We start from the raw sequence: 257,500 nt of genomic DNA on the forward strand, positions 1-257,500 counted from the left end.
GAAATGGGAAAGGAAAAAGTACTCCATTTTTTTTTTACTTAAGTAAAAGTATCAATAATGCAATGTGGAAATACTCTTTATTGTCAAAATGTGCTTAAAGTACCAAAAGTAAAAGTACTCATTATGCAGTATGTTCCGTTTCACAAGTTTTCAAATGTATAAAAATATTTTGAAAATAGCAGATCTACAAGCTCATTTATCTTTTCACTTAAAAACGTTTCAGGATGAGAATTCAGTTCAAGTTCTAGAGACGCAATCCCTCAATAATATATTTTAAACTGTATGATCTCAACATGGCCATGAAAAGTTTTTCCTATGATGTAAACAACCATCAGAAACAAAACTAGCTCTGTATAGATAGAGGAACAGCAGCAATATTTAAGGCCAAAAAAAATACGAAAAAATATTAATAATAATAATCGGCGCGCACTGCTGTCGTACGACAGAGCGAAAGCCGGGCATAAGAGAGAGGGGCAAGGAGAGAGAGAGAGAGAGAGAGAGAGAGAGACAGTGGTGGAAAGTAACGTACATTTACTCAAGCACTGTACTTAAGTACAATTTTGAGGTAATTTTACTTTACTGGAGTACTTCCAATTTTCTATAATTTACGGTACTTTGAGTACATTTTGATGCCAATACTTTTGTACTTTTACTCAAGTACATTTTGAATACCGAACTTGTACTTGTAACAAATTATTTCTACCATATTAGGGTATTGATACTTTACATAGTAAGTATCAATTGTAAGTACTTCTTCCATCACTGCAGAGAGGTTGGATGCAAGTAATAGCTTGCTGGGTTTCATTAGGCAGTTCTTGACAGACATTTCAGTTCCACATTGAATGAAAAAAAAAACGAAAAACAGAAACAGCCAGGAAATTCATATTACACTCGTCTGTCAATGTAATTACATTTAATTTTAAATAAATTGCCTGTGCATTCCTACGTAGAGAAATATGTACATTGTTTCGCTGCTCTTTCCATCTACCTCGTTTTGTCATTCTGTAATAGGATGGAGGCGGTAGACTATGAGAGATCGAGTTCCTTATCCCCCCCCAAAAAAGTGAATTTAGCTTAAACGCAAAACCAGACGCTGTGTCAGAGATCAGTACAGGGCATGGTATAAAATGTAGACTATACAGATTTACATAAGGTTTGTTTTGGCCATAATGATTCTCCATGGGTTGTTATTGCTATTGGTACTGTAAATATACTGTGTGTGTGTGTGTGTGTGTGTGTGTGTGTGCCGATCTTGTCTGTGGCTTGCGGGCGGATTATGCTCATATGGACATGCCCGATGTCAGTGTGAAATCCAAATATGGGCATACCCGATCAGCACAAATTGGTAGCCAGATACCCGACGTCATTGTAAATCGGCGTTGTAAGGCCAACGCTGCGACATACCAAAGCCTATACCGCTTGTGCTATAACCCCGCTTCTGTGACGAACGCGGAACCGCCTCTCGTCTACCAAATACCACGCCCCGCTTCTGTGATGCACGCTGAACTGCCTCTCGCCTGCAACAACTGCAGACCATTTTTTGGGCCAATAAAGTATAGTCTTTGACCGCGACGGAGGCGCGCCGTCTCAAGCAAACCTGAGCCACGGTAGGCACCGCCGAGCGAGCTAAAGCGAGCGAGTCGCCGTGCCGAACGTTGCGAAGTTCGCTTGAGCCGACTCGGCGCCGTTCGAGTTACGACAGGCACAGAATCATAAAACGTGTTTTGGGGCGAGCGTTTGCCCCAACTGCCACTCAAAATGGCTACTGGCCAATCACAGCGCGTCCTTGTACAAGCGTTAGAGGCTTTGGGATGACGAGGCAATGCTCAGTGTTAGAGTGGGGAGGGGGGGGGTATTTTCACCCACGCAGTAACCGGGCCAACGCTGGGTACTGATACCTGAACACATTGATTGAGGCATCGCATTGTAAGTGTCCATTTGGACCCAGGGTTGCCAGATCTGCTTATTATAATTTCCCCGCAAGATTGTATTTGAAAATAGCAGATCTACAAGCTCACAACGCGTCGCATCGCGAAGTGAGCTTGTAGATCTGCTATTTTGAAATAGCTGATGTATATGTTAAAGTGCTCATGTGGCCCATAGTCGCTTCATTTGGGCCGGTTTTCCTAGACCTGGTTGTTTGTTTCTCTCACAGAATCTGGCAACACTGATTGGACCTCTGGTGGGCCCCGGGCCAGACGTTGAGAAACGGTGCCCTAATAGAACATGACGGGTCTAATAATGGTATGGCTTCCATGTGGTTCCCAGACTTCATGTGGCTATTAGTCCATGACGTCAGCTATATCGACATATATTTGGGCAACGTTTCAGCCCAATCCAACCTCCTTTTGACTTCAAGTATAAAATACAAGTCTTAATAAGTTTCATATTTCAAAGAATATGAAACATATGGGAAAAAATATTCCGGGATTTACTTCCTCTGCCGGCTGTCAGCCTGCACAAAGACTGTTTGGCGCTGATCGGTACAGCGGTTTGTGAGATTAACCCCAGACTCACAGACTCACAGACAGACAGACAGACAGACAGACAGACAGACAGACAGACAGACAGACCATCAAAGGGGTCCGTGTGACGCGTTGTGAGCTTGTAGATGCTATTTTCAAATAGCTGATGTATATGTTAACCCACTAATACCTGGAACGCATCTGTGTCACTTAAGATTTATTTGGCTATTCAAAAATAGCAGATATACAAGCTCATAGCGCGGCACCGAGTGCCGCGCTATGAGCTTGTAGATCTGCTATTTTTGAAAAATCGTGAAAAAAATGTTTTTGATTTTTTTCCAAAAAATGTTTTAGATTTAGATTTTTTTAAAGAATCGCCTCAGGTCTCAATGGGTTAAAGTGCTCATGTGGCCCATAGTCGCTTCTTTTGGGCTGGTTTTCCTAGACCTGGTTGCTTGTTTCTCACAGAATCTGGCAACACTGTCCGTGGGGGGGGGGTTCCTGGCAAAACTGAGGAACAGTTTAATTTCACCATTATTTACACGGCTGTGAAACGTAGACGTTATAGATGGGCTACTGCTGGGGCAATGTATAAGAATGACTGTTCAGATCACTCTCTCCACTGTTAACACACCTCGCCTGCATTACAGACAGTTGTAGAATTCTGTGCTAAAACATCAACACTCTTCTCTTATAGCTACAGGGGGTCTCATGGCACAACATCTCTTCAAACGGTGGTCAGCAGCCTAATATAATGTACGCATCTTCTTGACACAAACATTTTTGAGAACCACGACTCAACAGTCAATAGTGTACAAATGGAGTCCATTTGGTTCCCATTTGTACACTCTCAGAGTTACTGATCTGTAAGGGTCCATTTTGTTAGCCTTGTAGCATAATTGCCTACTAACTCATATCTTTAAGGTTTTCAGGAGAGACAAAACGAACAAAAATCACTTTCTTCCTAAGTCATTTTGGAATGTAACACGCATTCTGATTGGCTTAGGACATAGGCAATAAGGCACAGTGATGCAGCAGTGTTTGAGCTATAGGCAAAAATGTCAATTTGACCAAAAAGTGAGTTAGGCAATTATGCTATGAGGCTAACGATTTGGAACCCCCTCAAGGAACCCTGAGGGTCCCTGGACCCCCGTCGTGAGACCCACTGTTCTAGACTGACTTCACTACATGGCTTTGCATCGTGTCCGACCGGTTAATGTCTTGGCAGCAAAAATTGGAGCAGGCCGTTAATCAATGGGAGTCGTTTGTAAATCATTGGCGTCTTGGAGGTGGTATTTTGTTCGTGGGGTGGAAAGAGAGGGGCTCCTCTGTGAGGGGTTCTAGCTGGCGTGACAATTCAGATAGAAATCAAATCTTAATGGCATATCTGGACAAGAGCCAGTGTTAAATTGCATGCATTTTCCAGCAGGTCTAATATACCATATGCATGTGATCTCACGGTTCCGCTCTTCGTATGATAAATGTTTTTCTCATGCAAAGCATAAGTGAAAAGCGTCCTGAGGAGAAAAAAAAAAAGAGGAAAAAAAAAAAGAACGGAACTCAAAGATGGCTTTTATAATGTAAGACTGACATGGTGAAAACCAGCGAAAACTGTTTTCATACTGTTCAAAAAGAAACAAGACGTGACTTGTCAATGCTCCGCGGACGCGACACCGCAGCAATGGCCGCCTATAGGCAGCTACATGCAGCGCGTCTGTGGATTCGTCTATAGCCTACCAGCTTGCTTTCTGTTTTCTCTGATTTGTCTCGCAGAATCTGGCAACACTGATGGTGGCTCCCCATTGGCTTAGACCTGTTGCTTATTTCTCTCGCAGAATCTGGCAACACTGCCATAGAGGCGAGAGGCGTGAGTAGTACAATAGCTTGGGAGGACGAGACCGCCCGTTCAGAGTATGGGAAAGTATCCCAATTGGCTTAAAGGACAGCCAATGATGAAAAAGTGTCGAGAAAGTGTTGACTAGACTCAGTCTCTTCTTAGACCAGCGTGCTTTGCAAGCTGGTAAAAAAACTGAGAATACTTGGAACAAGCCAGCTAATATCAAGTCAATGCACACCACGTAGTGGTGACTGCTAATGTCCACTTGATGAGGACTTGTCAAGTGGTCAAGCATAATTACACAGGTGTACGTCCTTGTACTGATGGTCCTCATACACACAGTGTATACTATTGAATTATGGTCTTTGATCTTGGGAGACGCTCAAAGCCAGAACTCCACAGAGGCCATGATAGTACTAGTGATTGCAAGTTTTCTTGCATGACTTTGAATTTCTCTCCCCACGATATATATTGATATTATGTAACAGATTTATTTAAGGGGATCCCGGATGCTGACCTATCAGTTTGAATCCACATCACGGGAAAATCAGGCCTTTTTTATATATATATATCCCGGTACATCAGACGATGACACCAAGGTGTAGGTCAAATTCAAAGCACCTGCTGATGCAGCAAACCATACATCCACCCATCTTTCACCATATGAAAGGAGAGGAGGAACAAGGCAGGAAGACAGCAAGTGAAGTCGAGTGTACTCTCTCTCTCTCTCTCTCTCTCTCTCTCTCTCTCTCTCTCTCTCTCTCTCACACACACCAGTGGTGGAAAAAGCACTCAAATTCTTTACTTAAGTAAAAGTACCGATACTGCAATATAGAAATACTCTGTTACAAGTAAAAGTCCAGAATTCAAAATGTAAAAGTACAAAAGTATTGGCATCAAAATGTACCAAAAGTATAAAATATTTGAAAATGGCAGATCTACAAGCTTGTAGATCGGTTATTTTCAAACAGCCTATGTATAAAATGGGGCTAAGTGGTTAATGTATGTTTTATAATATCATAATTTATATCTGAAAAGTAACTAGTAACTAAAGTTTTCAAATAATTGTAGTGGAGTAAAAGTACAATATTTGCCTCTGAGATGTAGTGGAGTAGAAGTAAAAGTATAGACAATTGGAAATACTCCAGTAAAGTAAAAGTACCTCAAAACTTAACTTAAGTACAGTACTTAAGTAAATGTACTTAGTTACTTTCCACCACTGTCTCTCTCACACACACACACACACACACACACACACACACACACACACACACACACACACACACGCACACGCACACACACAGTTTGCAAATGAAAGGAAAACCCTGATTAACTGAACATTTCTATCCTGGTGGGAATGGTCTCTTCCATTCGGCCCCCGCATTCACATGGCACGAGAGGTCAGTCACTGAACCATTTGATGAGTATGAAAATGATGTGACTCATATGCCATGGCCTTTACAGTCACCAGATCCCAACTGAATTAAACACCTCTTTGGGAGGTTTCAAACAGACGTGTTAGACAGCTCTCTCCACCATCATCATCAAAACACCTAGCCTGGTTTTTTAAGGCACGGAATTTACTTTTAAGATATCGTTCGGAAAGTTTAACTTCATATATGTGGTCAATTAATCATGACAGAGCCTATAAATCAGAGAACCGGCAGGGGCGGACAGTGACACGCATGTATCCGAATAAAGCAACCTATTTTCGGCATGGCCCTTTCAAAAGTCCCCTTGCGTCACGTTGGCTGGTGGTGGGCAAAACGAACTGCTGATTGGCTGAAGGGGAACAAACTGCTGATTGGCTGAAGGGGTTGTCAGTCAACGGCACTAATCCTGCCCAGATCCCGGCCACAGCCAAATTGCCCATAAAGGCCTGTAGGCCAGACCAATTCCTGAAATCAAATGCAAATGAGATTTCCGGAAGGGGGATTGTTTACCAGGCTACAAAACACCTATCTTTGGTTGTTTTTGGGGTGTTCCATCCTTCCAATAGAGTTCCACAGACTCATATGGTTATTTTCAACAAGACGGTTATGTTGATGCACAGTATTGCCGACCTTACTTGCATTTCACTAGCCTGGCATGGTCAGACTAATATCACTGCGTAGATATTAGTCTGGAATCTCTGTGTGGAACCTGCATTTCCAAAGGGCGGATAAAAAATATACCTCTGGTGATAAACCCGCCCCATATTTGTATACCGGACCCTGATTGGTTCCCCACAACTTCGGGAGGGGGGGGGGGGGGCAGCAAAATCCAATCACAATCGAGTGAGGCCAGACTAATCTGTCGAGGGCCTTTTATTTGTTGTTGCACTGGCAGATTCGTCTGGTTTCCAGGCTAGAATTTCACTGCTTGTATACCTGCTTGTAAACCTTCAGACAAATACACCTTTTAAATCTCAAACTTTTTTAATTTCAAGCAATAAGCTTAGGCTATTCACTATTCAGAGGAGTCACAGAAGACAGAAAAGTACCTCAAAAGCTATTAGTTATGCTCTGACTGGCTATGGCACCTTTTTTGACTTGAACACGATCCCCTTACTTGATGGGATTTAATGTCCCTTTCAGAGTGCAAAGAACAAAATAAGTGATTTACCCCGTTGTGTCTCGGGCCAACACCGTAGGCCAAAAGGGGGCCTGGCTGATCCCACAGCAATCCTGATAGCAATTTCCCAATTGATATAGTGGGTCATTAGCAGACGAGTCCACAGGGTCTGGTGTGAAGACTAACATTACTTTAGGATTCAGTGGGAGGCCCTGCGAAAATAGCCCATTGCTATTCGAGCCAGCAACTTCCACCTTTATTGAACAATTCATTCTGATTCCTTTAAGCACCTTTGATCTGTTTTTGTTTATTTGTTTCTTTGATATTGTTGTTGTGTTTTTTTTTGGGGGGGGGGCCATTGCGGAATTAATAATTAATACATAATAACACCCTGCATTCTCTCAACTTTAAAGGGATAGTTCACCCCCGAAATGACTTTTTTTTCCTATTGATTAGTCACCACATAGAGACTTGAATTCGCAGATTTGTTTTTGTTTTTGTCGCATTCCTAAGCCAGCGGTTCCGGTAGGAGACACAAAGAGTCTCCTTTGTGTCTCCTACCGGAACCGCTGCCTATACCGGTCTCCATGGGGTGACTAATCGATAGAAACAATTTTTTTGGGGGGGTGAACTATCCCTTTAACCACTTAAACCCTTTATAAATGTCTTCTAGGCCTGCCCTTTTTCCCTCTACACCAAATCTAAATGCAGAGAATATCTACACGCTCACAATGCATCGCGTTAAGATGCTCTGTGAGCTTGTAGATCTGCACATATTTCTAAGAGTGTTTGCTCCCAAAATAGGGATGGTACTGTATTCTTACTGTATGTTTCTTGCGGTTAAAGCAAAAAAACTTTTTGTGGATTTGTTCATGCTGCCAGCTTCCTGTCCCCTGAGGATCCAGCTGAACTCAGAGGAGGTAATGAAACAAACTTAGCAGCAATGTGCCTGAAATGAAATCTCTCACATGCAAGCAGTGCTGGAAAAAGTACTCAGATATTTTACTTAAGTAAAAGTATCAATACTGCAATGTAGAAATACTCTGTTACAAGTAAAAGTCCGGAATTCAAAATTGACTTGAGTAAAAGTACAAAAGTATTGGCATCAAAATGTACTTAAAGTACCAAAAGTACTAAAATGTTTGAAAATAGCAGATCTACAAGCTCACAACGCGTCGACGCGTTGTGAGCTTGTAGATCTGCTATTTTCAAATGGCCTAGGTATAAAATAGGACTAAAGTGGTTAATGTATGTTTTATAGTTTATATTTTATGTAGTCATTTATATCTGCAAAGTAACTAGTAACTAAAGTTGAAATAATTGTAGTGGAGTAAAAGTACAATATTTGCCTCTGAGATGTAGTGGAGTAGAAGTACTGAAAATTGGAAATACTCCAGTAAAGTAAAAAATACCTCAACATTGTACGTAAGTACAGTACTTGAGTACATGTACTTAGTTACTTTACACCACTGCATGCAAGGGCGCAATAATGCTTTTCAAATTCCTGATTTGAATGTGAGACAAAGGTTTTCAGGTATGGGGACTGGCTGATAATTATTTTCAAGCGAATTGGTCCAATGACTGCACATTCCCCAAAGACAAAATAAGCCTTTTCCAAACAACTATAGTGTTTTCTGAAAGTGCATGTGTGGGGGCGTGTGTGTGTTCAGGCTGTGTGCATGGCTTTGGCATTTGGCACGCGTCCACATTTTGTGTGTGTGTGTGTGTGTGTGTGTGTGTGCGTGTGAATGTGCGCGTGCGTACGTGCATACAATTTCTGTGTCCATGCCATGTGTCTACTGCTGCGTACGGGTGGCTTGATGCAGTTCTAGCAATGGCAGTTATGGCCGTTGGGTAAAAAGCTCACACAGTTCGACATATAATTCCATCCGTCACAGAGATTTTCAAGTCAGTCCCTGATCCCCTTAGCTATACTGCAGACAACCAGACTACCATTACTAGCTATAACATGCTGTATGGCAGGACCAGCCAGCCAGGCAGCCGCGAGTCTAGTCATCATCACATACTCCCAGGCGGTCGGCTATGTTAATGCAGACACCGTGTCGAACCCGCTGGAAAATCACAGTAGCCTACCGCCTGTCAATTGCCGCGGAGCCGTTTCAGTCAAATATGTAATCAATGACAGTGTAATTAAGAACGGTGGCTCTCTAATTGTCACTAATTGCCACGTGTGTGACAGACCAGACAAGAAGATTTCACCAATCAAATCGCTGCTATGAAATGGCAATCCGGAATAAATTATTCTGAAAATAAAAGAGAATAATGTCACACGTTCAATGCTAGTGCCATGAAGAGGTGTACCCCAGGGGTCTACGCTAGGCCGAATCTTTTTTTTTCACTGTACACCAAATTGTGACACGTTGTAAGCTTGTAGATGGGCTATTTTTGCCGAATGTTTGCCCCATAATGGGGACGCTAGGGTTCATATGATTTATGTCATTGGTTCTCAAAGTGGGGTCCGGGGACCCCCAGGGGTCCTTGGGGAGATACCAACAAAATTAGTCACAATCATTTTAACCCCTTTATCCATATTTTATACTTTGGCTATTCAAAAATAGCAGATATACAAGCTCATAGCGCGGCACCAAGTGCCGCGCTATGAGCTTGTATCTGCTATTTTTGAAAAATCTTGAAAATGCATGCAAATCTTTAAACCAGTTTTATTTTTTAACACAAATTTTTGCTTCTGGGGTTTCCCTGGCACAAAATATTTTCAGATGGGGGTCCGCTGCCACATAAATATCAATTTGGGGGTCCTTGACACGAAATAATTTGAGAACCACTGATTTATGTAATGCCAATGTTTCAACCGTATATTGTCTTTGTGGAGGTGAATGCCAGCACATGCCAAACAGTCTACGAATACTGTATAATATAGCCGACATCATCAGGCAGATACAGTGTGAGTGGGTGGCTAATACTCAAACTCTATAGTTTTTTCACCAACGATAATAAATGTGCTGATACCCACACATATATAATTGCTTAAAACCCCGGAGCGCAATTTGCTGTAAAAATATTTTTTTTCTTTTAATGAAATTAAATTATGCTAAATCAGTTAGCAACTTTACTTTGCAATGACCTTGTTCTGATGCAATATAACCAAATGAGCTGTACTGTACTACAGTACAGTAAGTGCATCACAATAACAACATTATAATTGTGTGTTCGGTCTAACTTGAATGTCTCCCAACATAATTATTTAGCTTGTGTCTGACATAATTTCCTTCCCATCTCAAATAGGCAAACGTTGACGAAGGCTATGATATGGATGCGATCCGAAACCGTTTTATTTCAAAACCATTTTAAATTGACGGTCTGAGGAAAACTAGGAGACCTCAGGCACGAGTATTATTTATTCAAATCAATATTACCAACTTTAGGAGTGATCTTGAGACCACTGCAAAATAGCAGCAATTTAACATATATTATCATATCTATTCCATCTGGGCCTTTTAAAAGATTTTTCAAATGAACATCGGGGAACATTTCTTCCCCATAAAAGGATGAATGAAACCCCTTTGCTTTGATAAATCTCAATGACATTGAATTGTTCTTCAGGCAACAATGGCCGGAGATTCCCTAACCACAAGTCATCATCTAAAACAGTTCTTTTTTTTTTAATATTACAGAGGATGAAGGTAAGTGGCTAAATAGGCCTGGATGTTCAAACCGGAATGCTTAATGTATGCTTTGTCGTAGGACGGTGTCACCTGCCGAAAATAGCTGTTTTACAAGCTCTCAACCCGTCGCGGGCGCGACTTGTTGTGCGCTTGTAGATCGGTTGTTTTTCAGCGCGTGATGCCGTCGTACAAAAAAGTTTAAACATGGCTTAACAGCATCCAGGACGCAGTTAGAGTCTAACTGCTTCCAGACCATTTCACTTTGCTCTCCGCGCTGTCATCCAGGGCCAATGCAAAGTGCCAATGTACATATTTAGAATGTACTGTCTCAATTTCACTAAATGGATATCTAAAAAAAGGACCGGGGGGCAAAAAAACGAAAGCAGCGGAACAAAAGCGGACCCATGAAAAATGTATATTAAAATATATATATTACACAATTAAACTATAATGGTCACAGTCCCCTGAAACCACCCTTGCACATTCAAATGAGCTAAAAACCGTAAGTATTGTGATAAATCCTATTAAATTCTGTACAAAGCTAATCCTCGAACCCAATAAGCAGCTATTAAAGGTTCAAACATTCACTGGCCTCGAAGAGAGGCACCATAGTAACTGGATTAGGGACACCAAAATATACCCTGCTTGACTCGTTCACCCCTCTGCCTACAGAATGGAAGCATACAATTATGTCTGGCAAATGTCAGACAGCTGCCTGCACGTAGAAAAACAAACAAGACTAGACTGCATCGTCGAAGAGAACAGGAAAGATGATTTATTGACGCTGCAGACACTGCACTTAGAGAAACAAACAAGAACAACACCGTATTTTAGAAGAGAACAGGGAAATTGATGTATTGGGTTCATTAATGTAGGTTTGTTGGTTTTGCCCAGAGTCAATATTGTAGTAGTAGTAGTAGTAGTAGTAGTATTATTAGTAGTAGTAGTAGTAGTAGTAGTAGTAGTAATGTACCTTATCTAGTGGTGCAGTGCAACTTTTTTAGTCATGGAGTGCAGCATTGTATGTATGGAAGCATATTGCTGCCATGTCAAGAAAATTATTTAATCAATTTAATTATTTAATTAAACGTTTACATTTTAACGTGATCACATTAACAATCAAGTAATAACCAGTAGCGTAATGGTGATTATTCTTCAGGGGAACGGTATTTTAATGACGTCACATGAAAGCGCGCGCTCACCGCCACCGGTAAACCTGTTATGCAAAGTAGCCATTTGGGTACTTGGCTCCTGAATCTAGGGGGGTGAAAATGTACCAGTGGAACGCCGTGGTGTCCCATGTAGCGACCAAAACACCACTGGTAATAACGTGAAAACAATTTATCCCATCATTACGTGATAACTTATCACGTTAGAGCGGGTGTCACAGAGAGGTCAAGACGCGACGGCACAGGTTTGGAGACGAATGCGCCGATAATGTTGCCCTGAAGGGAGAGAGAGAAAGAGACAGAGAGACATAAACATAATACAGACTGTGCATTGATATATTACATCAATGCACAGTTGGTAAAAAATTGCCTACAACAAAATCTAAATACCTACTACAATAAGACTATTCTGACATATTGCATATTAGGATATCTGAACACTTGAAACTTCTACTACTAGAAGGCCAAATAAATGACCAGGACGGCAGTGTGTGATTACATGTTTAACTCCATCACTGGGGACCAAGATTGACCAGTCATTTTCTATCATACCGTGTAGTTATTGCTTTAACCTGGTTTCCCAGCTGTAAATTAGTCGCTGATTGTATGGCTGAAAATAATACCAGTAGCACTTTGGGTACCCATGGACCAGGCTTTGAGGAGCACTGCTAGACTAATATTATTACTGTTTTTTATACAATGCATCCATAATACAGTGAACTGACCTGATCTTTCTCATCTCCAGGGGGAAGCCGCATGCCTGTGGCACACATCAAAGTGATAATTTGCTTTTGGAGCCATTTTAGCACATGCTGCATTACTAGGCTGAATAGATTGTGTGCTATGTCCGTCTTTGGGGTTTCCAATGCACCGAGACAATTACAAAAGTAAGCCATGCATATCAGTCATGCACCGGCTTGAAATAAAGCCCCAACCATCACATCTCTGATACTAATGCACTGATATAACCTTGTTTGGGAAATTGGACACTGTGGCGGCAGCTAGTTATTAAGCATCACCTCTAACTCATAATAGACTGGTGTCACTTTTCATTTATAAAAAAACTCCATATTTCCATTTTTCATTCTTACACAATTATAATTGAAGGGATGATACAGTGTTTCCGCGATACGATTAAAAATTGTGCCTTTTCCACCTCAAGAAAGCCCTCTCTTGAAATCTGCCTCGTGTCTGTAATTATTTTCCGCTGTCATGTACTCTAGGTGCACATTGCCCGCTGCACTGTACTACATTGCAATGGAGGTAGAAATAATAATTGTCAAACTTTATTTCCGTCCACCACGCCGACAGGACAGGCTGCCATAGGTAATTAACACAATGTCCGTCCTTGGTATAAAAGGAAATTTACTGTGCCACCTGCTTTTCTGTGGAGCTGTGATTTTACAGCTTTTTAAAAAGGTTCTCAATTAATTAGGACTACGTCGTCCGCGACCTGCCTGTTAGACCGTCATCACACGGAAGTTTATGCTGCAAAAAATGCAGAGTTTGTGTTCTTTTATATACATTGTATGTCACGATGTGATGCGCTATGTACTGTCGTAACTGTACGCCATCTTTGCACGACACCATCGTGCAGCAAAGTATAAAATGGGGTGTTAAAAAAGTGGTTAATCAGACTAATTTGGTAAATTTAGTAGATTATTTAAAACAATATATAGTAAAACATTTTCGCGTTTGTTCATTGATATGCTGTATGTATAAACATTAAAACAATTATCCTATATAAAACAAACGCGCAAGCTCAATTATTTGATTAATAGAAATATGAATCAATACAATAATCGCTAAGAGGATAATCGATAGTTTCAGCCCCACTGTAGATATATATATATATATATATATATATATAATGAGTTGTATCAAGCATTACGGGCCGACCACACCAAGCACTATAACTATATTTAACTATGAAGATATTGTTTTAAGATGGTTCTCAACTCAAGTGGATGGCAGAGACCACACCACGACGATAGCGGCGATCGGCAAACAATATAGTTTCAGTTGCAGTGCTCGGCGTGGAATGGCCCTTTAATCGCCACTTGTCCCCGAACAGAGCACAGCACAACAACCAATGGATTGTTTGCTGAAAGTAGTCCATCAATCACATCAGCCTACTGTAGCTGCAGAGCCTTTCCAATATCCTCCACTCCTCCTATTGTCCTTTGGGGGGGGGCCTCCCTCGACAGAACTGGGCCGTTCCTTGAAGGCACCAGAAAGAGTATCAGGCATCCCCCCCCCCCCCTTCAGGTTCAAAGACCACAGAGCAGTCAATGAGAACCTCACTACATCCTAATGAGGATTAATACCTTACACCGAGGAGGTATACGTGGCAAAAAATACCACCCCCCCCCTTGGGAGATGGACTAAATACGACGGGCCGAAAGAATCCTCTGGCCCCCTCAAGGTTTCGCTCAAGAGTATCTCCGAGGTTCGCAAATAGAATGGCTCTCGTCAGCGTGCCGTGAGGAGGATGGTGGTCCTTCTCTGACCTGATGTGATGTGTGGGATAAAGTGAGCTGCTGGAAATGTGGGTGAATGTGTTTTTTTTTTTGGTTCATCCACCTCCTGTGTTTGTTTATTTGGCACTCCACACCGGTGTTTCTCAACACTTTGGCATGTTAAGGACACCGAAAAAAATATGTATTTAGCCGCGGACCCCGATCTGAAAAGATTCTGTGCCAGGAGCACCCATAACAGAAGATTGTATGTTGTAAACATTTTTCAAGATTATTCAACATTTTTCAATTACATTTTGACAAGCTCACAACACGCATCATGACATGTTGTGAGCATGTAGATTGACAAAAAGTCGAAATATATATAAATATAAAAAAAGTTATGTGGTTAAACTTATTTTTCTCTGGTCCCTCTGGAACCACTTCAAGGCCCTCTGGGGGTCCCCGGACCCCACTTTGAGGAACTGCTGCTCTACACGGATACAGAGCAAGGGCTGAAGGTTGGGACCCTGAGCCCAGGGCCCCATGGCTGGCTAAAACCCAACAGACAGGCCGCTCCACGGGAGGGTGTTTGCAACTCTGCGGTGCACATTCAGGCAAATAAAAAAGGAACTTGGCCATGACGAGGCCTGAACTCAAACTAAATATAAAGAGAAACACGACTGACGGAATGGTGCATTTCTTTCTCGTGTGTGTGTGTGTGTGTGTGTGATTTGGCCCCAGCCTTGACACTCGCTCCAAAGCTCATTTGCACAGCTGGACAACTCTAGAGGACATCGGTACTGCGGCGCAGTGGTCGGCCAAGGCTTTGACCCCGCAGCCTCCCGCTCCCCGCTGACCGAGTTCCTGCCCCGAATGCACCGCCGCCCCTCGGCCTGGCCGCCGTCCAGGCAGCGGTCCAAGCGAGCTAGCGGTGTGCCAGCGTTGCAGCAAACAAGAGCCTCTCTAAAAATGTGCTGTAAATTTAGCTGTAAACAATGACAATGCTAGATACAGAGGTCCAGCAGCATCGCTTTTTCTTTATTTATTTCTTTACTTATTTTTTTTTATTTATACAGGGCTAGTTCTGCTGAGCACAACATTCTTTTTACAGCACCTTGCTCACATTGTTGTACACATTTACACCAGGGAGCTGGCTGGTACAGCCACAGTTTCCCACTTTTCGCAGTTTTTCCGTTTTTCAGTTTTCACCTGAGCTCTTTATTAAGTGCCTTTTTCAAGGACACATTGACCGAGAGGGGGAGAGAGAGAGAATACTTTCTGTATTTTGTATCATTTCATCCAGGAGAACCAACCAGAATATCGTCTGATCACAATGCTCTTCATTGTAATCTACAGTAGAGCACCACTCCAGGAGGAAATCATGAAATTATGATTTACTTACTAACGCTACTTTCGGAACACGATGGCCTTTTTGTTGAAACACCTCATAACTTTCCCGTTAGAAGCGATTGCTCGCCAGGAGGTCGGCCGCCGCTGAACAAAGGCATAATTCACTTCAACGCATGCCAATAGCTCCGGACTCAAATGTTCTGAGCCAGTGGTTCTTAACACCTGTCTCGAGGACACAAAGCGCTGTTGGTTTTCATTCCAGCAATTCAATCAGGGACTAATTTAGCTGTGGGGCACCAGGTGAAATCAATTAAAGTATCTGGGAGAACAGAAAATCAGCCATTGCGTATAGGTTCCCTCAGGGCTGGAGTAGAAAAGAGCCACTATTTCCGAGGCAAAAACAGGAGGAAGTTATTGAGATCGTACGCCAACAGTTGATGTAACGAGGTCCTTGCCATCGGGGTGTTGATGGAACTGCTGAGCAGCTCCGTCATAAACTCGGTAGTGTGGTATTAATTGTGTTTCTGTCGCACAAAAGTTAATTACAAGCGCGGCGGTTGAGGCGGCGGGGTCCGCGGACCTTTCCCCTCGTTGTGTCACATTTAATTTCATTTCACCAAAACATTTAAATAGGTACTGCCACTTGTTGTCTTTGCGGGTCTGGATCACTGTCAGTCTGCCAAACGAGACAACATAAATGCACTCTCCTCCAACCCGTCCTGTCCAAGCACCTAGCAGCGTTTCACATTGTCCACAAACTCAATTATTGGCAGTAATTACAAGTATCTTGGGGAGTCTGAGTGCAAGTCAAATTACTAAAGCCACAAAACACGGATTAAATTGCCTGGGCTCCTTGTGGGGGGGAAGGAGGTTATTAAATTGTCATTCGGATTCAATTGTCAAAGTTTTTCTTTTTTCCTTTTTTCTCTCCCTCCTTTCCCGTTGTTTGCCGAATGTCCCTGTGGTCAGCTTTGAACAAATGGGCCCTGGCCTTCAGGTCACGGGGTCATGAGAAAGCCCTTGGTCTACTGCAGAGCATGAGCTTGTTCGACAAAGTGCTTTGTGATTAACATATCATCTTAACCACTTAAGCCCTATTACGAATAACAAAAATTGCTTTTTGACCATTTTCGACAATAACAACAGGCCCAAAATAAAGTTGAAAGTAGTCAAGGGGCTATTTTGTTTGATTATTCTGCTCTCGTGCTACAGAAGAGGGAAGTGAACCACAGGTATTGATTTGGCCTGGGGAGGTTCTTGCACGAAAGTGTAAGACTGCACAATAACTTACGGGAGACGTTCACCGTACGTTTCTGAATGCAATAGCTTGTTTTCTTCATTGAAAGATGAAGCCTAGTGGGGACGTTGAGAGGGAGACAGAAGATGAGGAAAGACTTCGGCAGAGTTCGATCCTCAGCCAGCGGTGGTACACATTCTTCATAATTACACCACTGCTGGGCACTTTATTACTATATCTTCAATGGACTATATAGGCATTTTCAAACATTGTCAACAACCTCCAAATTGATATATTAGGCTGCGGACCCCATTTTAAAATATGATGGGCCAGGGACCCCTATAAGAGAAGATTTGTATTGTTAGATTAGATTTAGTACAGAATTCTACGACTGTCTGTAAGTGGAGAGATAACAGTGGAGAGATAGTCATTCTTATACATTCTCTCATTGGACTAACTTCTAACCAGTGAAATAATAGTGACATTAAATTGTTCTTCATTTTGCTGGGGAGTGGACCCTCTGGAACCCCTTCAAGGACCCCTATGGGTCCCTGTACCCCACTTTGAGAATCGCTGCTCTACAAAAGAAAGAAGAAATCTGAGAGAGCCTGAGAGAATACTCCACTAAAATCTTCCTCAAATGAACTCCCTTCTGTTTGGGAATCTAGTATTATGAACTAGTACAATGTGTTTTTGTTGGGGGTTTAAGGAAAATCACTATTCCAAAGAGCAGAGAGTGAGTATAGGTACATTTAAAGGCAAACATTTCATTTTAAACCTTGTATGTCCGTTTGTAAAACCCCATTTCTCAACTGAAATTGAAGTGACAATAAACTCAATTGAACAGAAAGTCAAGCTTACATAAAACGCAACATAACATGCATGATTTATCACATGTATTTAGTAGGGTCACATGCTGTAGTATGTAGTGCAACCACAAATCCTGCAGTGAATACAATATGTCCCAGAGCATACTGCAGTTTTACAAAAAATATTCATTTCCAAGGTGGTCCGTGTCCTGCATTCCACATACAGCACTAGTGCTATGCAGATATATGTTGGTTACTTGTTGTTCACATGTTTTTGTTATTTACATGTGTTTTCGTTTGACCTCAAATGTTAAGAATGTTATTTAGATAGCATGCCAGATTTTAGATGTTTATTTGATATCCAAGTTTTGTTGAGGTACTACATTGTTCTCTTTGCAGTCCTTACAGTACATAAGTGGCTTTTTATGTTAAATTTTTTGTTGACTTGGGTTCATGCTTATTCTCTGCTTACTCTGAGAGAGAGAGAGAGAAATAATAATTAGTCTCAGTTTAATTCCTCTTTCATCTATCGTCCTGTAGAAGAAATGTAGCTTCTGCTATAAGAGCCTCGAATGTAAGAGAGACACACATACAGGCTTTTCCCCAAGAGAGCTTTAGTAATCTGATTTAAATCCAGTCTGCAGGGTCATTATCGCACAGACGCACACTAACCACCACCTGAGGAATCCAACACATACAGTACACTCACTGCATATACTGTAGGAAGACATATGGCGTTTTGTAACGCGTGCATTGCACGGTACACACAGTCCTCCTGTGTTAATTTAACACCGAGCCACACTCAGAGATACTGTAAATGAACACTAAGGATGTTATGGTCAGTGGTGGAAAGTGACTAAGTAGATGTACTCAAGTACTGTACTTTTTTTTGTACTATTTTTTTTTATACTTTTACTTCTACTCCACTACATCTCAGAGGAAAATATTGTACTTTTTACTCCACTATAATTATGAAAATTTTTGTTTCTAGTTACTTTGTAGATTTTGATTATTATTACCAAACATACTAACCACTTCAGCCCTATATATATTTTGGCCATTTGAAAATCGCGATGCGACACATTGTTTTAAAATTACACAGTCATGCTGCAGCAGCAGCAGTAGGCTACAGTATAGCGGTGTATGTGGCCGTATACAACAGGAGATCCACAGGCGACAGAAGTGCCAGTCTGCAGCAGTAGTAGAGCTACATTGTGTCCTGACCCACTTCCAGAGCTGAGTGTGGGAGCACAAGTCTTCTTCCTGCATTGCCACCTGGGGGGTAGGGAGGGGGGGGGGGGCTGAGCCTCTTCATTAGAGCTGCTACAAACTTCTAGTGCAAAAACACACATAAGTACATTTAATACCCATGCATGCATACTAACATTAAATTTTTTGGCGTTTAGACACTTTTATTCCGGAGAGCGCAATGAATGCAACCAAAACGCCCCATCATGGTGAAAGCGTTTGATACCTCTGCTTTTGATACCCCTCCGTGTTGTCATTCATTTTTATGGCCACTTCTTGTCATACCTTTTATCCTTGCTTCTGGTCAGACTGAATTAACCCATTAAGGCCTGAGTCCGATACTTAAAATGTTTTCTAAATCTTAACAGATTTTTGAAAAAAATATTTTAAAAAAATGTTCACGATTTTTCAAAAATAGCAGATCTACAAGCTCATAGTGCGGCACTCGGTGCCGCGCTATGAGCTTGTATATCTGCTATTTTTGAATAGCCAAATAAATCTTAAGTGACTGCAAAACACTCTTAAGTATATGCCCATGAGTCCTGTATGTTACATTTTAGGTGTTTAGTTGACACTCTTATTTGCAGAGTTGCTATAAATGCAACCAAACGTCCCATCTAGGGCCATCGTTGAGCTTGATTCATATTTGGCATTTAGTGGTATCCAGTCTGAGCCGGTAGTTCTGATTTCGAGTGTTCACAACATGATTTGAACCCTATCATCCCCTTTCTGGGCATGTAATTGGCCAGTGTTTCTCCAACTTTTTATTGCCAAGGACCCCCAAATTGATATATATTTGGCCGCGGACCCCCATTTGAAAATGTTTTGTGCTAAAAAAGAAAATCTAAATTATTAAATTTCCCCCCAAAAAATTTATATCGATATTTTTAAAATATTCTCAAAAATAGCAGATGTACAAGCTCGCAGTGCGCTTGTAGATCTGGTATTTTTGATTAGCCAACAGATACATGGATAAAGTAGTTAAAATGATTGTGATGGTATATTAACTACTTTTGCTGGGGACCACCCTGGAACCCCTTCAAGGACCCCTGGGGGTCCCCGGACCCAGCTTTGAGAACCACTGTCATAGGCGATCCGATCAACAAGCTTACAAAGCGCTGTATTGCGACACATTTGTGAACTTTGTAGATCTGCAATTTTTTGGCAAAGAGATTTGGTGTGTAGAGGGTAAAAAGAGGGGACCAAAGAAGAATTGACCTCTGGGGGACCGCGGTCAACGAATTATACAAGGTTTAAGTGGTTAATTGAGTTGCTCTCTGTTTAAGAGCCCATAAGTCAATGCAGACAAGACCAAACCACACTTTCCATATTGATTCTACTACAGGGAGCCTCAAGCGTGTCTAATAGCTACCACTGTATATTCAATCCAAACTTTAGTCTGATTTCCAAACACAGATTTCCAAAAACAGTGTGTAATATTTAGCCGTACAGCAAACTAGATAGAAAAGGCTGCCAGATAACTTTACACAACATGCTGGGCTGGGACTCCTCTTTCCAATTAGACGCAGATCATTCTCTCCAGCTTGGGGGGGAAAAATAATTTTCAAAATAAAAGAAAGATATCATATTTTGTCTTGCTACTCCATCAAAAACTCACAAAAATAATAATTTACAAATGTAATGAATTGAATTAAATAATATTTACGTACATACGTAAATGGAATCCTCTCAACATCATGGGAGTTTTTCCGGTCTCGTATGTAAAATGCCAAGCTCATTCAACAGTGGACAATGGTCAGTGCCCTCCTTAAGGACATAAGGTGAGAAGTTCCATTACCAGGGACAGACCACCGGCTGTCAATGCACTGAATGGGACATTATCACGTCTGATCAGACAATTGATTGGTCTAAATACGTGAGATACTGACCTATACCGACGGGGCTCAGTAGGTGTTTTGTCGTTATTCTGTGGGTTGATGAAAGTTGGGGCAAACGCTCACCCCAAAACATGATTCACGATTCTGTGCCTATCGGTATAAATACCTCGGACGGCGCTGGGTCGGCTCAAGCGATCTTCACACCGTTCGGCACGGCAACTCGCTCGCTTTAGCTCGCTCGGTGGTGCCTCTCGTGGCTCAGGTTCGCTTGAGATGGCGCGCCTCCCTCGCGGTCCAAAACTATACTTTATACGAAACACCTACTGAGCCCTGTAGGTACAGTAGGTCAGTATCTCACGTATACTTAGACCAATGAATTGTCTGATTTAACGTGATAATGTCCCATTCAGTGCATTGACAGCATCCGAAATGGGTGGAGACTCAGAGTCTCAGAGTAGAGTAGAGCTTCTGCTCCTTCACGTGGAGAGGAGCCAGTTAAGGTGTTTCGGGCATCTAGTACAGATGTTTTCAGGGTGTGTCCCTACCCAGATCCTCTGGGCACGTCCTACATGGAGGAGACACCACGGGACAGACCCAAGAACCAGATGGAGCAATTGTATCGTCACACTGGCCTCGGAACGCCTCTAGGATCCCCCAGGATGAAGTGGCTAATGTAGCCCGGGAAAAAGGGAAGTCTGGGACTCTCTGTTGGAACTGTTGACCCCGCGACCCTGACTCCGGATAAGCGGTGGAAGATGGATGGATGGAAGCCTTGGTTATGACATGGCTATACAGATATGAAAAATGCATACAGTACATTAGTTGGAAGGTGAGTGTCAAGTAGCCTGGCAGACGCATCACCAGCACTGCTGTATGGTCTTTATCCACATGAAGCCTATAGCATCCCTATTCTCTATATAATAGAACATTCTGTGAACATTGCAGACAGTGGTGTAAAGTAACTAAGTAGATGTACTCAAGTACTGTACTTAAGTACAATGTTGAGGTAATTTGACTTTACCGGAGTATTTCCAATTTTCAGTACTTTTACTCCACTACATCTCAGAGGCAAGTTTTCTACTTTTACTCCACTACAATTATTTGAAAACTTTTGATTATTATTATTATTACAAAACATACATTAACCACTTCAGCCCTACTGTATATACATTTCGGCCATTTGAAAATAGCCGCTACAAGCTCTACAAGCTCACAATGCGTTGCGATGCGACGCATTGTGAGCTTGTAGATCTGCTATTTTCAAAAGAGTTTTATACTTTTCATACATTTGCAAACTTCTGAAATGGGACATTCTACATAATGAGTATTGAGTACTTTCACCTTTTGTACTTTAAGAACATTTTGATACCAATACTTTTGTACTTTTGCTCAAGTAAATGTTTAATTCTGGACTTTTACTTGTAACAGAGTATTTCTACAATGCAGTATTGATACTTCTACTTTTTCCACCACTGATTGCAGATCTGCAAGCTCACACCGCCCGCAAACTTGTAGATTGGCTATTTTTGCCGAAGAGATTTGGTGTAGAGGCAAAAAAGGGAGGACCAAGTAATAAGTATAGACCCCTAAGGGACCCCCGGTCAACGAGGTACATCAGGTTTAAGTGGTTAAAGGGGTCCTGATGCCACGTTGGTATAGCATCACTGTTAAAACCCTTCTCACCATTACTGAGCTTAATCACTCAACCATGTCCGTTTCCCCTCCCAGAAGCCTCCGGTGCTGCTCATCACATTATCCAGGCTGGTACAGCAGAGGTAGTTTGCGTTTGCACTTTCTTTTCCCACTTTCCCACCCCCTCTCTCTCTCTATATGCTTTTTCATTTCTCTTTACCTTTACCTCTCTCTCTCTATCTCGCACACGCACACGCACACGCACACGCACACGCACACGCACTCGCACAAACACACAAACACACACACACACACACAGTGGTGGAAAAAGTATCAATACTGCAATGTAGAAATACTCTGTTACAAGTAAAAGGCCCGTGTTCAAAATGTTACTTGAGTGCAAAGGTATTGGCATCAAAATATACTTAAAGTACCAAAAGTAAAAGATACTAAAATGTTAGCAGATCTACAAGCTCACAACGCGGCGCGATGCGACGCGTTGTGAGCTTGTTGATCGGCAAATTTCAAATAGCCTTTGTATAAAACAGGGCTAAAGTGGTTAATGTATGTTTTATAATGTAATAATTTATATCTGCAAAGTCACTAGTAACTAAAGTTTTCAAATAATTGTAGTGGAGTAAAAGTACAATATTTGCCTCTGAGGTGTAGTGGAGTAGAAGTAAAAGTACTGAACATTGGAAATACTCCAGTAAAGTAAAAGTACCTCAACATGTTACTTAAGTACAGTACTTGAGTAAATGTACTTAGTTACTTAACACCACTGTGTGTGTGTGCGCGCGCACACACACACACACACACACACACACACACACACACACACACACACACACACACACACACACACACACACACACACACACACACTCTTTCTTTCTCTGTCTTTGCTTATAGACACTAATAGACCGTCCACCACCAAATAAGAACTGTGGTAATTAATGGCACAACATGTTTCTCATTTAAAATCCAATCTAAAGGAGGTGGACACAAATTATCGGGCTTAATTGAAAAGCTAAAAGCAATAAAACTGCACTCTGTAGCGTTAATGTGATCCCTGAATGGGCGTGTGGAATGAAGTGGAGGGGACCGCACGTACGTGCGAGGGGTTACACCGAATGACGCCGCACATGCCTTTAAATATGTTTTCTCACCTTCTTTTTCATGTGTACGGTACATCAAAAACCAGTAATGAGAAATCTATGCTATCGTCTTTCAGCGTAATTATTGTTCCGGAATGTTTTCCCCCGCAACTGTAACTCATGAAGGCATTAAAAATGCATCTCCCCGAGGCTTCTAAAAAGCTGGCCCATGTGAAAGCAATAAAGCGTTAATGAATATTACATGCATCCGATGTGTTACTAAGTTTCCCCACTTCTCGGGGCTATAGTTGTACAATGAGAGGATAAAGTTGTCAGTAATGACTATGTTTGATTATGTTGCGTCTAAGTTTGCCCGGTTATGAAACAAATTGTAAATATCCCAAAACATGAAAAACAAAATCTTGTAGGTTTTTTTGGATCACCGCCAGAGGAAACTCAGTTTCTCCAAAGCAATTAATGCGAAAGAAGAGAAAGAGAGAGAGGGGGATACAAAAAAAAATCTTAATTAAACATTGCTGTGCACAGATAGACTATTCAAAATATTTCAATTAAATGTGGGTTTTTGGCTTAGAACATGGATTACAGAGTTTTAATCACCCCCCCGAAAAATTTCCAGGCGGGTGAACAAGATTCAGTAGAAAACACAACAAGGGCCCTTTTTTTTATCTTCCCCACGGGTAAAGCTGAGATGGTGGACAGATGCCCCCCCTCTGCGACCCTTTCCCCATTCTCTCCACCTTCAGGAGCTCGTTGAACCCCGGCAAATGTGTCCCCTCCAAAAGGGCCCTATTCTCAGAAATGCTTGGACAAGTGGGTATAAGAGAAGCCCTACTGGGGCTAATTATCTCTGTCTGACCTGGGTTGGAATTAAGGGGGGCCTGCTATAGGCACCTTTCTCATTGGCCCTCTCCCCATGGTTGTCAGTCTGAAGGGATTAGGTGAGACATGGGGAAGAAGGGGACGTGGGCAAAGCGATGGCCGGCCCCCCGCGGTGAGGCAGCCAGCTACCCCCCCCGACACACCCGCTGCCCCTCCAGGCACCAGACCGGCACCAATACGGGGCGCCTCTTTATCCCGGGTGCGAAAGGAACCTTCTGCCATGATGACCGCGGTCGGTTGGAGGGGTCTTGTATGTGTGGGTATCTATTATCCATGTCCTTTTTTTTTTGTTGTTTGAAAGATGGCAGCTGTGAGGAGATTGAGTTAGCGAGAGAAGGAGGGGGGTGGGGGGTTGGGGGAAGTGTTGCCATGTCGGCTTATTATAAGCGAATGTGGGCTTATTTTTCTGTAAAGTTACTTGTAAAAATTGGTAGTTTCGGGTTGCGGTTCCTAACGTACTGTTGATGCTTATTTACTAGGCTTGCTTCCAAATTTTTAAACCAGTGGTTCTCAAATATTTTCTTTCTTTTTTTGTGCCAGGGAGCATTTGTGTTGTTAAAATGCTTTAAAAAAAAAAATCCAAATTCCAAATATTCCACATTTTAATGCGAGAGTTTTTGAAAATAGCAGATCTACAAGTTCACGATGCGACGCGTTGTGAGCTTGTAGATCGGCGATTTTCAAATAGCCGATGCATATAGGTTTAAAGTGCTCATGTGGCCTATTAGTTGCTTCTTTTGGGCTTGTTTTCATCGAAAATCTGGCAACACTGGTTGGGGTGGGGGTGTGGGGTCATTTTCTTTCTCACACAAGCTGTGTGAGGAGCCCAGAGTGTATGATCTAACTCCAGCGGGGTGTTTGATGCTTTTCTTTTTGGTTCAAAACCCCCCACCACCAGCCATCCTTTAAATATCCTGGCTCTCTTGTTGCAATGGAGGCAACAGTGGTGGTAAGAGCACAGGCTCAGCTTTAAGTCCAGCTGAGAAGAGCCCCATCGCGACGCCAGGCTAATGAGCATAGGGCTCCCCCAGATTAACAGGTTAATGTGTTTTTATTGCCATGGTAGAGCTATAATAGAGTTGTGATGACTCTCTACACCTGCCACAGGCAAACGTATAGGAGAGGGAGGGAAGGAGGGAGGGAGAGAGAGAGAGAGAGAGAGGTCAGCGTGAAGTCTCCCACAGGGCCCAGGGCTGTCCACGGTTAAGAGTGCAGCTGACAGATAAAGCGTTTGACAATGACACATTGCTATGGGATGACAACAAAAACGACTAGAATTTTAAAACACTCTCTCTCTCTCTCTCCATAGCCACCTCTCTGAGTCCCTCGTCCACCATTTTTCCATCCATGTTTGTATGCACGCCTGCATCTCTCTCTCTCTCTCTCTCTCGCTCTCTCTCTCTTTCTCTCTTTCTCTCTCACGTCTCTGTTTCCTCCCTCTCGCTATCTTTGTCTGTATTTGTTTCTCGTCTTTATCTTCCTCCCTCCCACACAAGTTCCTTTACTCATTCTCCCTGCCCTTGTTTCTGGACCCTTCTTGAATTTTGCATTACAAAGTGGATAAAAGGGACAATTACCAACCAGACTTTAAAGGGCTGACTGAGTGAATTATTCCGTCCTTATTTCCTCTCTCACACAGACACATCATTTGGCTGATTTCTCTTTTTTTTACGGACTGGTACTTTTCATTCATCCACCCTCCATAAATTCTCCAATTATTGATCATTACGCTTAAAATGTGCCTCATTACGTCGTACCATTGTTGGGTAATAATCTTAACCCATTAAGACCTGGAACGCATCTGTATCGTTTTTAGATTTCTTTGGCTATTAAAAAATAGCATATCTACAAGCTCGTAGCGCGGCACTCGAACGAGCTTGTAGATCTACAATTTTTGAAAAATAGTGAAAATTGGTGCAAATCATTGAATATATATATTGTTTAAAGCGAACATTTGTAACAAATCTTCGCTTCTGGGGGGATTCTACAAAATGTCTTCTAAATCAGTCAAACAGTTTTTTGAAAAAACTTATGTTGCTATAATACCAGTGGTTCTCAAGCTTTTCTCATGTCAAAGGACCCACAAAATGTATTTGGCTATACCATCTCAAAATATTTTGTTCACTTTAAAACAATATACATATTCAAATATTTGCTAAAAATATATATATTTTTCAAAAATTGCAGATCTACAAGCTCATAGCGCGGCACTCGGTGCTGTGCTATGAGCTTGTATATCTGAATAGCCAAATATATGAGCTTGTATATCTGAATAGCCAAAGAAATCTAAAAATGACACAGATGCGTTCCCGGTCTTAATGGCTTAACACAGTGTGCAACAAAGTGACACTACAAACTTCACGACCCACATTTGTAGATATGGCCTCATTGAAGTCAGCAATCTTGTGCTGAGACGCCCGGTTACTTTCAAAATGTAAAGCGTTGCAGATTGCAGAACACCGACTCGCAATTGAAGTCGGTTTGTATTCAAATGACATACGCAAACTCCAGTAAAAATTATCGCTTAATTGCTGAATGCTTTCCTTTCCGAATTCCAGGTAAAAAGGGCTGTGTTGAAGAGTGTTATTATACTGAGATATGCCACCGCTTTCAGATACAACGACAATTACCTTTTATTCTTAAACCAGTTTATTGTAATCTTTACATATTTCCTCTTATCTCCATATTTTTATTGTTGTGTTTTTTCGTTAATTAACGATCATACTACAGCGTCAGACAAAAGTATCAAAAGTAGCAGATCTACAAGCTCGAAACATGGCGCGAAGCAACGCGTTTTGAGCTTGTAGATCTACTACTTTTGATACTTTTGAATTTGAATCCTGAAAAGTGACATGCATTGCACACGCACACGCACACTCGCGCACACGCACATCCATTGTGCTCACATTGATCACAAGCATGATAATACAAGACTCAAACAACATCTATAGCAACATTCTTCAGTAAAGGGAAAACGAGTAATTCACATGTTGATATATAGCATTATATTGATTGTCATTATACCTCATACTATTGTCTTTCACGCAAAGCATCACTACATTCGGGGTTCAGCCCCTCGCTCTATGTTATGTTTTATCAATTACACACCCCATGAAGCCTTGAATCCATGGAGATGAATTCGTTTTTATCGCATTCCTAAGCCAATAATTTGATTACCGGCGGTCTCTCCGGTAGGAGACACAAAGAGTCTCCTTTGTGTCTCCTACCGGATACATACGCATATTTATTATTATCATCAAATTATTGTCTTAGGAATGCGACAAAAACAGAAAAATCTCCATGAATTCAATGCTTCATGGGGTGTGTAATTGATAGAAAATAAGTTCTTTTTGGGGTGAACTACTCCTTTAAAGTTGGGCATGGGGTTACTGTTGGGCTTAGGGTTGAGGGAACATACGTATAGGTCTTAGGGAACATAGGTACGCTCCCCTACAGTCTACAGACATCTGATGAAACTTTTAATTCCATTCCTCCCCACTATAGATAATCACAAATCTGTCAGCGACCACACCGAGTTAATTTGACACGCCACAAAAAAAAGAAAAAGCACCATGAGGGGTTGCAGTGCAAAAGGAGAAGAAAAACTTTCTCTTGCCAAAATGTAATCAGTTTGGAATTTATTTAATCCCTGATTCACAGGGGGAATAGTAATATGTCCACCCGTAATTATTGCGCCTCCAGCAGAGTTCAATAGCTTGGCTACATTCCTCTTTCTGGGGTCTTAGTCTGTGTGTGCACAAAAAAGCCCTTTCATATCCCCAACACATCACTTTGACAACAGTGTAAAAAAAAGAATGTACGGAACATCTTAAGCCACAGTCCAACAATTCTGAACAGTATTGGTGCAATCCCCCCCCCCCAAAAAATAATCCGACATTTATCCTCCTAATTCTGTTAAAACAACAGATAAGGGCACATAAGACAGATGGGAGGATTTCGGCGGCTTATCCCCCGATGCACCTCGTCAAGAATAGCCTGTCATCTAGTTTTTATTCTATTTTGTTCAGTACTTGATCTTGTATGGCAGGTGCAGGTGTTCCACGCATGCCGACTTGCACGTGCATAATAAGTGCAATAATTCGCAATAATTGTCTCTTGTCTGTGTAAATTGTTTCATATTCTCCACATCAGTGGTTCCCAAACGGTGTGCTCCAGACAAGTCCAGGTGTGCTTTGGGATTTTGTGACAGCCACACATTATTGCAATTTATACAACTATAATACATAAACGTTATGCATTTTTTATTTATTTATTTACTATATTATTTCCCAATGCAAAGACAAATTCTATACCTAAAGAAATATAGCTAATTTTATTTAAATGGCTAAACTAGCTAACCTACAAACTCTCAACTGTCGCAATGCGTTGTGCGTTTGTAGATCGTCTATTTCAGCTATGAATACAGGCATCCCTTGAGATTTTGTCTCGCCCATTGGTGTTCCTTTGGGCACAACAAGTTTGAAAACCACTGATCCAGATGATCCAACAGACCAAACTGCACATTTTGATAGACAGCTGCATGTCACTAAACCGGTGCTTCTCAAACTTTTTCATGTCAAGGACCCCCAAATTGATATGTATTTGGCCACAGAACCCCATCTGAATTTGTTTTGTGTCAGGGACCTCCTTGCAACATTCTCGAGATTTTGGGCAAACACTGCATGGGCAAGCATTGAGATTTTTCCATTTCCCCCCAAAAGAATTGCAGATGTACAAGCTTGCAGTGCTTGTACATCAATTATGTGATTCAAAATGTATTTCATGGATGGACAGCGGAGTACGTGCACATCTGCATGAACGGGATGCTGGTTTCAAATCTGGCGACGTGGAAACGCGCAACACGACGCGCGCGGCCCTAAACAGCGCCATCAGGAAGGCGAAAAAGGCCTACACAAAAAAGATGCAAGACAAACTCAGCAATGGCGACATCAGGAGCACATGGCAGGCGGTACACACCTTGACAGACTGCAAAACAAGAACCAGAAGCGAGGTGAACCCGCCTGCCTGCCTCCCCAACGAACTGAACACTTTCTACGGCCGGTTTGAGATCAGCTCCAACCGCGGCAGCCAAGCGGGGCCATCAGCAGCACCAGCAGAGGTGAACCCTCTAACCATCTCGGAGAGAGAAGTGCGTACAGCCTTCACACGGGTCAACATCCACAAGGCAGCCGGACCTGATGGGATTCCAGGCCGGGTCCTTAAGACATGTGCAGACCAGCTGGCGGGTGTCTTCGCTGACATCTTTAACCTCTCCCTCTCCCTGGCTGTGGTCCCTGCAGGGTTCAAAATGTCAACCATTGTGCCCATTCCCAAAAAGGCCAAAGTGACATGCCTGAACCACTGGAGACCTGTTGCTCTCACCCCGATCGTCAGCAAGTGTTTCGAGAAACTGGTGAGGGAATACATCAGCTCCACGCTACCTGCCTCGCTGGATCCGTGGCAGTATGCATACCGCAAAAACAGATCCACCGACGACGCTATTGCCATGGCTCTCCACACCGTCCTCTCGCACATGGACAACAAGCTGCTGAAGGACAAATATGTACGTATGCTGTTCGTGGACTACAGCTCAGCATTCAACACCATTGTCCCAGCAATACTTGACAAAAAGCTCAGAGACCTAGGGCTACACCCAAGCATGTGCGACTGGATACAGGACTTCTTGTCCAGCCGACATCAGGTGGTGAGAATGGGCAGCATCACATCCGACCCCCTGACCCTCAACACCGGAGCACCCCAGGGATGCGTGCTGAGCCCTCTCCTCTACTCCCTGTACACGTATGACTGCATAGCCACACATGTCTCCAACACCATCATAAAGTACGCGGACGACACGACAGTGATAGGCCGAATCGTCAACAACGACGAGTCTGACTACAGAGAGGAGATCAAATCACTAGCACGCTGGTGCCGGGAGAACAACCTCTCTCTTAACGTCGACAAGACCAAAGAACTGATCGTGGACTTCAGGAGGCCGCGGAGAGACCATGCGCCCATCCTCATCGACGGTGCTGCAGTGGAAAGGGTCAGCGAGTTCAAGTTCCTCGGAGTACACATCGAGGAGGACCTCAAATGGGAGACGCACTCCACACACGTGAGGAAAAAGGCTCAGCAGCGACTGTACTGGCTCCGCCGCCTGAAGAAGCTCGGAGTAGGACGTCGCATCCTCAGGCTGTACTACAACAGTTCTGTCGAAGGCATCCTAACAGGCTGTGTCACGGCCTGGTACGGGAACTGCACTGCCCGAGAAAAGATCAGCCTACAACGAGTAGTGCGATCAGCAGAGCGGATAATGGGAATCGAGCTCCCAGCGCTCCAGGAACTGTACAAAAAGCGGTGCGTGGTCAAAGCCAAGCGCATCATCAAGGACAAGCACCACCCAAGTCACAGACTGTTCAACCCCCTACAACGACCGCGACCGGGCAAGGGGCTCTACCGCAGTATCAAGAGTTCCACCACCAGGTACTGGTGTAGTTTCAATCCGGCTGCTGTCAGAATGCTGAATGGGGCATAAGCCTGAATGAGGCATAGGCCTTGTTCAGCAGCCTGACAACAGGCAGCGCAGACTTTTCTGGCTCTTCCTGAACACACCTGTGGATTATACCAGGGACAATGACTTGGACTTTAGCCCCCCCTCGGACACACCTGTGGACTACACCAGGTACAAATGACTTTTTGTTGCACTCCCTCATGGAGCTACTTGCGGATTATACTAGGGTCGGTCCACTCTAGGTGGACACGCACTGACCTTTTGCACCTTAATCCCTTGTATAACGCACTGACTTTTTTTGGTCTTTTTTATTGTGCTCCTTTTCCTCTAAGCACCTTAACGTCCATTGTCTATCATGCACAGTATAAGTATAACATGCACAGTATACAATACATTGCTGCTATGCTCAGGCACCTTAGTTTAGTTTTTTTTTAGTTTTTATTATCTCAGGTAATTTGTAAATATGTAGATAACTTGTCTGGCCTTCTGTTGCTCTCTTGTTTTGATCTCCTTCCCACTTACCCCCCACCCTCTTCTTCTCCCCCCCCCCCCCCCCTCTTCTTTCTATGGAAACTAACGTTGCGATGGGAACGATGTACAAAAAAGAATTTCACCCACTTTTTTACCTTGTAAACCTGTGATGTGACAATAAAACTGATTCTGATTCTGATTCTGATTTCATAATGTTCTTTTTGTAAGTTTGGTTTCTGCATGGGAGACACCAAATGTATGGGGTCTTTTTTGGGGTCTTTAACAGAAAAGATTGGGAACCCCTGTTCTAAAGAAGAACCCAACCATCCAGCCAGCCACCCATTCATTCATTCTCCTGCATAAATCCACCTCCTTGTGTAGCGCGTGTCCCGCGGGTCCTCGTAGGCAGACCTGTTTCCATGTATATGAAGCACACAGATATAAATCAGCTCAATTTAATGTGTGCAGCCATTCCCCTGTCCAACACATGGTATTCACATTAGAACCAAGGCTGCTGCCTTTGTTTAATATGCGCGGACACACATCCTACATCCAGTGCACACCGCATTAAATTCTGAACTTCAAGGGGAAAAGGAAAATGTTTCCATGGGTGTCTCAGTCATCTCCATAGCGTCTCCCATAGTGTTTCAGTCATCTCCATGGTGTCTCAGTCATGTCCGAGGTATTTCAGTCATGCAGCTGGACTCGTAAGTGGAGGCCTCCAAAGCTGAATAGCACCGCCGTTTACATTGTGGTCACACAGGAAAGTCAGGCCTATTCAGGGTTCAATTTGAGAAAAAAATAAACTGAGGGGGACATCTCCTTAACCGCTTAAAGGTATAGTTCACCCAAAAAAATACTTTTTTTTAGTTAGTCACCCCATGGAGAGTCTCATTTGTGTCTCCTACCGGAACCGCTGCCTACTGGTCTGCTGGTCATCAAATTATTGGCTTAGGAAAGTGACAAAAAACCCAAAATATCCATGAATTCAAGTCTCCATGGGTTGACTAATTGATAGATTTTTTTGGGTGAACTATCCCCTTAAGTCATACAGTATATACAGTACTTCGTCATGTGAGAAATAGACAATCTACAAGCTCACAACGGGTTGCATCACAAATGCGTTGTTAGCTTGTAGCTATATATTTGCAATTTGTTACATTTTAAAACAAAAAGTCACATTTTGACAAATATTGAAACATTTTGACAAATTTGGCCAACATAGGGATTGATGCCATGGTGAATGTGGTTTAATAACATTCTGTACGTTTATTTTTCCCATTTTTCCCCGCCGATATAGTCCTTCTTTCAATGTATTCTTCCCCACGCATTTCTGTGTTACCACTGGTGTTGTAACCTACAGGCTCCCCTGCCAGTGAGGATCCCCCACCGGGAGGACTATATAGTGCCTCTGTCCTATACTCCTCCCTTTCAACATTCCCCGCTGGAAGAGTGTAAGCTTTAGACGCCTTTCCAGGCATGCTTCCACCTTGTTTAAACCCCATTCCACACTTACAAATCTAGCCAATCTTCCATCATCAACCCAATAAAAATGTTGCAACTACACACAATTCAGAAAGCATGCCTCGTTTGACTGCAAGGTTCATGGCACTTTACCTCTTGCAGAAACAAGAAAACACAAATCTATATATCAGATACAGAACTGTCTGTCTGTCATTCTTTCAACATAAAATGCTGCATTCAAGTTCAGGAGAGTTTGGAAAAGACAATTCTCTTGAATGCTGCGTTCAGGTATGGCATGGAAAGGGGGCATTTGCACTTCTTTCAAACAAGTAAGTGCTACATTCAGGGTCTGGAGAGGACACTTTTACAGACGGGTAAAAGGGCAGGGGCTCAAGCCCCCTTTAGTGTCTGTCTATGTGTGCACGTGCCTCTGTCTGTCTGTCTGTCTGTCTGTCTGTCTGTCTGTCTGCCTGTGTCCCGTTTATCCCCAAATATGGAGAAGCCTGATTTCATCAACATGACATCATGTCAAAGACTGGCTTACAATTACTATGATAATGGGTACTGCACTAAGTACTATGATAACTGGAGAGGCATGCGTTCCCTACAGGCATCATTCCCAAGGGGCTTCGGCCTAGTGTATTTCAGTCAGTCAGTCAGAACCGAAGCAAGGATAAAACATATCCCCACCGGAGATAGAAATGAATGACCAGAGGGGGGTATCAAAAGCATAGGCATGGATTAAACCATTGGTCTCAAAGTGGGGTTCCAGGGGGTCCCCAGCAAAATGTGTTAATATAGCGTCACAATAATTTTAACCACTTTAACCTTTTATATTTTGGCTATTAAAAAATAGCAGATATACAAGCTCATAGCGCAGCACTTGTGCTGCGCTATGAGCTTGTAGATCTGCTATTTTTGAAAAATAGTGAACATTTTGGTGAACGTTTTTTGCAAACCTTTTGATATTTATATATTTTTAAAGCGAACATTTGTAACTCAAATCGTTGCTTCTGGGGGTCCATGGAACAACATAGAACCACTTGAGAAACACTAGATTAACCCCCCCCCCCCACCCAATTGCCCACAGCAAATAACACCCTGGCACCACCCTTTACATACTTTGGTCACACAGGAAATTCAGGCCCATTTATCTACATTTGCCCTGGAAACTCAAGCACTGTGCACACTACTGTCCCGCCTCTCTCTCTCTCTCTCTCTCTCTCTCTCTCTCTCTCTCTCTCTCTCTCTCTCTCTCTCTCTCTCTCTCTCTCTCTCTCTCTCTCTCTCTCTCTCTGAAAAGTGGGATTATGTCTCCTAAGGGGCTGGCTAAATCTCTAAACTCCAATTACGCCACTGCCAATTGATTTATGGGTTTATTTTTAATGACACATTAAAATGCAATTAGCATCTGTATATCCAGAACAAACTATGTGCATCCGATGAAGGACTTTGAGAACAAATGACATGGATTCCCCCCTTTCACCATTTCATCCAACAAAGCTGTTCTGGATGCTAGATCATGGTTCTCAAACATTTTTCATGTCAAGACCCCCCAAATTACTGTATTATGTGTTTGGCTGCAGACCCCATCTGAAAAGATTGTGTGCCAGGGAGGGACCTAGCCTGGTAAACCCTCCCTCCGGAAATCTCAGAATCAAATGGAAATGAGATTTCCGGAGGGAGGGTTTACCAGGCTAGGAGGGACCCCCATATGATTTGTTTCAATATTTGTGTTATATTTTGTTATGTTCCAAAATACGATGTGTATAGTAGTAAACTTGTAGATTAAAGTGGTTAAACAAATTTTCATGCTACGGCACTTTAGTGTATAGCATGGCATTTTAAATATATATTTTCTACTTTGACGACAGTACAGCATGGCATTTTTGTATTCGTTTTTACATTGTACGACATAGTGTAGCGTGGCATGTAAAACTTTAATTTTTATTTTTACATTGGACGACTTATTGGAGCATGGCATTTCTTTTCATGGTTTTTACATTGGACGACATAGTGTAGCGTGGCATTTTTTTAAATGTTTTTTTACAGTGGACGATGTATTGGCATTTTTTTTCATGTTTTTTAAATTGGATGACATACAGTATATTGGCCTATGGACCAATGCCCAAAGGAATGAATGAAGCAATGCACACACACACATGCAGGCACGCATATCATAATTTTGCTCACATAAGTATTCTACATGTGAATTACACCTTACTTTGCCCTGGGTTAGAGGAGTGATAAAATGACTGAGATCATGGTGACAACAAGCTACAGTAAATCAGCCTGTGGGGTGGTACGACAGTAGCCTAGTAGCCTAGCACGCTAATCAATGCAAGCTGAACTCCCACCGGGTCCTGAACTGTCACCCTTGCGGAAGGAGGGCAAGATGTCAAGCATGGACGAAAAATCTGCCACCAAACACCATTTCTGCGTATGTTTTGGTACAGTGATCCCAGGGTTCCTTGAGGGAGTTCCTAATGGACTATAACTCAGAGAGTTTTTTTTTGTAGAGTTCATGGCTGAGGGCGCGCCCCCACCAAGAGTTGGCTGGCCGCTGATAAACGCAGGTTGTGCGCGGCCACAGTTTTTTGCAGCCAGCGGATTCTAAAAAACGGGAGTGTCGCGCCTGTCACTCACTTTCAGGAGCCTCCCCGTAGCCCACACCGCCTGTGCCTGCTGCCTTGAGCACCATGTTGCTTCCTGAGTCTTGAGACGGTCCGCCTTCGACTCCCCCGATTGGACAGAGGGAGAAAATCAGCGCCTGCCTCCAGCAGTTTTATGCTTAGTCGCGGAGAGCAGATAAACGCAAGGTCTGCGCGAGAGGCGGAAAAATCTGCTCTTGCGTGAATCAACGCATTTGCATTGACAATGCATTGGCAGATTCTGCAAACAGCAGCCAGCCAACTCTTGGTGGGGGCGCGCCCTTAGGAGGCATTGTATCTGGGCAAAAGAAAATCGGTGGAAAACGGCCAACTTCAACGGTTCACAGAAATTACTTTGTACCAACCAGGAGTATGAGGTTACGCCAGCAGCACCTGCCCTGTTCTCAACCAGCTCCCTCCCCACACTGGCAGCAACTTCCAGTTAGACAGAATCCATGCCCGCTGCTTCTGAAATAATTTGTTATGGCCGGTGGGGATATGTTTTTATCTCTGCTTCTGTTCAGACTGAATTAAATACATGCATTTCCTTTTGACATAGGAAAAAAATTAAACGTTTTTTTCAAAAGTAGTGGAAAAAGCAGTTCACTCACTATTTATCATACAAGGACATAAGTGGTTAAAACAATGTCCCTCCTCCCTCTAAATTTTATTTTATATTACAAATAGAACCCTGACGATAATGTTGACCTCATATGGCTGCATCATCGCAGGCCGTACTCTGGTTCTTGGTTTGGATACGATTGTACAATGATGAATGCCTGGATGATAATACCGTATGATGTATGTAAACAACTACTGTACACAAAAAATGCACACGCACACAGTGGATATTACAGTAATTTGTAGTGATAAAACAATAAAAGACAATGCAAGCACACACAAAAACGTGCATACACAACACAACCAAGCAAAGACACACCCGCACGCGCGCACACACACACACACACACACACACGTGCACACGCACACGCACACTATATCCGTGCAGAATGTACAGACACCTGCAGTCATGGAATTCAGCAAGCAAATGGAAACGCATTGATTTTTTCAGAAAATGTATTAGAAATCCAGTCCGACTTGGATCCCAGCGAACTTCTCCAGGCTAATGCGACCCCAGGAATTACCACTAGATTTAGTGTGCGTGCAAAAACACTTTGAGTCAATACTGCTACTGACCTACACAGCTAAACAAGAACATAGTGTAGTGTCACCTTTTTAGAAAGTCAGCTTAACACGTGGCAAAACGCAGAAATAGCACAGGGATCAGCAGATTGCCTCCTTGCGATGCCGTGCTGCATACTGATTGAGCTGCCGGTATTGTATTCTCATAAAAAATAGATTTGCTTTACACAGGCGAGCAGGCAGGCCCATCTTTGAAATTCATCCCTCTATTTTAAGAGTGTGTTTTTGCAACAGCCACCGACTTGCCGTGCCACTCTCATCTGTAGCTTTGTTAAGTGCTATAGTTAAAGTCAGACACAACCTTTCTTTCGCTATAAAAGGTTCATTCTCGGTCACTGAAAGAATCGAGGCGCCACTGCAAAATGGTGATGATGGGTGAGGTGGGTTGCCACTTGCACACACACACAAAAAAGACCAAAGTTGAAGGCTAAAGTCTTTTTTTTCATACTTCAGGGGCACTGCACACAATTTCAGGGACAATACCAATGTGCGGGGACTAAAAGTAAAGTTATGGCGTGACTTTCTAAGTCCTCCACGTCTCATTGGCTTATAAATAAATATAACTAGGCTGTCTAGACTGTCCTATGCTGAGGCCTTATGATCTAAACCTCCCGGCGAGATCAGTTGGTTGTTTTATCTTTGAATAGAGTCTCACCCCACTGACACCCAGACGGTGAACTGTACTGTATAGCAAGGAGAGGACACATTTTGGAAATCCTTTTGTTGTTCAGGCACAAAACTGTGTTGAAGATTGCTTTTTGGACTTGAATTCTTTACAATGAAATGACAGATTTTGTTTGTGGGAGATTCATGGAATTCAAGGAATTGTGCTTCAGCGTGCAATGCAATTCCAACCCAACTCTCTATAGTAGGTGGCCAGTGACTTTGACCAGTTTCCCTTTCAAAACCTTTGCATCATGCATGTCACACAAACAGCACACAACACCAATGCTTTAATAATGTGGATTGTGGAAGTTAAATGGTGGATTTGTGGATAGGACTCTATACTATATGAATAAACTTGTTATATCAACAAAACGCATCGCATTCTGTTTGTGTGACATGCATGACATATTATATATTATATTATTAAAATTACAATAAGTACTTTTTCTCACACTTGACATACATTGATATACGAATACATTACAACATACAAAAAAGATAACCGTTCTAAAATGTCATGGAAATATTTACAACCGGATCCTCCATCGTGTTTGCACACATGTGACGTGCCATCAGGCACCACACTGATCACAGCATTACACACGCGTCATAAACACCAGTGAATATTTGAGTTTGAGCAAGAGATGGTCTTATACATTCTATGGATTCAGGTGAGAAAATCGGCCTCCTTGACGAAAATGTAATTATCCCTTTCATCTCGTCCAACGGTCCAAATCTTCTCTAAGGGGCGAGTTTCTGAGTTGTAAATTGAGTCTATATAGGAAGTGACAGTTCATATGAATGGCCTGTAGTTTCGCTGTTTTACCCCTGCTGGTGGGTTTTTGCCGAACTTTAGCCTTGATTTCATTACCTTAATAAACATTTTTATAAATACTATTTGCTTCCAGTCGCTAGTTTAAAGTCTTCATTCAATCACCATGATATGTGTTTTGGTAAATTAAGGTCCCATTTATTTAAAAATATATGATAAAGTAGGGTATGCTATTAGGAGGGGCGTGGCTACCTTGTGATGATTTGATTGACAAGCTACACAACCAATAGCATTCATTCCCCACCTCCGCTCTGGTCCCCAACCAATAGCATTCATGACGCGATATAGAAAGATGGCGGATTTGAAATTGCTGAAAAATAGGCTTCATTTACGGTCTGTAGATTGGGGCGTAACGCTGTCCATTCTTTTTTACAGTCTATGATCTTCTCTCTGAGCGAGAGAGAGAGGGGAAAAAAAAGTATAAACAACAACAAATCCCAGCAGTCAGGTTCAGAGACAAACAAGAAGCAACAGGGAGAGATGACCCGAGCGAACTGGGCTGTGAGATCCGGGGGAGCCGCCAACACCAACCTCAGTGTGAGTTAGTGTGCAGTGACAGCTGGAGTGACCCGCTACACGACAGCCGTGTCAGCGGAACTGACACGAATGCAATTGATCTGCAGGTCCTGCCGTCGCAGCGACCTCCTATATAAGGGTCTGACAAAGGGTCAACGGGATCTACCATCCAGACTCTAGCCTCCTCAGGTAAAGGGGGAAAAAAAGAGAAAAAGGAAAAAGATGTCTCGTTAAATCTGAGAAAAACACCACTAGCCAGCAGTACTTGTACAGGTCCCGGAGCTGATGCTCCTCGAAGCAGGGTTCAATTTGTAAACAAAAACACAACAGAAACACCAGCACAGGGGACCTGGAACGCATCTGTGCCACTTTTTGATTTGAGCTAAAAAGCATTATTTTACACTTTGGCTATTCAAAAATAGCAGTTATACAAGCTCATATCGCGGCACCGAGTGCCGCGCTACAAGCTTGTAGATCTGATATAATGTGTGCAAATCTTTGAATATATATTGTTTTAAAGCAAACATTTTTAACTAAAATCTTTGCTTCTGGGGGTCCCTAGAACAAAATATTTTGAGATGGGGTCGGCGGCCAAATAAATATAATTTTGGGGGTCCTTGACATGAAAAAGTTTGAGCACCACTGACATAGAAACATAGGTTTTTTCAGAATGAGAATACTGTTGGGATTAAGAAGACATTTGTAGAATCGGCTTCAGGTCTTAATGGGTTAAGCCCATGTACGTCATTGAACTAGTGAAAATAGCAGATCTACAAGCTCACAACGTGTGAACGTTGTGAGCATGTAGACTTGCTGTTTTAAATGAAAGATAGGGTAAGTGATTTTCTTTGGCTACAATAAGTGTTAAATAGCTCTCTATTGTGATAGTACTCATTGCTATAGAGTGTTTGTTCAATAACAGGAGTCTCCACGTCTCTCCAGCTCTTTATTAAACAGAAAATGCATTTTCAGGTCGGACCAATTTTATCCAATCAGGATAGAGAACTCAGTCAGGATACAGATTAAGCAAGTGCAATTGGAAGTGATGACACAAATAAACGAGCAGACAAAATTGGAACTTGGATCACTATCAAAATGAAGCTGATAAATGGGTACTCACCTGAAGATGTATTTTCACTAAATGTAATGCACTAAATGTAGTGCTTTTGCTGAAGTGACAGTCTTCCCTCACCAAATTTAACTCACAGAATTGAGTCAACAAATCTCATCATGTCCATATACACTTTCGATGTGACAATTGTGAGTCACAAAGAACTGTACCAGGCATCATGCAAGTAATGGGAATACTTAGTGCCCCCAACAGCAAAACATTTCATATAATTTCATTTTATATTAACTTTTTTTTTTTTTACTCTCAGTCACTCTCAAAACCCAATTCTACAATCACTCATACGTATGTAATAAACCTGAAGACTTCAGGAGAGACGGGGAGACTCCTGTTACGGAACAAACACTCTAAAGCAATGATTGATCAGAACATAAAAGCTTTTTGTTTTAACCAAAAAAAATATCACTTACCCTACCTTTAAAGAAGCTAAATGTTGACAAATGTGGAGGGAAAATGAAAATCTAACTATTGTAATATTATGAAACATAAATGTCAAACATATGGACAGTCTACATCTTCCTGAAAGGAAATGCATGTATTTAATTCATTATGACCAGAATCATGGATAAAACATATCCCCACGGGCCATACAAATGAATGACCAGAGGGGGGATATCAGATGGACCCCCCCCCCACCCCCCAGCCACCAACAAATTGAACCTATACCCAGAACTGATGCTCCAATGCTCCCTCCTGGTAATGCAAACCGTTTTTCACACAGGTGGAACATATGGGTGGCGCAGACTAAAGTAATCACTCATGCAAATGTAGAAGATATAATTTGGGGAGTTCATTTGGTGCCTTTAACCCCTTCAATCCGGGAACGCATTTGTGTCATTTTAGATTTGAGCTATATACCATTATTTTACACTTTGGCTATTCAAAAATAGCAGATCTACAAGCTCATAGTGCGGCACCGAGTGCCGCGCTCTGAGCTTGTAGATCTGCTATTTTTCTTAATAGATTTTTGCAAATCTATTAATTATGTTTTTAAAGGGAACATTTTTGACTCAAATCTTTACTTCTGGGGGTCCCTGGAACAAAATATTTTCAGATGGGGGTCCGCGGCCATTTACATATAATTTTGGGGGTCCTTGACATGAAAAAGTTTGAGAACCACTGATATAATAGCAAATGTTTTTTGTTTTTTTTCAGAAAACTGTTTGACATTTGTAGAATCTCCAGAAGCAAAGATTTGCTTTAAAAAAATATATATATATTCAAAGATTTGCAGACATTTTCAGGCTTTTTCAAAAATAGCAGATCTACAAGCTCATAGCGCGGCACTCGGTATATTGTATATCTGCTATTTTTGAATAGCCAAAGAAATGTAAAAATGACACAGATTATTTCCTGGTCTTAAAGGGTTAACACGTGCCATGCATGCCCTGAGAGCTGTTATAATTTTACGATGCACGGCAGATCAGTTACTCTCAACCTTTTTTCCCATTTCAAGCACCACCAAATTAATATGTATCAGGCTTTTAGTTGACATTTTCTATCTTGCATTTTGCATGTTGAGTGTCCTCTGTTTGATCCTTCCAATTGGGGTTGGATTTGGCAGCTATTGAGAGTGAGATTTCTCACTTTAAAAAATGCAATCACAAAATGTGATAGTTGAGATACAGTATCTTCACAGTTGAGCTGATTGCTGTCTTTGGCTTATGCTACAGTTTATAACTTGTCACCGGGTAATCAGGTGCAAAAATCCGAGTGGGAAATAATATGCGGAGGACGTCTTTTGTCAACTGAGTCTGTCTATCAATCATGCAAATTACCTCTCACCTTGCAATATTTATGATAATGCCACCAATGACACTGCGTTAATTGCATCCATTTCTCAGCTCTTCTGATGGCTTGACACCTACATCTACAGATTCGGGCCAATCTCTCTCACTTCTGGTGGGAGTCCATCAATCATTCTCCTTTGTGTTTGGGGGCGAAGTATCACATTTATATATATATACGGTGATTCACTTGTTTACCTCCCTCGTCTGTACCTTCGATTTCAGTAAGAAAAGGGGAATTTTGGGGCAAACATATCACAAGAAGATTCTAGAACTTTATTAAAGGTAATTTCACATGAACCCTATATATCCTGTATATTCTGAGCATGTCACAAGGCAGACATTCGTCAAAAAATATACATTTGGCGAAAATAGCAGATCTACAAACTCGCAATGAGCTTAATTGATCTTCTATTTTCAGCAAAGAGATTTGGCGTGTTGAGGGAAAAAAGGAGAGGGAATAAGTATAGACCCCTGGGTGACCCTGGTCAATGATGCACATACAGTATTATACTATAGGGTTCAAGTGGTTAAGGGGAACACTGGTGACTGAAATATTTAGTCTGTGACCATAACCTCCCAGAACCCTGTTCGATACATGTTGCAAATAATCGGTCCTCTCTGCTATGACTTTTCTGTCACTCTGTGATAAAAAAAAAAAAGCTGTACTAACAGTATGTAACTTTTTTAGCAATTGCAAAATGTTTGTGTGTGTGTGTGGTCTCCCTGATCTTCCAATGAGACATCCTGTGTAAATCCTGTATCTGGTTTGACACGACCGGTTGACAAGCGGGAACCGCCTGCCAAGGTCAAAATTCAATTTCTTCCCAGAGCAAGCAGACAGGCTCTCTTAGCTTAGTGGTTAAAATGTCAGCACTTGTGCAGGACACCCAGGTTCAATTGCTATAATATCATTCTAATTATTATATTATAGTAAGTATAGCATAGTAAATATATCTAGTACAAAACAAGGAAAAAACAAAAAAAAAGCAATAATCAGGGAAGAGAATAGTTTGACCATTGTCCTATAGTGCTTAAGGTGCTTTGTGCAAGGTTCTTACTCCTAGGTTATAAACATAATGTGTGAGTATAAAAGCTGTGCCAGTGTCCTTGGCATTGTTCAGGACACATGCTGCCTCTGACCCCAGACAGGGAGCTGGGCCAGACTGGTGGGGGGCGAGAAGGGCTATTAAATTATCAGAGCTAAGTATTATAACATACTGGGACACACAGGGCCGGTTCAGACTTGGTATTAAAAATGTGCCCTGACATCTTTCAGGTAAAGGTTAAGGTCTTTTTTATTCTTGGCCTTCCTACAAAGGAGGTGACCCTGGCCCATGTATAGTTCAAACGATGTGATAAATTACTATTATTTGACAGAAATTGTATTTTTATCAATTGAATCAAGGGTAAGCCACCTACTACCACATTATGGAACAGGTGCAATAGTGCACACCTGAAGGGTAATGAGAGGTCATATGCTGAAATGTGGTCTCCTTTGCTTGACTACTTACCCGGGGAACTGACTCGGTTAGTGCTGACAGACAGACAGACAGACTTCAGTTGTCATAGCAGGATTGCAGTAAGGATGAAACAAAGACACAGGTAAGGCTAGATAACAAGTACAGAGAAGTAACACTAGTAACAAGAGGGTTAACAATAATAAAAGACTTCACTTCACTTCACTTTGCACGTTTATTTTGTTCAGCAGTTTAGCAAAGTGTAAAGACAGTATAAAGATGACCTCTGCTCCTGGACTGGTCAGGTGTGCATAGTGTGTACAATATAGTGGAGATACTGTACAGTATAGTAGAAAGTCGGCACTCTGTGTCTTAGCTCCCAGTAGAAAATGGATGAACTGACAACGTTTCAACCATTGGAGGTCTTCATCGGGTCACAGTGCACAGTATAGGCCTACAGATCGGTGGAAATGCAGGCCAAGGTAACATTTGCATTCAGTCACCAACTAAAGCGGCATATAAATAGACGAGACCTATAGGGAGTGAAAAAAAAACACTTTCTCTCTCTGCCACCCACCCTTTTGTTTCTTAGTTTTTGAGTGGCGCTAGCCATTCCAAGGAGTGACTTTGTCTGTGTGTGTGTGTGTGTGTGTGTGTGTGTGTGTGTGTGTGTCTGTCTGTGTGTATGAGCACGGCCCCTCTGTATGTTTGAGCACAGCCTCAACAGCTGCGGCTGATTGCAACACAAAGACGCAACCAGTTACACTAATTATACACACACACACACACACACACACACACACACACACACACACACACACACACACACACACACACACACACACACTTTTGAGTAAAAATACTTAACATGAGTAAAAATACTTAAATATTAGTAAAGATACTTTAAAGTTCCTAAACTGAGTAAAAATACTTAAAATGAGTAAAAATACTTAAAAGATGTTACAATGAGTAAAAACACGTACAAATCAGTAAAAACATTTTAAAGTACTTAAAATTAGTAAAAATACTTTGAAGTCATCAAAGTCTGTAAAAAGTAACTAACGAAATGAACTCATGAAAGGCACCACTCTCTTCACACTGGGTGTGATTTTTTTGTTTGTAAGTTGAGCATGTCTCTCCATTAGACACATAGTGTGTACAATATAGTGGAGATACTGTACAGTATAGTAGAAAGTCGGCACTCTGTGTCTTAGCTCCCAGTAGAAAATGGATGAACTGACAACGTTTCAACCATTGGAGGTCTTCATCGGGTCACAGTGCACAGTATAGGCCTACAGATCGGTGGAAATGCAGGCCAAGGTAACATTTGCATTCAGTCACCAACTAAAGCGGCATATAAATAGACGAGACCTATAGGGAGTGAAAAAAAACACTCTCTCTGCGACCCACCCTTTTGTTTCTTAGTTTTTTTGTTTGTAAGTTGAGCATGTCTCTCCATTAGACACATGGGGCTAGCACGGCTGGATCAATATAGGCCCCATTAGGGACCCCCATTGAGGCTGGATTCTGCACATTGAACAACTTGTCTGGTTGCTTAACTTTACTTCATGTACAGTATCAGTATAGGTACGATTGTGAAATATTAAAATTGTGTCATTTCTTTGTTGAAAATGGATGGATGGCACTATTTTATTTGTATTATTCTTAATGTGTTTTGGTTTAGTACAGTTTATTCTGATTATTTAGAAAGAGACTAAAAACAAAACAACATCAAAACAATATTTAAAAAAAAAACATTAAACAGAAGGCAAAACAGACACCAGACAACACAAAGTGCTTATGAAACAAGTGAGCTTTTTTACAACTTCTTAAAACAACCCACTGACTCTGCGTTTTTTATAACTGAGGGGAGAAGTTCTAGAGAGTGGGGGCTACCACTGCAAAGGCTCGGTCACCCTTCCTTTTTAGCCTAGTTTTGTGGGACAGCCAGAAGGCCTCTTTGGTCAGAAGACCTGAGAGACCTCACATTGTCAAGGGGATGCAGTAAATTATGTAGCTGTTCTTCTTCTTCTTCCTCCTTTTCTCCGCTCGGTTAAGTGAAAAGATCCACCACATACTAAAATGACTTATCTGATGTTGCTAGATTGTAAAGCCTATGAATAAGGTAGCATGCAAACAAACATAACATCCATAAATAGTACTAAAAAATATAATAATAATATACAGTTCCATCTACTTGTGGACCAACAAAAATGTGGAATGCCCTACCTAAAGGAGTGTAAAATCCTACTCACTTTCAAAACTGCCCTAAAAAAACACCTTCAGGAGGCTGCAATTCCAAACTGGCCCTGTCAGAATCTTAACATACATCCCCCCCTCGAACTGTCTATTGCACATATTTCTTGTTTTTCATACCAGTAACCTGTAAGCTGATTGTATGACCTTCTGCTTAGTAGTGTATATTTGTCTGTTTTCTTAAATGTCATCATGATTTGAGTGCGTGGAGATCTCATTTTAAATAAGCCATTGTGCTTTTATGAGCGATCCAGTTTAGAGGACCTTGTATTGTTAATTGTACTTCCATGTACTGTTTCCATGTCTTTTCTAAATAAAGTATTCAATCAATCAATCAATCAATCAATCCTTTTTTTTTTATGTAACAGGAGGATGTACAGTGAGCTTTCATCAACTCCTTCTCAGTTACTATATTGTTGGATTGTGTGTGTTGAAGCAGCATAAAACCGAGTTACTGCATGCACCACGACGTTAGGTAACCTTCACGGGAAAGTAAAGCAACCCAAACTGTTGTTCTTCAAGCTGACTCAGAAAACATCAGGAGAGCAGGACTCTAATCTTGAAGCAATCATTTTATCACGCATTTCGTTGACCTTTTCCATAAATCACAGCTGAGTGGCCCCGATCGAACTCGACTACACCATTTAGGATAACTTTTGAACAACAGAAAACTGTCTTGCTCTCCTTGTAATGGGAATGTTTTTTCTCCCCCTCCTCTGGCTTGATGCTCTTCGCTTTGATGTGCTCCCTTTCCCTGCAGATGTGCAACGCAGCTGTCAGCTGCAACAGTCACCCAAATGGATTAAGCGATCACAGGCAAAATGTTCTTGTTAACAATTACAGTCGAATGATGATCTGAAGGTTAATGCAGCAATAATTGAATCTACGGTAATGATAGCTGTAATAAATTATGATGGCAGGAGACATTATCGTTGGATGATCCAAAAAGATTTTTCTTTCACAGCGTAATGTCTGTATGCATGTCAATACCTTGAAATATGATAAGGGAGGTTGTGGTCTCGCAGTAGCCAGACGATTAGATACTAAGAAATCTAATCGTTAGATAGATATCTAACGATTAGATAGATATCTAACGTTTGGTGCACAACTCTTGAAAAGTGGTTAACCACTTGAACCTTGAACACTTTTAAAAAATATTCTAAGATTTGAGATCTGAGATTTTCTCTGGTAAACGCACTGCCTTGTGATTCAGACTAATGACCTTGTGAGATTAGAAAGGAACTTGTAACCCTTTTTTATAAAGCAAAATAAATGAATAACCACATCTGAGGCTTGTCTAATGGAGGCATTTTCAGTTCAATATATACATTACCAATTGCTATTAGTTAACTGAGCCGCTTGCCTGGTATTGTAATCTAGCAGTATTGTCTTTTAAAAAACAGTTTTACCATGCTTTATTAACGTGTATGAAAGATGGTAGACATACGGTAAGACATGCCATTCAACAAATGGCTTTAAAATGCCCCACTCCGTGGGCGCACACATGTTTAGCGAGGGTGAACCGAGTGGAAATTAAACACCAGCACACATGTTCTCCCCCTCGTGAGCCACAGAATCAGGGCATATACCTCAGATATGCAACAAAGGTCACGAGTTAGATTAAACCCCACAGTGCCCTCAAACATACATCATGCACTCATTAGCTGTTACTGTATGACACCACAAATGTCTGACTCTTAACCACTTTCCAACCTGGTGTCCCTATTGTGGGCTTGTCATTAAAGGCAACACTGTTTCCTAAAATGTAAAAAAAAAATATATATATATATATATATATTTATTTCTATATATAGGCTATAATATTTCGAGTTTCTTTCTTTCTTTTTTCAGTGTCCCGGTGTGACGAGCTGCTTGCTTGTAGATAGGGTTCATGTGGTTAGTGTTCCTATAGTTAGGAAAGCAGCAAATATTTGAGTCAGAACAGCAGGAAGAGGTACAATGTACAGGTAACAAAGGGATGAGCGGAGAACACAGGTCACTGCCAGTGTTGCCTGATTCTGTGAGAGAAACAAGCAACCAGGTCCAGGAAAACCAGCCCAAAAGAAGCGACTATGGGCCACATGTGCACTTTAACATATACATCAGCTATTTGAAAATAGCAGATCTACAAGCTCACAACGTGTCGCATCGCGACGCGTTGTGAGCTTGTAGATCGGCTATTTTCAAATAAAATCTTGCGGGGAAATTATAATAAGCAGATCTGGCAACCCTGTTCGCTGCAGTTATGTGGTCAGCCCCCCTTAACCACTTGAGCCACCAAGGAACCCTTCGGAGACGCAAGCTTGACCAGAGTATGTGAGCGCGTGATGAATGCTGCCCTGGGAAGACGAATTCCGGTGACCCTTTGCATCATCATATAGTACCACACTTTACTTGGGAAAAAAACATACTGGCTAACCTAGTTTACATTCAATATACCACGCCAAGGTCATTAGGAGACATGTACCCCATACATCACAGAGTTTGTGGCTGTAAGCGCATTATTAAAAAGTTGAACAATGCACTCAAGGGCAGCGTAGTTCAGGCCTATACGGGACACGGTCCTCCAAGCGCTTTCTTATTGTACAGTGTTCAGTTCGCCGCTGAGCAGAAACTCAAAGCGTTCAATTTCACAGTATCAGAACAAACATGGTCCAGAATGGCACAGTCGGCTGGGACCACGTCAGTCATGGCTAAACGCAGTATAACCAAACAAAGAGGATCTGTTCAGAACCACGAAAAAGTATTAATCCTCACTCACGCACACTATAGGGAACCTAACTTTGACAATTTGGTTTACATGGAAACAAGGTACTGTATAAAAACAGATATGGGATGTATGTACTGTAACTATCCCCTTCTAGGCGTGTAACGATTTATCGTAAATCGAGTAAAATCGATTCAAACTGGTGACAATTTACATCGATTTGATAAAAAAAGATATCGCGATGCAAAAAATAGCCCAAAAAAAGAAGAAAATACAGGATCTTTGTAAGAGATTTGATAATAAAACTACTGTATTGAAAGAGGATAAGAGAAAACACAGTATTGTAAAAACAAAATAAAAGAGAAGAAAATACTGGATTTGTGTAAGAGAAATAATTTAAAAAGGGAATTTTCGGTCATTTGTCTGTTAAAAAAATCATGTTAAATCGTAATGTGAACCTAGAATCGTGATTCGTATCGTGAATGGAGTGAATCGTATGCCTACCCCCTTCTGAGCTTCAAATTCAAGATGTCTCTCTCTCTCTGCCACCCACCCTTTTGTCTCTTTGTTTTTCTGTCTTTGTTTGTAAGTTGAGCAGTCTCTCTTCCATTAGACACATGCGGCGAGCGCCGCGGCTGGATCAATACTAGGTCCCATTAGGGACCCCCACTGAGGCTTGGGCTTCTGCAACATTGACCAGCCCACCCTGCACGGCGAAGAGACCCCTACAGACCCCCAGCCTGAAGCGCTCATCCATCATCAAAGCCCCCGCTCTCTATCAAGCCACATGCCGCCTCTGAAAGGTATAACACGCAGGCACTCGTCTAGCGAGCGAGGCGGCGCTATGATGAGCAGTGATTACCGCCATGCCACATGAGTGTGTTCATCAGCTGTGTTTACGAAAATCAAGCTTCCTGTGAGGAGACGGAGGACAAGCCAAAGCAGCTGTTGGCCAGGAATAATCCAAAACCATTACGTATTTGCGGAACGAACGGTCGCAATGAATTGTGGCTGATTACATAAGCCGTATAGAGTATTGTCTGCAAATGCGTTTTGTGAGTGCTCGAGCAAACTAAAGGCAAAGAAAACCACCAGCCTCTAACAATCGCAGTCCATTTTACGAGGATTTGCAGAGCGGTCTAATCATGTCGATGGGGGCGGTGTATCTCGCACAATACTGTACATTGGAGCATGATGTAGTTTGCGTGCAATCTCAGGATCACGCTTGTTGAATGATAAATACTGATCTATGGCTGTGTGTTTGCCCCATGCAGCTCCACTGGCCTGCCTGCACTGGAAGCCTTTGGGGGATATCCCCGTCTATTCATTCCCCGGTGAATAATGTGGCACATCTCGTGTCAGATGGAAACATAATGGTGCCCCGGCTCTTCCCACTCAGCACAATTTACAATAGGCCATTCTGTGTGTTCCCCCCAGCACACTTCATGCCTTACATTGCTGGCCAATGATGAGAGGGTGATTTGCAGTGAGAGAAGATGCATGTTGTGACCTTACGCGGGAATACAGCCCACACAAATCATGCTGGTTGACCTCTGGCTTCACGGGATGGGACAGATCAATCCTGATTATATCGTGTTTTCTGTTGTTGTTGTGTTTTTCCCTTGTGTGCTGACAAAAGGCCAGGTACACTGTTGCCTTATGGCAAAAAAGGAAAAGAAATAACTTTAAAACATAAAAAAAGAAAATAAATACAACACCCCAAAAAATAAGTGAACCTTATCCTCATTGCTTTACTTGATTTTATTAAAATCCCTCCTGGTAATTTTTTTTTACTTAGGTCAATAAAATTAGCTCTTAGTTTAACCAGCTTTTTAAAATGGTTATCCAGCGGGAATCATCTAATTGTGAGCAATTGTGAAATTAAGCAAACATACACTTGTTGATACTGCTACTGCTACTTTTACCTCCTGTCTATGTAGTATACTAGGCCCTTCTGTGTACATAATGCAATTGCAATAATTCATATTTATTTGCAATCAGGGAAGCCGATGCATACACTTTGCCCAAACGCACAGAGATTTGAATCGGTGCGTCCTCCACAGACTGGGACAGATATTTGCAGGTTGTCTTGGTTCTCGGAAACCATTAGTCCCATCGAATTTCCACTCGGCACTGCACATCCACATGGGACACAGACACCAAGTTTGAGGCCGTTCGGCCAAGTTGCCTGGGACACACAGACATACACACACACACACACACACACACACACACAGATTTTGTGAACTAGAGGTTCGGGCCGCTCCCTTGAATCCTTGCCGCTGTGTGCGCCGAGTTTGAAGTCGGTCGGTCCCATATTATGCATATGACCATAATAGCAGTTGGGTCTGTGGCTCTGGACAACCAGATCTCTGTATCTGTCAGTCCTTGCCCGCTTTATGCCCATATATGGAGATCACTGTAGTCATCAGTATATGCCCATATATATGACCCATTTTGTGCCCATATATGGAGCTGCCTGATTGTTTTTGCGGTTAATTCCATGACTACACTGGCTGAGTCAGAGTCACATCCGAGGTCCTTATGTTGTCATAGTGACGTGGCTGTGGTTTGTTTATGGCTGAGTCAGAGTGATGTCAGGCCGTCCGGCCCGCCCACCTCCCATTAGGCAATTTTAATATAGGATTAATAGATTATTGGCCGTCCCATAGCTGGGCAGCCCCGTAACCATGGCGACATTCTTTTACACAAAAACAGCTGAGATTTGGTGAAATAAAAAAAACGGGCACATGGTAATGGTCAATGGCTGTGTGCAAATTCAGATCAATTGCTCCAGCCACTGAGGAGAACCGGGCAGAACCAATTTTGGCCTCACCACTATACCACCGGTTTGTCAAATTACAGGAGGATTATCATTATTATTATTTCTAGCACTCATGGTATTAGTTGGGAGAGTTGATTTACTATCAGTCCTGATATCACATCTACCGTGTGTCATGAATGCATCAGCACTCTGGAATGGGATTTCGGCTCGGCCTTTGGTAACGGCTCACTTTTTGAAGTAGCCATTACAGCTCTCTGGAAATAGAGCTCCTCCAACACATGCAATGATGTGAGGGCTGTCTCTGCGTCCGGGCCCGGCCAATGGCTAAGGAACAGCATAACTCATTTCAGACCAGTATGTCTTTGAAGAAACCCATCAAATCTGCCAAATCCATCAGCCGTCCCCGCAGAGGGGGCATTTGCCAGCCCGGAGAAACTGATCATCTGTCTGGGGGATTGCAGTCCATAGTGGTGGAGGAAGGCCATTTTTTACTGGCTCTTTAAATACTTAATGCAGGAAGGTGCCATGGGCCACAGCCAGAAAAAAGGAACTCTCTCTCTCTCTCTGAGTCCACAGCCTTAAGTCCGATTTATACTTCGCCGCACGATGGTGCCGCGTGCTGGAAACAGCCGATATGCAAGCTCACAACGCGTCGCATCCACGACGCGTTGTGAGCTTGTATATCGGCTGTTTCCAGCGTGCAACACCGTTGCGCGTTGGAGCATAAATGAGGTATTAGCTAGGACAGGGGCAGCATGGAAGGGTAGGCTTTCAAGAGTGGCTTTTAATAAAGCCATTTGATGAATAGCGAGCTGAATCGAAACAACTCCTTTCATCAAGAGATGTTATTCAAGTCTGAATAATGGAGCAAAAAGAGATATCCTCGCTGTCAAGGTGGACAAAACAGTTACTTTTCAGGAAATGGAAAAAAAAAAAACGTTCCAATGGATCCAGTGTAGTTAAAACCCACAGACAGACTTTAACCACTTTCAGCCTGGCATCCTGCCATACGCTGAAGTAAAATTGGCATTAATATATGAAAAAAATATATAAAAGATGAATTATGGACATACAAGGTTTCTGCCCGACAACAGCGACAATGTGCAATTTAATATTCTTCTTGCCAAGAAAAGACTTGTCAAATTTGCATCACAAACACGTGTCCATTATCGTTAGTACGTTAGTACTTTGCATGAGATGTCATTTCAGAAATATTGATTTGTCATTATGCTAGCATGACAGTTGATACCTAATCTAGGCTAGTTTGAATGCTACTAAGAAATGACTGTTATTGTTATTATCATTATTATCCGGAGACCTTTATGCGCATAGCCCAATTATTTTCAAGGTTTCTGAAGAAAAAAAAAGACAGAATTATGTCATAATAACCTTTATTTGTTCAGACAGAAAGTCATGACTCGGCCTGCTCACTTCAATTGTCAGAGTCCCCCATGTTCTGTCCCAGTTCCCTGAATTCATGATGCATCATAATTGCTCATTATTCATCTTTCCTAAAGCCTTTTTAAAATGCAAATGCCCTTGGCTTGTAACATTGACTCAAGCTTTTTTAATTACACACCCCCATATTCATTTTGTCTTTATTTGTCAATCAAGAGCAGCCTCAGACGATGGGGGGGGGGGGGGGGGGGGGAACATTATGTTTACCCTCATAATGATGGAAACCAGAAGAGAAGATTAAGGCCCATGCAGGGAGGATGTTTGCGTTTTGGATTATTCTGTTGACATCTGACAGTTTGTTCACCCTCAGCTAGTCGCTTTTCTTGTTCAGCTTTATAAACAGCATCAGCTGAATATTTAAGCCCACGTTGTTCTCTTAGAACGGTGGTTCTCAACCTGTTGGTCGGGACCCCTAGGGGGGTCCCTACATAATTTTTGTCATATACACACATGACAATGCCTCGCAACGCATTGTAGATCTGCTATTTTCACAATATTTATCTGTGGAACAAGGCAAACTAAATTAAATGCCTCAACTCCTACATTTCGAGTGGTTATCAGGGTGTGGGGTCCCCAGTTCAATTATGATTATTTTGGGGGTCACAGCCTGAAAAAGGGCTTTTTTAAGATCCGAGGTCACTGAGTCACAACTACAGCTGGGCAATTTATCGATATTATATCAATATTGTGATTTCACATGAGACTAGATGTTGTCTGGGTGTCTTTTGGATGTCGTAATATTGTGATATATATATATATAAAAGTGTTGCTTTTCCTGGGTTTAATCACTTATTTTTATGTTTCGATTTTAATCTAATTTTAATGTTAGATTTTCTAAATATTATTTAATTTATTGATACAATATTATCATTTTGATATTGAGGTATTTGGTATTTTGTCCCAGCCCTAGTCCCAGCCAGGGTTGCTAGATCTGCTTATTATAATTCCCTGCAAGATTTTATTTGGCAACACTGGCAGTCACAGTCATAACTTTTCATGGTCGGTGACATTCAGTTTTGCATGTTAAAATGTATTTGATTATTAATTTCACCTTGGAATTATTCAAAGATTGAATGCATTATACATTTGCCCCCAAATTAAAAACACAGTTAAAAGATTGATAATCCAAGACTAAGTTCACTAAACTTTTGATTTATCATCTCTAACACAATTCAAGATGCACGTCCCCTTACTCATCTCCAGAAATCACCTCTATTTATCTTCTGCGACAAGACCGACAGATTAGGCGCAGAAGTATCTACTTTGTTGCATCTGTAAATTCCTCATCATATTTCCCAGAAGAGCTCACCTGAACACTGGAAAGCAAGCCAAGCCTTTGTTATCTAAATGGGTCATGATCTGTTTTCTCCCCCAGCAGGGTCCAACAGGTAGGTTATTATTATTGAGGCCACGTTCATCCTAATCAATTTCCGCTGCTTAGGACCATTCATCTCCATATCCATGTTTGACTTCTATATTCAATGCAAAATGTCAGGTCATAATATGGAGGAAACAGAGCTCTGAATTATTGCAGATTTACCCAAATAAAAATGTTTTTTTTTTCTCCCCCTCTCATATCTTCTTCTCCTCCATTCCTTCTTTGACTTCTGGCAGTCCACCAGGTTTCTGTGTTTGGATCAGTGGAGTTCAGCATATCACAGACAGTGTTGCCAGATGCTGTGAGAGAAACAAGCAACCAGGTCTAGGAAAACCATCCCAAAAGAAGCGACTATGGGCCACATGAGTACTTTAACATACACATCAGCTATTTGAAAATAGCAGATCTACAAGCTCACAACGCGTCGCGATGCGACGCGTTGTGAGCTTGTAGTTCGGCTATTTTCAAATAAAATCTTGCGGGGACATTATAATAAGCAGATCTGGCAACCCTGATCACAGACCCAGGCCTGGAGGAGATTACTTACACAGTGTACAAGTGATACTCTGTATCCTTAAGACGCAAGAATAGTCCCACATCATATTCTGACTATCAGTCACTAGTGGGTACTTCGCCACACTCGTGGGTACTTCGAGTATGAAATTAAATGTCACTGAATGAAGGTTTTCACATTAAAGGCCTGACCAGTGATACAAACGTAAACATATAGGGTATAGCCTCACCAGCCCCACAAATAAAATAAAGAATGCAGCCGAGACATTTTGGCCACATTAACCACTTGAACCCGATATACTTCATTGACCAGGGTTCCCCAGGGGTCTTTACTTGGTCCCCTCCTTTTTACTCTCTACGCCAAACCTCTTTGCTACAAAGTAAAAGTATAAAAGTGTTGGCAACAAAATATACTTTACCAAAAGTAAAAATACTCATTATGCAGAATGTCCCGTTTCTTGACAATAGCAGATCTACAAGTTCACAACGCTCACAATTGTAACCTGTGAATTTGTAGATTTGTCCATGTTTGCCAATTTTTGTCAAATGTTTGCCTATTATGACATGCCCAGAATAGGGACGCTAGGGTTCATTGATTAACCCCATCATCAAAATGTGTAAAAGTTCTAAAATAGCATATCTACAACCTCACAGGTCGCAATGTGACGTAGTGTGAACTTGTGGATCTGTTATCTTCAGTATTCATCATAGAATGATGTCATTTATATTGAAGTATTTATTAGCTGGGCCACAAATATATTGCAAAACTATTGCAATATGTGTGTACAGTAATTCTGTGCATGCAATTGTGATTTCTAAGCATATCTTGTTTGGAGGGAAATGTCCTGTTGGTAAAGCGTGACACATCTCCCCCCCAAAAAACAGGCATGGATTTTCTGTTGAGTCCAATTTCCCAGGCCTATTACGGCTAACACCAATGGCGATTATGTGCATAATCATGGGAAATCATAAATAAATTGCTGCTGCAATTTGCTCCTCCAAAGGAAAACGTAATGGCATATTTGAAGAGAGAGAAAAAAAGAGACCACTGCAGGTGTTGCAACTTAAGTGTGCAACGTGGGTGGAACAATCAGACACATAAATGGGGATTGGTCATTGTTATACGAAAATAGCATCAGGTTATATTATGACATCTCTCCCTATTGACAGACGGGGAATCTCAAACAGTCCTCCTCTCCAAATGTCCCAGTTTTGTTGAAGTCTATTAAGTTTAAGCAGCTCTTAAGGGGTAATTCAGACCGCTTGAGATTTTTTCCCCCAACTTTCAAATGCTTAATGCCGTGCACTGGAAATAGCCGCTCTACAAGCTCACAAGGCGTTGCGGATTTATAGATGGGCTACTTTCAGCATACGACACCATTGTATGACAATAAAGTATACAATGGGGCTTATAACGCCTTTGTCTTGTTGTGAATCTATGGTTTGAAGGCTTAATGGATTTCCCTCATATTTATGTTAATTGTTGGTTATTTTCTTAAGTCCAGCGGAATCTCGCCAGCCTGTCTCCAGCATTACGTGTTGCTGTGAAACTGAATTGTGTTTTTTTTTCCCCCTCGATTGATTATTTTCACACACATTTTCCTTCCACGTGTTTCTCTATGGCTACCGCACTCTTCCTCTTAACTTATACAATACAAGTTGTTGGTGTATTGCCTCCCAGATGTCTTGAATGGGAAGAGACATGTTTGGGTATTCTATAAACAGAAGAGAAAAAGCACTGCGATACACTGTGTTATCCCTGCACACAGCAGGGATAACACGACATTCTGATCCAAACATGTGTCTCGGGGCATGTGTTCAAAAATCCACAGATACCGCAATAGTCAAGGGAAGTTGAAGATATATACAGTACTCAGAATAGGCTTATAACTCTAAATAAATAAATGCCTCTTTCCTGTTAGTAATACAGTCAACATACAGTCAATTGTTTATAAGTCAGATTATTATTATTAGTTTGTTTGTTAACATCTACCAGGAGATTCATGCATTAATTCTGTCTGTCCGTCCGTCCGCCCGTCTGCTCGCAGACAAGGGCAACAGCAGTGAGAGCATTGTTGGAAACAGGCATGTTAGAACTCTCATGTGCTCATAAATGGTGCATTTATATAACGCCTTTATCCAAGGCGCTTTACAATGGTTGTGCATTTCATTCACCCACACATCATACACCGATGGCGGAGGAATCCATGCAAGGCACCAACCTGCTCATCGGGAGCAATTAGCGGTTCAGCGTCTTGCTCAAGGACACTTCGACAGTAACTCTGGGGGAGCCCGGGATCGAACTGGGAACCTTCCGGTCCTGAGCCACTGCCACCCCCATGTTATGTAGATCAATTGTAGTCTTGTGACATTAGCGACACATACTGTAGGTTCGAGTGGCAGGTACACCCACACATTCACTCAGACTTGCTTAAATCATGAACTCTATGCGTCTCATGCACCCAATAGCACCACACTACGTCATTATACACTCCATCATACTAAAAGACCGCAATGGAAACAAGCTGTAAGCTTTTTCTTTTTGCGTTATCCTATTGATTATGGTGGGTCAGGTGTTTGTGATGTATGTATGTGACATATGATTTTATTTAATGATCAATAAAGACAATCAATCAAATTACCTTTTTCAGAAAAGAATATGGTTAGAAATTCAGTGGTCATTATCACTGTTCAGTGGTGGTGCAGAAGATATGTCTACGGTTCTTATAGTTCAACTCATATTTTCACTTTTCACCCAAATCCAACCAAGTTAAAGAGCTGTCATCAATGCTTCGAGTTCCTCTGTAGCACAGAAGACAGTCTGTCAGAGCTGTGTAATCTCAAAGGTTCTTGGCTGAAATTCACCTTTTGACTGACTGTGCGCCCCAGCTTTAGTCTATCATCGAGAGCCACAGAGATTCGAGTTGTAAAGTAAAACATCAGTTCTCCCAATGTGCAATTTGAAAATACGACGTTATTTACTGTAGCTGTCAGCGTCACTACTCATCACCAGTTCATCTTTGGCACAGAATGATACGTCAAAGAGCTGTCATTTTCACTTTGCACCCAAATCCTATGAGGTTAAGTATTTACTTGTCATCAATTTCAACGGTCCCTCTGTGGTGCAGAAGATATGCCAGTGCTTTGTGTTGCAGTTCAAAACCAAGCATTAGACACATGGCTATCAGTGGTGGAAAAAGTAAAAGTATCAATACTGCAATATAGAAATACTCTGTTACAAGTAAAAGTCCGGTATTCGAAATGTACTTGAGTAAAGGTACAAAAGTATTGACATCAAAATGTACTTAAAGTACCAAAAGTAAAAGTACTTATTATGCAGAATGTCCCATTTCAGTATACAAATCTTTTGAAAATAGCAGATCTACAAGCTCACAATGCGTCGCATCGTGACACATTGTGAGCTTGTAGATCGGCTATTTTCAAATGGCTGAAATGTATATAGGGCTGAAGTGGTTAATGTTTGTTTTGTTATAATAATCCAAATCTACAAAGTAACTGGTAACTAAAGTTTTCAAATAAATGTAGTGGAGTAAAAGTACAATATTTGGATCCGAGAGTTGGTGGAGTAAAAGAAACATTTTGGAATTTGGAATTACTCAAGTAAGGTACAAATAACTCAAAAGTGTACAGTACTTAAGTAAATGTACTCAGTTACTTTCCACCACTGATATAATCTTTCACTGAAGAGGATGGCAAGAGAATGGACCATGCAAAATATGGTGGTGTAGTCGTAAAGATATAGTGCTTCTCATAATAGATTTCCGGAGTTCAAAACTCAGACTAATAAATCCTTCTCCTTTAGTCCTCCTAAGCCAACTCCTGGCAACCGCTCTTGTTTATATAGCCTTTAGTCTTAGGCAAATATAAGCATCTTTTGAAGGCTTGCATCATGATAAACACTTCAAAAATCACCGATGTGTGAAGATTGGGAACATGTTGTAGTGCAGTGGTGAGGTCATCAGACTTTGAATACAGAGATTTCTTGTTCAATTGCCATGCCTGCCATGCCGAATAAATAAGTAAGTAAGTACTGTAGGAAAGCAGGCATATGCTCTAATACAGTAGCTCAGTGGTAGAAATGATGTCGCTTTGTGTGGGAGACAGGAGTTCAAATCCTGGGTAAGACATGAAAGCTTTAACTAATATTTTCCATTGCCAACTCTCTAAATGTTTTATACATAACCTGCAGGCAGTGCTCTTCAATTGCTCTTCTTTTAAATGTTTTTTGTAAGATATACTGCAGTATGCAGTCGTATATCCTTTTTAATGACATAGAATAGCACAGTGTTGCTTGATGACAGTATGACATTTATTTGGCATACAGTACAGTATTGCATACTTTAGATTACAGTATAATATCACGAGATTGAAAAGGCAGATACAGTGTGGCTTGAGGCTCAGCCAGTCAAAGCATGCATTGTTTTAATGGTATTCTTTGGAAAAAACGTTTGAATTGGTTTTTAACTTGTGATATTTTTAGAAAATATTAAAAAATAATAATAATTAAAAACAAAATGTAGGAAACAAAAAAATAAAGGGGTATTTACTCGCTACCCATAAAAAGTGTTTCCCACATATGGGTCCCGAACTGCACTAGGACCTTGCTTCATACTGTATGTCCAAGGTTATGGGGTCAAATCCTCCTCTTGCTAAGATAACATAACATTTTGAGAGCCAAATGGAGTACATGTTGAAACGCACACTATTTGAGCTAGTAGCTTGTAGGACACTGGTGGTCCAATGACCTTAACCCAATGGTGGGAAAAAGTACTCAAATGTTTTACTTAAATAAAAGTATCAATACTGCAATGTATACAAACACTCTGTTAATCACTCGGTAATCAAAAAAAAATCTGTTGGCAAAAATCTTGTTTATGTGAATGATTCAAATGAAATGGTGCAACACAACTCAAATTCACCAGGATAACCATGGAAGGCAAGGGAGTCAACCCAAGGGACCTCTATATCCAAAGTCTGAGGATTTCATGTGCAGTAGGAGTGCTTTCACACTCTTGACAGGTTCTCAGTGTTTCTGAAATGTTCTTCTTGGATGTTAACTTTCAGAACATGCTCTGCTCTCTGAAGAGGAACGTCAGCAGCATCACGTGACGGCAGGCATCAGAAGTGTCAGAATGTGATTTTAACCGATGACGTCTTAAAACCGTGACGTCTAGTGATTCTCAACCTTGTGAATTTCGAGGACCGGCAGCCTGATGTGCATTAGGCCACACAACCCCATTTGATCAAAATGTTTTAATGCCTGGGACCCCACTGTTAACTTAACTCTGAGAGTGTATACAAATGGACCTGCAAGAGTGCATTTGATTCAGTTTGTACACTCTCAGAGTTACAGACGCAAGTGTCCATTTGGACCCCCATGGTGGTCCCCGGACCTGGCGTTGGGAACCAGTGATCTAGAGAGCATCTTAACACGTGGGGTGCCAAAACCGAATACCCTTCGGTTTTGCAAATAGTTACGCGGAGTGCCAAAACCGAATACCCTTCGGTTTTGCTGTCTTTTTGTTTTTTTCCCTTTTTTTTCCACACGGGAGGGGCTGGAGCAGCTCTGGGAGTACCCATTGTGATCCTGAGAAGGATAGGCCAAATAGATCACCGGAAACAAAAACATGGCTCCCCATCCGCTTCCTGTCTATTTCCTTCTTTGAAACGCCTATATCTCCGAATCTGTTTCCGGTGGGGAAAACCGGTCATGCGTGATGCGCGATCCCCCCCCCGTTGTAACTCGCGAGTGACATGTTATCGTTCCAGGATGTAGCCAGTGTCATCGCGCTACATGAATGGATGCTTTTTTTTACGTGGATTTGCTCGTCGTGGACTCTAGAGCTTTAAACAGCAAAGCTCAGTCAATGGGGAGAATGCTGGCACCCACGGTAAGTTGTTATGAAAAAATGCTGGCACCCAATGTGTTAAAGGGCGTGTCTCATAGGAGGGCTGTGGACAGTTCAGAAAGCCGCCTACCAGTGACATCATCGATGAGGAATCCAAGCTAATAGAAACTGCAGGCTTTCTATTCCTGGAAAGTTAGCATGATATAATGGAAGCAATTGTTCTCACGTTAATACAAATCTAAATAAAAAAATATTGTTTGAAAAGAAAAATCTGCCTAACGATGATGTCACTGGTAGGCGGGTTTCTGAAATATCCACAGCCCTCCTATGAGACACAGACCGAGTAGATTTGTTTTACCATTTTATCAGGAGCATTAGTGAGGACCAATTATATGAAGATGGGTGAAGTCGTCCTTTAACGCACTGAAACAACTGCACTTGCTGTTCTGTCGCAGCCGTTTCTTTTCGCCTGACAGCAGAGAGTGTCACCAGGAGAATGTAACATGTGCTGAGGGTCATGCTATCCTGCCCCAGTTCGCCTCCCCAGCCAGTAGGAGTGAATAGCGCTATAGCCTGAATCCCAGACTGATTGCTATGTTAGTCTTTTGGATCACTACCACTCATGATAAGTGGGGTGAAAAAAGACAAAAGACAAACTTTGCAATCAGTCTGCGTTCCAGGCTAGACAGTAACAAGGACACAGCTCCCTGCTGACGTCCCACCAGCAAATCCTGCCAACTGTGTGTGTTGGCGCACCAAAAGGCCAAGCTGGAGACACTGAGGGCTGGGTATCAAATCCAGTTTTCTGCAGTGGTGAGTGCTTTACCTCAGTGGTTTTCAACATCTTTCATATCAAGGACCATTATTTAGTTGGCATGTGTGAGCCACGGACCACCATTTGATGACAATTAGCCTCTCAGACCCAAAACGTATTTATATTTATATTTTGTTATTGTTGGATAAGATTATCTCCACAATTCCATCAATGCTGTATTGATGTGGTAGAGAGATAACAGGCAAACGTTGATCAAAGTTAGGATTCTTCTATATTCTCTAATTGTGTAAACTTCTTAATTAAGTAAGGCAGATGTTTAACAATAATTTAACTCTTGAGAGTGTAAAATGAAACCAAATGGACCCGTAAGGGTCCATTTGGTTCCATTTTACAATCTCATCAGTTACAGATCTGTAAGAGTCCATTTGGTTCCCTAACTATCCATCTTTTAGCTGGGGACCACCTGGAACCCCTTCAAGGACCACTGGTGGTCCCCGGACCACTGGTTGAAAAACACTGCTTTACCTCTATGCCACGTAGTTCTCCAAGTGGGGTCCGGCGATGACCCCCAGGGGTCCTTGAGGGGTTTCCGCAGGGGGGGGGGGGGGATCCCCGGCAAAACGTGGAACAGTTTCATTTCACAAAATCTTTTCAAATGGGGATCCACGGCCTAATACTCAATTTGGGCCTCTTTTACATTCAAATGTTTGAGAAGCAGTTCCATGCCAACGGTTAAGTACATATATTGGCAGTGCACCATTCGCTGCATATTGATTTGTTGAATTCACTGCAATAGGTTAAGTTGCTTGTTCACACACTGCTTATTAACCCATTAAGACCGGGAACGCATCTGTGTAATTTTTTTGATTTCTTTGGCTATTCAAAAATAGCAGATATACATCCTCATGCTTGTAGATCTGCTATTTTTGAAAAATCGTGGAAAAAAATATATATATATTTTTTCAAAAAACTGTTAGGATTTAGATTTTTTTTAGAATTGGCCTCAGGTCTTAATGGGTTAATTGCTGGAGTGACTGAAATGGCATGTGTATAGACAATGCACCATTCAGTCCATGTCTGGGGTTGACTGAAAGGTAAAGTCTACCTGGCAGTGGGTCATTCATTGTTGCATATTGATTGCTGGATCGACTGACGGTCTAGCAATCGAATGGGCCAAACAGTGGCAGAGCACCATGCTCTGTTGTTCCACTCTGCGTGTGTCAGTCCACCTCCTTGCACTTCATCTAGGATTGTAAAGCCAGATTAAGGCAACGTGTTAAAACAAAACATGACATATTTTTTACTGAACAGTGCATTGAGGATGTACTGTATACCTCCACCAAACAGTTGCTGTTTGGCTACTGTAATCTGTGTTAGAGATGTGTCGGTCGTGAACGAATCGAGTCTTTTGAACGGCTCTTTAAAACGAACGATGAGATCCTGTTCGCAGTAGGGAGCCGTTCCTTTTATTTATTTATTTATTTATATATATATATATATTTTTTTTTATATATATGTATATGTATATGTATATGTATATATATATATATATATATATATATATATATATATATATGAATGAATTATATATTATAATGTATTATTATATTATTACATATAATGTTATATGTTGTATTATAGTATATAATATGATATATCATATAAATTATATCATATTTATATAATATAAATAATATGAGATATAAATATATATATATATATATATATATATATATATATATATATATATATATATATATATATATATATATATATATATATATATATATATATATATATATATATATATATATATAAATATATATATATATATATATATATATTTAAATATATAAATATTCAAATGAGCCATAAATGAGCCAGTCTTTTGAACGGCTCTTTGAAAGGAACAGATCCCAAAGATCCGGCTCCCTTAAAAGAGCCATAAATCCCATCTCTAATCTGTGTCTGCCCAGAGTAATGGTGTATCTGTAGTGAATGAATACTCTGAATGGATGAAGGCATTTAATGAGTTAGTGAGGTCCTAATGAACTTGAAGTTTGACCTTTGAACACTTACTTCAGTTCATCCTTGAGTCCAAGTGGACATTTGTGCCAAATGTCAGAAAATTCCCTCAAGGTATTCCTGCAATATGGCATTCACAAGGTTGGGATGGACGTACGGACGTACGTATGGATGCATAGACGGACGGATGAACGAAAGGACAGACGGACGGACGGACGGACGGATGGGGGGGACTGACAATCTGGCTAAAATAAATACATTTGAAGTTACTGTAAGATCAAGTTCTGAATATCCTTAGAGTCAACCATTAATCCATTTTCAATGTTTAAATTTTTTCCCCATCTCATGCTTATATCTGCATTTCCTAAAGAGGAATATGAATGACGTATGATGCAGCCACGCCTGGGGGCTGCCTTCATTTGATGAATACTAAGTCACAAATATATACATAGGCCAGTCAACGATGGACTAGTTCAGTTCAGTAAGATCAGTAATATTGATGCTAAACAGAAGATAGGAACACTTTGACTCTTAATTAAACTAAGAACTACTTAAAGGGTCTACACCATGAAAATCACTTTTTTCTTGGTTTTTTGTATTTTTTGGGGTCCCCAGTGTCTCTTGTACCCCAAAAAATGTTTTTTTTTTAAATTCAGTCATTCCTTCTCATTTCATGGATTTCCAGAATGGGCGTGTCTGAACAGGCGATCTCAGAATGGAAATGTTTATGATGTCACAAACATTAACGATGGCAAACCCAATGTTAAATGAAAAGTGCCCGAATCGCTCCGAAACTTTTTCTACCCCCCCTAAGTGGGGGTCTACGAACAAATACTTCGGGCTCGGATTTTGGCTCCGCCCCCCGGAAGTGGGTGAAACAGGCACCTCAAACACTTGGTGGAATTGTTCAAAAATGTTCAAAGTGGTTTTTTTTCCGATTTTGTATTTTTCTTAGATGCTTCTTTTTATGCAGATTTTTTTCCATTTTTATTATTATTTTTTTATTATTTTTTTTTATATATTTTTTTATTAACAGACAGAATTGCTCAGTAGCCCCCCCCCAGCACAAGAGGACGTTTTGGTATTGCAGCTGAAAGTGCTGTATAAGCCCGAGACAATTGACTTGGGATGAGTATATCTGAGTGATGATTTAGGCTCAAACCTTTTGAAAAAGGTTTGAGGGACATACACCATATGATATTAAATATCAAATATTTTTTTTTAAATTCATGGTGTAGCTCCTTTAAGTAAGACTTGAAGACCTATATAGCCTCAACTAACTCAATTCTGTCCCGTCATCAAGTACTCGGGCACCCATTAAACGACCTCTAAGACGCTAAATCAACTTCGTAGAGAAGATCTACTATAAAAGAAGAATCGCCCTGACCAGCGATACTGGGAACGTTTGCTGCCAGGACTAATAACATATTAGTCCTCCCCAACAATACCAGATAGGTGGGGTACAAACACGAACATTATTAATGGGTGCATCAAATCTTTTGTGATGCGCTGTGTTGGTGATACAACGGCTTACCATGGTATCCAGTTTTTCACGACACATACTGTACAGGTCGCTCTGAATAAGAGTGTCTGCTAAATTGTAATTGTAATATGCTGATAAATTGTGTTATTTGTTTAGCTTGGCAGTTTGTCTCATGTGCCAGACGGCACTGTGTCTGGGCAGTCCCGAGTACTCCGTCTGTGCCTAGTCATTTTAAAATGAATAAGCAGACTTTATTTTCTGTGATTGCTTTTGAGTCTTCATCCAAATGTACTGTATACTGTCAAATCTTAAGAGTTAATCCAACTCTGAGAGCGTACACATGTAACAAAATGGACTTGCATTTGTATGCTATGAGAAATGCAAATGAATAAAGTAACACAGAGGATTTTACTGAGTAGGCCTGGATATATATTAGCAAACGTCAGTTTGCTAATATATGGCATTCATATTAGAAACAGAAACCTAATAGAATTAGTACTGTAGGAGTAATTGTAGTAATAATAGAATTATAGTATAGTAGTGTTAGTATTAGTAGGCTAGCAGAAGTATTAGCTACAGCTGCAATCTTGGATTTTGAAGCCTTTTTTGTGCGTGGGGGGGGGGGGTATTTTAAGGAAAGTATGTTGGTTTGTGTAGAATGTCTGGTTAAATGAAACATGTTAATATCATAAGCCTATGTTTGCTACAAAGCTTATCATCTTAATGTACTAAATTGTAATATTTTCCTACGTACTTTTAATGTTGTGTCAGTTTTTTTTGTTGTTGCTATAAACACACCTACTTGTGGTTCTCAAAGTGGGGTCCAGGGACCTCAAGGGTCCATGAGGGGCTTCCAGGAGGTCCCCAAATAAATGATTGATAGTTAGGAGCCAACTCTGAGAGTGTACAAATGGAACCAAATGGACTCTTACAGGTCCATTTGGTTCTATTTGTACGCTCTCACATGGGGATCCGTGGCCTAATGCTGAGGAAAACTGGGGGCCCTTGAACTTAAAAAGTTTGAGAACCACTGATGTAGACTACTGTTGGGAAGGCATTTGGGGAAAACGTAAAACTCATTGCAGAAACTCCTTTGTGAATCTGCGGTGGCCCGTTGGGAACTTCCAGGTTGGCCTATAAAAAAAAACATTGTCCCTCAGGCAAGGACGTGTCTGGAAACCCGGGCCCCCTGACACCTGGGCTCCTGGGCCCCCTAATAATATTAGTTTAGCACATGAACCCTAGTGTCCCTATTCTGCGGTGAACATCCGGCGAAAATAGTTTCACCTAGAAGCTCACAACGCGAGAGATTTGGCATAGAAAAATGAGGGGACAAAGTAGACCCCCGGGGCAAGCCCGGTCAACTAAGTATATAGGATTTCATTGTTTAAATTGTTTAAACTGACACATACTGAATTAGGGGTGCACTGACTTTTTCATGACAGAGTACTAGTACTCTACTTCTGCTGGTGACAAGGTACTGACCATGATGCTGACATGATACTTACCATGATACTTCTGACCATGACACACACACACACACACACACACACACACACACACACACACACACACACACAAGCCAGTAAAAATACCTTTGTTTTAAGACCATACACATTTAGCTTTATGTCACCCCCCTGGCATGTTGAAACGCCATTTTCTATGTGTTTGTCTGCATGTAAGTGCAGTATATCTCACTGTCTGTGAACGTGTCAATCAGTGACTGTGACTCAACTATGCACACCTCTATTAAGGACTGAAATTTAGGTCCTATCTTGTCCAAAAGACCTAGTAATTATTTTGTTTTTTTACTGTACCAGTCAAGGTCCCAATAGGTTAACCACATGACACCCTAGTGTCCTAATTCTGGGGGGACATTATGTGAAAATAGCCGATCCACAAGCTCAGAACTCGTCGCAATGTGACGCGTTTAGAGCTTGTAGATCGGCTATTTTCAGCAAAGACGGTCAACTACCCACAATCATAAGAGACAAGATGAAAATACTCCAATAGACTCAAGCAATTTCTATAGAGATTGTATTATATTTCCAAAAATATATGTACAGTCTATTACAAAGGTTACAAAGCAAAAAGAATTGTCTATGTAACAAGAAGCTGTCTAATTAAATGATTTTACAGTTCTGCTGTTGGAGAAAATACTTCTGACCAGTGAATATTTTCAGTACTCTCATCACAGAAAAATAAATAATAAATTGACATTTTGCATTACTGTACAATAAACTGGAAATGAAAAATAAAAAATAGTCATTAGATGGAAATCCTATCGGCTGTCTTTGGTCCTAAATGAAAAAGAAAAAGAATTATGTACAACTGAAATCTGGTGAGTGACAATAATTCATCTGCGAGTGAGATAGAAAAATATAGTGCATTTTCAATGTATTCAGAGCTCACTACCGAGTAATGTGTAAAAAACAATATAAATAAAATGTACAAGTTTTACAGTTCGAACATATACAAAGTTTTTTTTTGTAGTTCTCTTTCCTCGAGTCTCAGAATTCTCTCTGACACAATCAACAGTACTGAACTCTTTGGAATCATCCACCACCCTTCTACGTGAAGCATTGTCCACCATTAACCGACTGTTGAAACCACCAACATTTTGAAAAATAACTCCATTTTCAAAAAAATGTTTCTCTTAGTTCCTGAATCCAACCACAACCTCGTCAACCCAGCAGGTCTGTTTCCTGTTGTTTTGTTTATTCATTTATGTATCAATTTTTTGCTTCGACAGAGCCACACCAAAATCCCTACTATATACTGTATATATATATTTTTTTTTTTATTCCAGAGTTAAGCAACCTGAATTACAAAAACAGGCGTGAAACAAAGAAAAAAAATAGTGAGTAATAAGGTGACTTTGTCGGCTGAAGGTTACAAGTGATTTATATGCGGAATCGATTGTATTCCAGCCTTTAATCTCAATTTGGCTAACATTTGTTGTCTGTTTTTTTTTTGGGGGGGGGGGGGGGGGGCCCATTGCAGGTCCAGAGGGACGGATAGGTATTCAGCCGCAGGGTGTCAGTGAGGGCCTTCAGGGGCCCACGATTTAAGATCATAGCAGGGCTGGGATTCACTGTAGGGGCGGGCTGGGGGGGGGGGGGGGGTATGGGGGTACTGACTGCTGCCTGTGTGAGTTTTGTGCTGACTGAATGACTTTATGCTGGTATTCAATTCAAAGCGTTGGCCCGGGCCCAATTGCTGAGCTTTGCTCAATGGGCCAAAGAGAAAGTGTGTGTGTCTGCGTGTGACAAGGGGACCCAGAGTGGTCTGAGCCAATGCTGGGTATCTCTCTCACATAGGAGAGAAAATGAGTCCCTTTTGGACTGACCACACACTGGGAATTGGATCTGGTAGAGAACAGAGAAAGTCACTAATGGTTGTATGAATGCTGCTCATCCATGAGATCGGGGGGTTGATTCTCCGAAAGACTGCTCCGTTTCTATGAATGTGATTTTTGATATGAAAGATAGCAGAATGAAAAAGAGCTTTGCTGCAACCACACAAACCCTAGCGTTCCAATACGCTGGGGGTGAACATTGGGGTGAAAATAGCCGATCTAAGTTCACAACATGCCGTGACCATAGACCGTAAAAAAAATATGGACAGCGTCACGCCATTGGTTTCTACAGACGGCAAATGAAGCCTATTTTGCAGCGATTTCAAATCCGGCATCTTTCTAGATCCGGTTGATATCCGGTCCAAAATTAATGCTATTGGCCGAAACTGCAGCGAGGGCGGGTCTTCACTCGGTAGAATCAGTAGAACCCCTAGAAACATACCAAAACGCATATCATGGTGATGGAAAGAAGACTTTAAACTAGCGACTGGAAGCATATAGTATTTATGACAATGTTTATTAAGGTAATAAAATCAAAGTGCAAAGTTCGGCCAAAAACCCATCCGCTTGAATAGAGCCTAATTGCTTCTGCAACCAGCAGGGGTGAAACAGCTGTGAAACAGTGAGACTACAGGCCATTCATATGAACTGTCACACTTCCTATATAGCCTCAATTTACAAGCCGGATGCTAGCCCCTTGGTCGTGACACATTGTGAACTTGTTGCCCATTTTCAGCCAAGAGATTTGAAGAGGAGGTAAAAAGGGAAGGGGCCTAGTATAAACCCCTGGGGGACTCCGGTCAACTAAGTATATAGGGGTTAAGTGGTTAAAGAATGATCATCAGGTCACAACAGCAGGCAAATTCAATATACTGCAAGAAGCTATTGTTTACTTTGCGAATACCACCCCGATTTTACACAACAGTTTGAATAATAGCATTTGCTCTAGTCTTGATGGAGGAGTAATGAGAGAACCATTTATCAGAGGAGGCCGTGTTGAAAAACGTGTTCAAGGCGATAACATTCACATTCCTTTTTACATTAGGGGTGGAGACAGATGGCACGAAACAGATTGATTGGCTTTTAGCACATGTTTTACAGAAGCCCGCTCACCCTCGCCTCTTCTCTTGCGTGTGTCCCACACAAAGCGGGATCGGAAGAAAGAGGAGGAAACCTTAAGAGACACTTTAATGCACGTTCCATCAACCGCCGCGATGCCGATGGCGGATGTGCGGAGGAGACTCATGGACAAACAAGGGAGTCGCGTCGAGATGAGACTTGAGTGTAGATGATGAGCGTAAGAGAAATGTCAGTCTCCAGGACCGAATCGTTTTGGGTCCTGCAATTTCACGCAGACATGCAGAGAAGACGAGAGATCACCTCTGTGACTCCCGTCATGGTGCACTTGTGGCTCTTTTCGACTACGAAAGGTAACCCAGAACGGACCATAACCTAAAACTTTCCAGAACCAGTGAAAGTTCTGTGATAGTTTTTTTTGCCAGAACCACACCTGAAGGGGGAGGTACTTCCACGTTTTTCAGGCCAAGGACCCCTTAGCTTAGAGAGAGCTGAAGCAGGGACCCCCCACTACATATTGGATTCATGTTAAATGAGTGTTTTCAGACATTTAACTACTTAAACCCTCAATACTTTGTAAACTTGACCTTTGGCTATACTTGGTCTATACTTTTTCCCCTGTACACCAAACCTCTTCTCCGAAAATAGCCGATCTACAAGCTCACAACGTGTCGAAGACGCGTTGTGAGCTTGTAGATCTGCTATTTCCGGCTAATGTTCCCCCCAGAATAGGGTGCGAGAGACGAGTTGAAGTGGTTAATGTACAAATACAAAAAAATAAAGTCCCTATCACACAAAGATTTGGCGGACCCCCTGCAGTATCTCTGAGGACCCCCTAGGGGTCCCGGACCCCCTGTTGAAGACCCCTGCTGTACGTCATTAAAAAAATCTAATAAAATAACAAAAATAGCTGATGAAATACAAAACAAAATTAAAAATGAAATGTGTTGAAATCAATTGAATGTGTCCTGGCTTCCCCAGAACGAAGGGTTTGTACTACCTCCATGAACAGGGCCCAAATTAGGTATCCGAGAACCGTAGTCTGAATCTGAGGCGTTGCGTATGATGTGTGGAAAACAAATCCAGAACTTGTGAAAGACATTTAACGGCATGGCACGGCCCGCTTAGTCCTTGTAGCAGGAAAAGAGCCACTGGAGAGAATGACATCAGTGTGGCTAATCACGCGCTCTTCCACTGTGTCAGATACATGACTCGCTCATCTCTGCAAGCCACACACGCATAATTCTGCTTTTCCGTGCCTCGTCGCGTCTGCTTCAAGTGTTAAGCATATCACAGTACGCCTTTGTAGCAAACGCAACCTGATTAGTTCATCGTTTCGTGACATAGCGTGCCAGTTTATCAAACACTTTCCATCCACATTTCACTGTGTCCTTCTCTGCCTCAGTAGTGACTGAACCTTTCCGACGTGTTCCCCCCAGCACAACAGACACATGCGTTCATCATTCCTAGTACCTTATACATCTCAGGTGAGGGACATTTTCTACCTGGTAATTATTGCTCTGTTTGGTCAATCTCACCTAAACGTGTCTGTCGTGGCATTCAAAACGAGTTCATGCACATTCCACACCAAATAAAATAATAATAAGTAAAAAAAACTAAAAGGGGGAGCCCACCCAGTCACTCCTTTAAATAAGTCCACTGTCGAATTGAACCACGTAAAACATTGTCACTGAAGTGCTTAAAATAGTGGCAATACATTAACACATTTTAAGGCAGTATTACTTCTAGAGCTCGCACTTTCCCCCTTAACAACTGTATTTGCTGCAGCTCGACACAATGCGCAAATACTGTGTGCAACATAGTATTCCAGGCAATGTGATGTCAAAACAACATGCGGTGATTGAGGTTTCAGTACAATGTGTGTCAATAGGTCAGAATAGAGCCCGATGACTTTTCGGTCCGATGCCGGACAGTCCTAAATCAGTGGTCTAGGACCAATGATATGGATTTACTGATGTTTTGACCGAATTTTTTTTATTTAACCACTTTTTTTTTTTTTTTTTTTTTACTTTTGGAAATTTTTACCTATAATGATACCAGGTTGAAAGTTGTTAAAAATCGGGACACATCGGCTAATTGCCAATACCGACAAATATATCGGCCAAACGAATATATCGGTCGGGCTCTAGTTCTGAAACATTCTATCGCATAACTGTTGAAACAGTCCTGTTATGAAGACAAAGAAAATTGCTACTCTGACAGAAAACCTTGTAATCTTTCTAAAAACCTGTTTGCCTCATTAGTGTGTCCACTCCCATAGTGTCATACTGTTCCAAAAAAATTAAGCATTTTTGTCATAAATCATGAGCATCCAAGATCAGGGTAAAAAAAGATACAGCAAACAAACAAACAAACAAAAAACACACTCCGGTAAGCCTAAAACATAACCAAGTGTACATGTTCTCTGAAACCAAAGTTGAAGAATATGTCACGTGGAGGAGAACACAACGCACTGCACACTGTTAAAACAGCCCAGCGTCTTTTAACACAAGCTGGTTTAAATAAGTTCCTTTTGAGCTCCAGCCGATAAAAGTTCAGACGCTGCGTTATCACGCTGCCCTCTCCTCCGGAAGAGAGTTTACCCTGTTGTCAAGTCCAAATCTAAGAAGAGGAAAGAAAGAAAAAAGGCAAAAAAAAAAGTCTAGATGCACCACAACCAGTGTTGCCAGATTCTGTGAGAGAAACAAAGCAATCCGGTCTAGGAAAACCAGCCCAAAAGAAGCGACTATGGGCCACATGAGCACTTTAACATACATCAGCTATTTGAACATAGCAGATCTACAAGCTCACAACGCGCCGCGATGCGACGCGTTGTGAGCTTGTAGATCGGCTATTTTCAAATACAAATTTTGCGGGGTAATTATAATAAGCAGATCTGGCAACCCTGACCACAACACATCACTGTGGTCGACACAAACAAAAGTAACAATGTAGAAAATAAGGGGAAAAAAGATAGGGGAGGTACAGAAAACCACCGCAAAGGAGGATATTTAGTTTTTCTTTGTTTTTTTCTCCTTTTTTTTCTCTTTTCTTTGTTTTTTAAAGAAATCTATACGCATGGTGTGCATTTAAACCATTCATTAAGTTAAAGGAACAAAGTAAAACAAGCGTCAAACCCCATTACAATGCTCCATTTGATATGTGGTTGAGTGCCGAAGATCTTCCAGAAAAAGAAGACGAAGAGAGAAAAAAAAGTGTTTCAAAATTCATTTTCCTCTCCTTATTTCCCAGTTGTAGCGGGGGGTACACATACACACACGCACGCACGCACACGCACACACACACCGTTATCCTTCATCGAGGAACCAAAGGAATGATTTCGCTCCAGACGCGGCCGGAAGAGTTCCGACGATTATCCCGGGTTTACTTGCCGAAGCACTGCTTCAGTTAGCTCTTTTTTTTCTTTAGGCCCTGTCCTGTGCTGTCCTGTCTTGTCCTGTGCTGTCCTGTCCTGTCCTGTCCTGTGGTTGTCCTTTTTATCCCACGGCACTGCCGGCTTAATAGTCCCACAGTCACACCTGAACTCCGGTGCCGTGAAGATGCAGCATCTGGGCTCTCATAGTCTGTATGCTGCTCATGATTTTCTTCTGATGGCCCACCAGTGTGATCCCCAAGCTCATCACGTCACTGCAAAGACAAAACGGGAAGGACATTCATTGCCGTGCACATAAATCAATGCACTGTGGCCCCATAGAGCTTTTTATTTCAAACAAGCAAACATTTATAGGAGTGGTTCTAAAACTTTTTTTAATTTCAAGGACCCCCATAATTCCTAGAGTCGGTAAAAGGGTCCAATAGGAACTGCCTCAAGGAGCCCTGAGGGTGCCTGATGGACCCCACTTTGAGATTTGTAGCATAACATAACATAATATTATTGTTATGCTTTATTTTTTGGTTACCCGGCGTCTAGGGAGCACGGAAGTAAAATTAGCATTCTTGCTGTACGGTAAAGTGTTTACACCGCACATTATTTGACGCGGACGTTCAATAACTGTCCCTATGAAATGAAATAGCTCTTAGGCATTTTAATAATGTGAAAATGGAAGGGGGGGGGGGACATGGCAGGTTTGGTTTGTTCATGGAGCAAAATTATGATAATTCAAATTATTTTATTTTTTTTCTTGCACTAGTATAGAATAGTATGGCAAAAAAAATCTATAATAATAATAATTCTTAAACTTTTTAACGTGTGAGTATGAACTTATTGTACCGTGATTAACTCCTTACAACTGACTGAATGTGTAGGTACTGATTGAATTGACATCATGGCTACAGTCATAACAATGTAGATAAAAAGCTTTTACAGGACGTACGGAAATAAACAACTGCAGTCTCTTTTGGTGAAGCCATTTCCTTACGTTAAAAGGAAATCGGAAATGTGTTATTTTTCCTTTTTTTCCTAATGGTTTTCAGGCAATAACTCACTCTGTAATGATAACATCTGACATCCTGGCGACTGCCAAAATAAAATGCTAGGGGGCGGGGGGAAATCTCTATCCCTGACCAAAAATACAGCGTATACACAGTATATATGTTGTACTTAATATGCAAGGCAAGGGGCTGTGTGCTGTATACGGGCATATACATACTCGATTGACATCCTCGCCACCGACTCCAGGGAGCTGTAACCGGCTGCTGTGAAGTTGTCTCGGTACCTCTCCATCTTGATGGCTTCTAGCCACTCCCCCACGGAGCAGAACGCGGTGAAGTCTGGCGTGCTCTGATCTAGCAGCGGACTAATTGGCCTGCGTGACGAGCAAGAGGGATGACGGGTTATGGCGTTGCGTGACAAAAAGAAACACACTTTCACAAAAGAAAAGGGAGAGAAAAACACCAACAACAACACACACAACGACGGAGCAGCGCCGGGAACACAGGACGACCAAGCGAGAGAGAGGCGAGCGAACGAACGAACGCCTCCAGTGATGCGGCAAATTGCGAGGGAGGAACAAGCTGAAGCTGATTTGAGCTTTCAATCAATATCGAACTCACAAGCAGATGCTGATGTCATGTTCTTTGTGAAAGGCAAGATATATCTTTTTTCCCAGTGTCTGTTGAATCAGAATCCTTTCTTATCTGCTTACTAAGAACCCCAGCCCAGAAAATAATCTGCTTTAGGCTTTTTCCCCCTTATTTTTTTGCCACCCCCACCCCTTCTACATCTAACCCCAGGAAAGTATGCACCCTGACTGCAGATAGAATTCATTTGACAAATGTCAGCGAGGGGTCGTCAGTTCCCACACTACTTTAAAGTCCCAGGAACTCATTATAGGGATTGATTTAAAACCCCTCCTATTGACCATGAAGCCATATAAGCTGTTTTGTGATATTGATTGTCCCGGGATTTATCTTTCATCAGCAGGACTATACAGTGGGGCGAATGGATGCGTTGGATCATCCGCTAATGTAGGGGGAAAGTGAAACTTCAGAAGTTCTGCTGCGCAAAAACCTCGCATTTTAAAATCATTTTGGTTTTCGTAACTCATTCTCATTCCCTGGGAAGTTGTTCATGTTTTTTTGGTGAACAGAAGCTCGCGTTCAAGTCTTAATCGGCCCCAATTAGAAATCTGGCATGCTAGGACACAGCATGGCAAAAACACAATACAAGCTACACAATGAACAAACACAGAATATTGTGTCAGAGTTAATGAGCGAGCTAAAACATTGAAATTGACGAGAATCGCTTCTTACCTCGTACACGTTCCTACTGGGGTTTTCAGCGTATTTGGATTGCGGATCATCTTGTCGAGCATGCCGACTATTTGATCGAATTTGGGCCGCTCGGCCCTGTCTTTCTGCCAGCAGTCCAGCATTAGCTGATGCAATCCTGGGGGGCAATCCATGGGGGCCGGGAGGCGGTAACCCTCCTCAATGGCCTTTATGACCTGGACAAAGCAGACAGAATCGGGCATCAGGTTATTCGTCCAAAGCACGGCACTTGAATTTTATCTCAAAGAAAATGGTGCACACGTCGCTACTGAGTTACATAGGGACCTACTGAGAACAGTTGGAGCCAGTGGTGGGGAAAAGTGCTCACATGTTTTACTTAAGTAAAAGTATCAATACTGCAATATAGAAATACTGTGTTATAAGTAAAAGTCCGGAATTCAAAATGTACTTGATAAAACTACGTATTGGCATGAAAATATACTCAAAGCACCAAAAGTAAAGTACAAAATGTTTGAAAATAGCTGATCTACAAGCTCACAACGTGTCGCATCGCGACACGTTGTGAGCTTGTAGATCAGCTATTTTCAAATAGCCTAGGTATAAAATAGGGCTAAAGTGGTTAATGTATGTTTTATAATATTATAATTTATATCTGTAAAGTAACTAGTAACTAAAGTTTTCAAATAATTGTAGTGGAGTAAAAGTACAATATTTGGATCCGAGATGTAGTGGAGTAGAACTAAAAGTATTGGAAATGGGAAATACTCAAGTAAAGTACAAATACCGCAAAATTGTACTTAAAGGGATATTTCACTTTCAAAAAAACTTTTGATCATTTTATCGTCTACTCAGGCTTTTGTGAACCCCCCAGACAGTTTTTAAGTTGCTCGATTCAGTATTTAGATATTTGATATTCATTTTACCAGACACGCCCCCTTCCTATACAAACCCATTGTAACTTCAAACTCCATTTTAACCACGTTAGATTCATCAAAAACACCCGTCCTTGGTTCTGGTGACTCATACCGCCCCCCTAATACGTGAGGGGGCCGGGTTTTTTCAATTACTTTTTTCATTTATTTTTAATATTGTTTTTGGAAAATGAAAAAAATAAAATACAATAAAACAATTAAATAAAATAAATTGAAAAAATTATTCGAAAAACATGGCCCCCTCAGGCATTAGGAGGGCAGGGTAAGTCACCAGAACCAAGGACGGGTGTTTTCGATGAATTTAACATGGTTAAAATGGAGTTTGAAGTTACAATGGGTTTGTATAGGAAGGGGGCGTGTCTGATAAAATGAATATCAAATATCTAAATACTGAATCGAGCAACTTAAAAACTGTATGGGGGATTCACAAAGGCCTGAGTAGACGATAAAATGACCAACAGTTTTTTTTAAAGTGAAATATCCCTTTAAGTGCAGTACTTAAGTACATGTACTTAGTTACTTTCCACCACTGGTTGGAGCACACATTTAGCATAATGGGACAGCGAAGACAAGACAATGCAGTAGCATGGAATACAATAGATCTCTGTATCATCTAAATAATTCAGATCAAGTCTTTTATCCTCCCCTGCTACCATGTTAGCAAAAGAAAAAATAATCAGTTTACCGCCCCTCATGTGCAATTCATTCTTTTCACTGAAATGTTTGTGAATGTCAATGCTGGGGCCATGCAATAATTCCATCATTACCGCAACTGGGGACAAAGTGCATTGAAAGAATCCAACAGCATATAACTGGATTGTACTGGTTCTGTGGCAGGTTTGTTACAGTGATTGGGAACTACGTGCTACAACAATGGAGGACATTTTTGCGAGGATAATGTCGAGTGTGCACCTGTGTCTCTATGGCGATGGGCGGAGGAGGTATCAGTGGCCCGACTTGCCCACGTCTATCATTATAACGGCGGACGCAAATACAATTAATTAAAGCAAACAAGAGGGGGACCGTTTTTCACCCGCGACCTGCATTTCCAATATTGTTTGTCTCTTGACAATAGGGCTGGATTTACACAGCCCCTAATGAATAATACAAAAAAAAACAAAGATCTATCTGCATGTCCTTTTTACACTCTAATCCATTCTCTGTCACGTGCGCCCTTTAGTGTAGAGTTCATTAAAAGTCAATGCCGTGCAGACCGGCTGCACTGTAGGGGCGGTGAGCACCTTTGATTCCAGGCTCTGTGCTGCTTCTCTTTCTCCTTTAAGCCATTAAGACCGGAAACGCATCTGTGTCATTTATAGATTTCTTTGGGCTATTCAAAAATAGCAGATCTACGAGCTTGTAGATCTGCTATTTTAGAAAAATCGTGAACATACATATTTAAGCGAACATTTGTAACTCAAATCTTTGCTTCTGGGGGTCCCTGGAACAAAAACATTTTCAGATGGGGTCGGCAGGCCAAATACATATAATTCTGGAGGTCCTTGACATGAAAAAGTTGGAGAACCACTGATATTACAGCAACATACGTTTTTCAGAAAACTGTTGGGACATTTTGTAGAATCGGAACCTCAGGCCTTAATGCGTTAATTCCATAGAAGTGGGGGCTGTGTATATTTGCCTGCATACTACATTAATTTGTTATTCCTGTCATGGGCTATTCAAACAAGAAAGAACCCACGTAGAATCACACCCGTCATACTGCGACTATGGGGTCTTGTGGCTGTGCATATAGCCATATTTACAAAAGAAACCTTAGTTGGTCTTTGTCTGTGGGGGGGTGAACCCAACGGTACCCACTGACTGTGACTAAAGGTATACTTGACATTACAGCTGACTGAGCTGACAGAGTTTTTCCAAAGCATTCTGTGCCGTTGGGTTTGTTTGATTTTCAAGGAAGCCATGGGATTCCGTTCTCAATCAACTTGCAGAGACTTGTAGAAACCAGTGGTGGAAAAAGTACTCACATGTTTTACTTAAGTAAAAGTATCAATACTGCAATGTAGAAGTACTCCGTTACAAGTAAAAGTCTGGTATTAAAAATTCACTTGAGTAAAAGTATAAAAGTAATGTACTTTAAAGTACCAAAAGTAAAAGTACTGAAAACTGAAAATACTCCAGTAAAGTAAAAAATACCTAACATTTTTACTTAAGTACAGTACTTGAGTAAATGTACTTAGTTACTTTACACCACTGACAGAAACTTGCTTGAGGTACAGTGGGTAATCCAACACAGTGAGCTGTATGGTGCCTTTTTGGGGGCCTCAAAGTTACGTTATTGTAGTGTTTTAATGCTTTGTAACAACATGAACCCTAGTGTCCCTATTCTGGGGTGAACATTCTGCAAAAATAGCAGATCTATAAGCTCACAACGTGTCACAAAACATTGCAACACATTGTGAGCACATCAGAAAATGTTGGCAAAGATATTCAGTGTAGAAGTGCAGAGGGTGGGGTATAGATCCCTGGGGGACTCCGGTCAACTAAGTATACTTAGTAAGTCAACTAACTTTAAAGCATGGACTGTCTTGAAAAACCTTTGCTGAAAGTAGAACGTATCTAAAAATAAAGCCATTAAAGGGAAAATAGTCTATGTTTATGAACAGTATATGGTATATATGTCCGAAGTTCTATGTGAATAGACAATGGAGGCGGTATGGTCCTTAAAAGTTTTGGTCAAAATACCTGAGTATACTTTTCACGCACGCACGCACGCACGCACACACACACACACACGCACGCACGCTCACAGAAGTTTTTGTTATGCATCGCTGGGTTGACGTGTACCCCCAGAGGAGGACAGCAAGAGACTAGGACACAGCGTGACTAATTTGCTGTTTTGCAGTCGCAGCATACTTCTGGGCCTTTTACCTTTTCAACCTGATAATCATAGCTGATCTATTTCTTTACATTTGTGACTGCTTAATCAAGTTCAATTTACTGGAAAATTCCCACAGCTGCAAAACTGGTAGGGTTGTGCGTGACTCAGTAAGAACCGGTCCGACCCTGCTGCTATTCGCCACGGTTTCGCATTACCATAACTCATTATAAAGGTTAAAGGCCAGCTGAATTAAAAGCATTTTTCATTCTTTTTTTATTATAATACTTCTTTTGTGAATCCCTCATAAGACGGCGTTTATGCATGCCTTGCACTTAAGACTCCCATCTGAAGCCAAATTGAGATTACAGTTCCTACGGGGTGGATGCAAACGGCATGATTTCATCAAGATTTCTTGAACTAATTAAGCCCTGGACACTCATACAGGCCAAAATGTCCTCGCCAGGGGTCCCATGATAATGCCTTTGAGAATGTTATGTTTTTTTAACTGTGATATTATTTTCTTTACTTTAATTTTTAGGGAACGACTATCACTATCACAATCTTGCCAGCATCTTGGAATTCCTTTAGGTTATTGGTTCTCAAATGGTTTCACACAGGGACTTGGCTTTTGTGTTAATGAAGTCAATTCATTAAAAACAAAACGTATCATCTGTTTAAAAGTTGCTCAACCCTATTAGAAGATGTCATGACCCACTTTTGGAGAATTTCCCACTGGCTCAGAAACACTGCTTTAGATGGTGATTCTAAAATGTTTTTTTTTCTTTCTTTTTTTTCTTTAATTCTTATCCCGCGATTTTGTAACCCTTACTTTTCACCCGGTCCCAATTTTCTAAGTGATCCTGGGCGCTACACTCCCCTCACCAACCTAGGGAGGCCAGGGCCGAGCTCATGCCTCCTTCAATGCATGAGAGCCAACTGACCTTCTTGTCACCTGACAGGGGGGAGTTTCCCTGGTTGGACGTAGCGCGTGGAAGGAACACGTTATTCCAACCTGATTCCCCTCCATCAGGCGCTCCGGCTGTCATGGGAGAGGCGGTATAGCGACCAGGATTACTACATGCTTTTGTGAGGGTATTAACTACCCTGAGAGACACGGGGAGAACATGCAAACTCCTAAAATGTTTTTTTTATTTATTGTTTCTGAACAAAGATGAGCATAAGTTCATGTATTAATTTGGATAATAACATCTAGTAAGAAGGAAAAAACTAAATTCAAAAACTGAGAATTTTTTTCTCTCTCTCTATGGACCTAGACTGAAAGAACTAGCCCAATCGATGGTCTTGAAGGGCGGATCCAAACCCAGCCGCACGGATTCCTGCAGCGCTTCCTATTGCTTCACCAATCTATGTCCCCGCCTTCCCTCCCCTCCCCCCCTCCCCCCCCCGGCTTGTGCACGGAGCATGCTGACGTCACCAAATTTAGAGCGACGCCCCTCTGCACTCTGCTTGGTTAGGAGATAACAAGGTCCTAAGACCATCGTTCCTGCATGGTTCGCCCAGGCTTTTTTTCTTTTGAAACAAAAAAAAGGCATGGGTTTCCGAGGCTACTATGGACCTAATTAATTCCTTTTGTAAACAACAACTGGAATGTATGTCCTAATCATTTAGATGGATTTGGAGGAGAACAAGTAAAGGCATGAGCATGGTTGTCAAATTTGTGTTTAACTCGGTCCCCACCAGAACACGGATTGCTGGGGTTCAAGTGGTTAATGTTAAAGGCTGTGTGATTCCTCCTTAGCACACTACAGTAAAATGAGTGAAACCTGTGCTGAATGACTCCTATAACTCACATCTTGATTGGACATGTCCCAGTAAGGCCGTTCCCCATAGGACATGACCTCCCACATGACAATGCCGTAACTCCACACGTCACTGGCGGAGGTGAATTTACGGTACTGGATGGCTTCCGTCGCGGTCCATCGGACAGGTATTTTGCCGCCCTGTTCAGTAAAACGCAGGTCAGTGGCGGGAGTAAAGATCACATTCATTATATCCTGCAGCTTCCCCTAAAACATCAGAGAAGAGTTTCAACATTATAATATACACAGGGTGAGCCAAAGAAAGAGAGAAGAAAAAAGAATAGATGACTTTCGACAATCTTTAGAAAGGTAAAATAAACTATAACCACTTAAGCCATATATTAGCCGCTCAACAATGTGAGGCTAGAATGCAGTGGTGGAAAAAGTACTACATTTAATTTTTTACTTAAGTAAAAGGATCAATACTGCAATGCAGAAATACTCTATTACAAGTAAAAGTCTGCAATTCAAAATGTACTTGAGTAAAAGTACAAAAGTATTGGTATCAAAATGTAGTTAAGGTACCAAAAGTAGAAAGTACTCATTATGCAGAATGTCCCATTTCACAAAGTTTTCAAATGTATAAAATGCATTCAAATCTTTTGAAAATAGCAGATCTACAAGATCACAATACGTCGCGATAGCTTGTAGATAATTACAAAACCACTTCAGCCCTATATACATTTCGGCCATTTGAAAATAGCCGAAATGTATATAGGGCTGAAGTGGTTTTGTAATTATAATCAAAATCTACAAAGTAACTAGTAACTAGAGTTTTCAAATAATTGTAGTGGAGTAAAAGTACAATGTTTGCCTCTGAGATGTAGTGGAGTAGTACTACAAATTGGATATACTCCAGTAAAGTAAAAATAAATAAAGTACAGTACTTTAGTACATGTACTCAGTGACTTTACACCACTGCTAGAATGCTTGTAGAGCGGCAATTTGTGAACAAAATGGTGTGCAAAAAGTTTTCGAAAATGTCAGATGTTTTTTATTTTTATTTATTTCTTTATGTTCTCCTATAATGACAGGCCCAAAAAACAGATACGCCAGGTTGAAAGTGCTAAAGAAACCCCTAAAGAAAACCCTAAGCAGAGATACTGCTTGCGGTTGCATTTGTGTGGTGGATGTGATGGGTTCCAAGTAGAATTTCTCTGCTCCAATTTTCATGCACTGCACTGTGGGTAATAATAATAACGTGTGTGTTCCAAAAAAAAGGTGTGTGGGTAGCAGAAAAAAGACAAAAAAAAACCAATGGGATGGGAGAGATGCCGGGGCGTTAATTGACTCACAGTGGTCGTGTAGACGGCCTCGGGGTCGTCGTCGATCACTCTCGACAGGCCGAAGTCCGACACTTTACATACGAGGTTGCTGTTGACGAGGACGTTGCGCGCGGCCAGATCTCTGTGGACGTAGCCCATGTCGGACAGATATCTCATTCCGGCCGCGATGCCCCGCAGCATGCCGACGAGCTGGATGACGGTGAACTGACCGTCGTGTTTCTGCACGATGGACGAGAGAGGACAGGAGAGAGGAGAAGGAGAGGTTGTTTGTGAGGCGATGGAAATAAGTCCTGCGACTTTGTTGTGTTTTATCCTTGGGATGCCTTTTAACACGTTCAATCCCGGAACGCATCTGGGTCAATTTAGATTTTGGCTATAATCGTTAATTTATACTTTTGACTATTCAAAAATAGCAGATCTACAAGCTCATAGCGTGGCACCGAGTGCCGCGCTATGAGCTTGTAGATCTGCTATTTTTGAAAAATCGTGAAAATTTGTGCAAATCCATGAATATATATATTTTTAAAGGGAACATTTTTAACTCAAATCTTTGCTTCTGGGGGTCCCTGGAACAAAATATTTTCAGATGGGGGTCCGTGGCCAAATACATATAATTTTGGGGGTCCTTGACATAAAAAAGTCAATGATATAGCAACATACGTTTTTTCAGAAAACTGTTAGGATTTAGAAGACATTTGTAGATGCGTTCCCAGATTGATTGGGTTAACTTCTTGAACCCTATTCTGGGAGGAGCAATCGCAGAAAACAGCAAATTAGATTGGTTTAGATTTTGGTGCAGAGGGAAACAAAAAGTGGAAGTACAGAGCTGATGCCGGTCAACTAAGTATTAAGTTACTAAGTATAGAGGGTTTACGTGGTTTTAACCAACATATAATTTGTAATTCAATCAAAGTAAGGGGAGAGGAGAGGAGAGGAGAGGAAGGTCGGCCATTTCCACTGACCAAGAGGGATAAATGTAGGTCAGGCAGCACTGCAGCATTGCTGGCACTGGATTAATAATAATATTCACAAGATAAGTTGCAAGTCCAAACTTCCAGCTGTCCATAAGACTTTCAAGATTCTTTCACATTGGTCTTCGTCCCCATACGAATAATGGCCGTAAAACACAAAAAAAAATTTCTTTCATAATAGGGTTCATATTCTTTTAAGACCACGGTTTAACCACGTAAGCCCTATTTTATGACACGTGAAAATAGCAGATCTGCAAGCTCACAAAGCTTCCGGATGCAAAGTATTGTGAGATTGTAGATCGACTGTTTTTGCTGTTTTTGAACACTTTTCGAAAATGTTTTTGAAAAACTGTTAAATCTTTTTAAACATTTGGAAAGTTTTTAAATTTGTATTATTATTATTATTTGGTCATACTCACCCTTAGGAAAGCATCTAGTGAACCGTTCTCCATGTATTCAATCACGATCATCACAGGCTTCCCTGAAAACAAAAACAATTAAACGTCTGTTAATTGACACGTACAGTAAATTGCTGTTTGCTTGTGAAGTCGCGGGCAAACCAGAAACTGACTCTAGTAAAACTGCTGCCATCTCAGTCTAGTTATTTTTAGCCGTACGTTTCTCTGGCTTATAATTAAAAATTACCATCTGTTCCTTATATTACAGTGTCGAAATGGGAAAGTGCAGAACACGGGGGTGTTACTAATTTCATCAGATACAATGTCACTGTTCTGGCGATGGTACTTTTACCTCAAAACATAACAAATAAATAAACTGTATTACAATGTACAAGCTAGAATAAAAATGCATAATTGCATTTATATGTGATGGGAAACCGTATTTAATTAGCTACAATTTGCCAGAAGGAACAGCACGTATTGCTCTCTTTTTTAATTAGGAACTAAAAGTACATGACATATTTTGTTGTATTTGATCATGAAGTTATAAAATGGATAATACCACCATAACAAGGCCAAAACTGTATCATTTCATGCATATGGATCCTGCCTAATAAGCCAAATATGCCTTAATGCATTCTAATTGCCCTCTATAACTAAAATGTAACATTAAAAACACCTTAAATATTGTATTTATTTTAGAAATAGTTCATCTTTTACTCAAGCGGGACAACGCCCGTCACAAGTTGATGATGTAATTTGTAATGGTCCAACCCTATGGAATATTATTAGCATGTCCTAATAAAAAAACAACTTAATGCTTCCTAAGGTTAATATGAACATCAAAACAATATTTTAAATATGTTTTATTAGCCTAATGCATTCCATACATCCCATAGGGCTGGACCACACATGGACAAATCAATGACATCATCAACCTGCGACGGGTGATGTCCCCCTTCAGTAAAAGTCAGAGAACTATTTCTAAAATAAATAAGACATTTAAAGTGTTTTTAATTTGACATTTTAGTTAAAGAGGGCAATTATAATGCATTAAAACATATTTGGCTTATTAGCCAGAGATCCTTTTTAAAGTGTTTCATCATTACCTCTGGTCACAACGCCCTCCAGATGGACGACATTGGGATGGTCAAACTGGCCCATGATGCTGGCTTCGCAGAGGAAGTCCCGCCTCTGTTTCTCGGTGTAGCCCACTTTCAGAGTCTTGATGGCGACCGACACGTCCCGCTTCCCCGGGAGCTTCAGCCGGCCGCTGCACACCTCCCCGAACTCTCCTGTGGAAGAAAAGAACGAGGGATGAAACCAGCCATGACTGAGAGAGTGCAGAGCTGAGAGTATACAGGGAAGGTGGGGGGGATCAAGCACTTCCAGTGGTGGAAAAGGCACTAAATTAGTTTTACTTGCCATGTATTAATACTCTGTTACGAGTTAAAGTCCGGAATTAAAAGGTATTGGTATCAAAATGCACTTAAAGTACCATAAGTAGAAAGTACTCATTATGCAGTCCCATTTCACACGTTTCCAAATGTATACAAATATTTTGAAAATATTTTCAAATGGCCGAAATGTATGTACAGTAGGGGCTGAAGTGGTTAATGCGTGTTTTGTAATTACAATCAAAATCTACAAAGTAACTAGTAACTAAAGTTTTCAAATAATTGTAGTGGAGTAAAAGTACAATATTTGCCATTGAGATGTAGTGGAGTAGAAGTAAAATGATTGAGCATTGGAAGTACTCCACAAAGTAAAAAAAATCCTCAAAATTAGTGCAGTACTGTACTTGAGTAAATGTACTTTCCACCACTGAGAGCTGAGAGTTCGAGGGGAAGTGGGGAGAATCAAGCACTTCACAATGACAAATGTATCGGTATGTACAGCGTACGTTGAGGACGAAAGCAGCTGTGCTGCGCGCGGGGATACAAATCATAGTACATCTTGTTATACTCTGGGGGTGGGGGGGGGGGGGATGCGTAAACCAAGAGACCTATAATAAGATGTGCTGGAGATGCATAAGATACTGTCATTGACCACTTCAACACAAAAAACCCATGTGGCAGCAATTTCTCAGCGGCCGCGTGTGTCTTCGTTTGCAGCTGCCTGCAGCGAGAGACACACACACACAGACCCCGCAAACTTCCCCCATGCATGCATGCATCCCCTCCTCCTCCCCCCACACACACACATGCACGGTAATTGCAATGAACGTATTACCACCTCTTCCCCCAATCGTACTATTAACCACTTTCAACCTGGCGTCTACATTTTTTGGACTAGGACATTTATTAAAAAAAATGCAAAAAGTGCCCAATCAACTAGCTCACAAGTAAGATTGTGTGTTTACTGAAGAGCTGGAGAGACAGGGAGATTCCCTGTTTACTGAACAAATCACGTACTGCACCTTTAACCCATTAAGATGCATCTGTGTCATTTTAGATTTCTTTGGCTATTAAAAAATAGCAGATCTGTGCCGCGCTACAAGCTTTTGAAAAATCCTGAAAATGTGTGCAAATCTTTGAATATGTATATTTTTAACATTTGTAGCTCAAATCTTTGCTTCCCTTTGGGTCCCTGGAACTAAATGTTTTGAGATGGGGTCCGCGGCCAAATACATATCATTTTGAGGGTCCTTGACATGAAAACGTTTGTGAACCACTGAAATAGAAACATAGTTTTTTTTTCAAAAAAAACTCTTAGGATTTAGAACAGGGGTCTTCAACGTTTTCAGGCCAAGGACCCCCTAGCTGAGAGAGAGATGAAGCAGGGACCCTCTCTATATTGTATAAAATTGTGCTGCAGATTAAAATATATATTTTTTAACTTGGTCTGCTCTTTTTTTCCCTCTACACCAAACCTCTTTGCCAAAAATAGCTGATCTACAAGCTCACAACGCCTCGCAGCAGAGCTTGTAGATCTGCTATTTTTGGCTAAAGTTCTCCTCAGAAATGGGATGCTAGTGGTTAATGTAAAAAAAATCCTATCACACAAAGATTTGGCGGCCCCCCCTGTAGTAACTCTGAGGACCCCCTAGGGGTCCCGGACCCCGTGTTGAAGACCCTGATTTAGAATACATTTTATAGAATCTGCCTCAGGTCTTAATGGTTATCATATCCAATATGTAACACCATATCCTCCCCTCCTCCAGGTGTAAATACTGTGTCTGTCAATGTGATGTATGAAAGAGAGAGAAACGCATTGATGCTCACCTGCGCCGATCACCCGCTCGATCTTAATGCAGGACGCGTCCAGCTCCTTGGCGAACTGATGGACAGCCCTGTTCGGATCCTCGTAGGTCTCGGGGTCGATGTATGTTTTGGTGCCTGGAAATTTGACTGTAGAAAGGTAAGAGGATTACTGTTACGATTAAATATGCATAATACACAGCCGCTTGACAGGCAAGCGATTATACCCGAAGACCCTGTGATTCGGGGAAGGGGGGAATCGACAAAACTAGGGCGGGCGTGATGGAAGAGAGGCCGTGTCAAAAGGGTCTCGCAACAAAGGGAAAGAATTCATCACAAAAGAGACACTGAGATTTTTTTTGCGCCGCACGGCACGCACGCACGCCGTGGCATTTTCTCTGAGCTCGTCAAAAGCAGAAGCGCGGCAGAGAGAGAGCTCCCCCGCTGGCTCCTGCCGGATGTCAATCAAGACAACATCCGTCACTTTGGCAAAGTTCAGCGGGAGGTCTAGCATGCCAGTCAGGTTGAGTTGTCTTTTTATTTTTTCGTTCAAAAGTTTTATCGCGTCGTATCATTACAAAGACACACACAAATAAATAATAAAATCCAGAGGTTGTGCTCCCCCTGAGACAAATTGTAATTTCATGGTATAAAAATAAAGATGCCAGATAAAGGGGGATGTCTCATGAATATGCATGTTTTTGCAACGTAAAGATATGATCGTTATGTGCAAAAACATACCTGGAGATAAAACGATTCTCATTCATTCTGTCTCACACATGACAATAGAAGACAATGGGGGGGGGGGGGGGGGGGGGGGTACTTAGGGGAGGTTACAGGAAGGCCAGGAAGTGGATAATGCGGTCCTGGCAGTACATTTAACAATACATAAAATGAACAGTAAATCACAGTTTTATGCATGCTATAGTACATTAACAGAGCACCCTTCAAAGGCCTCTAACACTGATTATACAACGGAACCTCTCGACTTTAGACATGTAATGAGATTTGCACGCGGCCATAATCAGGGTTCGATTGGTAAAAAAACAAACAAATCATAACCACTTGAGCCCTATTAGATATATGCAGTACATATACTTAAATGGGTGATCTACAAGCTCACAACGCGTGGTTAACATAAATATTTAATACATTGTTAAAATGTGATGTTATCTAACATAAATATCAAACACGTCACACATGTCTACATTTCCTGAAACAGAAATGCATTCATTTATTTCGGTCGGACCAGCAAGGATAAGACAGAACCCCACCCAGTGGTGGAAAGTAACTAAGTACATGTACTCAAGTACTGTACTAAAATGTTGAGGTATTTGTACTTTACTGGAGTATTTCCCAATTTTCAGTACTTTTACTTCTACTCCACTACATCTCAGAGGCAAATATTATACTTTTACTCCACTACAATTATTTGAAAACTTTAGTTACTAGTTACTTTGTAGATTTGGATTATTATTACAAAACATACATCACCCACTTCAGCCCTATATAGATTTCGGCCATTTGAAAATAGCAGATCTACAAGCTCACAATGCGTCACGATGCGACGCATTGTGAGCTTGTAGATCTGCTATTTTCAAAAGATTCTGCATAATGAGTACTTTTACCTTTGGTACATTTTGATGCCAATACTTTTGTACTTTTACTCAAGTGCATTTTGAATTCCAGACTTTTATTATTTAAAATATACATTTTTATGATGTATTTTTAAGTAAAAGTACTTTTTCCACCACTGGTTCAGGCGAGGGCATTGCCATTGCCGGGGGCCGATCCGCAACAACCGCATAGAAATACAAACAAACGCATTGTTCACCGGTATAGGGGGGGAGGGATCGCAAATCCCCCTCCCACTCCTCTCTGCCATATAATTGCTTCGTCCATCCAAGGTGTCAGTGGATCTGATAGGGAGATGCCTTATCACGACTTCCTTCGCGCGGCGCAGACAAATTGCGGGCCTTATACACGACGCATTCGCATCGCTATCTCGCTTTCTGTCGCCCTGGCAGCCTCTCGTCATTTGATATCGTGCGGAGCGAGCAAGTCCACCTCCATTAAGTACCGACAACACAAGCCCCTTGTTTGTGTGTGCCCCCCCCCCCCCCCCCCTCCCAACACCGGCCATTTATTTTTCCTTTTTAGCAGGTGGGGCCCCCTTAGCCCTTCAAGACCGGGAACGCATCTGTGTGTCATTTTCGGTTTCTTTGGGCTATTCAAAAATAGCAGATCTACAAGCGTGGCACAGAGTGCTGCGCTACGAGCTTGTAGATCTGCTATTTTTTTTTAAGAAAATCGTGAAAATGTGTGCAAATCTCTCTCTCTATGTATATATATATAGTATATACACACATTTTTAACTCACATCTTTGCTTCTGGTGGTCCCTGGAACAAAATGTTTTGAAATGGAGGGAGTCCGCGGACAATTTTGGGGGTCCATGACATGAAAAAAGTTAAGAACCACTGATATTATAGCAACATAAGTATTAAAAAAAAAAAACTGTCAGGATTTAGGAGACATTTGTAGAATACCCAGAAGCAACATTTTTAGTTAAGAATGTTCGCTTTAAAATAAATATATTTGCAAAAATGTAAAAGAAAAAGGAAAAATAAAATAGCAGATCTACAAGCTCATAGCACGGCACTAGCGCTATGAGCTTGTATATCTGCTATTTTCGAATAGCCCAACGAAATCCAAAGCGACACAGACGCGTTTCCCGGTTTCAACGGGCTAGCATACACAGTGCCGCGGTGGTAGCCGCCGCCGCGTATCTGTCAGATACTTAGCAAACGGAGGGATCGGGTGCTGCTCGCCGGCGCTGCCTCAGCTTTAGCAGGCACGCTTTCCGTGACACCCCTCCTGACCCTCTAGTTTCCAAATCAGCAGGTTTGCCTACAGCACAGATCATTACGGGGCTAGCACTCGGGAAAGCTTGTCTGCGGCTGCATCTCCAGGGGCATCATTAGGGTTGGTGTATTGGTGGTGCGACGTGGAGGGGGAAAAAAAACAAGAGAGGGGGAAGGAGAAAAAAAAGAAAAACATTCCACCCGCTCCTATAGGCTATGTACGGAGCGGAGCGCCCAGAAGGAGGGGAGAAGCTCGCTAGAGTGAACTATACCAACAACTACCGAGGAGGCCCCCCCCACTGTGTCGTTCTCTGTTCAAGTGGGGGCAGGTGTCAGGGCGACTTTTTTGGTTTTACGTGTTTAACAAGCAACGACTCGCGGTGGCGGGTCTTTCTTTCCACGCGGCAGATGTGCACGTCGTTCATTCGTTTGTAGTTTTTTTTGGAAATGTGTACATTCTCAGCTCAACAGATTTGTCTGATCCAATCACCAGCAGATGTTAGGGCTGATTGCTCCCAGCTTTGACTCGAATCAACGCCATCACACTGAACCGGGGATGAAACTTGCAATGCCAGTTGGGTGGATTTATTTTGGGCATTTGAGATGTTTCTGTGTGTGTGTGTGTGTGTGTGTGTGTGTGTGTGTGCGCGCGAGCAATATAATTTATGTGCACACGTGCGTTTGCATGCACGTGACTGTGCTTGTCTTGGGTTTGGAAATGCGCATAGATATACTACAATATGCACGTTGCAAAGCAAGTCTACTCACATTGAAAGTAGAGCTCCTCGTCTCCCTCCTGATCTGCCTTGCTGTACCCACAGTGCCTGCACAGGACGAGAGAGAGAGAGAGAGAGAGATAGGACAGAGAAAGAGAGGGAGGAGAGAGAGAGAGAGAGGTAGAAAGAGAGAGAGGGAGAGAAAGAGTCGTAGAATCAACTGATTGTTGTCGAGGAAATAAACTGTTTTACAAGAATCTTAATGCTGGCATCTTAATCACTTAAGCCCTACTTCATCGTACAAAGATGTTGCGTTACGAAAATAGCTGATTTGCATGCTCACAACGTGTCACATTGCGACACATTGTGAGCTTGTAGATCTCCTAGTTTCAAAATAAAATAAAAATATATTTTTTTAGATGTTTGCCAATAACGACATGCCCCCCCAAAAAAGGGACGCCAGGTTGAAAGTAGTTAAGTGTCTTAAGATAACCAGAGGGCAACGTGCTAACAACCCCTCCCCCCCCCGCCCCCCCCCCCCCCCCCCCCCCCCCGACCCGCCTCATTTCCTCAAAACAGCCCGAGAAACAGGGGAAAAAGAGAAGGAAAAAAAAAATAGCTTGGCTCCACTCCCCGCTTGCTCCGGTACCTCTGTGGATCGCAGAGCCGCGGTCTCCTCGGGAGATATACGGTCTCACACACACCGAATAAAACATGCACTCTAAAGGGCTGTTCAACATGTCTTGTAATATTAATTGGCAATATTAGCGCGTTGAAGGCTCCCTCAAGCAGGCAAAAATCGAGCGCGCACAAGGCCGGGTCTTTGAGCGCTATAACCGAGAAGGAGGGGGGGGGGGAGCTGCAATAAGCTGCAAAGTGACGAGCGGCTGGAGCTAGTAGATGGATGTGCTGGACATGGGAATTACGTGTGCGCGGTGTGTGTCAGCAGCTGAGTGTGTGTGTGTGTGTGTGTGTGTGTGTGTGTGTGTGTGTGTGTGTGTGCTTGTATGTGTTTTGTAATGGTCTCGGGGGAGCCATGCTGCTGGAGCGCCCAGTGGAAACTGTGCTCTGATGAAGTGATCTCATGCTCAGCCCCAAGTCTGTGGGGATGAAAACACCTGTGAGCTGTGCTGCAGTATAATATGAGAGATGTGTGAGGGGCTGTAATGACTACTGAGAGATACTGTACTGACTGATGCTCTGGGATGGACGCGTGAGACCATATTTCACGCTTTGCCTCAAGCCTGAGGAGTTTACACAGAGGTTAAGGGCCTGATGTACTTAGTTGCGCGCCGTGTGTTTGCGCGCCGAAAATAGCCGATACGCACACGCACACGCACAGGCACACGCACACGCACACGCACACGCACACACACAGTGGTGGAAAAAGTACTATGTTTCTTTACGTAAGTAAAAGTATCAATACTGCAATGTAGAAATACTCTGTCACAAGTAAAAAAGTCCGGTGATCAACATTTACTTTAGTAAAAGTACAAAAGTATTGGTATAAAAATATGCCAAAAGTAAAAGTACTCATTATGCAGAATGTCCCGTTTCATATGTATGAAATGTAATACAATCTTTTGTAAATTGCAGAGCTTGTAGATCGGCTATTTACAAAAAGCCGAAGTTTAAATAGGGCTGAAGTGGTTAATGAATGTTTTGTTGCGAACGCAGCGGAAGGAGGCGCGCCGAAGGCGCGCCTCCGCGCAAGTGGAGCATACTATGAAACCGTGCTCGGCTTGTGTGTGTCTCTGGGTCTCTGTGTGCACTGCCTGTGTGCACTGCCTGTGTGCAGCTCCTCTGAGATAAGTAAATGTCCAATTTAGACGTACCATACATCAAATGAAAGGTCTTTGAAAACTGAACACACATGTCAAGGTTGCGTTTAAGCCCGCCCCTTCCCCCGGAAGCCACGCCCCGGAGAAGGATCCTAAAAACTCCCCATTCAAACCCCATGTTAAATGAAAAGTGCCCGAATCGCTCCCAAACTTTTTCTACCCCCCCTAAGTGGGGGTCTACGAACAAATACTTCGGGCTCGGATTTTGGCTCCGCCCCCCGGAAGTGGGTGAAACAGGCACTTCAAACACTATGTTGAATTGTTCAAAAACATTCAAAGTTTTTTTTTAGTGAATTTGTATTTTTCTAAGATGCTCCTTTTAACGCAGATTTTTTTGGTATTTTTATTTTTAATTTTTATTGGTTACTTTTTCTTAAATATTTTTTTTCATTCTTTTTTTTCGTTTTTTGCGTTCGCTTACCGCGTTCGCGCGTCTTACTTGTAATAATAGTCAAAATCTACAAAGTAACTATTAACTAAAGTTTTCAAATAATTGCAGTGGAGTAAAAAGTATTGAAAATAGGAAATACTCAGTAAGGTAAAAGTACCTCAACATTGACTCAAGTACAGTACTAGTAAATGTACTCGCACACGCACGCACACGCACACACACACAGTTCAAAACGCGTCGTTGTGAGCTTGTAGATCGGCCATTTCTGGTGTGCGTCGACACGGGTGCTCGACCAAGTGTAAATCGGGCTTTACTCTCTCGCTGCACTCTCACACACACACGGATAGATGCATGTGTACATGTACACTGTGTGTGTGTGTACTGTACACACTCCCTCACACAACATGCATATAGATATGCATGCGCACAGACATGAAAATGCACGTGCAAAGATGTACACACACACACACATCCACGTGCACACTCGTACCGTACGTTATTGCTCGATAATTTATCGATTCACTCGATTGGTATTAGAAACGAGAAATATGCATTGCATCGTGATTTTGAATATTGGAGAGTGTAGAAAATAGGCACGTGCATTTGAAGGTCAACTGACACACACACACACACACACACACACACACACACACACACACACACACACACACACACACACACACACACACACACACACACACACACACACACACACACACACAGACATAATAGGCTCTATGCACAGCAGCCATATTGTGAAGACATTCACAGGTGTTACCAATGATACTAATGAAGGCTCTGTTCCATTCTGGTCAAACAGAGTCAGGGTGCTGATGTTGTATGTTGGCTCACTGGAAACACTCTGTTACCCCAGTGGGTCTAAAATGGTTCCTTAAGGGGTTTCCAAATGGCCCCTTACGGGTGTAACTCTGAGAGTGTACAAATGGAACCAAATGGACCCGTAAGGGTCCATTTGGTTCTATTTGTACACTCTCAGATCCATTTGTACACTCTCAGATCCATTTGTACACTCTCAGAGTTATGGGGGTCGTGGAAATTGAAAAATCGGAGAACCACTGTGCCACACTAAATGGAACAGAGCCTTCATTAGTATCATTGGTAACACCTGTGAAGGAAGTGATAATATGGCTGCTGTGCATAGAGCCTATCATGAGAATCATAGCATAGCCGTGATTTTCTCTTCACACGCATGGCATGAGGACTATGAAACACAACAGCAACATCACAAAAGCTTCGACCACGCCACGGGGATGATGGGTGCACACATGGCGTGGGCACGTGGAGAGGCATGCCTCAGGATGACAACGGGTGCACACACGCATGCCACATGACGATGGGGTGCACGGCACACGCATGGCACACACACACATGTGTGGGGGGGTGTGGTGGATCAGCGGACGCCTCCGTGCCATTACGGAGGGGCCCCTGACTGAGTGACAAAGAAAAGAAAAGGGCTAATTGACAGGCTAAGAGACTCACAGTAGCGGAGAGTCAATGGGGCCCGCGAGAGCGTACCTTCTCCCAATGATGAAGCCAAACACCATGAACACCAGGATGATGGTCCCCGCGACGGCCACCACCGCGATGATGATCACCGGGTTCTGCTCGCTGGACACGATGGCGGCTAAACGAGGAGGGGGGGGGAACAAGACACAGACGCACACACAGACACAGACGCACACACACACACACACACACACACACACACACACAGACACACACACAGCATGAGCATCAGTACATCAAAGCCCCCATCTGCAGGAAATAATCGAGCCCAATGAGGGGTGGTTGAGGCTGATAACCTCCTTCCCTTATTCTTTTTGCTAGCCTTCGTGCAAGGGACCGACATAGAGAGGAAGAGGGAGAGAGAGAGAGAGCGAGCGGGGGGAGGGGGTGTGTGGAGAAGGGGCCGCGGTTTCTATTTTTGAGGCCGTCCTCGTACACATGGCTCTACTGTTTCAGAAAGTGGGCTTAATAGTCCCAGACGGAGAGGACGGCAGTGCCCTTCATCTCAAACAAAAGACACATTCAGGTTGGGACCGTTTCCCATCCACAGGGCCTCTCACACGGCGGTGGTGTGGTGTGGAGGACCGTTTGCACGTTTGACAAACTTGCCCGATGGCGCCGAGAGTGTGGGGGCTGCAATTTGGGTGGGGTGGGGGGTGGGGGGGTCATGCATTTTAACCACTTAAGCCCTTGTATACTTCGTCGTACTTCGAATAGCGGAAAACAGACGATCTATAGCCGCGTGTGTGTGCTTCTGAGCTATTTCTGCTATTGTTGAAAATTGTTTATGACAATTTAGATTTTTTTTTTGTGAGCATGTAGATCAGCTATTTCCACCAGTCGTTATACGAGGAAGTATGTAGCGCCTCCAGTAGCGTTTCCTTTTACCAATGCCATGTGATGGCTGAATATCCACCTATAGCAGTGGTTTTCAACCCTTTTCATATCAAGGGTCCATTATTTATTCGGCATTTGAGCCACGGACCACCATTTGATGAGATTTAGCCTTTCTCTGTATTTTTGTGTTGATATTTGAACTGTTTGGTTGCTACTATATATGTCTATGAATTGAATACCAAGGACCCCAATGGAAACAAGACCGCAAGGACTTTTTTGGATGGACCTTTTAGACAAAGTATTATAAATGTAATTGTGATGTTTACATTTTTTTTTTTGTCAGAATGCGCCGTAGGCAACGGACAGTTCCCCCCCCCGCCTCCCCCCCCCCCAGGGCAAATGCACGACCTGTGCGCGCGCGGTTATTGGGCGGATTGTGGCCGTTTTTGGGCAACACGTTGATCAAAATAACAATTATTTAATTAAGTAATACAGATGTTTAACAATAATGTAACTTTCGAGAGCGTAAAATGACACCAAATGGACCCGTAAGGGTCCATTTGGTTTCATTTGAATGTTTTTTTGTGTGTCCTATACCTGTGGCCTCCTCTTTGGTGGTGATCTCCAGTCGGGGGCCGTACGTGCCGTAGCCCGCCGACGTGAAGGCCCGGATCTGGAACACGTAGGCCGTGCTGGGCTTCAGGTTGTTCACGGTGGCCGACGTGGACTTGGACTTCACCGTGGAATAGATGCGGTCCTTCTGGTCCTGCACAGGAGGGGAGGGGGGGTTCAGATAATGAGTTTCACTGCAATATTAGATACTATACAGCAGGGTTTTTTCAGGCCAAGGACCCCTTGGCTTATTATATTGTATTTAAAAAAAAAATTCATAGATTTCATAGGTAGCTTCATAGACTTGTTTGCCAGCACTGTCATCAGTGTATGTTGGAGTCATGCTAATGTGGATTTCCAGACATTTAACCACTTTAACCGTCAATACTAAATAAACTTGACCTTTCACTCTGTACTTGGTCTGCTCTTTTCTTCCCCTACACCAAACTTGCCGAAAATAGCAGATCTACAAGCGCAGATCTACAAGTGCACAACGCCTCGCAGTGCGAGGAGTTGTTTGCTTGTAGATCTGCTATTTTTGGCTAAAGTTCTCCTCAGAACAGGGATGCTTGGTTGAAGTGGTTAATGTAAAAATCACACAAAGATTTGGCGCCTGTAGTAACTCTGAGGACCCCCTAGGGGTCCCGGCCACCAATTGATTCTTCCATGGGGGGAGATGTCCTCACCACAGAATGCAGTTCATCATTACAGTACATGCCTGCTTATAATACTGTGGTTTTCATTTGAATCCCTTATTTTAAAAAATCTCCACATCTCCAGTATGTTTACAGCTTCCCTTGGTGAAGCTATAAGCCAAGCCTTTATTTTTTACAATTTTCATTTTCATTTCATTTCATAGAGCTCTTTCTAACACCGGGGCAAACGTGGAATAAATATCTTCCTGATGACATCACTGGGAGGACTACAGATTCAAACTGTTAACTCGCACCAAATGACATCACTGACAAATGAGTTAGTGAAAGATGTTTCCTAACTTATACTGTTCTGTATATACGAGGGATACTGTATATGTGAGAATGTTGACAGATTCAAGCTAAAGAGTTTCTTTGTGGGAGAAATTCTCCTTTAACCACATGAACCTCAGCGTCCCTATTCTGGGGCATATCATAACAGGCAAAAATAGCCGAATATTCGTCAAGAATAGACAATCTACAAGTTCACAGGGTGTTACTTTGAGTGACGTGCTTTGAGCTTGTGGATTGGCTATTTTCGCCAAAGAGATTTGGTGTAGAGGGAAAAAAAGAAGGGCACCAAGGGCACCAAATTGGTCTAGAAGTTGGGTGGGCGGTCCCCTAGGTTAGAAAGGCACATCGCGAACGGTGTAAACAGAGGGGAGACACGGAACCGAGCGCAGCAGAAATCAAACGGACGTCGCCCCGACTATGAGCGCCAAGTATCAAAATCACCTTTTAGGTGAAAACGTTTTCACCTAAAAAGGTGAAATGGATATCACCTAAAATGGTAGCATGCAGCCACCTTAACCCATTAACACATTCCATGCCAGAGTTTAATCTCATAATGTACTCACCAGTGCCAGCGTTTTATTGTTGTTTTTTAGTTTTTTTCATGTCGCCACAGACCTCGCTAAATAAGTTAAAAGTGCGCGTTCATTTGGTTCTAAACACACAGCGGATCCGTGAGAAACAACCAGCGAAAACAGTTTCCAAATCCGTGCCGCCATCTTGAAGCTACAGCCGATACACGGTAAACAGTGATCAGCGAGGAGAAAAACAACAACCAGAGAAAATCGAGTTTTAAACAGGATCCCAGACAGGAAGCGGATACGATCGAAAAAACCGGAACCCGAATAATTCCGTTTCCGACCGAAAACCGGAAACGGAAATGGATCAAAAAAATTCGGAAAGTGCACCTGGGGCACTTAACATGGGAATCGGCGGTTCGCGTAGATCTACGCGACTGGCACGCTGCGGCTTTAAATAGGTTCGCGTAGATCTACGCGACTGGCATGCAATGTGTTAAGACCTGTAGCCGATTCTACAAATGTCTTCTAAATCCCAACATTATTACGAAAAAACATATGTTTCTATAACAGTGTTTCTCAAACTTTTTCATGTCAAGGACCCCCAAAATGATATGTATTTGGCCGCCGACCCCATCCGAAAATAAAGTGGTTAAGACACCGTCATCTTGTGTGGAAAACCCTCAGGCATAGAGTTGGGGCTTATGCTGACATTTTGGGAAACTCTCATATAATGACGAAACAAAAGCTTACGCTGTCATTTCTCGGCTTTAGAATTTGAGTGCTACGAGCTTGTATATCTGCTATTTTTTAATAGCCAAAGTGTAAGATAATGCTTTTTTAACGAGTAGCAGGGAGGAAAAGCTAGTGTTGCTGTTTTCAGGCGGTGCAACTGTCATTCTGCGTGCGTGCGTATAATATGAATGCTTCGTGTGCGCACGTGCTGCGTGCGAACGTGAGCATGCATGTGCGGCGGCGGCCATGAAGGACTAGTACAGGCTGATTAAAATCTTATGAGGATCTCATTCATTATTGCAATTATGAGACAAAGACGGCCCCTCGACTGAATCTGTGTTTTCAGCTCACAGCTGCGTGCAGACATAGAATCTGTGCAGTTCCACTCACACATTCTATCTGTAATATGCACACAGAGTGCAAGACGGACAGCAGGCGCAAACACGCAACGTTAAAGCCATGATTTATACTCAGTTGCGTGCCAGTGTCGCGCACCGAAAGTAGCCGATCCTCAAGCTCGGGCTATTTTTGGCGTTCGACCCCGCGATGCGCAACCAAGTATAAAATCACGCACTTAAGCCAAAGCGTTGAAGATGAAAGAAACACACGCACACACAGAGACATGCACATATTTATGCGGTCATGCTACAAAATGTCTTCTAAATCAAATAAAACAGTTTTTTGAAAAAACTTATATTACTGTGTCAGTGGTTCTCAAACTTTTTCATGTCAAGGACCCCCAAAATGATATGCATTTGGCCGCCGACCCCCATCTCAAAATATTTTGTTCCAGGGACCCCCAGAAGCAAAGATTTGAGTAAAAAAAAATCGCTTAAAAAGTATATATAGATATTCAAAGATTTGCAAAAATGTTCACGATTTCTCAAAAAACAGCAGATCTACAAGCTCATAGTGCGGCACTTGGTGCCGCGCTATGAGCTTGTACATCTGCTATTTTTGAATAGCCAAAGTGTAAAATAATGCTTTTTAGCTCAAATCTAAAAATAACAGATGCTTCTCCCGGTCTTAAAGGGTTAAGTTACATAACTCTCAAATAGATTGGAAACATTTATCAAATGTTAAGTACAAATGTGAATATTCTATTTGATGTTGAGATTCAGCCTCTGCTTTATATTTCTCCCTGCTCAGCACATTAGATTAAAGACAACTACTTAAGAGCAGGGATATACAGTATAAAATATATATATACTGTGTGGGGGGGTGTGTGTGTGTGTGTGTGTGTGTGTGTGTGTGTGTGTGGGTGTAGGGGGGGTATGTGTATATATGAATAAAAATGTGCTTACATGTCATTATAAGCAAACGTTTTCAGAATGTAAGTGTGAGAAAAATTCCACAACATATTTTTTTCAATGGAAATTTAAGAAAAATCTATTTCAAAATGGCCAATCTACAACCTCAGAGGAACCCTTAGGGAAAGCAGAACTTACTGGTGATAAGGACACAACCTTCTGTGACACTGACAGGAATAGGAAGAACAGTTACAAGCAACTGTCGCTCGACCCTCACATGCACATATCCCCACATAGCGCTACGCGTGCAACCTGCATGTAAACCTCTCGAGCATATCTTAACCTGATATGACTCGCAAATATGCATCAGTGCATGCACACGTACAAACACACACACATGTATAGTACATGCACACAAACACCTCCACACTCACACTCGCACACTCACACACACTGTCCCACAATGGCTTCTTGCTAACACGGTATGTCTCAAAAACGCTCACCTTTTCGTAGTACTTGATCTCGTACTCGGTGATGACGCCGTTGGGCTGCTGGGGCATCTGCCAGGAGAGCTGGATGCTCCGCTGTTGGACCCGCTCCTTGATCACCTCGCTGACCTGGGACGGAGCTGTAAAACACACAGAGACACGTCGATAAGAACCCCGGGGGCGAGGGAGGTGAGCGAATATCCATGCATGCACACACACACACACGCATTCACGCAGGCTCAGCTGCAGTGATTCTCAGCCTTTTTAAGTTCAAGGACCCCCAGTTTGATATGCATTAGGCCACGGAAAAAATCTTTTATTTATGTATTAATTAATTATATCTGGGTGTATACTATGAAATCGGTTCTGGGCATGTCATTATAGGCAACACAAAAAAAAGAAGAAAAAAAGTTGGACATTTCCAAAAGCAAAATAGCAAGAAAATTGCCAATCAACAAGCTCAAAAAAGGTCACATTGGGCGTGTAGATCTCCTATATTCAATATTCATCATACAACAAAGTATATAATGTAGGGCTTTCTTTTACAATTGGCTGCTTGTCTAAATTGTAACCTGAAGGTCACAATTTGCAGAGGGATAAAAGACTGCCTGTTTAATTTAAAAAACAATTAAAGAAATACGCTTTTAAACAGGATAATATTGTATTGCTGTAGACTGTGGACCATTTCGGTTAGAGCTGTAAAGCCAATAAATTCTGTTGCGGTTGGCTGATAAGCAAAATCGGGAACACAAACGCGTATCTTCCCTCAAAAGGAAGTCATTTCATTTTATTCAAACGTGAGTGTTTTGCATTTTGCTAGACGGGATGGTAGCCACACTTATGATTTTTTGACTGCTGAGCACACACTCGACAACATTATCCCAAGCGTCCTCATTACTTGCTATTGTCGATATCAATGGTGGATTCACCCTTATGCTTTCATTCGAAAGAACTTTATTCGAGACCCCTTGCTACAGGAAATCAAAGCCACACGCTCACGAACGACAAGTGGTTCGCACGTGGTAAATGAACACTCTGGTGCAGCTGCCAGACAGGCCTAATTAAAATATTGAAGTATTCCGAGTGCAGGATTGACTAATTAAACCATCGCAGTGTGTTTACATAAAGTACTTGGGGCTGTTTAGAGCACAAAATATATCGTTATAGTAAGCACAAATTTTTTTTTAGTTAGGCGTCATCTCCCTGGAGTGTATCGTAGTTAGATAAATGGTTTATCAGAAACTTTGCTTAACCCATTAAGACCAGGAACGCATCTTGTGTCATTTTAAGATTCATTTGGCTATTTGAAAATAGCAGATATACAAGCTCATAGCTATGAGCTTGTAGATCTGCTATTAAAGCGAACATTTGTAACTCAAATCTTTGCTTCTGGAGGTCTCTGGAACTACATATTTTACAAATGTTCGCTTTAAAAAATATATATATTCAAAGATTTGCACAGGTTTTCACGATTTTTCGATGCTTGTATATCTGCTATTTTTGAATAGCCAAAGACATCTAAAGAACCAGAGATGCGTTCCCGGTCTAAATGGGTTAAAAATAAAAATAAAAGTAATTCCACTTCATGGGGCCGTTAAGAAAATATGCAAAAGATAAAGAACTTTAGACGGAGGATAAAACATAACGATGGCATCATGGCAATGACGACAGTGATGATGATGGTGATAATTAAATTGTAGTCGTTACTGCTAGTAATAATAATAATAATAATAGCAGCAGTTGCAGTAAAAGCTGCAGCAGTGGCTGAGTATGCTTGGTTGTGCATGGACGATCTACAAGCTCACAACGTGTGAGAGACACTAGCGTGCAACTACGTATAAATCAGGCATAAAACACCAATTTTCACCTCACGCTTCATGAAATCTTTGAGAAAAGTGGTAGAAATGATGATGACGACGACGACGGCTATTATTAGCAGCAACAACATGTTGTAGCAATAGCAGCAAAGGAGTAGCATTGGTAGAGGCTGTACTAGTAGCTTTCACACTAGTAGAGTGGCAGTGGCAAACACAGTGATAGTAATAGCTGTAGCAACTACTGTAGTAACCCATCTTTATTACATGACAGATTGAAGATTCAAGATGGTGTGACTTATATGTATGAGCAACAACATGTTGGTGTGGCATGATCTGCAGACTGTGCAAACAATTACAATAAAACAAGATAATAAGAGAAGATAATAATAATAATAATACAAATAATAATGATAATGATAATAATGCATTAACTAATACTAATACTACTTCTACTACTACTACTAATAATAATAATAATAATAATAATAGTGGAAGGCAGTGCAGCCCGAGGCACTGATATAACTAAACAACAATAAACAACAATAATAATAAGGCACTGTGTACATTGTTTAACAAACTCACACATGTCTGTTGAAACACTTGAAAACAGGCTTGGAAAACCAGCGAAAATGAGCTGTGTGTGCAAAACCCAACGGATAATTACCGCGCATATGAAGCACTGCCATGCCCGTTATACTGTAGGTACATTTCTCTCCCTGCTAAACAGCCTCTCAGAATATGCCTGTGTCACCGGGGGAAGAGTTAAAGTGGCTGCTTGTTCCACCACAAAGCATTGTCGGAATTAATCAAACCCAATTGTCATTTATAATCTACGCCTCACAGTTTTTTTTTTTGCACTGACGGGGGGGGGGGGGACCAGCACACGCCATCTTCCACTGTCTGCGCTCTAATTGAAATTTTGATCAGGAGGTGTAAACATTTAAGGAGCGGCCGTGTGAATATTCAAGAGAGAGAGAGAGAGAGAGAGAGAGAGAGAGAGAGAGAGAGAGAGAGACAGACAGAGAGACAGAGAGACAGACAGACAGAGACAGACAGAGAGACAGACAGAGACAGAGAGACAGACAGAGAGTTCCAGGGGGTTCCCAGATGAATGACTGATCGTTAAAAACGACTTACCGACCCATGATGAGTCGGTAATTCCGAGAGAGTATTACACAAACGGGACCAAATGGACCTTTATACTGTCCTTGGGAGAAAAAAATATTTCGAAAACGTCTCATCTATACTGACACGCCCCCAAAATAGGGGACGCCATTTTTTTTCAAAATGTTGCGGCATGCACACAGAGAGAGAGCTGCTGAAGTGCTGACGTGTCCTGTGGCGTGTTCAGTGACCCATGGGAATGGACCTGGGTAGCCCCCCTAACACGGCCTGACCCCGGATTGTCTTAAAATGACCCGCCGCTAATGACTCCTGCTGGATTAAAACCCCTCATTAGGCCTCATCGGCATTCTCTGACAGTAATGCCCACGACAGCGGACACTGCCGATAGGGCCTTGTCAAAAAAAAAAAGAGAGAGAGAGAGGGAGAGAGGGGGAAAAAAAGACGACAACACTGTTATGACATGTCCTTTATAATCCACCCAAAACACACGAACAATGTATCCTTTTCACGATGCAGCCGAGGCACTCAAAGGGATGATTAAGTTCTCATACCCCGAGTCACAACAAACGGTTAGTGAAGCTTAGACCCGCGACCGAAAGCGCGGCCGCAGTCTCTTCTTGGCCTCATCCAGAGGGAAAAGCCTGGTTGGTTGAGAACTGGTCATTCCCTTTTCCATGATCTTTTTTTTACTGTGGTTGGGTGTTTTAATGAGTGAGTTGTGTCTTGACTTGCCAGTTGTGTACGCCGGTCGTACAGCTGAGAAGTTGTTACCCAGGTCAATACAAGTGCAACACAGTCACACACTTAAGGCAGCTACTTGCTTTTGAGTTAATGATTTGATACAACCTAAATTTCACTTTTTTTTCTCTTAACTGGGATATCGTGAAGATCGTCTTAGTAGCTCTTAGAAGTCTGTATTGCACATTACACATTCCAATCCTCTTAAAAGTAACATTTCTCATACTTGTAAAGTTGTACATTTAAAGTTGGCATGCTACAGACCCATTTTCTCAATGTATTTTTCTTGTTTTTTTCTCTATAATTTTTATCCCACGATTTTGTAACCCCTATTTTTCACCCAGTGCCAATGCCTAAGCGTGTAATCCTGGGCACTACTCTCCCTCTGCCAGCCTGGGGAGAGCCACAAACTAAGCCCCGAGTTAGCAGACCGCTACTTATCACCCGACAGGGGGGGGGGGGGGGGGGGGCGTAGCGCGTGGAAGGAACACGTTATTCCAACCAGTTCCTTTCCCCTCCATCAGGCGCCCCGGCTGACATGGGGGAGGCGGTATAGTGACCAGGATTACTGCATGTTTTTGTGAGGGTATGAACTACCCTAGGAAACACGGGAGAACATGCAAACTCCACACAGAGGCCCTTTCGCCAACCCCACCTAGGGTATGGGCGCTGATGATGCGGAGGAGAGGACACGCCCCCAGCGCCCCCAGCGTCCCCAGCTACCGACTCCGCCACCGTGCCCCCTTAACATTTATTTTTCTTACAAAGACTACATTTCTAAGTGTAAAAAAAAAAAACGGTATTTCTGTAGACACATCCAACGGCGATTTCAAGAGAGAAATGAAGTATTCTCCATCCCTGAGAAACGTACTTGGTCTTCATCTGACCTCAGCGTTGTTGCTCGATGATGAGCTACTTTAAAAGCACAGCTTTCCAGCCTCCCTCTAGAACGATACATATAGGGGTTCAGTCATCATAACACCTGCCCCATTTACCTGCCTTTGGCCTGGGGGTTCTGGTGGCGGTGACTCAGCCGATACCCCCACCTCTCCAGCACACAAACACGCACGCACGCACCCACGCACCCACACACACACACACACCCACACACACACACACACACACACACACACACACACACACACACACACACACACACACACACACACACACACACACACACAATACTTTTGTACTTTTACTCAAGTAACATTTTGAACACAGGTCTTTTACTTACTAAGTAGAGTACTTTTTCCACCACTGGCGCACACACACCGCGCGCGCACACGCACACACGCGCACACACACGCACGCACACACACACACCCTCCACGACCACGAGACATGTCCCTCTTCCATCATCCTCCCCTCTCTCACTCCGCCACGGGGTGACAGAGAGAAGCTCAGAGCCCTCCCTGTGTTTCCACAGAGACCATTAGACAGCATTAGCCTGAAACACGACGTTCTGCCAGGATAAAAAAGGTGATGATCATTCTGCGGGGCTAAAGATGAATTTGTAAGGAAGTGGAGAAGAAGGAGCCGTGTGCCAAAGCCTTAAAGCAAGTCATCCGTATTGTATATTTCCGGTGGGCCGTGAATAAGGACCTAGGGTTGAGTTAATTCGACAGAAACCTCCGGTTCTTTCTCTCTCTCTCTCTCTCTCTCTCTCTCTCTCTCTCTCTCTCTCTCTCTCTCTCTCTCTCTCTCTCTCTCTCTCTCTCTCTCTCTCTCTCTCTCTCTCTCTCTCTCTCTCTCTCTCTCTCTCTCTCACTCTCTCTCTCTCTCTCCCTTCTCCCCTGTGGAGCGCTCCACCAGTACTCTGTGACAGCCAGTAATGACATACTTAATATCATGGAGACCAGAGCCCAGTCAGCCAGTCATACACTTGCTTGACTTTTTCTTCTCTAACCCATTCAGACCAGGGAACGCATCTGTGTCATTTCTTTTTAGATTTCTTTGGGCTATTGAAAAATAGATCTACAAGCTCATAGCGGTCTCAATGGGTTAAAACATACCTGTGGGGGGCTTAGTGTGGCAGAAAATTGTTGTAATTGTTATGCCGGGTAAGGAGTCTGTTTGGGAAGGCGTTCGTGCATTCCGCTCCCTGTGATATTAGAAAACGTATTAGTGACCCCCGAAACACCTCCTCCTGTAAAGCCAACTGATCCGGAAGCCGGTCTCGGTCTCGCTTTGTCGTGCTCTGCATTTGAATATCTTATGAATACATTACAGTCAGACAGATTTTTTAATATCCTCTTCTTTGTGTCAGTCGGCTCGTTTTGGATTCTGGCGGCGGCGGCCCGGGCGGTGAGGGAGACGGTGCAAAGACGAGGTTGTTTATTACGTAAAGTGTCTTACTCTGCGTCTACGCTCGCCTCATACATAGACCCACTTGGTCCTCTAACTTTTTCATGTCAAGAACCCCAAAATGAAAATCGTTGCATTAGGCAGAAACCAGCTAACTCCATTTTGTCGCTTTTGCATTTTTTTCCATAGATCAGTGCCATTGAACACCCTTTACGTCTGTGTGTTGGTAAAACAAATATTGAACCGATGAAAAGGATTAAAAAGCGCTTCTGACAAAACTCCATTGGATCCTCAAACTTTCTGCTAAACCAGCTAATCCCACCGGAGTTAGCTGGTTTAGCTGACTCCGGGCTCCAACCCCTTTTGACCTCCAACCTCATTGTGAGCTTGGAGGTCCATTCAGCTGTTCTTATCAATGATGAACAAAACCTCCTAACTCCACTTTTTTTCATTTCCTCAAAAATGAACATTTTGGAGTTGGCTGGTTTCTGCCGGACAGCAGAGATATGTATTTGGCCACGGACCCCCATTTGAAAAAGATTTTGTGCCAGGGACCCCCATATAAGATTTGTGTTGTTAAAATGTTACAAGGATAAGCAAAATTTACGCTTCGCATTGGCGACATGGCTTGTGCCATGTGCCATGGTCTCTCGAGGCTGACGGCCGCTGTTATGCATATCGGGTTAAACTGATTTTGATGCTATATTAAGTAACTTTGCTGGGGCCCCCTGGAATCCATTCAAGGACCCCTGCTGGGGGTCCCGGACCCCACTTTGACAACCACCGCCATTTAGACTATTTGCAGGTTATAACCTTTTTTATAACTACTTAACTACTGTGCTCAAAGTGACCTTTTGACCTTTGTGACTCATTTGACCTACGGTACGTGTCAAGAAGATCCAGTGGCAGCAATAACCACACGCTATGTTATTATCGCTCTAACCCATTTAGACCTGAGGCGCATTCTAAGAACGCCTTCTAAATCCTACCTAGGTTTTCTGAACAACACTAATAATTATGTTTCTATATACATTGTCTCTTTTTTCATTTGAATCCTGTTACTTTTCAGGATTAAAAATAAATAAATAAGTAAGTAGCATTATCCACAAGCTCAAAACCGAGCTTGTGGATAATGCTACTTGTGCGTGATCAAGTAGGGCACTCATTTAAGAAAAAAACACAAAAAGTTAAAATATGGAGATAAGCGGTTTCTGCCCGACAGCAACGATAAACAATATAGTATTAGCAACAACTCAAATGACACCGAGGCGTTCCCGGCCTGAAAGGTATAACAATGTGTAACAGGTCTAAATGGGCTAAAGACATGGGTGTTGGGTGTTGCTTACAGTGTATCCTCAATGCTGAATACTGTGTTATTTGACGACATTATTAAAGATTAATATGTTTCTAGGATATAACGCATCTCTGGACTTTTCCTGCGTCAACTTTCCGCCTTGTGAAATTATATGGTCCATTTTGCCGGGCGTCTTAGGTTTTTAATGGACTTTTTCTTATCTCTTTTTTTGTTCAGACATCTTTTCCAGAAGGCTATGAAAACATCAAGATTGGCGACAGAGCGGTTCCAAGCAGGCCTGACACTAACGAGCTATGACATAATCAAGATTACTTCCACTTGACACCGTGACTCTCATAAGAGAGGAAAAAAGAAGGAGGCTTGGTATTAAGTGTTGGCAGGCTCAGAGGGAACGGACATTTTTTTTAACAATGGACAAAAGAGGGAGAGGTCAAGCACTTATGTGTGTGTCTTTGTGTTTGTGGGCGGGTGTTGTTTATGTGTGTGTGTGTGCTGTGTGCGGGGTTCGATTTACTGGGGGGAGGGAGGGGAGGGGTAGTCCGTGCCGTTGCTTTTTTTTTTACATCCCCAATTCGGTGGGGATATGTATTATCTTGGCTTTTGGAAAAATAAAAACTGTCCGATATGTTTAATATTGATGTTTGATAATAGACATAAATGAACAATTAAATGAATAATGTTCTGTATGCTCACCACACCAAAATTTGGCCAAATTATGCAAAAAGAAATACATAAACAAATTGTGAGAATAGCAGATATGCAAGCTCACAACATGTCACCACGCGACGTGCTGTGAGCTATTTGTTGTATGAAGAATTCGGGTTTAATTGGTTGAGAAAATGTACAAATTGAACCCTGGGTGGGTGTTCATGTACAGTGTGTGCGTGTGCGTGCGTGTGTGTTCATCTGTGTTGGTTCCGGCCTGCCTGTGCATTTGCGTGCCTGTGTGTTGTTATTCCATCTCTCTCTGCCTCTCTTCTGGGAGGATGAGGGTGTGTTTGTCCGGCCCCTCTGCGTGTATAACACTCCTCAACAGAAAGCGCGTGGGTTGGCGCTCGGTGCCCCCCGGATGCTCATGCGACCCGCATGGCTGACATCCAGGCAGCCAGTCTAAATAGCCCCGGGGCAGAAGCCCGGCTACAGTGTGGCATTAGAGGGCTATCCGTTCACGCTGTGTACCTTAAGCAAGCTACTGTAGAATAAAGAAAGGGAGTTGAGAATTCACTCGAGTGCCGTGCGGAGACATGAGTCAAAGGAGTGAGTCAGATAATAAAAAATGGAGGACAATAACAGGGCCGCGGCTTTGATGAATGTGAGGAGCGGCTGGAGAAATTGGTATGACAAGGTCCTCGCTCTTAGGAGAGTTTTTTTTTAAAGCTCCCGTATCTTTTTTTCCCCGCTAGTGGCGATGGGTCTCTAGGCAGCTATGTATCTCTACTCCTGTCAGTGCGACAACCTCCAGCGCTACACGGCTTTGAAACCATCTCCAGAACCAATTCAGTAAGATAATGGAGAGGGTGACAGTGTGGATATAAATCGTTAGATAACTCTTTCATTTTTTTTTTTTTTACAGGAGATCAAGGCCTGCACCTTTTCATGTGAACGTCGACCGTGATGAAATCCTCCCGCAACATAACGGTTCCCAAGCCGCTCCGCCCTTGCCGTTATAAAGGCCACATTAGCGCAAACTCTCCCAGTCCGATCGCTCAGCAAATCTAATTCTCCGTCAAGGCATTCATTAGGAAGATCATGTGGATTTTTTTTTTGCTGTAGTATGTCTTGGGCTATAAAGCTAAAGCCTGCGACGTCTTATCCATCAAAGTGTGGCCGGCATAATGTCTTGGAACAGTTCTATAGCTCGTTGAGTCTAATGCAATGTGAAAGCCTCAAATCAAGGTGTATAGAATGCCCTTGAACTAGAGGGTGTTTGAAAAAAATTGAGCTTTCGAGAGACTGTGCGTAACGAGGGAGCGGCTTTCTGCATGATAATAGGCCCAGCCCGGTCAGGAACACATACACGGTAAAAAAAAAAAAAATCCTCAGTATTCATTTATCTCCGAGGGTATACAAATGGTTCAATTAACACTGAGGATTTTCACTGTGTACGTTTTTTAACTAACACTGAGGATTTTCACTGTGTACGTTTTTTAATGGCCAGGCAGGGAGGGCAAAGGGGACTTCCGTTTGAAAGCAATTAGCCGGACGTAGGAGGGGACCCTTTTCATGTTATGTATAGGGTTGACAGCTCCATAGCTGATAAGACGATTATTAATACATAGCTGATAACTCTACTTCAGCGCCACACACACACACACACACACACACACACACACACACACACACACACACACACACACACACACACACACACACACACACACACACACACACACACACACACACACACACACACACACACACACACACACACAGCTCAACCGGGCAGTCAAATGACAATCTCACCTCATTATTTTGTCCAAGTTCAAGGACCTTTAAAAAAATGAAAAATGTTTTTTTTTTAAAAAGCCACCCACCTCTACATTCATTGGTATTCAACAGAGAGAACAGGCTGAAATAAAAATGTCCTCGCTGAATAACTTTCCTAATGTGAGCAGGGTACAGTGTATGTTGGCAGATTTGTCTGTGTACGCGCGTGCGTGTGTGTGTGCATGTGTGTGTGTGTGTGTGCGTGCGTTGTATGCGTATGAAGTACATTCGTTAAACGGATTGTCAATGTGAATCTCTTCTTTGGTGAATTGCATGTTTAAAACATTTATCTCGACAAAGCAAGCTGCCCAGTACAGCCCACATACTTCCAGTACTGTCAAGTCACTGCCAGGCCTACTATAACTTGGAGTGTCTTGCTCAAGGGCGCATTCCTAAGCCAGAGCAATTTTCTGGCCCCACACAAGCCCACTTCTCTAACCTCTGGACTTCTGCCTCCCACAACACCCCCCCCCCCCCCCCCTCTCACCCCCCCACCTCTTTAATCTTTCTTGGATTCGGGATGAGGAGATCACCTCTTTTTTTTCTGCCTGAGGTAACGTGTTCATCCCCCCCCCCCACACCTAACAACATAAGTATAGCCTTGTGCTGCTGCAACTGTGAAGCCAGGAGTCCCAAGTTTCAGCGGGAAGGTCACAGAAAAGGGACATTGCATCCATGCTACACTGACAGACACACACACACACACACACACACACACACACGCAACATGTCATACACAGCCCCCCCTTCCCAGCGCATCTAGCGCATTTAAACCCATTAAGACCGGGAACGCATCTGTGTCATTTTAAGGTTTCTTTGGCCATTCAAAAATGGCAGATATACAAGCTCATAGCGCAAACATTTTAGTTCAAAATGATCTAGCTTTAAGAAAAAACATATTTTCAAAGATTTGCACACATTTTTCACAATAAAATGCGCTACGAGCTTGTATATCTGCAACTCTTTTAATAGTCCAAAGTATAAAATAATGGTTATGGCTAAAAATCTAAAATGACACAGCTATGCGTTCCCGGATTGTATGGATTAACCCTCAGCGACGGTCCAAATTCTAGGAGCATGGCGGTCGGCAGGCTATATCATCAGGGGGTCCTGAGCAGTGGTGTAAAGTAGTCAAGTACATTTACTCAAGTACTGCACTTAAGTACAATTCTGAGGTTATTCTACTTTGCTGGAGTATTTCCAATTGTCTATACTTTTACTTCTACTCCGACTTAGTTAGTCTCACATTGCTAGATGACGTCCGCCTACCGACACTTCCGGTGACAACTAAATCCAAAGTATAGTTGTGAGAACAGCTGCTAACAAGCCGACGCCCACTGCTTTGGAAACCAGTCCATTCAATTCAAAGGAGCTTTATAGGCATGAGAAAACACACGTTTACATTGCCAAAGCAAGTGTCAAAATATAATAAAAACTGTTGAAAATGTACAGTATATACAGTTGGAGAGGGTACAGCATTGTTAAGCAGAGCTATATCACATTGCATTGTTATATACATGTTATATATGTACAGGGTATAAAGCTTTTTGAGACAAATAGCAGCAATCTTTTGCAGTCACTTTGGGACAAATAGCAGATTGTTTTCTAAAAACTAATTAAATCGTATACAAAAAAGGCCTCAGATTTAAAATGCGTTTAAAGGTAGCAGCTCTGTATGTGCAGTAGATCTAGAGGTCCACCCTGGAAACCAATCATATCACTGACCCACTATGAGAGGCTTGGATTGGTTCTGCAATGCAGTTTTTTTTTTCTATATAGACTGACATGTGAGTCTAATGCAGACAGTAGAATTAAATACTGAAATATTGTAACTTTTTGAATAACATTCCAGAAAGAGTGCAAATGTAACTCTGATTTGACACAGGATTTTACTGGGAACTAAAAAAGTACCGTAGAGGCAGAAGAAAAGTATCACAGGGGACTTTTAACAATCGATGTGTAATACTGTTTGTCCTGTCCTTTAAAATGCTGTAAAGGTTATTTTTTTAAAAGGCCAAATAGTTTTATTTCAACAATTTAGCTGGACTGACTGGAAATGCCAAGGTGACTGCGGTTACAATAGAACATAAAAAATAACCATAAAAATACACAGTGATACGGTACTGTAGACAATGGAAGACATAACTAAAACTGTGCCAAAGCTCTGCATTCACCACAAATCAACATGAGCACTTGAGCCTTTGATATAGCCTACAATCCACATAATGCATCAGTTCAGTGTCCCATCGACCATATTCACACAGCTGACTTAACACTTTGAACTTAATCTGAATATTAAGTAAGAGCATGTGTGTGTGTGTGTGTGTGTGTGTGTGTGTGTGTGTGTGTGTGTGTGTGTGTGTGTGTGTGTGTGTGTGTGTGTGTGTGTGTGTGTGTGTGTGTGTGTGTGGTGGCAGGTACTGAGCTGTGACTTGTTGTGGGCTTGTAGATCTGCTATTTTCATTTCACAACTAAGTATAAAACAGGCACGAACGTTTCAAGATGCAGCCTTGTTTCAGGGACGTCGTTGGAAAATGAAAGACAAGGTCAAAAACGGACGGTAAAGCCTCGATGTGTTTGCAAATAAATCTCAAGGCTTTGTTTGTTTGTTTGTTCGTTCGGAGGCCGTTTTCCATCTGAACCCACTCAATCACAATAAATCCCATCAGAGAACCCGGCCCCGGCTTTGGAAGATGTCCAGGCCTGATATTCCTCAGTGCTTAATTTCCTGAGATCTGCATAATTCGGTGCTGTGCTAGCCTGATGAAGCCATAAGAATATGCCACGCTCTTCCCCAAAAGCCCTTTTGTTGGTGAGCCGTGGCTCAATTGATGCTATCTAGATGCGGACGTCACCGGGAATACACACAGCGAGACCTAACAGATGTGAAATGAAGGGACCGGGGGAACTCGGACGGTAATGTAGACCGCTTTTGCTTTACTTATCCGCTGCCTTCACTGACCTTTTCTGCTTACAAGCAGCTGCAAGGCACGTCTTTTCTCCAAATACATGACTACGGGGCTAAGCAGAGATACGCGTCTGCATACACAGTGGCTTTATCGTTTATCTTAATAAAACAAAGGCTCAAGAGTGAAAAGGCGCAGGGCCGATTACGGCGAGAAGCCTAGGCGTGGATATTTACAGCAGGCGCTGCTAAGCAGCCAGCCAAATCCACTCCCCCACCACCAGCACCACCACACACCCTCCCAAACTCTCTGCTTCCATTAAATGTCAAAGCACAGCCTGAGGCCCTCCCTCTACACGCTCGCATCTAGAGCCTTGATTGGACATCTGAGCCGCACACGGATTGGAAAGTGAGATTATTCACAACACACAGTGTGTGTGCGCTGAGGACCAGGTCCAGTGGAAGAAGTAATCAGATGTTTTTACTTAAGTAAAAGTAGCGATATATCGCAATGCTACTCTGTTATAAGTAAAAGTCCCATTCACTTTACTAAGTACAAAAGTATTGGCGAAAATATACTTAAAGTCCCAAGAGTAAAAGTACTCATTATTGTGCAGAATGTCCCATTTCACAAGTTTTGTTTTCTTTCAAAAGTTTTTTGTATTACTTTCGATAATAGCCTGTACATTCAAACTTGTATTTCTAGAACAGACAGAGTATAAAATCGTTTTAATTGGTTCATGTACAGTATGTTTTGAAATAATAATCAAAATCTACAAAGTAGAATAGTAACTAAAGCTGTCAAATAATACAGCTTTTTTTTTTAAAAGTACAACATTTGCCTCTGAGATGTAGTGGAGTACAAGCATAGCCTATCGGCACACTCAAGTAAAGTAAAAGTACCTAATAATGTGTAATTAGTACTGGACTCAGAGTCCAGTACTTGAGTAAATGTACTTGGTGTGCTGTGGACTGACAGAGCAGCAGGGCCAGATCAGAGAGTCTGGAGGCAGTGCTATTATTCTTGCAGTTTGGGGGCCTTGTGGTCGCATTCATCTGTGGCTTCCCACAGAGGCAGCTTCAACCCTGCATGCATTCTGTCTCATTCTCCCTTATCATCACTGAATAACTCTTGCAATTTGACAACCATTTTTAAATTAAAACTTCACCAACCGCCACACACAGCTATGCCCGGTAAGCAGGGGAGGGGCAGATTGTTGAGGTTTTGGAATCATTTGGAAAGTTAATTTATTATCGAGAATACCTCTGTGATCAGGAAGATGATCGTATTAATCAGAGCTCGTATGCTCTTTAATCACGGTCTTGGACAGAGTCCCATTCCGGGGGAAATAACATCCAGCCCCCCCCCCCCCACACACACGCACACGCACATGCACATGCACATGCACATGCACGCACAAGCACACACTCTTTGGTTGGCCTCTGTAATTTTGGCATGAGGCAGTCTGGTCGGGGCGACACCCCGCAGATCGTGAGCAGATCTAGGCCAAGCAAGAGGTGGCCCCGTAGGAAGGACCATACAGACAGTGCCCTCTATATACCTGTAGTTCAGTGGTCTGAGAGTGTACAGATTGAACCACAACCTGAACCCAAAGTTATTATTATTATTATTATTACTATTATTATAAATCTGAGAACCATGCTGTAGATAAATCCAAAAGCAGACCAGCAGAGAAAAATACCCGGCTCTATAACAAGTACTCTCTGAAAAATGACCGTATATTATCACACTAGGCTGTTAGACATTTTCAAACTGACAATAACACTGACAAAACAGAGAACATTCCTACCCATATGAACTTCCATTCGGATTCCTGGTTACCCAAACAATAAAGGCGTGTTGCTGTTAGCTCAGCTATCTATTGTACAATGTCCAGTAGTTACTATGGTGAGAAATAAACTGAGACTGAGATCTTGTGGGATTAACTGTCCAAAACCGCTTCCATTGTTGGTTAACATTATACTTACTAGCGCCCTATTTTAGAATTCGTCGGACGACTGTGTCGGATGCAAAAATAGTGATTCTACAAGCTCACATACAGACAGCAACTTAAAAGGATTAAGCTTACATTTTCTCCTAAATCATTCAGACATTGCCAGATTATTGAGTCAATGTTGGCCAAACGTGATTTAAGGGTTAATACTCCTGGACGTTTGAATTTAGCAAGTTGATTTTCATACCGTAATGAAATGAATGGAATCCAATGGCTTCCTCAATGAACAAGCAAACGGCATGCTTTGGTAAAGGTTAGTTAGGTTAGAAGTAAACTAAACCATGAGTTAATTGGCAATTGGTTATAATTATTATTATTATTATTATTATTATAGGGAGGTAGCTCTCATTTTCATGTGAATCTGTCTTCCCCTTTGTAAGGGATCAGCAAAACAACATATTAGTACAGTGATAATAATGAAGAATACAAGAAGAAATGCGTTGAAAGCAATGGCTAAGCAGTCATTTGATAGGTGAGATAAAAAAGAAAAACTATCCCAGGGGCCTAAAAAAACACAACATGTCACTTCAAAATAAACAAGAGAGAGAAATAAATGTGTGTCATTCTGCGGTTAGGGGAGGTAAGAGGTACATAGGCTTTTGAAAAACATTTGGTCACACTGCTAAGCTGCGCTGCAACATGCTGAAATGTTAATGTAACCCTGAGAGTGACTTCCCAGTGTGGGAGGTATGCTGCAACCTGCCTTTTTTTCCCCTCAGTCTGGCCCATAAATCCCACGCTGATCCAATAAGTAGCTCCTCCAAGGCTCCACCCCAGTGACACTTAATTCGGTCTTGCACTCTACTGGCACACAGGGGTGATAATGACCTTAAATGGGAAGTTGTGCAAAAGTGGGTGTTGGGGAGGTTGACCATAAATGGTTCAGCTTGGCAGTGGTGGAAAAAGTAGTCGCATATTTTACTTAAGTAAAAGTATCGATACTGCAATGTAGAAATGCTCTGTTACAAATAAAAGTATGGAATTCAAAATGTACTTGAGTAAACGTAGACAAGTATTGGCATCAAAATGTACTTAAAGTACCAAAAGTAAAAGTAGTCATTATGCAGAATGTCCCATTTCAAGTTTTCAAATGTATAGAAATCCTTTGAAAATAGCAGATCTACAAGCTCACAATGCGTCACATCGCGACGCATTGTGAACTTGTAGATCGACTATTTTCAAATGGCCGAAATGTATATAGGGCTGAAGTGGTTAAGGTATGTTTTGTAATATTAATCAAAATCTACAAAGTAACTAAAGTTTTCAAATAATTGTAGTGGAGTAAAAGTACAATATTTTGATCCGAAATGTAGTGGTGTAGAAGTAAAAGTATTGTGTGTGGAAATACTCAAGTAAAGTACAGATACCTCAAAATTGTACTTAAGTACAGTACTTAAGTAAATGCACTAGTTACTTTCCACCAGTGTCAGTTGGTGAGAAGGCCTAGCGTGCTTTTTCATGATAAAAAAAACGACAAACAAAACTCACAGCACCAGCAGCTGCACAGTGAAATCCTCAGTGTTTAGGCTGATTCATCCATTTATAACCCAGATAATCAGAAGAATCTAAATCAGTTTTATTGCCAGATCACACGATTACAGTGTAAAAAAAGAGAGTGAGTGATTTATTTATTTATTTACTTTTTTTGAAAGCTCTCAACATTTGCAGTGAGAGTAAGAGTTAGAATAGGGAAGGCGAGAATATATAGAGAACAAACGAACAGAACACTCATTTGAATATATATAAGGTGCATGATTAAAAATGCAATGGACAGCTGGTACTAAGGAAGAAATGCTTATTGTGCAGGTGGAAAACACGCACACGCACACACACACACACACACACACACACACACACTCACGCACACGCACACGCACAAATGTAACCAAATGGACCTGAGAATGTTACTGTGGCAGGCTAGGCTGGCTGTTTCCCGTTCGAGAGAGAGAGAGAGAGAGAGAGAGAGAGAGGCGGTAGTAGCACATTACCACCAGGGTAAGTGCCACCCTGGTTGATGAGGGACAGGGCTGGCACGCCCACATGAGCTCCACAACTCCAGACCCAGTAATCACGGGGACGGGCCAGCCTGATGCTGCTTGCCTGGCAGTCAGGCAGCAGCAGCAGCAGTCATGATGAGTAACCCTTGGGCTCAGACAATCCTAGACAAGCCCCAGTTCTCCTTACACTCACACACACTCCAGACAGCTTGTGCCACAGTGAGATTGCACAAAAGCGCCTTGCTTAGTCAACTTGGCTGCATTGTGTGTTGTGTACTTTATCTGAGAGGTCGCGGCTTTACGCGTCAGTCATCGGCGGTGAGTTCTCCCCTCGCTCATCCGTGTCTGACTGTGAGCTCACTTCTTTTATGTTCAGTAAGTTGTGACTGGACTTGAAGGAAACCAGACGGCGATAACAACGCGTGTGCACACGGCTTGGGTGTGGCTCTTTCAGTCTTGACTCGCTTTACGTGCTATATACACAAACATTCACTCCTTCCAGCATATTTGTCTTTTGTTGTGATCATACCTATGGTATGACGGTGTGTCGGGAACCCTGAACTACATGTGATTTATGACTTTTTTTAACATGCTGCTATTTTTAGGCTTTTTTGTGCTTTTTATTCCCCCTTCCTTACTTATTAACGTGAAGTCTGCATAAATAAGTTTCACCTCACTTTTACCTGTAATTGTGTTGTAGCCTTTAAGTTGAACGTTTGATTGATTGAACAGAGACTACTTTAATAGAGAAACAACATTATGTTATTTGACACACTGTGACAGTCTTCATAAGTCCTTGCCCAAAGTGAGGCCAGTTCAGAGCACACGTTCTATAATACTAAAAGATAATGCTCAAGTAGTAATCCCACAGTAGAAAGAGTTCAACCTAAAAATGCCCAGGTGCCAGGGGGTCCCCAGCAAAATACGTTAATACAGCATGGCTATTTATGAAACATTGCGAAAAATCTTGAAAGTGTTTTTTAAAGAATTTTGTTTTTTTACATACATCTTCTCTTCTGGGGGTCCCTGGCACAAAACCTTTTCAGAAGGGGGTCCATGGCAAATACATGGGGTCCTTGACATGAAAACGTTTGAGAACCACTGCCCTGCAGCACATCTCCTGGGTGTTGTGCATAACTTCAAGAAGGAGCTTAAGAAATTATAATTGTGTAGAGAGTGAGAGAGAGAGTTTCTATGGGGCACGTCTATATCTGATTAAACAGAACTATCTTGTGCTTCCAAAGCTATTTCCGAGGCTTGGTTTGGCTACATCCCACCGCTTGTTACACTCCACAATCAAATTCATATCCGTGATTTATCACAGAGTGTCACATAAAGGCTGTTTGCAACAAACACGCACGCGCAAGCGCGCGCGCGCACACACACACACACACACACACACACACACATACACATACACATACACATACACACACACACACACACACACACACACACACACACACACACACACACACACACACACACACACACAACGACAAGGGAAAAAATACAACTCCTTTCCAAGTCATAATTCTTATCCACCAGTGGCTTTTGAAATGAGACAAACAGCAGCAGAAAGATCTGATTATTCCCAGACTCATGACAACATGTCACCCCCCCCCCCCCCCCCCCACACACACACACCCCCACCAGCGATCCTCCGCCTGCTGTCCCCCGTTCGGAAGCAACTGCAAATTTTTCAACCGGCTGCAACTTCAAACCGTGCGCAGCTGTGCCGCTGTACCTGCAGAAACCAGGTGGTTCTCAAACTTTTTCATGTCAAGGACCCCCAAAATGATATGTATTTGGCTGCGGACCCCCCCCCCCATCTAAAAAAATATTTTGTGCCAGGGATGTTTTAAAAATATCAGATCTACAAGCTCGTAGCGCGGCACGAAGTGACGCGCTATGAGCTTGTAGATCTGATATTTTTGAAGAGCCAAAGTATAAGATATGGTTAAAGTGGTTCAAATGATCGTGACGCTATATTAACACATTTTGCTGGGGACCCCCTGGTAGCCCCCACCAAGGACCCCTGGGGGTCCCCAGACCCCACTTTGAGAACCAATGCTTTATCAGAAACACACACACACACGCACATGCACACGCGCACACGCACACCTTGTAAACACTCAAATACATTTGAGTGTGTGTGTTTTTTTACGGGACCCCATCATGAGTATAGCTGTTGCCATGTGAGGCTAGCCTGGTAAACCCTCCCTCCGGAAATCTCATTTCTATTTGATTCCTGGAGTGAGTCTGGCCTGATCCGCCTTTCTGCAATATTGGCTGTGTATGCCAAACGGCCGAGCCTATCAGCGTCGTCGCTCATTGTTCTGTGATTGACAGCTTACGTTGGCCAATCAGGTGGCGAGTTCGAGTGAGCCCAAAACACGAACGGCAGCCATCTTTTTCTTGTGCGGCCAATTCTCCGCTATTTTTTTACTTCAAAAAGCTCTTTAACTTCTATTTTGAGGCACGGAATTTACTTATAAGATATCGTTTGGATAGAATTTAGTTGTTTAACTTCATATATGTGGTCAATTAATCATGACAAAGCCTATTTAAAAATAAAAATTTAGAGAACCGGTAGGGGCGGGCAGTGACACCATTGTATCCGAAAAAGGCAACCCATTTTGGGTATGGCTGTCTCAAAAGTCTCGTTGCGTCACATTAAGACTGGTGAACTGCTGATTGGCTGAAGGGGAAAAATTATCATTGGCTGAAGGGGTTGTCAGTCAACGGTATTACTCCCGCCCAACTCCAGCACAGCCAATATTGCAGAAAGGCGGATCAGGCCAGACTCACTCCTGAAATCAAATGGAAATGAGATTTCCGGAGGGAGGGTTTACCAGGCTAATGTGAGGCAGCTATTGGCTTCAGAATGAACAATAAACAATAAATAGTCCAGCAGCGCCATGCAGCAGCGGTCCCCTTAGCCTTGGAGAGGTATACTAGTGTACACAACTGCCCATATAATCACACACATCATGCTTTGCCGCGTGGATGAACTGAGCGAGGCCTTGGCAGCACTTTAACCCATTAAAACCGGGAAAGCATCTAGTACGTATGTATGTCGTTTTTAGATTTTAGTGTTGGCTATTCAAAAATAGAACATTTTTTAACTCAAATCTTTTGCTTCTAGGGGGTCCCTGGAACAAAATATTTTGAGATGGGGGTCCGCGGCCAAATACATATCATTTGGGGGGGTCCTTGACCAGTGTTGCCATATTCTGTGAGAGAAATAAGCAACCAGGTCTAGGAAAACAAGCCCAAAAGAAGCAACTATGGGCCACATGAGCTTAGTACTTAAACCTACTGTATACATCGGCTATTTGAAAAGAGCTACAAGCTCACAACGCGAGCGACACGTTGTTGTGAGATTGTAGATCTGCTATTTTCAAATAAAATTATTGGTGGAAACTTATAATAAAGAGACCTGGCAACACTGTCCTTGACATGAAAAAGTTTGAGCACCACTGATATAGCATATAACATACGTTTTTTTTCCCAGAAGATTGTTAGGATTTAGAAAGACATTTTGTAAAATCGTAGCCTCAGGTCTTACTGGGTTAACACAACCAGTTGTAGATAAACAAGTCCACTCCATTCCCCTGGAAAAGCAGGGTCACTAGTCTAATCCCCCTCATCATTGTTGTTTTTGTTGGGGAAGATAGAGCACAACAACACACACCAGCCAACTGGAGGAGGAGGGATTGGCATGGCAGAGAATGCTGAAAGCTGGCCCATACGTTGCATTGTTGTTGAAAAACCTAGAATGAACTTTGTGTCCAAGGAAAAGAGGAACAGCAGCTGGTGGTGTTATAGCTGGGTTTAGGAGGAGGTATGGGGGGTTTCTGTTGTGGGCAGGTGTAGCTTAAACCAGGGGGTCTTCAGCAAGGGGTCCGGGACCCCTAGGGGGTCCTCAGAGTTACTACAGGGGGGCTGCTAAATCTTTGTGTGATATGATTTTTTTTTTTCTACATTTACCACTTGAACCCTAGCATCTCTTTTATGGGGAGAACTTTAGCTAAAAAATTGCAGATCTACAAGCTCACAACGCCTCGCGCCGCGAGGCGTTGTGAGCTTGTAGATCTGCTATTTTTGGCAAAGAGGTATATAGGTGTAGAGGGAAAAAAGAGCAGACCAGGGGAAAAAAACTAGAATCTGAAACACAATTTTATACAATATAGAGGGGGGTCCCTGCTTCATCTCTCTCTCTCAGCTAAGGGGGTCCTTGGCCTGAAAAAAAACGTTGAAGACCCCTGCCTTAAACTGTTTGTGGTTGAACTTACACTTCCTGTCAAACTTAAATTTTGATTTCTTGAAGGTGTTATTTACTGCCTTATAAATTATGAATTGCCTGTGAAGAAGAAAAGAAACTCCTAACTGAACTGTAAACTTTGTAAAACTATCAACTGTTTGAACACTGCTGCATTCCTTTTTTCTTTTCTTTTTTATTCACTATCCAGAATATTGCCATTATAAATTTGATATAATTACCCTCAGAAGATCTTCTAAATAATCCCACTGGAAAACAGTTTAATCACATTCCATACCCTTCGAGCAAAAGAAGAATTGTGCTGCCAACGGTTCTAATCGACTTGATAATAATAACTATCTCTGTTTTGGCTTGTTACTGGAAAAGCCTACTCTGTGTGTGTGTGTGTGTGTGTGTGTGTGTGTGTGTGTGTGTGTGTGTGTGTGTGTGTGTGTGTGTGTGTGTGTGTGTGTGTGTGTGTGTGTGTGTGTGTGTGTGTGTGTGTGTGTGTGTGTGTGTGTGTGTGTTGCACAAAACGCCACCATCGCTTTTTTTTACTTTCATGTCGTAACACGACACTCTAATAAGACGTCAGATGTCATCAGCGCTGTACCTCAGCAACAAGAACAGCAATATTTTTTTTAAAGCCCCCCGTCGTATAAGTCAGCCGATCTGATCCGCGGCAGAGCTAAAAAAGTATCACCTTGTGGCTCTGAGCGTCTCAGAGAGGTAGTTGAGCGTAATGGCTCTATTAACTCCGTAATGCGTTCTCATTTCAAGATCAAAGTGGGATGTTTCATAGCTTGGCGCTTGAGCTTATTGTGAGTCGCTTAAAATGAACGAAGGGAACGGTGAAATAAAAAAGATATATATATGAGTGTATAAAAAAACTCAAGGAGAGGCAGATTAATCTGTTTTTAAGAAACACTGTCTGTGGAAAGTATTGAAATGTGTGGGGGGGGGGCTTGGCAAACCCTTTAAAGCCAAGCAGCCTGATTAAAGTTTGGAGATTGGCCAGATGCGAAAACTCAATCTGTACTTACTCCACCCCCCCCCCCCCCCAACCCCCCTTCTCAGAATTGTATTTTGGTACAGAGGGGAGAGAAAAAACAGAGAGAAGATACTGCGACAGACTTTTGTTGAGATTGTTCTTTATAAAGCAAATATAAGGCGGAATGGAATGGAATGATGGACTGAAAAGGTGTTTCTTAATCTGTTCCCTCTCTAAATACCACAATAAACCGGAGGCTCGATCAAAACATAAATTCCAAGGCCTCCACATGGAAGTAATCAGCAGTCAATGCCTCCAACGCGTTGTGTTGTCTCTTAAAAGGCCCGAGCCGAGCACAAGTCCCATTAGTCACACTGGATAAATTAACAAGCTTGCCCCCGCGTTGCTCTTTGTGCATGTGTGTGAATTGGCTTAGTAGTCCTTCACTGTTAAACTGAGGAATAGTTAGTCCCAGCCATTCATAAAACATACAGTACTGTATATATCCCACTGTGTGTTATATGGTCTCAGTGTGGATTCAGACCTGGGTGAAGGAGATAGGCTAGGAGGCAGCTGCAGGAGTTGGAAGGAAGGGTGGTGGGGTCGCCGGGGTGTTAGAGATGCAGAATAGATACCTAGGACCACCAGCAATGTAGAGCACACACACACACACACACACACACACACACACACACACACACACACACACACACACACACACACGCACACGCACACGCACACAGTACACACACAGTGGAAAGTAACTGTACATGTAATCAAGTACTGTACTTAAGTACAATTTTGAGGCGTTTTTTACTTTACTGGAGTATTTCCAATTGTCAGTACTTTTACTTCTACTCCACTACATCTCAGAGGCAAATATTATACTTTTACTCCACTGCAATTATTTGAAAGCTTTAGTTTCAAGTTACTTTGTAGATTTGTATTATTATTACAACATACATTACCCACTTCAGCCCGATATACATTTTGGCCATTTGAAAATAGCAGATCTGCAAGCTCACAATGCTTGTAGATCTGCTATTTTCAAAAGATTTGTATACATTTGAAAACTTGAAAAGGGACAGTCTGCATATTGAGTACTTTCTACTTTTGGTACTTTAAGTACAGTTTGATGCCAATAATTGTGTACTTTTACTCAAGTACATTTTGAATTCTGGACTTTTTCTTGTAACAGAGTATTTCTACATTGCAGTATTGCTACTTTTACTTAAGTAAAAAATGTGAGTACTTTTTCCACCACTGCACACACATGCAAGCACACACACACACACACACACACACACACACACACACACACACACACACACACACACACACACACACACACACACACACACACACACACACACACACCTCCTTTTTTCATTCTACACCAAATCTCTTTGCCAAAAAAAGAAGTTGCAACACAATGTGTTGTAGATCCACCATCTTATCTAAATAAATAAATGCCTATTTTCACAGCATGTTTGCCTATCATGACGATACGTCCAGGATGATGGGGTTCATGTGGTTAAACCCATATACAAGCATTGCATCCAGACACGCAAACATAATCACCACACAATCGCACACGCACACAAACACCCATGCATAATACACAAACTCACTCACAAGCTCCCAACCAAGGACCAGATGTGGCATGCACATCATACGTACAGCTTTATGCTGTATTTCTAGACAGGGGAGGAAAGTAACTAAGTACATGTACTCAAGTACTGTAGCCTACTTAAGTACAATTTTACTTGAGTATTTCCAATTTCCGACCACGATTTCCGACTTCTACTCCACTACATCTCAGAGGCAAATACTGTACTTTTACTCCACTGCAATTATTTGAAAACCTTAGTTACTAGTTACTTCGTAGATTTAGATTATTACAAAACATACATTAACCACTTCAGCCCTAAATACAGTACATTTCGGCCATTTGAAAATAGCAGATCTACAAGCTCACAATGCGTCGCGACGCGACACATTGTGAGCTCGTAGATCGGCTATTTTCAAAAGATTTTTATACATTTGAAAATGTGAAATGGGACATTCTGCATACTGAGTACTTTTACTTTTGGTATTTTAAGTACATTTTGATTCCAATACTTTTGTACTTTTACTCAAGTCAATTTTTAATTCCGAACTTTTACTTATTGCATTTCTATATTGCAGCATGGATACTTTTACTTGAGTACTTTTTCCACCTCTGCTTCTAGAAACGGAAAGAAAATATCCCAACAGCTAAAGACGGATATAACAACCCAACCCCCATCTGGAATCAGGACTGGATCTGCTTAAGATCAGCCGTGTGTACCAGAGGGTCTGTAAAAAATTGAGAGATCAAGTGAGACATGTTGACGAGGACAGCCGAAGGTGCCACGTGCATCATCATTGTTAGCCTTTGTGAGTTGGCCACAGGGATTTGCCATTACAGTAATTGGTGATTTTTGCCTGATAGGCTGTCTGAGAGAGAGTAGGGGAGGCTTAGGGCTTAGTGGGGAGGAGGGCACGACAAGTGCCTTCGCTATTTTCCGAGGGTGCGGTGGCTGGCTTCTCCCAAACCCCTTCCCAATTACCCTCGCAACAATGACAGACAGCGAAGGCTTTTGCCGCGTCTTTGTGTCGTACGGTATGTTTACTTAGCATATCCCCCAAATCCACTTTGTCGCCGAGTTAATTGGGAGAGCAAACGGTATTATCATGCAAATGCCACCAAGCGCATGTTCACACAATTTAACCCATTAAGACCGGGAACGCATCTGTGTCATTTTAAGATTTCTTTGGCTATTTAAAAATAGCAGATCTACAAGCTCATAGCGCGGCACCGAGTGCCGCGCTATGAGCTTGTAGATCTGCTATTTTTGCAAAATCCTTAAAATGTGCGCAAATCTTGGAATATATATTGTTTAAAGCGAACATTTGTAACTAAAATCTTTGCTTCTGGGGGATTCTACAAATGTCTTCTAAATCCTAACAGTTTAAAAAAAAAATGTATGTTGCTATAATCAGTGGTTCTCAAACTGTTTCATGTCAAGGACCCCCAAAATTACATGTATTTGGCCTCGGAGGCCCATCTCAAAATATCTTGTTCCAGGGACCCCTACAGAAGCAAAGAATTGAGTAACAAATGTTCGCTTTAAAATATTTATACATTCAAAGATTTGCACACATTTTCACGATTTTTCAAAAATAGCAGATCTACAAGCTCATAGCGCGGCACTCGGTGCCGTGCTATGAGCTTGTATATCTGCTATTTTTTAATCGCCAAAGTATAAAATAATGGTTAAGGTGGTTACACAGACCGTTCCCGGTCTTAAGGGGTTAAAGCCAGCTACTCTCAGTTTAGCTGCAAGAGGTAACAAACTAACAGAAAAAAAAAAAACCCTGGCTGGCAGTCTCTGGGAGATAAGTCTTCTCCCGGGTTCAAGCAAAACGTTGCGCCCGCTCGCTGACGGTGCGGAGAGGGGGGGAGGGGGCACGGGGGTCCGGGGAGATCTGTCATTATATTACAAACTCCAACATCTATACCACAGTGGCTATAGCAGAATGCTGACGAGTTCACTTTGAGGACGGACGTCCTCCCCCAAAACCGAATTCACCTCGAGTAACACGCATACGATCAAAAAGTGATTTAATTTCAGACAGAAAAGCTGGCAAAAATGTTCTCCTCCTCAATCTGCCATATTAACTAGCTGAACATCGCTGAAACACGTCCAATCGGTGCATTATAAGTTGTCCAATCTCACAGGGTGGACGTGATTTAAATCGTGGTGTAGGCCTATTGGACAAAATCATATAACCTCATAAACATTAAATGATTGGTAAGAACCTCTTAACGGGCACTCGAGGAGGGCTACAATAAACTAAGGGGCTTCTATGAGCCTTTACTGTACTGCCACCTGCTTTTCTGGGGGGGGCCCCGATGGATGGATGGTATGGATACCATATCCTACACCAGTGGTTCTCACACTTTTTCAGGTCAAGGACCCCCAAATTGACACTTAATAGCCCGCGGACCCCCATTGGAAAATATATGCCAAGGACCCCCAATAAGAGATTTTCACGGCTCTACAAATATATTCATTTTTTTCCCAGATTGGTCAGACACTTTGTTAATGCCTTTTTCCACTGAGTGCCACTAATTGAGGCAGTCAGTCTGGTGCGGCAGATGGGGCAATGGGGTAAATAACAGTATGACTTGAGAACAAAGGGGGTTGGGAGGGGTGTAATAACAATATTTTTGCTCTCAGAGGAGGACCCAGAGTTCTCAGGTTTTTGAGACGAGGCTTTCAGTGTCAGGGGGCAGGGCCGCGTGGAGCTTCTGCATAAGCCTTGTATTATATAAGATGCTGTTTGTTGCACTTTCAAAAACAAACATGAAAATGTGTGCCAGCTAAAAGGTAGCCTCAACTTTAGAGAAATGGTTATTGTAAATGGAGGGCTTGGCTGGTTTCAGTCCCCTAGACCAACAAGGACATTTTGGGGCAGGGAAAGTCACTGAGAAATGGTCTCTATCTCGCCAAACAACTGTGGCTAGGGAGGTGGGGGGGGGGGGCTGACTTGTGCTTACTGGGCTGTTGTGGTAAACAAGTACAGACAATCAGCCAAATTGCCTGTGATGAATTGATTGAAAATGTTGGCTTTACCCACACACAGCACAATCTCAGAGTTAAATGAACACCAATAATTTAATTGTGCACCGGCAGACAACCGTTCCCTGGAGGGCATTACGTTTTCGGATTGGCCGTCCGTCCGGCTGGCTGTCCGGCTGTCCGTCTGTCCGTCCGTCCGTCCGTCTGTCCTTGTGATCGTGATATCTCAATAACGGCCTCGAGGGAATTTCATGACATTTGGCACAAACATGCACTTGGACTCAAGGATGAACTAATTAGAAGTAGGTGGCCAAAGGTCAAAGATCAAGGTCACTGTGACCTGAAATCTTGTGTCCAAAAACCGTTCCTTTTTTATTCTTACTATATAAAAACATTAGAAAAATACTGAAAATAGCCAGTCTACTGTACAAGCTCTCAGCTTGTAGATTGGCTATATCTGCTACTTTTGTGTGATGAATTGGGCACACATTTACTTAGTTTCTGCCCGACAGCAACGATATGAGTGTGGCCTGTTTATGGATGTGAACGCCAACTGGCTGGTGGAGGCATAACAACCATGCAGTGTTTCTAGTTTGTTTATAATGCAGAGCTTTACTGTTCATTGGTGCCTTATCCTTCCAACCCCTGTCTGTCTGTCTGTCTGTCTGTCTGTCCAGTGAGTGAGGGAGAGAGGGAGGCTAGCTTTAGATGTGAAATGCAGGCATTCTTTCTTTACTGCTCTTGAGTGAAAGCATTGCCCAAAGAAATGCCTCAGTAAACACCAAAATACTCCTCTATACCTCCCCCTCGTTTTCACACGCACGTACACACACACACACACACAGACACACCCACACACTCACTCACTCCCCTCTGCTTTTCTCCATAACTTCCCCATGCACGCTCACACACGCACGGCGCGCGGTCAGCATGCACCTGTGACTCCCAGACTTTATACGGAACACATGCTCGGGCATGTCACAGCAGCCCCTTCGGCTTGAAATGGCTGCGGCACGTTTTGCAATAGAGCCATCGGAGTGTTTCATTTCCTGGCCGGTGAAGTTAAAAGGGACTTTGAGGGCAATAATAATAAAAAATAAAATAAAATAAAAATAACCCAAACATGTCATAGATGCCAGATAGTGGCGGATAAATGCCCTGCCTCCCCCCAACACACCCACAGCCACAAAAAGCTGAACTGTTCTCAAGGCCTTGAGCGCTGGTATTTTCCCAGCTCCTGCTACTGGTGCTAAGGGGGCCGCTCTCCCCCAAAACCCGGGAGAGTGTTAGCCGTTGTGACAGGGTAAAAAAGGAAAGAAAAAAACACTAAATCCATCTGTTGCTAGGCGGAAAGCTGCGGCATCAGCCCGATGTTAAAGGTATTTGATATGTATTTTGCAGTAGTTGAGCTTGTCATGTATATGGCCCGGCTCTTAGCGAGAGAGCATTTCCCACCCAGACGCAGTGGTGTAAAGTCACTAAGTACATTTACTCAAGTACTGTACTTAAGTACACTTTTGAGGAATTTTGATTTTACTGGAGTATTTCCAATTGTCTATACTTTTACTTCTACTCCACTACATCTCAGAGGCAAATGTTGTACTTTAACTCCACTACAATTATTTGAAAACTTACTTTGCAGATATAAATTATTTCATAATAAAACATACATTAACCACTTCAGCCCTATTTTATACCTAGGCTATTTGAAAATAGCCGATCTACAAGCTCACAACGCGTCGCGATGCGACGCGTTGTGAGCTTCTGCTATTTTCAAACATTTGAGTACTCTTACTTTTGGTACTTTAAGTACATTTTGATACCAATACTTTTGTACTTTTACTCAATTACATTTTTAATTCCGGACTTTTACTTGTAACAGAGTACTTCTACATTGCAGTATTGCTACTTTTACTTAAGTAAAACGTTTTTTACTTTTTCCACCACTGCCCAGACGGGCCTGCGTGTTACCGTATTACACGCGCGTAACCTGACATAATTGCTGGAGGGGAGGAAACACATTTAATACAAACATGGCTTCCTTTTGTTGTTGTGTGTATGTATCAGTGTGTGCTGTAATAATAAGACAAAACGTGCATACTGTAGTGTGCAATGTTATTGCACTAATTATCTGGTGTTGTTTTGGTTAGGATTAGGTAATAAGTTACAGTAGTGGTACTGACACAGTTACATAACAATACAACATATTTGTAATAGGTTAATAAATGCTCAGTGTTCATTTATCCACTTATTAGGTAAGGCTGAGCCTGTACAAATTGTAACCAAATGGACCATTTGGATACATTGTACAGCCTCAGAGTTAAATGAACACTGAGGACAGTGTGGGCACTAGACTAGAATAAAGTCCATGAAGTAAGTGTGTGTGTGTGTGTGTGTGTGTGTGTGTGTGTGTGTGTGTGTGTGTGTGTGTGTGTGTGTGTGTGTGTGTGTGTGTGTGTGTGTGTGTGTGTGTGTGTGTGTGTGTGTGTGTGTGTGTGTGTGTGTGTGCACGCACGCACGCACGCACCTCTCTCTCTCTGTCTGTCGGTGAGGAAGAGGGGGGCGTCGGTTACTGTTTCGCGCGAGGTAAAGAATGGCGAGAGCGAGATTGACAGGCCTGCTCTTTCAGTCTTTCATTGTCTCATTAGCAGACTGTCTCCTGCAGTGAGCAAAACTAATTATGTCTTCAACTCCCCCCCCCAACCCCCCAACCAACCCTCCACCTCCCCACCACCCTCTTTATTCAGATCATCACACTTGGAAATCATAATGAGTTTGTGGGCAGACCACTTCAGCTTCAGGGGTGGTGGGGGTTGCAAAAAAAAAGGGGAGGAAAAAAATGATAGAAAGCTTGGAAGAAAAAGTCCCAGTTTGCCCGCTACCACCTCTGCAAAAAGGCCATAATTATGGGCAACCTTTTCGACCCCTCCATACTAAAGCATGTCGCTTCATAAACCCAGCCCTGGCTGCTGGGGGGCGAGACTCGGTTGCGTCATCGTGCTCATGCACACCTGCTATAATAACATAAACACAAATTGTGCTAAATAGCACTGAAATGAATGTGGCTCGTAATCACAGGGGAAACCTCTTATTGCGATATGCTGTTATAGCACCTTTCTTAAAACCACATCAACCCTGGCGTGCCTATTTTGGGTGTTTAAAGGGCTTATAAAGTTGGGAGGGGGAGACCCTTTGATAATCTCGTGGGGGATTTTCAGTTTCAGCTTCACCCATCTGATGTCTGCTACTCTGCTCAGATGGCAGTGGTGGAAAGTAACTAAGTACAATTTTGAGGTATTTGTACTTTACTTGAGTATTTCCAATTTCCAATACTTTTACTTCTACTCCACTACATCTCAGTACACTACATTGTACTTTTACTCCTGTACAATTATTTGAAAACTGAAAATAGCCGATCTACAAGCTCACAACGCGTCGCGACGCAACACGTTGTGAGCTTGTAGATCTGCTATTTTCAAACATTTTAGTAGTTTTACTTTTGGTACTTTAAGTATATTGATGCCAATACTTTTGTACTTTTACTCAAGTACATTTTGAACACAGGCCTTTTACAAGGTGCCGTATACTGTAGCACTTTTGTGGAATGGTGCTACAGTATTATGGAATCATTAGAAATGCTTTAAACTAACATGAAGAACCAGCAGAGAGGGAACCTCTAAAGAACCATATAGTGGAGCTTAACAGGTTCTTTTGTATACGCCACCTCAACCACCCCCAAACAAAGAACCACTGAAGAATTACACACAATTTGTGTGTGTGTAGTTTTCCTTAGCATCAGAATCATCTTTACTATCATATCCCAGGTTTACGGGTGGAATTTGTTGTTGTGCATGCTCCATAGTTTTTTTTTTGTTGTTTCCGGAAAGAGAGAGAAAAAGAAGGAGGGGGGGAATGGGGGGAGAAACGCAGAAAAGAAAAGAAACAAAAACAAAGCTATCTACATATTTACACACATAGCATATCCATCCGGCACGGTATGGACATGAGGTTAGAGACATAAGGTGCATGAGCATAGCAGCTGGTATATACTGTACATGATATAGACATTAACCCATTAAGACCGGGAACGCATCTGTGTCATTTTAGATGTCTTTGGCTATTCAAAAACAGCAGATATACAAGCTCTAGCGCGGAGTGTCACACATTTTTTTTTACTCAAATCTTTGCTTCTGGGGGTCCCTGGGACAAAATATTTTGAGATGGGGGTCGACGGCCAAATACATATAATTTTATGGCATGACATGAAAAAGTTTGAGAACCACTGATATTATAGCAACATAAGTTTTTTTCAAAAAAACTGTTTTTAGAAAACATTTGTAGAATCCCCCAGAAGCAAAGATTTGAGTTAAAAATATTCGCTTTAAAAAATATATCTTCAAAGATTTGCACATATTTTCAAGATAAAAAAAAAAAAGCAGATCTACAAGCTCGTAGCGCGGCACTCGAGCTTGTATATCTGCTATTTTTGAATAGCCAAAGACATCTAAAAATGACACAGATGCGTCCCCAGATTGAACGGGTTAAGATGGAAGAAGAACATCAGCGACAGTGTGCTCTGTGTGTATATAAACCAGTGCCTTCTTCTTCTATCCCATCGCCGCAGAGGAAATATGTCATGTCCATCTGCTAGGCTCCTTTTAATGATTCGGTATAAAACAACAATAAAAAGATTATGGCCGCCGGGGATCCTGCTGGCCCTGGACGTGGCGTGGGTGTTGGCATGGCGGAACAGATGGGCTTCACATCTGGGCAGGAAGCTTTTAGCGAGGGCATGAGGGGATGTTGTGACATGCTAACACGGCCATGGGACTCTCTCTCTCTCTCTGCAAAGTCCACAGAGTTCCTCTCTAGCATCGGTGTGTGTGGAGGTGGAGGGGAGAGGATCACACGCCATGTGCAGGGTTGCCAGATCTGCTTATTATGATTTTCCCGCAAGATCTTTATTTGAAAATAGCCGATCTACAAGCTCACAACGCGTCGCATCGCGACACGTTGTAAGCTTGTAGATCTGCTATTTTCAAATAGCTGATGTATATGTTAAAGTGCTCATGTGGTCCATAGTCGCTTCTTTTGGGCTGGTTTTCCTAGACCTGGTTGCTTGTTTCTCTCACAAGATCTGGCAACACTAGCCATGTGTCCCTTAAGGTGATCATGCTCAAATGTAGGGCTCTAACTATCGATTATTTTCTTACTGATTATTCAATAGATTTTTGTATTTATTAACCCATTTTGACCGGGAACCCCTATACGTAACTATACCTTTCAATCCGGGGACCCCTTTTGGGGTAGTTGTTGCTACTGTATGTACAGTATATAGCAACATAATTGTTTTGTCATACTGGAGAAGCACGTTTTTTGGTAGTAAAAAAAAACATCTTAATCAGTCTGAATAACCACTTAAGCCATATTTTATACTTTTTATACTATTTTTACTATTACATTTTTTATATGTTTTCCCCCCAAAATCAATTATTTTATTAAAACATTTTAATTGATTAAATCAATTAGTTAAATTAACTGTCGCACCCCGACTCTCAATCTCTCTACTTTGTAGAGAGATTGGATTTTGTCAAGCCTTCTACTTTGTCGGTAAAGTCAAAGTAAAGAGTTGTCACGGCTGGCTGTCTTCCTGAAAATGTTTGTTTGCCTTACTTTAATGCGTCATTCACATTGTGTGACTTTGATTATGTTCTTTTTCTGGCACATTGGCTGTCACTCTGCCAGCTACCCACCCACACAACAACGTCAACCGCATAATGAAATGGCGAGAGACATAGTTACTGACAAGGAAAAAAGACGTATTGTATTGTTCGTGCAAAATTGTGTGTGTGCGGGAACAAGAAATAAAAAAAGAATTCTCTGAAGAAAGATTACATCTAAATGAGTCTTTGGAAGAGCTTTGCATCCTTGGAGACCGAGATAATTAAATTTTGCTAATCCAACCCAAATCATCTCCCTTTGCTCACTTGTGACCGCGCGGCTGTTGAGTGCTGCCAAAAATGTATGTCACACAGTGGGCTTTAACCCTTTAAGAACGGGAGAGCATCTGTGTCATTTTAGATTTATTTGGCTATTCAAAAACAGCAGATCTACAAGCTCGTAGCGCGGCACCAAGTGCCGCGCTACGAGCTTGTAGATCTGCTGTTTTTGAAAACTGTGACAATTTGTGAAAATCTTTGAATATATATTCTACAAATGACTTCAACATTTTGAAAAAAAAATTATGTCACTATATTAGTGGTGGTCCAACTTTTCCATGTCAAGGACCCCCAAAATGATGTATTTGGCTGCGGACGCCCATCTCAAAATGTGTTGTTCCAGGGACCCCCAGAAGCACAGATCGGAGTTAAAAATGTTTGCTTTAAAACATAATATTATATTCAAAGTTTTGCACACATTTTCAAGAATTTTCAAAAATAGCAGATAATACAAGCTCATAGTGTGGCACTCGGTGCCGCGCTATGAGCTTGTATATCTGCTATTTTTTAATAGCCCAAAGAAATCTAAACTGACACAGATGCGTTGCCGGTCTTAAAGGGTTAAGTGAAGGGTACACTTGGGCGAGACAGTGGACTCGGTGACAGAACACTCCGGAGAGCCGGGTACATAATGGTAACAAGGAGAGTCAACAGACGTTATCGCCCCCTCACACCACCCATTCCCTCCCTCCCTGTGTTTAGAGTGTCATATTAAAGCATAGTGCATAATAAAGCATAGTGCTATGCAGAGTTTGCAGACATTATTAAGCCTGTTTGTTCTTTCCTCCAGTCATGGACAACGAGTAAATAACAATTAAAAATCTTTCCTTATACATAGTCTCACTCTTCTTCCCCATAACCGGCCTAATGCCATGAGTTTGTTTGCTATGATGATGTTGTAGGACAGTGGTTCTCAAAGTGGGATCCGGGGACCCCCAGGGGTCCTTGAGGGAGTTCCAGGGGGTCCCCAGCTAAATGATAGATAGTTAGGAACCAAATGGACCCTTATGGGTCTGTAACTCAGAGAGTGAACAAATGGAACCAAATGGACCCTTATGGGTCTGTAACTCAGAGAGTGTACAAATGGAACCAAATGGACCCTTATGGGTCTGTAACTCAGAGAGTGTACAAATGGAACCAAATGGGCTAAATTAACTTTGATTTTACAATATAAATTGGGGTCCCAGAGATAATTAAAAATGCCATTAAATGGGGGTCCTTAGCCTAATGCATGTCAAACTGGGGGGTCCTCTCATCCGTCGCCCCTCAGGTCTGTGCTTTCACTGTGCTTGTAATCATAAGGTGCATGTTGCTCTGTGACACTGTGCTGCCATGTGAATGGAGTGGATTGTGTTTGTTAATCTGTTCATTATGCTAATTGTCAAGCGCAGCCACAAGTTAACACACTTCATAGTCATGCGTTTTTTCCAATGAACTTTCGTGAGTGACTATCAAGACTTATTACACGGCTTGGTTGAATGCTTGATTCCGATTGATCGATCGCTGAATTCGGCCGTGTGTTGTTTCTTGATAATGACGGACGAGCTCAATAACGGACCGCTGTCTAATCAAAGGCTCAGAGCACCTGCTCATATCAATCTGTGCTGCTTGACTTAAATTCAGTATCCAACATGACAGCCATATGTAAACAAACACACGATGCCATTTCAAACGTAACGTTGCTCTCGCGAATGTTTTGGAAAAGATTTGAAGCGAGAAATAGACGATGCAGTAACCGAAAATGGTATTCTATTTTATCAACACTTCCTTGTTTTCCGAGGCGACCGTGTCCGCCCAAGCGTATCTCTATGGAATACTTTCATTGCCGTAAGCAAGGAAATACTTCGTTTTGTCGTTACTTTTGGGTCAATTTGTTAATTTATTTATTAAGTAGCCGTGTAATAAGCGGGATAATTGACGGGTTGCCGGTCCATTATTGAGAAATAAATCCCTTCAGGGGGTGATAGGCACCCTCCGCTGCACATTGGGGCCTATCATTTATTTCTCAATAATGGCTGTCGACCTGTCAATTAGCGCTTGCAAAGTCTGCCACACCAAAGACAGTTGAAAAAAAATGGCTCCTTGAGGGGTTTCCAAGGGGTCCCCAGCAAGTGAGAACCAATTTACACTATTATTAGAACAATGAGCATATGCATAAGAGTGACCCGGGTCATAGGTTTCACTCTCACCCAGTGGTGTAAAGTAACTAAGTACATTTACTCAAGTACTGTACTTAAGTACAATGTTGAGGTACTTTTACTTTACTGGAGTATTTCCAATTGTCTATACTTTTACTTCTACTCCACTACATCTCACTACATCTAAATTATTACATTATACAACAACATTAAACACTTTAGCCCTATTTTATAACAAGGCTATTTGAAAATAGCTGATCTACAAGCTCACAACACGTCGCATCGCGATGCGCTGTGAGCTTGTAGATCTGCTATTTTCAAACATTTTAGTACTTCTAATTTTGGTACTTTAAGTACATTTTGAAACCAATACTGTTGTACTTTTACTCAAGTAAATTTTGAATTCCGGACTTTTACTTGTAACAGAGTACTTATACATTGCAGTATTGATACTTTTACTTAAGCAAAACATTTGAGTACTTTTTCCACCACTGCTCTCACCGCAAGTACAACAACCATAGAATAGACAGTAGAATAAGTGCTAAATATAATCTCACAACAAAAAAAACTTCTCTTATAGGAATCCCTGGCACAAACTTTTCAAAAGAGGGTTCGCGGCCTAATACGTATCAATTTTGGGGGACCCTGGCTATGAAAATGTTTGAAAACCACTGCATGACAGCCTACTTACTGCTGGTGCGTCACAAAGCTAACAGTAGCGTAGCATACCTCATTGTTATTGCTCTAATTGTCTTGTATAGTCCACAATGTATGCTGCGCAGTGCACTTCGCATGGCCCTAGCTAGCAAGCCTAAAAATAATGTCCATAATTCTTTTTAACAAAACAAATAGAACACGCACATTCAAAATGTAGGGCAGGTGCAGGACAGAAAAAAATATAATAATAGGAAAATAATGCATGTAAGCCGGAACGTAACAAAGACTTTGGGAGCTACATTGCCATGCATGTACTTTCCTCATCATTTCTCATAATTATTTTTATCCATGATTACCGGCTTAGGCTGTTTTCAATTTGTTTGGAGCCCACCACTTCACAGTGCTGTAAACAGCTGGAGGGATGTTGACAAGAGGTTTTACACATCTAGCAACAAATACAATACAAAAAATTATATTCAACCACGTTACTGTAGAGCCAGACTGATATATATTGGTTTGGCCGATATATCTGTCATTATTTAACTGTTTTTGATCTGTAATTTTTTGACTTGAGCAGCTATAGGGGTTCAGTGTCTTTCGCTCAAGGACACTTATTGACAAACTATCGGTTAAAACATTGGTTCTCAAAGTGGGGTCCGGGGACCCCGAGGGGTCCTTGGGGGGTTCCAGGGGGTCCCCAGCTAAATGCGTTAATATAGCATCACAATAATTTTTACCTTTTATACTTTGGCTATTCAAAAATAGCAGATATACAATATTTTTTTTTTTTTATCGTGAACATTTGTGCAAACCTTTTGAATATATATATTTTTTTTTAAGCAAACATTTTGTAACTCAAATCTTTGCTTCTGGGGGTCCCTGAAACTAAATATTTGAGACGGGGGTCCGCGGCCAAATACATATCATTTTAGTCGGTCCTTGACATGAAAAAGTTTGAGAACCACTGGGTTAAAACATTTTGTAATTGGTGGACTCTCCAAAATCGAGATTGGCATCAGGTAACAACTGGCATCCTACCAATGTTGCATTTTCAGTCTCATATCATTCAGTAGCTGTGATCAGATGCTTAACTATCATAATTAGATAGGCAAACTGCATACACCTGGTTTTCAAGTTTGAGTAGGCTCTCACAAACACTCTAAATGAATTAGTGATTGTTTACGCCACTGTAGAGGAGATTAAAGGTTGCGTTACGTCCCTGTTGAGACTGCATTGCGAAAGAGATACAAACTAATTTAATTTCTAAACCACCTGACTCGTGCAGAAAGTTTTAGATGAGAGTTTTAATGAGAAAACCAATCAGATGTTTACACATGGCCTTGAGATATTGCAAAAATATGTATGACTTTTCACACTTGATTTGATGTGTGAGTCAGTCATCGAACACCTTGAGATCCGCAAGACTGTTTTGAAGGTTAAGAAAAAGGTGAGGGTTTCACTTAAAAAGCCTGCCAGTCGGCTTGAAGGTAAACAGAGGGGAAAAACACACCAAAACAACCGAAAAAAGAAAACCTGCCTTTTTTTTGCATCAGTCTCCTTTACCGCCTCCCAGACTAGAGTGTGAATAATTAAAAAGGCATCTCTCTTTCTTTCTCTTCCTCAGGGAGCCGTAGCCTATAGGATGAAACCGAATTCAAAACAGCATTCCCTTTTAACTTCCACACACTCTCCTGGCTGAGCGGGGCAAAACAAAATCTATAAAAGAAGAAGTTGCAACTTCTCAGACATCTTCTTTTTTTTTTTTTTACACGTCTTTTCCCCAATTATGACATTCCCTCCCGGTGATGCCAGAGTACAGCCAAACACATGCCGTAATTGCTTCGAATACCATGCAAGAAGGCACGGCAGAATATAAAGATGTCTTACTTCAGTTACTTGAGTAGTAAGGGCACCGCTAACAGCATTGTTCTAGCGTGGTTATGCTGTTATCATTATCATTATTATGTTTATTTTCTCTCCCTTTAACAACATGTCTCAGCTGAAGCCCCGACAAAAGCGTTACTAAAATAAAAAACAGTTTCACTGAGAGGTGAAATCTCATTTTCAACTCGTGCTGCTATCATTCTCCTGTTTTGTGTGGATTATATATGATTGCATTTTCCTGGCAGAGAGCCCGACTAGTTTAGCTAAGAGTCTAAGACAAAGAAATGCACCTGCTATCCACTTGCTGGAGAGTTTAAACACCATGTGTGTGCACGTGCATGTGTGTTTATGCACACATAAGCATAGTTACATGTGTGCGCCACATTTATGTGTGCACGCATCTACGATTAACGCTTGTACTGTTCGTGCATGCGTTGCAACGCGTGGCCTCGTGTATATAAAGTGTGCACCAATGCTCATAATGCGTGTGCGCCGGGCACAGGCTGCATGGATCTCATGCACGTTATCTGCGTTAGCGTGCACACGCCCAGCTTGTGTCCTCCTCTCCAAGGTGGCGTAACGGGCCGGACCGCCCCTTTAACAGGTTGTTTGAATCCAGAGAAAAAAGGTTAGGGAACTCTGTCATGGTCGTTGTCTAAAAAGCCTGTGATAGGGACCAACTGAATGGGGGGGGTCAGGGGGGGGGGGGGGGGGGGAAGAGAGAGAGAGAGAGAGAGAGAGAGAAAGAGCAGAACAGGAGCTTCCTACGAGGGGGGGGGGGGGGGGGGGGGCGCTCATTCAACCACGGCACATTCACGGGGATTTAGGGTGCCGCTCGTCTGCCAGCAATAAAAGAGCCTGAAACAGGATACTTGGTGAGATTAATTACCTAGATAGGCCCACGATAATGCCATTTAAATGGGAAAGTAATTAAAGTGCACCTTCCATGAAAATTATTCATTGCTGACGGATTGGGTGACAGACAAATCAGGAGGCATTTACAGAAAAAGCTACAGGTTAAGTGCCTCGGAGCGGGCGGGCGAGCGGAGACCACCACTGTGTTTTTTTTTTTATTGCAGCTGTTGAATCTTACTGCTTTGCCCAAGCTCTCTCTCTCATCGAATTACCGAGGGCCATGCGGAGCCGGGGGAGATGGGGGGGGGGGGGGTCGGAAAGAATGGGCTCCCAGGTAACGTAAAACCGCGCCACAAATGCTACAAAGGACGATCCGCTTAACCCATTAAGACCGGGAACGCATCCGTGTGTCATTTTAAGATTTCTTTTGGCTATTCAAAAATAGCAGATATACAAGCGCGGCACCGAGTGCTGCGCTAAGAGCTTGTAGATCTGCTGTTTTCCTTTTTTAAATCATGAAAATGTGTGCAAATCTTTGAATGTATAATATACTTTTGAAGCGAACATAAAAAATGTTCGCTTCAAAAGTATATTATACATTCAAAGATTTGCTCAAATCTTTGCTTCTGGGGGGTCCCTAGAACAACATTTTGGGTGGTCCTTGGCATGAAAAAAGTTTGAGAACCACTGATATTATAGCAACATAATAAAAAATAAAAAAACTGATAGTAGGAAGCAAAGATTTGAGTTAAAAATGTTCGCTTTAAAAAATATATATTTTCAAAGATTTGCAAAAAAATCACAAGCAGATCTACAAGCTCATAGCGGGGCACTCGGTGCCGCGCTATGAGCTTGTAGATCTGCTATTTTTGAATAGCCCTAAGAAATCTTAAAATGACACACAAGATGCGTTCCCGGTCTGAATGGGTTAACTAGAAAATTACACTTGCCTGGCAGTGGTCAACAGGGACCGCTTGGAATCAATCAATCCATTCTGTTTAAGGCCACCATGACGGATTAGAGCACAAAATGGAATAAATCAATGGCCTTATTGTTCCCCAAAGTGTTGGTTTCACAAATGTATTGAACCAATATCCATTTAGAGGTGATAAAGTGTCAATAAAGTGGTGGTGTGGCATTACCGTGGGGAGACGTGGGGGGGCTATCCGCTTGCATGGACACCCATCAATGGAGGCTTCCATGACACTTTCTTCTCGGGACTAATGGGGAAGTATTAACTTATCCGCGAGTTTTACACAGGCGAGTAATTATCGAATCACTAAAGCGAAAAACGCCGTTATCTTATTTTTCCCCAACACTTCCAGGCAGATATAAGTGACAGCGAGTAGCGGATAAAATGACTTGCAGCCAAACAATGCTGTCGAAAAAAGCGGGGGATATATTTTCTTCTCACGCAAAGCAAGGACAGAGAGGCTTTTCCAGATCAAAGAAAAATGCTTAGCTTACATTCTTGTGTGTGCCTGAATGCATTCATTTTTTTCTTCTTTCCACTGAGAAGATCTTAGCTAAGGGAATAGCCTGGCTGTGCGCTTTGAATGCTTAAGTAGGTTTGTACTTGAGGGGACCACAAGTTCAGAGAGCGCCGCACAACAAAAAAAGATGTGAGAGCGCTATAAATAAACAGGGAGACGGTGATGTCTAAATTCGCTCATTGATTTTGACGTTCTGATAAACGTCTCGCTCAAATGGGTTCTCCCGTTAAAGTCGAAACGCTTTCAGCATCCCTGTGCCTGCGAGGACTAATTCAGTATAACGTGTTTTCTTTGTGTTTTGTGGGAAATACTATAAAAGGTTATTCTCAACACATTTAATGTCAATCCATATAGCACCAAATTCAAGTCTACAAGCTACAGTAAATAATGCACTTGGCAAAGTCGGGAAAAAAAACACAACCGGTGTTTGCTAATCGGACTCCAATGCGAAGACCGTGTGAATACTTCAGCGCACGCCTCGACAATGCTACAAGCTGCTATCTGTGTGTAGCAGTGCTTTGTCCTGCCGGCTAATACCACCGGTCAAAATCCATTTCCACAGGTGCTCACTCTCTCTTTCACACCTCACATTATACTCATTGCACCTGTTGTCGACCCGTTTCACACACACACACACACACACACACACACACACACGCACACAAACACACACACACACACACACACACACACACACACACACACACACACACACACACACACACACACACACACACACACACACACACACACACACACACACAAACACAGGGGCACGGAAGCCAGTCCCATAGCCAATTCAGACATTATTTGGGGTTCTTCTCCAAGGGGAACTTTTCAGGGTCCGCAATGAAGTATGCACTCACTTGAATAAATAGTAATACTTATTCTATGAGCGATGGCCACTCACAGGCCTGTTGGGAAGGAAGAAAAAGGGCCTTGTGTACAAGTGTACTTCCTTGACAAAGTCCTTGCGCAGAGCGCGAGGGTTGAGCCTCAGATATAGTCTCTATACACCCGTTGTAAAACTCACAATAGGGCGCTGATTGAAAAATACCCTGTAATATACACTCAACTTTCAGCGCTAAGCAAAAAAAAGGGACCAACATTATGGAGATTATACATTTCCATTCACCTGCTGGGAGAGAAGGATGGGAAGAGCCGAAGAAATCAAGCTTATACGAAACTCCAAGCCGCTACTTAAAGTCGTTTAAGACCGAGCCGAGAGGTAATTAGGTATCCGGGAACAATAAGCACTCAGCACCCTGACGTAGGCCCCACAGCCGCACTTCCAGACACTTCCTTTGGTATAATTAGGGGAAGGTGTGAATTCCTCATCAGATGGATCACCATCTGTATTCACACAACGCTGTGTTCACCCCCCCCCCCCCCCCCCACACACACACACACACACCACCCCCCGTTCCCCTGATACTATGTACATGTACTGATTATCATGCAGGAGGTGAAGGCGACGGAGGGAGAGAAGATGCTCTTTTTTTAAAAGGGGCATTTCCACCCCTCCCCCCATAGCATCTACATAACAGCATCTTAACATTGCAGCATAGAGTTCATTACAGTGCATTGGTTGAAAAAACGCTTATGTTTTGGTTTTTCGGGGAATTCTTGACAAGACAGAGTCACTTTACTATAATGCAAACCGGTGGTTCTCAGCCTTTTTTTTTCTTCAAAGAACCCCAGTTTGATATGCATTAGGTCAGTGGTTTTCAACCTTTTTCACGTCAAGGACCCCCAAAATGTACACATATTAGCCCACGGACCCCCATTTGAAAAGATATGCCAGGGACTCAACCATATTGATTTCTTGGGGGTCCCAATCTACACAGTAGTATCATCATCATCATCATCATCATCAGTGTTAATTTAACTCTGAGAGTGTAACGGGTCCATTTGGTTCCATTTGACCCCTCAGTGTCCCCAGACCCCCACGTTGGGAACCCAGTGATGTAAGTAATTTGAAACCGTGTGAAGTACGATGCCGGAGGTTTTTCTTCAATGAGGCTCTGTTATGTTTCAGTTCACTGAGATGAGCTGCAATAGACAGGGCACTTTTGGACAAAATGGACAGGAGCAGTAGCAAAAACGTGTGTTTTGAAGAAATTGAAAATGTGGAAAATCTAGTAAATTTAGGCCGAAATGGGTGTGACCTAATGGGGAGGTAATGATCATCGTTCTGATCCAAGGGTATCCAGGGAAAGGGGAATTTTGATTGTACGACCTACGGCTCAAGAGTTACAGGCCAAAACGTAAAGCGGCCCGGTATAGCGCCACCATCAGGCAGTGGTGTAAAAAGTACTCAAAAGTATCAATACTGCAATGTAGAAGTACTCTGTTACAAGTAAAGGTCTGGAATTAAAAATGTACCTGAGTAAAAGTACAAAAGTATTGGTATCAAAATGTACTTAAAGTACCAAAAGTAAAAGCACTAAAATGTTTGAAAATAGCAGATCTACAAGCTCACAACGGGTCGCGATGTGACGCGTTGACGTTGTGAGCTTGTAGATCTGCTATTTTCAAATAGCCTAAGTATAAAATAGCGCTAAAGTGGTTAACGTATGTTTTATAATGTAATAATTTATATCTGCAAAGTAACTAGTTAACTAAAGTTTTCAAATAATTGCAGTGGAGTAAAAGTACAATATTTGCCTCTGAGATGTAGTAGAGTAGAAGTAAAAGTATAGACAATTGGAAATACTCCAGTAAAGTAAAAGTACCTCAAAACTGTACTTAAGTACAGTACTTGAGTAAATGCACTTAGTTACTTTACACCACTGCCATCAGGCCCGTTTGAAAACTTTTGCGTGGAGTGCCTTCCTTGGTCTACTGGCAGCGTGCACAAACACAGACACTCCCACAAACAGCGGCAAATACATTATATCTGCCCGGTGGAGATAATAATGACACAAACGTTACTATACGTACTGTCTTGTTATCCCTCATGGGAAAATGATAGTTTAGTGGTGATATGTGCGAGACTGTGTGCAGCGCAGGCAGAAATAAAACAACAATTTTTCTACCAATAAATGTCCTTTTAAATGCCTCTTTCACTTGCTCGAGGGGCGCCTAAACTGCATTACCAGCAAAAATATAAAGGTTAATCAATGCTGAATGATGAGCTCTAAAGGGTTTAATAATGCAGTCATTCTTCTAATGAGCGGTCGCGCATGCCTTTCTCGGAATGGACGATTGTTTTAGGAAACCTCCGACGTTCCAATTACAAAGCACTCAAGCATTCCCTTAACCCGTTAAGGCCGGGAAGGCATCTGTGTCATTTTTAGATTCCTTTGGCTATTCAAAAATAGCAGATATACAAGTTCATAGCGCGGCACCGAGTGCCGCGCTACGAGCTTGTAGATCTGCTATTTAAAAAAAAAATCATGGCATCTTTTTAAAGCAATTTTTAAAGCAAACCTTTTTGAACTCAAATCTTTGCTTCTGGGAATTCTACAAATGTCTTCTAAATCCTAAAAAAAATCTGAAGAAAAAAGTATGTTTTGCTATAATATCAGTGGTTTTCATTCAAACTTTTTCATGTCAAGGACCCCAAAATTATATATTTGACCGCGGACCCCCATCTCAAAATATGTTGTTCCAGGGACCCCCCAGAAGCAAAGATTTGAGTAAAAAAAATCGCTTTGAAGAGAAAAACATTCAAAGATTTGCACAATTGTTCACAATATTAAAAAAAATAGCAGATCTACAAGCTCATGGCGCAGCACCAAATAAATCTAAAAAGGACACAGATACGTTCCCGGTCTTAAGGGGTTAACGGCCTAGGAAGTACTGGACACCCTGAGCAGATCACTGAGCAAAAGGTCTCCTGGCAGGGCGGGGCACATTTCTGGAGGGCCCCCAGATGGAAAACGAGCAATCAACGTAGGGCCCGCCGCCGCGCCAAACGACCCATAACCCATTTGATTATTTTTTGCATCCCATGCTGAAGCCAAATGACGTGTCAACCTTTTGTTATTCTGCATGAAATACTTTGAGCATAAGCTGCCAAAGCGGCCTCGTTTGTTAAAACTCGTGTCGAAGATCACGGAAAGCGTCTGGACTCTGTAGTCGTTACGATGATTTGGTTATTGTTGTTTAATTGTAAATTGTGACACACTCGCGCTCATGTCATCTTGCACCGTGCGCACTGTTCTTCCTCATAATAGGGTCGTCGCGCCTATATTTCTGCTTTACAAGCTGTTTGTAGGATCTTGTATGTCCAATCGCTAAAAAAAAGGTATCAATGACAGAACATCAACTGATTCAAGTTGTAACATTTCAGGATCAGGCTTATGTATCCGTCCGGTCGGCTATAATACGTCCGCACGTACTCAGAAACCTGGCTTGGGGATTTTGTGCAGTGGTGTAAAGTAACTAAGTACATTTACTCAAGTACTATACCAGTAAGTACAATTTTGAGGTACTTTTACTTTACTGGAGTATTTCCAATTGTCTATACTTTTACTCCACTACATCTCAGAAGCAAATATTGTACTTTTACTCCACTACAATTATTTGACAACTTTAGTTACTAGTTACTTTGCAGATATAAATTATTACATTGTAAAACATAGATTAACCACAAGCTCACGACTCACAACACGTCGCGATGCGACGCGTTGTGAGCTTGTAGATCTGCTATTTTCAAACATTTTAGTACTTTCACTTTTGGTACTTTAAGTACATTTTGATACCAATACTTTTGTAAGTAAGTTTTGTAATTCCGGACTATTACTTGTAACGGAGTACTTATACATTTCAGTATTGATACTTTTACTTAAGTAAAGCATTTGAGTACTTTTGGTTTTGTGTACACGTGGGCAAAAATTCAAGTGGCGCCACTTCCTTGAGAAAATAAACACGGCGGCCATTTTGGGCAGAGCGTTGCTGCTGTAGTATGTCACAGTGTGGCTGACGACTTAAATATTTTTGCCGGGTTAACGGAGTAATCGCGGTGTTGTCAGCGTGCCACAACGGGTAATTAGAAGTGACTCTGAAAGAGCATGTGCTAATTGTTTTTTTTTCTCTTCCTTGCTCTTTTCCTGTCTGTCCAATCCCCCCCCCTCCCCCATCCCCCACCCCCAATGTCCTTGTATCCTTGGCTAGGCAACCCCTCTGCGTGTCTCTGTCACGAACCGTGCCACCCGACATACATCATCCCCCACACACACACACACACACACACACACACACACACACACACACACACACACACACACACACACACACACACACACACACACACACACACACACACACACACACACACACACACACACAGACTACATCCACCCAATGGGCTTCAATTTTCTCTCTCTCTCTCCCTCTCTCTTTCTTCTGTCTCTTTTTCCTCTCTCCTCCTCCTCACGCACTAATTGTGTCTTTCTCTTCTCTCCCACCGTCTGTCCCTCTGGCTGCCATTTCTATCTCTGCCTGTCTTGTTTCTGTCTCTGTCTCTGTCTCTGTCTCTGTCTCTGTCTCTGTCTCTGTCTCTTTCTCTGTCTCTGTCACACAGTCTAGATAATTCTAGAAGAAAGTTGACTTTTCTTTCTCTGTCACATGTGGCAAAAGAAAAGAAAAGGACAGCATGACTGCGAATATATCGTACAATATGTCACCGGGGAGATGGGCGTTAAACTTTGACCTTGAGAAAATGGCAACACAAACAAGCCTCGGACTAACGCACAGCTGGAAATGTGACACGAGGATAAATGTCAATGACAACACCGCCACTGTGCCAGCGGCGATGAAAGGCAGGGCTGCACAATTAACTGAGAATAAGCGTAAATCGTGATTTTTATGCCCTCACAATGATCTAATCGCGAAACTTGGCACTTCATTCGAAGACCTTATTTGGTCAACTGTTACCCTTTGTCAACTGTTACCCTTTGTCCTTTGCCATTGTCTCCTCACCAAAGATGAATAGAACCAGAGCAATGCACACAGCACAACCCATCTCCCCAGACAACATAGGCTCACAGAGGAACAATTAAATCACACATAAGTGAGCAGCAACAAAGGCAACCTGGTGTCACTGTTTTGGGCAAGTCATCATAAGTGAGAATTTCCGAAGATTTTCAAAAATAGCGAAAATAGACGAATGACAAGCTCACAGCACGTTTGCCACATCTCGTTAGCTTGTTAGCTACTTTCACTGCGGAACACTAACGTAACAAAGTATAAAGTATAAAATAGTACAAAGTATAAAATAGGGCTCAAGTGCTTAAACAATTATAAAAACATATTTTTCCACAAAAAAAACTAACAAATCGTGATTAATAGTTGGGATCGCAATATTGAGCAAATATAATTAGAATTATTAATTTAGCCGTAATCGTGCAGCCCTGAAGGTTAATAAAAAACAGAAACCATGAGTAGAATCATCAAGGAAAGGAGTGCTTGCTGTTAGCCTGCAAGAATGCTAAAAGAGCGCTCTCTCTCTCTTTCTCTCTCTTCCTCTCCCAAGTTTACCCCTGATTTAAACTCGATTGCTCACAGTGTCGTGCACCTAAATAGCACACAACTACAAGCTCAAAACGCGGTGCAATGCGACGCGTTGTGAGCTTGCAGATCAGCAATTTCTGGCGCGCCACACCGGCGCGGCAAGTAATTATAGATCAGGGCTCGATGTGCAGTCGCCTTTTAATGATTGTGGTGAACGTGGCCTTTGAGGTCACCTGTGTTTCACGGACGCTCGAGCATGAAAGAGGAATCTCGTTTTGTGGCTCCATTGGCATAATGAATAAAAATAAAAACAGAGATTGTAAGCACCCCATAACAACCTTTGGAGGAGTGTGTCACCGCAAAATACTGCATGTTAATTATCAAATAGAACCCCCCTCCCCCCTCCCCGCAGGCGGCGTTCTGCTTCCCATAACGAACGGCGTGATGTCGGCGTTATTATTGCCTGTGCTAATAACGTTTGCCACTGTAGTGCTGATATTGGTACACATTTAATTAATTTGGGTAATATGCAAACTGGAAATGTTATTGATCAAATCAAAGGGCGGTCATTAATGCTAATGCAGCATCATTAAGGTGGTTTGCAAAGGGAGAGGTTTGCTTCTATTAAATTCTAATGCTGCCGTTACAACCTGGGGACATGTATTAATTCCACACACGGCCATATTTAATACAAGTACGGTGCCATAATAAACATTTACACCGGGAAAAGGACCTTGTCCACTTAAACCTAAACAGAAAAATCGGTGTTTCTGTCAAGAAATAACATTTCCTCCACAATAACTCGCTCATAAACGGCGGCAGGCAGCCCACCAGAGACCACAGAAAAGGCAATGAAACGGCCTTATATAGCCGTTAACGGCGGCGAGTTCAAAACCCACCGCCGGGTGACACCAGACTTTAACCCATTAAGACCTTGAACGCATCTGTGTCATTTTAGATTTATTTGGGTTATTCAAAAATAGCAGATATACAAGCTCGTAGCGCGGCACCGAGTGCCACGCTACGAGCTTGTAGATCTGCTATTTTTGAAAAATCGTGAAAATGTGTGCAAATCTTTCAATATATATATATTTTAAAGCAAACATTTGCAACTCAAATCTTTGCTACTGGGGGTCCCTGGAACAAAGTATTTTGAGATGGGGGTCCCCGGCCAAATACATATAATTTTGGGTGGTCCTTGACATGAAAAAGTTTGAGAACCACTGATATAACATAGTTTTTTTCACAAAAAACTGTTAGGATTTAGAAGACATTTTTTGTAGAATCGGCCTCAGGTCTTAATGGGTCAAGTCATGCACGGCATATAGCATGGAAGGAGCCCCTCACCTGCTTGCCCCGTGGCGATGCTGACGGCAGCGAACAGCCTCTGCGTGCGGCTGAGGTCGGAGACCCCGTTGACGGCCTCCACCTCGAAGGTGTAGTTGGCGTGGGCCAGCAGGTCCACCACGGTCACGTAGGTGTCCGCTAGTCCCGACTGCTGCGGCAGGAAGCCCACGTTCCCGCCACACGGCACGCACTCCTCGGGCTCCCAGCTGCACCGCCGGCATATAATCCTGTAGGTGACGTCGTTGCGGCCGCCCGTGTCGGCCGGCGGACCCCACTCCAGGCCCAGCGTGGTCTGGTTGATGTTGTAGACCAGGTTCTGAGGCGCCGAGGGGGGCCCTGTTTCAGGAGACACACAGCGTAGAGAGAGAGGGAGACCTTGAGTTAGATGGACGGAAACGCCCGAAGTGTGTGTGTGTGTGTGTGTGTGTGTGTGTGTGTGTGTGTGTGTGTGTGTGTGCGTGTGCGTGCGCGTGCGTGCATGCGTAGGGGTTTATTTGTCTCGCACTCATGCAGGCACAAGCAGCGAAATGTTGGTGGGACATGTTCCGTAAAGACTGTGCTAACACAACAATACAATATAACAAGATATTATAATAATACTGGATGCAATGAAGTAAAAAAATGTATTAAGAACATTATAGATAAGATCTAATTAAAGTTAAAACTACAGGTAGAATAGTAGGTATGATATACCTCTTAATGCAAGTTACTGTATGGTATCTTTAGTAGCAAGCAATGGGGAATGTGCAAGAACACAGAAGGCATATACGGTTATACGCATACATTAGTTTCACTGCGTGTGTGTGTGTGTGTGCGTGTGTGTGCATGCGCGTGCGTGCGTGTGTACACGCACGTGTGCATTGAGAGGATCTGTATGCGTTCCAACGTACGCATTCCAATTCCCCCGCCTACAGTAGTTTCGTCCCCACCCAGCCAGATTTAAACACTGACACTCAATTATGGAAATAAATTAATAAAGAAATAAAATAAAAGACTACTACTAGGAAGAAGTAGTCCAGGTATGCAGAGAGTAAGATAAAAACTCAGGCGGTGCCAAGGTCAGTGCGATAAAATAAAACAATGTGGTGGAACACGGAATCTCATGGGGAGCGTTCGTTCATTCCTCTCTCATAGTTCATGCAACACTGTGCTTTATTTATTTTTTTATGTCAGGGCAAGTCGAGGAGCTTCATCTTCTATGAGTCACCGTGAAAAACAGTGCCGCGGTGCAACTTCCAAAAAATCCCCTTCTGGCAGTCATCACCACGTGCTGTACATGCATGTCCCTGCACTCTTTTTCTTTTTTTACACTACGTTCACATGTTAGAAGTTCTGTGTTTACTGTTTACCATCTCAGCCAATTTACAATAGGCTCTATGCACAGCAGCCATAGTGTGAAGAAATTCACAGGTGTTGCCAATGATGCTAATGAAGGCTCTGTTCCATTCTGGTCAAACAGAGTCAGGGTGCTGATGTTGTGCACGTTGGCTCACTGGAAACACTGCAACACCAGTGGGGTCTAAAATTGGGGTTCAGGGACCCTCATGGTTCCTTGAGGGGGGTTCCAAATGGCCTCTTACGGGTGTGTAACTAGTTATGGGGGACGTGGAAATTAATAAGTCTGAGAACCACTGTGCTACACTAAATGTAATCTCTCAAGAACAAATTCTGCTCTGCGTTGGAATCTGTCATGAAGGTTCGTCATAACGTGTACACACTGGGCTACAAGTGGGCGTGCCTTCAGATCAGGAAGCAGGCCGCGCTTTACCCAATCAAATGTAGTGGCCGGGATTTACGTGTCCGCCGATCATTCCCCACTCGAAACCAACCGAAACTAATTTAACAATAGCGTCCGCGGAGCAGACAAAACCACGAAAAGATATTCACATTTTAACTTGTTTTTTTATCATAGAAACAAGTGGGCTTATAACCAAAACGATCCATGTTCTCTGGGAGAAGTGGTGTTAGTGTTCCGTGTAGACATATTGTTAGTGGGAATGAAAACATAGTCGCACCACCGGAAGTGAAACGCTGAAGGCAGACCAAAACCCCGGTTTCCTTGCGCACGGGTGCTACATCGTCATTGTCCCAGAGCCAAGTGAGATAGTACAAACAGCAGAGGGCGCTGTTTTTCCTTCTCATTTGGTTCTGGGTTCCCAGATTGCACTAAATGGAACAGAGTCGTCATTAACACCTGTGAAGGAAGTGATACTATGGCTGCTGTGCATAGAGCCTATACCAGTTTAGGCATATAACCCACTTAAGACCTGCATGAGGCCAACTCTAAACATGTATTCTACATCCTAAATCCAAAACAGTTTTCTGACAAACGTATGTTGCTATCTGTGGTGCTCAAAACGTTTTCATGTCAAGGATTAAAACAAACTTTCGAAGATTTGCACAGATCTGCACTACTTTTCAAAAATAGCAGATCTACAAGCTCATAGTGCCGCACGTAGTGACGCGCTATGAGCTTGTATATCTGCTATTTTTGAAGGGCCAAAGTATAAAACCCCACTTTGAGAACCAATGTGCTATACACATAGCTAAAATCTAAAATGACATAGCCTAGATGCTTTCCTGGTTTTAACAGGTTAATAGATGGCCTTATTCTGAGCGACTTATAAGTAGGAGATCAGAATGACTGTTCTATAACTGTAACGCAGCCTACAGTTCCCAAGTTGCAGCAACATTACGAAACGGGGCAAGCCGCAGTAACAACTAATACAGTTCTTAGTTTTCGCACCAAATACAGCCAATCTATAAGCTCACAACACATCGCAGCTAGAAGGAGTTACATTTTATTTATATAGTGATAGCAGTTGTTGAATCGTTCAGACGGAGTGCAGTCGGAGGATACTTTGAGACATTTAATAAGCATACAATCTGTGGGCCATTATTGAAATGATTGAGATGTCTTAGGCATTGTTAAATGAGTCTTGACTAGGGGATTAGCTGTCTGTCTGTCTGTCTGTCTGTCTGTCTGTCTGTCTGTCTGTCTGTCTGTCTGTCTGTCACACAAACGCACACGCACACGTTCTCTCTCAATCCTCCCCAAAATGTACATATCTCTCCCACCAGGAGTTTACTGGCTTTTCTTCTCAATACATCATACAGAAAAGACACTAAAACTTAACGTCTTTGTAAAAAAAAAAAAAAAAGTACTGATATATAAAAATGAAGAGAAAGAGAGTCTGACTCACCAGCGAATTTATGAACAAGCTTAAAACCCCCCGTTATTGCCTCTGCAATAGCTGCCATAGAGAATAATACTTGACGTGCAATAACCACCAATTCCAATAGTTCCCAGAACTGTAGTCGTGGAACACAGACCATTTCCCCTGGAAACGTTCATGTAATAATGGCTACAGAGATTAGCTCATCTCATAAAACAATGAATAACAAATGGCTCCTTTTATCATTCGGATTCCAGGCCTTTTTGGTTTTTCTTTATGGTGCCCAGATGTTGATAGAAATGAAATTGAGCGCGTGCTTTATTCCTCCCTAAACGCAGTAAAGATTATGACTTGTATTCTTTCATTTATGGACTGGTTTTTAAAACATCTTCACTTCCTTCACGAGGAGACTAAACATGTCCTATATATTTCTCACATGAAACACGCTTTTGAGTCTCGGGGAAAGGGGGAGCGCCTCTCGTCTCGTTAAATTCGTCACGTTAACTTACAAATGGATGATGAATATGCATAAAGCAACAAAAGAAATACTTGAGGCAGATATTCAGGACTCATTAATACATCACGCTTGTGTTTTCGTTGGCCTCAACCTGCCTATTAGAACGAATTGGAACGACATATCCATCCATATTATTCATGCTTAGTGTGTGTGTGTGTGTGTGTGTGTGTGTGGGGGGGGGGGGGGGTACCTTAGAGCAGTGGTTCTCAACCTTTTCAGGCCGCCACCCCCCAAAATAATCATATTTGAACCGTGGGGACCCCCCCACCCTGACAAGCACTTCGAATTGTAGGAGTTGAAGCATTACTTTTAGTTTGACTCGGTTCCACGATCTACAAGCGATCAACAAGCTCACAACGCCTTGCGCTGCGAAGCGTTGTGAGCTTGTACTGTAGATCGGCTATTTTTCACAATTGTTGCCTCTTTCTTATATTATTTGACAATTAAGGCAATGTTTAATTAATTAAGCCAGTTATTGTTTTAAGCCAGTTTTTATACAGTATATTCCTTTTTTTCTTTGCTTTTTTTCTTTTATTACATTTTTTTGGTATTAAAAAGGTCTAAAAAGTCGTTTAATTTACTGTTATCTGGTGACCCCTCCAAAATCATGTGGGGACCCCCCAAGGGGGTCCCGACCCACATGTTGAGAACCACTACCTTAGTCGAGATTACTGTGACAAAAAACACCTGTGGCAGGTGAAGTGGAGGCAAGTGAGAATTAACCGCGCAACACTCAACCTCGGCCTTGGAACCCCGCGACACGCTTGAGCCACTCTCATGTGCGTGCATGTGCATGTCATGCGCGCGTGCATGCAAGTACACTCAGAAAAACACACACACACACACACACACACACACACACACACACACACACACACACACACACACACACACACACACACACACACACACACACACACACACACAGAGCCCTCTAGTCTCTTTTGTGCTACTTTCTTCAGTGGCCTATGGTTACTAATGATAGCGATCTCATCTGGCTCACGCCCGCTCTCATTTTGGACTCGGGTGTCACGAGATCAAAGCCGCCGATTTCTGCAATAATAAGAGGTGGGAAGGAAATGAGATTCGAATGACCCTCCCCGCGAGTCTTCTTCTTCTCTGTGACCTGAGGCCTTTGCCCTTTGTTTTCTAGACAGTGCAGTCAGACAGGAGGACGCTCGTGGGAGCTGCTCCCTCTTCCTCCTCCTCCTCCTCGCCATGTTTCCTCCTCTTGGCTCGTCCTCCACTGTTTCTCAGGAAATACACGCACACACTCACACTCACACATACACACACACTAACATACTGTACACTCACAAGCACACACACCTGCTCCCTCAACTCGTGACCAGTGGCGGAAAAAGTACTCAAATGTTTTACTTAAGTAAAAGTATCAATACGGCAATATAGAAGTATTCTGTTACAAGTAAAAGTCCGTAATTATAAATTGACTTGAGTAAAAGTACAAAAGTATTCGTATGAAAAGGTACTTAAAGTACCAAACGTAAAAGTACTCAAATGTTTGAAAATAGTAGATCTATAAGCTCACAACGCGTCGCGATGCGACATGTTGTGAGCTTGTAGATCTGCTATTTTCAAATAGCCTAGGTATAAAATAGGGCTAAAGTGGTTACTGTATGTTTTATAATGTAATAATTTATACACAAAGTAACTAGTAACTAAGGTTTTCAAATAATTGTAGTGGAGTAAAAGTGCAATATTTGCCTCTGAAGTGGAGTAGAAGTAAAAGTATAGACAATTGGAAATGCTCCAGTAAAGTAAAAGTACCTCAAAATTGTACTTGAGTAAATGTACTTAGTTACTTTACACCACTGCTCGTGACACATCCTCAAACTCACTCACTGTCATGCTTGATTTAGACTTAATTGCGCTAGTGTAGCGCACTGAAGACAGCAGATCTGCACGTTCACACCACGTCTGACACGTTGTCACAACTGACGTGGTGTGAACTTGTAGATCTGCTATATTCGGTGCGTGACATGACACCCACGTGCGGCTAAGTATAACCCTGGCTTCTAATTGCTGAGCCTTATAGCTCAGGGGCTCACCACTATATCCCACTTCTTTTCTGTTTCTTTTTCTCTCACTAGCCTACCGTCTTCTTCATATTCTGCCTCTCTCTATCTCTCTCTCACCCCCCGGTGAAGTTTCATCTCAGGGATTAGTCCTCCCCAGCCCCCACAGTCTCTAAAATGTCTCAATCACACACACACACACACTAGCTTCGCTCTCAAACGCTGCCACCACATGGGCCAGGAGGAGTGTGGGGGCGAGTGCAGACGGTATGTGTGAACGGCGTGAAGAATATACTGTATACAGGGAGCACATTGTGTGTGTGTGTGTGTATATATACACTCTCTGTATATCGTCGCTGTCGGGTGGAAAGCTTGTATGTACAAAACAAAAATTTCAGGAAATGTTAGAAGGGACCTGTGATCCAATGGATTCAATGTAGTTATTATTTAGTCATAAGCTATTGTTAATACTTTTCATTTGTTAAATATGTATAAAGACTAACAGACCGACTTAAGTACTACTCTTCCTCGTGTCCCTATTTTGGGGCATGTTATTATAGGCCAACATATTCTAACATTGTCTAAAATAGCGATAAATTATTGATTGTTGGATGAAGCTGCCATTTTCTGCTTCTGCAGAAACAGCTACAAGCAATACGGCCATCCTCGCCGTTGGTAGTGATATGTTGTTTAAAAGCATCTACACACTTTTCTCCTGCAATGCAGATAATGTATGAAGAAGAAAATAACCAAAACAAATTCAATCAATCAATCAGTCAATCAGTCAATCAATCAGTCAATCAATCAGTCAATCAGTCAATCAGTCAATCAGTCAGTCAGTCAATTAATGAATCACAAGGATGACTGAACCAAAGGAGAAATTGAGGGCCACTATTAGTAGCTCATTGATTAGACTTGTCACTGGACATGACTTCTGACTTCCTGCACCATGATCCTGCAACTCACTGTTTCACCCATGTGTGTGTGTGTGTGTGTGTGTGTGTGTGTGTGTGTGTGTGTGTGTGTGTGTGTGTGTGTGTGTGTGTGCGTGTGCGTGTGCGCGTGAGTGCGTGCGTGCGTGCGTGTTCGCTTTTGTTTTTCTCGTATTCTTCCAAGCTCCAGCTGAGCCTGTGGTTTTGCTGCTGAACAAACAAGTTCGGGCCCAGGCAGACACACAGCCTTCAATCACACAGAATTACCACCGTCTTAATAAGCTACCGAAGAGCGGTAGTTTGTCTTTCTTTTTTAGGACATAATGTGAAGCCCCGTCTCTCTGCTCGGCACAGAGTTTGTGTGAGAAACCGAGTAAAAACCCAAAAGCTTGGGAGAGAAGAATCAGACGCTTATCTGCCTTGAGAGGTACTCCGGCACTGCCTCGGTCCTCCACAGGCTGTTAGCTAGCCGTGCTCTAATTGGAAAAGGGGGAGAGAGGGGCAGTCGGGGGTGAGCGGTATTCAAATCAACCCATGTGGTAATCTGCACTCTGCAAATACGCGCTTTGACCCCTTGACCTCGCCGCCACTCATTTTGTGGCACTGGTAAAACACTGCATGAGGTTGGCTACCCCCCTCCTATCTGAAGCGGTGTGCTCTGCATACCCTATGTGCCAGTGGTTTGCAAACGTTATCTCAATCTCAAAGCACACCTAGTATTCGTATCTGTGCAACATAGCCTCTTTAACAAGTGTTATCAACTCTTATCACTCTGTAAACATTGATTTGTAGTAGTACAAATGGCAAATAAAAAGTTCAACCACTTAAGCCATATTTCATACTTTCACAAATGTTCTAAAATAGTTAATTGCTGGATCAGCTATTTTTACTATTTTAGAAAATGTGTACAAAATGAATAAATAAGTAATAATAATAATAATACAAATAACAATTTAATTTAATACTTTTTTTTGTCTATTGTCTATATATTGTCTAAAATAGGGATGCCAGCTTGAAAGTGGTTATTTGGTCATATTTTTATGCTATATAATTTGCCACTGTGTTGGGGAATAAGTGCGCACAAAGAGCTGATATAGTAAATTAAAAGATAATTAATAGCTTTTTGCAAATATATATCGTGATAATAATGTATGGTTGTGACAAAATCCCCATTTTATAATAGAGCGGTCAAAAAATAACAACAACGTGTCGGCTGTCGTCAGGTAAAATCCCAGTGCACACCTTGGCCTTGGTCTTGCGGCACACCAGTGTGCCTCGACACACCGTTTGAGAACCGCTGCCCTGTGCTGTCACCCCTGTCAACTTTCCTACCGTCTTCCTCAAAGAAGACAAAGAATACAAAGGCGAGTGGGACGCAGACTTTTCCTTTAAATAATAAAACAAACCCAACGAGGGTCGGCGTGCATTAACAATCAGACGTTGACGGCGGCAGCAAAGCAACGCTAGCCATGAGAGAGAAGGATATCTCGGATTTTTTTGAAAAGGCCCCTTTCTGACATCCCTTCAAGCGGCCGCTATAGGCATGAGCGGGACGGACGGGACCCTTCTGAAGGATGTCAACTTGTTGAGGTGGCATATTTGAGCGGGGGGGGACATGATGGGGGGGGTGGGGGGGTCGGGGTTGGAGAGAAGCAGGCTGACAACTGCCCTTTTCAAGACCGCATGCAAGCGCCGTCCGCCGCGCACACAGCTGTTGCATGATTGATGTCCACTCCCCGAAACTGTCAACAACAACTCCAAGTCTGTGCTTCTCCCCTCTCTCTTCTCCGCCACTGGAGACGACGTGCCTATAGGCTTCCAGCAGCTCACCCCACACAGGCCTATATTATGTCCCCTTTCTCTCGCGGATTTGCATGAGAATGATGTGAGCAAATATCCCACAAACAATGGAATCTTATTTCCCCGTGTTTTTTATTCAGCACAGATTTGGCTTATCTCTTCCCTGTGTCCCCGTGTAACATCTTCATCCTAATTTCGGCTCAAATCTCGGCCTCACACACTCACGAACTCACACGCGCACACACACACGCGCACGCACGCGCGCGCGCGCACACACGTATCCGTAATCCTCGTGAGCCAGAGATCTGTCGCGCTGTTTGGCCAAGGCCTAAGATATGGTAGCTTTCTGACCCCCCCCCCCCTTATTTCAAAAATCTGTCAATCACGCTATTTGTTCAGCCGGTGCAAATTCATTTTCAATTACAGCTCAACACCCGCTATAGATCAGGGCTTGGAAGAGAGCAAATCATGGCCACTATACTGTTTGGTCTTACTGACATGGGGGACTCTGGGAAATGATTGAGGGAGATGCATGCGTAGAAAAGCCACAGAGCAATTCTGCGAATGAGGGTGAACAGGGAGGTGAAATAAGGTAAAAACAGATATTTACATAGAATAGCACAAGGTCCTTAAAAGACCTGAAGCTGATTCTACAAATGTCTTCTAAATCCCAACAGTATTCTGGAAAAAAACTTATGTTTCTGTATCAGTAGTGCTCAAACTTTTTCATGTCAAGGACCACCCAAAATGATATGTATTTGGCCGCCGACCCCCATCTCAAAATGTGTTGCTCCAGGGAACCCAGAAGCAAAGATTTGAGTTACAAATGTTCGCTTTAAAAATATATATATTCAAAGATTTGTTTTCACGATTTTTCTAAAATAGCCAAAGTGTAAAATAATGCTTTTTTAGCTCAAATCAAAACATGACACACATGCGTTCCAGGTCTTAATGGGTTAACCACTGGTGTCCCTGCAGTATTTTGGGCATTTTTTCATATTTTCACAGACACGTTGTGAGCTTGTAGATGGGCTATTTTCGCTATTTGTTGTACAACAAAGAATATTATATAGGGCATAAGTGGCTATTGGTTAATGAAAATGAATTGAGCCGTGCATTCTGCAACTACAAGGAGATTGTTGCACTAGTTTCCCCCAAGGTGATTCTCAACAGAGTACGGAGCCAGAGGACACACAGAGAAACAACTTGTCTGGTGGTCATTGTCACCAAAAATGACTCTATACTATTTTAACCTGCATTATATCCTTGTCTGTGTCACATGGCAAGGTAACTGGGTTAAGTAGTTATTACGAAAAAGTAGGAGATAATGTCCTAGAGGGATGCTTTGTTATTTTAGAAATGTACTTAGGCAGTTTGTTGTTCCTCAACAGACACTGGTGGGGGAAACGTTGCTAAATGCAGTTTTCCCCGAAATAGCTCCCGAAACATGCCTTGCATTCCTAATAGAAACCATGGGACACAGCCTAGCAGCCACAGTTTGCAAGTTGAGTGCAAGGTGCACCCGCTGATTTAAATTATGCTCCAGTAATGCTAACACAACATTTTAGCCTTTCCCCCCAAAAATGTGGCAGGTACAATTGAAAGTGCAGCGATGGAATCAGCCTAATGCATTAATGGATCATAGTGCGTTGGTGAGAGAGAGCACAGGAAATGTTGAGGTTTAAGTCAAAGTTACTGTGTCTGGAGCCTTCCTCTATCTCACATATTGTTTTTAATAAATAGTCCCACATTTGATTTTGGAAGACTTGGGTTCATTCATCATGTATTTCCTCTATTTTATACCACCCCCAAGGAAATGTATTACTCCACAAGGACACTAAACTGAGAAATTGGTTATTTTATAGTTGAAAACAAACACCTGCTACCTACCACACACGCACACTCTCGCACGCACACGCACACGCACACGCACACGCACACACACACACACACACACACACACACACACACACACACACACACACACACACACAGGCAGGAACAGAGGCAGGGGGAGAAAAAAACAGCCTTATGCCCAATTCACACCAACAGCGGTGGCGGTTTTCCGCTAAGCATTTTTTGTTGAAACCATCCTGTTTTCTCAGAATGCGGAAGTGGAATACCGCTGTTGGTGTGAATTCAACATTGACCACATAAACCCCTATACTCTGTTGACCAGGGTCCCCCCATGGGGGGTCTGTAGTTGGCCCCTCCTTGTTTCCCTCTACACTAAATCTCTTTGCCGAAAAAATAGGCGATTGCCAAATGTTCAATTTATTTTTGCTAAACGTTCGCCTATTGTGACATGCCCATTGCCCAGAACAGGGGCTAGGGTAAAACACAATGTTTTACAGGCAGCCATTGCCAACAAAGATATCATTGTTGTATAACCTTTACACCATTAAATCGGCCCGAGGCCAGTGGCAGCTTTGCAGCACAGAGCGTATCCCAGGTGACTTCTATTTCCACCTCGCCATACACAGAAGTTTCACTCCTCTGAGTAAACACGTGTACGGCAGTCAACTTCCATATGCTATAAATTACCATGCTTGCTTGGCATCTCCCCATTTTGCTCTCTTTCTTCCTTTTTTTTTTGCACACGCAAACACATGCGTGCGCACGTGTACAAACACGAACGAACGCACACACCCAATTGATCTCGTATTCTCACAGAGCTTCAGCACCGCTGTGAGTTAGCCTACTTTGTCTGCTGTGTGTGGGAGAAGGGAGGCTTGGGCTCCCACGACGTGGGCCAGGCCCTGTTGACGAGACAACACTCGCTGTGCAAATCCTCAATGCCAATTTAAATCCGAGGGCATATAAGAACAGGCCCGACTCTCAGAGATACATTAACGCTGAGGATTCGGTTGTGCACGAGCGGTCGAGACAAACATTTGAGGTGTTTTTAAGTGGGTTCACGCAACGTGATTCGATCCCGGCTATCAGACTAACGCGATCTGAGTTACTATTTTATCCGGTCTCTCTTTTTGCTTTTAACATTTGTTTACAAATCTATTAAACTCTCACAGCCCTGAGTTTCTTGGCCATGCCCATGGAGGTGGGTGACCCGTGCGATACATTATCAGGCAATTACTGCCGAAAATAAACAAGCACAGAAATGTGTGTTTACAGCTCTCGCAGTCTTGTGTGTGTGGCCGGAGCAGAAGGCTCTACTCCCCGTGCAACTCAAAAGGAGAATGTGTGGTAACGAACACTTCAAAGGGGGGTAGTATGTTTCTGTTACCGTTCCCTGGTTAAAAGTTGTCCAGCAGTCATACACAGAGACAAACACAAAAAAATTTACACAAAGCACTGTTTACACAGGCCCGTCCTCGATGGCTGTCACCACAGCCGCCATTTTCCAGCCAGGACAAATGCCACAGTGACACAGGGGTTGCCCGCCCTGCCTTCTGCCGACCATAATTGCGTTTGTCTTCGCACGGGAAATGGCAAATAGCTCCGCTCGTCATTAGCGACAAAGAACAGACACGCAAAGGCCTGGTGGACATAATTACGAAGACACGCTGGGGGGAAGTTTACGACTAATCCAAGGTTTTATTTTTAGACTCTTCCACTCCAGTTTGAAATTATGTGGGTGTGGGCACGTTCCTGTTTAAGCGTTTCACCTCACGACAGCGGCATTACTTACTCGTGCAGGCCACAGACGGCGGGTCAGAGGGCGCTCGATAGTAGCCGTCCTCGCAGTCGCAGCGCCAGGAGCCCTCGCGGTCGTTGAAGCTGTGCGCCGGACACCGGGAGCACTGGAGGTCCTGGGACGAGGACTTGTAGAAGCCGCGGCCGCACGCTATAAAGAGATTTTAGGAGAGAAAAAGAAGACACAGAGAGACACATAAATAATGAGTTGAAACGGGAGTATTTGGCTCACGAAATAAGGGCGTGATGGGACATATGACTACTACTGTATTTGCTGGCGTTCACATCTCCAAAAAGCAGCTGCTATCTGGTGCAAGCGGGCCCCTCGGGGCTCGTCAGCTGGCTCATCTGACAAGAGTTCAAAGCGGATCAAAAATATTATAGCGAAACTTTTTCCCCTGGGAAAATAAACAACTGCTCGCATTAGTAAAGCAGTCTAGCTGGTTGCTTACGACAGCTTTCGACGTTTTAAAGGAACCGTTGGACAGGGGGGGTGAGCCAAGTAGCGACCTTTCGGATGAATCACTGAAGTTCTTGAAGAAATGGAAGATTATGTTGTATACAGCAGGCCTTTTAACCTCACCCTAATAGGTGACCTGTCGTGACTAGTGGTGGAAAAAGTATTTACATTTCTTACTTGAGTAAAGGTATCTATACTGCATTGCAGAAATACTCTGTTGCAAGTAAAATTCCGGAATTCAACGTTTACTTGAGTAAAAGTACAAAAGTATTGGTATCAAAATGTACTTAAAGTACCAAAAGTAAAAGTACAAAAATGTTTGAAAATAGCTGATCTACAAGCTCACAACGCGTCGCGATGCGACGCGTTGTGAGCTTGTAGATCAGCTATTTTCAAATAGCCTATGTATAAAATGAAGTTGTAAATGTATGTTTTATAATATGATAATTTATATATCTGCAAAGTAACTAGTATCTAAAGTTTTAAAATAATTGTACTGGAGTAAAGCACAATATTTGCCTCTGCGATGTAGTGGAGTAGAAGTAAAAGTACTTAAAATTGGAAATGACCTACAATTCCATGGGCTCCGTGGGTCCGGACAACAGCAAATTAAAGGTTTGAGCCTCATGCGTGTGACACCATCGTACAAGGAAAATAGCCGATCTACAAGCCCAAAATGCAGCGCTCCGTGACACGTTGTGAGCTTGTACATCTGCTATTGTCGCTGCGCAACACCAGCATACAAGCAATAAACCAAACATATAAGCCTAGGCTATTTTTGTGAATGTCCGGCCTATTACGACATGCCCAAAATAGGGACACCAGGTTCGCTGTGGTTCGGAGATCGATTGAATGAGTACGATCCAATGAAGACGGAAACAATCTCGGATGTCCGAGCAACATCAGCAATAACAAACAAAGGTTCTTCTCTGGAACAGCTTTGTGAACCACATGCCAGGGTGCCAAATCACTTTTTAAGTATTAGAGAATAGGGAAATGTCTATTTTAGGGTCTGGCGTCTCTCTCTCTCTCTGTCTTTCTCTTTGGCCCTCAACACTTGAAGTCGGGCTAATCCACAGTGACCCGTTGTTTGTGGAAATCTGAGCTAAAGCCTGGTGGAAAAATTGCTATCTAGGCCACGCCATTTTTGTTATACAATCTGCACGGAATCTATAGGGCTATGTCTGTGAATAGCTCTGCATGCAAACTATCAAATTATCCACGACAAAAATGCATTTTTCATGAGCCTCTGTGGGAAATAGGCAATGATTTTCATCCTGTGCCGTGTTTCGATTCTGTTACACGAGTACTCTCCCTTTTCTTTCCTATAGGGATTCAAAATAGGCCCGCACCGCTGTGATGGGTCTAGATTATTTTCTTTTTTTTTCTCCTTTTCGTATTTATGGCTTAGAAGAAGCTAGGTTTCCTCATTTTAACACCTTCACAGAGGCATGAAAGGGGGTGGCTGATGGGGGTATCCCCATTTCAGCGACATGAAAGCCTTGTCATTCTCCATTTACCTGCTTCGCAAAACGGCCTCGTGAAACCGGACCTTTTGATTTCAAGCCGGGGAGGAAAACGGCATGATTTTTATCTTCATATGGGCCTATTACTTTACCTGTGAGGGATGGTAATTGAAAACAGGGGCTTCAAGAAGGTGTGCGCTGACCCCACGGAAACGGTGCCGCACGGCACACCGTATAAAATCCTGAGTGTTAATTTAACTCGGAGAGTGGATTAACCCGTTCAAACCGGGAACGCATCTGTGTAACCACTTAAACCATTATTTTATACTTTGGCTATTAAACAAATAGCAGATCTACAAGCTCATACCAAGTGCCACGCTACGAGCTTGCAGATCTGCTATTTTTGAAAAATCATGAAAACTTGTGCAAATCTACAAATGTCTTCTAAAGCTAAAACAGTTTTTTTGAACTCATATTGCTATAATATCAGTGGTTCTCAAACTTTTTTCATGTCAAGGACCCCCCAAAATGATTTGTATTTGGCCACGGACCCCTCCCCTCGTGGACCCCCAATAAAATATGTTGTACCAGGGACCACCCAGAGGCAAATATTTGAGTAAAATTTTCGCTTTAAAAAATATAATATATATTATATTCCAAAATGTGGACACATTTTCAAAAAAGAAAAACAGTTCTACAAGCTCATGAGCTTGAATATCTACTATTTTTGAATAGCTAAAGAAATCGTAAAAAATTACACAGATGCAGCGTTCCCGGTCTTAATGGGTTAAAATTGGACCCGTGCTAGTCCATTTTTTTCATACACTGCAGGGTTTCTCCTTTCTTTTTTTTGCAGCGCACAAGTCTGCAAGTCTCTTGCTCAGCATAGTTTTGGCTGTTCTGTGCAGTCCTTATCCGTGATAGTGAGTTCAACGAGCACTGCAGTAAACCCCATCATATCTGGTGGGGATCTCCAGGATATTGTTAGGCAAATATTCCCGTGCCGATCGACGGCCCCGTGTTGATAATGACACATGGCTGCACGGGGAAAGACCCTCCCTCAGCAGGGTTAAAGATTGGCCAGACGCCGTTTAAGAGGCCCGGCTTTCTCCCGCCATGCGAGAGTCCTGTTTAAACATTCCGATAAGGCAGCCAGTGTCTTGTTTGCCTTTGGGTTTTTCGAAGAGAGAGAGACTCGTCTGCTCTGCTGTGCCGGGTGGCCTGTGTGTGTGTGTGTGTGTGTGTGCGTGTGTGCGTGTGTGTGTGTGTGTGTGTGTGTGTGTGTGTGTGTGTGTGTGTGTGTGTGTGTGTGTGTGTGTGGAAGGGGAATTTATGCCCAGCTGAGACCGGCGGGGCGGATCTCCCACCGCGACTGTCACTCATGGTGGACCAGAGAGAACCCATTGGCCTAGATTAAGACAGTGGTGGGACCCCGGCCGCGAGGGGGGACGCGGCGGCTCGGTTTTTCCCAGAAGAAATGACAAGTACGGTTTCGACTGTTTGATTCGCTAGATTCAGGGGTCTTCAACAGGGGGTCTGGGACCCCTAGGGGGTCCTCAGAGTTACTACAGGGGGTCCGCCAAATCTTTGTGTGATAGGATATGTTTTTTTTGCATTATCCACTTGAATCCTAGCATCCCTTTTCTGAGGAGAACTTTAGCCAAAAATAGCCGATCTACAAGCTCACAACTGCGAGGCGTTGTGAGCTTGTAGATCGGCTTGTAGATCGGCTTTTTTAGGCAAAGTGGTATAGGTGTAGAGGGAAAAAAGAGCAGACTAATTAAAACAAATAAAGAAGTTTAATCTGCAAAACTATTTTATACAATATAGAGGGGGTCCCTGCTTCATCTCTCTCTCAGCTAGGGGGTCCTTGGACTGAAAAACGCTGAAGAACCCTGCACTAGATACTAGAACAGTGATTCTCAACACTGTGGGCCGGGGCCCACTAGTTTTACATTAATATCAAAAGTAGTTAAGTATTAAAACTAATAAAGTATTAAAATGTCATGGTATGTGTTCTTTAAAACATAGTAAAATATGTGTTCTGTAGTATACTTTAAGTTCCTATTCATCTGTCTAAACTAAAGTAAACAATGAAACCTTTTTCATTGTTTAGACAGATAAATAGAACATTAGCATAGAAGGAGCTTGCGTGATGGCAGTGCCCTCATATGATTAGATAAGGGCACTGCCACACAAAAACACACAAATCTGTGTCCATCAGCTAACCTTGCACCTGTGATATAATTGAATAACACGTCCTTGAGCTTGATACCGTGCCCGCTCACAAAAACACACTAAATTCCTAGATTTTAAATGTGTTAAGAGTGGTTATTCTGCCCCAGAGCTTTCACTCTGCGAGCAATTTATCTGCATCACCTCCAAGTGAGAGACAGTTACACTAAATCACGTCCAAACAAACAAAATTCTTCACAGATAAGCGGCCCCTGGGATAACATTTTATCAGACGCTGCTCTCTGACCTTATATGAATCTTTTTTTTCGGACAAGCACGGGCGCCACCTAAAAAAAACGGGGGCGGGCATCGTAAAAGTCAACACAAAGAGAACTTAACCCTTTAAGACCGGGAACGCATCTGTGTAACCACTTTAACCATATTGTATACTTTTGGCTATTGAAAAATAGCAGATCTACAAGCTCATAGCTCTATGAGCTTGTAGAGCTCATGAGCTATGAGCTTGTAGATCTGCTATTTTTAGAAAAATCGTGAAATTGTTTGCAAATCTTTGAATATATATTTTTTAGGAATAGTTTTTTTACTCAAATCTTTGCTTCTGGGGGGTCCCTGGAATAACATATTTTGAGATGGGGGTCCACAGCCAAATACATATCGTTTTGGGGCTCCTTGACATGAAAAGGTTTGAGAACCACCGATATTATAGCGACATATGTGTTTCAGAAAACTGTTTTAAACGGATTTAGAAGACATTCGTAGAATCCCCAGAAGCAATAAGATTTGAGTAAGAAATGTTCGCTTAAAAATATACATATATTCAAAGATTTGCTAAAAATGTCACGATTTTTCAAAAACGGCATATCAAAAAGCACTCGGTGCCAAAGGAATCTAAAAATGACACTCAGATGCGTTCCCGGTCTTAATGGGTTAAAGAGTTTGCATGCCGATACGTAGGGTTTATACTTTCCAAGTTTTTCAGTGACAGCCCTGTGTTTATCAACGTGTCTGACTGGGTTTGGCATCCGGAAATGTTTACAGAAGCAGCAAGCCGGCAAATTAGGCTTTGGAGAATCAAACGGGCTGCATGACATGGTGGAGCAAAAAAGTATTCAATGCTAGCCGCTGTCCTTTCTCTCCCCACACCGCTGATGGTGAGAGTGAGTGACATGCACAAACACAGCCTTTCCCAGAGCCCGGCATTCCTGCCCCAGCAGCACCCTGCGCGCGCGCACACACACACACACACACACACACACACACACACACACACACACACACACACACACACACACACACACACACACACACACACACACACACACACACACACACACACGTTTGGCAATTCCTCAAACAAAATACCCAGAGACGAGCCAAACTAATAGTTAAATATGGTGTGATATGTGAGTGATAGGTTCTTACTCTTGATTTCCCTACAGCAGCACGTCCCCTGAGAGTTAAAATACCTGTGTGAGCCAATTAAAAGACAGTCCCGTTCTCTTTATATCATCATGGCTATGTAATTGCTAGCCTGGCATCCCTTCCCTTCCTCACACGGTAGCCTACTTAGCTGACAAAATGACTGACGTTGTAAATGACATATGCTGACGCGCAAACATAGAAAGGCAGTGTACGAAACCCCTTGATAATCCAACCGCTTGCCCTGACTTGACACCGAGGCCCTTGCTAGGGCCAACTTTGTAATTACATTTGTAAGGATAAACGGCATTATCCTCACAAACTGGGCTGCCTGCTTGTTAAAAGAAAGCCCCTGTTTTCGTTGCTCCTCTCTTACACCGGCGTGCGGATAAAGGTGGACTAATGGCCTTGTGTTCTTGGCATGGGCACGGCTTAAAAAAAAAAAAAGCTAAGCAGCTAGACATGACTGCCACCTCATTTACGACACTGAGAAATTAGTCAGCCCTTAGAAGGAGCCCGGGGTTGAGGTTATAAGCAGAAAGGGAGGGAGGAGAAAACGGCGAGTCTTACATTCCAGCCTGGCTCCTCCAGCAAGGCTATACCAGAGAACCAGCGTCTGTAATTTCCCCCTTTTCCAGCGGTCAAGCACTTTTATTCAGAGGGAAACTAGCTGCAGTCAGCGATTTTTTTTTATGCACAGAAGAGAACAGAGAGGAGACAGACAGAGCAAAGCATGAGGCCCCCAAAAAGCACCAGAATAGAGGCAGTCAAACCGTGCCTGTATGGCGACTTTAAAAATGTGTCAATCGCTGCACACACTGGGGCCGAGGACAGGGGGATGAAACAAAGACGGCGTTATCTAACGCAGACACACATACACACATGAATGAAAAGAGGGGCGGGAAAATGGGGAAAAAGTGGATTTCTAATATTTCTTTCTAAGATATTGGTTTATTTCCCTTTTTCCCCTCTAAGCCGAGCTTCTTAGCGTTTCTTGAACTGTGTCCAGCTGCTCTCGCTGTTTGGCGGCTGCACGACACTCAGGATGAAGGACAGAGAGAGAGAGAGAAAAAAAGGGGGGGACTCACGGTGACCTCTTATGACAGCTTGACATATCCCTTCCTGTGGCCAAAGTACATGATAATTATTTCGCCAGTCTGGGGTGTGACGCCATGGCACTTCAGCTTTTTTTCCCCCCTCTGTTAATCTTATACCCCTACTGCTGCTGACAGATCGCCTTTCAAAAACGCGGCCCTAGAGTAGGTATTACCATTACAGCCAAAGAGGGGGGGGGAGAAGAAAAAAAAACGTGTTTTCAATGTATTTATAGACACACACACAGTAAAAATCCTCAGTGTAAAAAAACATTTGGGTCCATTTGGGTCACATTTTTTACACTCTCCCGAGTTCAATGAAACCACATAAACCCTAGCATTCTGGGTATGTTATGATAGGCGAACATTCAGCGAAAATAGGCGAACGTTTGCAAAAAAATAGCAGGTCTACAAGCTCGCAAAATAGTAGCCATGGTTCACATGACGCTCGTCTGTCACAAGCGCCATGGAGCCGAAAGTTCCTGGTTTAGCCGTCCATTTTCTCCAAATTTTCTCAACTATGCGACACTAATGGTTGGGAGGTGTATTGCACTCTGATACATTACAAAAAAACTAAAGAAATATATAGAAAACAGCCGGCGATCGGATGAAAATGCTTTTTATTGAACAATACGGGCGATACGGGTGGTTAACGCGGTCGGATCAACTTGTAACATCCGTAGCTCGTGGGTAAGCACTTTATTTTTGAAATCTGAACGTTTAAGTACATGTGAGAGTTGTAAATGTAAGAAAATCGAACACCACTCTAAACCAGGGACTTTCGGTTCCATGACTGTCATGGTATGACAGTCATGTTTCAGGGCTAGCAAAATAGCTGATCTGCATAGCAGACACACAAGCTCACAAGGCGTCACGTTGTGAGCTTGCGGATTGGCTATTTTAGTGAAGAGATTTGACCCAGGTCAATGAAGTAGTATATAAGGTTTAAGTGGTTAACACTGAGGATTTTACTCTGTTTGTGTGTGTGTGTGTCTGTAAATAGATTGAAAACACATTTCAAAATGTCTTCATTGAATAGAGGATAGGGGGCTAGTTGAAACATTGAGCCCCACGTGTCTCACAGTGCTGTGGTTATAGGGTTGAAAGGGACCGTTGGGGGGGGGGGGTACTATTTTTTTTTTACATAAGTAAAAGTATCAATACTGCAATGTAGAAGTACTCCGTTACAAGTAAAAGTCCGGAATTCAAAATGTGCTTGAGTAAAAGTACAAAAGTATTGGTATCAAAATGTACTTAAAGTACCAAAAGTAAAAGTACTAAATGTTTGAAAATAGCTGATCTATAAGCTCACAACGCGTCGCGATGCGTTGTGAGTACTTGAGTAAATGTGCTCAGTTACTTTACACCACTGGGCATTGCATTGGAGACACAGTGTGGGAGTGCCCGGAAAAAGAGCTCTGTATTTGTCAGGCCCCGCGAGAGAGAGCCAGAGAGTGAAGTGGTGAACTGGCGTGTCAGGCCTTTCTGCTGTCTCCGTGGCCCATGCCATGATGATGAGCCTTGTCAGGGACTGGCAGTCTGCCCCCCGCCCTCCTCCTCCTACTCCTCTCCCCCCCTTAGCCACTCCATGAGCCAGTATACCCTCCCTCCCCTCCCTCCTCCTTTTCCCCTCCCTCCTGTGCGGGACCTGATTATGTGTTAAATCCGCCCGTGTGTCGGGATGGATGTGGAAAGAATGCGCGTCAGGGCCGAGGAACGAGCGAGCCGCCGAGCAGGAGCCAGGGGGGCTGGCGGAGGAGACCCGGAGAGGGGAGCAGCCTGGAGATAGCACCCCATTAGAGTGATAAAAGAGGCTGAGGGAGAGAGTACAGGAGAGAGAGAGCGAGAGAGAGAGAGAGAGAGAGGAGCGGGAGCCGACAGGACCAACACACGGGCGCCCCCGCCGCTGATGAATGCCAGGTGGAACGGGTCAAGCGAGATAAAGGAAAAGGTTTATTTTCTCCTTTTTTTCTTTCTTTTTTTTAAAACGCCATTGCTTTTCCTTAAACAGTTGCCACCGCCTCTGCCGTGCCGATAGGGAAATGTCTTAGTATAAATATCGACTATAAACACTAGGCCCCAGTTAGGATGGGAAGAAACCTGTCATCTGTGGTTTGGATGAGACTTTTCCCCCTCCCTGTCTGTTCCTCTAACCTTGTATTTTTTTTCTTTGTGTACCTGTGCGCTTGACGCAATACCGATGTGATGTTGTCGCTTCAACTCTGGGAGACATGTGTCTTCACCACGCGACGTGTTGTGAGCTTTTAGATCGGCTATTTTTGCACATTTTTTAAAGAATAAAACCAGTGATTAGAACCAGTCAACACAACTCTGATATCATATAACAATATTTCGAAATACCAATATTTACATCAGTGGTTCTCAAACTTTTTCATGTCAAGGACCCCCAAAATGATATGTAATTGGCCGCGGACCCCCATCTCAAAATATTTAGTTCCAGGGACCCCCCAGAAGCAAAGATTTTAGTTACAAATGTTCGCTTTAAAAATATATATATTCAAAGGTTTGCAAAAATGTTCACGATTTTTCAAAAATAGCAGATCTACAAGCTTGTAGCGCGGCACTCGGAGCTTGTAGATCTGCTATTTTTGAATGGCCAAAGTACAAAAGGTTAAAGTGGTTCAAATGATTGTGACGCTATATTAACACATTTAGCTGGGGACCCCCTGGAAACTCCCCAAGGACCCCTGGGGGTCCCCCCGGACCCCAGCCCTATCTCGAATATGTTTTGCAGGTATACGCCCATTCTATTCCGTGTAAAGAAGAAAATGTCTGCAGGGTTAGTTACTGTGCCACAGCAGGACAGCTGCATGGATAGATGCATGTCAAGCGGGCTGCCTGCCACAGCAAACCCAATTCCCACTCAAACATGTTTTAATCAGTCCTCTTGTGCTACATTTCGGTGTTAATGCCGCCATAAACATTCTCCGTCAGCAATTTCCCAAAACGCCCTGTGACTAGCTAGATGCTCAGACAACCGTGAAATGCTATTTAGGAAAAAAAAAACAGTTTGGGTTTTTTTTATGTTGTTTTTTGGTTTTTACATTTGGGGCGTACAATTATGACCACGACCACGTGTCTGGAGACTAAAGTTAATAGGCCCCACGAAGCTAATTTCGAATGCATTAACATTGCCTAAAGGGTACATGTGTTGCTCTCATTAGATGTGACTTATGTTCCTGCCTCGGTAAATAGCTGGCCAGTGTGTGTAGACATCTATCAAGCTCTGTTTGGTGACATTTTATGCCTGCTTGCCCGCAGCACCATCTCCGTTATGGACTAAAGTCTGTGGTATTTTCTGACAGCAACTAGGAAAATACCTGTTGTGAGTAACCTCAGACCGCTGCAAAGAACACTAGATAAAGTAATAGTGGAATATATGATTAGCACTTCAAAAGTGTGGGCTAATCTTATCTTGCGAGTGGGGTGTCCACTTTGCATGCTACTAACTTCCGGCATGATAATCAAAGCACTACTTGTTTGGCAGTTTAAGCTCATCCTTAATGGATAGTACAACTTTGCATCAATTCCGTATGCAAAGTGCCCTGTGGCTCTCTATCACAAGAGATGCCACCGACACCGACTGCTGCAAAACAACACGGTAAGGTTACAACATTTCTAATTTGCTCCAAACTTTATGTGTTCGCTTTTATCACTTCAAATAATTGACCCTTTTGTGATGTTCTGCCTGACATCTTCTTCCTCACAGCAACAACATAGGAAGCAGCAGGTGTGTTTTCTTGCCTTTGTTGCTGTCCACCATATCCCACGGCACATTTCTAAAATCTCCTTTTTCTCTCAAATAAAGAGAGACAGAAGCCGGAACAGCTGGGTTTTCTGCCCCCAGACATGTTAATCTCCCACCTTAAGAGAGACGAGGCGCCTACTACCCCAAGCGCCTTGGAAACAGTGTCAGAACACACACAAGAAGGAGGAAAAGCACCGACGACGCCCTGCTGGAAAGCTCTTCATGGGACTGAGATAAAGTTTCAATGTCAAACCCCCCTCCAAAACTAGCTCGTTTCAAACACCTACATCCCCCGCGGGCATCGGAAAAAGTCAAGGAGTCGCAAATAGGAAGAGAAACAAGAGATGGGTGGGGGAGAAAAAAAGTCAAGATTAAACGAGCCTTAGAAACAACCAGCTTAAATTGATTCAAGAATCCGATATCATATTGTGACCGAATTCTCTCCCTCCACCCCACGCATAGTTGGAATGGCTCTGTCTGGCTGGAGCTACACTCACACACATACACAGACAACGGGGCCATTCATTGGCGGGTACCTGTGCTTAGCAGGAGATAAGTAGCTTTCCACCCGAAACAAAGAGAAGATTAGCATTCCCTTACACAGTGTTGGAGGGCACGCAGCTTTGCCCTCTAAGCAAGGAAAACCCCAAGTTTGTGCCTGGTTGGATGTACTAAGCAAAAAGGATCAAAGCCACCTCACTGCTTAACTTCTACTAAAAAATATGGCTACGGCTAATGCTGTGGTTAGCTAGAGCTGTAAGCGTTCAAGCCCTAAGTTTAATCTAAAAGCAGGTCCGTTTTTGGGGTCGTTATCAGACAGTTAACACATCATCAGTTCTAAGTCAGCCAATGAGACATGAATACCCAGGGGTTTGAAGTATGAGGTAAGAAGAAAATGGCCGCCGCGTGAATTATGGTCAGCTGCTTGACAATGTCGTTTCTGTTTGCTTCAGCTGGATATGTGAGTTTTTTGTCCTCATTATCAAAATGGCAAATCTCCAAGACCAAGAGAAAAGTGATACAAAACTATAGTAGTACTCTCGAATCAATGCATCTCACGAAATTCATAGGCGGAATGAGAGGGAGAAAAGAAATGTGGCTTCACGACAACTGCTCACGAAAAAAAATGGCAAAAGACAACAGCTTTGGCCACGTTAAGAGTCGCTATTGACAGCAATACAGTCGAACTTCAACACGTGTTTCCTCTCTAGGCCATCTGGCTGATTTACTGCGGGGATTTGAAGGTGGAAATTGAAGGGCATTTTTTAAGATTAAATCCATTACATTAGAGAATTTACAGCCTGCTCGCTCGTGCAGCTCGACAGGAAGTGAATCCTCTGTCCCGTCCAGGCTGTGTTGTCAAAGAGTTTACTACTTTGCCGCAGTCTGAAAACTCACTTCTTCAGACTCCACCTTACCCCCCCCCCCCCCCCCCCCCCCCCAGCTCTCTCCTGGGTCCCTTCGCCCCTTTTTTTGATAGATGCTTTGATTGATTGATTGATTGAATACTTTATTAACAGTTTGCAACGGTGGCGCAGATTTATACCAAAAAAAATGCTAAAAGGATAACCCAAAAAGACATACTCTCCTCCATGCCTTCGGCCTGGCGGAAACAATAAGCCCAGGGCTTGTTACCATTGAGTTCCTGCATGTTCAATTCATCGAGACATTTAAAGACAAACATATATATACATATATATATATATATATATATATATATATATTTACGAGTAGTAATAAAAAAGAAAGATATGTACAGTAAACAGTTGGGGGATGGGTCATTTCCGGTGATAAGCTTGGACTTTTTACAGGGGCCAGATACAAATTGCAGCCACCTGTAGGTGCTCTTTTAGAGCGGTTTTGAAGGAGGGTAAGGAGTCACACTTTTTTATGACTGTTGGGGTATTCCTAGTTTATGCAGATCTACTATAATATATTGGTTACTTGTTCAGAAGTTTTTATTTCATTTTTTTTTTTTCTTTAACCCCAAATGTTAAAGAATTATGTTATTTAGAGAGAATGTTGTTCAGACAGATTAGGTTTGAGGTTTAGCTGGCATCCTAGTTTCTTTGAAGCACTATATTGTTCTCTTTGCACTATACATATGTGAGTATTTATTTCCCCTGCCGTTTTGTTGACTATAGGGTTCATGTTTTCTCTTGCTTTACTCTGATCTCGCACTTGTAAGTCACTCTGGATAAGAGAGGCGTCTACTCTGCTAAATGCCTAAATTGTAAAGTAAAGTCTTTTAGTTATCATTGTGGCACAGGCTTGGATCCTAAGTGACATGAAAAAATGCCCCCCTGCCTAATCGCCTTTCATTTGACTCCGGCAACAGGGCCCGGCAACTGAGAGAGCGGGTGGGGGGGCCTTTTAGGCCAACCAGGCATTATTGGCAGCTCTCTATATATAATGGAGGGACCGGTCCTTTTCTACAAGCAAGTCAGAGCTCTGCTAAAAGACTTCTAAGGGAAGGCGAAAAGACTCTCCTTGCAGGGGATAAAAGCTGAGGGTCTAAAGGTCTGACCAATGCCCCTCCCCGTCCGCCCCGCCCCTCCCCTCCAGCCACAGCGAATCAGCCGCTGGAAATGTCCCTGTCAGCAAGTAAGCATTATCTCTGAATTGTGCCAATGCCTCGAAAATCACCCTCCTGACCCACAGCCCCATAGCCCACCCCCTCCCTCCCTCCCTGCTCCATTCACCCACTGGTCCCACTGCTGTGACAGAAAGGAATGGGACAATGTTAAACCAGCGGCTAGTCCTTTGCTGGGGTCTGGCCTCCCGTGGCCTCCCTTTCTGACACACAAAATACGTCTGTTTGGCCCCCAGATGCCTGTTGGTTGGTTGCTGCCCAGCCGGCCCACACATCTGGGCTGCTTCTCCACCACGGAGGAACCTAGTGATCTCATCTCAACAACACTGCTCAATCCTCCCTGTCAGCAGCTCTGCTGAAAAGAATGCTAAATATGCATTTATTAACCATATTAACCCCGGTGGCCCTATGTTGGGCATGTCATTATAGGCCAAAAAAATGATAAATTGTTTCAAAATAGTTGTATTTTGTTGTTGTTTTATTAAGTCAAAAATAGCGAACCTCCATCTATCAACGTATATATATTTGTATTTTCCAAATGAATATTCTTAAACACATCTACAAGCTCTGATCTTGTAGCAGGGGTGTAAAAAGTACTGACATTTTTTACTTAAGTAAAAGTATCAATACTGCAATATAGAACTCTGTTACAAGTAAGTCTGGAATTCAAAATGTACTTGAGTAAAAGTACAAAAGTATTGGCATAAAAATGTACTACGAAAAGTAAAAGTACTAATTATGCAGAAGGTCCCATATCACACGTTTTCACATGTATAAAATGTATAAAAAGCCTTTGAAAATAGCCGGTCTACAAGCTCACAACGTGTCGCTTTGTGACGCGTTGTGAGCTTGTAGATCGGCTATTTTCAAATAGCCAAAGTATATAGGGCTTAAGTGGTTTTACAAAGTAAAGTAACTAGTAACTAAAGTTTTCAAATAATTTGGAGTGGAGAAAAAGCACAAGGAGTAGAAGTAAAAGTATTGAAAGTATTGGAAATACCCCAGTAAAGTAAAGGTACCTCAAAAGTGCATTAAGTACAGTACTTTAGTAAATGTACTTTACACACTTGTAGGCTTGTAGATCTGCTATTTTTGAAGAAGCGATTTGGTGTAGAGGGGAAAAAGGAGGCGGTCAAATACAGAGCCCTGGGGGACCCCAGTCAACCAAGTATATATTAGGGTATAAGTGGTTAAGATTTTCCCCCTGACGGCGCAATGAGTCAACGTTGAGACGCTCTCTCATTGACTATCTCACAATGACAAATTATTGCTCTTTAAAGTGCCTGTCTGCTCCATCTAATTCTAATCCCTTGTAATAAGGGGAAAAAATAGTTTCTTCTGCTTCTCATTATCAGACAAAACCAAGAACGGTTTTACTTCCTCTGAGAACGCAAAGTGCATGAAATACTTGGAATTGTAATCCGGGCCAGCCGTAATAAACAGCAGACTATTCTGTTTTTTAATTCCGGATCCAATGTCTCCCTTTTAAACATACACCACCACTTCCGAATGAGGAATAAAACGGCCCGAAATAAAATGCTTCCCCTGGATGAAAGCGCTAACTCGCCTCAGCTGCTGGCAAAAGGCAGGCTTTCTGTGGGATCCAAACTGCCATCAACACGTCAAATGAAATACAAATGTGCAGCATTGTCCGAACTTTTCACCAGGAAGGTTTTGTTTCCATAGCTGTTGGGCTTGTTAAATATTTGCCCCAAAGTTATATTCACAAAGAGGATTGCGCTGGCTTGTGCAGATGCTTAGTTCAAAGATGAACAAAAGACTTATAGAAAGAAATATATATATATAGCCAGTGGTGGAAAAAGTACTCAAATGTTTTACTTAATTAAAAGTATCAATACTGCAATATATTAATACTCTGTTACAAGTAAAAGTCCGGAATTCAAAATGTACTTGAGTAAAAGTACACAAGTATTGGCATCAAAATGTAATTAAAGTACCAAAAGTAAAAGTACTCATTATGCAGAATGTCCCATTTCAAGTTTTCAAATGCATAAAAAAATCTTTTGAAAATAGCAGATCTACAAGCTCACAATGCGTTGTAACGCAACGCATTTTGAGCTTGTAGATTGGCTATTTTCAAACGGCCGAAATGTATATAGGGCTGAAGTGGTTAATGCATGTTTTGTGATAATAATCTAAATCTACAAAGTAACTAGTAACTAAAGTTTTCAAATAATTATAGTGGAGTAAAAGTACAATATTTGCCTCTGAGATGTAGTGGAGTAGAAGTAAAAGTATTGGAAATTGGAAAATACTCAAATATAGTACAAATACCTCAACATTGTACTTAAGTACAGTACTGTACAGTAAATGTACTGTAGTTACAGGTATCATATAGGGATATAAATGGATCGGAAACAAGGATAAAACACAACTTAAGGTTACAGAAATATAGAGTCGCTTATAGATCAGCTTATGGATCAGCAATTTTCTGAGATATTTGGTGTAAAGGGGGAGAAAAGGAGCAGGCCAAGTATAGAGACCTGTTGGACCCCTATCATCTAAGTATATAGGGTTTAAGCGGTCAAGCTGCTAAGACTGAATCATCTATATACGAATATAAAGCAGTTGATCGTAAAGCTTAATCTATTCAACAGTTGCAGCGGCCCACGCCTTCCTCATAAAACAGTAGTTTAATTCACTGTTTCTGTATCAAATTGAATTTGGACAGCCCAATCTTGCAGATACCTATTGTACCTAAGTACAATTTTGAGGTACTTTTACTTTACTGAAGTATTTCCAATTGTCTATACTATTACTTCTACTCCACTACATCTCAGAGGCAAATATTGTACTTTTACTCCACTACAATTATTTGAAAACTTTAGTTACTAGTTACTGTGCAGATATAAATGATTACATTATAAAACATACATTAACCACTTTAGCCCTATTTTATACGTAGGCTATTTGAAAATAGCCGATCGACAAGCTCACAAATGTTGACATTTTTTTGTAGATCTGCTATTTTCAAACATTTAAGTAATTTTACTTTTGGTACTTTAAGTACATTGATATCAATATTTTTTTACTTTTACTCAAGTAAATTTTGGATTACGGACTTTTACTTGTAACAGAGTACTTCTACATTGCAGTGTTGACACTTTTACTTAAGTAAAACATTTGCGTACTTTTTCCACCACTGCCTATTAGGCTATCTAGTAGTTCTATTTGCTTGGTGTTATTCAAACAACATGTAGTAAAGAAGTATAACAAATGTAATACATAAAAGGCCTCTATGAAACGGCAGCGAAGGCGCGGCGGAATCCGAGCTGTCATTCCGAATTAGAGGCCCCCGCATTGCATTGCATGAATAGGGCAAAACACAAGTAAACAATCCATATTCTCACACAAACAAAGGCATATATGGTAAGATATACTTTGCCACCCCCCCCCCACCTCACGCTCCCCAGAAAAAGAAGACCTTTGTGACTTGGTGTCACGCAGAATTATTTCAGAAGGTGACAGCAGGGGTGTATGATCGGGGGCTATGTGCAAGGTCAGTGAATATTAACTTCATTTACACATGGCTGCAGCCGTCCGCCCGCCCGACAATGGAGCCCATGCCTCCTGTGCTTAGTAACGTGAGCGCCCGGGCTGACAGGACACTGTCAAAGACGGAAGATGGATGATCACAGCGGTTGACCCCTGATCGCCCAGAGGAGTCACCTCTCCGGCCCCCGGTCCCCCTCCCCACTCTCTCCACCCCGCATGACAAAAGAACTCCTGCTCCGCAGTTCAACGTTCCAATCATCTCCACTTGCACTAACAGGTTCAGACATCTTCGATCCCCCTGGTCGCCATAACCTCCTTTTCTTTTCTTTTTTTTGTGTGCGACCGAGGTCCTTTGCTCTCTTCGGCTATCCAAAACCGTGGCACAGATGCTTGTGTGTCCGCCTCCTTGCCGACCGGGTGGAGAGGAGGATGCGATCAGACAAGGCAACCTCCGTGTCAGGGGAAGACAATGGTGCTCAACGCTATGTGTTCCCCGTGGCATGTCAGGGTGAAAGTGATATTGCGACTCGGGGTGCCAGGGGTCTCGGCACCTTGAGAAGCAGCAGGAGGGGGGGCCTTGTTGTCAGTGAGAGCATCCCCTCTGGGAGGGTGCTGCAGAACGATGGCTCTGTATACTTCAATCTTTCCTTCAAGAAGAAAATCGATAACTTATTACATAACCACACTGTTTTTTCTTTTTTCCCCACACCTCCACTAACACCCGGAACAGGGACAGTGGGACATACGCTTAGATAGTGTCACCACAGAATGAAAACGTCCAAGTTTCTAAAACCAGAGACGTGTTTTGTGTGAAAAACCAAGAAGTGTAACAGTAGCTATGCCCACACACTGAAATCCTTAACTCAGTTATATATCTTTTCTTTTTTTTTTGGGGGGGTGCTATACATCTTGGTATTTTTCAAAATAAGAATAATTATACCGATTCTTCAAACTTGCGACTAAAGTTAAGCAAGTCCCTTGCATCAATCTACATGAAATTATTATGCCATTGGGCGGATGCTTTAATCTGCCGCACCTTGCCGTATCAGGACTCAGGAGTGCACTCGCCGTTTATCTTGCAACTGTCCCAGAAGCAATCCATTTTAGGGACTGGAGGAAACGGTTACATTCCTAAATGTATACAATAAGTAAGTGCTATACAATTTGAAGAATAAGAATGATCTTTTTTGGTTTCTACCGATATTCAAAACTTTCACCTAAAGTTTAGCTAGTCAAATGCATCTACATAACATCCTTAACATATGGCCAATGGGGTGGATGCTTTAATCTGCTTGCACCTTGCAAAAACCCAGAAATTGAATTCCATGCTGTTTACCTTGCAACCGTCCCAGGAGCAATCAATTTTAGGGGGACTGGGAGGAAACCGTCAACCATATTCGGAAGCAACATCCCGGAGTGTAGAATGACACATCTGTTTCTGTGACTGCTACCTGCCAGGCTAAACAACAAGGAGGAAAAAGCCCTGGGCTGCAAGAAGAATGCCACTATTCACAGCAACACAGACACTGGCACTGACAAACCTGGCTACAATCCGTCACCAGATTATTTCAATCTTGACTGATTGTAATCCATTTGGAGCTCCTGCGGACTTTTGAGCGTGCCCACCATTTGCATAATTAAGACAACCATTTGGTGCATTAAACTCGCGGTGTTATCAATCAGGGGCTGCGTCAAGATGCACGACGACCCCCCCCCCCCCCCCTTCCCCTGACACCCCGGCTTCCTGTCGTCATTTTAAATGCTAAGTGAAGTCTTTTTCAAAGCCAGGGCCCTGGAGCTGACTGGAAGTGGGCCGGGGCTGTGCTATGCTTTGGGCTAGCCTGCATGGTGGCTTCCACACACCTTGGTTGTTTGTGGTCAGACCCCAACTGCTCAAGCCCCGTCCCTCTGGGGGCCTAGGCCATCAATCAGCCTGATCCGACTAACTTCTGTCTACCTCCCTGACAGTTGAGATGGATGGTTGCCGCCGTCTGCAGGATGCTGTATCCTCTCATTAATTCTCTTGTTAGCTTTGCGCCGATAGCAGTACAGGGCAAGGTGAGGCTTTTTTTTCCTGCTTACATCCCCCCAACATAGGGCCTCGATCTCTCCCTCACATTTGTAAAAAAATAAAAAAGGGAAAGTTGATTAGGGTCAACAGTTAATCATTTCCCAGGCACTTTACTTAGTACCACAATGATGCGATGTGTCGGAATTGGACAACATACATTCCCGGGATTGAGCGAGACAAAGGTGGCAATGTCTCTTCCACAAGGGCCCTCTCTTTACGAAACGACTCAGTGGCTCCGTTGCAGTGAGTGAGGAGCCACCGCTAAACAAGACCCCGGCGCGAATGAATGGGTGCTATTTTAGCACCACGGCAAGTTCTTTCGCAAGAATGAGCCCCCGCGCGCAGGCTGCGCGGACACTTCAACTGGCCTTTTTCAACACCCATTACACTGGGAGACCACTGAACAGGCCGTGGAGGGAAGAGAGAGAGAGGGGGAGAGAGAGAGAGAGCGAGAGAGAGAGAGAGAGAGAGAGAGAGAGAGAGAAGAGTGACATTTTGCCTGCCACAGCCCCACCTCACAAAGAGTTAAAGAGAGAGACAGGGACGGGGAGGGGGGTTGGGGGGAGTGAAAGACAAGTGGTCCCTCTTCGGTGACGGTGATGAATGAGTGGATCACAACACGTTTTGGAGGAGGCCTCCGCGTCTACAGAGGGGGGGGGGCTCCTCAAATGACATGACTGACAGCCCGGCTCATTCTGCTTCTCCACCTGCACTCCCCCAACCCCCCCCCCCCCCCCTGATATTTCCCTGACAACCATTTTGTGTTTCGTAACATACAGTAGATATTGACAATAGCGGAGGCTTCTTTTGCTTATGTTTTTTTTAAATAAAGGGGCAACATTTAAAAGACTGTACCGGCGTCAGTACAGTAGCCTATATATCTATCATTTCTATCTATTCACAACTTTGGCCATATGTTGTACATATCGTACCATTGTCCTGTTAATGGCTTGAGCTTTCTCCAGACATTAAAACATTACCAAACTTGCCTGAATAATTGAGTCTTTGTTGTTAATATAAGTCATGGACATTTTAATTGTTTTTGTATATCAACTTTTATCTCCAGGGACTATTTTCGGCTAGACCTTTCAAAACAATCCACACTTTAAAATGCATTATAACCAATGATAACTTTGACAAAAAATAACCAGTGGCATGTTGGATTTACCTATCTCAAGCAAGTTTAAAGTTTATGCAAGTTGATTTTCGTACCATACCAACAAAAAAAGAAATCCAATGGCTTCCTCAGATGTCAAACAAACCGCGGTATGCTGGAAAATAGTCGTAGTCAATAGTAATAGTAATGTCAAGTATACCAGACCACACAGGTATGGCCCTTTAACTCAACAAAACGATTACATGGCCAAGACAAGGTCCATTACTTTTATCAGTCTTAGTGCATGGACTTATTGCACTGTCACTCAGTGTGATAGAAACACTTTGAATAGCTTTTTTTTTTACTTGTTCTAGGCTAGGGGAAACTCCTGAATGGGCAATTTAATGTCACTGGATCTGTTTAGAGGAACTGCTGATGCTGCAGTGTGATTCTCATTTTATTTAGATTAACTACCCCTTAATACAAAGTCCACTCATGTCCCAGTGGAAATAAAACTCATGAAGGTGCACTGTCGACACCAGAAAGTACACAGGTTGTTAGGTGTTTCTGTGTGTGTGTGTTTTTTGCCACTAAGGACACATTTCCAGGCACTAATGAAAAGTACATTATACAACCACCTATCTCAGCGAACCCAAACATTAGTGGAGAGTAGAATGGCTTACTTGCGGGGAGATTCAACAGTGCTCTTCTCTGAAAACTCTGAGCACAATAGATAATAAGAAAAGTCGCAGGCACCTAAAATAACTTTGAATTAACACAATAGATAATAAGGAAACCAGCAGACAGCTAAAATAACTTTGAATAGCTTTTCCTAATGCCTGCTATGCTACATTGTTATCCACCGTATGAATACATTACAGGCTGCCCCTCCCCGGGTAGTTTTTGTCACCCAAAGTCTCAACTGTATCTTCCATTTATGCATTCCAAAATAACAATAAAAAATGTCTCCCTTTTGACTCAGCCATAGCCTCTCACCACATTAGACACATAGCATAACTTGAGACAGGCTGAGTTCCTCTAAATTGGATTGCCTAATATATTTTGTGGAGCACCTCCCCCTCGCCGGGTTCCCAAACGGTTGACAGCGTGGCATTAAAGCTTGAATTTGTTCTTAAGACACATTCCGTTCAATTACTACTGGTTGTTAGCCCACATAAGCTGCTTAGATGGTGGTTGCCCATTTTGCAAAAAGAAAAAAAAGTATTTAGGCAAGGCACAAGATGAAGCACTTAGGGTTCTGCTGCGACCTAAGTTGTCCCCTCGTAATCCAACGTGATTTTGATCTCTAAAGTCAGGTGGGCACTGAAAATAAGCCTTTGAGAAATTACGCAGACAGAAAACATTTCATCGCTAATTGCTGTCGCACATAAAGCCCCATGCAGTTCATGTTCACTATACGGCCTACACAGAAACACGTAGCCACCGCGAGCTGTAATTGCCCTTCCTGTTAGGCTCCTTCATAAATATCCTGAGGCCTAAATGCCACAGTATGGCGGCTATTTGTTTTCCCTCTCTGTCAGGGTCATTTGGCCGGAGCTGAGAGATACTGAAAGATTGGCTGGACTTCCTCCAGACCTGTGTATTCTGCAAGTGATTGTCTTGGCTCGCCGCCAGTAAGAGAGAGGAGAAGTGTTTCAGGCCGGGGAGCAGAGAGCTAAACTGAAGAGTAAGTTATTATTTAATCCCAGTGTCAACAGAGGCACGGCTATAAATTAAGAGCCTGGTAATCAAACAATTAGCTCGGATCCCCAATTATTACACACACAGGATTTCTGGTCTGAATGCCCTTATCCATCTTCGCTGCTTATCGAATCAGTTAGTTAGTTTAATCCTATTTACCAACAAAACTATTCAGCCAGGCCCTAAATCGCCAGTTATACCTGCTTTGCATAATCAAATCACAAATGCACCAGGTAATGTTATGTTCTGTTGGTCTTGCCTTTCCCAGTGTAAAGAAATATTATGTGTATGTAACTGACTTGACTGACAGGAAACATTTCTACATGGAAATGCTAATAGGGTCAATCTAACCCATTAAGACCTGAGGCCGATTCTACGAATGTCTTCTAAATCCCAACAGTTTTCTGAAAAAACTTATGTTTCTATATCAGTGGTGCTCAATCTTTTTCATGTCAAGGACCCCCAAAATTATATATATTTGGCCGCGGACCCCCATCTCAAAATATTTTGTTCCAGGGGGTCCCAGAAGCAAAGACTTTAGTTAAAAATGTTTGCTTTAAAAACATATATATTCAAATATATACTTTCACGATTTTTCTAAAATAGTAGATCTACAAGCTCGTAGCGCGGCACTCGGTGCTGCGCTATGAGCTTGTATATCTGCTATTTTTTTCTTTTTGCCAAAGTGTAAAATAATGCTTTTCTGCTCAAATCAAAAAGTGACACAGATCCAGGTCTTAATGGGTTAAAACAGGGAATTCTGGGGAGGCATGAAAGCAAACGAACACTGCAAACCACACTCACGTTCGCACGCGTCGCCCTTTTGGTGGAATCCCGCTTTGCATATACATTTCCCAATCGGCACCAGCCATTCCCCCTCGGCGCTGCAGTGCATCTTCGGGGCGTTATCGGCCTCCTCCTCCGCGTCGCTCACGCACACCCCCTCCACCTCGACCAGCGACGAGAACTCCGACCCGGTCACGGTGTCCGGGAACGTGGCCAGGTTCTCGATGATCGACCAACATTTCTTGTAATACACCTTGACGGAGACCAGGGCGATGCAGGCCCCGACGTCCTGGAAGGCCAGGTAAAACCCCCTCCGGGAGAGCGGGCCGATGACGCGCACCTCCGTGTTCAGCTTCATCTTCCTCTCCCCGAGATCGCCCTGGGTGAAGCTCTCGTCCGCCGCGATCGTGTCGATCTTCACGTACTGGCTCTCGCGTAAATTCCGGCCGACCTCGGAGTCGGTCTCCTGGTAGTACAGGTTGAATGTCTCCTTGCAGGTGCCCACCACTCCGGGCAGGCTGTTACAATCCCTCAACGTGAACTTGAGCTCCACAAAAATCCTCTGGGCATCGCCCTTCTCTATCCAGTTAGTCCGAAGCCAGTTATTCTGATTGGGCTCCATGACCTGGCAAACCTGGTATGTGCGAATGGGGGTATAGTTTTCGTCCAACCCGCTGATCTCTTCCCACTAGAGAAAACAAAGAAAGAATTTTGGTTAAGCGTCTCCACGTTGTCCAAGAATCTCCCAAGATTCCGGAACACCATCAGTGAACTGAAATCAAATGTACCTAAAGTTAAAAAAAATTTAATTGGAACGTAGTCATCAGAACTAAATAGAAATAAAGATGTCTATTGATTATCAATGGAGGTTAAACTAGAGGTAATTACAGTATAATGGAGGTTACAAAGTGAAGGTGTATTACTATGACATTGAAAATAATCAATGAGATATATGCATGCAATCAATATTGTATTTCAGTCATTGGTGAGAATTGGGGTGCAGCAAACAATATGGAGTGCACAACATTACAATATAAACAAAGAATGACACATACAAATATACACAATGATGCGGCAAATAGATTAAGTATTAGAGATATTTGCATTTTTGGACATAACCGTAAAATGCCCTTTATACAATGATTAAGCAGCTTGTATTATAGTCTTAATTTTCTGTATTTACTGTCATCAATTTTGTTTATTATTTAAAGTTTCAACTTTGTGTTTATATCACACAAAGAAGTTGACAAACTATTCAAGTTTGCTTGAAAGTAATCTGGCCTCATAGTGCTCTGAATGATGCCAGAGCTCCTTTTGTAGTGTTATTTACACAGCCTTTCACGTACTTTGTGTCATTCTATCAAATTGTCTGAATGAATTCAGCCATACAGGTCAAGGTAACACAAGCACTAAAGAGTAGCACTATCTATTTGTGTATATTCATATCCACACAAAGCATTATTAGTCAAGTCACATCATATAGGCATCAAGGCAGGGCAAATGTATTGTAAAATTCTCAGTATTCATTTATTTATTTGTAAATCTGAGAATGTACAAATGTAACTAAATAGAACTACTTTGTACATACTTTGTAACCATTTGGTTACAAAGTATTATTAGTCACATCATAGGCATTAAGACAGGGCAAATGTATTGTAAAATTCTCAGTGTTCATTTATTTATTTGTAAATCTGAGAATGTACATGGTTACATGTGTACATTCTCAGAGTCCGTAAGGGTCCTTACGTAAGGTTCTATTTGGTTACATTTATTTTGTACATTCTCAGAGTTACACTTGGATAAATGGACCAATGGATTCTTTAAGGTGCCATTTGGTTCCATTTAACACATTCTCAGAGTTAGATTCAGACCTAACTTAATCCCACTTTGTGTAGTTTATTCACCCATGGCCCAGAGTACATGCACAACAACACAACTCACCCCATTGGGAGGGTAAGAGATCCACTCCAATTCTGTCTGTTGTGCCTTGGAATCCAATAGAATCACTAGTGACAGGGAAAGGAAGAGGCGAAGGTGGTTAAATCTCATGCTAGAATTGTAAAATGGGCATTACTGCCAGGCCACACAGACAGACTCTATAGCACACATACCCGTGACCCAATTTCCCATAGCAGTCACAGCAGAAGAACATGCAAAAAAAGAGGCTAATGTGCTGTAACAGCCATGTTTCTGGTGGCAGAAGGGTACCTTCATGGGCATAAACAGACATTGACATAAAGCATGACGGTTACAACTTACAACTCACGGCCGTTGGCACTATACTCTACAATACAAGGGATTTAACGGCCAAACCCAGCCATTCTATGTACTGGCTATATGTGGATTGAGCGAATTCATCATGCATAGGCCTACGCGTTCTGCTTATGCATTAAATACTAGATCACTGCCTGCATGCTTATGAGGCGGCCTTTGTTGTGTAGAATATCTATGTCACCTCGGTCAATTTAATAAATAAAAAAATGTGATTGATATACTGTATTAACAGTTTGCAAACAGTGGTACAATGTTTACAATGATGCTAAAAGGATAACACAAAAAAGCCATAGGGCTCGTTTCCATTGTGGTCCAGTGGTAGGCTACTAATTTCAAAGGATTTTAGGTTCAAGTTTGGCCCATACATATAAAGGTCAAATAGTGCACCTGTTAAAAAAATCCTCTCTGATAGTCTATTGATAAATACTTTGATCTTAATTAGGCTAAAAAAACTAAAATGTTCTGAACGTCCTGGGTGGAAATGATTGGTGTAGCAGCCTATTCACTCACGATCATTTGTGAAAGTAGCCTATAACGTTTGGTGAAACTGTAGCCTACTGAAGCCTCGTTTGTGTTGTGTGGAAGAGATCGAAGAGTGCGCTTCTGTTGTGTCCACAACGTGAACCGCAACGACACACGCAGCCCTGTCTGTCTCGGGCTCAGCGCGTCCAACACAATAAACACCGTATTCTCTGTAGAATGTAGCATCTACCTGGCCTATCTATTCTTTATGCCAAAATCGATCGATCGCTCGCCACTGTTTCGGTGGATCACTCAAATCTGAGCCGTACGTAAAAACAGTCTATGTCTGTCTTTGTACTGTAACTGCACCGTAGCAGCTGTCTGGTTCTAGAAAACAAAAGAAAAGATAAACAACAACAACAACAACTTGGAATTGGCCATAAGATTTCCGTGCGCATTGATTGTAGCCTATAATACTGTAGCTATGATGATAATACACCACTGTGACTACATCATGGTGTGACCAAACCAAGTTTCCTGATGTGTTTATTTATATGGGCTATAAAATGCATTAGAAATCGGCAAATGCTTTCAGGATATACGAATAATAATCCCATTATGTAAATGTAAAGGGAATTGACACGTTTAATTCAATTAATCGACAGGGAGCCTGCAATAATAATAAATAATAAATAAAAAACTCCACTAGCCTATTGATTTAGAATAACAAACCATAGCCAAATATGAATATGATCTCAGTGCAGTATTGAGACGTTCGCCAGGTTTAATCGCTATAAAGTGGGGGAAAACCTCCGTTGTTTAAGCTATACTCAGCTTGGACACGTTAGATAGTATAATAATAAACATATCCCAACAGACATGGTTGGACTTGGAAAGACAGCATGAGGGGCTATTTTATGCTGAAATAGAAGCACAACTCGTATTTAAATGCGTGCTGATCACCATTATAACCCATTATAACATGGCATCGCCGTGCGTAAAACACAGTTCAGGCTCGCTCGTTACAGCGCACGAGAAGATCGGCAATAACGTCCCTGACAGCTCCGCAACGGCTATTGTCATAACCGCACGTCTCCTAACTTTAGATTTAAAAATAGAACAATTAATACATCAAGATTGTATTATCGATCGGGTCTGCGAGGGACTTTGATACAATGTTGCGAGCGCGGCGGCCGCGCTCGCAACATTGTATCAAAGTCCCTCGCAGACCCGTAGCCTAATATTTCAGACACAACGCTGTCGCCTCAGTTTTTTGGGGGGGAGATCGATGATGATCCCGATGAAACTGAAAGACCGGGATGACAGACAGTCAGAGAAGGCAAACTTTATAATAACTTACCTTCCTTGACATTCTGTGCTTTTCCAGTGTCTATATAATAGCAAAAATGAAGGCAAAGCGTAATAATCCACAAGCGGCGCGACGGGATCGACGTGGAGGAAACCATGGTGCACTTGAAAATAACTCGTTCTCTCGTCTCTCTCCAGACCACGGGTATATAGTCGCTTTTTTTTGTTGCACCGTATAGCGTTGTGTGGCTGTGCTTCCCACGGACGACACTAGAAGCAGCTCTTATGGTAACAGCCGCCCCGCTCTGCCTCTCTAATAGAGCGTCGGGGGGCGGGCTAGGTGGGCGGAGACTGGGGGTGTCACTCACTGCCTGACTGACGGGAGCTCCGTCCACTCAGCGGGTCCCCCTGTTTAGAACGCCGTTTCTCAAATGGTGGGTCGCGACCCGTTTGTGGGTCGCGGCTGCGTTTTTGTGGGTCCGCGAGTAAATGTGACTCTTTTTTTTTTGTTTCCTGCGTCTTCTTTTGAATTATTATTATTTTTTTTTAAATGCAGCAAAAAAAGGAACAAATGCATTTATTTTTTCAAAATAATTTGATAAAATACATGTAAAAAAATCTAATACATTCCGTTAATTAGAAAACAAGTGTTTAAGAAGTAGTGCAAATAGCCGTTCTACAAGCTCTTTGCACCAGTTGTGAGCTTGTAGATCTGCTATTTTCACTAATTTGGGTCCCGGGGAAAAGAAGTTTGGGAGCCACATGCTGTAGAAACAAACATGGGACACGCCAAGCGCCAATGAATTATGGCCATTGGGGCCTCAATGCCTGTTTGACAATGTAATAATAAAGCAGATAGGCTGCATCAAAGTTGTTGTCAGAACTTGGATTGCACTTTTCCACATTTTTTTTCGTCCAGTGGCAAGATGGACAAGTTACAACCCTGGGATGTCTTTTTTTCACCCTCGAGTGAGTGACTCTCTCTCTCTTTCTCTCTTTTCTCACACACACACACACACACACACACACACACACACACACACACACACACACACACACACACACACACACATACTGAGTACACACACACACACACACACACACACACACACACACACACACACGCACGCGCAAACACACGCGCGCACACACACACACACACACACACACACACACACACACACACACACACACACACACACACACACACACACACACATGACAGTGTACACAGAGCACAGATAAAAGTGTATTAGTGATTCATGGATCATTTTTATTTTATTATGTGTTTTAATTGAGAACATAGGCTAATAGTGGATGTAGCCTCAGTGCAAGGCAAGTCAATATAATTGTAACTGTACTGTAGATGTTGCCTTTGAAGTTTTATGGTGCTGGATGGGAAGATGTTTTAGTGGTTTGCTCCTCTTCAGAAGGTGATGTTAAGTTGGGGAAAGTCCCTCTCTGCGAAACAGGCCTTTTTGAAGACAGAACTTTGTTCATTATTGTGTTGCTTGAGAGACTTTTACAGTAAAAAAAAAAGAAAACTCTCTTGGGGAGGAGGAGGGTGGTCTTAGGCAGCACCTCGATATAAAGATAAACAGAGAAACACAATTAAAGTATAAACATATACTTTCCAGTTGCTCAGATGACTTGGCACATCACTTACGAATTAAAGCAGAAAGCAGAACTCATTAGCCCTTTCCACATCTACAGCATTTGTTGCAGGTCACTAATTAATCTCCATTACTTTCCAAATAACCAAACAGCTGCAATTATAGCCACAAATGTTGATTAATAATCTGTGTACATAAAAATTGGACGGAGGCACACAAGGACTCACTTCAAGGTTTATTTACCTCTGTAAATAAATTCATTTATTTGCCTTGTTTATTATGTAAATTAAGGGTTTTATTTATCCTTTTTATCCTTGCTACATCAAGTTCTGCCTTGCATTGTATTTTCTAATTAATGAAAGTGAATTAATTTGGCTTAATGTGTGCCTTAATCATGCAACAGTTATACAGTGTGTCATTGCATCGCACAAGCTGCCTTTAATCAATAAATGTAGTAACAAGTATAGGCTATGAGAAACACGATCGCAGTTTCTGGCTGTTTGCTCAAACTGCTGTAAGGGCGCTGATACAGTAGCCTAGGCTGGTATGCAAGTATTTGTTTACTTGCTCTCAATTGTTGGCTTGTTCCTCTTGTGACAGGCACAAGCAGCACCACTTTCTCCCCCACAATCCATGTCATGCTCTTAGGGATGAGATGAGATGAACAAAAGCCAAAAGGCTTGTGAGTTTTTTAAATGTTTTATTTGTGTTGTCTAATTAGCTAAACGACAGTGGTGTAAAGTAACTAAGTACATTTACTTAAGTAAAATGTTTATGTATTTCCAATTTCCAATACTTTTACTTCTACTCCACTACATCTCAGAGACAAATACTGTACTTTTACTCCTCTACAATTATTTGCAAACTTTAGTTACTAGTTACTTTGTAGATATTTCAGTATTATTACAAGACATACATTGTTTAGTAATACTTCAGCCCTATATACATTTTGGCCATTTGAAAATAGCCGATCTACAAGCTCACAATGCATTGGGAGCTTGTAGATCTGACATTTTCAAAAGATGTTTATACACTTGACTTAAAATGGGACATTCTGCCCAATAAGTACTTTTACTTTTGGTACTATAAGTACATTTTCATGCCAATACTTTTATACTTTTACTCAAGACATTTTCTAATTCCAGACTTTTACTTTTAAGTAACAGAGTATTTCTACATTGCAGTATTGATACTTTTACTTAAGTAAAAAAAAATGAGCACTTTTTCCACCACTGCTAAACGAGACCCATTACGCATCAAATAATGTTCGATATTTCAGTAAATTAGAGCAGTCTGTTTCATTTTTTCCCCCTCTATCATCACGACTAATCTAAACATGTCCCACAGTTGCCATGGCATTCTCTAATTAAAGCCTTCCCGTTGCCTCCCCGCTGTGTTCATATGGGAGTGACATTCGGTTTAGAGGCACAGTATTGTGTGCGGCGTGCTACCGACAGCCAGAAAGCCTGTGTCATCCGGGTTCATCCTCTGCAAATTGGTTTGTTAACGGAGAAATGATCATTTGCACAGCCTGTCAGAAATGTCAAACCTCAGATTAACATGTGTCTTTTACTCTTTTGTGTGAAGACACTCGTTGAGTTTAGAGAAGCGATAAAGTTAGGATTTCAGTGGCCCCTGGCTGATGGGATGGATGGGGGGCCCCTGCTGTCAAAAATGCCAGAGGGTTTTATGGTTTTATTGTTTAACCACTTTTCAACCTGGTGCCCCTATTTTGGGGTGAAAATCTTAAAACATTTTCAAACATTTTCAAGTACATTTACTCAAGTACTGTACTTAAGTACTATTTTAAGGTATTTTTTACTTTGGAGTATTTCCAATTTTCTGTACTTTTACTACGGCAAATATTATGCTTTTACTCCAATACAATTATTTGAAATAAATAGTTACTTTGTAGATTTTGATTATTATTGGAAAACATACATTAACCACTTCAGCCCTATATACATTTTGGCCATTTGAAAATAGCAGATCTACAAGCTCACAATGTGTCGCGATGCGACGCATTGTGAGCTTGTAGATCTGCTATTTTCAAAAGATTTTTATAAATTTGAAAACTTGTGAAACGGGACATACTGCATAATGAGTACTTTCTACTTTTGGTACTTTAAGCACATTTTGATGCTGACACTTTTGTACTTTCACTCAAGTACATTTTTGTAAGTTGAGTAGTTCTACATTGTAGTATTGATACTTTTAAGTAAGAAATGTGAGTGCTTTTTCCACCACTGCGTGTTATGAGCTTGTAGATCAGCTATTGTCGCTATTCCTCGTATGAAGAAGTATACAGGGCTTAAGTGGTTAATAAAGTACAGTATTACGTCGACAATGGAGCCCATACGAGTACCGGGTGGCTCTTCTGTCTTCATAAAACACATATGAGCCGGTTCTGTGCAAGGCTGTGTAGCCTTTTGGAACTAATTTAGGTCGAATCTGTGGCCTGTCATAGCGGGCAGCGATGATGAGGGAGTGGCTGGAGGCAAGATGCAGCTGTCGCTGCAAGACACACTGCGGAGTGTTGAGGCAAACTGTTATGGCAAGCTGTGAACTGACACACACCTAATGGTTCCATTTAGTCGTTCATAGACCCCCCTCACACACACGCACACGCGCACACACACACACACGCACACATGCACACGCACACTTACACGCACAAACACACGCACACCACCAACGTCGGTGATATCAGTGACAATGAGACATAATTTACTCGGGGAAGTGTTTCAAAAACTAAACAGTATAACTGCAAGGCAAAAGAACTGTGCCGGTTCAGTAAATGCAACATGAAAGCATCTTATATGGATGTTATGGTAGCTCGCCAGACGTGTAAATATGCATTTGGTATAAGCGTGCACAAGCATACACGCACGCAAGCTTGAATGCGTGCAAATGCATTATGTGCGTACACATGCATACACACAAAATGCAGATACACAAAAGGCTCACACACACGTGCATGAGCTGTGAGTACACCTTCAGTTCCAATACACCACACACCTCTGTGTAGTTGTGTATAAGTGTGCGCACACAATAGGATGATAATAGGTGTATACATGTGCTCACATATACAGAGACACCCATGTGTGACTCTCTCTCTCTCACCCACACACACACACGCACACGCACACGCACATGCACACGCACACATCACACAAGTCATACTTCTTTCACAGCAGAATCTCTCAGATATTCAAGTAAGGTCTTCATTAACAGGCAGCAACAGGCACTTCTCTCACAGAGCGTCCTCCCTTAAGGCCTGAATTACACATGTCTTAACCAGACGTGCGGCGCCCTGCTGAGATGCATTAAGTAGTTATGAATAAGTTGTGTGTATACGGCTCCGTCTTCTTCCCGTGCATGCAAGCTCTGGCAGTGTCGCTAAAAAGAAAGTGAGAAGCCCCTCTGCAGTCGTTTGCTACAGCATGGGACTCTACAAGCCCAATCCTGGCACCCAGGCAGGCAGGCAGGGCGGGGGCAGTCTGAAGTCTGCCGGTTCAGGCCCTGGAGGAAAACCCTACCCTGAGCTTTAATAGCGACCATGAGAAACAGCCCAGAGGCCCTGTCAAATGGCGGTGTGGTTGTGCAAGCAGGCAATTTGGTTGCTTTTTATAGATGGGTAATATGGAATGCCCCATCCCAAAGGAAATCTCAAGTGTTGAAAATTCAACTGGTATTGTTGTGGGGGGCCAGCTCAAACCCATTTGCACCTGACACCGTTTTTTGTTGATATAATCACATTCCTGTGTCTGTGTGTGTGTGTGTGTGTGTGTGTGTGTGTGTGTGTGTGTGTGTGTGTGTGTGTGTGTGTGCGCGAGCACGCGCTTGCGTGCGTTCATGTGCGCCTCTGGTGTAGATTTAAAATGCAAAGTGTCAAAGCAACAGTAATCATACCTGCCCATTTCCCCCCTGTGTTTTGAACTGATACCTCAGGTCATGGTTATGAAAAAAAAGTGAAATATGGTATAAATCTGAAGAGCTTATGCTGATCCAATTAGTGAAATCCAAAGCGAGATAGTGTAAACCTGTTTTGATAAGCCCGCGTTTCTGTCATCTGGTTTTACGATTTGTACCACAGGTGTGTGTCTGAGCAGGAGCTAGATAGACCATTATTGATCCCAGGAGGGAAAAGTCAGTTGTCATAGCAGTGCCGCAATTACAGTAGAAACACTGGAAAGATACAGAAAAAGGGAAAAAATATATAAAATAAGTAAACAGCAGGTAGTAACACACTTAGGAATAGAGTGTCTGTGTTTGTGTTGATGGGCCTCCCATGATGAGACAATCTGAGAGTGAATAAAAACAAGTGACATATTACACTGCTAGTTGTCATAGCAATCTATAAATGAATTTAATTACTCATGGAACAGTGATTGGAATAGCTCAAGAAGTTCAAGTACAACAGGACTAACACAATAAAATAACTTAACTACATTAACCCTAGTAACCCTATTCTGCACATGTCATGATAGGTGAACATACAGCAAACATAGATAGGTAAGTAAGTAAGTATGATTATAAATAGCTCCATATTTGTGTTGTGTTGTCTAGCAACAACAAATGTCCTGATTAATGTATTCACATAAATATAAAAAAGTCAGTTTTAATTCAAGTTTGAAACCTAATTGCAAGTGTAAATCAATTACATCACTGATACCTCTGTCTTAGGCGGACATTTATTTTATGACTCATTTAAATTAATTCAAGGCTGTTTGTTCATTATAAACTAATACGGGCTAGTATATTGCACATAAAACTGTTTCATGGGCTAGTTAGTATATAAACGTTCTATGTTGTCGTATACTACTTACTTGCAGAGACCTGTTGGCCTTTTCTAATGACTGGGTCATTTCCTACATCACTCGTCTTTTGGCCCTGCAAGCCAGATCACCAAAATGACTGTTGACAAATGAAGATATGCAGACGTCCATGTCTATGGAAACCATGTGGTCGGATTCGGGAGCAGCAATTGGATTGGCTCGCGTGCTGTGATTGTGTGCAACTTTGTTTATGTAGGAATGATTAAAATGGCCTTTTCTTTAGCTTACCCAAATCTTGCACATTTGAGAATTCTGCGAGCGAAAAACCTACAGCGGTGACCTCAGTGAAACTCGAGCAGCTGGAGGCATTTAGCGACTTCGGTTTTCATGCAAATGCATCGAATCAGCTGAATGTCACAGACCACAGAAGAGCACGACATTACCACAACACTTTCTGTGGAATAATTCATGCCTACAGAAAGTTTTAGGCTATATTATATTAATAGCCCTGGCAGAGCGATGCTTTTCTTCAGCTCGGATGAAATGCAATCGCCAAAAACATTTCGCGAGAACTTTGTTCAGCTGCTCATTCGGATCCCTTTTATAGACGTAAATAGAGTCGAACTTGTTTGGTTTTGTCATTCTCAGGTACCGTGACAGCAGACTATTAGGTGTATCGCCGAGGTTCCAAATGTAGCAACAGTGTCACATTACTTAACAGTCCCCCATAAATTAACATTGTAGGAGGGAAACCCACTTGGGTGAGAGGGCAAGAATGGGGTTGGGTATGGGTGGGATAGGGGGGTTCAGTTATCATTTCCATTGCGTGAAAGAATGCAGAAGGGTGGCCCCCATGAATCTTGAAGGGTGCCCCGGCAAGAAAAGGAGTTTAATTTCACTGTTTCTCCAGCTGCCTATATGTGCAGAAATGCTGACAAGCATCCAGTTTGGCAATGTTTGGACCGCGCGTCTCTCTCTTTCTCTCCCCGGGCAGTCGGTCCAATGGCTGTGTTCCTCCAGACCAGACGGAGCTTGCTGCCGAGCTGTCTGTCTGTCTGTGACCCCCTGAAAAATAGATGTCCTCTTTTACTCTGGCTCTTAAAAAAAAATCAGCTGCCAGCCTCAGTGCCTTGACCATGGCCAGCCATTCTCCTCAGAATAGCTTTCAGATGTTCTTTTTGCTGCTGTTGTTGTTGTTGTTGTTGTTGCTTTGGCCCTCCAGTTGTCTAGTGTTTTGTTTTTTAAATAAAAATGCAAATTGTTTTGTAATGTTCAAATAAATTCATATGGAGAACCGAGCATTTAAGTACATCACAAGATGCAAAAAAATAAATAAAAATAGAGAAAGAATGTTTCAGCAACAAAACTAAACCTATATGCAAATAAGTCCCTGCGCCGTGTTCTGTTGACTCACAGCCTTTGGGAAAAACATCACGAAGACACACGAAGCAAAAGTCAGAATAGCAGCAAGACAGTGGTTTCTGTGAACTTTGAACTCTACAGTCATTTGCACGGTACAGGGACTGAACACGCCATTGGGTGTCCCTCTAGTGCGCTGACACACAGACACATACTCATTGCGTGTGTCAGACTTCAGCCCTAAAGTATGTACAGTACGTTGTGATGCAATGCATTGTGAGCTTGTTTATCTGCTATTTTTTTAAGACCTGAAGCCGATTCTACAAATGTCTTCTAAATCCCAACAGTTTTCTGAAAAAAAAGTATGTTTCTATATCAGTGGTCTTCAAACCTTTTCATGTCAAGGACCCTAATAATTTTTTTGGCCGCCGACCTCCATCTCAAAATATTTTGTTCCAGGGGGTCCCAGAAGCAAAGATTTGAGTTACAAATGTTCGCTTAAAAAATATATACATATTCAAAGATGTGCACACATTTTCACGATTTTTCAAAAATAGCAGATCTACAAGCTCGTAGTGCGGCACTCGGTACCGCGCTATGAGCTTGTAGATCTGCTATTTTTGAATAGCCAGAGTGTAAAATGATGCTAAAATGATGCAAATCAAAAAGTGACAGATGCGTTCCAGGTCTTAATGGGTTAAGCACATGAAACCTATACTGTAGCTTCCCGTTTCTGGACATGTAGATCGAGATTTGGTGTAGAAGGAAAAAAGTATTTAACCCTGGGGGATACCAGTCAAAGAAGTAGGGTTTAAGCGGTTAAAATCTGCCCTCCTTTTTCTTTGAACCCATGCGTTACATAGGCTGTAACCCAGGGAAGGAAATAAAAAAGAGCAACATATATGTGTGTGTTTTTTTAAACACTATATTCCATTATAACTATATAGAAACATTACACATATAATGCCATGTTCCCCCACATTCTGAAAGCCTCTCAGTACCGATCTCCATTACTAATATATCAAGCCTTTATATCAATGCACCATCATCTAATATATCTGGGTAAATGTATTCTATCCTCACTAGACCACACAAAGGCCTACAGCTTTCTGATAATGAAGGAGCAGACGTTGTAGTGTAGAATTGCCGTCATTATTCATAGTATTCTCATGACATGTTTTGCCTTGCAATATGGCACAACGCCACAAGCCCATTGGTCATGGTTGTCATTTAATGATAATCACCCGCTATTTGATTACTATCGCCCGTTGTTTGTGCCCGAGATGCTTGCGATCGAATACTATGAATACATTTTATTACTACTAGAAATACCACATTGTGGTTTTATGCCTCTCCGCCAACCAGTTGCCGTTTGCCTCAGTGTCAGTCTGTCCAGACTCACATGCTATAGTATACTGTACAACGCAGTGGTTCTCAACCTTTTCAGGCCGCGACACCCCCAAAATAATCGTATTTGAACTGGGGACTGGGCACCCTTACAAGCACTTGAAATGCACTTGGAAAGTTGAGGCATTCAATTTAGTTTGACTCGGTTCCACGGATAAATATTGTGAAAATAGCCAATCTACAAGCTCACAATGCCTCTTTCTTATATTTTTTAACAATTTGGCCAATATTTGACCTGTTGTTATAGTATAGTTTGTTGATTACTTTTGATGCAGTAATGGTATTTTGTCTTTCTTTTATTCTTTTAGGTATTTAAAAGGTCTTAAAAGTCCTTAAATTGACAATTTACTGTCATCTGCGAACCCCCCCCCCCCCCCCTCTAGCCTGGTAAACCCTCCCTCCGGAAATCTCATTTCCATTTGATTCCAGGAGTGAAATAAAATACAAATGAGATTTCTGGAGGGAGGGTTTACCAGGCTACCCCCCCCCCCCACACACACATACAAAATCATGTGGGGACATGTGAATGAAGATTTGTGAGGTCACAATGACCTTGACCTTTGAACTCCTACTTCTAATCAGTTCATCCACGAGTCCAAAGGGATGTTTGTGCCTTAATGTCACGCAATTCCTTCAAAGTGTTCCTGAGATATTGCCTTTAAGAGAAGGGATGGAATTTAGGGATGATGGCTGGACGGACGGACTGTCAGATGGATGGACAGATGTTAACATTAGAGTTAAGGTTATAATTTAGACATAAAAACACAGAGGCCAAGCGGGTTCTCAGCAATCAGCACTGCTCACAGGAGATAAAATGTCTTAAAAGAGTATATGAAGGGGCTGTTTTTTATTGCTATTGTTGTTGTTTTGGCTCTCCAGTTGTCCAGTGTTTGTTTACTTATTTAAATAAAAATGCAAATGCAAAATGTAATTTTCAAATAAATTCAGAATTTAGCTACATCATAAGCTGCTAAAAAAAAATAGAGAGAGAATGTCACAGTGACCTTGACCTTTGACCTCCTACTTCTAATCATTCATCCATGAGTCCAAAGCCAAAGGGATATTTGTGCCTTAATGTCACGCAATTCCCTCAAAGTGTTCCTGGGATATTGCCTTTAAGAGATTGGGAATTTAGGGATGGACGGACGGACGGACTGACGGACAGATGGATGGACAGATGTTAATGTTAGAGTTAAGGTTATAATTTAGACATAAAAACAAAGAGGCCAAGCGGGTGCTCACCAATCAGCACTGCTCACAGGAGATAAAATGTCTTAAAAGAGTATTGAAGGTGCTTCTAGGATCTGTGGGAATGTAGACTTAAAAAGGAAAGAGGAGATCCGAGCACTCAAAAAAAGGAGAGGTAGTAAAAAAAAAAAACTAATTGTATTCTATAAAAATGGCAACATGTTTCGACCGGTTAGGGTCTTCATCAGGGAACTGACTGAATAGTTTAGAGTGTTTCTGTCAGAAAGCCTTGAGGGAAGACATCTACCCTCAAGGCCTGTGTAATAATAATAAATAAATAACTTTACATCTCCCAGGAAGTAAGGGTTGATATCACACTGGGATTATGTCACTGTGATGTCAGTGACATCACTGGGAGCTTCAGCGCTATTACAGAGATACACACAAGACTGAGTTATGCTTGCTGTTGAAACATTATAACGTAAAACATATATATATATATATATATATATATATATATATATATATATATATATATATATACAGAGAGAGAGAGAGAGAGAGAGAGAGAGAGAGAGAGAATCTTGAAAATCTGGATAGTGCTTTGAAGCCGGGGAGTTCTCTGTCGACTAGCAAAAAATGTTCATAAGATATGAATTTGGCCCAACTTTTGTTCATAAATCAATAGCAATTCAAGAACAAAAGTCTGCTCCAATAATGGAGGATGAATGCACGCAGGGGGAACTTCTATAATTGCTACCACTGTAACATCCATCGTGAATCTATTCTTTTAACCCCCATCCCCCCGCATAACCACCCGTTTCAACCACGTCAATATGTTTTCTGGCCTTTCTGCTTTGACTCACAGCACAGTGACGGCTGTGCAGGCAGAGAAGACAGGATTGAGAGACAGGATGACATGCAACAGAGGCCGTGAGAAGGATGCAAAGCCCTACAGCATCCTTGAGGGTTTGTGCGTATGTGCTACGCACGCTATAACCAGCACAAAGCCACCAGCACCAACACAACCCAGAGCTGAATGCAACAGAAAAGCTTAAAGGAGTAGTTCACCCAAGAATTGACTTATTTTCTATAAATTACACACCCCATGAAGCATTGAATTTATGGAGATTCTTTTGTTTTTGTCGCATTCCTAAGACAAAATTTGATGACCGGCGGTCTCTCCGGTAGGAGACTCAAAGCGTCTCCTGTGAGTGTCCTAGCGGATACATTAGCATCTTTCCGCGGGTCATCAAATTATTAGCTTCGTAACGTGACAAAAACAAAACAATCTCCATGAATTCAAGGCTTCGTGGGGTGTGTAATTGATAGAAAAATACGTCCTTTTTTGGGTGAACTACTCCTTTAACACAGAGTTGAATGTACAGTCAGTACATCCTCATTAAACAAGATTTATATCTGTTACTTCAGTAGTCAATATGTAACAAGCAATCATAAATGCACAAGTCACAACAAAAAATAGTTGGCCAAAATATTCACTCTCAAACAAAAAAATCTCATTACCGGTCCTAACCTGTAATAGCCTTATATAAATAAATGAGACATCACTGGCAGGCTGGCAAAGTTTTCTCCTCAGCGTTGCCATTAAAACCTCCCGATGTGCACTTTTGACTCGAGATTCCGCGCTCGTTTTCCCTTTAGGGAAACAAAAGAGATTATGTGTGCTTTAAAGAAATCAGCCCGGCATCTAGCCCTTGCTCCTCTGTTTCTTTTGATCTTCTGATTGGGTTAATTCGTGGCTGGGGTGAGAGAGACCCTGGCAGAAAATGTTTGAGTCGAACGGGTCTTTGATGCCGGGGCGAAACGGACAGCACTCGTATCTCGGCTCCCTGCCTTTTCGCTCGGCTGATGAGCTCTGCACACAATCCCTTTGTCCCCGTATATCCCTGTCTAGATCTCTACCACCTCTTCATCTGTTATCTGACATTCTCTGTCTAGCTCATCTCAATTTCTGCAATGTAGCTGACATTCACAATCCAGAGCCACTTAATCCATTGAGACCGGGAACGCATCTGTGTCATTCTAAGATTTCTTTGGGCTATTCAAAAATAGCAAATATACAAGCTCATCTGGTGCCGCGCTATGAGCTTGTAGATCTGCTATTTTTGAAAAATCGTGAACATTTTTGCAAATCATTGTATATATTTTTTGAAGCGAAAATTGGAGCTAAACATTTTTGCTTCTGGGGGGGTCCCTGGAACAAAATATTTTGAGATGGGGGTCCGCGGCAAAATACATATAATTTTGGACGTCCTTGACATGAAAAGAGTTTGAAAATCACTGATTATAACAACATACGTTTTTTCAAAAAACTGTGAAGACATTTGTAGAATCCCCGAAAGGCAAAGATTTGAGTTACAAATGTTTTTTTAAAATATATGCATTCAAAGATTTTCACACATTTTCATGATTTTTCAAAAATAGCAGATCTACAAGCTCATAGCGCGGCACTCGGTGCCGCGCTATGAGCTTGTATATCTGCTATTTTTGAAAAGCCATCTAAAGACTAAAAACGACACACAGACGCGTTCCCGGTCTAAAAGGGTTAACGGTGAGCGTGAGCAGGTAGGGATTCAGTGTCTTGCTCAAGGACGTTTTTGTCCGGACAGACGGAAGTCGACAAAAGGCGTACATTGGCTCAGATTGAACCCGCGACCTATCCAGTTACAGGATAGGCTTTCTGGCCATTAGACCAGGCTGCACGATGTATCTGTTTCAAAACTCCTACCTACCCAGGACAAAATGCTTTTATGAATTTGGCCATGGGTCCTTTGCAGAGATTTTTTACGCGAATGTGGCCATTTGCACGGTACAGATGTTTTATATGACAGTTATACCATATATGGGTTCCATGCGTACGTACATCCATTGCATATGTATCTGGCATATGTTTCGATATAAATTCTTTCTTTCTGTATAGATGTCCTCCCTCACTATCTGTTTTTATCATCTGCATTTCTATTTTGCACTTTGTTTGTTTTACATTTCTAAATTAACCCATTCAATCCCGGAACGCATCTCTGTCATTTTAGTTTCCTTTGGCTATTCAAAAATAGCAGATCTACAAGCGGCACCGAGTGCAGTTCTATGAGCTTGTAGATCTTTTTTTTTTTCCTAAATCGTGAGCATTTGTGCAAATCTTTAAATATATATTTTTTAAAGCAAACATTGTAAAATATATTGTTCCAGGGACCCCCCAGAAGCAAAGATTTGTGTTACAAATGTTCGCTTTAAATATATATATATATTCAAAGATTTGCACACATTTTCATGATTTTTCAAAAAAAGCAGATCTACAAGCTCATAGTGCGGCACTCGATACTGCGCTATGAGCTTGTATATCTGCTATTTTTGAATAGCCAAAGAAATCTAAAATGACAGAGATGCGTTCCCGGGTTGAAAGGGTTAAATAGAGCACACTTAGTTGTGGTTTAATGACTCCTGTTAAAACGCTCCACCTCACACACTTACCTCAATATTGAAACACATACCATGCACCGTGGCACATGACACATTACAAATCAAGACTGCACACACAAACATAATCACACTATGTAAAAGTCAGTGATGGAAGTAATACTCACATATTTTCCTTAAGTAAAAGTATTAATACTACAATATAAAAATACTCTCAAAATGTGTTCAAAATGTTACTTGAGTAAAAGTACAAAAGTATTGGCATCAAAATGTACTTAAAGTATAAAAAAGTAAAAGTATAGGCCTACTGAAATGTTTGAAAATAGCAGATCAACGCATCGCGATGCGACGCGTTGTAAGCTTGTAGATTGGCTATTTTCTATGTATAAAATAGGGCTGAAGTGGTTGATGTATGTTCTATAATATAATAATTTATATCTGCAAAGTAACTTGTAACGAAAGTTTTCAAATAATTGTAGTGGAGTAAAGGTACAATATTTGCCTCTGAGATGTAGTGGAGTAGAAGTAAAAATACTGAATATTGAAAATACTCCAGTAAAGTAAAAAATACTTCAAAGTTGTACTTAAGTGCAGTACTTGAGTAAATGTACTTAGTTACTTTACGCCACTGGTAAAAGTACATAGACATATAGGTATACGTTGTAAATAGAGTACACACATATGGTAACTATAGGAACCGTGCTCACAGCACCTTCAAGGCCCTCAAAGTGTGCTATGACTAATGCACATTACTTTGCTGTTTTAAAAACAATGGTTGCTATTTGCTATTGTTGTTTTATTATTTATGTTATTGCTGCTGCAATGTTGAGGAGCAAAACCAAACAATTGTACTCGTATATAATGATAAAAATCATGTATCTTGAATCTTGAACACTGCCATCCTACTACTATTGATGTTTATTTACAGTACATCGATCGATTAGATCTCCACGTTCATTGATATGTGATGGATAAAACATGAAGGGTTTGTGTCTGTATATAAAAGTACATGCATTGTGTGTAAGCTCCAGAACAATATTTTCCAGATGCTAAGCTAACTCATGCAAGCCCTAGTCCCAAGGCAAGTTCATAGATAAAGTTAATAAAATAATGTAAATGTACCTCTTTTCGTATGATACACAAATCAAATTCAGACCATGTGGACTCCAACCAGCAGTGTTCGGAAATTAAACTAACATTTTAGCCTGACCCAAACCCTTATCCTGACCTTATCCAAAGTAACTGTGTCTAATCTTAAATAAAATTGTATTAACTAAATTATCTTTCATAATGATACTGCTATAAATTGACAGAACGTTATCCAACAACGTTTGGGGGCGACTATGCATTTCGTGGGATATGACATGAAGTTTTTGATCAACCCTATATTTTTCTCTGTCCTGGTGATTTTCATAACCAGCCCTCCTTCCTTCCCTGTCTGTGTGTACATCACAGAACAACACAAACACGGGCTTGGCCACGTGCTTCTGAAATGCACGCAGAACCCAAAGTCACCACAAGTTAACAAAGTGCCATATTTTCACATGCTAATTCGGACACCCCAGGAGGGCATGCAACAGTGACCTCTCTCTGAGTCGAAGTACTCTGCTAGCATATTAATGCGCATGAACACGCCCAGGGGGGGTAAAATCATATAATCCTACAGCCATACCCCCTACATATCAAAATGGTATTCTGTTACCGTACCACATCAAACCCAGTTTCGCTCCAGAGTTCTCTAAATTTGAATGGTTTAACAACATAATAACTCCAAGCTGTAATTGGGGAACGGCTCGAAGGTAGATTTTAACATGTCTGTCAAAATAGAGTTTATGAAGAACAGTCACTGTGTTCCCCTGCAGTGAGGAGTCTGTAAAAACAGGAAAGAATGTTATCCACGTGACGCCGTAGCTTAAACAAAGCTTTAATTGCTCATTTAGGCTCGTTTTTTAGGCCTGCGGATGTACGCGCTACTGCCAGTGATGTAAAGTAACTACAGTAAGTACATTTACTCAAGTACTGTACAATTTTGAGGTATTTTTTATTTTACTGGAGTATTTCTAATTTTCAATACTTTTACTTCTACTCCAGTACATCTCAGAGGGAAATATTATACTTTTTCTCTACTACAATTAGTTGAAAACTTTAGTTAGTTACTGTGCAGATATAATAATGTAATAATTTACATTATAAAACATACATTAACCACTTTAGCCCTATTTTATATATAGGCTATTTGAAAATAGCCGATCTACATACTTGTAGATCTGTTATTTTCAAACATTGTTGTACTTTTACTTTTGGTACTTTAAGTATATTTTGATGCCAATACTTTTGTACTTTTACTCAAGCAACATTTTGAACACAGGCTTTTTACTTGTAACAGAGTATTTTTATATTATGGTATTGCTACTTTTACTTGAGTAAAATATCTGAGTACTTTTTCCACCACTGCTACTGACCATGCTAAAAGGACTGCTCTCCTCTTGCATGGTTTGCAACTGGGTCATTGCACTTCCCCCCTGCCAGACAAAAAGAGCATGTTTTGATATTTCCCTGGACCAGATCCATGGGGATTCACACCTCTCTGCAGTGGTCAGCCGTTATACAGGGCACTGTGTTAGCAAACATCCATTAAGGGCAACTTTTAAGGCCATAACCTTTCATGTTCCATACATGCATTCTGCCATGACAATAAGCAAAGGGCATACAGCAAGGGTTGGCTTGAAACACCACTAACACAGGAAAAACATTATTTTCTTTTATTACATTTTATTACATTTTAGGGATGTACCCTATTATTATCATCATCATCATCATCATCATCATCATTATTTATTTTATTATTTTTATATTTTACATGAAGTAAGCTACTCTGGAAAATGTAATGCTGGTGTGAAAGGAAAATCAGCCACTAAATTGCTTTAGCCTACAGTACATTTTAAGGATGTCTTCCTATGCACCTTGGAAATATTGAATAAAGGAAAATAATGAATCCAATGAAGACATGTAGGATCCACCTGAAATGAAATCTTCCACTTTTGTGGAAGAAAGTCTACATTTGTCGTTGAAGCCTTAAACTCTCTTAAAACTAAGTAACAGTTCCCAAATGTAGACAATGACGGTATGGATCCCCTAGTACTGTGAAATTAAATAAACCTAAACCGTAGGTCAAATGAAGGTGAATAATTATACATTAAAACAATTTTATTTTTTTTGTAGATGTTATGTTAATTATGATGAACCATTTAGAATGGCAGCGATTGTATGGGAAGCTTATAGGGTTGGGTCATGACTGTACCATTGAATCAACCATTTAGAACTATTTCTTCAAATCTTAGTTAAAGGACTTTATTCTCTCTATCTTACAACCCTAATTCACCTCAATCTCTGTTAGCATTAGCAAGCATTGCATATTAGCCTAATATACTACCTAACCACATATTACCTTTTTTTCTGTAGTACCCACTACCCAGGGAAAAGTATACAATGCAGGTTTTTTTTCCCCCAAGCAATAAAAGTAATCAAGGAGTGACAGTATGATTTGTGACTAAGAGGATAAAAGCCAAGTAAAGCTCAAGTCATTTACTGAGACTCATAGATGCTCATGGTGGGTTATGACCCCAAAAATGTGCTTTACAAAAAGAGACAACAAAGTGGTTTGGGCTTAAGCCAGGACTGACGAGACAGGGCAAGATACATGAATGTACAATAATTGGAAAAGCCATACCTCACACAATGCTATCAGAAAATTAAATCTCCAAAACAATTGTGTTTTCATCTCCTTAAATGTCTGATTCAACATGTGAAATTGAAGCTGCCACTTGGACACACAAAAGAGCAGAAAAGAGCCCATCATATCGACACATCAGAGGATTTATCAAACTTGCCGTTTAAGCCTGATTTATACGTCGTCCTGCGATGGTATCGTGTGCTGAAAAATAGACCACCTGCAAGGGAACTTGCAGATTGGCTATTTTCCTATTTAAGCATTATGAAGATGAGATTAGTTGTTCTTCACTCATTCGGGGGGCTTTGCTTAAAGGGAATGTGTGTGTGTGTGTGTGTGTGTGTGTGTGTGTGTGTGTGTGTGTGTGTGTGTGTGTGTGTGTGTGTGTGTGCGCGCGCGCTCGTGGGGGTGGGGTCTTTCTTTATGGGTTTAAAGCAACGTAAAGTTATATTTGCCGTTAAATTGAAATCCCACTCCCCCGACATAATGGATAAGGCATCTGAAAACATAATAAGTCACTTTAACAGCTCATCAACTTTACAGTGTGGCTGCTGGCGTGCATGCACTCTGCTCGACACCGCTGCGGTTTGTGAGATAATGTACTCCCTGTCAAACGTGCTGAAATGTGAGCGACGTCCCACGGCAGCGACGGTGTCAGGCCTTAAACCCCCTCCTCAGCATCTCTATCTCTGCACCGCTTATGAAGATGCTGAGGAGAGAGAAGAAGAAGAAGGCAATGTTTCGAGAATGCTCTCTCTCTCCCCCCTCAATGATCCTTCTTCTCAAAATAATTGTTTTCCACACCCTCCGGCGAGTCGTCAGTGTTGCCGCAACACCGGCGCTACACACAACATTCACGATGATCCTATTTAGTTTGCCGTTGCAACAGTCCCGGCACTTGTTTTGTATCGAGCATTTTGCACGCTGTGACAGAGTAGGTATCTTCAAATGTGTTGATTAACTTTCACCTGACTTGTTAGGGCTTGGATGACGTCTTGTCATGATTTATCGTAATTTTTCACTTTTGCATATCTGATGCATGACTGACGGCGAGGATGACACAGTTGAACAAGCTTCAACCGCAGTCCTGCACGGGCACGCCTATCAAAGCATTTCTCAGGTCTTGTCCTCCATCTAACCATGGCACTGCGCTAGCATGGGAACCTGTTTTCAAAATGCTCACAACTGTTCAATCTCTTTTTAGTGGTTGAACTGAATTTAAAGAGGCATTTTCGCCTGCAAATGCATCTTTTATAAATCTACCAGCTCATTTCTACAATTTGTCTCTTTTATTTTTTTGGGAAATTCACAAATATGCTGGTTGCAATATTTATTTATTTAAAAATATATATATATCCCACGATTTTGTAACCCATTTTTTCACCCAGTGCCAATTGTCTAAGTAATCCTGGGCGCTGCACTCCCTCTGCCAGCCTAGGGAGAGCCTAGAGCCGAGCTCATGCCTCCTTCAATGCATGAGAGCTAGCAAGCCGCTTCTTTTCACCTGTTGGTTGCAACATTTATGACAGTGAAAGTATTGCTGTGGGTTGTGAACGAACCAAATCTGCCAAACCAATGTATTGATCATGTTTTTCTCTGCCTGTTTATTAAGCGCTGCACGGAGGCTCTGAGGCAAAGTCCAATCAACTCTGTTGACATTGAACTATTAATTGAACTGAATTGAATTGAAATTAGAATCACCCATATCGTTCATCGTTTCTATTATGAAACTTATAGTCCCTTTGAAACTTTTTTCCCCCTTTTCTGTTTATAAAATATCCGGTTTCACAAGTTTATTCAAGTACGAAATTCACCCTTAAAGCAAAAAGCGTCTGTTGTTACCTTCCTCTTTTTCCTCGCATAGATTGTTGTTATCTTTTCTCATCTTTCAGATGCTGATACCTATCTCTTTCAGCATTCTTTCCTTTCATGGCCTGCCACGGAGCCTCAACCCTGAAAGTGCAAGCTGTCAGAAAGGGTGCGTCCAGTCTTTTTGTCTCTCTCTCACCCACAGAAATTGCACACTCTTCGCTGACTCCCCCGCCCTCTGCTTTGCACTTCACTCCTGTTCAGAAGACTTTTTTTTCCCTTCTATGAATCCACATATGCTGTGCCAACAGCAGTCACAAGCAATCATTTCATGTTCCTATGTCTTCCGAATCTAAGCAGCGTAGACGTTCTATCAGATTTCCATTTTCCCTATCTTTATATCTTTAGTGCTTTCAAACACCAGGGACTGCAGCACCGGTCCAGGAAATGGAGCCACCTTTCTTATTCCCTCCATAGATTTAATTGCCGGTCGTGTTTAACTTGTGCATACCACGTACTGTGTGGAGAATCTACAACACAACTTTACTGACCTAGTATTATGGTTTAAGACATTTAAACCGGGAACGCAACTTGTGTCATTTTAGATTTGAGACATATAACCATTATTTTATACTTTGGCTATTTTTGAAAAATATTGAACATTTGTGCAAATCTTTGAATAGGCTACATTTGTTTTTTTAAAACAACATTTTTAACTCAAATCTTTGCTTCATATTTTGATGGGGATCGGCGGCCAAAAACATAATTTTCGGGGTCCTTGACATGAAAAAGTTTGAGAACCACCAACCACTGATTTAGAAGACATTTGCAAAGATTTGCGCAAATGTTCACGATTAAAAAAAAATAGCAGATCTACACGCTTATAGCGCGGCACTCGGTGCCGCGCTATAAGCTTGTATATCTGCTATGTTTGAATAGCCAAATAAATCTAAAAATGACACACAAATGCGTTCCCAGTCTTAAAGGGTTAAATACTGCACTAATTTAAAGTCACATGAGGAAAGAAAGGTACACACTCACATCAGTGTGATATTGTTGAAATTCCAAAGGGAGAGGACTCCAAACTTTAGACAAATACTTCACTGGCAGAGGTCAGTAGGCTAGAGTAGCCAAAATATGTACTCTGGTAAAAGTATGTTACTAGAGTAAAATACCTACTTGTTTAAAAAAAAAAAGGAACTCTTGAGGAAGAGTAAGAATGTAGGGGGAAAAGTACTGGAAAAAAAGTACAGAGTTACTTCATACGATCTGATTTATTGTTTAAACAAATGATGAAAGAATAACAACCAGTCAGCCTCTTTGACTAAACTCTGTCTGAGAAAATGAATAGAATACGCATTTAATACAAACATTGGTAAAAAGAAAAAGAAAAGAAAAATACTTTAAAAGCGGAATGTAATTTCTCCGTATTGAATAGAAGAATTTGTCAAATAAAATAAAATAAATAAAAGTAACAACTGACAAGTGGAATGAAAAAAGAAAAGCATGTTGCATTAAAACGACTCTGACAAGTACAACTTATTCAGAAGTTAACTTATTGATATAAACCTCAGATGACACACATGGGTCCTGGAGGGTTTCCATTTTAGGGTAAACTTTTCTTTATCTTTTTTTTTTACAGAGGGATTTTTTGTTATTCTTCTTTATTGCTCAGACGCCTTTTCATTTTCCCTTGAACAAATAAATAAATATGAGGCTTGTGATCGCTTGTTTGATAATCTAATGACAAATCAGTAGCATCTACCGAAGATGTCTGTGAAGCCAGAAGCAGTAAGTGTAAGTTAATTGTTTACTTGATGTTTGGCCTCACTCTTTTATCCACTTTAAATTCTCTCCAACAGCACCCTATTTCATACTCTATAACCATATTAACCCTGGCGTCCCTATTTGGGGCATGTCATTATGAAACGTTTTAAATTATTGTTATTTTATTTCAAATATAATATTGATTGTATGACAAAGTATGTGTATAAAGGGTTATACCCCAACATGTACAATATGAACAATATGACCTGGCTTAGCCCTCACAATGGCATCAGTGCCATATTCAAAGTTCAAAGTTTTTATTGTCACATACACATACTGTACTTCAGGCTTCCTCAACAGTGTGGATAACAATACCACTATAATACAAGTTAAAACACAATGTTGATGCAAAACTTGAGAAGAAAGGCAACTACCAGAACTTTATTCAATATTTCATATTTCATTATTTGTGCCACTACAACACAAAGGCCTTATTCCAGTGTTCGAAGCCTGCAGGTATTAAACTTGTAGTGAGTACATGATACTCTGTAAGGTTCACTGAAAATCATTCTAGTTGGAGGGAAAAACAACAACCATAAAATAGTAATATAGTATTAGAGAGGATTTGCGATAGGTTTCCATAGGGTTAACGTATGGGTTAATACATTGGTTCTCAAAGTGGGGTCCGGGGACCCCCAGGGGTCCTTGAGGGAGTTCCAGGGGGTACAAAGGGGGTACAAGGGGGTACAAATGGACCCTAACAGGTTCGTTTGGTTCCATTTGTACACTCTCTGAGTTAAATTAACATAGATTTTACAATATATATATCGGGGTCCCGAGATAGAAATGGGGGTCCGTTGCCTAATGCATGTCAAACTGGGGGTCCTTGAAATTAAAATGGTTTAAAATTTCTGCTAGAGCCGTAAAATCTTCTCTTATGGGGGTCCTTTGGCATATCTTTTCCAATGGGGGTCCGCGGGCTAATAAGTGACAATTTGGGGGTCCTTGACGTGAAAAAGTTTGAGAACCACTGGGTTAACACACAGATCAGTTGCCATAATAAGGCACACAGTCCTCTGTCTGGTAGAAGCCTAACCGTCTTGTTAGTGCTTTCATGATAAACAATACAGTAAACGCCACGATGTTCATTGTTGCAATAAATGCTGCCATTGGCAAAATCCTGTCCTCTATAGCAGTGATACCATTCTCTATACCGGTGTCTAGCTTACATGTTCATGTTCTATCATTGTCTAATACTGAGTCCATTCACTATAACCATGAGCTCCATAAGCATCGGTACACATGCGGCACAGAGATAATTAGAAGGCACCGCCGATAATTGTATTTCTCCTTCCTTTTATTGGCAGCAGCTGGCACAAATCATAATTTTGCTCACGTTAGGCTGATTTCACAGATGCGTTCGGAATTAATAAGCAGTTTATGTTTTGTGCAAATCCACATAATTCATTCAGGAGTCCCCGTGCTCATTTATCTGCTGCACAATTGACTTGATTAGCGTCACTCCCCTACTTTAGGAAAAATTCACAGGAGCCCGAAGATCTCGGCCTATGCTGTTGAACGCCGCTCTTTTGCGAGGGATAGAAGGCCCGTTTAGTAGGCAATGGAGTCTGGAGGGCTGGGAGGAGGGGGGGGGGGGGGAGTTGGAAGGCTAGGGAATAAAGCGTTGTGTACTCTCTCAGACTGAGCCATCCAACCACTTCCCTCAGCACTTCCTTTTTTGTTTTGGGCACCACAAGGCCAGCCGATGACAGGTTTGGGCTGCCTGGAGGGGCGAGGAGGGGGCTACAATCGACTGTCTGTTTAGAGGGAACATTTGCTAGGCTAGGGGTGGGGGTAGGGGTGTAGGTGGGTGGGGGAGTGAAAATAGAGTGGACTCTCACACCAGTTATCCCCCAGCAGGTAGAAATGGACGGACTAAACAGCCCAGTTTGCTTAGTCCACCAGCCCCGCCCCCTGCAGCCACATGGGGTTACATGCATCCAATTGGGGATACGTACCCACCCCCCCCCCCCACCCATCATGCTCAGGCAAACAGGCTATAGCTCTGTAGAAGGAGAGACCACCATGTGATAGACACAGGTCACAGGCTCAGTCCTGGCTACAGGGTTAATGTGTTAATGTGTAACCTGTCATCAGCTAAGACACTGGAAACCCCCCTGCACCCCTGCACTCCTATGCGCTGTAAAATCCTGAATGTTAATTTAACTCTGAGAGTGTCCATTTTGGTTACATTTGAGTTACAAATGGATACATTGAGATTTTACTGTGCGTCCTACATTGTTCTAATTAATAATTCAACTATTTAATAATTTTAATAATTAAACTATTGTTTAATAACCATGGGTGAAAAAGATAAAAGTTACAAGCGGAATGAAGCAAAATCATGAAAAAGGTACTTTTGCAAGAGCTTCTGGGAACTCAGATTAGGTCCAAACATAAAGGAGCAAAAGTTACATTTTCTTCACAAATATACTTATATATAATATAAAATGATGTTGCTTTAGAACTACTCTTACAAGCACAATTCATAAAAAATTTACCTAAGTAAATGTAACTGAGGAAACGTAACTCAGAGTCATTACTACCCACCGACTTCACATCCTACATAGAGAGGGGAAGCATAAAGGACATTATACAGGGCCTTGTTCAATCACACAACTGAAGGAGGTGGTCCTCTCTAGTCTAGTGGTACTATAGAGGCCTGTACGGAATGGTTACCTGTGGTTATGAGGGACTCGCCCTGCCGGAGAGGAGAAGTAACAAGGGAGGGATTGTGTGATGCTATTTCCTGATCCTCTCTGACCCTCCCACGCTCCCTCTACATTCCCTTTTACACTGCAATCTGACACCGTACGCACACAGTCAAATCCTCAGCGTTCATTGGACTCTAAAGAGTTAATTTAACCACAAACGAATCCCAAATGGATAAATGAACACTGAGGATTGTACCGTGTATAGGCCCCTACCACACAGAAATGTGGTTTTTAAGCCCTTCTAGCAGCAGATCTCTTAAAATGGCAATGCCGGTCGGTCGGTTCAACACTTCGGTTCCCCGTCAAAAACATCTTGAATGACTGGTGCTCCTTGGAGAATGAACCCTCCTGATTTTGGTCACCGAATGGCCTTCTTTCCTCCTCCAGTGTCACCCTTAGGGGGTGATCGGTCTGATCACACACCGAGGTGTGTCGTTACAGGCGCAGATGCCTCGGCAAACCAGCATCTGTGCCTTGGCAAAGCAGCATGGGACATTTTGATTGAAGCAAACATTGAGTCATGATGAGTCTAATTAATATGAAACTTTTGTCTGTATTTGTCATTGTCTCACCACCACCGTTCCTACCACATATCCTATCCACAGCAATATTATGTGGCAATAAATCGATGCAGTTCGTATCCAGAAAGGGGTATATTTTTGCCACGCTTTTTTGAATGAAGCCCCCATTTATACTTTTATACTTTGCCATAGAGACGTAACAATAGCATTTTCTCCTTACCGATACCGATTCAGATCCACATAACTTGCATGTCGGTCGATATACAGAGTACCGATCCGATATAAATGTAGGACAGTGGTTCTCAAAGTGGGGTCCAGGGACCCTCAGGACTCCTTGGGGGGGTTTCATATGGACCCTTACAAGTCTGTAACTCTGAGAGTGTACAACCATTTGGTTCCATTTGTACACTCTCAGAGTTATGGGTGTCCTTGAAATTAAAAGATTTGATAACCACTGATCTTGGAATAAATAAATAAATCCATTATAATTGTTAAAGTGCAGCTCTAAGTTAGTAAAATAATAACGTAAATTGTACAGTAAGAATATAAAACAGTAGTGCAACATCAATTCAAAATATATATTTTTTTATCCCACGATTTTGTAACCCATATTTTTTCACCTAGTGCCAACTGCCTATGTAATCCTGGGCGCTACTCTCCCTCTGTCAGCGTAGGGAGAGCCCAAGCTGAAGCTCATGCCGCCTTCAATGCAATCAATTCAAAATATGAATGTAAATGAAATCTCATCAGTCATCATGTGAGAAATGTAATATTTACCTATCGGAATGGCATAGACTGGCATACTTGCCGATACCGATGCCAGCATTTTAGGCAGTATCGGCAACTTTTCCGATACTGGTATCGGTATCAGAACAACTCTACTTTGTCTGGTGTGGTGCGCCGAAAATATCAAATCTACAAGCTCACAAAGCATCGATGCCCTGTGGGCTTGTAGATCAGCAATATCCGGCACCATCGTTTGCCATAAGCCATCAACTAATTAAACAAATAGTTTTGCTGTGAAATACTCGTCTCGTCTGCCAAGGGATGATGTCATTGTGTATTGACACAAAATGTAAAGGGACGTTCACACACCCATAGATACGTTCCATGTGGTTTAATAGAAATTAAGGTTCCACACAGCATCTGGTTTTATCAACGCTTTACCCATCATGCACTATATCTCACACCATGGCTGGCTGGAGTGGGCTTTTGCCACTGTGGTCACCTCTTGATGCTACACTATACTGTAGCTAGCAGCCTTGGCAGGCTAGTTTCCATAAAGCAGAGGACATACAGTACTGTAGCTCACAAAGTTTTCAAACTTTGTGTGCCCGGCCCCCAAGGCACACCAAATGGGCAAGTCAAAATCTCAAGGTGCACCTGTATTCATAGTGGAAATAGCCCATCTACAGGCTCATTGCCACACACAATGTGAGCTTTTAGATCGTTTTGTTATTTGTAAAACAAATAAAAAATAAACTGTAACATTTTCATATATAGCAGTAGTATGGGTGTATATATATATAGCAGTAATAATGTGATTGACACAAAATCCCAAGGCACACCTGGACTTGTCTCACAGGAACACCAGTGTGCCTCGGCACGCCGTTTGAAACTGCACCAGCAGGCAGCGCCCGAAGGGAGATGCCACGCACTCAAAATTCAGATTCAAGTGATATATTTATTACAAACCAATGTTATCCCCGCCTGCCGGCACCGCCCCACCCCACCCCACCCCACCTTAGTTCTCAGCTAATGCCAATAAAAATAGAGAGACGTCTCTAAAAATAGAGACAATTGCCCAAACACTAATCCTACTATTCCTGGTATAGCTGCGATGGTCGGAGCATTGCATGATAGTCCTCTATATATTCTCTCCGGGGTAGACTCCACATTCCACGTACGTTCTCTGTGGAAAAAGACATTTCAAAGGACATTTTTATGACGTGTGCGGCATGGTGTCCACAGAGTATGAGCTATTCCTTGCACTTCTATACTCTGAGTCAGATCCATCTGTTTATGGTAAGTGGCACGGCTGGGTGCCTCAGTCTAATAAGTACGGCAAGGTGCGCCAATTATGCCTCTGGTTGAAGTTATATGACTCACTGGCCGTGTAACTGTGCCCGTTTTGCATCCATTTCTACCCCCTTGATCAGGCCCGGGCACATTTTCAAGGCAAAGGAGATTTTGCGATATTGCTGGTGGTTGAACTGTGGTAGGAAAAGTGGTGGAAAAAGTACTTGTAAAAGTATCAATACTGCAGTGTAGAAATACTCTGTTACAAGCAAAGTCCGGAATTCAAAATGTACTTGAGTAAAGGTACAAAAGTATTGGCATCAAAATGTACTTAAAGTACCAAAAGCAAAAGTACTAAAATGTTTGAAAATAGCAGATCTACAAGCTTGTAGATCGGCTATTTTCAAATAGCCTAGGTATAAAATAGGGCCAAAGTGGTTAACATATGTTTTATAATGTAATAATTTGTATCTGCAAAGTAACCAGTAACTAAAGTGTTACAAATTATTGTTAAAATAATTGTATTGGAGTAAAAGTACAATATTTGCCTCTGAGATGTAATGGAGTAGAAGTAAAAGTATAGACAATTGGAAATACTCCAGTAAAGTAAAAGTACCTTAAAATTGTACTTAAGTACAGTACTTGAGTAAATATACTTAGTTACTTTACACCACTGGTGATATTGCTGGTGGTTGAACTGTGGTAGGAAATAAGTAATACTCAAAAAAATGTATGCAAATAATTATTGGGATACAAATCTGAGGTTAACATTCACAACACCACTGCATGTGTTCATTCCAGTGGTGGAAAGTAACTAAGTACATATACTCAAGTACTGTACTTAAGTACAATTTGAGGTACTTTTACTTTACTGGAGTATTTCCAATTTGCAATACTTTTAATTATACTCCACTACATTTCAGAAGCAAATATTGCCTCTGAAATGAATCAAATATTGTCAAATATAATAATGAATCAAATATTGTATTGTACTACTTCTACACTGCAGTATTGATATTTTTTACTTAAGTCAAACATTTGAGTACTTTTTCCACCACTGGTTCATTCCTTATCCACTTCTGGGATGAAAATAAGACCCAAAACGTTCCCACATGTTCATCATTCACAATCCAATTTGTGGTGTTTTCTTAAAACAAAGTGTTACCCAGTTTCCCCTCAGGGATCAATAAATCATTGTCTTGATCTCAACTCAAGTCTCAACTATCCTACTGTGTGTGTTAAAAACCTATTTCGAAGAGTACAGACTGATTTATAGTTGCGTGCTGGTGTCGTGCTCAGTAGATTAGCAGATCTACAAGCTCACCACACGTCACGAATGTGCAGTGGTGTAAAGTACATTTACTCAAGTACAGTACTTTTACTTTAATGGAGTATGTCCAATTTTCTGTACTTTTACTTCTATTCCACTACATCTCAGAGGCAAATATTGTACTTTTACTCCACTACAATTATTTGAAAACTTTAGTCACTATAGTTACTTTGCAGATATACATTATTACATTATAAAACATACATTAATACATTAGCCACTTAAGCCCTATTTTATACGTAGGCTATTTGAAAATAGCCGATCTACAAGCTCACAACGCGTCGCAATGCGACGCGTTGTGAGCTCTGTGTAGATCTGCTATTTTCAAACATTTTAGTACTTTTACTTTTGGTACGTTAAGTTCATTTTGATACCAATACTTTTGTACTTTTACTCAAGTACATTTAACTTGAACAGAGTACTTCTACATTGCAGTATTGATACTTCTACTTAAGTAAAATATCTGAGTCCTTCTTCCACCACTGCGAATGTGACGTTTTGTGTGAGCTTGTAGATCTGCTATTTACGGCATGAAACACCCAAAATGCAACTACGTATAAATCAAGGCCTATAAGTGTCACTTTTTCCAGATGTTGAACAATCTCTAGTGGATACCAAACATTCACGGGAACATCTCCGGTGTCACATTTGCATCGGCATGTTTATTACTCACGCTTGAATGCTCATTTTGGTCGGGCATGCACAGCTTTATTTTTATTGTTTTAAGCTCTACTATAGCTCTAAGTATGATCTCAGTCTGTGTGTACACCCATCCAACACTTCGGTTCCAAACAAGACAACTTGACTGGCTGGTTCCCATGGAATTAACTGCGCACATGCTGCAGGGGCTTTTTTCGAATCTTAGCCTTGTTTGTTGTTACATCCAGTGAGCCACTATATTTATAGGTTGCCAGTTGCCACTCAGAGACTTCTGTTTATGTGTGTAATAAAATAGGCCCTATAAATTTATGTTTGATTACCCAACGATCACATCATTATACTGTACGTGCCTTTGCTGGTTGGGTTGAAAGAAACAAAACAAAACAAAACAGCGCAATTAGTTGTTTGTTACCCAGCTACACAACCCCAGAACCACACCGCACAGGAGGTTGATTTTCATTCACTTAATCCAGTCTATTTTCACCGACAATCTAATTGCATTTTTCATGTTCCATTATTCATAATTTTGCGGAGGGGAGCTAAGTTCAAAGAAATGTGATTGAAATAAGTGGTGGATATACAGCCAGCCAGAGGTATAAGACATTATAATAATGAGAGCGACACTTGAGAATTGGAAGTAATTCAGCCATGGGGTGCGATGATGCCTTAGCCCCTATGCACATGCACTCCGCCACTAGAGACGCCCCTGATGATGTCTCTGGGATCAGAAGCTAAAGCATTAAAGTCCCAGTGGTCACATGGCACTTATCTCAAAGAGGATTACCATTAACCTCTGCGTGCTGGACACATTCCCCTAGCCCATGCTCTCTCATTGTCTTCCCCCTAATTATCCCCACGGTTTTAATTGGCTAAATAAATCACCGGGTTTGCCTTAACAACTTTGGTGTGTTGGGGTGAAGGTCTCGGACTAAATAGAACGGTGGATATTGAATTGCGGGGGTCATCGTGACATATTGGAGAAACATCAGGGTCGGGTTAGCAGCGCTGGGACTTTTCGCCATAACATTCCCATCTATAAGTTCCACATGAGTAGGATTCGATTAACCCCCTATCGAGCCTGCGAACATCAAATCGAGGCAGATTATGGGGTGTGGTGGTTATGGCATCAAAAGCTTGCAGTACTGTATATATGGGTGCACACACAGCATCGTGTTGTGAAAGGACTTTTAAGTCCCTGAAAAGCGCTTTCCTTTTCTCACCCTTCACAGATCAGGATCAGGAGGAGATGGGTTTACTGTGAAACACTCTCCGAACCGGTAGGCATGAGGTGTGATGGCAGCAAGAAATGTTTCTCCCCGCCCTGACTGAACTCAAGTGTGCATCGAGCAGACATCTTAGTGGCGAAGTACCACTTTTCTCTCCACCATGATGGGATGAAATGGTGCTTAATGGCACCACTACACATCCACAGCCAAATTCACAGCTCAGGTTTGCCTTTCCCGAAGCACCGAGAAGAGATCTGACAATGTCAGAAACCCATTTTTTAAGCCATTAAGACCGGAAACGCATCTGTCTCATTTTAAGATTTCTTTGGCTATTAAAAAATAGCAGATATTCAAGCTCATAGCACGGCACCGAGTGCCGCGCTACGAGCTTGTAGATCGATCTGCAATTGTTTTGAAAATATATATATAATCTTTGAATATATATATTTTTAAAGCGAACATTTGTAACTCAAATCTTTGCTTCTGGGGGATTCTACAAAAGTCTTCTAAATCCTTGATTGATTGAAAAAAACGTATGTTGATTTTCATGTCAAGGACCCCCAAAAGGATATGTATTTGTCAGTGGACCCCCCCATCTCAAAATATTTTGTTCCAGGGGACCCCCAGTAGTAAAGATTTGTTTAAAAATGTATATATATTCAAAGGTTTGAACAACGAACACGTTTCTTTTTTTAAATAGCAGATGTACGAGCTCTATGAGCTTGTATATGTTTTTTTTTTTGGTCTTGTTTCTTGTTTTGTTTGTTTTGTCTGGTTGTTGTTGTCAGATTTGTCTGCAAAAAATGTTTTGTCTTAATATATGAAGTGTATTTTGTAATTTGAGGACCCCCTCGAAAACGAGATGATCAAGGGGTTACTCCTAATAAAGAAATTTCAGACACATATCTGCCAATTTCGAATAGCCAAATACATCTTAAAATCACACAGATGCGTTCCCGGTCTTAATGGGTTAATAGAGGCAGTAGTGTCGTCGACCTATAAACGAGAGGTGTTCACACCACGATCCAGCTCACGCAGGGAGGGGACGGGGAGGGGATGGGGGTGGGGGGGGACTTCATTCTTTTATGCATCTGCTTAAGATTTCTGACAAGATGGATTTATTTTGTTTCGGCCCCTCTCTTTGTGAGCCACAAAACCCATTGCCTGGGCGAGAACGACGCAGAGACCACCAGTTCTGTGTGGGAGTGTGCATTAGTGTGCAGTAGATTGCTTCTGACAGATTCTTTACCAACTATCTCTTTGTGATAGAAACCAATGAATAAAAATCAGAAGCTATTTGTTGTCCACTGCTGAATGGTGAGGGACAGAAGAGGCTCTTATAAGCCATGTAATGGGTTATTGACTTTGACCCTGGAAGGGGAATATATTGGGAGTCACAGGACGATCCTATTTTACTTACATTACAGTTCAAAGCAATAGAACAATCAGAATTGCACCTATACCTCTATTTCCCCCACCTTCTCCCTTGTCTGCTTAGGATTCTGACACGACTGCAGTTGAGCCATTTTTTTTTGAAGGGAGAAACGAATTGCCTCTGAGCCTGTGTGCAATAGTGTGTTATTTATTTCCTTGCTTTGGCGCTCTTCTTTGCTACGACAAATTCAACAAAACCGATACTGCTTTGGTGTAGAAGAGGTATCTGTTACTTGTATTACTACCAATTCTACAACACAGCAAAGTCCTCAGTGTTACTTTTAACCCATTAAGACCGGGAACGCATCGGTGTGACCACTTGAACCATTCTTTTATATTCTTTTATATTAACAAATAGCAGATATACAAGCTCATAGCGCGGCACCGAGTGCCGCGCTACGAGCTTGTATATCTGCTATTTTTTTTAAGAATCTTCAACATTCGTGCAAATCTTTGAATACATATATTTTTTAAACAACATTTGTAACTCAAATCTCTGCGTCCGGGGGTCCCTGGAACAACATATTTTGATGGGGGTCGCGGCCAAAAATATATAATTTTGGGGGTCCTTGACATGAAAAAGTTTGAGCACCACTGATTTATAGCAGCATAATTTTCGGATTTAGAAGACATTTGTAGAATCCCCAGAACCAAAGATTTGAGTTACAAATGTATAAAAATATATATTCAAAGATTTGCACAAGTTTTCATAATTCACATCATCGCTGTCAGGCGGGAAAACGTGTATAGGTTCAAAACAATTACTTTTCGAGAAATTGAAAAAAATAACCTGAGTTCCAATCGATCCAATGTAGTTATGATTTAGTCACACAAGCTCTTAATGCTTTTCATTGATTAAATATCTCTAAAACCCTCAGAGAGACTTAATCACTTTCAACCTGGCGCCCCTATTCTGGGCAAATACCAGATGGACAAGCTCTCATGCGAGCTTGTAGATCAGCTCGTCATACAGTACGACAGTATAAAGTATAAAATAGGGCATTCATTTATGGGAAAGGCTAAAATACAATCATGAAAAGATGAAATATGGAGATACAAGGTTTCAGTGACTATATGGAGAATGATCTGTACGCAGCACTGAGTCTGATGCCATTTTGTGCTTATGTTGCCAGTCAAAATCCCATGTCAAGGTTTCTTTTAATCATGCAAAACAGGTGTTGCCAAGCATGAGATAACAGAATCCTCAACAGCATTTGCAAAACAATGAACATAATACAACATATTTGTCTGTCATTTGAAAGACTTGGCATAATTATGCTCCCATTGAATAATTCTCCATAATTACCCGTGCAAGCAGCGAGAATAGGTTGGCAACTTGACATTCAGCAAACTGACGGTGGAAAAAAGTAGCCTTACTGTAATTGCTGTCCATTCGTTTTTTTGAACCTCCAATTTGAAAAGCCAAGGTTATTTAAATATACAGTGTGTTTTTGTATTCTCATTTGGACTTAGAACTGCAGAGAAATCAAATAAAATCAAGCAAACGAAAACATCCATTCACCCAAGGTGTCAATTTGGTCCTTATGTCACAGGCTGTAATTGACAGACTGTATAGTCTCGCTGTTACTGAGATGTTGGTGCAATATTTCAATTTGATAAAGTGTTGAACACGCTCTATAGCCCTATGGCCCATGAAATCCATTTGCAAAGATTATGTAAACAAAAAAGAAACAAAAAACATGTAAATAGGCCTAATGGGCTTTTTGGAGGGAGATAATACATGAAAAGTGGCTTTTGTTATTCAAGGTACTGTATATTTATTTATTTATCCTTCTATCTGACAGCGGTAAAACACGACAGTGATTAAATTGTTCTTTCCCCCCCCCCCCCCTGTCAAGGTGGGGAAGACAGAAGCCAGGTCCACTTGGCCTGGAGACTCTGCTTAAGCCATGGACTAGGCTATGCAGTCAGTTCTTGGCAGCCCCACAGGGCTCCAAAGGTTTGGCTACGGGCTGTTTTGAATCCCAGCATTGTCAAATTTCTGATTCCTGTCTGGAGGAGAAGTAAGGGAGGGAGAGCGGACGTGTGTGCGTGCGTGCGTGTGTGTGTGTGTCCGTGCGTGTGTGTGTGTGCGTGCGCGTGTGTGTGTGTTTGCGCAGCCTATCTCCCCTTCTTTCTGGACATGCCAACACCTGAAGGTAAACAACATACAGGGAGGTCAGACGGGTCAGCGTCAGCCCAGCCGCCTGGACCGAAGGCGCTCCCTGCAGACCGTGGGCTGTCATATACCTCTGAACCTGGCATGTCTGCAGCCCCGGAGAGGAGAGGAGAGGAGCTATGAGCCACACCGCTGCTGCACCCTGGCTGACATCACGTCAGGCACCGGGGGCAAAGGATTGTCATAGAAACAGGAGATGCTGCCGGCCGGCCGGCCGTTCTCGGTGAGTCTTCCCCTCCCACCTACCTACCCCAGTGCTTGGCCTGTTATCATGCAGACCCCTCTCCTGCGGGCCGCGCACATGTCCCCCCCCCTCGGTGCCTGCAAGGTTTTATCAAGGTTTTTTTTTTTTGGGGGGGGGGGGAGAGGCTGCAACAACCGGAAAAACCATATCAGTGATCTCATCTGTCGCCCTGCGGGGGCTTCTCCCACACACATACAGTAGGGCCACTGCGGGAGAGACCACGCCAAAGCTGAAATGACAGAGAATGTCTTCCTTCCGCAGCTCCTTCCTGAGACAAAGTACACTGTCAAAATAGTCGGTATCAGTGTCAGATTTATGGCGATCCATTAAAAAAAAGCAGCACACAGGGAGTGAACTGTGTTGCAGCCTCTAGTCAGCTGAATAGAGAATAGAGATCATCTGTCCGCTCAGCAGTTCACAATGTGTCCACATCTTTCTAAAGCCTGATTCATACTTAGTTATAAGACCAAAATAGCCGATCTATAAGCTCAAAATGTATGGCTGATGCGACTCGTTGAGAGATTATACTTCTGATATTTTCAGTGTATTATGGAATATAAATTGGGAATAATTCCTTGTACATAGTTTGCATGTTTGTTGGAATAAAAAATGTCTTTATTTCTGTAAGTTTGCTGTATGTTCTCTGTTGTGGAAAACCTGGGGATGCAAACCCTATACTGCATGCCCCAGCATCTCCTATTTTTTTTTTTAAAGATATATTATTGATAGGATAGTAGTATAGGCTGACAGGAAATGGGGAGAGAGATGGGGTTGACATACAGCAAAGGTCGTCGGGATCGGGAGTCGAACCCGCGACACGCTATCAAGCTGGATTACCAGCGTATGTGGTATGCGCCTGGACCGCTAGGCCAGCGGATGCCCCATATTATTCTAATTGTGACCTTGAGCTTTGACCCTATTGAACCAAAACATGATCGTCTCTTCGGGAAAGCCTTCTGATCATTCCCAAAATTCATGAAAGTCCACCTGTCCCTTGACCTTGACCGTGCAGCTTTTTACCCCCAAAATGTTATAAATGGGAAATGGTGCATTTACACAGCGCCTTTAAGCAAAGCGCTTTACAATGTGCATTACATCCACCTATTCACACACACATTCACACACCGACGGCGGACCATGCAAGGCATGCGACTTGCTCATCGGAAGCAGTTAAGTGTTTCAGAGTGTTGCTCAAGGACACGTATAGACACTAAGCCAGGAGGATATGTCGATTCCCAAGTAGCCGCTCTACCTCCTGAGCTACTTAGTCATCTGTCCCCTTAGTCATCCTATTAGTCATCTCTTAATCATCCCACTGATTTGGCTGGATTTCATGAAAATCTGGCCAAATATTCTGAAGTTTTCTTTCTACACACACACACACACACACACACACACACACACACACACACACACACACACACACACACACACACACACACACACACACACACACACACACACACACACGCGAATAACATTTGCCTCTGTATTGTGTGCGCAAAGTACTGATATTTTTTTTTTGTAGATAGCTGCATAGAGCAGTGGTTCTCAAACTTTTTCATGTCAAGGACCCCCAAATTTACACTTATTAGCCCACGGACCCCGATTTGAAAAGATATGCCTCAGGGACCCCCATAAAAGAAGATTTTTACAGCTCTAGCGGTGATTCTCAACCATTTTAATTTCAAGGACCCCCAGTTTGACATGCATTAAGCTACGGACCCCCTTACATTTCTATCTCTGGGACCCCAATTTATATCCTAAAATCAATGATAATTTAACTCTCAGAGTTAAAGACCCATAAGGGTCCATTTGGTTCCTTACTATCTATCATTTTGCTGGGGACCCCCTGGAACTCCCTCAAGGACCCCTGGGGGTCCCCGGACCCCACTTTGAGAACCAATGGTATAGAGTACTGCAATAATAATATGTGGTTGTCACAAAATTCCAAGGTATAGGCCTATACCTGGACTTGTCTCACGGCACACCGTTTGGGAACCACTGGGATAGAGCAATGTCTTTGAGAAAAAGTCAACCTTAAAAGCACAACACGAAGAGCTGCAGAAAAAGATGAGATTGATGAACTCTGGGGGGAAGAAGTATGAAGCAAACACCGGTATGTGGCGTCAAGTGCTTTGATGACTGGCTTCAGGAAAAGGTGTAGTTTTAAATCTTCAAACAGCACCGAGATTTCTACGTTATGCAGAAACAGCAGGCAGAGCCGCACAATGAGATCCAGGATGAGAAAGATCTATTTGTGCAGGCAAAGTCGGGGACTACTTTATTGTAGAAACGCAAAAGCATGTTTTTTAAAAGCAATAAGCCGCTCCAGGCGGCCTCGTTTTTTCAAAAGCCTTCCATTTCCGCGACTCCAGACTAAAACTCAATCCTGGAGTTTTCAAACTAAAAAACAGGGGTCGGTCAGGTCAGCAGCGTTTTCCAAAGTCATAGATGTTTGAAAAAGCCGGAGCTGTGTGAATGCAAAGCACAAAGGGTCATGCCTATTCAGGCTGGCGGGTGGGGTTGGGTGGGGGTTCATGTACCCCGATGGTTAGCAATTTGAGATTTTCACAAATGTTAAGTGCATTATAAATGAAATCCATTATTATTATTGTTATTATTTTATTCTCAACCTTTTCAGGCCGTGACCCCCCTTAATAATCCTATTTGAACTGAACTACATTTAGTTTGACTCTTATATATTATTGCATCTATATATATTTGCCTATTTCTTATATTATTTGACAATTTGGCCAATGTTTAACCAGTTTTTATAGTATATTTTGTTGATTACTCTTGATGCAGTGATAGTAGTAGCCTTTTTTCTTTCTTTTGTTGAAAGTATTAAAAATGGTCCTTAAATTGTCACTTCCCTGTCATCTGGGGAGAGAGAGTCAGGAAACCAAAAGCAAAGAGAGAGGAGAGATAAGGAAGACCAAATGGGGGTGTGGCATTCAAACCTGACTCCTCCTCCTACTCAAAAGGAGCATATGGTCTGTGCACTAACTGGCTGAGCCACCAGGCAGGCACCTCCCCAAGTGTATACTCTCTAATTATGTCATAGATCATACCTCAAATAGTTTCCCCCTTTCCCCATGGTATTGGTTCCTTGGCCTTCCAAAAATTGATTCGCAACAGCAGGTACTGCACGCACGCACATGCACACGCACACACACGCACGCACGCACGCACGCACGCACGCGCACGCACTCGCATGTACGCGCACACGCACACGCACACGCACACGCACACACACACGCGGTGGAGATGTAGGCCACAGATTAATGGTGTGTTGTGAGGTGGTTAGTGGGGGCATCAATCCCATTTTCAAACGTGTGAAAATGAAATAAATGAATTAGTTATACACACTTGAATGCATTAGGGAAATATAGGCATATAGTTTGCTTTGCCGGATACTCGGCTAATACCACATAAGGTTATAGTAGCCATCTCTCCATTCAGTTATTTGATTTTATTCATCCCAATTGAAATTCAGTTGTCATAGCAGCGCCGCAGTAGGGATGAAGCAAGGTAAGGGGTAGAGATCAAGTACAGAGAAGTAGTGGCCTACTACTAGGGTAACAATATAATATAAATATAACAGTAAACAATTTACTTCACCAATTTTCAACCTATCTTCATATAATTGGTTTGCACTAATGCTCATGATAAAATAGTACAAAAAAATCTATTCGGTCTCTGTCTCATAGGAGAGCTTTGCACACTGCAGAAACCCACCTACCAGTGACATCATCGTCAGGCAGGTTTTAAAAATATATATATAATAACATTTTCATTAATGCAAGAACAATGGCTTCCATTATAGCACGCTAACTTTCCAGGAATAGAAAGCCTGCCGTTTCTATTAGCTTGGATTCCCCATCGATGATGTCACTAGGTAGGCGGGTTCCTGAACTGTCCACAGCCCTCCTCTGACAGAGTGAGTAGTCAAAAATCGTACCATATTATTATGAGCATAATATTAGTGAGGACCAATTATATGAAGAAAGGTTGAAAATGGGTGAAGTCATCCTTTACCATTCGACCTGGCCTTCTGCGCCCATGGGCTATTCAGGCTTTATTTATCCTTCTGTCTCGTTAGCTAGTCATGACTGGTGGTGATAGCATAGCTAATAGGTAAAGGAGGGCTGTGCGAATCGTATTGCAGTGAGTGGTGGTAAAAGGAATGATGTGACAAATCCCATAAGCCTGGTGATTAATTTTTTATTTTTCTGTAAGGTCGAGTCCCAACACATTCCCCTCAGTCCTCAGTCAGAAGGTTGATAGTGTAAGAGAGTTAGGTTATCTTAGGTTAGATTCAGTGTGATTTCAAGGAGGCTCAGCAGTTTGAATAATAGGTTACTACTGCTCAGGCTGAGCTTTTATTGGCAATGGACCAGCTATGTGATGTCAGCGCAGTCTCATCTGCATTCCTGCTGCTTCCTAATATGCATTGGGTTTGAAAATACAGCTATTACCATGTTTGCAGGTTCCTGTCATCTGTGGTTTTAAGTTCGCTAAATTAATTTGCATTGTGGATATAGTCTTTTTTTTATGTGAATTTATGCCCCTTAAAGTTTTGGGGTGAAGCAGATAAAGTTTTGGTCTTTTTCACGAAAACGTGGCAGTGTAGAAGCTAGCGTAGAAGTGAATGCATAAGTGATTACCATTAAATATCCAGTGTTGCCAGATTTTGCGAGAGAGACAAGCAACCAGGTCAATGAAAACAAGCCCGAGAGAAGCGACTAACTAGGCCACATGAGCACAGTTTAAACCAATATACATTGGCTTTTCGAAAATAGACAATATACAAGCTCATAACGCGTCACAATGCGATGCATTGTGAGCTTCTAGATCTGCTATTTTCATAACAAATCTTTTAAAAAAGGGAAACATTTGAAGATTTTTAAAACGTTACATTTTAACAACTTAAATCTTGTATGGGGGGTCCCACTCCGTGGCACACATGTTCAGATGGGGGGGTCCATGGAAAAATACATACATTTTGGGGGGTTCTTGACATGACATTTTCTTTAGTTTAAACAACATTTAGAAAGCAATTAGCCCAAATAAGCAACGACAACCCGCAACTACCAATATTTACACGCAACTTTACAGAAAAATATGCCCAAAGTCGCTTCTAAAAAAGCAGACATGGCAATACTGACAATAACTATAAATTAATAATTAACATATAATTAACATGAAAATCGCTAAATAAATATACATTATTTACCCTAATATATAAAGTCAGAGATTAGCCACCCCACTCCCAGAATTTAGTCTTGCATAATGCCCCTGTCGCCAGGCGTGAACATACAGTAGCAACACTTTTAACCACTTTAATCACACGTATAGTGTGAATAGATAGATAAACAGTCCTTTTGTAGAGGAGCGCCGCTCGTCATGTAACTCAACGCAGTTATTACTGATTTACAGTCTTGACACGACGCACAAACCAAGTATAAATCAGGCCTCAAGTTTATGGGGGCCCAATAGCAGTTTGTACTTGCGACATGACGCCAAGTACAGCATAATTGATTAACTTGAATGTGAATCTACATCTCTATCAGGTTTGAACGTGTGAAAGAAAATTAACATTTGATTAATTTGCAGGTGTTCTCTCTTCATGTGTGAGCGAAAGCCGCCAGCAACGTTCATCAAAGTTCAACGATGACGACAACTGTTTTGAACTTTAGAGTTCCGCCTAATGGAACGCAGCCCAAAATATTTCAGGTGGTCTCGATGTGTGTGTATGCAATCGCGCACAAACATTTGTAACAATTTGTAAACAAGCGTATCTTCTTCAAATATATTTTCAGATTTTGATGTGTCAAAAAGTGACACATCATTTGAAAGCTTAAATGATGTACTTTCATTATCTGAAAGTCTTAAAGATTCCTGATGCCTACATGAGGATCAAAGTGCTGTACCACAGCACATAATGTGTGTGTGTGTGTGTGTGTGTGTGTGTGTGTGTGTGTGTGCGTGTGCGTGTGCGTGTGCATGCGTGTGTGTGTGTGTGTGTGTGCGTGCGCTTTAAAATAAAGAAGATGAAAGTTTTACAAGCATGGTGGGAGAATAGTGAAACACAGCAGCTTTTCTCATCCGCAGCTGGCAGCGCAAGAACCTTCAGTTTTTGAGGGAGATTAGTCTTGCTTGTATGTCAGCTTTAAAAGCAGGCACCTCGGCCTGACCTTTTCACATCCCTTGTGGGCCGATTGTCCTGCAAATCACCGACATGGCAAGGAGCATGTTTGAGCAAGAGCTTAACGGCTCACAGAGGTCCTGCAGGGACACCACTTGATGACTTATTAGGGGCAGAGCGAGGCAAAGGGCCATATAGATGGAGAAAGGAATAACGTTTGCGCTGCCTGGCGCCTCAATATCACTTCAGATGTCTCCTGGCATCACCCCGTTCCCATGGTAATTGATTAGTTCGTCATGTCACGAACCAAAGACCCATGACTAAATTGACGACAACATACTACAAGACAACTGAGCGTTAAGTGTGCTTTGACCACTGACACGACGGACTGCAGCAAATTACAAGGGAATGAGCTGAACTTCTGTTTGGTCATCTTGTGCTCTGAGACAGTGGTTCTCAACCTTTTTCATGTCAAGGACACCCCAAAATGATATTTATTTGACCGCGGACCCCCATCTCAAATATTTTGTTCCAGGGACCCCCCAGAAGCAAAGATTTGAGTTACAAATGTTCGCTTAAAAAACATATATATTCAAAGGTTTGCACAAATGTTCACGATTAAAAAAAAATAGCAGATATCTTGTATATCTGCTATTTTTAAATAGCCAAAGTATAAAAGGTAAAAATTCTTGTGATGCTATATTAACACATTTAGCCGGGGACCCCACTTTGAGAACCAATACTCTAAGACTATCGTGACTGCACAAAGAAAATGGCTTGTTGTAGACTAATAGTGGTTCGCTAACTATTTTAATTTCAAGGACTCCCATAACTCTGAGACTGCACAAACGGAACCAAATGGACCCTTTGTGCACTCTCAGAGCAACAGACCTACAGTATAAGGGTCAATTTAGAACCCCCTCAAGGAACCCTGATGGTCCCTGGACCCCACTTTGAGAATCACCGCTGTAGACAGATAGGTCTTTGACTGTAGTGAATCGTGTGCCTGCAGTTTATTGCAGAAACACTGTGCAACTTGACAGAGCAGAAAAATAGTACTAGCCTACTTGACCTATATTCTTTAATGGTATTTGTATTTATTTACCGGTATTTATCTAGTTTATTCCTTCTATTCTTTACTTCTCTTTAAAGGCTTTTCATGCCTTATGCATTGGGTATCAAGGTAAAGCGTGTACATAATTACGCAAATACTCCATTAGTACTATATTATATTTATGCAAAGCACTTTTAATTGCATTGTGTAGGTGTGTTGTGGCTCCTACAGTACATCCTCTTCTGTATAAAAGGTGGTGACTTCATGGCGATTCGGTTGAATTATCCATATCTGCAAGCAGATGAACTGTGGTGACACCAAGGCACATCGTGGCGCGTTGTGAGCTTGTAGATGTGCTATATTCACTACTTGAATAAAACATTTTTCATTCATCGTAACTGAGGCAAAAGTTTGAAATAATCGCGATATTGATTAGAAGTCATATCGCCTTTTTATTACACAGCTTACACATGATTAAGTATGACCTTTTCTAGTTAGATCATGTGCAGATGCTTGAGATATGGGTCAAGCCTTGGGCATAACACAAACTTGATATGATATCATTAAACTTGCCCTGTCATGCATTGCTTGATAAAACTTAGAAACTTAGAAACTATTACTTCACTGAACCTTGGCCCACTGTCTATGACTAAAATACAGAAGGTCTTGATCTCATACCAACTTGAGTGTGATTATCTCTTCATGAGATTGTCCACAGCAATGCAAAACTTTGATAGTAGACCAAAGCTGGCAGCATACTTCAAAAGAAGTAGATTTTTTTCAGAATATTAATCAGTTCTCTTGATGCAGCTCCACTTTCATGCTGAACATTAGACCCCATATACAGTGCTGAAACTTTTGCCACCTGGATCTGCACTCTTATTTTCATCACCCTCTGACATGCTTTGAGATATTTGTCTGAGAGATTTTGACATGTCTGGCGACAGACATGTCTGTGGACAAAATTATCTCTCCAGGAATCAATTGTCATCCGGTTGTGTTTAGATAGGGATCATCTTCAACCAACATGTGTTAAAAGCTGTCCATAGTAGACCTACGTTGCCAGCAGCTTAGACATAAAACAAAACAAATAACGTCCACCTTGAATTTCTAATCAGTCAGTCTCACATGCTGTTTGCATTGGTGTATTCTGCCGTGATGTTCGGCTGATTGGAAAAGGCAAGAAGTGCCGAAAAGAACTTCATCAGGGCAATCCGTTTGTTTTCTCCGCAATTATGTCATTTTATTCTCACGATCTTTCCAACCGCAAGAAGTACTTAAACTCTTTGTTGACCGGGATCCCTCAGGGGTGTATACTTGGCCACCTTCCCTTTTCCATCGATCTTTGCCAAAAATATCTCTTTGCCAAAAATCGCGTATTAACACACAGCGTTGTGACGCAGTGACGTGGTGAAGATATGACACTTGTCGATCTGCTATTTTGCAGAATGTTTGCCTATTATGATATGCCCCCAGAATAGGGATGCAAGCGTTCATGTGGTATACACCATACACACTATTGTGAACACTGAACACCTGATGAATGGTTTCCTCTCTCAAATCCCCCCTTGCACGTCGACACAGAACACAAGCAAGACGAACACTAAGGAAACTTGACTGTCTGCTCAGATGGATAAACTGTCCTTGGAAAAACATCAACAACACACACTCAAGCCTCTCCAACTCATGCCAGATCAAAGGCCTGGTCGCTTTTCCCGGGCGGCATTCTCTGCGACTCCCCGTCGTCTTGCGAGAGAGAGAGAGCCACTAAACATGGCATTACAAGCCCAGTCAGAGCATCATTACACTCACTGCCGTGGTGGGAGTTGCTTTTCTTGGAGAAAGAAAAAAAAACAGAAAAGAAAAAAGAGAACTTGTCTCTTGACGTGGGCTGCAGTGTTGGGCAGAGCCGTTGCTCATCAGTCGCAGACTGTGCTCTTGCTTTCTGTAGGTGCCAGGCTCCTACAGTGCTTGGCAGCGGATGAGAAAGTCATTTCGATGTTCCCCTGCAGTTGGGAGATTAATTAAAATGCATGCAAGCAGTGCCTTTGGTTTTTCACTTCATAATTTATCCATAAACTCCAGATACTAAATAATAATAATCCTGCTTTAACCCATTAAGACCGGAAACGCATCTGTGTCATTTTAGATTTTTAGCTATAACCATTGTTTTATACTTTGGCTATTCAAAATTAGCAGATAATAAGCTCATAGCGTGGCACCGAGTGCTTGTAGATCTGCTATGTTTTGAAAAATGCTGACATTTCTTGCATGTATATTATTTTAAAGCGAACATTTTTAACTCAAATCTTTCGTCCCTGGAACTAAATATTTTGAGATGGGGGTCTGCGGTCAAATACATACATGTTGTTTGGTTGCTATATCAGTGGTGCTCAAACTTTTTCCATGTCAAGGACCCCCAAAAATATATGTATTTGGCCGCGGACCCCCATCTCAAAATATATTGTTCCGGGACCCCCAGAAGCAAAGATTGAGTTAAAAAACAATAGCTTTAAAAAAATATATATATCTATTCAAAGATTTGCACACATTTTTCAAAAAATACTGTAGCAGATCTACAAGCTCATAGAGCGGCACTCGGTGCCGCACTATGAGCTTGTAGATCTGCTATTTTTAATAGACAAAGAAATCTTAAAATGACACAGATGCGTTCCGGTCTAAATGGATTAAGAGCGATGTAACTTTGAAAAATTCATGATGGATTAATTAAATGTCTGTCTTGTGTCTCGTTTTTCAAAGCCCGAGGCACTCTTGTGCACTCTGGCCGAACCCCCCCCCCCCCCCCCCCCCCCAAAAAAAAAACTCCCAATTGAGGGTTTTGTCCTTCTTTCTTTGCTTCTGTAACAGAGATAATTTATTTGTGTGTTTATTGTGTAGTGTGTGCATGTGCGTGTGTGTGTGTGTGTGTGTGTGTGTGTGTGTGTGTGTGTGTGTGTGTGTGTGTGTGTGTGTGTGTGTGTGTGTGTGTGTGTGTGTGGTGTGTGTGTGTGTGTGTGTGTGTGTGTGTGTGTGTGTGTGTGTGTGTGTGTGTGTGTGCGTGCGTGCGTGCGTGCGTGCGTGCGTGCGTGCGTGCGCGCGCGCAGCGCGCGCGTGCGTGCGTGCGTGTGCGTGCGTGCGCGGTGTGTGTGTGTGTGTTAGATTATGCTTACCTGCGTGTCTTTGTGTTTGCATAATCTTTGCGTGCCCACGAATGCATGTCTGTGTGTGTGTGTCACTTTGTGTGTGTGATTGTGTTGTGTGTTTTTGTGTGCGTGTTTATGTCTACGTGTCCTCATTTTAAGTTGCATGTGTTTTTTTGCGTGCGTGTTTGCATTTAAGTGTCCTCATTTGAAGCTGGGTTCAGTTTGACAATTAAGGAAACAAACAACCCCTTACATACTACTGGGGCGCATGCTGATGAAAAACTAAAAGCCTCCATTATTTAACTAACTGAGTCAGGCTCTTTAGATCTTTAGCTACATGAAAGGCTCCAACTCTTCTGTGTTGTATATAGAAGAGCACTGGTTCTTAAAGTGCATGCATGGGGCCCAGGGGTCCTTGAGGGGGTTCCAGGGGGTCCCCAGCAAAATGAGGAAAAGCATCCCTGTCTAATAAGCAAATAGGCCTTAAAGGGGGAAATCCACCCATTTTCAATATTAACTATGTCATTAATATAGCATAAAGGAGTTGTGTGGAAATAAGAAAAAATTAAAAAAAAATTAACATTGCAAAAAAATGTAACATTGCAAAAAATTAACATTGCAAATTACACTGTGATGACTCATCATGGTGTAATTTGCAATGTTAATTTTTTTGCAATGTTACATTTTTTTGCAATGTTAATTTTTTTTTTTTTTTTTTCTTATTTCCACACAACTCCTTTATGCTATATTAATGACATAGTTAAATATTGAAAATGGGTGGATTTCCCCTTTAATACATTATGATTGCCCTCTATAACTAAAATGTAAATCACCTTAAATATTTTAGTTGTTTTAAAAATAGTTGTAAGCATTATTTATTCTACATTGCACATCAGCTTGTAGATGTGTAATTTTTGCTATTTAAGATGATTATTTTTGCCAATGACGTGCAAAAAATAGGGACACCGGGTTCATATTTCACTATTACTCAGTGGTGTAAAAAGTACTCAAATGTTTTCAAATAATTGTATTGGAGTAAAAGTACAATATTTGCCTCATAGATGTAGTGGATAGAAGATTAGAAATACTCCAGTAAAGTAAAAGTACCTCAAATTGTACTTAAGTAACTTGCGTGAATGTACTTAGTTACTTTACACCATGCTATTACTTCACCAGCTAGAAAGGTAAACCAATGAGAGAATGTATTGTATAAGAATGACTGTTCAGACCTGCAGCTTAATACGTATCAGTTTCAGGGTCAGTTTTTTGGCGTGAAAATTAAATGAAAAGAACCACTTTAAGTGAATTACAGGAACCTCTGTGGAAAACATCGGGCAGATTGCTATAGCGCATAAAACAGATAGGCTACTCAACGCCAAGGCCTGTCGAGAATCGAGATTATAAGCAACGTGACCAGTGGCAATTAACAGTTTAATGTTTTAACCGCACACACCCCTCCTTTGTGCATGATAGAGGAGTATTCACAACAGCAGGGATGCCTCTCTTGGTCATAACCAGTGTGTAAAATAACTAAGTACATTTACGCAAGTGAGGAATTTAATAACTTTTCTGGAGTATTTCTCATTTTCAATACTTTTTACCTCCACTACATCTCAGAGGCAAATATTGTAAACTTTTACTCCACTACAATTATTTGAAAACTTTAGTTACCTGTTACTTTGTAGATTTAGATTATTATTACAAAACACACATTAACCACTTCAGCCCTATTTTTTTTTAAAATAGCAGATCTACAAGCTCACAATGCGACACATTGCCATGGACATTGTGAGCTTGTAGATCTGCTATTTTCAACTTGTGAAATGGGACTTTCAGCATAACGAGTACTTTCTACTTTTGGTACTTTAAGTACATTTTGATACCAAAACTTTTGTACTTTTACTCAAGTCCATTTTTTATTCCGGACTATCACTCGTAACAGAGTATTTCCACATTGTTCCACCACTGCTTGGTCATAACATGGTCACGTGCAACACAATGCAGCTGACTCAATGCTATAGCAGCAGGTGACAAAGTCGGGCCGCAGCAATATGACAGAGGGAAGACAAATGAAAACTGAGCGCTCACGCCCAGGGGTTGCTTTTTCCCCTGGTTGTTTTAGCAGTGTAGGATCAGCGAGGGCACGGAGCTGTTGCTAGCTGCACCAGCGCTCTCTGCTCTTTCCTGCAGCGTAGTGGCAGCAAGCGTGGTGGACGGGAGGCCGTTGTGTGCGAATGAATGCCCACTGGGCTGTTTGTTAGTGTAAGGCATCTGTTCTGTGTGTCAGAGAGATGCCCCTGGCATTCAATCCATCCTCCCTGCTATCCCACACGTTCCCACCTCACACGCACACGCGCGCAAGCACACGTGCGCGCACACACACACACGCGCGCACGCACGCACGCACGCACGCTCACACACACACACACACACACACACACACACACACACACGCATGCACAGTCATTCATGCTCGCGCACACACACATACAGACACACTTGCGTGCAAAGTTCATGCAGAGACACAAACACGAAGGCATATACACAGGCTCACACACACACACACACACACACACACACACACACACAGCCACACATCCTCACCAACAACACAACACTGTAGGATGACATCGGTCACCTCTGCAGGGCCCAGCATGTATACAACCCTGTGAGAGATGAGAGAAGAGAGAGAGATGAGTGAGAGAGAGAGAGAGAGAGAGAGAGAGAGAGAGAGAGAGAGAGAGAGAGAGAGAGAGGAGAGAGAGAGAGAGAGAGAGAGAGAGAGAGTAGAGAGAGAGAGAAGAGAGAGAGAGAGAGAGAGAGAGGAGAGAGAGAGAGAGAGAGAGACACAAGTCAGTATGCAAGTCGATGCAAGGAAGGAGAGAGTTGGCTCTGTACTTCGACCGCTTTTTGTCCATCTTCACCAAATCTCTGCGACACTTTGTGAGCATGTAGATCTACTATTTTTGGCTAATGTCCCCCCCCCCCCCACAGAATATGGATGCTGTGGTGCAAGTGGAGAGAGTGAGAGAGAGAGAGAAGAGAGAGAGAGAGAGAGAGCGAGGGAGAGGACATTACTTTGAGTGAGACTGAAAAGGAGAAAGAGAGAGTTAAAGCCCTGCTATACTTAGTCATAATGAATCTTACAAGCTCACAACGTGTGAGCTTGTAGATCGGCTATTTCAATGCACTTCACCAGCGCGCAGCCAAGTATATATCAGGCCTCACAGAGGAGCAGAGACAGAGTGAGACAATGGTGAGAGACTACATCACCAACTGAGGAGAGGCCTGATTGCTCGAGTGAGAGAAAGAGTTTGACGAAGATACTGTGTGTGTGAGTGTGCGTGTGTGCGTGTGTGCGTGCGTGCGCAGCCGCGCATGCATGCATCCGTGTGTGCTTGTGTGTGTGTGTTTGTGTGTGTGTCAGAGGAGTAGAGGAGAGAGAGAGAGAGAGATGGTATAGGACAAGCACATCCACCAGGGGAATCGTATTGATTAAATGCTGATTGCGTTAGAGATCAGCCAATCTGATTTATCGACCAGGCACATCATCAGGGCAAGTGATTACAGCAGGCCCTGCTATCATTTTAAACTGTCCTCACAGTCCCAGTCATCTCCGTCAAACCCTGATGCCTGTATTTCAACCCCCGTCAGGGGGCTTGTATATTCATACATTGTGTGGGGCCGGCGACATGTGGCGGACAGTAATGAAGTACGTTTACTTGAGTACATTTCTATGATTATCTGCATTTTCACATGAGAATGTGCAGTTTTTGGGATGACTTTCCCACTCCACTACATTTTAAGGACAAATATTGCACTTTTGATCTCCAATACAATTCAAGGAAGGGAAAAAATACATTAGGAATTAAGCCATATGTCAAATATAGTGAAAATAGCCTTAATTGTAGGTCTGCTATTTTCACTATTATTATGTATTTTGTACTTTTGTCTTGTACTATGTCATTTGTACTTGAATACTATTCATACTGTTATCTTAAAAGCATATCATTTTGAATAGGCTATGAAGAGTTTTTAAAAGCAAGTACTCTAGTACTTTAACATGATTACAAATGTGACTGAGCAACCTTTACCTACTTAGTTGAGTCATATTTGAACAGGACATAACCCCTTGAACCCTAGCATCCCTTTTCCGAGGAGAACTTTAGCCAAAAATAGCTGATCTACAAGCTCACAAGGCCTCGCAGCGCGAGGTGTTGTGAGCTTGTAGATCTGCTATTTTTGTCAAAGAGGTTATTGGTGTAGAGGGGAAAAAGAGCAGACCTCCCCCCCCAAAAAAAGTTCAATCTGCAAAACTATTTTTTATAATATAGAGGGGGTCCCTGCTTCATCTCTCTCTCAACTATAGGGGTTCCTTGGACTGAAAAACGTTGAAGAACCCTGGTATACGGGGCCCGGGCGCATACCGAGGAGGGACCAACCTGCCCGGCTGGGCTCTAGCTCTGCTCCTCTGCGGAGCAAGGAGGACTGGCTTTCGGCTCACGCTCCGCTGCCTTCCTGTCTGCTGTCTCGGTTCCTCTTTCGGCATGTGATTGCGCGCTGGTGGTGGCTCGAAGGGGAGAAGAAGGGAGGAGGAGGGAGGAAAGTCGTGTGCATGTCCGGGGCCAGAGGAAACACGAAAATCTCGGTTTGCACGGGGAAGCACGTTTGCGTTTCACACCCGATACCCTTGATCTCGCGCGTTTGCTATTTGACTCGTCCCAACCTTCCACGCACACACACCTCATGTCTCCCTGTCCCCTCCAGATGTGGGGGAAAAAAAGTCTCTATACAGTACCTGCCTACTCACCATACCTGGTTGAAATATTTTACTTTTACTCCACTACAATTATTTGAAAACTTTAATTACTTTGTAAGTTTTGATTATTATTACAGAACATACATTAACCACTTCAGCCCTATACATTTCGGCCATTTGAAAATAGCCGATCTACAAGCTCACAATGCGTCGCGATGCATTGTGAGCGCATTGTGAGCTTGTAGATCTGCTATTTTCAAAATATGTGTATACGGTACATTTGAAAACTTGAAACGGGACATTCTGCATAATGACTACTTTTACTTTTGCCTACTTTAAGTACATTTTGATGCCAATACTTTTGTACTTTTACTCAAGTATATTTTGAATTCCGGACTTTTACTTGTAAGAGTATTTCTATATTGCAGTATTGATACTTTTACTTGTGAGTACTTTTTCCACCACTTAAACCTGCTTACAAACGTCAAGCTCAGCGTTGGGAAACATAATTATCGTTGCTGTCGGGCCAAAACCTTGTATTTCTATTAATGCTCTGCTTCGTCATATGACACCATCGTACAAAACGTAGTTAAAATATCAGATCGACATGAAACCGTTTCATGATGTCACACGTCGAAAACAACTTGAAATGACGGGGAGTCACATTATGGGCTGTCATCGGTTGTCAGCCTGCTGATTGATTGGGTATGTTTCCAATCAATCTGGCTCTTCTGCACACCAATCACAGCTCATGTTCTCAACAAAGGCGCTCCCTTGAAGTAGGGCTTCCTCATTCATTTGATCACCGCTTCACACCGCTACTGCAAGCTATGCCTCCACCACCCCTGACTCCACCTTTTCTAGTTCGTTGTCTTGTATGGCTGAAAGGTTAAACTGAAATGTTGTTAGTCTCCATGACTAAATTCAATGCCGCTCTATACCCTGGGGGGTTAGCATATAGCAGCATCCCCTGATTTATCTTAGCATGCTACTTAGCTAAAATTGGGGAACACCTTAAGCGCAGAGCCAGCATAACTGTATTCCGTTTGTTGCAATAAATGGATACAGCTGTTCTCGAGTGTTCCTGAATGAATCATAAATAAAAACATCTTACAATAAATGCACGGAATCTCTACATACGTATACGTACGTCTATAGTTCATATATCTGTGAGTACACAGCGTCGAGTAGGTCGGATAGGCGGTTGTCCAGAACCGCCGATCCTACTGATACGGCCATTGTACAAAAAGGCTCTGGCCGTGGCTCAAATGAGCCAATAATTGCCATGGCAACCCCAGCCTTTGGCAAATTCCCCACACCTGTCCAATTCCCCCCACCTGCCATTTGATTAGTCAGTCAGTCCACTTTTCACAGTCAGTTTGCACTCTTTAGACATTCTCCAGAGATGTTTACCACTGCACAAGCATTCCCTGTTTGCATCGTTTTGGACGTACAAGGTTTACAGTGGTGGAAAGTAACTAAGGGCGGTTTCAGACTGGGTTCGTTTGAATCAAACCGGTCCCGAGTACGCTTGGCTGGCCAGCATTCACACTGCCCAAGATCCAATCGCACCAGAGAACACTTGCATGTATACCCCCGATCCTATAGGTGGCGGCATGCACATAGTGTTTCTTCTGTGGACACAGACGTCATCAACTATGCGACAATGTTTGTGCTGGGCTCGCATAAATATAGGGTTGCGGCTGGGGAGTGAGTCAACGCACTGAGCGCTCAGCGCGTCAATGCACAGAATGCTGTGTTGTTGACGGACAACGGATGTACGCTTATGAGAAACAACACAAATAAAACCTGGTGAAACACTTGTGTGCATTAGCACAAGATGAGGATACAGGAAACATTCAGTCTAAATGTCCAGTTTGCTAACCTTCACAACTACTAATACTTTTGTATTTGAAACTTTAAATTTCTCTAAATATTATAAACTTTCGCGACAGCTTAAGTACAAAAATATATCATTTATGAAAAGGCAACTATAGTAGCCTATACAGTGAAGTCCGACTGAATGACTGAAACCTTGTATTGTGAATTGTACTTCCATGTACTGTTTCTCATGTCTCATGTCTAAATAAAGTACATCAATCCAACGTCTTTTCTTTTTTGACTCTCTTGGTGTGGGGATTATCTGGCACATGTATGTATCTGTTATGAAAGAGAAATTGCATCATGAGTGAAACGGCTATAGTCCTTGGGAAACTATAAACCTACGTAGGCCTACATCTAAATGAGTTACCATATTTACTTTTACAAATTTCAAATTACAAAGCCTTATAAGCTATATAATTCTGGGATGCATAGTAGCTGAAACTCCACAAGATACCCACAAGATATACTATATGCGCTGCTCGCGCACCTGAAATGCGCGATGGAGACCCGCCAATGTTTCATGACTGATAGACATGAAAGAAGGCCCTTCACAGCTAATAGAGAATTTTAAGAATCGGTTCAGAATTGAATGAGTAAAATTGTTAGAAAGGCTCCCATCATATAAGTTGATTATTATTTCAATTGTTATGTTCCACCTTAAGAGTAATATGCACCTGCCCACCTTAAGTGCGCAATGCATTCTGGGGCGTTTTCATTCATTCAGTAGCACCGGCTAGAAGAGCGGTGTTTTTGTTGGCTGTTTTTGTCGAGTTTATATACCGTCACCTATTCCAAATAGCGGGCCACTTCCGTCTAATGGTACGCTTGCTTTCACATTGCAGCGTACCGTACCCGAAAACGCATGATCCGGATCCGAAACTGCCTCCGGAGGTGGTTTCGGGTACGGAACGGTTACCCGTTTCGGGGGACGATTCGCAACATTCACACTAGCCAAGCGGTCTGGAGTGCGCACCCGGGACCCGAGTGTGAAACGGCTCTAAGTATATGCACTCAAGTACTGTACTTTTACTTAAGTACAATCTCGAGGTATTTGTACGTAACTTCTTGAGTATTTCTAATTTCCAATCCTTTTACTTCTACTCCACTACATCTCAGAGGCAAATATTGTACTTTTACTCCACTGCAATTATTTGAAAACTTTAGTTACTAGTTACTTTGTAGATTTGGATTATTATTACAAAACATACATTAAACACTTCAGCCCTATATACATTTAGGTCATTTGAAAATAGCCGATCTACAAGCTCACAATTGTGAGCTTGTAGATCTGCTATTTTCAAAAGATTTTTATACATTTGAAAACTTTAGTTACTTGTTACTTTGTAGATTTTGATTATTATCACAAAACATACATTAAACACTTCAGCCCTATACACATTTAGGCCATTTGAAAACAGCTGATCTACAAGCTCACAATGCGTCGCATCATTGTGAGCTTGTAGATCTGCTATTTTCAAAATATTTGTATACATTTGAAAACTTGTAATGGTCATAATCATTTCTGCATAATGAGTCATTATAACTTTTGGTACTTTAAGTACATTTTGATGCCAACACTTTTATACTTTTACTCAAGTACATTTTGAATTCCGGACTTTTACTTGTAACGGAGTATTTCTACATTGCAGTATTGATACTTTTACTTACGTACTTTTTGAGTACATTTTAGTTATTTTTCCACCACTAAAGGTTTCCACCCGACTGCGACGATACTGTATGATCCTGCTCTTTCCAACCCCACCACCACCATTAGCACCACGTGCATCCCCATTAAGACACACACACCGTTACCTTTGCCCATTTCACACCATTTAAAGTCACAGCGGGGAAGAAGTAACTCATTAAGAATGTTAACAAACACCCCCTGCGGTTAAGATTGCAAATCAACGCTAATTGTCTTCTCTAGGTTATCACTAAATCACGTGAAAATATGCACGGGTGTGACAGCAAAGTGCCTCGAACCTGCACAAAATCTGCCAGAGTTTCCCAAAATAACAGCAACATTTAACCGTGGAAAACGTTTATCAAAAATAATGTTCACTTGAAAGCCGAGAGTAACATTCGAGAGTAACAGTCAGATTAACATTGTTCATAGTTAAAGAGGATGCAGCACTGCTATATTTATGTCCCTGGTAATTTACACAGGGAAGTTAGTGAAGTCTCTATAGCCCGGGTCTACGTCAGCAGGGAGAGCACTGTACATTGAAATTGGACCTGAGCGCCACAGATGAGCTCCCAGCGTGTTCTGTACTAGAGCAGAGTTTCCCAAACAATGGGTCGCGAATACGTTTTCATGTTCCCTGCAGCTGTTTAGAAATATTTTCAAAAATACATCTGAATATAAATAAATAAACAAAAAAATTAAAACAGAAACATTCCCTAAATGTAAAAAAAAAATACGTTTAAGAAATAGTGAAAATAGCAGATCTACAAGCTCACAACGTGTCGCATCGCGACCCGTTGTGAGCTTGTAGATCGGCTATTTTCACCACTAAATAGGGCTTGTGGTTAATGCATGATGTATTATTGTAACTCTTATCTTTTGGGTCTTGAGATAAAACACAGGCGAATGTGCGAATATACGCAAAATTCGGACTCGTTCCGAATACTTAAAAGACGCTTTTTCGCTTCGCTTTTCCGCTTTTTCGCGCCATGTACGCTTGCATTGACTTTATAAGGTTTTAAAAAAAAGCATATTATTCGCACGAAAAAATCGCCCCGGTGTGTAAGGACCTTTAGGAACCACTGTGCTAGAGTGACTAACCATAGTGACTAATTAGACCTAACGTTTTCTGCAGGACTGTGTTTGTAAATGAGTGGCATGCCAAATTGATCTGATGTAGTATTAGTATTATTATTTTTCCTCTGCAACTTGGAACAGAGTAAAATCCTCAATGTCAATTTAACCATTTGTAACACCATCCGTAACGGAGTGTCCATTTGGTTCCATTTGTTCACTCTCTGAGTTAAATTAGCGCTGAAGATTTTATTGTGCAATGTCTGCCAGACATAAAGACGTCTTCCTTTCATGCTGGCGCATCCTGTTAGACAGGTCACTATAAATGTTGGAGGCTGTGATTGCTGTTGCCGGGGTTTTGCATCACCTTAGAAATCATTATCCATTTGTCTGATGTGCCCGACTCGCTGAACTCACAGAGTTCATCCATTTCATCACTGTGCCGGATCAACCTGATGCATCCACAAACAATCTGCGGTGTAACTGACTGTGCCATTGTGTTAAAAGTATGCCATCAGAGTGGAGTCACAGTGCTCAGTCAATGTCAGTGAAACGCGAAGAAGACGAAGGAATGAACAGACAGTGTAAGGCTTTGGGAGGTGTGATGTCGACCTGCATGACATTGGGATATCATGAGTAGGCTATAACACTAGCCATGTTCCCTTGTTACTGAAAAGAATGAATGCAAACACCAGTGGTGTAAAGTAACTAAGTACATTTACTCAAGTACTGTACTTGAGGAATTTTTACTTTACTGGAGTATTTTCCCATTTTCAATACTTTTACTTCTACGCCACTACATCTCAGAGGCAAATATTGTACTTTTACTCCACTACAATTATTTGAAAACTTATATATAGTTACTTTTGAGATATAAATTATTACATAATAAAACATACATTAACCACTTTAGCCCTATTTTATACATAGGCTACTGTATTTGAAAATAGCCTATGTACGACGCGACGCGTTGTGAGCTTGTAGATCTGCTATTTTCAAACATTTTAGTACTTTTACTTTTGGTGCTTTTAATCAAGTACATTTTGAATTCCGGACTTTTACTTGTAACAGAGTACTTCTACACTGCATATTGATACTTTTAGTTAAGTAAAACATTTGGGTACTTTTTCCACCACTGCCCTTGTTACTGAAAAAGAATGAATGCAAACACACCTTTTGCATGTACGATTAGCAGAGACCCCCAGCCACCCCAAACCGACTGTTTCAGCAGCTACTGGGTAAGTGGTACCGCAGCCTCTCAAGGCACGGACCAGCAGGCTCCAGGACAGCTTCTTCCACCAGGCAACCATAGGCCTGTGTTACCTGTCAGCAAACAAACACAGACACACTTGTGTGCAGAAACATTCATGCGTGCACACACACACACACACACACACACACACACACACACACACACACACACACACACACACACACACACACACACACACACACACACACACACACACACACACACACACACACACACACACACACACGTGAACGCTCGCTCACACACACAAGCAGGAAGGCAGGCAGGCACGCATATAAATATAAAATGTAACAATGACAATCTTTTATGTTGAATCCTTCACATCCGCAGCATAGCTGCTAAAAGTTTATATCTGCCTGTCAAAGAATGGCACTCACCAGGGCTCTGCATGCTTCAAACCAACTGCTGTTCAGAACGTCGGATACACTGTTATAGTGTCAGAAAGTTTTCCTATGGTGGATTGGGAGCCGTGTCTGTGTTCGACCATTTTTCGTAACCTTTCCGAAACTGACGAAATCCTGAAGCAGACATGCACCCCCCTTCCCACAGCGATGGGTCAGATGTGCTTAGTGTAGATGTGAAAATGTCCAGGGTTTCAGCTGGTCTGCAAATTCTTACCTGTAGATTCTTCACACAACTACCTCTGCCACTGTGTTGACTGCACACCGGCCACTCGCCGAGAACACATTTGTTTTTACTATCACTCAGCAGTGGTGGAAAACGTAAAAGTATCAATACTGCAATGTAAACATACTCTGTTACAAGTAAAAGTAAGGTATGAACAATTTACTTGAGTAAAAGTACAAAAGTATTGGTGTCAACATGTACTTAAAGTACCAAAAGTAGAAAGTACTCGTTGTGCAGAATGTCCTGTTTCACAAGTTTAAAAAAAATAATATATATATATATATATGTATAAACAATCTTTTGAAATAGCCGATCTACAAGCTCACAATGCGTCGCATTGTGACGCATTGTGAGCTTGTAGATCGGCTATTTTCAAATGGCCGAAATATATACAGGGCATACAAGTGGTTAATGTATGTTTTGTGATAATAATCAAAATCTGCAAAGTAAATAGTAACCAAAGCTGCCAAATAATTGTAGTGGAGTAAAAGTACAATATTTGCCTCTGAGATGTAGTGGAGTAGAAGTAAAAGTATTGAAAATAGACAATACTCCAGTAAAGTAAAAACAATCCTCAAAAGGTACAATACTTAAGTAAATGTACCTAGTTACTTTATAACACTGTCACTCAGACAGGGATTATGTGGGGAGACGGGGGAATTGTTTGCCTCTCTCTGCATTCGTGTGATTGGTCGCGTTGTGATTGCAAACACACCCAGCAGTGGATTGTTTGTGTATCGTCTACAATAAGCTTTTAAAGTCAAGAGATGGCTTTGTGGTGTACTATTTATGTAAGCTTACTGCATGTTTGTTGTAATTTCAGCCATCATAATTGCCTTCTCGTGTAAATCATGAAACCACTGATGGACAGCCTCGACTCATCCCACGTTCGTGTTTAGGTAGTTTGGAAAATATTGTTTGAAAAGTGGCAGAGACCTCAAATAATAATACAGCTCCTCGTTGTGCTGCGGTGGAGCGTACGTGTGTGTGTGTGTGTGTGTGTGTGTGTGTGTGTGTGTGTGTGTGTGTGTGTGTGTGTGTGTGTGTGTGTGTGTGTGTGTGTGTGTGTGTGTGTGTGTGTGTGCGTGCGTGCGTGCGTGCGTGCGTGCGTGCGCGCGTGCGTGCGTGCGTCAGTGGTCGAAAGTAACTAAGTACATTTACTTAAGTACTGTATTTCAGTACACTTTTGAGGATTTTTTAATGGGAGTATTTCCCATTTTCAATACTCTTACTTCTACTCCACAATCTCAGAGGTAAATATTGTACTTTTTCTCCACTACAATTATTTGACAGTTTTAGTCACTAGTTACTTTGTAGATTTTGATTATTATCACAAAACATGCATTACCCACTTCAGCCCCATATACATTTCGGCCATTTGAAAATAGCAAATCTACAAGCTCACAATGAGTCGCGATGCGACGCATTGTGAGGTAGATCGGCTATTTTCAAAAGACTTGTATACATTTTGAACTTGTGAACAATGCACAATGAGTACTTTTACTTTTGGTACTTTAATTTTTATACCAATACTTTTGTACTTTTACTCAGGTACATTTTGACCTACTTTACTTTTACTTGTAACAGAGTATTTCTACATTGCAGTATTGACACTTTTACTTAAGTAAAACATTCGAGGACTTTTCACTGGTGTGTGTGTGTGTCTTGTGTATTCTTCAGGTCACCCAGAGAAATGAAGGTTCATTAGCACACATTTCACCCAAGTGGAATCAGTAACCCGTTGACCCGCCTGACCTCGTTCCCCCGCGTGGGCCCATGAGTAATCATCTGTGAACACACACGAGATACCGAGAAGAAACAACATGTCTAGAAATACCTCTGTTGATCTTCGGGCCACATCCAAAGGAATCAAAAGTGACATGGCGTGCCTTGCCAGACTCTCTCGTCTCTCTCTCTCTCTGCCCACAACAGTGCTGTCCCCTGTGGAGGTTTTTTGGGGGGAGAATTTCACCAGGCCCTTGTTCTGCCCTATAGGAGAAAACGCCTGCTCATTATATCGTCCCACACACATCATGCGCTTTTCACACAGCGGGGTTAACCCAATCAATCCAGGGACGCATCTGTGTCATTTTTAGATTTCACTGGCTATTCAAAAATAGCAGATCTACAAGCTCGTAGTGCGGCAACGAGCTTGTAGATCTGCTATTTTTTAAAAATCGTGAAAATTTGTGTGAATCTTTGAATTTATATATCTTTTAAAGCGAACATTTGTAACTCAAATCTTTGCTTCTGGGGGTCCCTGGAACAACATATTTTGAGATACTTATCATTTTGGGTGGTCCTTGACATGAAAAAACTTTGGGAACCACTGATATTATAGCAACATAATTATTTTCTAAAAACTGTTAGGATTTAGAAGACATTTGTAGAATGCCCAGAAGCAAAGACTTGAGTTAAATGTTTGCTTTAAAAAATATATATATTCAAAGATTTGCACAAACTTTCAAGATGTTTCAAAAATAGCAGATCTACAAGCTCATAATGAGCTTGTATATCTGCTATTTTTGATTAGCCCAAAGAAATCTTAAAATGACACAGATGCGTTCCCGGTCTCAAAGGGTTAAAGTGATTTGAGGAAAACAATAGAAACTGTAAAAAGGCAACTTTTTGTTCCCCTTCTTCTGTTGTCACCCATGCCGGAGTAACTGTAGTGTTTGATTTCAGTCTGACAGACGATCCGCCTGAGGCGAACAATTAATATTTAACTTGATAGCGCCGGAGAGGCATGCCTTTTGAGCAAAGTGAGGACACACAACAATGGAGGCAATTTAAACGTGCAAAACGAAACCATTGAAAAAGCACAGGGATCATAAGTCATCTCTGGGAGCGATTGAAAGGACCATGTGTGCCTGGACTGAAGCTCTCAACATTCAATTAAAAATGTGGCTTTCGCTCTCCCAATGCAACTGGGCTGTCTCCCCTATCTGTTGCGCCTTTGTAAAGCATGCCACGTTCATATCCATTACTCAAAACGTGAAGAGAGAGGTAGCGTGCCATGGCTCTCCTCACCTCCGCAGCACATGGCTATAGGGCCTCCCCTGGCTGCCATTTCCAATCTAGGAAGTTATATTGCTTGCAAATAAGTGTAACGCTTCTAATTCCCCTTTAATTGATTATTCATCCCTCGGCGACCTCTGACCCCGTCCGCCTCTCTTATTTCAACTTCTCCTGCAGTGAAATCCAACCGACTCTCCGACCGAATTATTCTTGGAAGTCCCCCTGGAGAGTCTGACATTTTGCCCTTTTCCGATACTCAGCCATAACTCTGAGTAAACATTCCAATGTGCGAGAGAGGCCGCATTCTGACGTTCAGGTTATGCCAAAACAAAAAAAACACGAGGCCTTAATAAACATCTTGTTTCAACACATATGACAACACGCCATGTCTGGGTCGGCGACACGGACTGTTATTTGTCAGTTGTTAATATTGTTATTCCATTCCGAATGTTCATGTTTGTTTTAATGTTAAACCGTGTCTAATTGAGGAGTTTCATTCCAAAATTAAACATCCACCACCAGGATGCTTTATTTTCAAGTTAGAGGCTAGGAATTATTCTTTTGAATTTCTGCTGTAACCCTGACTTTCAAAGAGCACTCACTCAGGCACAGCAAGTTTATTTGTAAAGCACATTGCAACAACAAGGTAAAGTGCAAGTACAAAAGACATACTTTATAAAAAGAAAGGATATTTGGAAATAGTTGAAGACATAGAAAAGGGTAGAAAAAAAAAAGTAAAATAAGTAATACATCAGATAAAATATGAGATTAAAGTCACAGTCTAGCACAAGGAATTGATCAAAAATTCAATAAAATGCTGTGGCAAACAGAAAAGATGTCCACTTTGATTTAAAGAACTGAGAGTTGTAGTGGACCTGCAGTTTTCTGGGAGTTTATTACGGATATGTGGTGCATCGAAACAGAACACTGCTTCTCCTCTATGTTTAATTTCGATTCTGTGGACAGAAAGCAGACCTGCCCCAGACAACCTTGAGGGGTCTGGATTTTTCATAACGTAGAGCATCAGAAATGTACAGTATTATGACCCTAAACAACTCTGTGCTTTACAAACCAACGGTAGTATTTTGAGCAGCAGCGTTCTGAATCAACTGCAGCTGTCTTTTTTTTTTACAGAGAGCTGTAAAGTCACCGTTATAGTAGTCAAGTCTAGTAAAGATAAATGAATGGACAGGTTTCCAAATCCTGCTGCTTAACCATTTGAAAGGAAACTAGAAAAAGTGCTCCTCGGAGCACAGGTCTCCGCCAGGTCAGGTAAGTTATTGTGGCCTCCTGGTGGCGCTATAATAGGCCAATTTGAAAAGGGTGGCATTTCTTCCTCGGCCTAGTGGGAATGTGCGTGCAAATTTTCACGGAAATCGCACGCCGCGTTCATGATTTCAGACATTTTGTTCAAAACGGACCAATCCTGCAAACTTTGGAAGTCAACCTTAGTCAATCAGGATGGAATATGAAATATCGGACAGATGCGTCTTGATCACATGACTATAGAGATACTGTGTACCGATTTGTGTGATGTTTGGATAAAATCTGAAGGATTAATATCCAAAAATGTATTTGACATAAGTCGGCCTCCTGGTGGCGCTGTAAAAAGCAGATGTGAAAAATGCAGTGCAGATGTTTTTCCTTGGCCTCTAGGGAGTAGGCGTGCAAAGTTTCACGCAGATCGGTGCAGTTATAGTTAAAAATGCAAATCGGCCTGTTATAGCGCCACCATGAGGCTGATGTGAAAAGTTTTAAGTGGCATTTCTCTCTCGGCCTAGTGGGAATGTTCGTGGGCAATTTTATGCAAATGGCAAGCTGCGTTCATGATTTGAGGCAGTTTGTTCAAAACGGACCAATCCTGCAAACTTTGGATGGTAACCTTAGCCAATGAGGATGGAATATGGGAAATCGGACAGATCAGGGTTGATCACATGACTATAGAGATACTGTGTACTGATTTGCATGAGGTTTGGTTAAAAACTGTAGGAGTAATGGGAAAAAATGGGTTTTGCACAAATCGGCCTCCTGGTGGCGCTATAACAGGCCCATGTGAAAAATTTGAGGCAGAGGTTCTGAATTGGCATCCAGGGAGTGTGTGTGCACAGTTTTGCAGCGACCGGGCCAACGGTGCCGGAGATTTGGTGGTAACACACAGACAGGACACACGGACGGACGGACAAACACACGGACACACGGACGGACGGACGGACAGGGGCGAAAACATACTCTCTCGCCATGCCTTTCGGCCTGGCGGAGACAATAATGTATCCCTTTTAGCCTTCACCAGAAAAGATTAAGCAACTAATGCTGCAAAACCCTTATGCAAATTTCTAAATAGCCTATTACATAAAATAAATGTAGAATAAATGAATGAAAATAGCAAAGAAGCACAGCATGTCCAAAAGACTTAAAATAATTCGTATTTATTTATTATTTCATTTTCATTGGATTCACGTATCTCGTGAACCGTTCGACCGACCAACTTCAAATTTGGCATGCGCGTCGCAGACGACCCGAGGGAGTGCAGTGCCCGGTGCCGAGTCGGTCGGATAGGCGGTCGTCCAGAACCGCCAGACAAAGGTGCCAATAGATTGCCACGGCAACCGGCCTAGCCTAAGCTTGATTTGGCAAATTCCCCACACCTGTCGAATTCCCCACACCTGCCATTTCATTAGTTAGTCAGTCCACATTATACAGTCAGTTTGCACTCTTCACACATTCTCCACAGACGTTTACCACTGCACAAGGACTTTTCCGTGTGGGCACAAAAGAGACACAGACGGTTACAACGTACTCTGACAACGGGTATAATGGGTATTGCATAACAGGGTGGGGCATGCATTCCCTATTTGCATTGTTCCCGGGTAGAAGGCTATAATCTGAGACGTCACATCACATGCGTTTTGTCCAATCAGATGCAGCTGGTTGATTGTGGCGGTCATTTTGAAATGACGTGACGCTCGAGTGGCCAGTGTGCGCCAAAAACGTGCTGTGTGGGCTTGTTGGTCTGATATTTTCGGGTTGCGACACTGTCGTGCGGCGAAGAATAAACATGGCTTCAGTCATGCTGTTTGGTGCAGAGGTTCTTTCAAAATAACAGGAAAAAACATAATGGAATAAGAGGAGGTGAATTGTATTTAAAATATTTTCTACATTTCAGTTCACCAAGTTATGAATTGTCTATACATTAGATATGGGATATGAATTCATATCGGGCTTCAGACTTCATGGAACTGCTGAACTTTGATGAAGTATTGGAGAAGACGACAAAGGTAAGAAATTGAACTTTTACTTTTCTTTGCCTAAATAATTGGATTAACAGTAGACCTTTTTCACAGCAGCATAAAATACCTAAATAAGTAAATAAAAGCTGTTAATATAGTGCTACTAATTGTCAAATTGTCATCAGCACACTGACAAGTTTTGGACGTGAGTGGAATGCAAATGATATTTTTTCTGGGTTTTTTCAATAAATAAGAGATCCTTAAAGGACCAAGTGAGTTCTGGTGATCTATTTTCTTAAGATAAGGAATGCAAATAATATCATTAACACACCTGTGAAGGTGTTTAAGCTAACTCAGTGGTTCTTAAACTTGAAAACATTTATTTCAAGTCCATATGGAACCCCTTCAGAGAGCAGGGGGCCCTGGGCCACACTTTTCTAGGCTACTTGTCAAAACTGCTGCCATGTAAGCGGTCTATTACCTGTGGTCTGACACACACATAGTGGTACAATGGATTGTTGTGCGTTTGTTTGGGCTGCTTTGTGCCTCAGCTGCCTTTTGGTTATGGTGACGCATTGTCTCTAAGCCTATATAACACTGAGGCTTGTGTTTAATGGTAATTACTGTAGCATGTTGTTTTGTGTCTGTATGTGACTAGCATAGGTGTTGTATTGATTTGTGTCTGTTGAAGTCTAGCAGTGTGTGTTGTATTGGTTTGTGTGTGCCTGTTGGTACTATGCTAGCAGTGTGTGTGTCTATGTGTTGTCTTGATTTACAATGCATTCCAAAATAGGCCTTTAGTTAGGTTTGTTGTACATCAGAAAAAAATTACAGTTCAGGGGATAAATTGTAAGCAAAATCCTCTTATAGCATAAAAAGGGGCTATATTCCTTTCTGTGAATATGTTTGTGCTGTTGTCAAAAAGACAAATATGTGGCCACCTTGTGTGATGTTGCCCCTGCACTTTTCAAGATGTTTGAGAAATGTTAAAAAATAGTAGATGTGCATTGTGCAAGCTCTGTGAGCTTGTAGATCTACTATTTTTCAATAGCCAACGCAAAAATCTAAAATTACAGGGGGGGTTTTAGAAGAATAATGGCTTTGTAATTAATGTGAACACAGCTAAATCAAGAATTAACTTTTGTGTTTTATTGTCATTTAGCTATATCATGATAAATGTTTAGAACTATTCAACAGGTGTCAAAAACTACATTTGTTAGTCTCAGTGATGCAGATGGGAGACTGAGAGAAAGAACAGCATAACATTTCTCTCATGAAAACTGGGTGTGTGCTGTGTGTGTGTGTGTGTGTGTGTGTGTGTGTGTGTGTGTGTGTGTGTGTGTGTGTGTGTGTGTGCGTGTGCGCGCGCGTGTGTGTGCGTGTGCGTGCGTGTCTATCGAGATGTGGGATTTTTGCCCAAATGAATAGATTAAAAGCTGACAGCACATCTGAGAATTTTGAAACTAATTTGCAACTGTGGCTCTGGGTCAATATTTGCATTTGCTGATATATTCTTTTCACTCCCCCATCCGTCTTTGTGCGACTGTCACAAGTTGACGTCTTTGTTAGAAACGTTACTGAATAGCATTTTGGGAATCTGCTTCGACAGGCCGGCTCCCACTTAAGCAGGCTGCATTAGAGGCGAGTGGACGTATAATTACGGTATATAGAGAACAAAAATAGACACTTTCAACAGCTTCCCTCCATGGATAACTGATCCGAAAAAGACATCATTGTCGTTTTGTGACGGCTATAGCGTTTTGTCTTGTAAGTTAACCAGACGATGGTCTGTGTACCGAAACGCTGTTCCTGTTCCCAATAAATATATATTCGAGCGAAGAAGACAGCGTGTGGGAGCCGATATTGAACACACTCTGCCTTGTGATTAGCCGAGACGGCTTGCCAAGTTGGATGGCGTGCTTGTCGCGAGGGCACGCGAGGCCGGGCATCAGCTGCTCGGCGTGGGCACTCGCCCTCGCTCACCTAATAACGTTTTGCTCGAGCATGCTTCACGCTGTCGGTGCACCTGCCTTGTTGTCAAGTGAGTTAAGGACATAGAGATGATAAAAACAAGGGGTCCGTGCGCTATACCCCAGCCGTCCTGGGGAAAGCAATATAGCGTGCGGGACACTACCATTCATCTGAGATAGTAGTCGGCCCATGGCGCGCTCTCCGACGCACCTGACGATCTGCAGGTGTGCAGAAGTTCTGCTCTCTTTTATACGCTGTGTTACCTTTTTGAGTCACGGAACGTCTTTTTGAGGCATACCGTATGAATTTTTCAGCACACGGAAAGTCCATTTCACTAGCTCTTCTTATAAATAATGGCTTTCTATCGTGCAAGGAGAGCTATTTATGTATATTCATAAAGTGTTAAAATTCATAGCCCTTTTTTTGCCTGAAATGTGGGAATTACGGCTCTGTGACGGATCATTTCTTTATCTATTGTGACTCGGTACATGGCCGAGGCTTGTCGGGCTTTTCCAAATTGCTTCCAGGAGAACCATAAACATTTTTCTCAAAGCCACTCTGTGCACATTCTAACATGTCACCTTACGCCAGCTGTCCCCACTGTACGGCTCAGTATAATCCTGAGTGTTCATTTAACCCATTCAGACCGGGAACGCATGTGTCATTTTAGATTCTAACCACTTTAACCATTATCTTATACTTTGGCTATTCAAAAATAGCAGATCTACGAGTTGCCGCGCTATGAACTTGTATATGTGCTATTTTTTTAATTGTGAATATATATCGAGAATATATATATTCAAATCTTTGAATATATTTTTTTTAAAGCCAATATTTTTAACTCTAATTACTTCTGGGGGATTCTACAAATGTCTTCTAAATCCTAACAGTTTTTTGAAAAAACTTATGTTGCTACAATGTCAGTGGTTCTCAAACTTTTTTCATGTCAAGGACCCCCAAAATTATATGTATTTGGCCGCGGACCCCCATCTCAAAATATGTTGTTTCAGGGACCCCCCAGAAGCAAAGATTTGAGTTAAAAATGTATATGTATTCAAAGATTTGCAGACATTTTCACGATTTTTTTCTAAAAATAGCAGATCTACAAGCTCATAGCGCGGCACTCGGTGCCGCTTGTAGATCTGCTATTTTTGAATAGCCAAAGAAATCTAAAAATGAAACACAGATGCGTTCCCGGTCTTAATGGGTTAACTCAAGAGAGAGTGTAAATATAACCAAAACGGACCAATAAAGGTCCATCTGGTTACATTTGCTCACTTTCTGACATGCAGTACATTTACACTCTGGATTTCGCAGTGTAAGGCTCTAAAAATACCCAATCAGAAGAGTCTCAGCCCCTTGAAAGAGCAGCCAGTGTTAACAGTGTGGGTAAGCCATTAGATAGATTTGAGAATGACTGATGACCTATGGTTAGGGGCAGCGAGCATGAAGCACTCTGTGCGGATGTCTATGAGTGTGTGTTGGGTTGGGGGAGGCGCATAGGTGTCTATGTGGAGTGTGTGCGTGTCTGTGTGTCCATGTGTGCGTGTAGCCGTGTACTGATATAGATAGAGGTTTTTTTATTTTTTTTATGTCATGGAGAGATATCAGAGTATGAAGGAGCCATGTGGACGAGTCCGGGCCGAGTCTATCAACCAGGAATGAGTGCAATTCCCCTGACAGATAGGCTGGGGTGATGGAGGGGAGAGAGAGCATTAAGCGTTATAGTGTTCCAGCCACGGACTAAGAGGACGGGGGCCGGGGGTGAGGGGTGTTTTTTTTTTTTGTGGTGGTGGTTGGGTTTGATTGCGGGGGACGGGACGATGGGACGATGACAAGAGTGTGTAGAGAGCAGCGGGGCCTCGAGTGTGTGTGTGTGTTTGTGTGCGTGTGTTTGGGGGGGGGGGGGGGGGGGGTTGGTGGATGGGGGTTGGGGGGTAGTTGTCGGGGGTAATGCAGCTTATCAGGATCACAGGGAGGCTTTCAGGGAGGGCCAGGATGAAGCCAATTTACAACATGGGGAGATGCATCCCAGGCAGCACCGGAATCAGACAAAGATTGGGTAGATTAGTGGCTCGTTCAGTGTTTGTCCCATTCTCATGGACGCAGTGTGGAGGATGCAAGGTGTTGGTTTTAGTCCAAGTCCAGGAAATCTGGCGAGAATGAGGGCGGCAAGGAGTTGTTTTTCTCTGGGTTTTTGGTAGAACGTATCCCCTGCAGATGCTCTCTGAAGGACTGGATAAGCTCTCCTCCTCTCACCGACAGAAGAACACGAGTACCACTCGAGTCGTCCTGTACTTGGAGCGCCATTGAATTGCAAATCGGGCCAATTAAACTAGCAGCTGAATAAAAAAAGCCTCCCCATTCAGCGGTCCATTCAGGAAAACTCACCTCAGCTGGCTAATGAGTTTCCTAATTTGTCTCAGACTCCGGTTTTACAAGACCCAAAGTTTGTGTTTATTTGATAGCTCAGTAACAGCTCTTGTTTAGCTAGCACCGCGGATGAGAGGAGAGTTTGCCCGATCGCAATTCAAGTCCAAGCTGCAAAGCAGAAGGCGCCAGAGAGAGAGAGAGAAAACCCTCCCCTTCTTCTCCTCTCCAGCGACCCTCTTCTGACTTTGGCGTTGTTCGTTGTGTGTGTCTGAGAGAGCTCTCGCGGCTCTGGCGATGTGGAAGGCAGTCATTACTGGTACAAGTGATTTCTCTTTCAGCCTGGTTCATGGGTCAATTGCTCTTTCCCATTCTATTTCATGGCAGAGTTGGTGGGATTGAAGCCCTGGCCCCCCTAACCTGAAGCTCTCCCCTTCTCTGCCATTCCCACGCATTCTTTCAGGGCCATTGAAACCTCCGGGAGGCTCACAGTTTGCTCTTGTGCTTTACTTTATTGATCCTAACGAGGCAGCGATTTGTGTCATCTTGAACGGACGGCCTTGTTTGTCCAGATTTATACGCTCTGTCTTCAGTGAAAATCCCTGGCCGGTAAAATCTTTAACGCCCCTCGCTGTCCTCTTATTGAATAACTGTGAGCTGTCTTTTGATGACAGAGTTTAAGGCTTTACTCCTGACCATGGCCATAAAGGTCTCATCACACACAGCCCACAGTGGAGGCAAACACGTAACTGGCCTAAATGAAGTCAGGTTGTGCGTGTGTGTGTGTGCGCGCGCGCGTGTGTGTGTATTTGGCTTGTCCAATGAATAATACCAATTTAATGACTGTGAGAACTGATACATCTCCAAGTATTTTGTGTTTTCCTGGGCATCTGGACTTGAGTTTATGCTAAAAGAAATATGCAGACATTGACTTGCAGACAATATATTGAGTCATTTTATTTGAAATGAGATTAAATAAAAAAAATGCATGCTCTCACAAAAACACGGCAAACACCAAGGTGAAACATATGACACAGCTGACATTCATCAAGTCATTGGCTTGGATCAGCTCTCCTCTTAGAATAAAAAAAAATGTTTTAGAGAATGTATTTTCAAAGAATATGAATAATTTAGGCAACGTAATCGTATGCATGTGTTTAATATTTAACCAAGAAACCTAGCATTTTGGAGTATAAGCCCGAGCTCCATTGTTAGGTCAAACAGGGTGACCAATTTTCAAACACCAAAATTGTACCTCCTAAGCTTGGTGGGAGCTCATAACGTGTTGCAGTACGACACTTTCTGAGCTTGTAGATCTATGTTTTAAAATAGTGTCTTTTAAATAATAGTGTTTAAATAAATGCACACATGCTGTACACAGCGTTATCATCACGATGAGAGACTTATTTTGACAACTGGGCAAATGTGGTATAGTGAATGTTGAACACCTGGACATTTGAGGTTTTTACAGACATTTGTCGTGACTCGGAACACCCAGCTTGAAGCCGGGGGAAATCCTGGACAAACGGAGACGTCTGGTCACCGTATAGCCAGTAATTCAGGCTTTCAGACACACTTGAAACGGCTGACACCTGTTGATCTCCTGGCTGAAGAGAGGTTGATTGAAAGGCATTTTGTGCTGGATTTCCTGGTGAACGGTAAAGGCAGGCAGACAGCAGACTCTATGGGAGAGGACAGAAAACATTTCAATGTTCAGACTGGCAGCCCAAATCCCATATTTGGCTATCTAAATTGGAATGAAATAGGTTTCTGTCAAGTCTGAAATTAAAAAAGAAAAAGAAAGCAAGAAGCAAAGCAAAACAAAACCCCCCCCAAAAAAAAACGTTTCCTTTTTTGCTAATCCACATTCCTAGGTGGTTTGAAATGCAGAATTTCTAAAGTTGTTTTTCAGTCTGGACACTCTAAAAGCCAGATGTATACGATGTCGTGTGATGGTGTCGCTTGCAACATGTCACAGCACATTGTGAGCTTGTAGATCTGCTATTTTCGGTGAGCAACACCGTTGTATGCCAATTTTAGTTATTTTTTTACCCCATTTTTCTCCCAGTTTAGTCAATGGACCCTTCGTTAAACCCCACCCCAAAAGCGATTGTCCAATGCCAGCTTAGCAACCGTTGTTACCCTGGCATAGGTCTGGCAAACTTTCGTCACCTGCCATAGCTGTCAATGTTATTTCGCCCGCACACACACAATCATTTGCAACATAATAGCAAGAATAGGAATACCACGATAACGCAATGGTGACTATTTGGAGGCTGCTTTTCCCAAGCTGAAATCTGCACTTAAACTGCAAGGCTGAATGGCTGTGTTGTTGAACACATACACAGTTTAACGTCAGCAAAGTTACACGACACGACTCACTCGCCCAGGTGGTGTCAATAATAGGCTACTAATCACCGTAATCGTAACAAAATTCAGAATCACAGCGCTGCCTGTTTCAGATTCCGCACGTTAACTCTTTGACTGCCAGAGTATTTTCATAAAGTACTCCCCCAGTGCCAGCAATTTTCGTGTTTTTTTATTTTTATATTTTGAATTTTTCTCATGAAAATAATTTAAGGACACATAATGTAAAGACCCAGCACAAATCCGCCACTAGAGCGCAGCACATGACAGCTTTGATCATGTCGTTGGGTCTCTCTCACCCTTCTTCATAGATTAGACAAGGAAAAACATGAAAACGGATGTGACGTCCCCCCCATTGTTTTGATCGGCGAAAATTACGTTGTGATATACGACGGCGATGACTGATCGTCACCCAGACCATAGATTATAGAAGAGAAACTGTCCGTTTGTCCGTCATACCGTGTGAAAGACCGTTTATTTACCTATTTTGGACGAAAATGACTGGGGAAAAGAATCAAAAACCGGAAACGGAATCCAGGTCATGAAACCGGATGCAGATGTCCGTGAAGTAAGTGGAACTCGAGAATAACATTGAATATTAAGCAGCATAGCGCAATCAGAGATTAAACAATGAACGCGCGTCCAGCGCGTCGAGCGCGTCGACGGCCAACTGGACAAAGTAGCACTTGACGCGTTATCGCGTCGTCCGCAGTCAAAGAGTTAAAGTATATTAATTCATTTGTTCGTCTATTTATTAACTGCTACTACAGTCTTACCCTGCGGTACATGAAAACTCCTGTTACAGTCATGGATCAACTTTAACCTGGTGTTTGCACTTTCTCCATTTACGGTCCGTACATCTATATAAACGTTCAGATTTCAAATATAAAGTGCTTACCCCATGGCCACGGATGTTAAAATTATGCAAAGGACTCTCAAAAGTACCCGTATATTCTGTATTGTTCAATAAAAAGCATTTTAATCCGATCAGTGGCCATTTTCTCATAATGCATCAGAGTGCAATACACCTACAAACCGATAGGGTCGCTCAGTTGAAGGCGCATGGAGAAAATGGCCACCGATCAGATTAAAATACTTTTTATTGAACAATACGGATGATAATGGTACTTCTGAGAGCCCGTACATAAATGTAACATCAGTGGCCATAGGATAAGCACTTAATATTTGAAATATGAACGTTTATGTAGATGTACGGGCCATAAATGGAGAAAGTGCAAACACCAGGTTGAAGTTCATCCATGACGGTCGTGACAGTCGACCGTCGTGTATCCATGGCTATTACTCCCTCTAACATTTCCCATGTTTTTAGTTTATTGAAATAATGTCATGCACATTTGTCCAGTGCATAGCCTACTGCAGGCCTTGTTGACTAGATTTAGAAGAGATTTTGAAGCTCTTGCTCCTGAAATGATCGATTATTTTTAAGGGGAAAAGCCATCATTTAACATGCAAGTCAATGGGTGAGAAGCAAAGTTTACAAGGCGCTGCCAGGCCTGGGTGTGACTAACTTCGCACCACCAGTCACAGAGTGGAGTGGGTGGGGCTTAGCGAAGGGTCCATTATACCAATTAATTTCTCCCCACACTGCCAGACCTGCCACTGCTCCTGTACCCCCTACTGGCTCACCTGAGGAGCCCCCAACAGGAGGGCACAGCGCCTCCATCCTACTCCTTCTGTTCAACAACCCCCCCCCCCCCCCCCTGACGGTCGCCATTCCAGCCCACAGGATTACGTGCAGCGACAAAGATCACCCTCCACACAGCCAGCTTCCCCCCCCCCCAGACACAGGCCAGAACACACAATTGTGTTCATATAGACCAGTGGTTTTCAACCCTTTTCATATCAAGGTCCATTATTTATTCGGCATTTGAGCCACGGATCCACCTTTTGATGAGATTTTAACCTCTCAGACCCAAAATATTTTGTTGTCGTTGGATAACATTTTGTCCACAATTCCATGTTGTATTGATGTTCGTACAATAGGGGAGATAACAAGCAAACATTGATCAAAATAACTATCCTTTAATTAAGTAATGCAGATGTTTAAAGAGGTGGTGCCATGGTTTTGTACTTTTTCTGTTTTTCATGTGTCTATGAGGTTGATTGCGAACGCGGAAGGAGGCGCGGCTTCCGACCAAGTGGAGCTTACTATGTAACTCTGCTTGGGTTGTGAGTGTGTGTCTCCGTGTGTGTCTCCGTGTGTGTCTCTGTGTTCAAGCACTGCCTAGTAGAGGGCCAGAGGGCGCCAGAGTGCAGGAATTTAGACACAGCCTGCAAAACACACACACACACACACACACACACACACACACACACACACACACACACACACACACACACACACACACACACACACACACACACACACACACACACACACACACACACACACACACACACACATACACACACAAACACACAGATTACAAGTCCGTAAATACACAATATTTTCGAGCTGCGTTCGCTTCCAGCGTTCGCGCGTCTTACTTGTAGAACTTCATTAAGCCCCCTGGTGGTGTTTTTATGGTGTTATATGTCTTCTCTGACTATTTTGAGTTTCTACCTGGAGGCTGAAACCTTAAGGGTCAAACGTGCCAATAGAAAAACAGCCCTTTAGTGACATAGTAAAATTGTACCCTCCCCCTTATTATCAAAACACAACAGGTGTGGGCATGAGGAGGAGGAGGGACTAGGACAGGTGGGTGGTGCTAAGGTGGTGGAGGAGGTGCTAAGGTGAGAACCAGGTATACTTAATGAACTGGAGGCGTGTCCACATAAAAACATAATTTTAACAATTTCTGTACACTTTTTTGAAAAAATCTTCCTCCTAGTATAACCATAATACCTGATGATTATGTTTTAGGGGGGGGGGGGGGGGGGGGATTTCTTTTTTTTAATTTATTTTTTTATCCCGCGATTTTGTAACCCTTAATTTTTTCACCCGGTGCAAATTTCTAAGTGATCCTGGGCGCTACACTCCCCTCACCAGCCTAGGGAGGTCAGGGCCGAGCTCATGCCTCCTTCAATGCATGAGAGCCAACTGACCTTCTTGTCACCTGACAGGGGGGAGCTTCCCTGGTTGGACGTAGCGCGTGGAAGGAACACGTTATTCCAACCAGTTCCCTTCCCCTCCATCAGGCGCCCCGGCTGTCATGGGGGAGGCGGTATAGCGACCAGGATTACTACATGTTTTTGTGAGGGTATTAACTACCCTAGGAGACACGGGGAGAACATGCAAACTCCTCTTTAACAATGATTTAACTCTTGAGAGCGTAAAATGAAACTTACGGGTCCATTTGGTTTCATTTTACGCTCTCAAGAGTTAAAGATCTATGAGGGTCCATTTGGTTACCAACTCTCCATCATTTAGCTGGGGACCACCTGGAATCCCCTCAAGGACCGCTGGTGGTCCCCGGACCACTGGTTGAGAACCACTGATAATAGACGCTTGGCCAAGCCGGACGCTACTTTAACCTCTGCACCACCCAAGCGCCTATACGACAGTATCAATTAAGCATTACTCACGCACTGTATGCTATGTCGTTACTTACAGCAAACAATGCCGATGGGTCCATGATGTCTTACCCACTTAAACCCCACGTGGTTGAGCAGAGGAGTCCCTCAGGGCTCTATCCTAGTGTCTTTTTGGTTTTCTGTTACTGTAGGGGAAGCTAAATTTAGCTGAAAATAGCAGATCGACAAGCTCACAACGCGACGCGCTGCGTCGCGTTGTGGGCTTGTCGATCTGCTATTTTCAGGTAAAGCTTTCCCCTCCATACGGACGCTGGAGTTTAAGTGGTTAATAGACACATTCAATCTGATCACTTACAAATAACAGTGCGAACACACAGTCAGTTTTAAATATCATAGTGTTGTGGAATTCACGGTCAAATAGTAATAGGAAATAAAGGGGTCAGAGTCAGTACTTAGAAGGTGGTGGTGTTGTTAGATGTACATTGAGGGAGATGTACTTTAAAAAAAAACACACAAAAAAACATTGATGTACATTACGCACAGGCCTGTGGTACAGTTGTTCTGCTAGCAGCTCAAGGGATCAGACCTTGGTTATACTGTCACGTTACAAGGACATGCTGTACCATAAACAACAGCTATCAGGCCTAGGAGAGACATCGTGGCTCTTACGTCATGTAAAATATAATGTATCATAGGGCACAGAGATGAATAACATAAAATGAACAACGTAATGTACTGAAAATAAGGTCCCATATAACCAATCATGATAACATAATATGATCATGATTTCCTCCTCAATAGCCTATTTGAGAAATAAATGGGCTTTGCCTACAGTGTGAACTGCGTGTACCGACTGCATCGCCATGTGCCATTGCTCACTGAACCACCAAGGCCTCCCACAAGTGTTTATGTTCCCGAGGAGGAAACAAAAAGTCATGTTTCTCCGCCGCGGCATGCAAAACAAGAGCTTGTCGGACAGGATCCCAAGGATATCGGCGTGGGCGCTGTCATCGAACACCACAGTGTTTGCGTTTGCCTTCCCGTGCACGGCCCCAAACAGCAGTGCTACTGCGAAACACAATAACAAAGGTAATGCCGATTCCCCTTGTTATATGTTTTGCAATGTCCAGCTGCTCCGCATGACCGGTAGCATTCATGGGTTTGCGTTGGCGTGCCAAAGCGTTGTGGACTTAGCAGAGAGAGAAATGACGAGAAGCCCGTAATACCACTTTGGTTTGTCAGATGGGCCAGTTTTTGCGGACCAGTTGGTGTGCGATGACAATTTAGCGTTTTAGGCCAGTGGTTCTCAACCAGCGAAATTAGTTAACATTGTGTCACAATCATTTTAACCATTTAGCTTTGGGTATTAAAAAAAAGCAGATATACAAGCTCATAGCGCCGCACCGAGTGCGGCGCTATGAGCTTCTGAGATCTGCTATTTTTGAAAAATCTTGAAAATGTGTGCATATCTTTGATTATATATATATATTTTAAAGCGAACATGTTTAACTCAAATCTTTGCTTCTGGGGGTCCCTGGAACAAAATATTTTGAGATGGGGGTCCGCGGCCAAATACATATAATTTTGGGGGTCCTTGACATGAAAAAGTTTGAGCTTCTCTGATATAGAAACATACGTTTTTCAGAATACTGTTGGGATTTAGAAGACATTCTTTTGTAGAATCGGCCTCA

At 42.1% G+C, this 257,500-nt stretch overlaps 1 protein-coding gene across 4 annotated transcripts; it reads right to left on the reverse strand.

Annotated features, from left to right (window-relative positions):
* Positions 1–71,470: 71,470 nt before the first annotated feature.
* On the reverse strand, positions 71,471–184,453 carry epha7 (eph receptor A7). Of its 4 annotated transcripts, none has more exons than XM_080454175.1 (17): positions 184,289–184,453; positions 182,134–182,198; positions 180,211–180,880; positions 158,021–158,176; positions 145,911–146,246; positions 98,526–98,650; positions 94,522–94,690; positions 93,097–93,205; positions 89,381–89,436; positions 85,775–85,888; positions 83,660–83,845; positions 82,572–82,633; positions 81,191–81,400; positions 79,887–80,036; positions 74,326–74,519; positions 73,224–73,379; positions 71,471–72,261 (listed from the first exon to the last, which is right to left on the reverse strand). In XM_080454175.1, exons 1-17 carry the CDS (start codon positions 184,392–184,394, stop codon positions 72,147–72,149), a joined length of 2,979 nt encoding a protein of 992 aa, XP_080310301.1. In that variant the 5' UTR covers positions 184,395–184,453; the 3' UTR covers positions 71,471–72,146. The 4 variants fall into 4 exon arrangements, with proteins under 4 accessions (XP_080310301.1, XP_080310299.1, XP_080310300.1 ...); XM_080454173.1 differs by having other exon boundaries at positions 79,887–80,102; XM_080454174.1 differs by having other exon boundaries at positions 85,775–85,900.
* Between the last annotated feature and the right edge of the window lie 73,047 nt (positions 184,454–257,500).

This window comes from Gymnoscopelus braueri (genome assembly GCF_963280865.1).
Source record: "Gymnoscopelus braueri genome assembly, chromosome: 16".
Classification (NCBI taxonomy): Eukaryota; Metazoa; Chordata; class Actinopteri; order Myctophiformes; family Myctophidae; genus Gymnoscopelus; species Gymnoscopelus braueri.

Bases quoted from the DNA above. Each gene is read 5' to 3' on its own strand.
- epha7 (XM_080454172.1), bottom strand. From the start codon at position 184,394: ATGGTTTCCTCCACGTCGATCCCGTCGCGCCGCTTGTGGATTATTACG. The intron at 82,634-83,659 runs GTAATGATGAAA...TTTTGTTTTCAG, and splicing joins GGAGGGCGTTGTGACCAGAG to GGAAGCCTGTGATGATCGTG. The intron at 81,401-82,571 runs GTGAGTATGACC...TCCATCGTGCAG, and splicing joins CACTAGATGCTTTCCTAAGG to AAACACGACGGTCAGTTCAC.